General features: G+C 39.8%; 2 protein-coding genes, 1 long non-coding RNA gene and 1 pseudogene across 7 annotated transcripts; all 4 read left to right on the top strand.

Annotated features, from left to right (window-relative positions):
• Positions 1 to 22,777: 22,777 nt before the first annotated feature.
• Positions 22,778 to 136,413, top strand: CUL3 (cullin 3). 4 transcript variants are annotated; one of them, XM_002812922.5, is made up of 16 exons: positions 22,778 to 23,294; positions 51,347 to 51,544; positions 73,653 to 73,766; positions 94,389 to 94,549; positions 95,513 to 95,627; positions 97,588 to 97,816; positions 102,186 to 102,331; positions 103,051 to 103,227; positions 105,337 to 105,507; positions 106,090 to 106,197; positions 108,661 to 108,785; positions 111,300 to 111,396; positions 113,184 to 113,318; positions 127,077 to 127,263; positions 130,818 to 130,963; positions 134,786 to 136,413. In XM_002812922.5, exons 1-16 carry the CDS (start codon positions 23,229 to 23,231, stop codon positions 134,915 to 134,917), a joined length of 2,307 nt encoding a protein of 768 aa, XP_002812968.1. In that variant the 5' UTR covers positions 22,778 to 23,228; the 3' UTR covers positions 134,918 to 136,413. The 4 variants fall into 4 exon arrangements, with proteins under 4 accessions (XP_002812968.1, XP_002812971.2, XP_063569139.1 ...); XM_063713069.1 differs by lacking the exon at positions 22,778 to 23,294 and adding an exon at positions 38,308 to 38,574; XM_054549906.2 differs by lacking the exon at positions 22,778 to 23,294 and adding an exon at positions 52,768 to 52,893 and having other exon boundaries at positions 51,413 to 51,544.
• LOC103890041 (ankyrin repeat domain-containing protein 49-like) lies at positions 108,957 to 110,796 on the top strand (annotated as a pseudogene).
• Positions 136,414 to 166,445: 30,032 nt separating the features above from the next.
• LOC129058145 (uncharacterized) lies at positions 166,446 to 204,687 on the top strand. Its single transcript, XR_008523036.1, has 3 exons — positions 166,446 to 166,727; positions 167,856 to 168,001; positions 204,608 to 204,687. It is a non-coding gene; the product is annotated as an uncharacterized LOC129058145 (long non-coding RNA).
• A 2,579-nt stretch (positions 204,688 to 207,266) lies between these two features.
• On the top strand, positions 207,267 to 231,747 carry FAM124B (family with sequence similarity 124 member B). Of its 2 annotated transcripts, none has more exons than XM_024243207.2 (2): positions 207,267 to 208,657; positions 229,464 to 231,747. In XM_024243207.2, exons 1-2 carry the CDS (start codon positions 207,926 to 207,928, stop codon positions 230,097 to 230,099), a joined length of 1,368 nt encoding a protein of 455 aa, XP_024098975.2. In that variant the 5' UTR covers positions 207,267 to 207,925; the 3' UTR covers positions 230,100 to 231,747. The 2 variants fall into 2 exon arrangements, with proteins under 2 accessions (XP_024098975.2, XP_054405029.1); XM_054549054.1 differs by lacking the exon at positions 229,464 to 231,747 and adding an exon at positions 209,190 to 209,856.
• The last annotated feature ends 18,339 nt before the right edge of the window (positions 231,748 to 250,086 follow it).

Here is a 250,086-nt window from a genome sequence, read left to right as displayed (position 1 = left end):
GTAACTAATCTTTCTTTCTGGGGCTTGTACCAGTGCCCAGAAATAGTCGGCATCACTGACAAGCTTCAAATTTCCAACAGTGTACCTTGAACTCAATGCCTATTCATATAACAACAGATTTCACCCATAAGACCAGGCACACCATATGCATCAATTATATGAAGCTATAAAGTTAATAAATGGGTGACATACCCCCAAATAGAACTTTCTTATAGGTCTGGAACTTTTAAATTTAGTTCCTGAGGGTCTTTTGGGCTGATCTCAATAAATGGATGACCTTCCATAAATCAGCTGATGAAGAGCAAAGAGATATAATTTAATCAATTATTATTGAATTGTTTTATAACCACATCATTTTCTGTAGTTTAAGAAATGTATCCAAGTGGCCCCTGTTAGAACATATATATGTGACCTGGAGATATTATTAGATTACCAGATGCTTTTATATCTTCAGCAAGTATTTTTGTGCCAGACATTATCCTAAATCCATTCTCATCATTAACAATTTATCAGAAATAGATTTTTTTGGATATTATCTTTCCCGAGGAAAAAAATGGGGCCCATAAAAAATGGACTAAAGAGCAGTAACTTTTGTTGAAAGATAGGATTTGGTTCACTTTAGAATATGTCCATGAAAAATGAGCTTTAGTGGGATGTGGCAGAGGAATCCAAATAGCTCGGATGTGGACTAGGACCCTGGGCATTTGGGAGGGAAGGGAGGTAGGAGATAATGCAGAAAGAGGAGGCAGTGGTGCCCACCAAAACATTTTTTGCCTACTTTGTCATTCTGATGGAACTTGAGCTTTGACAATGATTCTCTTCTTTGCTGCTCCATTTCACAGCTCTGCTTTGGGGATATGGTCTTCAAAGTCGGTAGGAGTCTTCTAAGTTCCTGAGGGTCTTTTGGGCTGGTCTCAATAAATGGATGACCTTCCATAAATGAGCTGATGAAGAGCAAAGAGATATAATTCAATCAATTATTATTGGATTATTTTATAACCACATATATGCACTAAAAGACTATTTAAAACATTTGAAAACATTAAAACACTTCTTAACATCCATAAATCTGTAGTACAATTTGAACTTATTTTTAAAACTTGGGTTTAGCATTTAGCTGAATTTCACTAATTTCTCCTCCCTGATAGCCTGAATATTCTGTTTAAGATAACAACATTTGGTTCATATTATCTCTAGCAATATATATTTCTTTCATATATATTAATATATTTTATTAAGCCAGTATTGAGCAGGAAGGAAAATGGCTAGGAAAATTCAAGAAATAAAAATAGCATCACAGTGTATATGGATTAAATTTATAGGAAACTATTATACCTTTTACTCAGAAAAAATTTTTAGGTCAATAAGACATCAAAAGTTTTTTAAAAGTTGACTAATGGATTAAAAGAAAGCTTATAGGTTTTTACAGCTCTTTGTGGTTCATAATAAAAATTAAACACCATTTAATAGAGTTCAAATTTAAGATGTTTAAGGTGGAAAAAAGACAGTAACTTTTTTTTAGAAAAAAAGCATTTTACTAAAATTTTCATTGCAAAAAATTATGACTAATGCAGAAAATTAATTAATGCAGAAAATTATGACTAATTTTATTTTGGCCTAAACACTGATAAAATATTTATAGAAAAATCATAATTTTCTTAGCTTTTAAAATATTCACATATATATTGTGTTAAGATATCCTTAGACAAAAAAATAATACCTATATGAGCAACTGCAAAAATGAAAGAAGGGTTTGGGGAAATTTCTTTAGCCAATTTCCTTAATATAAGGACTTGGATAATATGTAAAAGTGACTGGGATCTTTAAATAAGAGGTCAAGAGTTAAGACAGGGTAAGCTGGCCAGGCGCGGTGGCTCACGCCTGTAATCCCAGCACTTTGGGAGGCCGAGGCGGGTAGATCACAAGGTCAGGAGATCGAGACCATCCTGGCTAAGACGGTGAAACCCCGTCTCTACTAAAAATACAAAAAATTAGCTGGTCATGGTGGCACACGCCTGTAATCCCAGCTACTTGGGAGGCTGAGGAAGGAGAATCCCTTGAATCTGGGAGGTGGAAGTTGCAAGTGAGCAGAGATCGAGCCACTGCACTCCAGCCTGGGCGACAGAGCAAGACTCCATCTCAAAAAAAGAAAGAAAAGACAGAGTAAGCCAAGAGGACTGTTGGCTTACTAAAACAAAAGGGAGAATAAAAAGGAATGTTACTAAGGTAGGAAACAGGCAAATCTATAGACCTCTGAGGAGTTGGTTTCCATAAATATGGGCCTTTTTCCCAGTAAACTGTCATTTCCTATATGCGCTGTTTAGCTTAATAGTAGAATTTTACTGTAATCGAAAGTTAAGTAGGCTTACTAAAATTCTTGAGTGTTTTGTTTTGGCGAATTTCATAGTTACTATGATGCCAATTCGCAGGAGTCTGACATAAATGATACATAATGCTAGAAAATTGAGTTTAAAATACACTTCTATTTTATATTCTCATTCCCATAATAAAGGAACAGAAAATTGAGTCTAATGCTGCTGTGATACTGACACTTCAAAAAAGATTTAATTAGTTTCTCTGACAAAGCAGTAAATCTTTAAATTAAAGAGTTCAGGAGTGCTGAGCCCCATAAATTCTCTAAGGAAATTTAAATAGGAATAAGTTTTAAACACATCCTTCTGGTGCCTCCCATGAGGCAGCCAGTGTTGCCCCTTGACAAATGTCAAACATAAATATATCTCGAATTTAGAAGACTCAATCACAGGCATGTAGTATTAATAAAATAAAATTTCATGATGTTAAGGAAATAAAAGTCAATCTCCAAAATGCTGGAGAATGAGACAGGAAAAATGTCAATAAATACAAAAGATCACGTTCTTCTATGACAATAAACAACATTTGATAAGTGCTTATGAAATAGTATGGCTTATTTTAAGTGTTTTACATGGACTGAATTTTTAATCTTTTCATCAACCCTATGTGGTTGATGCTATTATTCCCATGGTACAGATGAGGAAACGGGGGCATAAACAGATTGAGTAACTTCATAAGACTATAACAAAAGCTGTGGCTGTGCCAACTACATTCCCTTGGGCCTTATTAATGTAATGCACACCCAAATCTCACATCTACCTGCCAGGGCCTGTGGCAGTCTATTTTGTATTGTGCAAGGCAGACCAAAAAATCCAGAACTAGAATCAGTACCTACCCTCTTCCAGGATCCCTCAACCAAGGACTCATGTGATTTAGTGTATAATATCCTGCTTCCTCACCCCTCAAGCAGGAAAATCGGAGGCACATATTCTGTATTGGCTACCAAGAGTTCCCAAATAAGATTAAATTCTAGCAGTCATAACTCACTTGAAAATTCATCATTTATTGTCTGCCTTCCCTCTCCTTTCCGACTTCCTCCGTTCCTATCAGTGATTCCTAAGATCACCTTCCAGATAAACTAAGTTTCACTCATATCCGTGTCTCAGGGTCTGTTTCTGGGAACCCAAACTAAAAGGGACCACTATTCAGGATTAGAACCCAAAGAGCCTGGCTGCAGAATCTCTAAGATTAATCATTACAATATACCGCCCACTCTCAAAAAGTTGACACATATTTTGTAAAAATTGTCTCAAGTCATGATAGAAGGAAAAATCATTCCCCATTTTACATGCCAACTTCCTGTCAAGAATTGTGAAGGGCCTGAGATTTTATTTTTTGCCAGCTAACAAGTTAGCCTGCCACAGAGTATGAGAAAGATTGTTAGAAGACACGAGACTCCTGGGGCAGACACAAGAGGCTTTATTACTCATAGCAAGAGAAGTAGACAGAGTATTGAGAGGTGACAACGTGCTGGCAGTCCTCACAGCCCTCACTCACTCTCGGCGCCTCCTCTGCCTGGGCTCCCACTTTGGCGGCACTTGAGGAGCCCTTCAGCCCACCGCTGCACCCTGGGAGCCCCTTTCTGGGCTGGCCAAGGCCGAAGCCAGCTCCCTCAACTTGCAGGGAGGTGTGGAGAGAGACGCGCGAGCGGGAACTGGGGCTGCGCGCCGCGCTTGCGGGCCAGCTGGAGTTCCGGGTGGGTGTGGGCTTGGCGGGCCCTGCACTCGGAGCAGCCGGCCGGCCCTGCCGGCCCCAGGCAGTGAGGGGCTTAGCACCCGGGCCAGCGGTTGCGGAGGGTGTACTGGGTCCCCCAGCAGTGCCAGCCCACCGGCGCTGCGCTCGATTTCTCGCCGGCCTTACCTGCCTTCCCGCGCGGCGGCGCTCGGGTCCTGCAGCCCGCCATGCCTGAGCCTCCCACCCACTCCGTGGGCTCCTGTGTGGCCTGAGCCTCGTCGACGAGCGTCACCCCCTGCTCCACGGCGCCCAGTCCATGGACCACCCACGGGCTGAGGAGTGAGGGCACACAGCGAGGGACTGGCAGGCAGCTCCATCTGCAGCCCTGGTGCGGGATCCACTGGGTGAAGCCAGCTGGGCTCCTGAGTCTGGTGGGGACGTGGAGAACCTTTATGTCTAGCTCAGGGATTTTAAATACACCAATCAGCACCCTGTATCTAGCTCAGGGTTTGTGAATGCACCAATGGACACTGTATCTAGCTACTCTGGTGGGGCCTTGGAGAACCTTTATGTCTAGCTCAGGGATTGTAAATACACCAATCGGCACTCTGTATCTAGCTCAAGGTTTGTAAACACACCAATCAGCACCCTGTGTCTAGCTCAGGGTTTGTGAATGTACCAATGGACACTCTGTATCTAGTTACTCTGGTGGGGCCTTGGAGAACCTTTGTGTGGACACTCTGTATCTAGCTAATATGGTGGGAACCCCTGGAGAACCTTTGTGTCTAGCTCAGGGATTGTAAATGCACCAATCAGCACCCTGTCAAAACAGACCACTCGGCTCTACCAATCAGCAGGATGTGGGTGGGGCCAGATAAGAGAATAAAAGCAGGCTGCCCAAGCTGGCAGTGGCAACCCGCTGGGGTCCCCTTCCATACTGTGGAAGCTTTGTTCTTTCGCCCTTTGCAATAAATTTTGCTACTGCTCACGCTTTGGGTCCACACTGCTTTTATGAGCTGTAACACTCACCGCGAAGGTCTGCAGCTTCACTCCTGAAGCCAGGGAGACCATGAGCCCACCAGGAGGAAGGAACAACTCCAGACACGCCACCTTAATAGCTATAATACTCACCGCGAAGGTCTGCAGCTTTACTCCTGAGCCAGCGAGACCACGAACCCACCAGAAGGAAGAAACAACGAACACATCTGAACATCAAAAGGAACAAACTCTGGGCACGCCACCTTTAGGAACTGTAACACTCACTGCGAGGGTCCGTGGCTTCATTCTTGAAGTCAGTGAGATCAAGAACCCACCAATTCCGGACACAGTATCAGCCTTTTCACCAGTACCCCAAGGCCCAATTCCCACAGGGCAACAAGGACAAGCCCAGATAGATTGCTACACATAGAATTGATTGTGTTATAGTAGAGAAACCCTAAAGTTAGGGAACCCTAATCTTTTATACTGAATAGTAAGCATGCCTGCTGTTTGCTCCACAAAGAGACATTATCTCTGTCTTTCAAGGCTGTTCTATAAAAATCCTTGAAAAAATAGTCTGTAATAAAGGAAATCAGTGCCTCACTTGCAAGATGTGCAGATATGCAAGAGATCAATGGAAAATTGTCTTCCAGGACTTCCATATTCTGAAATCAAGAAAGATGTTTATAGTTTCATCATACACTAAAAACATATAATTATGCCTGATAGAAAATGGCAAAAACAAAGGGTAAATTTTTTAAAATGTTGATCACATTGTTCTTTTCTGTCTTTGCTCTTTTGTTTTCAAAGCATAAATACATTTTGATTTGATACCCATAATAATCCTGTCAGGTTAGTATTTTATAGCTGATGGAAAACTGACTCAGAAGATAAGGTGGTTTCACTGACACTCATGTAGTGAGTGATGGGGCTGAAACTTAAACCCGAGACTTCTAACTCCAAAGCTGCCAAACACTTGACTAATTGCACTAGAATCAATGGACAATTGCCTAGAACTTAAAACCTAAGATGAGATTGAGTGGCTCTCTTCGTTTCTTCAATGCTGCCACACATCCGCATCAGGATTTCAAAAATAATACTGAAGACAAATCGGGGGAAAAAGGGATAGATTGTAAGTGGAGGAAAGGACATAAATGTCTTTTTTATTTTTTAATGTTCAACTCTCCTTTCCTCTGTTCATGTTTTTTTAAGGTGGTTTGCACCATGGAAATCAGAAAAAAAAAAAAAAAAAAGCCCAGAAAAGCTATGGGTTTAGAATTGAGCTGGCAACAATTTCCAGAATTATCAGAATTACAGCATTTTCACCCAAATGGCTGCAATATATATGTATTAAATATTTCAGAATTTCATGCCTTTTTCCCATCGGGGAAATCTGCACAATTTGAGTTCATTCAAAAGCTCAAGCTAAATGTTACACTTTTGGACATACTGTTTGTAGCATTAGGGTGCCCCTGTTTACGACATATATGATGCCTGAAAAAAAAAGTATATAGATCAAATTCTACTATATCGTATTAGAATTAAAGTGCATTATGGAAATTTGTTACTTAAAGGAATCCTATAGTGAATTCATCTTGTAAAAAACAGCTGTACTTAGTGTGACACACGGTGACTAGTGGGAAAGCCTTGATCAGAGTCGAAACTCTGGGATTCTAGTGCTGCTGAACATTTGTGTCATTTGTAACAGGAGGTGGGGACATTGAATTAGATAATCTCTAAAGGTTTCCAGTTCAGTTTTCCCTTTCCTGGAGTGCAGTGGCTAATAACATTGGCTGTAGACCCAGACAGATACAGTTTCTGTATCTGCTGCTTACTGGATGTGTACTCTCTAAATGTTATATAACCTTCTTAAGCTTGTTTCGTAACTTGTAAAATAAGGATAATTCCCCATACTTCAAAAGACATTTGTATTAAATTAGAAAACATTTATTTATTTATTTTTATTTATTTATATTTTTGAGATGGAGTCTCACTCTGTTGCCCAGGCTGGAGTGCAGTGGCGTGATCTCGGCTCACTGTAACCTCCGCCTTCTGGGTTCATGCCATTCTCCTGCCTCAGCCTCCCGAGTAGCTGGGACTACAGGTGCCCGCCACCACACCCGGATAATTTTTTTTATTTTTAGTAGAGATGAGGTTTCACCGTGTTAGCCAGGATGGTCTCCATCTCCTGACCTAGTGATCCGCCCGCCTTGGCCTCCTAAAGTGCTGGGATTACAGGCATGAGCTATCGCGCCCGGCCTAAATTAGGTAACATTTATTAAGCGCTTTGTGCAGTTCTTGGCACTTACCGGGCACTTGATAAATTGCAACCAAAGTCATTATTAATTCTGTGTTTTCATAGTCAACTTCACTTAATGTGAGATTTTCTATGATACAAGCATTTTCTGGACTCTTTTAAATAATGTCTGACTACAAGTAATTTAATCCATGTATTCATGTTTTTCTCAACATTTTATTGAAAATTTCCAAACATATTGTAAGATTGAAAGAACTGTGCAGTGGTATTATCACCTATTTTTCTACCCATCCCTATATCCATCCAAAATCCTTATTATTTTGATGCACTTCAAATCAAGTTGAAAACATCAGTATACATCATTCCCAAACATGTCAGCCTGCATATTGTTAAACAGAGTTTAGAATAAAGAGTTGTTTGTGGTTCTTTTTCTTCCTTTTGAGCTAAAATTTCACATATAATAAAAGTATGTATTTATTTTTATATTTTAAGGTGATTCAGATATTCAGAATTGAATCACCAATTATATTTGCTGTAACACAATGCATCAGAATGGCTTTAAAATCTGGTGTTAAAGGACAAACCTCATCTTACAGGCCAGCTGAAACACACCAAGTTTCTCTTTAGTTGGTTGATCTATTTGGGTGCATGCAACTTGACGCACAGTATACCCATATCCAAAAACCAATAAACTGCAATAAAAGAAGTTGTACTGTGGTTACTTAAAAAAAAATTCTCTTAACCATAGCTGGGACATTTAGATAAATATAAATTTTCTGGTGAACTGAGAAAATTTTTTCGCTTCAAAACTTGTTGAAACTTTAGCTCCTTTCTCTAACATAGAGAGAACACTTAGCAAAACGAAATCTTTTCTCGAAGATGGTGGTCATGAATAAAGATCATAGTAACAGACAGAAATAGAGAAGTTGCAGATGGCATGGAAATTGACTGACTCTGTGGGACCCCATACCCACTGCAAACCAAGCACGAGTGTGTTTGTTTTATTGGCTACTTTATTTGTTGGTTTGGTTTTGCATATTGTGTTGTTTTGGTTTTATGTGTTTATTTTGATGGCATTTATTTCACCAGAGCAGAGACAACAAAGCCTGATTCTTAGGTCCTGGTTACTTAAGGTTTTTCTATATACTGTACAAAATTCACTCTGAGCACACTGGGAACTTTTTCAAAGCCAAGGGGGCAATTCAGCAGGGCAGTCAGGAACATGGGTCAGGAACGCAGCCACACACACTTCCCCCAGGAGTTCTGCCACCTGCTAGCTTTATGACCTCAGGCAAACCTCTTCACCTTGCTAAGGTATGAGTTTTTTGGGGTTTTTTTTTTTTTTTTGAGACGGAGTCTCGCTCTGTTGCCAGGCTGGAGTACAGTGGCCTGATCTCGGCTCACTGCAACCTCTGCCTCCCAGGTTCAACTGATTCTCCTGCCTCAGCCTCCCGAGTAGCTGGGATTACAGGCACGTCCCACCACACCCAGCTTAGTTTTGTATTTTTAGTAGAGATGGGGTTTCACCATGTTGGCTAGGATGGTCTCCATCTCTTGACCTCGTGATCCACCCACCTTGGCCTCCCAAAGTGCTGGGATTGCAGGCATGAGCCACCGTGCCCGGCCGGTATGAGTATTATTACATTTTCAGTCTATTACTGAAAACTGCAACATGGTAGCTTATCAAGGTCTTAAGCATAGATTCGCCATTTTTAAGTCATGCAGCAACATCCGCTTAATAATGCCTCCTAAGTGCAGAACACTAAGGATGATAACAAAAAAAATTTATTTTAAATTTCCAACTTTTAGGAGCTTCATCCCATTATCTTGCATAATTGGAATAAAGTGTTTGAAATAGACTATTCAACAGAAAGATGACATAGTTGTGAAACATCTGACTCTAGAATTGGACAAAACTGAAATTAGACAAAAGGGTTTGAATTCCTCTCTCGTGACTTACTTATGTGGCGACCTTGAGCAAGTGACTTAACCTGTCTCTGATATGACAAGTTACTTAATCTCTTGAAGATATGACTTTCTTACCTGTAAAATGAGGAAAACAACAAAACACAAGCAGATATTTACTAAGTGCTTATTATTTGCAAGGTGCTGAGTGAAGCACACTCAACATTCCCTAGCTCATTTAATTCTCACGACCATCTCTCTCGTGAGGTAGGTACTGTTACTATCCCCTCCTTTATGTTTTTAAAAAGGAGCACCCAAGGGCATTTGGCTAGTTAGTACAGAGTCCAGCGTTGACCCCAGTGCTCTTTGTCATACTACTATTATAATAATAGTCACACAGGACTGTGTGAGCATGAAACAAGCAATGCAGTCATGACACAGGCACACAGATGGTGTTTTATCAGTGGTATCCCTCCGTTCCGTTGCGAAAGTATGCCCCTGTGAAAATGCCAGAAATTGTACCTTAGATATTTCCTTACTTTAGGAAGTTAGGCCAGGTACGGTTGCTCATGCCTGTAATCCCAGCACTTTGGGAGGCCAAGGCAGGCAGATCACTTGAGGTCAGGAGTTCAAGACCAGCCTGGCCAACATGGTGAAACCCCATCTCTACTAAAAATACAAAAATTAGCTGGGTGTGGTGGTGCATACCTGTGATCCCAGCTACTCGGGAGGCCGAGGCAGGAGAATGGGTTCAACGTGGGAGGCAGAGATTGCAGTGAGCTGAGATTGTACCACTGCACTCCATCCTGGGCAACACAGCGAGACTCCATCTCAAGAAAAAAAAAAAAAGAAAGAAAAAGGCCGGGCGTGGTGGTTCATGCCTGTAATCCCAGCACTTTGGGAGGCCTAGGCAGGCAGATCATGAGGTCAGGAGATCGAGGCCATCTTGGCTAACACAGTGAAACCCTGTCTCTACTAAAAACACAAAAAATTAGCCAGGTGTGGTGGCACGCACCTGTAGTCCCAGCTACTTGGGAGGCTGAGGCAGGAGAATCACTTGAACCCGGGAGGCAGAGGTTGCAGTGATCCGAGAATGCGCCACTGCACTCCAGCCTGGGTGACAGAGCACAATTCCGTCTCAAAAAAAAAAAAAAAAAAGGAGGTTAGTAAATGTTCCCCCCAAAAGAAGCAATAAATAAATTATGAATAGATCTGATGTAAAATACTAACTTCTATTCCCAAAGGGAAGTTTCCTTGTTATGCCAGCTGTTCACATCTTAGGGAGACACATGCACTTTTGCTACCAAATAGTAAAGACAGGGTCAAGCACTTGAGGGGTTCCACAATGACTGATAAAACATTTTTGCATTAGTCAAGTATAAACATTTCTGCACTGAACATCCCAATACCAAATTCTCACGTACCCCCTCACTCTTCTTAGGAGGGTCCAAAATGAACCCAAGATCATACTTTATTCTTTGGCAATGTCTTGATTAATTTGTAATGTAAGGTGCCAGTTTCTTACCAACAAGCAGGAAATGAAGAACCGAATCCCAGCGTCCTTCTCAGGAGCCAGATTACAAGAAGAGGAGCTCCCAGAGGGCCACACGGTTCCCTCTCCTGAGATTCTTATATTTATGGTTTCTTCCCCATATATTCGCTCAAGTAGGACACATACTCTTTGTCACATTATTTTCTCATGTGTTTTATGTAGATGTGTCTGTCTTACTAGAAATTTTGGCAAAATGATAAAGTGGTTTCTTTTTCTTTTCTTGAGATAGGGTCTCACTCTATCGTCCAGGCTGATGTGCAGTGGTGCTATCATAGCTCACTGCAACCTCGACCTCCTGGGCTCAGGTGATCCTCCCACCCCAGCTTCCTGAGTAGCTGGGACTATAAGCACATGCCACCACATTTGGCTAACTTGAAAAAAAATTTTTTTTGTAGGCTGGGTGCAGTGGCTTACACCTGTAATCCAAGCACTTTGGGTGGCCGAGGCCGGAGGATCACCCGAGGTCAGGAGTTCGAGACCAGCCTGGCCAACATGGTGAAACCCCGTCTCTACTAAAAATACCCTGACTCTACTTGGGAGGCTGAGGTGAGAGAATGGCTTGAATCTGGGAGGTGGAGGTTGTAGTGAGCCAAGATGGCAGCACTGCACTACAGCCTGGGCAACAGAGCGAGACTCCATCTAAAAAAAAAAAATAACAATTTTTTTTTTTGGGTAGAGATGAGGCTTCACCATTTAGCCCAGGCTGGTCCCATAGTTATCTGTTGAGTCTACCTGAGCATGAAGCTAATTTGGTTTCTGTGATTTTGTGCATTTGGTTTGCTTTATTTTTGGAGGAGAGAGTTTTGGAGGGTAAAGGGCCTCTTCCTCCCCAAGTTGCACTGTGTGGGCAACCACCTTGTTCTCATTTGCCTGTGGCTAGTTTATAGATCACATAAAAGCAGGTAACAGTGAATAAGTCTTCTCCAAGAGCTTCTGAAGAGCAGCCCAGAACCCCTGACAGGAGAGTGCAGGCATCTGTGAAAATGTGCACGCCCATGGTAACTTTTGCAACAAGCCTCACCTTTCCGTAGGGCCCTGCCTGTGATGTACTTTTCTTTGCTCTCATCATCTGAGAACTGTTGTGGATGAGAACTATTCTTCAGTGCAGTTTGAGGCCTCAGATCATGCACCTTCATTAGCCATACACTATTATACACACACACACACACACACACACACACACTTCCTCGACATTTCCCTTCATACTCATTAATCTCCATGTAAATCTCTTCAGAAAGAGATAAACAAACAGGCTCTGTACTAATAAGTGGTAGTGGTTGACTCCCAAGATCTATTCCACCTCTACGACTAGTATTAACTATGCCCATCCCCCTTGGCACTGAATGGATTAAAACAGGAGTGTAACCTAGTCTTGGCTAATGAGCCACGAGAGAGAGTCTCCTACCTCTGGGAACAGTTTCCTACCTCATAGTACAGACCCATAAGAAGGAGACAGTCTCTCTTCTTCCTCTGGTCTGGACTTTGTTGTATCTGTGATACCTATAATGACTGTAGCCACCTTGCCACCAGTCAAGTAGGAGGCCAGGGCCAAGAAAACTGTCACAACGTTGGGCTGGAGCCCTGCGATGTAGCAGGCCTGGAATCCATCCTGCCTCTGGACTTCGTGCTATATGACATAATATATTTGATTACGCCAATTGGAGTTAGGTTTTCTGTTACTTGCAGTGGAAAGCAATTTAGCTGATTCAGATGCTGTCTGTTTTGTTGCTATAACAAAATACCTGAGAGTGGGCAATTTATAAAGAAACAAGTTTTGTTTAGCTCACAGTTCTGCAGGGTGGAAAGTACAAGTAGCATGGTGCTAGCATCTGCTTGGCCATGAGCTAGGTCAAAACATGATGAGGGTCAAAGGGGAAGTGAACATGTGTGCAAAGAGATCAAAGAGGAGGACGAACCTCACTTTATAACAACCTCCTTTCAGAGGAATTTTTTTTTTTTTTTTGAGACAGCGTCTCACTCTGTCACCCAAGCTGGAGTGCAGTGGCACAATCACGGCTCACTGCAGCCTTGACTTCTCAGACTCAGGTGATTCTCCCACCTCAGACTCTCAAGTAGCTGAGACTACAAGCACATGTCACCATACCCAGGTAATTGTGTGTGTGTGTGTGTGTGTGTGTGTGTGTGTGTGTGTGTGTGTGTGTGTGTGTGTGTGTGTGTGTGTGTGTATTTTTAGCAATGGCGGGTATTTGCCATCTTGCCCAGGCTGGTCTCAAACTCCTGAGCTCAAGAGATCCTCCTGCCTTGGTCTCCCAAATTGCTGGGATTACAGGCATGAACCACCGCACTTAGCCAGGGGAATCTATTCCTGGAGCAGTCCAGTCTTGTGAGAGTGAGATCTCACTACAGCAAGAATGGCACCAAGTCATTCATGGGGATCCGCCCTCATGATTCCTACGAGGCCCCACCTCCAACACTGCCACATTAGGGATCAAATTTCAACATGAGTTTTGATGGAAACGAAAAAACCATATCCAAACCATAGCAGATGCACTATAATTTTCATGGGCAAACTTAATTGTTGGCAGTCATCTAATGTCATATATTCCTCCAATTACTCATCCACTCTACTGCTTTGAGTAAATAATTATAATTACTAATATTCTGTGGGTTCAAAGGTATTAGTTGTTGATATGGAGGAGAGTCTGCTGACTTGTTTTAAAAAGCAATATTTCATGCCTGTAATCCCAGCACTTTGGGAGGTCGAGGCGGGCGGATCACCTGAGGTCGGGAGTTCGAGACTAGCCTGGTGAAACCTTGTCTCTACTAAAAATTCAAAAATTAGCCAGGCACGGTGGCGGGCACCTGTAATCCCAGCTTACTTGGGAGGTTGAGGCAGGAGAATCACTTGAACCACAGACGCAGAGGTTGCAGTGAGTCGAGATCACGCCACTGCACTCCAGCCTGGGCAATAGAGTGAGACTGTCTCAAAAAATAAAGAATAAATAAAAAATAAAAAGCAATATTGCTTGTATTCAACTAATTTGTAATCCTTCCCTATCCCGCCTACAGTCACTCATTAGCATGTAGCACTGGTTAGTGTAACATTGGAAGTAGCCATGAAAATGCATCAAAAACCAATGATGAATGAGTTGATCAAACTACAGCCACAGGGACCATTCCAATTACCTCTAGAAGCCTAGACATAATTATGGGAAGAACTGCCTTCTTATCAATAGACATAAAAAGTACTTCAGTCTGTAATCCTAGCACTTTGGGAGGCCTAGGTGGGAGGGTAGTTTGAGCCTAGGAGTTCGAGACCAGCCTGGGCAACAAGCAAGACCTCATTTATACAAAAAAGAAAAAAAGCCAGGCGTGGTGGCACGTACCTGTGGTTCCAGCTACTCTGGAGGCTGAGGTGGAAGGATTGCTTGAGCCCAGGAGTTCAAGGCTGCAGTGAGCTGTGATTGCACCACTGCATCCAGCCTGGGAGACACAGTGAGACTTCATTTCAAATTAAAAAAAAGGACTTCGGAAAATATAGTATCATAGTTTTGATCAAATTATTAAGGCTTATTTAATTTGCCATGTAGTTATGACTAACATGAGACCCTTAACTTTTCTGTTTTTGTAATGAGTGAGGTAAGGTCCAGCATTGTTGCCCTCTTGGACATGATAAACCTGTCATCTCAGTGGGGAAAGGAATGCAGGCGAACAAATGATGATGAATTGGACCACATGTATGTAGTTAACAAATTCAAAGTTTATGATGTTTACGTTTTAGAAAGGACATAGTATAAGAAAGCTCATGAGAAGTGACAGTATACATTACTTTGTGCGTTTATTTTTAGCCCATTGTTACATCTTAAAGTCATTATAATAGATTTAAAGTTTTCATCCTAGATGTGTAGTGAACCAAATCTTAATCTTAATACTGAGAGGGTGTCAATAATTTAAAGCCTGTTGAAGATTTTGAACTAGCTTAAAATTCAAAGCTGAGTTCCCATCGCTGTTTCTTCTTTTCCATTGTTTCTGGGAACCTTGCTGCTCTTGACTATCTCTGGAAGGACAGATAACCTGGGAACTTCCTTCATAGATAAGAGACAGCTAGTGGAAAGGTCTAGTGAAACGAACATTGCAGGGAAGATGAATGCTGATTGGAAAGTGACATGCTTGAGATACGATGAAAGTATAGGTACAAGATATAAATGAAAGAGAGGTCACTGTGTAAGAAATAATGGAAGTGGGCATCAGGGAAGAGACAGAGACACAGGATGTGGTAGTAGTTGCATAAATGCAGAAACCAGGCCAGGCACAGTGGCTGACGCCTATTATCTTAGCACTTTGGGAGGCCAAGCAGGCGGGTATATTGCCTGACCTCAGGAGTTTGAGACCAACCTAGGCAACATGGCAAAACCCCCTCTTTGGCCGGGGGCGGTGGCTCACGCCTGTAATCCCAGCACTTTGGGAGGCCAAGGCGGGCGGATCACGAGGTCAGGAGATCTAGACCATCCTGGCTAACACGGTGAAACCCCGTCTCTACTAAAAATACAAAAAATTAGCTGGGCGTGGTGGTGGGTGCCTGTAGTCCAAGCTACTTGGGAGGCCGAGGCAGGAGAATGGTGTGAACGTGGGAGGTGGAGCTTGCAGTGAGCTGAGATCACGCCACTGCACTCCAGCCTGGGCGACAGAGCGAGACTCCATCTCAAAAACAAACAAACGAACAAAAAACAAACAAAAAAACCATCTTTATTAAAAATACGAAAAATTTGCTGTGCGTGGTGGCCCGCACCTGTAATCCCAACTATTCAGGAGACTGAGGCATGAGAATTGCTTGGATCCAGAAGGTGGAGGTTAGAGTGAGCTGAGATCGCACCGCTGCACTCCAGCCTGGGAGACAGAGCAAGACTGTGTCCAAAAAAAAAAAAAAAAAAAAAAGGCAGAAACTAGTAAACACACTTGTGTCATTTACCAAACCTAGACTGGAAAAACAAAGATGAGATTAGAAATTAATCATAAAAGAACTTCTAATATTGAGTTCAAAGTATGTGTGGGGTGTTGTGCTAAATACTTTAGCTACATTATTTCATTTAATTCTCTAACTAGTCTTATGAGGTTGGTACTATTATTAGCCTAATTTTACTAATGAGAATAATTGGGGTTCACTTAATACACTGCAGAATGTGGATTAGAACCCAGATAGTCTGACTCCAGAACCGGCACTTTTAACTATGATGCTCTATTGTTTTACACTTTAATATCTGAGTTAACATGGCAATGCACAGAGCCACTGCTAATCTACATGGTGGCTTTGTGCAAATCAGAAAAAAACAAAAGGCCCTGCCCACCTCCAGAACAAATGCAGCTCCACAGCTCCAAAGCTTAGAGTGGAGGTGGCATCTCTGACCAAGCAAACAGGTGCTCCGTCCTCCAGGTGATAATGGCCCTTGCAGGGTACAGGCCTTGGATACTAGTCTCCACTTGCCTCCTCAGCTAGACACCTCCCTACAGTGCACAGACTCTATAACTCTATGAGGGGCTTTACCATAATTTATATTAATATATGTTTTTTACTGTTACTACTCTAAGGGCTTGTTTACAAGCTCTCTACACGAACATCCCTTGTTAGCCTCTCCAGATCTAATGTCCACCTTTCTCCACCCTGGACAGTTGTACCCTTGTGACTTTTATGGACTCCATCAATGGCTCCCATCAATAGCTCCCTTGAGCTCTGGCTTCCAGTTAGGTTCATACAATGGGAGGCACCAGTCAGAAATCCCATGGAAGGAGGAAAGTGAGGTGGGTATTTTGTCTGTTGGCAGCCTTCTCACTGTGCCAGAAAGCATCAGTAGCTTTGGTTCCCCCCCCAATGCCTCAGTTTGTCAGGCAGCTCTCTCCCACAGTAACAGCAAAAATCTCTGGTGGCCACTTCTTCCCTTTTGTCCTTCAAGCCTGGAAGCAGTGCAAGGCCCCCTGCTGTTGCTAGTCCTAAGCTGCTTCATCACCCCTTGATCACCCTCTATCTCTACCCATACTCTGTGAAAGTCCTGTAGTAAAACTCTTCTTAGTTTCCCTGTTGGAGTGAGCCATCTGTTTCCTGCCAGGACGCTGAGTGACACATGGGGGAAACAAACTTTGACTATTTTAAGCAAAAATGGAATCTGGGGAAGGCATGTTTGGAGTCACAGAAAACTAGGGGAGGTAGGAGGACCAGGGTTGGACAACAAGCAGGAACCAGAGGACAGCTGGGAAGTCGAGGAGCAGGAACTACAACTAAAGTCATTCTGCGGGAAGAGCCCAGGCCACCCACTGCCACTGCTTGAGTGCCCACCAACCATCCTGTGTCCTCCAGTCACCTACTCAACAGTCAGAGCTTCTAGGAGAGGGTCTGATTGCCTGTGTCTCCCACTCAAGAGTTAGAGCTTCTAGGAGAGGGTCTGATTGCCTGTGTCTCCCTATACCTCTACTCCCAGGCTGAACTGGGCAGAGGACAGGGAAGATCAGACCCCTCCGACTACCATGGTAGGAAGTGGAAGCCACTATCCACCAAGACCACACCCAGTGGGTGATTCTGTTAAAAAACAAGAGACCAGGGTACTAATAGGAAATACCTCCTCCCCTCCCCAAGAAAGGACAAACATCACTATACTAATTAACAGAAGAATATGAAACTGCCTTTACAACAAACATCTAAAATAGTTTTTTTCCTCAAAAAAAAACCCCAAAGGTTCATGTAGAGATAGCCACTTCTCAATGAGGATTTCAGTAACAGAGAAGTTCCATACCATTTTTAACCAATTTCTCATAAATGAAAATTCTTTAAAAGGTTCTTAACTAGGTTTGATGTAAAGTTGCTGGTTTTATCCTGACAAGGTGTCCACTTGTCACACTATTTCAGAATTGCCCATTAAAGGGTTTTTTTTTTTTTTGCCCAATATCCAGCCATGCAAAAAGTAGAGGACTCAGAGACCAATAACTTAAAAATCAACTTACTCTAGGAATTCATGTTGTCAATTTCAGGCTAGAAGTAGGCCCCAACGATTTGTTTTTTTGTTTTTTTTTTTGTTTTTTTTTTGAGACGGAGTTTTGCTCTTGGCGTCCAGGCTGGAGTGCAGTGGCACGATCTTGGCTCACTGCAACCTCCGCCTCTCGAGTTTCAAGTAATTCTCCTGCCTCAGCCTCCAGAGTAGCTGGGATTACAGGTGCCTGTCACCACACCTGGCTAATTTTTTTTGTATTTTTAGTAGAGACAGGGTTTCACCACATTGGCCAGGCTGGTCTTGAACTCCTGACCTCAGGTGATCCTCCCACCTTGGCCTCCCAAAGTGCTGGGTCTACAGGCATGAGCTACCACGCCTGGCCTGGCCCCAAGAATTTTTACATCTTTTAGTCTCTTAAAGGTTCTTTTCTTTACGAGGGCTCCTTCTCAGATTCTGATTTCTACCAGTTCTAGATATAAGAGTTAAGAATATAGTTTTATTACGAACTGAAGACAAAGAGCTTATTAAAGAAGTTTAAAGATAATGCCATTGCCGGGCACGGTGACTCACATCTGTAATCCCAGCATTTTGGGAGGCCGAGGTGGGCGGATCACGAGGTCAGGAGTTCGAGACCAGCCTGGCCAGCATGGTGAAACCCCATATCTACTAAAAAATACAAAAAAGGAGCCAGACATGGTGGTGGGTGCCTGTAATCCCAGCTACTCGGGAGGCTGAGGCAGGAGAATTGCTTGAACCCAGCAGGCAGAGGTTGCAGTGAGCTGAGGTCCTGCCACTGCACTCCAGCCTGGGCAAAAGAGTGAGACTCCGTTTCAAAAAACAAAAAAAAGATAATGCCATTTTATTACATTTGTCCACTGTAGTATTTATAATTCATACAATTACTAAACCTAACATAAAATTTAGACCATTATTTTTATAGCTCTTTTGGCACAATGCTTTATCTCAACTCCAAAATTAACTTACTTCACAAAGACAGAGCTGATGAGTTACAAACTTCAACATATACTTTACTTGTCATGAATGAAAGCAATACATACTCATAACTGTCCCCTAGAGGTTTCCTGATACATTTACTGTTACGATGGTATTAATAAGAAGAAATTCTTTTTCTTTGAAATAAGATTACATAGAAGCCATGCCTATATTTTTAAATTGAGAATCTATATTATGTTAAATTGGGTTAGTTGGTTGTATAGATATTTTTATTTACAAACTGTTAATTTATTGGGTACATGTGGAATAAACAGACTGTCCAAGCCAACCAGAATATTTCCAGAGCTGCCAGGGAGATGATTTTCTTTTGTATGACCATATGATGAAATACTGAGATGGATTTTTATGATATAATCAGACATTTAACATTTTTTAGTTTAAGATGTAACTTGTCTCCTATGCTTATGTGTCTCATATGCTTCTTGTCTCAATGATATAAGAAAAATTTTAAGGACACAGTAGAAAAGTTGCATGGAGAAGGCCTACAGTTTTCACATATTTAAGCATCTGTGGTTATGTTCTCAATGGGGTATTTGCCGACAATATGTCATCTTATAATGCACATATACATGCTACTACCCTAAATATATACAACTCCACATCTAATAGCCTATAATACTTATTAGTTGCCTGGTAGAGACAAGAGAGTAGAAGATCTAGCTCTTCCATTCCAAGAGCTGATAATATCTATACATCTTTGCCTTCCAACTTAAAAACATTTTCTCTCTCTTAACATAGTCTTGGTCTACTCAAAACCATTGAACAGGACTTTCAAATTGAAATTGTAGGCTTTGAGCTGTTTTAACAACCAATATCTGTACAATAAAATCAGCAGATCTGAAACACTGATTAAAGTGACTTGGCATCCCAAGTACCTAGAAACTGATGGTCAAGAAGAGGCTATTACTTCCTTTTACCAGCTCCTCACACCTTATATTGCTCTTTCACAGATTGGGATGCAGAAAAGGGGCTGGCCCACCCAACTGCCTGATCTCTCTGAATGCACGTGCTCCATATGCATAAATGGAAAGAATAAATGGAAATGAGGCCACTGTTTTCCTGTGTCAGGACACTGTCAGCATGAGTAGGAATACCAATCGCCAGGCATGCAAGATCTAGTGAGTTCCTATTCCAGTGCTGCTTTCTCTGCTAGATCAGGTGGCAGTTTGCAGAAAAGCAACATCCTGAACATTTATTTGCTATTTGCAAGTCAGGGAATATGACTGGGCACAGAAAAATAGTCTACTGCTGCTTCGGAAAGTATTTCATAGACATTCTGAGGATGTTGCTTCCACAGGAAGGAAAATATCTGATTTCTGGACTGAAGTATATACAAAGTTGGGGCCAAATCCAATATGGGTCTGTGGTTTACAAACTGTGAGATGTGAAAAAGGATGTGATGGCAGGTCCCATCTGTCTCATTCACCCTAGTTCCTGACATACAGTAGCCATTCAATAATAATTATTGAATAAATGAATAACTGAACAAATAAATGAGCAGACTTCTTAATGACAAAATCATTTTGAAGCATTTTTCTGATCCTTGGTGGTTAAAAGCTTAAGGTAAGACACAGTTCACAGTGATTCTTTTAGATGCAGCTAAATTTTGGTTAAGCAACACCAATATATGGAAATCTGGGTTCACAAAACAAATACATTAGAGTTACTATACTTACTATATGCTTTATAATTAAGTAGAAACATACCTTAATGTAGTGGGTTTCTAAATGCTGGCCCATGATGTCTCCTTAGGTTCACAGTGAAATAAGAAAAATTAGTGTGACGTATTGTTCATTACGACGCTGCTCAATTCAAGGAACTGTCCTTTATTCAAAAATGGATCTTCCCTCATTTCTGAGGTTAAAATACTTTTTAATAAATTATGGGAATAATCTATGCTAGTTGTTCCTTTTTAATACCCTTGCCAATATAAAGTTGCCAAACCTATATTGACTCCCTAGCTTATCAGAAAATATTTTATTAGTCTGAGAGATCCGAATGTCGGGGACTGGCTTAGTTTCAAAATATGACTCATTTTATAAAAGCATACAAGTGTTTTTTGTTGTTGTTGTTTAGAAACCTACCTATTGAATAAAGGAAGTAGTATAACCTTGGCTTTAATGCCCATGTTAATAACAGCCAACAGGTGGTAAGTTGCTGCTCCATGCCCAGCTCTCAGGGCTCTTTAAAACTATTCATCTATTTAAATTTCACAGTAGCCCAAGGAGGAAGTATTGTTATTGTCTCCGTTTTACAGATGAGGAATTCTGGGGATTGTCAACTCCATGCCCCAAAAGACGCAAAACACAGCTAGTAAAGTGGCAGTATTGAGATTCAAACAATGGCTCCAAGAACATATATTCTTTTAAAAAAATTTTTTTTTATTTCTTTTTTTGGTTCCTCAGAGATCCCTATTCTGAACATATATTCTTACATTACAAAGAAACTGGGCCATATGAGAGTACAACCAAGAGAAAAACATTGTTTGTTATTATATTATAATGTTATGGAAATGGTGGTTCAATTAGCATAGAGATTATAAACTCCTATTCAAGGCTGACATCTTATATTGAAGTCAGAGCCTCTCCCAATCTTTGTTTATCAGTTCTTGATAACCTATTTTTAGCTTCAGTATTTACAGATATTGCCTTAAGCAACATTCTTGTTTCTTAAACTCCTGTTTAATTAGCCAATACCAAAAAACTCCCACAAAAAAAAAAAAACAAGAAAATATGGTATTTGCAATGGGGCGTTTTAAGCAAGAAGGGGCTTTAAGCACAACAATCATAAGCTTAGTCATCAGGATTAAGTTAATTTAGGGCAAATTCAACCTTACAGTCAACAGATAAGTGTATTTCACTTTATATTAAGTTTGCTATTTAAAAGTATTAAAATTCTAGCTTCTAAATGTAGATATCCATCCCCCAAACAGATGCTTCTTTAAAATAGGAAGAACACAAACTTTAATAGGAACTCATGTATTTCCTTGCAAAGTCAGAAACCCAAACATAACAGCAATTGGGCAAGTAGGTAAATGAGGAAGTACAATTCATAATAAATGGACAGCAAAACCGATGAGTCAAATTAGACATTTTGACTACAAAGCGACCAAACGCCTCTCCCCCAAAACCAAAAGCCAAAACCTTTTCAAATATACAGCAACTGAATCAGACGGTAATTTTGGCTTTAAAAATCTACAATACTCTTGGTAATGGCAGAAATGATTTATCTGGTAGGTTAAAGATAGGTTTCTATCATTCCACTTAACATTATTTACCAAATGCTGCATTTCATTAATGGAGCTGTCAGTTTATTCTGATGGTAATGAAAACCAGGTTTTAACATGAATAAGCCCTGGGTCCACCAGAAAAACATCAGTGAATCAAGAGGTCCCGAAGCTTATGCAGTTTAAGGAAACTTTGTAGATTAAATTTCCACCTTCCAGTCCTGAGAGCTGTGGTGTGCACACTCAGTCCGAATACCTTGGTGAGCATACAGGACACTAATTTCCGACACCGCAGGTAACTCCTGCACAAACTCTTCAAGTTGCTGGCTTCTACTCAAGTACCCATCCCTAGTCCACGTGCCCTAGAAAAACACAGGAACCAGTTTGGGACGTAGTTATACATCTAGCACACCACGCTCCTCCTCAAGACTATATCCTCCTGCTGTCCCAGCCCAGCGGGGCCCAGCCCACTACAATCCCGCTCCCGCTCTCCGAACTTCCCACTCCCACTGCCCCCCCATGTGACCAGGACCTTCCCAACCGCCGCTCCGAGCTCCACCAATCAGCAACCACCTCCACCCAGAACCCGGGACCTGGCGCTCCTGTTTCAAAAAGGCAGCTTAATCCTCCCGCCCTCAGCCACGCCCCCTTTCCGCTTCCCCGCCCCGCCGGCCCCTCCCACTTCCTTCAATTCCCTGTTCCCCTCCTCCCCTCCGGTGGCGCCCTCCCTCTCCCGGGCTTCGCCCCGCCCACCAGAGGGCAGCGCGCTCGCCCTCTTCTCGCGAGATCTGAGCGGCCGCCGGGCTCCCCCCCACGCCGCGGCCGCCGGGCTCCCCCCTCCCGTCCTCCCACCTCCCTCCCCCGGCATCTCTCACTCTCCGGCTCTCCTCCCTCCCTCCTCCCCCCTCCACCCTCTGGGCCGGATCTCGTCTCGCTCAGGCGGAGGAGGAGAAGGAGGAGGAGGAGGACGACGTTCGGCCTGCGCAGTGAGATGTTTGTCCGTCGCCGCCGCCGCCGCCATCGCGGAGGAGCGCGATAAAGGGAGCCGAGCCGGGCGTGAGGGGGACCTCGCGGAGCCGCCGCGCCAGCGCAGCCCCCCAGCCGCGTCGGAGTAGCCGGAGCCCGAGCCGCCGCCGCCGCCGCCCCCGCCGCCGTCGCGGCTGCCCAGGGGCCGGCCAGCTCCCCAGCTCTGCCCGGGAGCCGCGCCGCCGCCGCCCCCAGCGTCGCCCCTAGCCTGCCTGCCCGCCTTAAATGTGACACCGGCGTCGCGGAGCGCGACCTGAAGCCGCCGCCGGGGAGGGGACGAGCACCATGTCGAATCTGAGCAAAGGCACGGGCAGCCGGAAGGACACCAAGATGCGGATCCGGGCCTTTCCGGTGAGTCTCTCCTCGGCGTCCGGGACCCCGGGGCTGGGGGCCGGGCCGAGAGCCGCGCGCGAGGCCCGGGCTGAAGTCCCCCAACAGGCCGCAGGCCCGGCCTCCCCTCCCCCACGCCCGCCGGCCGCGGGGCGCGAGCCTTCCCGGCAACCGGGCGGCGCGGGGCACCGGCGCGGCCGCCCTCCCGGGCCGTTCCCCGCGCCGGGAGCCCGGGCCTGGCGCCGCGCCCCTGTCCGGGAGCTGCTCCTAAAGCCGCTCCGCGGGCGTCGGCTGCGGCCGGGGCCCCTCGGCCGCCCCACGCCTCCCCACGTTGCCGGGGTTGTAGGCCCAGTCTCCGGCGCTGCTAGCAGCCGCGGAGTCCTCCCTGTGTGGGGCGTGTGTGGAACTTTTCACGTGGGGTTTCGTTACACTTTGAAAAATTACCCAGCGTAGCTTTTAGGGTGATGAAGGGGCTGCCCTCTCTCTCTCTCTGCCCCCCTCCCCAGGAAGGGCTATGCCATCAACCTGCCCCCGACGCAGTGACAGTGGTTCCACGGAATGCTCCGTGGTCATAAACTAGTAACATTGGGTGTATTCATAGCGTCTTTCATCCTACAAGCTTCCTAAGCACTTTACAAACTCTTGTGCAGGATTGCCTCGCCACTCGGAGGAAGGCCGGGGGGGGGGAGCAACAGAGAGCAAACCGGACAATTGGTTCTCCATTTCTCAGCCTTGGGAGCCCAAAGAATGAGTGTAGTCGCCTTGAGGAGTTGCTTTCTTTCATCGCTTTCAGTGACAGCAAACGTGTTCTGCTCAGAAACTTTTTCTTTTTTGGCATTACGTTGAGTCGTACCCTTGCGATGTTTAGTATATAGGATATAACTTTGGGTGTCAAATCTGGTTCAGCTACCCCATGGCAAGCAATTAAAATGTACTGTTAACGAACTGCACTTACTTGCCTATGTCGCTACAATAAAAGGCATACGTCAAGACAGACAAACTAGCAATCGGACAGAAGATTTTAAAAAGCAAAAGTAAAGAAAGATCTTGGTCTTCCCTTCTTAGATTCATGGATACTTCATATCATGTGCCGGCGAAAGAGGGGGATTTGTTGTCACTTTTTAAAGCATGCTTTTCCTGAGGTGCAGTTGCAGTGAGGAAAGACTTATCTTGATATGATTGCCCCAGTTGAGTCAAGTAATTTAGTGTCAGAGAACATGAGGACCTCTCTGAATTCCTAAAATTTAAAAGGATACCCCTCATGCAGAATTCTGAAATTGTAAGAACATAAATACTAAAGTCAGTGTGCGGAAACCTCTGCTTTGTGTAAATAGGTACGATGTATTTAGGAGAATTAAGTGTTTTGATAATAATTAAAGATTTTTTGAATGTTTCAAACTTTTTTCTAAGTAAACGTGAGAAATGTTGACAAGCGAGTACTAACGAAGCTTACTAGTATGTTTTCCCTTATAATTGGGCAAAGAGCTGGGTTATGCATTTGTGAGTAATATTAATTTTCCTACTAAATTCTGACCACTTTAGAGTTTAGAATTACTTAGAATTTTATAAAGTTAATAGTTTTATACAACAGATTTTCTTTTTTCTGAGACAGAGTTTCGCTCCTGTTGCCCAGGCTGGAGTGCAATGGCGTGATCTCAGCTCACCGCAACCTCGGCCTCCTGGGTTAAAAGCCTCCTCAGTAGCTGGGATTACAGGCATGCGCCACCACACCCGGCTAATTTCGTATTTTTACTAGAGACGAGGTTTCTCCATGTTGGTCAGGCTGGTCTCGAACTCCCGACCTCAGGTGATCCACCCACTTCGGCCTCCCAAAGTGCTGGGATTACAGGAGTGAGCCACCGCGCCGGGCCTATATATACAACAGGTTTTCTAGCAGTGTGTGCAGCCTTACACTACTCAATTCTTGAAGTCTCACGTTCTAAATAAGATTTTTTGCTAAAATGTGGAGTAACTCAAATTTGACATCAACTCACTCAAGTTAATGGCCTTCTGATTGACCAGTTGTACGTTCACGTATTTGTAATCAAACTCTTTGACCTCTTCAGGTTTCCCTGCTCTTACCTGTTTTGCCATCATTTAATTTGTTCAACAAATACTGAATATTACGTGCCAGGCGCTGTTCTGGGGGTCTGTCAGTATAGCTAGAAAGACCAAGATCCCTGCCTTTTGGAGCTAATATTGTTGGGGAGAAGAGGTGGGAGAGAATTTCGTTATTCCTTTAGCTGACCAGTATAATAACGTTGTGTGATACGTTACCACATAGTACTGGAACTGAATTTTTTTTTTTTAGCTTCGTTATGATTATGAGCTAATTTGGACCCATTCTGTCTATAACTTTTGCAGGTTTTTCTGAAAACCTTACATGAAGTAAGTGACTAGTTTTGATATTCAGTAGTTAATAGCTGCTGATTTCGAAAAGAAGAATTTTTCATTACTGTTTAATAAGTATTAATAACATTCCTAAGTGATTCCCATTGGAAAGAACTATTACAGTTTATGGCCCTTTGTTACAGATAGATGTATATCTCAGTGTTAGGGTATTTCATAGATTTATCTTACTAACCGTGTGCTTATAGACCTTCAAAATTCCTGTCTTCCAGATTGGCAGTCTTGTACATAACTACAGACTGCGTGAGTTGCTAGTCAAAAGTAGTTAATGCATAGTGTTCCGTAAAGAAAAAATATGGCCGGGCGCAGTGGCTCACGCCTGTGATCCCAGCACTTTGGGAGGCCGAGGCAGGTGGATCACCTGAGGTCAGGAGCTTGAGACCAGCCTGGCCAACATGGTGAAATCCCATTTCTACTTAAAATACAAAAAATTAGCGGGGCGTGGTGGCGGATGCCTGTAATCCCAGCTACTTGGGAAGCTGAGGCTGGAAAATCACTTGAACCTGTAAGGCCGAGGTTGCAGTGAGCTGAGATTGCGCCATTGCACTCCAGTCTGGGCAACAAAAGCGAAACTTTCTCAAAAAAAAAAAAATTGTTTATGGTTATACATATGTACATCCTTAATTGTTTATGGTTCCACATATGTACATATTTAAAAATTATTGTATTTTACATCTGTTGTTTGGATATATACTTACTGTAATTTAAGGGAAACTATAGTTTCACCAAAAGTGTCAAACACTCGGCCGGGGCAAGGTGGTTCACACCTTCACACCTGCAATCCTAGCACTTCGGGAGAGGCAAGGCAGGCGGATCACTTGAGGTCCTGAGGTTAAGAGTTGGAGACCAGCCTGGCCAACATGCAAACCCCTGTCTCTACTAAAAATACAAAAATTTGCCAGGTGTGGTGATACACGCCTATAATTCCAGCTACTCGGGAGGCTAAGGCATGAGAATCACTTGAACCTGGGAGGCAGAGGTTGCAGTGAGCCGAGATTGTGCCACTGCACTCCAGCCTGGGCAACAGAGTGAGACTCTGTCTCAAAAAGAAAAAAAAAAGAAAAGAAAAATTATATATGTTTAAGATGGACAACATGTTTTGATATATGTATACATTCTGACATGATTACTACCATCAAGCTAACACATAATCACCTCATCTTTTTTTTTTTCTGAGATGGAAACTCGCTCTGTCGCCCAGGCTGAAGTGCAGTGGCACGATTTCAGCTCACTGCAACCTCCGCCTCCTGGGTTCGAGGCGGATTCTTCTGCCTCAGCCTCCCGAGTAGCTGGGATTACAGGCGTGTGCCACCATGCCTGGCTAGTTTTTGTATTTTTAGTAGAGATGGGGTTTCGCCATGTTGGTCAGGCTGGTCTTGAACTCCTGACGTCGTGATCCGCCCGCCTTGGCCTCTCAAAGTGCTGGGATTACAGGTGTGAGCCGCCGCGCCTGGCCAATAGTTCTGTTTTTTATGTCTGTGTGATGAGAACAATTAAGATCTACTGCCTTAGCAAATGTAAAATATGTAATATAGTATTATTAACTGTTCTTAACCGTGCAGCACATTTGATCTCCACAATTTATTCATCTTAAAACTTGTATCCTTTGACCAAAATCCAGCCCCCCATTTCTTTCATTCCCCAGCCTAGGCCGCAGAGCAAGACTGTCTTAAAAAAAAAAAAAAAAAGTCTCAAGCACTCATCTCAGATTGTTTTACAAAATTAACTTGTAAAAAAGTATAGAATTGTGTTTTGAGATTGTTTTGTTTTCATTGCAAAATAGAGTGGTAATTGAACTTACCAGATATTTTATAGATACTACTCCAGATAAATTCCCATCAGTAATATCAGATTCTTTTCAGTGTTTTGAGTGCATTTTTTTTTCTTTTTTGAGACAGAGTGTTGCTCTGTGGCCCAGGCTAGAGTGCAGTGGCACGATCTTGGCTCACTGCAGCCTCCACCTCCTGGGTTCAACCGATTCTTGTGTCTCAGTCTCTCGAGTAGCTGGGACTACAGGTTTGCGCCACCACGTCTGGCTAATTTTTGTATTTTAAGTAGTGATGGGATTTCGCCATGTTGGCCAGGCTGGTCTTGAACTCCTGATCTCAGGTGATCAGCCCACCTCTGTTTCGCAAAGTGCTGGGATTACAGGTGTGAGCCACTGCATTTCAGCCTTAGTGCGTATTTTAAGTATACCTTCATCATTGTCTGTAGAAGTTATAATACACAACAGTTTAATGCACAATTTGCATTTTTAAATAGGCCTTTTCATAGAAATTCTTTTTAAGATGGAAGACAATAAGGACGTTTCTGTATTTGTAAGCTGTTGACAAAGGAAAAGTTTATTCCAGTTTATAAGCTTTCCTGCCTTGCACAAAATGTATCATTTTACATCTTTTTGATAATGTTTAAATTTTAATTTGTATGCAAAGGAACAAGGACCATGAAACTTTTTAAAGAAAGCAGGCAGTAATTGTGAAACTCCTGGAAATAATGTGGGTCTGGATCAAGTAATTCTGCCCTAGGGAGTCTCTTCCTTACTCCTGGGCTTTGTTCCACTATGTAGGATTAGTTGCTTTCAGGTAAACCTTTTATTATCTTTATCTTTGAAAAATCATTTCTTACCATTTTTACTGTCTGGGGTTTTGCCCACATGGGTTTGACGAGCTTGATTAGAATTGGAGGGGATATGTTTGAATGAAAATGCTGTCCTCTCCTGTATCAAATGGTAATGAAGCCTTTCTTGGCCTAGCCTTCAGAGTTTGGGAAACCTGTTATGAAGGTGACTGTCTCCAGAATGTAATCAGGCTCTTAAGATCTCTACCTTGGGGTCCTGGAAGTAGCTTCAGTTAGTTTATAAAAGCTTGCTAACTCATCATGAGAAAGAGTGTTATGATAAAATGCCCACTCCCTAATACTAGAGGAACTCCACCTGTGTAGCATGGACAGCAACTGTTTGGAAGTGATTGTTAGCTGGAACATACAGGGCGACTCACATTAGTGAAAGTTTTATGTTCGTTTGTGATATACTTAAGAACAGGAAGAGTCTAAGGACAGATGGGTACAGTTAATCGTTTTTTTTTTTTTTTCTTTTCTTCGAGCTACAGAAATGTTTGCCAGATTTGAGGGAACAGCTTTCATCTTCACAGTAGGTTTCTCTTTCTTAGGGAAGGTAGTTGTTGGCATAGTACTACCTGGACTGGTACATAGAGGAAAGCTGGATGGTAGTCTTGCAGATCACACTGAGCAGAGAATTAATTATAAATTTGCTTTTCATTTTTTATGTTATGAAACAAGGTGAAACAGATTCACTAAAGTGTTACTTACACTTAACTAATACTGTTTATAGTTTTGGGACAGCCAGTATTGTCATAGCTGTTAGTACTACTCTGACTTCAGAAGTTAGAAAAATAAAAGCATACAGTTGTTATTAACAAAGTATTTATTTTGCCTTGTCTTTCTAGATAGCAATTCAGAGGAACCTGGAAAATTATATTTCATATTACTATTTAAGTAATATGAACTATAATGTAAAAATTTGGCTTTTTAAGTAATACATAAATCACAAACTTGATTCAGACAAATTAGAGAATGCTTCATTTGTTTGTACATCATTCATTAAGTGAAGTTAAGGGATGAAAGCATTTGTCTAGTTCAGGAAGATTATATGATTAAGGCTAGAAAAAGTGGTATGCCTTTTCTTTATATTATACATTGGGAGACTTTAGAGGTAATTTTTTGTTATTTTCATTCCAGAGTACATGGATGGTCTTTAGTAGTCTTGTTAGGTTTATATAAAAGTTACTAGACAATTTGTGGTTTTAAATAATGCAACTTTTTTTTAAAAGTAGTTCTTGTTAGCCCATTGTAAGGTCAACAGAATGTAAAGGTATTACTAGTAAGAACAAATCACTGAGTTAACACATGAATTACAATTAGTAGTCTATCAATGTCTTGTGAAAACTATTCAACCATAGTCTGTTAAAGCAATGAATTTATTTTAGTAACTTTTCTAATTATAACAATGATGTATATTCCTGGTAGAAAAATTGGTAATTATCTAAATGTATAAGTAGGGAAATAAAAAAACACCTGTAATCCTACCACTTGGAAACAAACAACATTAACATTTTCATGTGTTTTTGGAATTTTAATTTCATACCGTTGGCTGAACAGACAGTAAAATTAAGGTAAGATAATCATTGTATATGCTGCTGTTAAAAAATTTCTTACTGTAATTTTTGAAAACATAGTTTTTAATGACTATCATACTTCAGTTTGCTTAACCATTTCCCTGTTGCCAAATATTTTCGTTGATTCCAGGGAGTCCATATTTTTTCTGTTAAAAAAGATTGCAACTGTGACTAGACACATAAATATTTGAGCCCATCTATGATTATGGAATTATTGGGCTGCACATAACTGAAATATATTACCTAATTGACCTCCATAAAGGTAATAATAATAGCTAACACTTTCTAAATGCTTATCATGTACTCTGCATATCTAAACTTACTCATTTGAGCAAACTATAGAATACTACTATTATCTGTTCTACAAATGAGGCTTTGAGAGGCTAAATAATTTGCTTAAGGTATTCTTCCAAGTGGCAGAACTAGGATTCACACCCAAGCAATCTGGCTCTAAAGTGAGCACTCTTAAGAATTAATTGTATTTCTCAAGATTGTATCCGTTTAACGTCTGTGTAGCAGTATCTTACCCAGCATAATGTATGTTTAATTTTATAGGTGAAAAAATAGTACTTTAATGCTTTAATTGGCATTTCTTTGACTACTTAGGAGAATAAAACTATGAATAGTCTGTAGAGAATTTTCATTATTTTTGCACTGGAGTATTCAACATATGAACATAGGGATGTGACTAAAAAGTAAAGAGACTGAAAGCATGGTAGTTAAGAGTGCGAGCTTGAATACCAGCTCTACGTCTTTCTAGCTGCATCACCTTTTTTTTTTTTTTTTTTTTTTTTGAGACAGAGTCTCGTTCTGTCACCCAGGCTGGAGTGCAGTGGCGTGATCTCAGCAAGCTCCACCTCCCGGATTCATGCCATTCTCCTGCCTCAGCCTCTCTAGTAGCTGGGACTACAGGTGCCTGCCACCACACCCGGCTAATTTTTTTGCATTTTTAGTAGAGACGGGGTTTCATTGTGTTAGCTGGGATGATCTCGATCTCCTGACCTCGTGATCCATCTGCCTCATCCTCCTACAGTGCTGGGATTACAGGCATGAGCCACCGCGCCCGGCCTCTAGCTGCATAACCTTTAACAAGTTACTTAACTTCTTGTAGCTTCAGTTTTCCCCTGTGTAAAATGAGACTGCTAATGAGACCCACCTTACAGGTTTGTTGTGTGATAAGTAAAATAAAGCTTTAAAATAGAACTTAGCACATAGTTAACTATTGTTATACCAATATTTAGCCATGATTAGGCCAATATTAAAATTGGATGTTGTTTTTGCAAGCAGTTACATTGAATGCCATACACTTATTTTAGCGATCCTGTCATTTTATTGTACAACTTCTAGAACTTAAGTTTTGAAAAGCCTGCAGAGCCAGTTTGTGAATCGTGCTAAGAAAGCATTCTCAAAGGATATGGGTTTAGTACCAATGGGCTACTTAAAGAATCCTGTTGGCTCTTGAGGGGTGGCTTCAGAAACAGAAGTTCCTATATGATTCACATGTAATCCTTGGAGTAAGTGTGTCACCTCTTGTAACTTTATTGAAGGAGTAAATATTCATTTGGTTTGCATGTTCTATAATATGTACGTTAAATGTGCATCTAAAAACACATCTAGTTTTTCTTTTTTCCTTCCTTTCCTCCCTTTCTCCTCCTTTTCTTTCACTCCTCCCCTCCCCTTTTTTTTCACTCCTGAACTAGGTTGTGGTCCCTGTCCAAAGCTTATGCCAGACACCCTTTTGAACCACGCAGCATTTAGCATAGTGTGAGTGGTTAGTGAATGATTGATTAAATGAGAAACTAGTCCTCTAAGCCAAACCATAGTAATTGATAAATTCAGTAAGTCAGCGCAAATGATGCTCTGAAATGTTTGAAGTTTTTGTAACTCTAAGTGAAGTCTTAAGATATAGTAGAGGGTCGTTAAAGATCATGTGGCACTTCTGTATGTAGCAGGGTAGTCAGCCTAGTCTCCTGGAAAAATGAGTTGAAATTGTCAGTGACCCTGAATTGGGAGTCAGAAGACTTAGTCTGCGGTCCAGTCTTTCTGTTTACTAGCTGTGCTCTACATTTCACTTCCTCCACCATGACTGCTCTTCGCATCTCATCCCTTCCTGTCACACTGTTAAATTGTACACTCTGGTCCCCTGTTTCTCAGGCTTATCTTTTTGAATTGAGGTTTCTATTTTTCTTATAGTCCTTGAATTATTGGGCCCAGATGTGGTTTATTGCCACGTCCATCATCATCTTTTTTGGCTTGAGAATTACTCTCCTGCTGTCTCCCTATGACCATCTGACTTCCTGAACTCATGCTCCCTCAGTCATTGAAGAGTTTAATACCTTCCTCACAGATACTATGTTAATACATTCCTCACAGATATTACGTCTAGCCTCTATCTTAATTTTGTTCATTGCATGTGGAGGTCATTCATTTATTCAATTTAAAATACATTTATTGTGTGTTGCTGCTATGGGTCAGGTCCTGGATCTACCGTGGCGATCAGACAGGCTTGTATTGCAGGGATCTTCATGCTTAGAGCTTGTCATCCTACTAGTGAAAAAATCTTCAAACTTCCATATTGCATTCTATCCTAGCTCTTCTGTTTGTTAGATGTAGGACTTTGAGCAAATCACTTAGTGTCTTGTCTGTTCCCTCTTTTGCAAAAAGGAAAAAATGATGATACCTATCTCATAAAATTGTTTTCAAGATGGAGTTAATACATATAAAGCTCCTTAGAATAGTCCTTGGCACATAATAAGCATTATACATAAATGCAAGCTATTATTATTTAATTATTCTATCTTGTTGCTTGGTTCCTTCTCATGTTAATGTGCCCTTTGATCTCAGGAAGACCCGTTTATTCTCCCAAGCCATGGTGCTCTCACTTCCACCTATGTTACCAGTTGCCCCTTTCTTACTGCCTCCCCAGAACAAGGCCAGAAATAGCAGCAGAAAGCATCTTGGATCGTTCTACCTATTTGCCCCCACTGAACATATTTTCTAGCTACTCCTGGAGAAAATTGCAAGACAGTGGTCTCTAATTTAGCTGGACTCTCAGTGCCTCTGAGCAGTTTCTTTTGTGTCCCTGGTCAGCTTCCTCTCCCCTTTATTGCCTGAGCTATTCCAAACTTTAATCATTGTCCTTAAGCTATCTATTGAGAATTCTCTTATTGCTCTTACTTCAAGAAACCTAACTACTACATCACTGTGAAAAGGAATGTAATTAGGTGAAAGTTCAAAGTTCATTCAGCATTCTTCCCTTTCAATTATGTTATTTAATCTGCATCTTTATTCATTCTCGACTCCTTCCCTCTGGTCTCAGAGAAGGAAGATGTCTTTTTCCTGTCTTCTGCATTATAGTAACTACCTCCTTTCACAGCCAAGATTCTTGAGAGAGGAGTCTCTATTTCCTTTTTTAGAGCATAATTTTCTTGAGGAGGCCTCAGTCTTTTTTATGACTTTGATCAGTACAGCAGTATGCACCCAGCATGTAGTACACAATGTTGAATAAAGGAACTAACAGACTCTTTAAGTTTGTTTCCTCCTCTTTAAGATGATAACTACAGCAGTCTTTCACAAATTGTGAGGATTAAATGAAATCATATCAGAAAATGCTTTCTAATAGTGGTATCACTAAGACATTTAGAAGAATTTCTCAATCAGAAAATCAAAATTTTCAACTATAATTCTGTTTCATGTAGGGCAGTTATTTTCAAACGTTTACAGGGAGCCTGGAGGGTGTCTAGGACCCAGGAGGCCTAGGAAGTGTTAAGTACAAATCTTCGAAATCTCCCTCTGTGGTCCTTGAGAGCAGCTCCTGTGTTACCATTTGTATATGGGGTTCTGTAAAAGATTTCATTTTAAGAAATTCTGTTAACCATTGCTTTAAAATCACTAGTAATAATTATTAATGAATCTTTTTTAAAGGTGTGGAGAATACTACTTGCTCAACTTGGTAACGGTTAATAGGAAATTGAGAACTGATCCTGTAGTTGCCTTAACTCCTAATCCAAATCTGTTGCTACTAGACAGCATTCTTTTTTTTTTAATTCAGTTTTAAAGTTGAAAATGTAACTAAGCAAAACTTCCTAATTTGACCTCCATTTAGTACTTGTAATCATTGAGAAAGGAATGGACCCCAATTTACTCTTTAAATGAGAAATGTTACTGCTGAGCAGATGAATAAAACGACTTCAAAGGGGAATTTTTACCTACTTTAAGAAAATACAAGATTCCTTAGAGATACTTTTTTATAAAAGCAAGCCATCATTGCTAAGAGGAATTCCTTGACATATGTGTTTGTAAGTCATTCTTACCTAAAACAGCTCTTAACTGAGCAACACTAAGCCTCTTCTGTTTGCCCTGTCCTCTCCAAAGTAATGGTGAAAAATTACTTTTTCTTTTTCATCTCCAATTCCTTTCCATTTCCACTAGAGGTTGCCTTATAAGATTAGTAGCAACTTTTTGAATGTCTGACTTGTGGTAGGCTGTTTTAGATACTTTGAACTAATTATCTGAAATCCTCAAAACAATTTTAAGTATAATGTGGTTACTCCTGTTTTAAATCTATTTGGGTCTCAGAGAGGACTAGTAAAATATTTGTGATATTACATATACACCTAGAGAAGGGCAGAGTTGGGATTCAGATTCCAGGTATGTCTGACTGAAAAGTTCATGTTTTCATTATACAGAAAATTAATTCTAAGGTTACCTTTTAAATTATTAGCCAGGGGCAGATCCGGGGACACTGAAGCTTATACAATGCACTACTCTCTTTACAAAAAGAATCTACCTTCAGGTTCCAGGCGTTGGAAGAAGCCTTCGTTAAGCTTCCTTCGTAAGCTTAAGTTTTACTGTTTAAGTAAATGGACCATTTATAAAAGTTATGAAAAACTTGGGAAATGTGTATTGTTCGTAACATTTGAATATATAACTTGTTTAAGGGGACCTTAGTGTGTATTGACTTGAATAAAGCAGTCAAAAGCATAACCTGTAAGAAAAGCTTATTATTACTAGTTGACCTATTTATGAGTTAACACTTTGCTACTTTAAATTGTAAGGCTGACGACACACATTAAAAAAATTTGATTAATAGAAATTTAAGTATATACTTAGCAAAAAGTGATTCCTTGAAGTTAATATGTTTAAAATACTTTGATTTTTAATTTTTTGTCTTTAAGAATATACTAAAGTGATAGATTAAACAGTAAAATGTATTAGAAATACAAAGATTAAATTCTCTAGTAATAATTTACTACTTCTGGTGTATGCAAATGAGACATGAAAGAAATATGCTTTTTTGATGAATGCTATCACTAGCCAAATAATAATTTGTGTGCTCTTATTTGTGTGCTCTTATTTGTGTTAGTATTTTAATTTTTGAGCACTAAAAGTGACTCTTGAAATCTTTTTGTGGTGCTATAACACCTGCAGACTGAGTAATTTATAAAGAACAGAAATGCGTTTTCTCACACTTGTGGGGAGGCTGGGAAGTTCAAGATCAAGGTGCTGCAGGTTCTGCTGTCTGGAGAGGGCTGCTGTCTGCTTCCAACACAATGTCTTGATGCATTGTCCTCTCAAAATCCTTTGGTGGGGACGAATCCTGTATCTGCACATGGCTGAGACAGAAGTGCAAAAAAATAAACTCTCTGTCAGCCTATTTTATAAGGTTACCTAATCCCATTCACAAGGGTTCTACCCTTATGAGTTAATCACTTCCTGAAGACCCCACATTTTTTTTTTTTTTCACTCTCACCCAGGCTGGATTGCAGTGGCTTGATCTTGGCTAACTGTAGCCACGCCCTCCAGGGCTTAATGGATTCTTTCACTGCAGCCTCCTGGGTAGCTGGGACGACAGATGCAGGTCAACAGCAATTTTTTTTTTTTTTTTTTTTTTGGTAGAGACAGGGTTTCACTGTGTTGCCCAGGCTGGTCTCGAACTACTGAGCTCAAATGATCCACGCACTTTGGCTTTCAAAAGTACTGGGATTACAGGCGTGAGCTACTGCACCTGGATTGCCGTACCTTTTAATACTTTTAAATTGTTGATTAAATTTCAACATGAATTTTGGAGGAGACACAGGCATTCAAACCGTAGCAGAGACTTTTGAGAGAGTCTGTTCTTTCTCAACAGATGAGGAAACAGAGGTCTAGAGAAAGTGGTTTACTGAGGGATACACTCCTGACTTGAATTTATGGAAGGACCATGACCAGAACCTTGATTTCTGGTTAAAAGCTCTTTTCTCTTTAGCAGACTGAAACAAACATGTAGCCATAGTAACTCAATGTTAACACTGGCCTATTTAATTATAAAATGATTTCTCGGTATTGAGCACTCTGATGATTTGAGTTGACATGGTACCCTGGAAAGACACTCAGCTTAGGACACTTGGACTCCTTCATTGCTCTGTGTGATCTTGGATAAGCTTCCTTAGCCTTAGTTTCTTCTTTGTGAAATGAAGAGGTTTTAACTTGGGATTACCTTAGGCTTATTCTAGCTCCAAAAATTTCAGTAAAAGACAATTGTGTTTATACATAAATCTAGGCACCGACTACTAGTGTCTTTTCCTGTGGCCTTTGTCTGAAATATTTTGTGTGATGTTGCAAAAATTACTTACTTTTTTAGTCTTAGATTTTTCTTTATGAATGGTATGGTTCAGTGATGATGGTTAAGTTCTAATGTGAAGCAGTGGGAAAGTTAGCTGTGTTCTTGTGTACATTTTTTTGGTGAGTTGACAGTTGTAGGAAAGTTTTAAACAGACTTATAGCAGATTTTTGTAACAATTTTGTGTCATAGACCATTTGCTGTCATATCTTACTTGATTATAGTTAGAATCATTCAAAGACAGAGCAAACTGGCAGTTCGGTATTTTGTATTTTTTTTCCTTTCCGTTTGGGTTATGTGTAATTGATTTAGGTACAATCAATTTGTCATTGTCTTACAGTTTATAGAGTTTTTATACATTATCATAGATGAATGTGTAAAAAGTAATTTTATATACATGTGACCCATGTATGTATAAATAGTAGTGTTAAATTGTATAAATAGTAGTGTTTTGGATTTCATAGTATATTGGGAAATACAACAAATTTTATTTTAAAGTGTTGATTTTAGATATAATCACTAATTTTCTTAATACAGAGCGTCTGTAGGTACGATGTTTGAATTCTAGTTATTATGACTACTGTGTTTTTTGGATAAAATGTGTTTAAGGGATTCCTGTAACATCTCTTTTTTTATGGGTGGAAATAGCACCAATAGTAGGACAGTGACAAGCTTTTTACCTCAGTGAGAATACTTACATTATTGTATCTTATTTGTTGTGGTCATTACCACATTTTGAAATGTTATACATACCTTTTTTTCCATATATGCGAAAGTCATTCACAGAGATATAGTTGAAAGAGTTGTTAGTACTTTTAGCTCAATTGCTCTGTGACTTAAATGGACTTAAATAGGCTAATCTGGAAGCTTGACCTTGTGTCTTTGAAAAAATTGTTTCACATTTCCCAAATTCTCAAATTGAGTTTTGGATAGCCTGCTCATATTGAGGACTGAAATGCAAATCATAGTTGAACCTTCTATTGATGATTTAACTTTCTCATTATGAATGTTACTGTTCTGTAATTTAATGATATTAGAGCCCAGTTGAATGTCTATCGGGTTGTGATTTCATGGAATTGTCCCATGCTGCTGTGCTTTTCTAATTGATAATCTTTTTTTTTCTTTTTCCTTGACATCAGCTCTTTTTTTGGCAGCACTCCCCCACTCCCATCTGTTCTCCACTGTAACCAGAGAAACCAGTTAACCAAACATCAGTAGTTTTTACATTCAGTTTTAAGTCACTAATCAAGGCTACATGTCTCTTCTGCATAGGCAAGGAAGAAACAAACATATTTATTGAGCAAGTGCTGTGTGCCAGATGCTTTCACAGACTTTCTTAATTACCCCACAGTCCACCGTCTCACATTTCTTTGGCCACAAGCAAATGAGGAAAGTGAGCTTTGAAAGGTTAATTTGTTCAAAGTCTGTTTGAATGTGTCCCACTGGGCTGTTTTTCTCAAAGCTTGGATCTTTGGCTATATTTTTGATGGTTGACGTTGATTAAGGAATAATTGATGGATAAATGGTATTATTGCAGATGTCTTAAGTAATTGTATACTGGTTGGTCATCAAATAAGACTCCTTATCATTAACTGCAAATGGACTGTATTCAGATCATTTTTTTTTAATATTATCTATACATTGTGCCACGCATTGTAAGGGGTACAATAACATAAAGAATCTACTCTGAGGTGCTTATCTACTCTGAGGTGCTTATAGTTTGGGAGGGAGCTTCCTTATGTAATTAATAGCTTAGTTGTATCAGATTTAAAAAATACTGCCATTCCTCAGATACTTGTACCAGAGCTTTTTTTTTTTTTTTTTTTTTTTTGAGGCTGGAGCTTGAAATTAAGATCAAGTATTTTCCCTTGTTTATTTTTTTCTAGCTGTGTCATTCTGAATTGCCTGGAATTTCAAATTCTCACCCTTTCCCCCACCCACCCTGTTCTAAATTTTTTCTTGTAGAAAATTATTCACAGAGGACTAAAGACTTCTTGTCCTTTGTATGTAGTAGATGTTAAGAATTCACTTCTTTTCATTTAGTTTTAATTTGTCTCACGATGTAGTTCTCTCAGTAATCACAGAACCTTCAAGATGTGTAAGTATATAATAGACTGACATCCTTTCAAATTCAGGCATTTTGAAGGTTATATTTTTTATATCATCTGAAGTAATGTAAATGAAAAGATTTTGCTTTAAAGAAAACAAAGACCATTATAGATTTATTTTTGTTATTGATACTTTTCTGATGAGAAAATTGTAATCCTGGATTGGAGGGAGGTAAGGAGGCAAAGATCACTTTTAAAAATTAAATTCTTGACTTGGTTTTTAAAAGTCTTACTAAACTATAAACATTTAAGAATCCTTAATTATATCTTTCCTTTAAAAAAGCTTTTGTTTCTTTTTCTGCTGAATGAATTTACTTTGCTTGCTGATCATTTTGTAACTTGGCCTTCTTGGGGAAGGGTCCTGTATACATCTGATAATTAGATAGCAAATATTACATGTTTGTGTATATAGATGATAGATGTGTGTGCAGTGTATTTTATTGTTTTGCTGACGCATTGGTTGCTAGATCCGTTAGTGTATTTGCAGTTATTGCAACTTAATCAGTTTATCAATGGGGTTAAAGCCCTGCTCAAATAATTTAGAATGTTACTTTAGAAGAATGTTACTACTCTTTTAAAAAATATATTAATACATAAAGTTAGAGCCTTTAAATTTTATTGCTCCTGGAATGAAGTATAGCCTAAAGTTTTTATTGTTAACATATTGATGAGGTGAGAGTTGAACATTTAGTCATTTAAAAAATTTTTCAGTAGCAGTTAATGTTGCTTCTGTGTCAGGGATGGGCAAGTGGAAAGATTAAAGCTCATTAGTAACATCATTATTTTGCTAAGGCTGTTGACGTGCATTTGATGCCAAGACCCCATCATGTGTATGTATTAATCTGCACTTGAAGCCCATTTCATTTGATATGTAGTTTTTGGACTTGTTTGATTTAGGGAAAGATTGTAGCTTATTGATCCGCTTCTGAAGGGCCTATTTGGTCTACCGTTTTTTTCCCAGTTAATATTTATTAGTAAAATTAATGATTAAGCAGCCTTCTGAGTGAGGCCTGTAGTTAGGTGAATGGGAAAAATCTGAAAATATTGCTTGATGTAAAGTTTAAAAGTGTGTTACTTGTACACTACTTCTGTTAGAAAAAGATTTGATTATTTAAAAATTAGATTAATTGCTGAGGGTAAACACATTCAACGGTTTTCCTGTATCATTGTGCCTTATAGGTAAAAAGTTTGTGTTGTCAAAATTACATTGGTATAACATGGATAAAGTAGTATTCATTCAACAGACATTTGTTTACAACCTTCTATGTGGCATTGAAGAAAAATGCATAATCTCTTAAGAAGCCCATAGTCTAGTGGAAGAAGGTGCATGAACAGATAATTAAGCTACATGGGAGTACAGTGATGGTTACAAACTGTCACTAGTAGTTATAGACTATCACCACATTCCCATATAAATGAAAATACACTACAGTTTATTTAGTGTATAGTTAAGTAAATATAGTTTACACTATAAAATATCATGGAAGAACTGAGAAGGAGTTGTTAACTTTGCTTGAGGAGTTCATTGAAGGATTCTTAGAGGTTATGACACCTGAGCTGTGTTCAGAAGATATGTGTAAAGAATCAGATAAAGAAAAGGCAAAGCAAAGGAAGACCAAAAGCAGGGGGAAAAAAAGACATGGGAACTGAAATAAGTGGGGAGGGGCTGTGACAGTGATGAAAATAGAGTGAGAAACAGCAAGTTGTATATTAAGAATTCCCATTGGTTTAATGTTGTTAGGAAATACATGTCAGACAGGTGTGGAGAAGTGAGCATAAACTGGGTCTATGCCTACTATGCTACCATAGAAGGGTTTTGAACAGGGTCATGGTGTACCTATGTTTATTTTGATTGTGATTTTGAGGGAGGTAGATTCCATGAGGTTGGAGTTCATAGTGTTTGGAAGGCTCTTGCAGTGAACTAGGTGAAAGGATTTTTTTGTTTTTTTTTTTTTTTTGAGACGAAGTCTCACTCTGTTGCCCAGGCTGGAGTGCAGTGGTGCAATCTTTGCTCACTGCAAACTCCACCTCCCTGGTTCACACCATTGTCCTGCCTCAGCCTCCTGAGTAGCTGGGACTACAGGTGCCCGCCACCACGCCCGGCTAATTTCTTTTGTATTTTTTAGTAGAGACGGGATTTCACCGTGTTTGCCAGGATGTTCTTGATCTCCTGACCTTATGATCCACCCGCCTCAGCCTCCCAAAGTGCTGGGATTACAGGCGTGAGCCACTGCGCCCGGCCTAGGTGAAAGTTTTAAGACAGTAGTAAAGTTGACCCTTGAACAACATGGGTTTGAACTTCATGGATCCACTTATTGCATGGGTTTTTTTCCAATAAATATATTGGAACACTTCATGGAGATTTGAAAATACTCACAAGATGAACTGTGTAGCCTAAATAACAACAAAAAAATAATGTTATGAATGCATACAATATATGTAGATGCTAGTCTGTGTGTCATTTACTACCATAAAATATACACAAATCTATTATAAAAAGCTAAAATTTATTAAAACTTAGGCACGCACTTACAGATTGTACATGGTGCCATTTGCAGTCAAGAGAAATGTAAACAAGTGTAAAGATGCAGTATTAAACTGTAACTGCATAAAATTAACTGTAGTACATATTGTATTGCTGTAATACATTTTATAGCCACCTCTTGCTATTATCAGGGTGAGCTCAGATGTTGCAAGTATGCACTTAATATGCTTTGTGGCTAGGTGCAGTGGCTCACACCTGAAATTGGAGCACTTAGGGAGGCTGAGGTGGAAGGATTGCTTGAGCCTAGGAGTTGGGGTTTTGTTTTTTTTTTTGAGATGGAGTCTCACTCTGTTGCCCAGGCTGGAGTGCAGTGGCGCGATCTCGGCTCACTGCAACCTCCGCCTCCTGGGTTCACGCCATTCTCCTGCCTCAGCCTCCCGAGTAGCTGGGACTACAGGCGCCCACCACCACACCCGGCTAATTTTTTTGTATTTTTAGCAGAGACGGGGTTTCACCGTGTTAGCCAGGATGGTCTCGATCTCCTGACTTGGTGATCCGCCCACCTTGTCCTCCCAAAGTGCTGGGATTACAGGCGTGAGCCACCATGCCCAGCCCAAGCCTAGGAGTTTTAACACCACCCTGGGCAACAAAGCAAGACTCCCATCTCTGCAAAAAAAAATTAAAAATGTTAGCCACGCATGGTGGCACACACCGGTAGTCCCAGCTGCTCAGGAGGCTGAGGCGAAAGGATCCCTTGAACCTGGGAGTTTGAGGCGGCAGTGAGCTATGATTGCACCACTGCACTCCAGCCTTGGTGATAGAAGAAGACCTTGTCTAAAACAAAAACGAAAACAAACAGAAAAATACCTTATGACTAATCATCTTCGTGTGAGCAGTTTCTCTCTGTAGTGTAGTAAAAAGTTTTCTTTTGTGGTTTTCACATATTTTTCATTATGTTTAGTGGAATACTGTAAACCTGGAATAACACGATGGAACCCATTCGACGTGCCCCCAGTGAACCTGGAAGTGCTCCCCAAAAGCAGAGAAAAGTCATGACGTTACAAGAAATTGTTGAATTGCTTGATGTGTACTAGATTAAGTTCTGTAGCTGTGGTTACCTGCCATTTCAAGGTAAATGAAGCCAGGACCATTGTTAAAAGGAAGTTTGTGAAGCCGTCGCTACACCTGTGCCAGCTGGTGCAAAAACCCTGTGCTTTTTGCAAAATACTTTTTTATTTCATATTGAATATGCAGCTTGTCTGTGGGTGCAGGATTGCTGTAAGAAAAGTATACCTACTGATTCTAATATGATCAGAAAAGCATATGATAAGAAAAGCAAAGTCATTATATGACAAAGTCAAAGGAAGGTGAAGGATCTAAAGCTGGAGAATATAATGCCAGCAAAGGATGGTTTGATAATTTTAGAAAGAAGTTTGGCTTAAAAAATGTAAGGTAATAGGAGAAGCAGCTTCTGACATTGAAGAGGCAGCAGACAAGTTCCCAGACACCATCAAGAAAATCATTGAAGACAAAGGTTGTGTGCCTAAACAGGTTTTTGATGTAGACAAAAGTGCCCTATTCTGGAAAAAAGTGCCACAAAGGACATTGACTAGTAAGGGAGAGAAGCACATACTAGGGTGTACAAGGCAGGAAGGGGGATAAGCTAACTCTGCTGTTTTGTGCAAGTGCAGTCAGGTTTTTGATTAGGGCTGACTTTATCTATAAATCTACTAACCCCTGAGCCTTGAAGAGAAAAGATAAACACTAGCTGCCAGTCTTTTGGTTGTACAAAAAGGCCTGGCCTGGACAGTGAGAACTCTTTTTCTGGATTGGTTCCATCAGTGCTTTGTCCCTGATGTCAGGAAGTACCTTGTCAGTAAGGGGACTGCCTTTTAAGTATTTTTTCTACTGGACAATGCACCTAGCCACCCAGAATCTCATGAGTTCTTCAACACTGAAGGTGTTGAAGTGGTATCCTTGACCTTAAATAAAGTGTTTTTAATTCAGCCTGTAGATGGGGAAGGTGGGGGGTTAATAAGGACCTTTAAGGCGCATTAAATGCAGTAGTAGTAATCTATGGAAAAGATTGTCATTGCTATGGAAGAGAACCTCAATAGAGGGAACATGATGAAAGTCTGGAAGGGTTACACCATTGAAGATGCCATCATTGTTAAAAAGCCATGAAAGCCATCTAGCCCGAAATGATACATTCTTGCTGTAGAAAACTGTCCAGATGTTGTACATGACTTCCCAAGATTTACAGCAGAGCCAGTCAGAATCATGAAAGAGTGTGGTAAAGTGGGAAGCAAAGGGTTTCAGGATACAGATCTTGAAGAAATTCAAGAGCTAATGGACATCACACCGGAAGAATCAACAGAAGATGACTTGATGGAGATGAGCGCTTCTGAACCAGTGACAGATGATGAGGAAGATGTAGAAGAAGCAGTGTCAAAAACCAAATTGACATTAGAGAATCTGGCAGGAGGTTTCTGATACTCAAGAATGCTTTGACTTTTATGACATGGACCGTTCTGTGATGTGGGCACTGAAACTTAAAACAAACAGTGGCAAAAGGTTTGGGACCAGATAGAAACATTTTTAGAGGAATGAAAAAGCAGAAAAGTCAGGCAGATTACAGTGTGTTTTTGTAAAGTTACAGAGTATGGCTGCCTCTCCTGCCTCCCCTTCTACCTCTCCCTCCTCCATCTCTTGTGCCTGTGCCACCCCTAAGACACCAACTACTTCTCTTCCTCCTACACCTCAGCCTACTGAATGTGAAGACCAGAAGGATGGGGACCTTTATGACAATCCACTTCCACTTATTGAATACCAAATACTTTTTCTTACAATGTTCTTAATATTTTTTCTCTTTATTCTAAGAATACAGTGTGTAATACATGCAACATAGCAAACAGGTGTTAATAGACTGTTGATGTTATTGGTAAAGCTTTGGGTCGACAGTAAGCTATTAGTAGTTGGAGGACTTAAAAGTTATACACAGTATTTTTACTGCACAGGAGGTCAGTTTTTTCTAACCGCCACATGGTTCAGTGGTCAGCTGTATTTGGGATGAAAAAATGGGAACATATTTGAGAAATACCTTGGGCTTAATGTCAGTAGTACTTGATGATTGGATAAGAAGGAGATGAGAGATAAGAAAAAATATAAGGCTTATGCTTCTAGCTTGTATAATTAGGTAGTTTGTATTGCCACAACTGAATTAGAGATTACAGGAAGAAGGTTTGGGCAGGTTTGGATGGTGAGTTATCAGGGATTTTTGACACGATGAGTTTGATCTGTGTCTGGAGCATTTGATTGGAGATGTGTAGCAGGTGGTTGAAACAAGAGTTTTAGACTTTGGGGGGAAGATCTGGGCAGGCAGTATAGATTTGGGAGCCACTAATATAAATGCCAGTACAGAAGTCCCCACCCCATCCACAGGGAATCTGTTTATTCCAAGACCCCCAGTGGATACCTGAAACCATATAGCCCTGAGCCCTATATGTACTGTTTTTTCCTATGACGTTTAATTTACAATTTAGAAACAATAAGAGATTAGCAACAACAATAATAAAGTGGAACAATTATAACTATATTGTAATAAAAAAATGAATGTGGTCTCTCAAAATATCTTGTACTGTACTTAACCCTTGTGATGGTATGAGATGATACACTGCCTATGTGATGAGATGAAGTAAGGTGAATGATTGTGGCCATACTTCTGTAGTTTTGAGTTACGACAGCAAAACTAGTGCAGATTCTTTTTCCTTCTCCACAGTTTCGTGGATAGAAGAAGATGTGTTCTTTTTTTTTTCTGAGACAGAGTCTTGCTCTGTTGCCCAGGCTGGAGTACAGTGCCACAATGTCAGCTCAGTGCAACCTCCACCTCCTGGGTTCAAGTGATTCTTGTGCCCTAGCCTCCCAAGTAGCTGGGATTACAGGTGTGTGCCACTGCACTCATCTAATTGTATTTTTAGTAGAGATGGAGTTTCATCATGTTGGCCAGGCTGGTCTTGCACTTGTGGCCTCAAGTGAACTGTCCACCTGGGCCTCCCAAAGTGCTGGGATTACAGGCGTGAGCCACCACCCTGGCCAGAAGATTTGTTCTTAACATAGATCTTAGCAGTCTCAGCATACCTTTTTTTTTTCCTTATTAAGTAGAGAACTTTTACCTTTTCACTTAAAGGAAGCACTTTATTGCTTCTCTTTGGCATTTCTGAATTGTCAGTATCACTACTCTTGTGGTTTGGGGACAGTATTAAGTAAGATAAACATTGCCTGGACATAAGCATTGTGATTTTGATCTGATAAACCAGATGGCTGTTAAGTTACCAAGTTTTTAACGGGTGTGGCGTGTGTAACATAGTGTGGAAATGCTGGACAAAGATGTAATTCAGGATTCACATCCTGAGTGGGATGGCATGAGATTTCATCATACTACATAAAATGGCATGCAATTTAAAATTTATGAATTGATATTTCTGGAATTTTTCATTTAATATTTTCAGGCAGTGGTTGGTTGCTAGTAACTTAAACCAAGGAAGGTGAAACTGTAGATAGGAGGACTGTTGTAGTTTATCTTCTTTAAGATATGGACAAACTTGGGAAATCTGATAGAAATTAGGGACCTACCCTCCAGAAAAGAAGTGCACACACAGTATACTTGGAAAGTTCTGTTTATTGTTTTAGGAACCTCTGGAATCCCTCTTAAGTTTTAGAACCCTACATGTACGGATAATAGATGTAACCATGACAACGAATGAAAATGCATAGGGACCCAGTAGAGAGTGACAAGAGCCAAGGACAGAGTTCTCAGGATGAAAATGATTTAAATGGCTCTGGAAAAGTAGTATACAAGAGATGCAGGGGAATAATGTTTTCTAAAAGAAAGCTACGTTATACTGAAGTGCGTTTATCATAGTGTTACTCTTAAGGTGCCTTTGTTTTAGCTCATATCTGTATATTTGCTAAGCTTGAAAAAGCTGTATTTCTTTCTGACATTTATTTGATGACTGTTGATGAGAGTTCAAGAGATTCTATCATTGGGCACTTTCCTTAGTTGATGTATGAGGGATTATACTGTGCTCTGGGCTACGTTAAATCTACTGACATTCTCATTTAATCTTCATGACAGCCCTTTGAGATAGATACTGTTAATGAACCCAGGACTTAATTTTCTCAAGGTCACATGGCTTGTGAGTAACAAAGCTGTGGCACAAACCTAAGCCTGTCTGACAGCAAAACCTATGTTCTCTACCAATATACTAACTGTGTTTACCAAGATAATCTGTGACTGTGACGTTACTTTACCATATTAGCACAATGGAATGTGACATTAGTCCACTGATTTGGACTAGGTTTTGGGATATATAAGTTCTAATCCCAGCTGTATGATTTTGGGTAAGTCATTTAATCTCTCTGGGTCTATTTTCATTGTCGTCTTTTTTTTTTTTTTTTTTTTTTTTTTGAGACAAAGTCTTGCTCTGTTGCCTAGGCTGGAGTGGGCTGGCGCAATCTCGGCTTACTTCAGCCTCTACCTCCCAGGTTCAAGCGATTTTCCTGCCTTAGCTTCCCCTGTAGCTGGGATTACAGGCATGCACCACCACATCTGGCTATTTTTTGTATTTTTAGTAGGGATGGGGTTTCACCATGTTGGCTAGGCTCGTCTCGAACTCCCAACCTCAAGTGATCTGTCCACCTTGGCCTCCCAAAGTGGTGGGATTACAGGCGGGAGCCACTGTGCCTGGCTCTTCTTCTCATTTGTTAGAAAAATTTTTAACCTTAGCTATCACCAGAAGGAACTTTTTTCCTGCAGCCCCATCTCTTATCTATCAATAAGGCATGAATTTAAAAAGAAAAAAAAAAAACACTACATACAACCTTGTGTAATAAAACAGCTCTTGATGTATATATGTGAAAATGGTTATGTTATAATAATGTGAGAGTACTTTTACAATGTTTGAAGCCTCTTGGTTTTATAGTTTTAAAATTCTTAAGCTTCTAGTAGAAAAATTTTGTAATTTACTCTGGATAGAGACATTTTAATACTTTTTCTGGCTTTCAGGGGATCTTAGGTTATAGAGCCTGAAAAGATCATTTGATGTTTTGCTCAGCTATTGGCAGTATAGGTATCTTTGAGGCTTATAGTTGACATTAACTTTGCTCTTTTTTGAAATTGTTCTGAGTATTTTACTTTATCTATTTGTTACTCAATGTCAAGAGATAGTGTCTTAGTTTGCTTTATTAGAACCTCAGCATATGCAATCAACAAACTAAAACCACACTGCACATACACAGCTATGGTATTTGAGGCCATCATTATTACATGGCCTTGAATCTTCTGTTTGTGAAAAGTTAGCCGCATCAGTACATTTTATATGGATGACATCCTGTCTATCAGGATATCTGATTAAAAAGAGGTAGCAGTATAGGTGTGGGGTAAATTCTTTTACAGTCATTTGTTAAAAGTCTCTGACAGACTTAGGTCTTGCATAGGATTTCGGTAAAAGAAAAGAAATTGTTCTGTTAAAGTTCCTTCTTAAGCTCTCCAGAAAAGATTAGAATAACAAGACTCAGTTTGAGTCATTTGCTTAAGGATCCTCTTGATTGAGAGTTGAGCTGGTATTTTACTGCCAGGGTGACTAAAATAACTATTTTGCCTACTCCTTCCTCTTTTCACATTCATACACATCAGACATGACTTGGAGAGGATTCCACTAACTCAGTACTTTATATCCAGTTCAGATCAGAAGTATGTGTGAAGCTGATCAATGTTGCTTAGGTTGTAAATGCAGAACTTGGAGATTTTATGTGGCATTTACTGGCATTTACAAAGGGGTCATTAATCATATATTAGCAGAAAATCGGTCACCAAAATATGAATCCTTGTTATGTGCCATATCCTGTTTTAGAGGCTGAGGAATCTGGCAGTGAAAAAAAGATCCCTGCCTTCATGAAGCTGACATTTGGTTGTAGAGAGGGAGACCAGGAAAATAATGAAGAATGTGGGTTGGAGTTGGGGATCAGTAGTGAGGTGAGGCTGTTACTGTAAATAAGGTGGGCATTTAAAACTTCACTGTAAGATGACAGTTGAGTAGAGGTTTGAGCCATGCAGGAAACTGAGGGAAGAACATTTCAGACAGAAAGAATAGCAAATAGAAAGACACTGAAATCAGCTTGTTTGATATATACCAGGGAGTGCATGGAGCAGAGTGAACAAAAGGAAAAAAAATGGATGAAGTTGAGAGACTATCGGATGGAATGAAGCTTATAGAACATTGTAAAGACTTTGACTTCAACTCCAGGGGAAATGAGAAATCATTTGAGGGTTGTGAGCAAATGAGTGACATGATTTAATTTATGCTTTTACATGGTCACCCTGGTTGCCTGATGATAGCAGGCCAAGAGTGGAGATGGAGACCAGTTGGAGGTGGTGGTGGTTTGACCAGGATGGTAGCAGTGAAAGTGGTGAGAAAGAGTTGAATTCTGGGGATACATTTTGAAGTTAGAGACAACAGCATTTTCTGTTGGAGTAGTAGTGGGGTCAGAGAGTAGTTAATTATGATCACAAGCTTTTTGGCCAGAGCAGCTGGAAGGATGGAGTAGACATTTGTTTAGTTGGAAAAGACTTCAGGGGAAACCAACTGAGGGAAAAGATGAGGAGTTCTGTTTCAGGCTTGGTAAGTTTGAGATGCCTACTACGCATTCAAGTGGAAACATTGAGTAGGTAGCTGGATATATGACTCTGGCATGTACAGAGGGGGCCAAACAGAGAATGTATCAATTTTAAGATTGATTTAAAACCATGAGAATAGATGACATCAACTCCATCTAGAAACTGAGTGTGGCTAAAAAAAAAAAAAAAAACTGAGTGTGGCTAGATAAGAAATCGAGAACTTGAGCTTTAGGATTGGAGGTTTAGGTGATAATTAAGAGCCAGTAAAACAGATGAATAGGAGACAGAAGTAGAAGAAAAACAAGAGATTGTAGTGCTTGAAAGTTAAGTGAGGAATTTGTTTCTTTTTTTTTTTCCTTCTTCTTTTTTGAGACAGGGTCTTGCTCTGTCATCCAGGCTGGTGTGTAGTGGCGCAGTCTCTACTCACTGCAGCCTCGACCTCCCGGGCTCAAGCGATCCTCCCGCCTCAGCCCCACTAAGGAGCTGGGACTACAGGTGCACGCCACCATGCCCTACTAATTTTTGTATTTTTAGTAGAGACGGGTTTTTGCCATATTGCCCAACCTGGTCTTCAACCCCTGGACTCAAGTGATCCTCCCGCTTTGACTTCCCAAAGTGCTGGGATTACGGGTGTGAGGCACCATGCCTTGCCAAATTTGTTTCAAGGAGTAGGAGTGATCAGCTCTTTCAAATGCTGCTGGATAGGTAGGTAAGAGGAGAACTGAGACTTTGCCCATTAGATTTTGGCAATATAGAAGTCATTGGTGGCTTTCTGAAGAGTAGTTTCAGTGAAATGGTAAAGATGAAAGCCCTATTGGAGTAGATTCAAGATATAATGCAAAGATGGAACTTGGAGACAGTGTATGTACAATCTCCCCTTCTTGCCTGTGATTTTGTCATAAATGGAAAGAGAGATTAGATGGTGCTGAAGGAATATATGGGTTTGTGAGGATTTTGTTTTTGACCTAGGAAACTGACAATTTTCTTTTTTTCTTTTTTCTTTTTTCTTTTCTTTTTTTTTGAGACACGATCTTGCACTGTCACCTAGGCTGGAGTGCAGTGTTGTGATCTTGGATCCCTGCAAACTCTGCCTCCAGGCTCAAGTGATTCTCCTCCCTCAGCCTCCCGGGTAGCTGGGACTATAGGCATGCGCCACCATGCTCAGCTAGTTCTTAAAAAATTTTTTTGTAGAGACAGGGTCTCTCACTATATTGCCCAGGCTGGTCTCAAACTCCTAAGCTCTAGTGATCCTTCTGCCTCAGTCTCCCAAAATGCTAGGATTACAGGCATGAGCCAGTCCGTGTGGTGAAACTGACAGTTTTCAGTATGAATGGAAATTATCTACCAGAGGAAAAATTTTGATGATGCTTAGATGAGTGATTACTAAGGGGAGGACTTTTATTTTTGAGACAGAGTCTTGCTCTGTCGCCCAGGCTGGAGTGTAGTGGCGCGATCTTGGCTCACTGCAAGCTCCGCCTCCCGGGCTCACGCCATTCTCTCGCCTCAGCCTCCTGAGTAGCTGGGACTACAGGCGCCCACCACCACGCCCGGCTAATTTTTTTATTGTATATTTAGTAGAGACAGGGTTTCACCGTATTAGCCAGAATGGTCTCAATCTCCTTACCTCATGATCCGCCCGCCTCGGCCTCCCAAAGTGCTGCGATTCCAGGCGTGAGCCACTGCGCCCAGCCAAGGGAGGCCTTTTCAATAGGTGGTTTGGCATAGAACTAGAGATTTACTTGTCAAATTTCATTCTGTATAATACTACCTTGGGTTCTTGTTAAAATGTCGATTCTGTTTCTGTAGGTCTGGAGTAGGGCCCGAAATTCTGCACTTCTAACAAGTTCCTAGGTGTTGCTTATGTGTCTGGTCCTTATGCTATACTTCGAGTACAATAACTTGGCACTTTGAGCACAAGAACCTAGCAGGTTTTATTGGCATAAAATCAGGTTGGTTGGTGTGTGAATATGATGGGAATTTGTATAGTGTCTCATCGGGTTGTTTTTATTTTCTCAGTGGAATAGGAAGCAGTCATAATCATAGAGTGAGGATGGAGGAGGTGGTATAAAATCATCTAGAAGAGTAGAGTGAGTAGACTGACTAGTGGAATTGTGGGGTTGCATGAAGGCTGCACTTAACGTTAGTGGTTATGAATTTAAACTCAGATGGACCAAAAATATGGGCATATGTTATTCTTCATTTTCTTTCAGCTATACGGATATATGTCAGGAGTATGTGGGCTGTTGGGATTTAACTTGGCAAGTATTTTGGTGGGAGAGAGATAAGGGGTAAGTGACTTACGGGTATATAAATCATTATGATTTTATTTAAAATGAAGAGTTCTGCTCCAGGTAAGATTGGAGGGAGGTCTTAAAAGATTAGAAATTTTACTTCTAACAGATCTAGAACCTATTTTTAAATGTATCCCTTTTTTTTCCCCTGTTAAAATAGGTTGTTAATGTTCTTATGTGTCATAGATTTATAATCATATCTATATAATACAATATTTACTATATATGGACAAATGTAGAAAGACTTTCAACCATTGGTTTTGTTTTTTTTTTTTTTTTTTTTTGTCTCTTCTCTCTCTTGGATATTACAGATGACCATGGATGAAAAATATGTAAACAGCATTTGGGACCTTCTGAAAAATGCAATTCAAGAAATCCAGCGTAAGAATAACAGTGGTCTTAGTTTTGAGGAGCTCTATAGAAATGCATATACAATGGTTTTGCATAAACATGGAGAAAAGCTCTACACTGGACTAAGAGAAGTTGTTACCGAACATCTCATAAATAAGGTATCAAACTTTAAAGGACTGTTGCTAATACTATATTGAATGTAGAAAATCCTTTATACCATATTGCACTTTGACCAGAAGTGTTCCTTTAAAGGTGCCAGAAGCCTATAGAAATTACTAATTCGTGACTGTTATAAGCACTCATGAAAAATTTATAATCAGCTAAATCAAAAATTTGATATTTGAGAGATGAAGTTTGTGAGCTATAATAAATGCTTTCTATAAATCATAATGAAGCAAACTCAGTAATTCACAAATGCTTATTAATATGTTAATTACAAGGAATTTTTTCCTTAAAATGATTTAATCAGCCCATTTTTTACTTTCTCATTTTTCTGTATATTTGAAAACGATATAACTACGTTGTTTAAAACATTTCTAAGACGGATCACTAACTAAAATTGACTTTATTTTAACTGAGTTCTGTGGTACATTTGAATTTTTTTAAAGATTATTGTTGGGCTGTTCACATTATTAAAAATGGTTCTCTGATTTCAGAAAGATGTATTTTTTTAGAACAAATGTTTTTATAGAGTGAACTCTTCCAATGCATGTAAAATGTAATTTCATTTAGAAAATAACTTTTATTACAATGCCTTGCTTTAAGATTGTCAAATAAAATGTGAAATACCACACAGACTGATAAAAACTTCTCATACTTTATGTGGTATTGGGGTATTTATTTTTTAAGTTTTATTTTGAAAAAAAGTTTCATGAATAGCACGATGTGAACTCCTGTGTACCCTTCACCTAGATTCACCAGTTGTTTACATTTTGCTACTTTTTTTGCCAGTTTTTCTATTGATATGTGTTATGATTACTGTTACCAGTATTATTATTGCTGAACTATTAGAGAGTAAGTTTTAGATTTCATCTACCCTAAAAGACTTTGCAACATTTCTTTTAAGAATAAAGAAATCTTACTTAACCAAACAATAATGATCAAAATCAGGCAGTTTAACAATATAATACTGTTGCCTAATACATTCCTTATTCAGATTTCACCAATTGTCCTGTTTAGTGGTGATTTCCTTTATAGCAATTTGTTTTCTGATCCAGGATCCAGTCCAGGATCTCATGTTCAATTCCTCAGCCTTTCTTTGTCTTTCAGCACATTGACATATTTGAAGAGTATAGGTCAGTTGTTTTGTAGATTATCCCTCAGTTTTTGGTGTGTCTGATTGTTTCCTCATGACTAGTTTCAGGTTATGCATTTTTGGCAGGAATAATACATAAGTGATGTTGTGTCCTCAGTGCATCACATCAGGAGGCACTTGATGTCAGTTTATCCCATTATTGGTGATGTTAACTTTGATCATTGGTGTCCGCCAGATTTCTCCACTGTGAAGGTACCTTTTTTCCCTTTGTAATTCATAAGTAATCTGTTCAGATATATTTTGATACTGTATGAATATCCTGTTCCCTAGAAACTTTCATGTGATGGTTTTAGCATCCATTGATGATTCTTGCATGAATCATTATTACTATGGTGGTTCCAAAACAGTAATTTTCTATTTCTGCTCTTTCTTCTGTAATTTCTTTCTCTTAAAGGGAATTACATGAGCGAGGCAGTTAGTATCTTATGAAGCAAGGTGATTGTGTTTTTCACACAATCAGCAGTTTTTTATTAAGTGCCTATTATGTACAGCTTTCAGTGATAATATAGTGGATCCAAAGAGATAAGATACTATCCTTTCCTGGGGTTTTTATTGTGATGTGAGAGATGGATGATACACACATTTAGATAACCGTGTGAGGCATTATATAATTAAGTGGCAAGTGAGTTGCATAGGCAATAAATTGCTTAAGAATTCAAACGAAGGAGAGGTTGCCTTGGGCTGTAAGATTTTATGGGAAAGAATGAAATTGAGTTGAGTCTTGAAAAATATATGGGATATATATGAACAGTGTGGTGGAAGGCATTCCATGATGGCAGATGTTGTGAACTTATATAGAGATGAACTGGTTGGTTAAACTTAGGTGGTAAGTAGAGTTTGACTGAGGCATATAATAATTACAGGGATTAGTGGATTGTAGTGTTACAAAGATGGTTTGGGAACAGATTGTAGAAAAATTTGAGTGTCAGGCTAAGTAATTTGGACTAAACTGTAGACAGTTATTGGAGGTTTTTAAGTGGGTGATAATGTGACAGAATATTTGAAGATGTGATTTTAAGTGGGTGATTATGTGGCAGCATATTATGAGGATGCTATAAATGTAAAATTGAGAGGAGGTTTATAAAATCAGGAGAAGACCTGGAAAGATCTGGGTACAGTGATAGGCTAGAAATGAATGGATGATGTCAGAAATTCTAAACTAAGTCTAGACAAAGCTTGCTTACTGGGAGAATTATAGTGCCACCAATAGCAAATACTGTGAAGTAATAGCGGGAAACTGATTTGAAATGGGTAGAGAATATGATAAGTTTTGTTGAGATTATATTGAAAATGTTTATACTTGGAAGATACCTTAGAAATCATTTTGCATGTGAGGAAAATTGAGTGTGAGATCATGGTACGATGCCCAGGTAGAGATATCATATGTTTGGAGACACATAGATTTAGAGCTTGGGCAGGAACTCAAAATTAGATGTGGAGATTTGGCATTTGGTAACATATACTGAGGAACAAGTATTGGAGTTCAGAAAACGAAGAGCCCAGAGCCAAGGGATGAATCTTAGGAGCAAACTATAGTAAGTAGGTGTGGGAAATGGAAAAGACCAATTTAAGAAATTTGTCATCAAAAGAAGGACAAGTGGAAGAGTTTTGTTTAAAGCTGCTGAAGGAGAGAAGATTGTAACAGCTGAGTTATTGGATATAGAGAATACGGGATTAAGAACAATGGAAAAGAAGTAAACTTAGAAGAGGAGCATGTTCTCGTTCGCCAGAGGTTCTATAGGGAATGATAATTAACACAATTAACTTTTATTTAGCATTTACTGTGTGCTAGGCCCAGTTCTAGTGCTTTTACATGTTTTAACTTAGCTAACAGTCACAGCCCAATGTTGCAGATACTACTATTATGTCTGTTTTACAAATGAAGAAACCAAGGCACAGATAATTGGTCATTTGTCCAGATCCATATAGCTGTTAAGTGGCCTAGCCGGAACTGAATTCAGGCAATGTGGCTTTAGTTTGAGTCCTTGAATTCTCTGTAGATCTGCTCCTAAGGTGGAATGATCAAGTTGGAGTATGCTGAAATTCGGTGTAAGGGGCTTCAAGTTAATTGACTTACTGTCTGTAAAGCTCTAGTCCTTTAAATTCTAAGAATCCTTTAAATTTACTTAATAATGGAGTTGGAAATAATATCCCTGAGATTCTTTATTTCTAAAATTATTATGAATCTAATAAACCATCCATCTTCTGAAAATGAGACGAAGAGACTTGGAGTAGCCTTTGTAAGGGATATATATACTAAGGAATTGGCAAGTGCAGAAGAAGATAGCTTAATAGGAGTTGGCCTGAATGTGTGCTATGTCAGTTTTTTTAAACCTTGGGCACAGATGCAGAAAAAAACATCAGTAGTTGTGTGTTAGGGTTGAGAAGTGGCTCGTCCAAAAAGTGAGGAGAAGAGAGAAGGCCAGAGTGTGAGATCAGTGTTTCGGTGACCAAGTTTTGGGCTCCAGTATGGTCAATTGGATGTTGAAGATACGGTCCAGTAGATATTGAAGTTATGTGAGCAGTCACTCCACGAGAACTCTGAGTTTTGGTATATTATAAGTTGCTTAAAGTGGTCCCATATTTAAGGTTAACTGTTGTCTTCCTCATCTTAAGCTACTGTAACAAACCCCATAAACCAGGTGGCTTAAACAAATATTTCCCACCATTCTGGCAAGTGAGAAGTCCAAGATCAAGGTGCTTGCAGGTTCATTTTTCTGGTGAAAGTCCCCTTCCTGGTCTATAGACAACCACCTCCTTGCTGTGTCTTCACAGGGCAGGGAGGGAGAGAGGTCATATCTCTCATGTATCTTATAATGGTACCATCCGGTTAATGAGGGTACCATTCTCAAGATTTAATTGCCTCCCAAAGGCCCCACCTCTAAATACTATCACATTTGGGATTAGGGTTTCATAATAATTCATATTAATGAATTTGGAGAACACAAACATTCAGTCCATAGCAATTATCATTTCAGAATATAGGCAGTTTTTATAATATATTCCCCGAAACATGCATTGAAGTTGATTGTACTAAATAAATTTTAAAATATACAGTATATGCTAAATTCTTAAATTTACTTTTCTTATACATAGTCATTAATGATCATTGCCAGCATCTGAAAATGTTCTTTTATTTATTCTTTTCTTTCACACTCATTTGACCAGTTAGTTTTTGACTAGGAAATGTACCAATTTCAGCATGTCTGTTCATTGATTATTTAAAGTGAATTAGGTTTTGAAGCCTCTGCTAGTTTCTGTGCTTTTGTTTTCATGTTTACTCCTATTTTATGAAACAATTTTAATAATCATATAAACACAGTACTACTGTATTGAAGGGGACATTATCGAAAGAGAACTATTAACTGATAGGTAGGACCATCTGACATGTTTGTTTCCTAAGGTAGGACCATCTGACATGTTTGTTTCCTAAGGTAGTAAGTCTCAGTTTGTTCTACTAAATGAGACTTAGAGATGTTACTGATACAATGTGCAAAAGCATAGTTTGCATGAAAATTAGTACTGCCTATCTCTGCATTGCATCTTTTGACTAGAAGGTGAGATATTCTTTCAGGGTTCTGTGGTATCAGAATACCTATCTTTAATCTCACAGAATATACCTTTTTTTGTTGTTCTGAAAGCATTACTGTTTGGTCTGCTCATCAGTTTTTAATTCACAGTGCTTTTGGCAGTTAGCTGAACTGCCTGACACACCATATATTTATTTATTTTAAAGCAAAGTGCTTTTAGTGCTGTGGTATACATAGCCAAGACCCATCTTTTCACATTGAAGAATTCCAAGGAAATATAATTTTTACATGGACTGAGGGCTGGTTTGTTATATAGTTTGTTGGTACTTTGATTTCAAGGTGAGGATAGTGAACAAAGTCAAACATTTTAGTAAAGTAGCGCAACACAGACTACCAGACAGCAGATGATGGGAGGCTTCGGAGAGGACATTTCTTTGGGATGATAGTAGCTGATTGTTGGCTTTCAAAATAAGTTCAAAAAATTGAAGCAGGCATAGAAAATATAAGTACTGTTTCTCTAATAAAAGCACTTCTGGTAGTATATTATTTTTCTTGTCTCTGGAAGAATGTTTCCTTTGAGGAAACTGACACCCATAGGAATTTAGTTCATTTCTCAAGACCACAAGGCAAAATTTAGGGTGTAATGTGGCCTTTGTACCTCACCATAAGAAAAATCTTGATTTAGAAAATGAAAACATTTCAACTTACACAGGAATTTGTTTTTTAACTTTTTTTCTAAATAAAGTAAAAAAGCATAGTAATGGAGGAAAAAAGTTCTGCTTTTCAGATTGAAAGACGTTTAGAATATGTATCATTTTGTCGAAGTGTCAAAGGTATCCTGTAAGACTTTTCCCATCACAGAATTCAGCATTCAAAACCGTTTGCCAGGCTCTGTGCTAGATGTAAGGAATATGTTGGTAAATAGAACACATCTGATTCCTGCACCTATGAAACAGATAGTAAACAGGTAAACAAGTATTTAGTTATAAAATATAATCAAGAAAACAGGATACAGTGATAGAGGAAAAAATGATAAAGACAACCACATAGGTCAAGAAAGGGCTGTTTGAGGAAGTGATAGTATTTCAACTGGAATTAGAAGAATGAGCGCTCACAAGAAAAGTGGGTTGAAGAGTATTCTAGGCAAAGTGAATGGCTGTACAATATTTTTTTCTGTGAAGGACCAGATAGTCAGTATTTTTGTTTTTCTGAGCCATACATTCTCAGGCACACCTCCTCAGAGTCTGTTTTTGGAGCACAAAAGCAGCAACAGACCAAATGTAAATGAATGAACATGGCAGTATTCCAATAAAACTTTAAAAAGGCAGCAGGCTGAGTGCAGTGGCTCACGCCTGTAATCCTAGCACTTTGGGAGGCTGAGGTGGGAGGAACACCTGAGGCCAGCAGTTTTGAGGCCAGCCTGAGCAACATAGTGAGACCTTGTCTCTACAAAAAAAAAATTGACCAGGCGCAGTGGCTCACGCCTGTAATCCCAGCACTTTGGGAGGCCAAGGTGGGCGGATCACGAGGTCAGGAGATCGAGACCATCCTGGCTAACACGGTGAAACCGCATGTCTCCTAAAAATACAAAAAATTAGCCGGACGTGGTGGCAGGCACCTGTAGTCCCAGCTACTCAGGAGGCTGAGGCAGGAGAATGGTGTGAACCCAGGAGGCAGAGCTTGCAGTGAGCCGTGATCGCGCCACTGCACTCCAGCCTGGGCGACAGAGCGAGACTCTGTCTCAAAAAAAAAAAAAAATTGCCGGGTTTGATGGCACACACCTGTAGTCACAGTCGCTCAGGAGGCTGAGGCCCAGGAGTTTGAGGCTGCAGTGAGCTGTTATTGAACTACTGCACTGCAGCCTGGGCAACAGAGCGATTAAAAAAAAAAAAAAAAAAAGCTGGAGACTATTCTTTGCCACTTCCTAAAGACATTGAATAAAATCCCATCATATGTAGGGAGCTAAGAGTTGGTAATGGAGAGGAATGGGACAAGGTGGGGTTGCAGAGAGAAGCAGAAGCCAGATCATGCCAGACCTTGAAGCCATGGCAGAAGGCTTTGTAATTAATTATATGTACATTAGGAAGCCATTTAAGGATTTTAAGCAAGATAAATAAGTTAAAGAGCATAAGAGTTGAAATAAGGGGACCAGGAAGAAGTAATCCAGAAATTCAGGTGAATAACAGTGATGATTTACATTAGTGTAGTGACAGTTATGATTGAGAAAAGTTTTAAAATATAAGATACATTTTGGATGTAGAAAGACTGTTACCTGCTGGCAGATTGATTGTAGGGAATAAGAAACAGGGACAAATCTAAGATGAGTTTTAGGTTTTTGGTTCTTGGCTAACTGGCTAGGTGATTTAATTTTCTGATACAGATTTGGGGCAGACAAAGGAGCTCCATTTTGAACAGGTTAGTTTTAAGATACCTGTAAAATTTGATATGCAAATCAAATTATCTGAGAAGTTTGAACTGGAAATGTGTATGTGGGAATTGTGAACATATAGATGGTACAGGTTGAACATCCCTAATCCAAAAATTCAGAATGTTCTAAAATCCACAACTTTTTGAGCACCAACATGATGCCACAGTGGAAAATTCCACAGCTTATCTCATGTGACGGAGTCACAGTCAAAGCACAGCCAAAACTTTATTTCACAGACAAAATTACTAAAATATAACATTACCCTCAGGCTATGTGTATAAGGTGTATATGAAACAAATAAATTTCATGTTTACACTTGGATTCCATCCCCAAGATCTCTCATTATGTATATGCAAATACTCAAATCTGAAAATTGAAACACTTCGGGTCCCCATGCATTTAGGGTGAGGAGTACCCAACCTGTATTTAAAGCCCTGGAAGTAAATGAAGTCACAGAGACAAGAGAAAAGAGGGCCCAGGATTGCACCCTGAGGAATTTAAACACTTAGTGTTCAGATACATTGAGCATTGCAGTGTAGACTGAAAAGTTGCCAGAGTTAGTGGTACTTAAGACTTAGCTCTAATCTTATGTTATAAGATAATATTTGACAGGTATTTAGCAGTTACAGTTTTTCACAGCCATTTTGCGTGTGTGTGTGCGCGCGCGCATGTGCATATATGTGTATATGTAAGTCAGATACTAAAGCACGGTTTTAAATTTAGAAATAGTAATCATTAGTTTTGCTACTTGTGGACATGTTAAGGGTGGAGCCATCTTCTTTCATTCTCCTTTCATAAGGTTCCTATTTGGGATTCAAACTTGACAGTCTTTAAGCTTGTTGTAGAGTAACGAAGGACTTGCCTTTTCTTCTTCTAACTCCTGTTGAGCACTTTAATAGTAAGAAATAACCTAGATGCAGCTGCAGTGGGAAAAGTAATAGGTAGAAAATAGAACTGAGCATTGGGAGTTAATTCTCTCACTAATAATCTTGAACAAATTACTAAACCTTTCTGGAATTTAAAGTATTAATCTATAAAATGAGTTTGGAGTTGGTTGTTTTAGCCCAAGGAACTTTAAAAATTATGATTATGTGTCTTGATAAGTTTAGGTTATTAAGACTTAGGAAGATAATAGTCTCTAAGACTGTTTATTCCTGTGCCATGTGTTTGGAATAAAAATGTTTCAATTTTTTTTTTTTTTTTATTTATTTTCTGAGACTAGGTCTTGCTGTCGCTTGCAGTGGCGCCATCTTGGCTCACTGCAATCTCCACCTTGTAGTTTCAAGCAAATCTCGTGCCTCAGCCTTCCGAGTAGCTGGGATTACAGGCGTGTGCCACCATGCTTGGCCAATTTTTGTGTTTTTAGTAAATATGGTGTTTTGCCATGTTGTCCATGCTGGTTTTGAACTCCCAGCATCAATGATCCACTCGCCTTGGCCTCCCAAAGTGTTGGGATTACAGGCGTGAGCCGCAGCGTCCAGCTTTTTTGTTGTTGTTGTTTGGAGACCAGGCCTTACTGTGTTGCCCAGGCTGGAGTACGTTGGCACAATCTCGGTTCACTGCATTCTCCACCTCCCAGGCTGTGGTGATTCTCTCACTTCAGCCTCCTACATAGCTGGACTACCAGCACGTGCCACCATGCCCGGCTAAATTTTTGTGTGTTTTTTTGTAGAAACAAGGTTTCCACCATGTTGCGCAGGCTGGTCTTGAACTCCGGGACTCAGGTGAACCATCTGCCTCCCAAAGTGCTGGGACTACAGGCGTGAGCCATTGTGCCTGGCCTCAATTTTTAATTTTCTTGAAGTCAGGGGAGAAACTTTAGTTTTAATATGGGAAGAGCTTTATTATCTCAATTTTGTAATGCTTAGCAGTTTTCTTAGATTTACCTTATGCTTAATTTCTTCATCTTTAATATTCCATAGTAATAATCAAATAACATGGTGACCTCATAAATGAACCTATAAAAATTATTGAACTTTGAAAGTTGGTTTCTTAGAAAAATAGCTGAACCAAGAAAAGTTAACATTTAAAATTAACTTAACTTTTTAGTTATTATTGGAAAGAACGTTTATTCTAGTGGTTTTCAAAGTTTTTCTATCTGTATGTCCTATTCTTCAAATAATATCTTACTTCGATTGAATAGGAGGAAGCCAGAATAAGAGGAGCTTCATCCTGCGCGCCTTTCCTTTATTCAGAAAACCGCCTGTTGAGCAAGGCACTGGTGTGAGCATTTGTACTATATCAAGGAAAGATTCCTGCCCTTGTGGAAGTTATGTTTTAGACTTACATGCTTGGATCTACGCTTTGTAGTCTTAATCTGTTCTAAGCACTTTTGTTTTACCGGTAGGGAAATCGCAGCCTTGAAGGGGACATAGTTTCAAGTTTCAAGTGACTTTCTTTTTTGAATTTCTTTGTAAACTGCAGTGTCTTTTTGTAGAACAAATAATTCCTCACCATTTATCTTTTGTACCTAGGGTCTTATTTGCTGAAAATGCTGTCTCTGTGTAAACTACTTTTTCAATATATTTTTCTCCCTATTTCTAGATGGGGAAGAAGAACCAGTTTTAAATTTTATATTTGTTTGTATGTAAGTTAAGATATTTATGTGGACATGAAGTTGGTAACTTTAAGGTAAACTGTGGACTCTTCTTTATGTCAATTACTTAAACAGACTTCCTTTTATAATAAAGCTTTTGGAGTGCTTTTCCCTTTCTAGGCAAATATTAATTTAATGGAAAACATTAAAATTAATGTTTTTAATGGCATTTATATACAATATATAATGACTACAGTGAGTTAAGGATATTGATAGAAACACTTGGGAATAAGATTTTCCTTAGCAAATTCAGATTCATTTCAGAGGCCCACAGAGATTGAGTTTCTCCTATGTTTCAGCCACCCAAAAATAAATAAGACATGATTCTTGCCAGCAAGAATCCCATAATGTTAGTGAGGTAATCAGATTTGAGGGGGAATTATTTTGCCTGAGGAATTCACGGCAAGGTAGAAAGAGGAGGTAATTTTCGATTATACTTAAAGCATTTCTCAAGATTCATCATGTGAGCAAAGCCAAAATATTGTCCCGGTAGATAACAAGGAGAGAAAGTTGAATGAGAAAAATGGCAGGTAGGTATGAGCGTAGTGAGATAGATCAGTGTAGATGGAAGGTGAACATGTTGTTGTTCATAAGGATGAACGAAAGCATTTTCGAATGTTTTTGTAGGAAATGAGGATAGTAAAGTGGGTTGGGCTAGATTTTGAAAACCATTGTAGGGGATATGAGTGTTATTCTGTTAGTGGTGGGAGCCATTGCTTTTTAATCCTTAGAAAGGCTGACTGCAGTGGAGAAGATGTAGTCAGGCATTTAGGATGAGTGCCATTTTCAGTGCCTTGTTGCTGCTTGCTCATCTTTAGTTTTCATGCTATCTTGTCTTGATGTTTAACTTAAAAGTTGTTGGAAGGTACTCAACCCATTATGCTTTTTGGGATGGTGGTGACAGGAGTGAGAAGAGACTGTGAGCTAGGTGTGAAAACTGCTAATGGGTATGATATGGGGATAGTGACCTAAATAAAAATAGCATAATCCCAAAAGAGACAGAGACTTGTTGGGGATAGCGTGTGGAAAAGGGATTATTAGAGAGTCAGGAAAACGGCAACCGTGGGATATGAAGACATTGGAAATTGAATGGTTTCTACATTGAAAGGGATGGAAGAGAAATGATGTTGGGGGAGAGGAGGCTTAAAAGTGTTGTTTTAACAAGTTTGCCATGTTAAGTATCTGCTATTCTGCTTAAGTTGTTAAGTAGACTGTACTTTCAGGGCAAGTACCCCACCGTCCTATTTCTGTTGTATTTTTGAGTGATATTCTTCTATTACTAAGTGAATAAATGAATTAGGACCTGTTCATTTATCTTTGTGTCTCCTGCTCTTTGCATGTGGTCGGCACTCAGTTGTCTGTTGAAATGAATCTTTGAGAATACTACCAGCAGTCAAAATGGAAACCACCTTGGTTCATAGCCACAAATAGCTGAGATCCATTTTTTTTTCTCTGTGTGGGGTAATACCTCTCCCTACTCAAGTTAATTACTAAATCTAACAACGATTTAAAAACACAGGTGATTATCTGGCTATATGCCTCTGTTTTTTTGAGATTGAAGTCTGTCAGTTGGCTTAGAACCAGATCATGTAATCTTGAGAAACCGTGGTTGCTTTTTCATCGTACTCAAGAGAACAAAAATACTAGTAGCTATGTTGTCAGGCTTTGTGTATGTTTTCCTGATTAATTCTGTCAGTGTGCCTGTTACTAAGTTTAACCATGATACTAATGCTATAATAATAGCTTTTAATGTATATCTTAACCATTGGGAATAGGATACTTTACAAACGATAAGTCATAGTGGTGTTTTTCTGTGGTGTACTGTCATTTTTCTTTCTGCATTCCTTTCCAACCAGTAAGTAAAAAGCTATCATTTTTCATAGTAGTATTTTGTACTGATTGAGAAATCCTGATTTTTCTAAGTCATACTATTTTAAGACCAGTTTAAAAGCATATTTGAACTAAGAATGCCTTTTTTAAAAATGTCAAATTTTATGTGATTTTTAAAATAGTATTTGCTTCAACATGTAGCAAATTATCTTTATGTATGAAATTGTGAAAGTGTATTGTCCTAACACCTGTTCTGTGTTCCTTCTTTGAACTTTGTAACTTTTCTGTAGTGCTATTTATTGTATTCTACTTTGTATTGAGGTCATTTGAATGCTAATATTAGGCTCCCCCTTCTCCCCTCTCCCTCAGAGATTATAAAGTGGCTGAAAGTGTGTTGTATCCCCCATAGTGCCTAGCACCCTGCTTTGCCTGCTGGAAGCAAACATGAATACATGAATTGTCAGTCTGGGGAAATACTTTGTATACTTTTGAATGAGTGGTTGATATCTGATAATAGGACCTGATTTCTTTAAGAGCTTCATTTTGGATGCTTAAAGCAAAGAGTAAGAATGGGGAATATTTCCACTGAGAATGAATTGGATTTTGAAATTGAGAGTAGTGTGCTTCTTGTGAAATGCTGTTAAGTTACATTACTATGTATGTTAGAAAATTACTTAATGAAGAATCTTCTGGCAGCAATGGAGAAAATTTTTTCCCTACAGTGGTTATCTTACTGTTTTTTTAAGGATACTGGTATAATTTTTCTGATCACTATTGCCATCTTAATTATTAAAATTAATTAAAAATGAGAATAACACAGTCTACTGTATGAAAAGGATAGTGAATTTTATATTATTCAGGAATCTCATCATTAGTTAATTCTTGGGAAGTGTAAAATATCTACAAAACTTAAAATTAATTATCTTGGCCTTAGTAGAAGCTTGTTTGAGATACAGAAATCTTAAGATTGCTGTATGTATTATAACAGCAACATCTGTTAACCAAATTTATATTAATTGTACAAATAATTGGAGTTTGACTGCATTAAGAATTCCTGAAAGTACGAGGTAAGAGTTCCTTCCAGTCATTCAGAAATTTCTATCCTTTAGAGGAAAGGAAAGCAAGTGTCCTTATTCCTGACCTGCCCCTATTTATTGTATATGACTTCTGTAAAAATAGCAGAACATTGCAGTGTTTCTTTTTAACCTTTTAGATCAGGAATCCTGAGGCTGAGGGAAAGAGCCATGAAGCTTTTTTCCTGAACAGTTGTGTCAGCTGTCCTCTATACCTTATGGCTTGACTCCCATTGGGATTCACTTTATCTAGTAAGCCAGTTTTATTGATAGGTTTGTGTCATATCACTGTGGTATGATAAGGTGGAAAAATTTTGAAATCTTCAAGAGTTATTTAATGGCATTCCTTGGAAGAATAAAATTCATGTAACTGGCAAAGTTTATAAAGTGACAAACCCCTAGACCACATGTGATTAATGCAGGACTGAAAAAAGTATGTTTTAAGTAGAAATTTAAGTGCTATTTTTATTTTTATTTTTTAACTTTTTTGTATGTATAAGAATGTTTTTGTAACATTACTTATAATGGTAAAAAACTAAAAGCAACTTACCCGTCGTTAATAAAGTGATTGAAGAAATGATGGCATTAAGTGCTATTTTTGTAGGTCATAGTAAATGTTGCATGCTTTTGTATTATGCTGCGTTTAACAGATGAAACAGGCAACATGTTTTGGAATTTAGAGCCAGAAAGATAGCAGGCATCCAGTGGCTGTCAGTTATTTTAAAATAGAAGCCCCAATTTAAAAAATCATACAAAACTATTATAAATCGTATTTAATCAGGGGAAATGAAGTCTTTTCTGCAGTGGTGCTAAGTAAGGCATTTCAGTGGAACATGATGTCATTAATCTAATCAACCATAGTCACATCACAGGTAAAGAGGTGCTACAGACTAGATAGGTTAGGTGACTTGGTCAGAGTCCTTAGTTGGTGACTTCCCTGGGCAGTTGTCTGCAAAGAGGTTGAGTATCCCTAATCCAAAAATCCAAAATCTGAAAATTTTTTTTTTTTTTTTTTTTTGAGATGGGAGGGGTCTCACTCTGTCACCCTAGCTGGAGTGTAGCGGCATGATCTCAGCTCACTGCAGCTTCCACCTCCTGGGCTTAAGTGATCCTCCCACCTCAGCCTCCTGAGTAGCTGAGACTACAGGCACGCACCACCACGCCCAGCTATTTGTTTATATTTTTGGTGGAGACGAGGTTTTGCCATGTTGTCCAGGCTGGTCTTGAATTCCTGAGCTCAAGCCATTGTGCCCACGTCAACCTCCCAGAGTACTGGGATTATAGGCATTGAGCTGCCACAGCTGGCCAAAATCCGAAACTTTTTGAGTGCTGAGATGATGCTTTAAGGAAATGCTCATTGGAGCATCTCAGATTTTGGATTTTCGGATTAAGGATGCTTACCTGGTAAGTATTATATTCCAAAATCTGAAAAAACCGAAAATCTGAAAAAATAAAAAATCTGAAACACGAGTGGCCTGCAAGCATTTTGGATAAGTGATACTCAACCTTAGCTGATTTTGATTATCTTAGCTTCTGGGTGAATGTTAAAATACTATAGATTTATAGAATGACATACCTTTGAGTTATTGTACCTCTGTGATACTTTTTAATGTCCTGGTATAATTAGGATGTGCTCCATGTTATTGTGTCTCATTTTATGTTTTTAATACATGATTAGTATTTTTTTGATGAACAGGAATGCCAAGTACAAATTTCTGTACTTTGGGGATTTGTCTATATTTGGACCTAATGTTGTCCTGAATTTGGAGACTTGTTTACCAAGGAAGTCCTCAATTTTCAGTATTCCATATCATCATTGATTATGTGACTCTGTTTTAGTTTCAGTGAACTTCAGAATTAAAGTTTTTAATTTGTTTTAGCTGATGATTTCTTTGTTTTACCTAGACATTTAATTAGGATTGGCTGGCTGGGATTTTGCCCCAGGCATTGAAATTTAGAGTGTGAAAAAATTTTAATTAATGATTAAAAACAATTATGTGTGTTGTGGCGTATGGGAGAACTGTGCACATTATGTCCTTCAGCTCTCCAGCTAGCCCAAGAGCTGCTGGCCCAGTATCAGCTTCCTTGTCAATCCATGGAGATACTTGGGAATGAAAACTCAAGGGCACAGTTTGGGAGCCTGTAGCTCCTGGTCATGCTAATGCCTGCTGTTCTCTCCTGTCATCCTCCTTTCCAACTCCTTTTGTTTCTCTTTACCAGTAATTTGACTGACTTGAGGATGTGTATATTGCAGCTTGGACATTAATTTATCATTAAGCAGGTTTTATTATACAGTTGAAAAATAGGCCAGACACGGTGACTCATGCATATAATTCCAACACTTTGGGAGGCCAACGTGGAAGGATCACTTTGAGGCCAGGACTTCGAGACCAGCTTGGGCAAAACAGTAAGACCCCTTATCTGCGCGCGCGCGCGCGCGCGCGCGCGCACACACACACACACACACACACACACACACACACACACACACTAAGACCCCTTATCTGCGCGCACACACACACACACACACACACACACACACACACACACACACACACTAAGACCCCTTATCTACACACACACACACACACACACACACACACACACACACACACACACACACACACACACACACACACACACACACACACACACACGCCAGAAGTGCTGGAGAGTGCTGCTGAAGTCCTAGCTACTTGGGAGGCTCAGGTGGGAGCATCACTTGTGCCCAGGAGCTTGAGGCTGCAGTGAGCTATAATTGTGTCACTGTACTCCAGCCTGGGTGAAAGAGTGACACCCTGTTTCTTAAAAAAAGAAAAAGGTTTCCTTTTGGCAGTAATTCCACTTTAATCTTTGCTAAGGATTTAATTTTTAAAAATGCAAGAAAAGCTATATCCACAGAAACAAAGAATAGTGGTCAAGTTTGAATTGTTGCAGAGTGGTTCATAAGGTTGATATACTCAAATTGTTTAACAATTCTTTCATTGTTTGGAATTTAAATTGCTTTGATGAATAAAGCTTGTGGCATCATAGCTTATGTTTATGATAAAATAATAAGGAAACAGGGCCCAATTTTCAAATAATAATTACATCAAATTTTTTAAAATTAGTGTATAATAAAATTGGCCTTTATTTTCATATATCTCTGTGAATTTCAGCACACATAGAGATTCATGTAACCACTGTCACACTTGATATAGAACAGTTGCTTGACCCCAGTAAACTCCCTCTGTTATCCCTTTATAGTTCTCTTAACCCCTAGTTCCTGACAACCACTGATCTGCTATCTTAACACTATAGTTTTGGATTTTTTTTTTCAAGAATGCCATATAATTGGAATTATAGTTTGTAATCTTTTGAGTCTGGTTTCTTTCATTCAGCATAATTATTTTGAGATTGATCCAAACTATTCTATCAATAATTTGTTCCCTTTTATGGCTGATACTCTGTTGTATGAATGTACCACAGTTTGCTTATTCATTTACCTATATACTTGTTGAAAGACATTTTGTGGTTGTGAGTAGAGCTGCTGTGAACATTTGTGTGTGATTTTTGTGTGAATGTAAGTTTTCATTTCTCTAGTAAATACATAGAAGTAGGGTTGCTGGGTCATGTGATGTTATTTAACTTCCTAAGAACTGCCAAACTGTTTTCTGGTAAGGCTGTACCATTTTGTTTATGGTAGTTCTAGTTGTTGCAAATCTTTGTCAGCAGTCGATACTGTCAGCATCTTTTGTTTTAGCCACTCTGATGGGTGTGTAGGGGTTTCTCATGGTTTTAATTAGCTTTTTCCTAATGACTTAGGTTGTTGAACATCTATTCATGTACAAAATTGCCATCTGTATATCCTCTTTGGTGAAGGGTCTGTTCAAGTCTTTTGCCCATTTTTAAATTATTTGCTGTCATTGCTAAGTTCTAAGAGTTTTTTTTTTTTAATATGTTCTGAATACAGTCATTTGGTTTTTCTCCTATTCTGTAGCTTCTCTGTGTTACTGTCTCAGTGGTGTCTACAGACAAAAGTTTTTAATTTCAGTAAAGTGCAGTTTAGCATTTTTTCTTTTATAAATTATGCTTTTGGTATCATTTGCTTAAAATTATGACATTTTCTTCTTACATTTTATTGTAATATAACCTTTTTCTTTGGATTACTATGGTGCATTGGAAATGATATGATACAGCTACGTATTTTTCTCCTAAACCAAAGGTTAATATTAAATGTTAATCAGTGGCATTAAAAAAGCAGGACTCTTCTCACTCATAAGTGGGAGTTCAACATTGAGAACACGTGGACACAGAAGAGAACAACACACGCCAGGGCCTGTTGGAGGATGGGAGGTGAGGGGAGGGAACTTAGAGGATGAGTCAATAGATGCAGCAAACCACCATGGCACACATATACCTATGTAACAAACCTGCACGTTCTGCACATGGATCCTGTGTGTTTTTTTTGTTTGTTTTTTAGAAGAAAAAAGCAGGACTCAGAATTGCATAAATATTATTATTACAACAATGTAAAAACATATTCGTGTTGAAGAAGTTCTGCAAAGGGAAGAGACAGAAGTGGCTAGTGTGGGAGCCAGTGGTTTCCTAGTCCTGGATGTTATTATATCAGAATCACCTGGGTAGATACTTTAAAATTAGGGTTGTCTTTTGATCTTGGGTGGCCCCAAAATATTTCTTCTTCTTTCTTCTTTCTTCTTTCTCCTTCCTCTTCCTTCTTCCCTCCCTCCCTTTTTTTTAAAAAATATAAAGTTTGGTTTTTAGAGCCGTTTTCAGATTAACACCAAAATTCAGTGGAGAGGCTGGACACAGTGTAATCGCAGCACCTTGGGAGGCCGAGGCGGGTGGATCACTTGAGGTCAGGAGTTCAGGACCAGCCTGGCTAACAAGGTGAAACTGTTGTCTCTACTAAAAATACAAAAATTAGCCAGGTGTGGTGGCGCACACCTGTAATCCCATCTACTTGTGAGGCTGAGCCAGGATAATGGCTTGAACCTGAGAGACAGAGGTTGCAGTGAGCCAAGATTGCGCCACTGGACCCCAGCCTGGGCAACAGAGCGAGACTCCATCTTAAAAAAAAAAAAAAAGGGTGGAGGATGGAAGGGTACTAAGATTTCCCATATACACCCCTGCCCCAACATATGCACAGCCTCTCCCTGCTGTGCACATCCCACACCAGAGTGGTACATTTATTACAATTGATGAACCTACATTGACACATCACTCCAAGTCCATAGTTTACATGAGGGCTCACTTTGGAATGAACTCAGTCTATGGTTTTGGACATATATTGACTAGTATAGTATTGTACAGAATAGTTTCACTGCCCTATGAATCCTGTGCTCTGCCTACTTACATACCTATTTTTTTGTGTGCTCTCTTTAGTTTTGCCTTTTCCAGAATGTCATATAGTTGGATCATACAGTATACACACTTTTCAGATTAGCTTCTTTCACTTTGTAATATGCATTTAAGTTACCTCTATATCTCTTCATGGCTTAATAGCTCATTTCTTTTTAGTGCTGAGTAATATTCCATTTTCTAAATATAGTACAATTTATTAATCCACTCATCTGCAGAAGAACGTCTTGGTTTCTTCCAAGTTTTGGCAATTATGAATGAAGTTGCTTTAAACACTTGTGTGTGGGTTTTTGTGTGGACATAAGTTTTCAGCTCATTTAAGAAAAAACTCAGGGGTGTGATTGCCAGATTATATGGTACGAGTATGTCTAGTTTTGTTAGAAACTGCCAAACTGCCTTCCAAAGTGACTACCATGTTGCATTCCCACTGGCAGTGCGTGAGATACTCTTTTGCTCTACGTCCTTGCTAGCATTTGGTATTGTCAATGTTTTGGCCATTCTCAAAGGTATGTAATGGTGTCAGATCGGTGTTTTAATTTGCAATGTCCTAATGACCTATGATCTCCTCAGATGCTTACTTGCTATCTGTATATCTTCTTTGGTTAGGTGTCTGCTAAGATCTTTTGCCTTTTTAAAAATTGAGTTACTTTCTAAGGTTTTTAAAGAATTATTTATATATTTTGGATAATAGTTCTTTATTAGCTTTGTCTTTTGCAAATACTTTCTCCCAATCTGTGGCTTGTTTTCTCATTCTCTTCACTGAAGTCTTATTTATTTTTTAGAGATAGGATCTTGCTGTGTTGCCCAGGCTTGCCTCAAACTCCTGGGATCAAACGATCCTACCCCCTCAGCGTTGTGAGTAGCTGAGACCACGGACACGCTACTGCATCGTATTTAAAATCTGTTTGTGAAAGCTCTTCGGGTGACTAATTCTCTGCCTGATTTGTGATCCACTGTTTTGAGCTTTCTCTTTCTTCCTTTGCAAAGCTAATGCCAGGCACAGCCATCAGTTCTCCATTACTTCCATTTCATCTTTTTTGTCACAGCTGGTCCCATCCTGCTCTCAATTTCTCTGGTGTTGCTACTTGTTCTTCCATGTCTCTCCCTTCAAATTCCAACTCTTTATCTGTGTAATTTTAGTATAGGTTTTCTTTAATTATCTGTTCATACTTAATCCGTAGGCCGTTTTGGTTCTGGTACTACCTGTACAGCAGGGTTCCCTCCCATTTGCCTTGCTGGTGCAGAAAGTAGGTGATTGTGTTAGGCCATGAGATTAACAATGTTATCCCTCCCTCCATATTTCCCATGCTTGCTTTCTTTTTCAATTTTTTTGTAAGATGTTAATAATTTGTAAAATAAAAATCCCTTTTCACTTAATGTGTAGTTTATGTGCCAACTTAACCATCTTTTTAAAAGCCTGTTTTAATCTTCATAATCTTCATCTCATTCCTACCATTTTATTGTGTATGTTTGAATAAATAATCTGTTCACTTTCAACTAATTTTCTACAGAAATGTTAGAGGAAAAATTTTTTGTTCATAGAGTCATCTGAATAAGAAGACATTGCAGCAGTTTATCTAAGGCATTCATTTTACTTCTTTCAGTCATGAGTTTGTGTGTGTGTGTATGCATAATTGAAAAATAAACATAAAATTAGCTCTTAATTGTAGCTATTTTCTGCTAGTAAAATTCACTGTTATTGGTCAGGATAATTTTTTGAGGTATGATGCAAATAAGGCAATTATGACACATTGTACTAGTAGATCACATTTTAATTTTCTGAAAGGCAGGTATAAATATGAATGACAAATATGTAAATACTTGATATATTTTATTATAAAGTGTACAAATCAGTGATTTTAAAGAACATGCCTTATTTTATAACATTAACTTTTTATTTAATTGGTCAGTTTTTCATTCATTCAACAAATATGCAGGCACATTCATGTGTTCCAAATTCAGTGTGATTTTAATGTAGTTAACATTTAACTTAATTTTATAATATAGCGGTATGTAGAAGTTCATATAAGTCCTTAAGAAATTAATGGGCTTGATATTCTGATGTTTGAAATACGTATTTTTTTTGTATGTAGTATAGATTGCTCTTACATTGTCATGATTTTAATTTAATTGCTACTCTTCAGTAAAGGAATATGAAGCTTGGTGTAAAATTTTGAAAATAAACACGTTTTCAACTTGCTGGGTTTTTGTGGGGGAGGTTTGTATCTGACAACTGCTAGATTTAATGAGTTGAAACAAATGATACATTATTCATTTTGTATAAGTATTTCTATTAACTAACTTGATATAGTTAACATTTTTGGAGGAATTTCTGGATGATGTAACTCGAAGTCATGGAGCTTAGTCTTGTGAACAAAAGATTAAATATATGATAAAATTCTAAATTATGTGGTATAGGCCTAGTGATTTTTATACTGTACATTTAGTAGACTAGATATATTGTCTCATCATTAAATCTAATAACCTCGTTTTCCCCAATATGTAGGAAAAGATTCTGTTTTCCTAGTTTGAATTTATTCTTCCACAGTGTATTGTGTGTATTTTCTTTGGCACTTTTGGCCACTTGTTCATATTAGATCTGATACAGAATGGCATTTTATTTATGTGTATTTATAATTGTTTTAGAGGTGTCTATATATATCAACATACATTAAATAGTTGATGTTTCTCAGAAAGCACCATGACTTCAGCTTTTTCCCAATCTGAAAAAGTGTAACCACTATTAGAAATTCTCTATGGTAAAGGATATTTGGAGATAAAAGTTTTGTTTAGTGTAGAGTTATTGAGAGTTTAGCTGGATTATGGAAGGTTGGTTGGATTTGAATAACTGTAGAAGTTGGCAGTATAGCCCCAAAGCGTTACAGGAACTTAGAGACAAACACACGACGACTTCGTGATAAAACAAGAACCAGAGTCTAGATTCTGTTTCTGAGTGAAATGGTCTTTCTATTGGGCAGATAGCATAGCAGGAAGGAGTAATGGTCAATAACATTTTATCAGAGAGGATGGTACTAAGCTTGTGGACTGTGGAAAGAAATTTTTGAAGTCTTGAATAGTCTTTTATTAGGGTTGGATTGGAAAGACATTTCAGGCTCAAGGGAACTTTATGTGCAAAAGCAGATAATCCTGAAAGTGCTTATGTTGGAGGTGAATCATGGCATTGGAGGGCAGGGATATGAAATAAATGGTATTATATATACCAAGCACTATTCTAGGTGTGGGATATACACATGGAAAAGACAGAAATCCTGCCACCATGGAGACATTTACATTTTAGTGGAAGAAACAATAAACAAACTGTAATATAGTAGGTAACGATGAATGCTATGACGAAAAACAAATTGTATGGTGAAGAAGTAGAGCTAGGCGTTCTTTGAAATAATTGGTTGGGAAAGACCTCTCCAGAGATGAAATTTGAGCGAAATAAAGTGAGTGGGATGAGCCATGTGAATTGAAGCAGAAGGAATGGCAGAGCACAGTTGCTGTATTTAGTAAAGAGGCCATTGTAGCTGAAGTGTACTGAGTAGTTTATTATAGAGTGTTTATGGAGTACTAAGCACTGTTTTAAGTGTATTACTAGCGTTAATTCAATTCTTAAAACAATCCTACGAGAAGAATGCTATTTCACATATAAGGAAACTGAGGCACAGAGGTTAAATATTTATCCCAGGTCACCCAGTTTGTTAGGGAGCTGGGATTGGAGCCCAGGTAATTGACTCCAAAATCAGTATTCTCAACCATTATTCAAAGTTGGGGAAGGGAAGGTGTAGTAGGAAATTCAGTAGTAGCATGAAGCCAGTCTTACAGGCCCTTGTAACTTACTATAAGAATATAGGATTTTACTCTTGACAATGATGTCAAGTCATTGGAAGGTTGGGAAATACCTAGGAAGTTGATTTATGTTCTGGAGATCAGAAGAGAAGTCTGTACTATACATATACATTTGATACTCATCTGTGTATAGGTTGTAACTTAAAATATTTCTACTAGCCTATAACATTTCTTTGATTTAAAGATTCCACTTCATTATTTTATTAAACAGATATGTGCATGCCTGTATATATGAGTGTGTGGATGTGTGTGTGCAAACTAATGAACTCTTCTGTTACTAGGTGCGAGAAGATGTACTAAATTCATTGAATAACAACTTTCTTCAAACGCTAAATCAAGCTTGGAATGATCATCAAACAGCTATGGTGATGATTAGAGACATACTAATGTACATGGTAAGTAGAGCTTTTTAAATGTTTTCTTCCTTTAAGCAGTTAAGCATTTGAAGGCTGGGCACGGTGGCTCACGCCTGTAATCCCAGCACTTTGGGAGGCCAAGGTGGGCATATCATTTAAGGTCAGGAGATTGAGACCAGCCTGGCCAGCATGGCAAAACCCTGTCTCTACTAAAAATACAAAATTAGGTGCGGTGGTGGGCACCTGTAATCCCAGCTACTTGGGAGGCTGAGGCAGGAGAATCGCTTGAACTGGGGGGGTGAGCCGAGATCGTGTCACTGTACTCTTACTTGGGCAACAGAGTGAAACTCCGTCTCAAAAAGAAATTAAACATTTCAAAACAATGACTTTCTGTCTAACTTAGTTATAGTACGTCTCAGTGTGGAAGGTGGTTTTTGTTTTTTAAATGAACAGTGCTTTCTGTGTAAGGGCCAACCGAAGCCTATGTGAATAAAAATCTTTTTATTGATTTATTGATTTATTGATTTTGAGGTGGAGTCTCGCTCTGTTGCCCAGGCTGGAGTGCAGTGGCACGATCTCGGCTCACTGCAAGCTCCGCCTTCCAGGTTCACGCCATTCTCCTGCCTCAGCCTCCGATGAGCTGGGGCTACAGGCGCCTGTCACCACGCCCGGCTATTTTTATTTTTATTTTTATTTTTTTTTGTATTTTTAGTAGAGACGGGGTTTCACCGTGTTAGCCAGGATGGTCTCGATCTCCTGACCTCGTGATCTGCCCGCCTCGGCCTCCCAAAGTGCTGGGATTACAGGTGTGAGCCACTGTGCCTGGCCATGAATAAAAATCTTAATTGTTCACATACTTAGTGAATGCTTAGAATGAGAAACTGAAAGGGAATGATTTAATTTTTTTCTTAGTATTTAGCACTTGTCCTTTAAAATGGAAAATATGGAAAAAACTGTATTGACATCTCCTTAAGAGTTGTTAAATGACAATGAGAAACAAAAGCTGAATATTCTCTTACAAGTTTTTAAATCCCAAATTCTTACATCTTCAGTGAGAGAGGATGTCGTATTAATACAAGTATTTTTTCTGATAATCATACACTCATAGCTGCCGTCTGTTTTTCTTAATAGTATATTATTGCAGTGCAATATTGCAGCTAGTCTTGTTTAAGAATATCAGCTTCTTCACATGTATATTCCATTTTTCACCGGCTATTGCTGTATTTTGTTTTTATCAGTCAAGAAAAAAATCCTGTTCAGCAAGATCATTTGGAAAACACTGACTTTGATCTCAGCTGTTTAATAACTTTCAGAGAGATTAAATTCTCAGTTCAAAAAAATTTGGTGCTATAGAATGACGCTAGATTCATTAAGTTTAATTATTGTATCACTCCAAAATTAATAAGTTAATGACTTGTTTTACTTCAGTGTTTATGTGTGTGTATTGGATATAATTATTTTTTCCCAAGGTTTTACCTTTTTATATTTTTATTTCTAGTTTTTTTAGTTTTAATGTAGTGATGAGAGCTTTTCCTAGTTTCTTTTACTTGGTAGAATAAAGCAATGTTTGGAAAGAATTTCCAATGAGAACAAACAGCCGTAAAGTTTTTTGTTCTGCTCTGTGAATTCAGTCAGGCCTGTTACCCCTGGTTTTGTAAGGGCTTAGTGGCAAGGGGGTCAGGGAGAGGCCACTTCACTTTTAAGGGATTTGATAAAAGGTATAACAAATTATTTAGCTTTTCTGAGCATCATTTTTCTCATCCGGTTATAAATTAACCTTGTGTTATCATTTTGAAGTTAAATGAGATGGTATGTGACAACGTATATCATAATATCTGGCATATAAATTTGAAATAAGTTAGCTTGTTGTTTTCGAAGTTGTAGGTATGGTGAGTCTTTAAATTGCATCCTAACTATCTAACAATAAGATAGAAAACCACTTGTAATCTTACGGTTTATTCTTTTGACAAAAGAAGAATTTTAAAATTTTATACACATGCATACTCTGATGTTATTTTTAAAGTGTGTTTTGTTTCAGTCCTCTTCCTCCCTTTTTTTCCTTCTTTTTTTTTTTTTTTGGCAACGAAATCTCAAACCTTGAATTCTGACTCTACACATGGTCAAGAAGTTAATTAGTTCACCCCTCAGGTTCCTCATCTATAAAATGAAAATAATATTAGGTAGAGTAGTCATGAGGCTTAAGTGGAACAATTCATTAAACCACTTATAGGGCTCGGCCCATAGTAACATGCTCATTAGAGATTAACTGGTATTATTTCTTGTCCCTTCATCTTTTCATCAAACCCATTCGGTAGTACCACAGTGCTGCATGAACTGAAAATTCATACAGGGTAGATTGATGCCACTGTTTCACTGTTTGTCGCATCACAGACCTGTGGTCAACCCTTCACACTGCCCAGCAGTTTCACTCTTTTTCTTTAGTCAGCTTGCTCCAGCAGTTATTTCTCTTCAGACCTCCATCTCTCCCTTGGGTTTCCTCCCTTGTAGTAAATGATCTTGCCTTCTGTTTCACAGAGAAAAGAGAAAGCATCAGGTAGGAACTATGCTCATTTTTTGCCACTAAATCTAGAACTTTACTTGTATTTTCTCCCCTTTTATGTTTTTCTTTTTCCCTCCTCTTTTAGTGGAGGGTGGTATCCTCTTCTGTCAGAGGCCATGTCTCAACCTGTGCTGTGGGTCAATCCCTTTCTACCTTGTCATGAATCTTAAGTATTTTAGGGTTCTGCCTTTCATATTGGATCTTACTCAACCAGCATTAAACATGTTCAAGCCACTCACTCAATCCTCAAAATACAATTCTATTAAATTCTCTGGTGAACCCCTGCGCTGTCTCCCAGGATCTGTCGTGTGTCATTCATAGCTAAATGTGTTGTAAGAAATGTTGACATTTGCCATCTTCCTTTTCTCATCTTTCATACACTTTGAATACATTACAGTTAAGCTTCTACCTCAACTATTATGTTAAGTTTTGCCCTTACTAGTATCACCATGGTATCTTTTCATCTCAGAATACAGAGACTGCTAATCCCCATTTTCCTTGTTTGTTTTTTTTTTTAAGCAGCATTTGCCGCAGTTGGTCATTCCTTCGTTCTTCTAACATGTTTCCTTGATTTCTGTAACAAAGAACTCTCTTTGTATGCCTCCTGCCTACCTTCTTACTGTTTCTTAGCCTCTCCTCCTCCTTCAATGACTACTAACTGCCCCCACCATCCCCCCTTAAATAGAGGCATTCCTGGGGTTTAGTCCTAGTTGTTCTTCTCATGGTGCACTCTCTTCACCTTATGTAGCTTCATGTGCCTCTGTGCAGATGATTCCCAAATTATGTCTCTAGCTTCATTTCCTGAGATTCAGACTCATATATTCGTTTGTCTAGTTAATGGAGCCTTCAATTCTCTGAAGTACTTCAAACTTGGCATGTCCAAATGAGCTCATAATCACTACCATTCAGTTGATAATCACTATCATACTGAAACCTGAGAATTATTCTTATAAGTTCTTTCTCCTTACATCATCTGTTGCTAGACTCTCCAGTTTTCTCTTTATTGTCTATTACTCAACATCAAACCACCTTCATTTCTCTCTTGAAATATTCAGTGTTGCTAGTCTTACAGTGTTCACTGGGCTCTTCTCTGTTTTCCATATTGCTCCCAGGATTACTATTTTAAAGCCAAATCTGATCATGTTTCTGCCCTGTTGAAATCCTTCTCTCTCATCTTGGAATTCTTTTACATATCTTCTGTCTGGAAATGTTTGTAGAATTTTTTTTTTCCTTAATGTCGCTTGCTCTACTTATTCTTTATGTCTTATCTTATATTTCTGGTAAGCTTTCCCTGACCCACGTACTCCCCACTGGCTGCAGTTGCTCTCATTGTACCTAGTACTATTCCTTTGCAACATTTATCACAGTCATTAACCAACTGTTCAGTGTGTAGTTTGCCCACTGGACTGTATGAGGATGGAAACAGTGTTTGTGTCACTATTATGTCTTTAATACCTACCACAGCTCCTTGTACAAACTAGGCACTTACATATATCTTTAATGAGTTGGTACAGAGTTATATAGTATGTTTTTTTTTTTTTAATAAACTACACTTTTTAAAAATGCTTATTAAAAATATGCTATTTTAGGCCAGGCACAGTGGCTCACACCTGTAATTCCAGTACTTGGGGAGGCCTAGATGGGTGGATTACTTGAGGCCAGGAGTTTGAGACCAGCCTGGCCAATGTGGTTAAACCCCATCTCTACTAAAAACACAAAAAATTTGCTAGGTGTGGTGGTGCATGCCTATGATCCCAGCTACTCGGGGGCTGAGGAAGGAGAATTGCTTGAACTTGGGAGGCAGAGGTTGCAGGAAGCCAAGATCATGCCACTGCACTCTAGCCTGGGTGACAGAGTAAGATTCTTATCTCAAAAAAAAAAAAAAAAAAAAAAAAAGGCTATTTTAGGTTCAAAAAGAAAGTGTTGATACCTTCATGTTCTACAAGATAAATTTTTTAAATTTTCATATCCTTCATTTACTTCTATTGCCTTTTTATGTGTAGTGTTCTAGGCTTAATTAAAATGTGCTTAAAAGTACATTTTTATGGCTTTTTTTTGTTTTTTGTTTTGTTTTGTTTTTTGAGACAGGTCTTGCTCTGTCGCCCAGGCTGGAGTCCAGTGGTGCTGTCTCGGCTCACTGCAGCCTCCGCCTCCTGGGTTGAAGCGATCCTCCTGCCTCAGCCTCCTGAGTAGTTGGGACTACAGGTGCGTGCCACCACACCTGGCTAATTTTTGTATTTTTGGTAGAGATGGGGTTTCGCCATGTTGGCCAGGCTGGTCTCGAACTCCTGGGCTCAAGTGATCCACCTGCCTCAGCCTCCCAAAGTGTTGGGATTACAGGCATGAGCCACTGTGCCCAACCGAAAGTGCATTTTAAAATTAAGGTAAAATTTAATATACGTTGAAATGAACTAAAGTGTACAAAATGATTTTTGACAAACATATGCACCTCTCTAACTGATACCTCATTGAAGATAAAAATATGCTTTTAATTTTTCAAAAATCAAAAAAGTTTTTCTCTGTGGACATCTCCACTTTTTTTTTTGTAAGACTTTTACCCTTAACCTAGACTCTTAGGTTATATTACCAACTATGCAGGTTTCTTGTGGTTACTGGCTCTAACTATTGGGATTTTAGATCTTAGGCCCAGAGCAGGAAGAGAAAAGAAACTTCACTGTCTGCCCACGTACTACCTACTCAGCTAGCTGACTTTTTTTGTTTTGTTTTGTTTTGTTTTTTTTGAGACAGAGTCTCACTCTGTCGCCCAGGCTGGAGTGCAGTGGCGCGATCTTGGCTCACTGCAAGCTCCGCCTCCCAGGTTCACGCCATTCTCCTGCGTCAGCCTCCTGAGTAGCTGGGACTACAGGCGCCTGCCACGACGCCTGGCTAATTTTTTTTGTATTTTTACTGGAGACAGGGTTTCACTGTGTTAGCCATCATGGTCTCGATCTCCTGACCTCGTGATCTGCCCGCCTTGGCCTCCCAAAGTGCTAGAATTACAGGCGTGAGCCACCAGCCCGGCCTAGCTGACTTACTCTTAACAAGGAGGTGTCTGTGTCTAAAATGTTATGCATGATACTATGGGACACACTCCCTCATGAAAATGTAAATAAAGTCGCAGGTTACATGGAGGTAACCATTGTTCAAAATTTGTCCCACATAACTTTGTTGTTTGGCAGGTTCGGTGTTGCAAAAAGTCAACTCTGCATGTCTCTTGATGGAACATGTGGCCTCTAGTTTCTGCCACTCCACCCCTTCCTAATGCTTGAGACTTGCATTACCTGTTTGGCTCCTGAAAGCATTAAGAGTTTGTAATCCCCGCTTTACTTACGTATGTTAATTTGATTATTCTTTTTTTTTCTTTTTGAGAGGGAGTCTCGGAGTGCAGTGGCACGATCTCAGCTCACTGCAAGCTCCGCCTCCCAGGTTCATGCCATTCTCCTGCCTCAGCCTCCCAAGTAGCTGGGACTACAGGCTCCCGTCACCACACCCAGCTAATTTTTTTTTTTTTTTTTTTTGTATTTTTAGTAGAGACGGGGTTTCACCGTGTTAGCCAGGATGGTCTCAATCTCCTGACCTCGTGATCTGCCCACCTCGGCCTCCCAAAGTACTGGGATTACAGGCGTGAGCCACCACACCCAGCCGATTCATTTTATTAAAGAAATAACTCCATGTTTAGCTTATAAGATAGTTTGGGACTGGTTAATATGTTTCACTTAGAGTTTTAATTATTCAAATAATTAATGATTGGGAAAAGATTTGATGTTACAGAAAGTTTGTTATATACATTATATTACAGCCTGAATTATTGATACAATCTATAAGTATTTATTAATATTTGATTCATTTTTCTCTTTCAAGCTATGAAAATGAATATAATGTTAAGGGAAAATTATAGATAGTATTCCATAGGCTATTGAAGCAATTACAGTTAATGTCAAAGGGAACAAAATGATTTTCTATCTTGATCTTCTGTTAAGAAGGCTAATAGAAGAATTGCTGTGCAAAACTTTATGGAGAATTTCAAAGGTATTTTTGTGTTTCTCCTTGAATTTGTATTTCCAGTCATTTTCACAAACAGCAAAGGTAGAGTAGTATTGCAGATTATTCTGAAAGGAGATTAGAGGGAATAAATTCAAAGGAATGGGAAGAGAGCAACCCAAGAAAGGAGGGTCACTGCTTCTTTGAGCTATTAGGAAAGTCAACAAGGATGGGTAAAGAGATGAAGTGGAGTGTAAAAATAACTTTATGAAGAGGAGAGAAGCTGAGAAACTCTCTTTTGGTATTCTAGTCTCCTTAGTAAGGTAGAAGGTAGGACCATCAGTTTAGGGTGACAGAAGCATGTGAGTTGTTGAGCCCTTAAGGAGTGTGGTAGGCTACTCCCCAGCCCCCCAATCCCAAAATATGTCCATGACTAATCATTGAAACCTGGGAATATTACCTTTATATGGCAAAAGGGACTTTGCAGATGTGATTATGTTACGGATTTTTAGATGAGATTATCCCACGCTGTTCCCCTGGACCTGATGTAATCATACTGGTTCTTACAAGAGAGATGAGTCAGTCAGAGAAAAAAGGTGATATGATTGTAGAAACAGACTGGAGTGATGGACTTTGAAAATGGAGGAGGAGGCACTAGTCGAAGAAGACAGATGGCCCCTAGAAAAGCAAGGAAATGGGTGCTCCCTGAGAGCCTCCAGAAGGAGCCAGCCCTGCCAACGTCTTTGCTTTAGCCCGCTGAAACTGATTTCAGTTTTCTGAATTCTAGAATATAAGAGAATAGATAAACCACAAATTTGTGGTAGTTTTTACAGCAGCAATAAGAAACTAATACAAGGAAAAAATGGAATGCTCACTGTGCTGTGATCAACTAGGTGTAAATAAATGGATTATCTATAGTTGTGAGGGGATAATTTAGGTGAGTTGGCACAAATTTTGTATAGTGGAGCCAGTTAGAGTTTGACCTTTTTCCAGGGTACTTAGCCTCAGAGAAGAGTGTTCAAAATAAGGAAAACCCACTGATAGAATTCTCCCTCTTGGGTGTGGGGGAGAATTCTAAGATAGTAGCATCTTTGAAATGGTTGCTGTGGGTCTGTGCTGTTAAAGGAAGCAAGTGAATCTCATATGGTGTATGAAATAGAAGTATTACGTACTTGGGATCAGTAGACCTGGAGATCTAGTGAGAATGAGAAATGGGATCGTTCAAGTGTAACAAAGTAGGAGAGGTGGGAAGAAAAAGATGATCTTCAATGCCAGAGTTATTTGATGTCTTCTAATGATGAGGTTCAAGGTTTGCTTATATCAATGTGTGGCTGGAGGGAATCTTGATAAAATGAAAGATTAAAATTTAGGCATCTTTAAGGAGTGTGTCAGATTGCTCATTAGCGTGAATGTTGTAGTGCGAATGTTGCTCATAGTGCGAACCAAAGGTAATAGGTGGCAAGGAGCAGAGTTTAGATGAATACTATACGCTATTTGCTAAAGCTACCGTGGAGAATTTGTGTGCCTTTTTGGAGGCCAGAAGATAGGATAAGAACATAGAGATGATGGAGTCTGTGGGTCTGTGTTTTCTCATGTAGATTTTGATGATTTTAGCTCTTTAAAAAGTTTGTTCACAATATTCTAGGTTGCACATTTAGAGAATTTTGAAAATAACTATATTCTGGAAAAGCACAGATAGATTAAGAATTTTCCTGGCACTTTCTCTGCTTTCAGAATGATGTACTAGAAGAAACAGGATGCAGTGACTTTTGGGCTATACCTCTTCAACATTTTGACTGACTTTGCTTTTGTAAGAAAGGTCTTTTTAAGACAGACTTTCCCCATTTGTGCTGTAATTTTTATAGCTATGACTGCCAGTATCCACTACCCCGGCATCTTTTTATAGTTAGAAGCCACGTACTAGGCCTTATGTCAAGGAAACCAGGGCATCATGAAATACCGTAAAGGTTAAGAATGTGCCGATAATAAGGGTTTCTTCCTTCCTTAAATTCCTGCTTCTTTTTTATTTTATTTTTCTTACTACTTAAGAATGTTATTTAATATTTTTCAGCCCCTATCTGAAACGGATTAATAGAACAGTAAACTTTTTTTTTTGAGACTTAGTCTTGCTCTGTTGCCCAGGTTGGAGAATGATAAACTTGATCGCTGTGCCTTGTGAACTGTTTTCTGGGTATATGCAGTGATGATTTTAGCAGTCCATGACATTAAGTTTAGGAAGGCAAGTATTCATTGTTTACACTGCCTAACATGAAGTGGACCCTGTAGTCAGAAATAGAGCACATTATTTCTTTTTCTTTTCTTTTTTTTTTTTTTTTTTTTGAGACGGAGTCTCCCTCTGTCGCCCAGGCTGGAGTGCAGTGGTGCAATCTCAGCTCACTGCAGCATTCGCCTCCTGGGTTAAGCGATTCTCCTGCCTCAGCCTCCTGAGTAGCTGGGATTACAGGCGCCCCCCACCACGTCCAGCTAATTTTTTGTATTTTTCTTAAAGATGAGGTTCACCATGTTAGCCAGACTGGTCTCGAACTTTCGACCTCAGGTGATCCACCTGCCTCGGCCTTCCAAAGTGCTGGAATTACAGGCATGAGCCACAGTGCCCCGCCCAGAAATACATCACATCTTGATAGGGTAAAGGGAATGAACTTGTGTACATAAAGTGGACTCTGACAATGTATATAGGAAGTTTGGAGTAGTGAGAAAAATGTTTAATGTGAGTTAAGAAACTAGTTCCTGCTTTGTCACTAACTTGCTTAAGTTATTTACCCTCTCAAGACTCTTGTTTCCTTATCTGTAAAATTATTGGACAAGAGATCTGATTCTTATCTTTTGGGAGTCATAGATCCTTTGGAAAATGGTGATATTTCATGAACTCTCCTGGAAGAGGCAGGCATGTGTGCATGCACATGCCATAGAACACATACTTTGTGCAGTTTCAAGGGGTTTATGGGTGCCTGAAACCTATCTATGGAATCTGTAAGAATATGTTGATTAGATTATTTTAAATGTTAGAGCCCTTTTAGCTCTTAAGTTTTATACCATCTTAAAACTGAAAGTGAACAGCTAGATGTAGTGTCTGAGGAATTACGATAATGAAGGAAGAAAACAGGGTGGATTAAGTTGATCACAGTTTCTTTAGGAACTCTTCAAGTAGGTTAATATAAACCTTCCTTGGCTGAGTCTCCCCAACACTGCTACTCAAAAGAGCAAATAATACTTTCACCCTTGGTGTGTGCCAGGCACTGTTTAAGCACTTTATGTATGTTAATTTATTTAATCCTAACAATATTATTATCTTATCATTATTTTTGTTATTTTTAAGCAATACTTTAGGAGATCAATAAAACAAAAAAAAATTGTGTTTGTTTGAAGGTAAATGTTTTTCCGAATGCATAACAACAGATACCATTTATTACATACCTGTATCACTGTGCCACATGTTTTAAATACTTGACCTTAAAGTTGAATGTTATCTCCATTTTTGTGGATGAAAAACTGAAGTTAGAAAGATTAAGAATGAGGTTAGAGAGATTAACCTGCCAAAATCATACATTTACTGAATAACTGGAGTAGAACATTGGGTTTAAGCCTTTGAATTTGCAGTGTTTGATTTTTGATTCAAATTTGAATTTAGAATTTGATTCTAAAGCTCATGGTCTTCACCACTGTGCTCTATCATTCACCTCAGTGCAAAAGAATTACATTAATTGACTGTTTAATAGAGTTTATGATAAACCCAGAGTTTTAAGGTGTATCACTTGTTCCATATATTGAAGTATTTAGTTTGTTTACATTTAAAATAATTACTGATACATTTGGGTTTAAATTTACTGTGCTGTTTTTTTTCTGTCTCATCTGTTTTTTATTACTTTCCTCAGCTTTTTTTTTTTTTTGCTTTCTTTAGATTAATAAGTGTATTTTATTACCCCCACCCCCCTTAGCTTATTATTTACATGTTATTATTATTTTAGTAGTTATCTTAGATATTATATTCATTAGATTAGTTTTTTGTTTTGTTTCTCACCACTTTCTGAGTAGGGCAAAGGTCTTAGAACATTTTGACTTCTTGGGGTTTTTCCCCTTTGGTTTTTATGCTTTTGATCCTGGGTTGTTTTTGTTTTGTTTTGTTGGGGAAAGGGGCAAGCATTGGTGTTTTAAAATTTGAATTCCAGTATTGTGTGTGAAAAATTGTGGAGTCCCTGCATGATACCTTCCTCCAAAGTAAATTTAATTTTGTTCCGGCAGGCAGGTAAAGTACAGTCAGATCACCATGACCTAGTTGAGGCTAGCTTTTAGTTAGTGTTGGTCTGTTAACAGTTTGCCTTTATTTCCAGGACATACCTATTCACAGAGCATAGTTCCTCTGGGGTCTGAACTGAAAGAAAGCCTGAGGTGTTTGCCAGGTTGCCTTCTGAATTAATGTTCCTAGAATTCTAACAGTTGTCTCTTCAGCACAGATCTTCAGCCTCCCTTTGATACTTTCTGTTTGGATTCTTGGTGTCATCACCCCTTGCTTAGGGTGCTGTATCAGTAAACATCTCAGTGAAAAATTTCTTGCAGAATTTGCGGCTCTTTGTATTTATCTCCTCTTCAGAACCTTGACCTCTTAAGTCCTAGCTGCTTGGTAACCAACTCCACTTTTGTCTTTCTGGTTGAGCTCTTATTTCCAGTCCTCCAAATACTGCAAGTGACTGAAGGGAACCAGTGAAGGCTGGTATGGGGCTCCTCTCAGTATGTTTGCCTTTTCTCTGGCCCCACAAGTCTGGGTTGCTTTTGTTACTCTTGGTGCTTTTAAACACTGGGGGTTTTCGGTTTTTTTTTTTTATTGTGGTCAAATACATATAAAATTTACCATCTTACCCTTAAGTGTGCAGTTCAGAGCTATTAAGTGTACGTTCACATTGTTGTACAGAGCTGTCACCACCATCCTCTCCAGAATTCATCTTGCAAAACTGAAATTCTGTACCCACTAAACAGTAACTTTCCATTTTCCTCTCCACAAAGCCTCTGCCAGCTACCATTCTACCTTCTCTGTTTATGATTTGATCACTCATTACCTCATGTAAGTGGAATCATAAGGTGTTTGTCCCTTTGGGACTGGCATATTTCACTTAGCATGGCCTTAAGGTTCATCGTATTACAGCATATGTGAAAGTTTACTTCCTTTCTAAGGCTGCGTAATACTGCATTGTATGTGTAGACCACATTTTGTTTATCTGTTCATCTGTTGATGGACACTTGAGTTGTTTTCACCTTTTGGCTACTGTGAATAGTGTTGCTATGAACACGAATGTATAAATACCTCTTCAAGATGTGCTTTCATTTCTTTTGGGTGTATACCCAGAAGTGGAATTAGTGGATCCTATGTTAATTGTTTTTGTAATTTTTGAGGAACTGCTATATTGCTTTCCACAGCAGCTGTACCATCTTAGGTTCCCACCAACAGTGCACGAGAGCTCTAATTTCTCCACATTCTTGTCAAAACTCGTGTTTTGTGGTTTTTTTTGATAGTAACTCTTCTAATGGGTATGAGGTGGTAGTTTTTTATTTTCATCCAGCTTTTATAGTTGTTCTTCCAGGGGAGTTGGTCTTACAAAAGCTCTTCTTTCAGTACTAAAGGTGGAATAACATTTTGAGGTAGATGTTATTTTACAGATGAGGCAACTGAGACAGATACTAAGGTCACACTTAGTAACTGGCAGAGACAAGACTGAAACAGAGGCTATTTGGTTCTTGAATCAGTGCTCTTAACCACTGAATTGTATTGCTTCTCTAATACAGGTCTTCTTTCCTGAAAGATACAGTCTTATAAATTAATTGCTCTAAGACCTCAAAGTGTGATTAACTGGTTTTTTTTCCTCTGACCTCTAGATTATTAAATTTGAAGTAGAGAACAGTGTTTTTATTTTATGATTTATTGCAGTTTACACAACTTTAGAGAAACATGGGTTTGATTTGTCCAGTATCTTGGTAGAGAATTCTTAAATGGAAATTATTTTTAAATAAAATTTTTTCACAACTGTGTTTTTCTTGTTAAAATTTTTCAGACCCCTGAGAAGGATTTTTTTTTTCTTTTTTCTTTTTTTTTTTTTTTGAGACGGTGTCTCACCCTGTCACCCAGGCTGGAGTGAAGTGGCAGGATCTTGACTCACTGCAAGCTCCGCCTCCCGGGTTCATACCATTCTCCTGCCTCAGCCTCCCAAGTAGCTGGGCTACAGGCTCCCGCCACCATGCCTGGCTAATTTTTTTGTATTTTTTAGTAGAGATGGGGTTTCACTGTGTTAGCCAGGATGGTCTCGATCTCCTGACCTCGTGATCCGCCTGCCTCGGCCTCCCAAGAAAGATTTTAAGAAAATTTTTACTGTGGTGGAAACTCGGAGCTTTTCAGTACTGGCTAAGTCTACACCAGGTTTTTTGACACCATATCATATGCTGCTCTACCAGATTTATCAGTAATATTTTTATATCTAGAAATATTTATCTGTACACTTAACTAATTCATATGTTACTGGTGCTGTTTTTGAAGTGTAGTCAGTTACTGGTATCACAGAAAGTATTGAGACAGTTCTTTAAACTTCGATCTAATTATCATTAGACTTCTTTTCCCCCACTATGATTCTGCAGTAGAAACTTTTTGCTACTTTTCTGCTCATTTAAAATTTTTCTATTTCTGTCTTCATTGTGTTAAACCTTTTTAAATCTGTATTTATTTCATGATTTGAAAGTGAACTCTGTTTGAAAATATTTTATTACTTGTTAATGGAGGATTACCTTAGTGATTAAATTTGGTAAGGCAGGTTCTAGCATGTTTTGACAGACTTGCCATAGAGTTATTTGCCTCTTTTTTTTTTTTTATGTGAGTTTAACTTTTCAGGGTTTATCTCTAGCTTACTAGCAGAATAAGTATTTAATATTTATAAAGATTTTTTAACCCTGTTTACATTTGTCTTTTCGTGTTGTCTTTTACAGTAGTAGACAAAAACAGTTACAGATGTTCTTAGTATGAGGATAAGAAACTGAAAGAAGAACTATTTAAGAGTTTGATTAACCAGCTTGACAGTTAGCTTAAAAAACCAACTTTCACAGCAATTCACACATTGTTTAACTTTTTTTTTTTTCCTAAATAAATAGCTACTGCTGGCCATATGTGGGACCCAGGTAGAGGATAGATGAATAAATACTAATAAATAACCATCCTTGGTCTATTAGTAGTAGTATTAAAAGTACTGAACTACTTTGAGAGGCCGAGGCGGGTCAGGAGTTCGAGACCAGCCTGGCCTAACATGGTGAAACCCCAACTCTACTGAAAATACAAAAATTAGCCGGGCATGGTGGCACATGCCTGTAATCCCAGCTACTAGCGGGGCTGAGGCAGGAGGATCACTTGAACCTGGGAGGCGGAGGTTGCAGTGAGCCAAGATCGTGCCACTGCACTCCAGCCTGGGCAACAGAGCGAGACTGTCTTAAAAAAAAAAAAAAAGTACGAAACTACTGGACTTTAAAGCAAACATATTATTAAAAGCTCCCTTAAACTTTGTGATAGAACCAGAGGACTCTCGTATTTATATTTATACTAAGCTTTCAGAGTTGAATGTGACCCAAAGGTTAGTTTTAGAATTTGTTCTCAAACACCTGTTTACTCAGAGTTACAAATGAAACATTAGATAGGAATGATAAAATAACAATTTTTAAGTTGTTTCTTTCGTTGGGTGCACCATTGATTTTGCCCAGAACCCATTTATCCTAGCTTGCTTTTCTGTAACATAATGACTATTAAAAATATTTACTAAACTTTTTCTTGCAGGTAAATTAAGTAGTAAGAGTTAAGTTGTTTTTTGGACTTCATTGTCACATTTGTTTTTATTTTAACTTTTTATTTGATTTGTTTGTAATGCCACTCCCTGAGTAATGAAACTATTTAGCGCACTTTAAGAGACACCCCTTGACTTTGCATAGGTTTAGCTTCCATAGGAACTGTATTTTTGCATCGTGTATCTTGACACCTTTGAGCATACTTTTATGTGCTGAATTTGATTTCTTATACATCATTTAACTATTTAGATATGTTGGTAGGGTGAAGAGGAAAAGACACATCTTTGCCAAAATGGTGGAAGTAGTAATACCTGTTGTCTTGTAGGGCCAAGCATTTTGTTTGTTGGTGTCCTCGTGTCTTCTGGGCATGCAAAGAGCCCTAGGTCTTGAGTAAGCATTTGCAGGAGTTTTCCATGGAGGTCACCTGGTTGAGCTTTCCTTTTCTTGTGGCTTAGAAAGACTCCATCTGTCTCCACTCCAACTCCTGGAGACCTGCCTGTCCTAGTTGATGTTTTAAAACAGGTGGTGCTTTTGTATTTTTTTATCCAGCCTTTATAGTTCTTGGCAGGGAAGTTGGTCTTAAAAGCTATTTATTTTCAGGACTAGAAGTGGAAATGAGTGGAATAGCATTGTGAGATAGATGTTATGTTACAAATGAAGTGCTTATGTTGCAAATGAAGTTGGTTTATCAAGCTTACTGTATGGATGAAGTCAGATGCAGAACCAGCTGTGAAAAGCGGGGCATGAGATGGTTCCCCACCATTGGCTCCTGTCTCTCACCACAGGTCCACCTAGCTTGTGAAAGTTTTTGCTCATTGCAGGCCTGCTTGGCCAAGGAATAGCAACCCTTGAGAGAGAACTGTAAATAGAGATTTAAAATGTGATTTATCTCTGTGGTGATGAAACTCACATCCCTTTATGTAAATATAATGCTTGACTCACATTAGGCTTTCGAACATGTTTTTCAGAACATTTTATATTTAAAATGCCTGTTTTGGGCTTTAAAAAGGCAAGTAGAAAAAGCCACCAACTTTCTATCTCTGCTAAGCTCTCTTTAGTAGATAAGTGACTAATGTCAAACTCATACTACATTTTGGTCAAAGCCTGGGATTAAGACATTTTAAAATCAGTCTTTAATTTTTTTTTTTCTGTTTTGGAATGATTTTTTAAATCTTGTTCATACTTTGAGTTTGCTAGTTAGAGGTTAACCGGAGCCGGGACTTTTAAAAAAAATCTTAAAAAATAGACACATAAAAATTAAAACCTCACAAGAATTTAAATATTAGAATCATATCATGTGCATATCACAAGTTTACTGTGAATATATGTATACATTCCCGTTTAACATATGCACACAAATACTCAAGGGTTACGCATCTGTACCCTTAATTGTACTTGATGGTAATTAATCATACATGTCAGACATTTAATATAAATGATTATTTAGTATTACTATTAATAGTTTTATAGAGGCACACGTAAGTTTCTGTGTTTCTTCTCCATTTATTAGCTCTTTTTTATCTATAATGAAATTTTAGGGTTATCAAGTTTTTCTTAATATTATATGTCATTTAATTATAATCACACACATCTTGACAGTCTCAAGTTGAAAGACAAAGGCTTAGCTCTTATACCACAGTAACCCATGGCTTTAAACATTCTATGTTCTGCCTACACCTTCCAGCTTCAGGTTGATTTTATCTCTTATCCGAAATGCTTGTGACCATAAGTGTTTCCAGATTTCGCATTTTGGGGGGATTTTGGACTATTTGCATATACATAATGAGAGATTGTGGGGATGGAACCCATGTGCTAAACATAAAATTCATTTATGTTTTATATACACCTTATATACGTAGCCCAAAGGTAATTTTGTACAATATTTTAAGTAATTTGTACATGAAATAAAGTTTTGACTGCAACCCGATGCATGAGGTCAGTTGTGGAATTTACTTGTGGCATCATGTTGATGCTCAGAGTTTCAGAGTTTGGAGAATTTTAGATTTCAGATTTTTGGATTGGGGTGCTCAAAACTGTATGTGTTCTCATCACATGCCTTGGCTTCCTTTACTGAAGCATCATTTTCGTCTATACACAGCATTCCTGAAGAATTCATCAGTTCTGACTGATGTCTTTCTGCCTTTTTGCCAGAGGGCTTAAGATAGCAGACATTGTAGGCCATAAGGTAAAAGATTTACCTCCTTTAGTAGCGATACCATCACTGTGCTTAAAGTTGGGACAGGGGAAATCCAAGCCATGGGAGACCGATAACAAATAGAAAGGGAAGAAGTAGTGAAGTGTACATGTATTTGATCCTGTATGTGTATTATTTTTTGGTGAGAGGATTAAGTTTCATAGGAAATGATATTAATGTTTTAGAGATTATCTTTACCAGCCGTTTGTTTTACTGAGGGACACAATGAATAAGTGACTTACTTAAGGTCACGTAGCCAGTTAACAGTAGAGCCAGGATCATATAAAGAATTTCTAACTTCACATGAAATATTATTGTTACTATTAGAGGTTTTGTATTAAAAAATTTACCATAAGTGATAGATCCCCCTTAGAAAAGTTTGATAATTTCCATATAGCCCAGTAATTCCTTTCTTAGAATCTACCCAAGAAAAATGAAAGCATATGTCCACAAAAATATTGTACCCAAATGTTTATAGCCACATTATTCATAATAGACAAAAAATGGAAACAACCCAAAGTATCCATCAGCTTATAGATAAGCAAAATGTGGTGTATCCATGCAATGGAGTGCTGTTTAGCCCTAAACAGAAGGAAATACTGTTGTATGTTACAACATTAATAAACCTTACAAACTTTATGCTTAATGAAGGAAATCAGACACAAAAGATTACATATTACAGGATAATTATATGAAATGACCAGAAAAGGAAATTTATAGAGACTGAAAGCAGGAGTGAACAAAGGACTTGTCAGAATTGCCACTACTTCTATTCTAGCTGCAAATCCCGATAAAAGATTCTCTCACTACTGTTAGGCTACTTTTCCAATATAATCTTCCATATTCTTCACTTACCAGTTGAACTTTGTGCTTATTGAAGTTCTGTTGTATTTTTCAATCCTGTGTATTCGAATTGTACTTATTAATATATAATTTAATATTGTGTAAATTGATAATATCTTGTGGAAAAAAAATTTTATTTGGCAAGCTAGATTGGATGCTTTGGAAAGACTTCATAAAAGCAAATGGCTACATACTGGTTTGAATTAAGTGTAGGTAATTTAAGACATTGGAGTGAAAATAGTAAAAAAATCTAGAAGGATTTTACATTCAGATTACTTCACAGATGCCTCTAGTTCATGCTTCACCTCAATGAAACTGAGCTAGGAATGCTAGACAGTTTATTATGTATGAGTGTTTATAAGTACACTATTTGTTTTCTTTTTGAAATGGGGTCTTGCTGTGTCATCCAGGCTGGAGTACAGTGGCACTGTCTCGGCTCACTGCAGCCTCTGTCTACTGGGTTGAACTGATTGTCCTGCCTCAGCCTCCCGAGTAGCTGGGACTACAGGTGCGCAACCACACGCCCGGCTAATTTTTGTATTTTTAGTAGAGACAGGGTTTCACCTTATTGGCCAGGCTGGTCTCAAACTCCTGACCTCAAGTGATCTGACTGCTTCGGCCTCCCAAAGTGCTGGGATTACAGGCGTGAGCCACCGCACCTGGCCTGTATGTATACAATCTTGAGCTCCAGTCACAGGACTCATTTTCAAAGAGAGTCCTGATGTCTGAATGAACGTTTATATTTTTAAATTAAAATGTTTAGGATGCAAGTGTGTGTATATGTTTAATAGTTTCCCTGTTTACTACCTGTCTTTAGCCATTCAGATAGTGGTTTTGATCACGTTGGTTAAAAGGTATTCTCCTGTCTCTGGTGCTTTTCTGTACAATATATACTTATATGTAGAACTTAGAAAAATCAAATTTATAAAATAGTTTAAGCAATAATAGTGATTATTTTTATAATAGAAGGGATTCTTGTTGGTTTTTGAATTATTAAATTTATGCTAGTTTTTATTATGTACATATTGTTCTGTGCTGAGAAGTAAAACACAATTAGTTACGACAGTAGGAAAAGGTTGGGCCTAGAGGTCATGTGAGATGAAAGAGGAGGTTTACAGGCAGTGGCTCACACCTGTAATCCCAGCACTTTGGGAGTCCGAGGCGGGTGGATCACGAGGTCAGGAGATCGAGACCATCCTGGCCCACATGGTGAAGCCCCGTTTCTACTAAAAATACAAAAATTAGCTAGGCGTGGTGGCAGGTGCCTGTAATCCCAGCTACTTGGGAGGCTGAGGCAGGAGAATCACTTGAACCTGGGAGGTAGAGATTGCAGTGAGCCGAGATCGCACCACTGCACTCCAGCCTGGTGATAGAGCGAGACTTCCTCTCAAAAAAAAAAACAGTGTCAGCTATCAAAAGAAAGGAGGGAGGCTGGGCTCAGAGGCTCATGCCTGTAATCCCAGCATTTTGGGAGGCCAAGGAGGGCAGATCACAAGGTCAAGAGATTGAGACCATCCTGGCCAACATGGTGAAACTCTGTCTCTACTAAACATACAAAAATTAGCTGGGAGTGGTGGCAGGCGCCTGTAGTCCCAGGTACTCAGGAGGCTGAGGCAAGACAATCGCTTAAACCCGGGAGGCAGAGTTCACAGTGAGCCAAGGTCACGCCACTGTACTCCAGCCTGGTGACAGAGCAACACCCTGTATCAAAAAAAAAAAAAAAAAAGGGAGGGATGTGGTCAGAGGGAAACTTGGAATTTAAGATCTTGAGGATGGAAGTGCGAAGTCCAAGAAGTTCAAAGTCATCAATAAGCATTTTGAACTCATCAAAATTGATGTTAAGATTTCAAAAATGTGAGCTTGTGCTGAGATTATATAGAATGTAGAAATGTGAGCACTGAAGAAGACAATATAAAAAATAGCTTTCCTTGTTATTAGGTGTTATACCATCTTACAAGATGAATGAAAGGAGAAGGTTGGAGGAATGATGTCATATGAAGCAAGGACTGCACGTAGAGAATTTAATTAAGATTGTTTGGGGCCGGGCATGGTGGCTCACGCCTGTAATCCCAGCACTTTGGGAGGCCAAGGTGGGCAGATCACTTGAGGTCAGGACTTTCGAGACCAGGCCAACTGATGAAACCCCGTCTCCACAAAAAAATTAAAAGATTAGCCAGGCATGATGGTATATGCCTGTAATGTCAACTACTCAGAAGACTGAGGCAGGAGAATTGCTGGAACCCAGGAGGAAGAGGTTGCAGTGAGCCGAGATGGCACCACTGTACTCCAGCCCAGACAACAGAGTGAATGAGACTCCATCTCAAAAAAAAAAAAAGTTTGGAAAGTTGATTAATATTATTCTGGTTACATTGTTAATATGGTAGAGATCTGTTCATGTTCACCTTATCGTTAGCTATAACCTGTAGATTCATGTTCAAGAATCTGGTGAAAGATATGGGCTTTCTTTCCAAAGTACTTAAGCGTGAACATATAATAACTTAATAATTTTAGAAGGCTCACAGACCCACCAAAGCCCAGAGAGATGCTTGTTGAGACGAGAAAGGAATTATATTACTAATCCTTCTGTGCATTACAAAAAACAGTAGTTTTATTTCAGCGTATTTTGCTATCAATATGGATTTTCAGGGAATGCACAGCACTTCTGGATTATCTGTGCGCTATAAACTGAGATATCTATAATCATGTTGGTAAGAACGTGAAAGTAATAATCTGTTTGAAGTGACAGTAAGTAGAGGTGTTTTAATTATGTAATACTTAATGCTGCTCTATTTTATGCATTAAAGCCTTTTAAATATTTATCAGTAACAATCAATCTAAGTTGTATAAATCCGTACTTTATTCAACTCTCAATTTTACTTCAAAGAATATGATCTTCAAGTACAGTATTTAAGAACGAACCATGTTTGAGTATGCTGTAGCTTTGGGGAGAAAGTGTGCTACCTTACTATTTACCTTTTTTACTCTGTTTTTTTATTCCTGGCTATGATGCTTACTTTTTACTCTTTTTCTTTAGGTAAATGGGCCACCATTTATAGCCATTGTCAATTGTAAAAACTTAACTTTATGTAACTTGAGAGGTGCTAGAAAGTTGCACATTGCTTAAGATCGTTTGAAGTGTTTCTTACCTGAAAAATGATTGCTTTTGGAATTTTATTTCCTTTATTTGTTATTGTAGCACACAATAATTATTATGTTCACAAGAACTGTACTCATATTTATATGACTTTAACTGTAGGACCGTGTGTATGTACAACAAAATAATGTGGAGAATGTCTACAATTTGGGATTAATTATTTTTCGAGATCAAGTTGTACGTTATGGGTGTATTAGGGATCATCTACGGCAAACTCTATTGGATATGATTGCAAGAGAGCGGAAAGGAGAAGTTGTAGACAGGTAAAATTTCTCTCTTTACTCTTGTGGTTTTGGTTTTAGTGATTATATCTTGAGAACGATTCACTGTCTTAGTTTTATTAAAATAAATAAAAGTTTGAATGTTCAGCACATTGGGAAAATCCTCAGAAACTTAGTATCAGAGTTAACAGTTACCCAGAATTTAATTTGAAAGCACACATCTTTTATATTTTTAGAAGAGACTATCCTAAGCTTTTATTTAATATGCTTTTCAGCTAGCCGTCACTTTTGGCTTTTCATTTATTTTTCATGCCAGCATTTTTTTTCTTTTTTTCTGTGTAATAACATTCGTATTTTTTTTTCTTTAAGGGCTTTTGTCTGTCCTTCATTCCTGACATTTTTGAAGAAAACTATTGAACATAGTCTAAAATGACTAAGAACTGCTGTGCCCCTTTTAAGTCAGATTTCATCCCCCTTCATAACAATGATTGCAGTGTCATTTTGGTGATGCTGCAGCTAAAGTGGCTTGAAATGCAAGATTTTTTTCTCTCCTTATCTGTTTTCAGAACAGCTGTTGGTTGAAAACGTGTAAAGTTCTTTTTATGGTGCTTGATCAGGATTGTCCAAAATCCATGTAGTGCAAAAAGTTATATTGCCCAGGAGTAGCTGTATATTGGACCCATGTCTGGTAGTACAGCTTAATTTGCCTATCTCCCTCTCTCCCTTCTTCCAGACAAACATCCTCTCTGTGTTTTCAAATACATAGAAATATTTAGACATTTTAGAGTAAGAACACCTTGAGAGAAATAGCTGTGCAGTCAAGATATGCTTTCCAACTTAAAATTAGGCTAAATCCTTTTGTTTTACATGATTGGCCTATTGGAGATTGGTCACTTCAGTAAGAGTTGAATGTCCTGAAGATATTTTTACCTACTTCTTTTGTAATTTTTATGTGAATTTTTTAATGTAATTTAATTATCAAGTGATAATAACTTTTTTCGACAGAGGCGCAATAAGAAATGCTTGCCAGATGTTAATGATTTTAGGTCTCGAAGGAAGATCAGTCTATGAAGAAGATTTTGAGGCTCCTTTTTTGGAAATGTCTGCAGAATTTTTTCAGGTAATCCATGAAAATTTAAATAAATAATCTTTTAAGATATTCTTAATGTTATTTTAATATAGTTACTAATTTAACTATTTTGACCTTTTTTAACTGAGACCCATTAAGGGAGGGGAGTATGCAAAAAATGCCCATCAGCACACCTACCTCACATTCTGACCATTCCAGTTAAGCAACTCATCAATAATAAATTGAAGAGCTTGAACTTACACACATGGTTTTTAAAAAAACAGAGATGACGCTTGAACAGTGTGGGGCATAGGGATGCTGACACCCCTGTGTAGTCGAAAGTCCACATAAAACTTTTGACTCCCCAAAAACTTAACTAATAGTGTGCTGTTGACTGAAAACCTTACAGATAACATAAACAGTTGATTAGCATATATTTCACATATGTATTGCATATTGTACTCTTACAATAAAGTAAGCTAGAGAAAAGAAAGTGTTATTAAGACCATTACGCGGGAGATAAACTATAATTTGCTATTCACTAAGTGGAAGTGGATCATCAAGGTCTTCATCCTCGTCTTCACATTGAGTAGGCTGAGGAGGAGTAAGAAGAAGGAGGGCTTGGTCTTGCTGTCTAAGGGGTGGTAGGGGAGGAAGAAAATCCACTTCAGGGACCTGTGCACTTCAAACTTGCGTTGTTCAAGGGTCAACTGTATGTTAAAAAACTGTAAACTTAGAAATATCCTTAACGTTTTACTATATCTAATATTATAAATTATTTAAGTACTATAAATTCACAGCAGTACATCACCAACGAAGTCTCATCTGCAGGCTTTTAGTCATTTAAATTACTAGTAAAACACACATAAGGATATGGATGATACTGTAGTGCATATTTGCCTTAAAGGTTGTTGTTTAAAATATTACAGGCCATTGGTACTATTGATAGAAATTTGCAGCAGTGGTCCAAACCAACTAAATTGCTAAAAGTAAAGCTAAACTGGTACTAATCTGTAATGAAATGATGATAATAACAATAATTGAGTACTAGTAAACATTAGATAGTATTTATAAGGTAACTGTAACAAGGCATTTTTCCTGAAAACCGTAACTACCTGAGCAGTTAACAGTAGGAATTTTGTAGTGTTGCCAAAACAGATGTATTAGTAGGAAGCTAAAGTGTTGTCCGGGCGTAGTGGCTCTCGCCTGTGATCCCAGCACTTTGGGAGGCTGAGACGAGTGGATCACGATATCAGGAGATTGAGACCATCCTGGCTAACAGGGAAAAACCCTATTTCTACTAAAAATACAAAAAAATTAGCCGGGCATGGTGGCGGGCGCCTGTAGTCCCAGCTACTCGGGAGGCTGAGGCAGGAGAATGGCGTGGACCCGGGAAGTGGAGCTTGCAGTGAGCCGAGATCGCGCCACTGCACTCTGGCCTGGGTGACAGAGCAAGACTCTGTCTCAAAAAAAAAAAAAAAAAGATTAATAGTTATTTAAAAGCTCTTATTCTCAAACTTTAGTGTATATGTTTACTCTTTTGAGACTGGGAGTGGGATGGCATTGGAAGACTTAATTAACCAGCAGTATGCCAGCAAAGCATACAGAATGATGAATCTTTCTGGTTATAATGATGAATCTTTCTGGTTATAATTTGACATTAAAACAAATCAAAAAAGAACGTCCCACTGTATCTTGGAGTCAGATGCTTCTAAACTTTTGACCCTCACTGGCGTGTATTTACTTTTTCTGCTATTTTTTGGAGTACATTGGCACAGTTTGAAAAACACTGCTTACAGATAATGTTTTAATTTAGTATTATGTAAATACCAAAGGCTTTAAAGGATATAATTCAGACTATATCAATCTTTTATGTAATGAGAAATTACACAAAATGCTAATAGTACTTATTTTATTTAGGCTGATTTATTATAAACACTGTAGAAACCCAGCTAAAAGCAAAAACACACTTTTCTTCTATGTTTTAAAAAAATACATTTTTAAATTGCAGATGGAAAGCCAGAAATTTTTAGCAGAAAATAGTGCTTCAGTATATATAAAGAAAGTAGAAGCTAGAATTAATGAAGAAATAGAACGAGTGATGCACTGCCTTGACAAATCAACGGAAGAACCAATTGTAAAGGTGGTTGAAAGGGAACTCATTTCCAAGCACATGAAGACTATAGTAGAAATGGAGAATTCTGGGCTAGTACATATGTTGAAAAATGGAAAGACAGAAGGTAAGTGTTACTGATTGAAAAATAATTAAATCCTTATTCTGTCTTATCAGTATTTTTTAAATTTTCCTACAATTAAAGCAGATAATATCAGCTTTCAAGAAGTTTTGGTGTGTATTGTTAATTTGTCTCTATTGTTAACTTTAATGGGATTTCCAAGCTTGATTCTGTCTTACTACGAAGATTTTAGATATTTCTAATGAATTGAGCATTTCCTGTCTTTAAGTCTCATTTTACATTTCTCTTAATCCAGAAGATAAAAGGTGTAATAGTATTGGTGAGCCCAATGAGCTCCTCATTCATTCCTGTACTTGCTGTATACCAAAGGTTGTGGGCTCTCTTTAGTCCTACATACTCTCTTGGGGTTTTGTGATTCTCTTAAAACCTTAAGTTTCCACCTTAAGATTTTTGTAGATTTTCCTTTGGGATTTAGTTGTGACAGGGTGCTGAAAATGCAAAAATATTTGTGTCTTCCATATTGACATACTTAGATAAATTAGATTGGTTTGGGGAACACCAAGTTACAGAATGGAAAAGGAGGCAGGAGGAGTGCATAAAAGTAAAGAACATTTTTGAGATAACTAACATTTGTGTTTTATAGCTATTTATTTTCCTGGGGTAAAAAAAAATTGTGACAAGTATCCTAGAAGAAATTACAAGTTAAAAGAACAATAAAACCATGTCCTCTATTCTTAGTTTCTGATGCTTTGTTTTAAAACTTTGCCTTTACCACTGATATAGTATTAGGAAATAAAAAAACATAGTACTTTGTTCTCCTGCTTCCTAGATGAAATCTAAGCAATATTTTATCCACTTCTTTTTAGTAAAAGAAATACGTATTGCCTGTTGGGGTCATGAGTTATGTAGGGAATGAAAAAAGTTTTTTAAAGGAGAATTATAAAGAGAAGGAGGATACAAGAGAAAGGAAAACAAAAGCTGGTGGGAAGTTGAGCCATGTTTATCTCTAGTGGAATCCTTACTTTGTGTTTTAAAATTGTTAAATGTTTGTATATATGAGAAATCCGTGAAAAATTATATGTAATTTAAAAAAAAAAAAAAAAAACTAGAGAGACTTCCTTTTTAAAAGACTCTTCAGTTAAACCTTTTTTGTAAAAGCCAAAAAAAAAAAACAAAAAACAAAGCAGAAGTCATCTATTATGTTTGCTGTGTTTTCTAAAATGGAGGTCCAAGTCGGGTTGGCAAACTTTTTTGTTGTTGAATAAAATGGCTTGTGAGCCATGCAGTCGTAGTGAGAAAATAGTCCTAGACAATAACAAATGAATAATCCTAACTGTGTCTCTATAAGACTTTATTTATGGGCCCTGAAACTTGAATTTCATATAATTTTTATCTGTCACTAAATAGTATTCTTTACAGTTTTTCCTCAGCCATTAAAAACGTGAAAACCATCCTTAGTTCATGAGCTGTACGTAAATAGATGGCAGGCTGTATTTGCCCCACTGGTTCGAATTCGATGACCCTTCTCTGAATAGTCTCTGGTAGACTAGGACTTTATGCAAAGCATTTGCCCTGCTTAAACGAAATGAGTATTGATAAATTATGTAATGTACTGTTTAGGTATTGAATGAATGCTTTCTTACCTACCTTAGGGGACAGGAAATGTTTGATGGAGAGGTTGTTGGGCATACCTGAATTACAGCATCTCTGTAACCTGTGTGGAGATGTATGTAAAAGGTGTCAGGTATGCCTATCATGGCAAGCACTTACGTGAATGAAGGAATACCATAATAGTACTAACCAGAGTTGTCCTCTATTTAGTACCTTGGGTTTCCAACAACACAGTAGCTATCTGTGATTCTAAATTAAATTTTAAAATCCTGTTTTTGTCCGGGAAGGGTGGCAAATGCCTGTAATCTCAGTACTTTTGGGAGGCTGAAGCAGGTGGATCGCTTGAGCTCAGGAGTTCAAGACCAACCTGGGCAAACTGGTGAAACCCTGTCTGTATGAAAAATACAAAAATTAGCTGGGCATGATGGCACATGGCTAGTCCCAGCCACTTGGGAGGTTGAGGTGAGAGGATCATTTGAATCTGGCCGGGGAGGTCAAGGCTGCAGTGAGCCAAGATTATGCCACTGCACTCCAGCCTGGGCTACAGAGGGGGATCCTGTCTTAAGAACAAAAAGGTGGGGGGGTTAATTTTTCTGAGCTTCCACTAGAAACCTAGTGGCAAAATGTCTTAATTGTGGTAGGCCCTGCTCTTGGAAAAAATGTTGCTCTTGTTGAGAATATAGCAGAGGCAGCTTTACCATTATGAAGCCAAATTCTCATAAATCAGAAAATGAAAAGCAGTTTTCTCACTGTGAGTGGAGGATAAATTGGATTGGTTATTAGATGCAGATAGCACTATGAAATGAAGTTCAAAGGGTATCTTTTTTTTTTCTTTTTTTTTTGAGATGAAGTCTCGCTCTGTCGCCCAGGCTGGAGTGCAGTGGCGGGATCTCGGCTCACTGCAAGCTCTGCCTCCCAGGTTCATGCCATTCTCCTGCCTCAGCTTCATGAGTAGCTGGGACTACAGGCGCCCGCCACCACGCCCGACTAATTTTTTGTATTTTTAGTAGAGATGGGGTTTCACCGTGTTAGCCAGGATGATCTCGATCTCCTGACCTTGTGATCCGCCCGTCTCAGCCTCCCAAAGTGTTGGGATTACAGGCATGAGCCACCGTGTCCCGCCAGTATCTTATTATTTTATTAAGTGTATACAGAAATAATGATATTTAATTTTTGAATGCCAAATTATTTTCATTTACTTTTACATTCCCTTTACCCCAACATTTAAATACAGTGAAATTGTAGTAATTTATGTACAACTAAATATACAACATGTAATATCTAAGCAAAACTTACAACAACATAGGATTGAAATAGACAAGTTGTGAACCATTTTGTTAGAAGTATTTGATGTACCACATTTACTGTAGTATGTGTCCATAAATTGTTGTTGCATTTGTAATACCTGTTCTAAATATGGGAAACTTGGTTGTAATTTATGCTGAGTATGTGAGAAGCTATAAAATTGCCATGTGTAGGTTACTATGGGCATATATTATTAATGGAAACTAACTAAAATTTGCTGCTGTAAGTCACTGAAATAAAGTTTAGTAAAACTTTGTAAATCTTGCTTCGAAATATTTTTAAAATATATACAACTTTAGTTTAAGCCCTAAACTACTCTTAGAACTGTAGACCAAGGTAGGCAAATTAGGGCCTGTCTGGTGCACTACCAGTTTGGTTAAAAAAAAAAAAAAATCAAGAGTATTTACACATGAAAATTTATATAAATTTTCGGTGTCCATGAAGTTTTATTTGAAACATAGTCACACTGATTAATTTATGTATTATCTGTGGCTACTTTCTTGCTACAGTGTCAGAGTAGTTGAGTCAGAGCTCTATGGCTCACATTTTAAAATATTTATTATCTGATACTTTACAGAAAAAACATCGGTCAGCCTCTGATCTGGAAACTCTTAACGCCATTTTAAAAAATTATTGATTGTAAAACTTCTAAAATTATCATTGTAAAGTTCTGACACTTTGTTCTCCCAGTAAGTTGTTATTGCAAAGAAACACTAGACATATGGGAAAACTGTATTTTAAAATCTGTATTTTAGTCTTGTGAAAAATGATATTAAAAAATGGATAGGATCCAGAGTTTTCATTCTAAATTTAAAAAGTATAGTGAGATAGACCAAATTTTGAAGGACAGATGTTGGCTTAGGATGCCACCTGGGAAACATTAGGGATTGCTCTCAGGAAAATATTTAAGAAGTGGTGTTTATATTATACATTTCATAAAAACTTTACCTGAGGTGTAATGAAGTAAATCCTAGTATAGTTCATTTGATTTGTTTTCATGATTATCAATTAAACCTTTGGAAATACCCATAAGACTTAAATTGGCTTTAAAATTTCTTCGTCATTACAGGGACTACCAATTACCTCTTAATTAGTGACCCTTTTTGTAGACGTTTTGTAGTGTCATTAGGTCTGCATTAGAGTTATGTAGGATAAAGTATGAACTCAAAACTGCAGTTGCCATGTTTTTGTGACATTACTTGTTTATTATGGTTTTTGGCATCTCTTCTTCCATGTAAATTTAAATTTGCTAGGACATTTAATTGATGGTTTCAAAGCATCTCATCTAAAAGTTGTGTTTTATAAATTACAATAATAACCATTAACTAGCCTACTTTTTCATGTTTTCATATCAATATGTGTATATTTTTAATAGTCATGTGGTCAGCAAATGGGGGTAATGTAGAAATAAGCTTCTCTAAGTATTATAGCATGAACAGAGATTCGTGTTTTTTTCTTTAATCTTTAATGTAGCCAATTTGTGTTTTCTGATTTGTAGACCTTGGTTGCATGTACAAGTTATTTAGTCGTGTGCCAAATGGTTTGAAAACAATGTGTGAGTGTATGAGTTCCTATTTGAGGGAGCAAGGTAAAGCTCTTGTTTCTGAAGAAGGAGAAGGAAAGAATCCTGTTGACTATATCCAGGTAAGTAAACCCAGAAGATTCTCTGCGTTTATGATAAAGGCATTTTGACAAGTGATTAAAAGGCCATTTTTACCATGCTGTATATTGTGTACTTTCAACTTAATTGTCCCAGTAGTAAATTAATATTTGTAATTATTCTACATATTTTAGGATTTTGCAAGGTGTGCGTATTTATATCAGGGAGCCAAAATTCAACTGCTACTTTTCATTTAACTTCTTTGATGAAGACCTTGTTTAAATAGCCTCAGTAGTGAATGTGAGGTTCTTTGGTATGCCTTAGTGTTTGTATACTGTAGTATATTGGAAAAAACAACTGGTTTATTTTTTGTTTGAAAATGTTTTGTTTTCAAGGTGTACTATGAATAAATTATGTGCCATGTTTTGTGTTTTAATATAGTCAGCTTTTTTTGGTACATTTTTTAAGCTAATTTTTTTCCCTGGCTAACCCATTCCATCAAGACAGGAGAATGAGAAACAGCGAGGAGGTTCTTTGGTTCGTTTGCATTGTATTAATACATATATGGACGTAATAATACTTCTCTCATTGACATTTTTAATAGAGGGTTAGATATAGGCTTGAAAATAATATCAAAACTAAGTTTAAAAATGAATATACATGTTTATTACCAGCAAAGTTAAGATAAACATACATAGTCATAAGTGTATTATTTATGGAAAAATTATTATAATGTGTCCAAAATTTTGTTTTTATTTCTAAGGGCTTATTGGATCTGAAGAGCAGGTTCGATCGCTTCCTCCTGGAATCATTCAACAATGACCGTCTCTTTAAACAAACTATTGCGGGTGACTTTGAGTATTTTCTCAACCTCAACTCCAGGTCTCCTGAATACCTCTCATTATTTATTGACGATAAGCTGAAAAAGGGAGTCAAAGGGGTAAGTAGTAATGCATTTGAAAATAACATTTAATTTTATTTAAAGATGTAAAATTATATGTAAAATTAGGACATTTCACAGATAAAAATTAAGCATGACCCATTGTTGTGCTTAAATGTGTGCTGTGGTCTATTAAAAAATATTGTTTGAAATACTTGACATGCTCAAAAGTAGTTAGACATTTCACTTAATGTGTAATTGGCTTCAAAAACAAGCAGCTGGATGGGCTTGGTGGCTCGTGCCTATAATCCCAGCATTTGGGGAGGCCAAGACAGGAGGATCTCTTGAGGCCAGGAGTTTGAAATTAGCCTTGTTAACATAGTGAGACTCCATCTCTACAAAAAAAAAAAAGAAAAAAGTTAGTGGCACACTGTGGTATACACCTGTTGTCCCAGAAGCTGAGGCAGAGGATCACTTGAGCTCAGGAGTTCAAGGCTGCAGTGAGCTATGATGGCATGACTGCACTCTATGCTGGGCGACAGAGCAAGACCTTGTCTCAAAAAAACTGAACAACTGTCCAGGTGTGGTGGCTCATGCCTGTAATCTCAGCACTTTGGGAGGCTGAGGTGGGCAGGTCACCTGAGGTTGGGAGTTTGAGACCAGCCTGACCAACTTGGTGAAACCCCATCTCTACTAAAAATACAAAATTAGCTGGGTGTGGTGGTGGATGCCTGTAATCCCAGCTACTCAGGAGGCTGAGGCAGGAGAATCACTTGAACCCAGGAGGCGGAGGTTGCAGTGAGCCGAGATGGCGCCACTGCACTCCAGCTGGGGCAACAATAGCGAAACTCCATCTCAAAAAAAAAAAAAAATGAACAACTACACAGCTGTAGTTGGTAAACAGTCATTTTTATGACTGAGAGGCATGCTGAAGATAAAGAACTAAAAAACTTTCTAGTACAGAGTGTTGTTTGCTCTCATCTGGTTCTGAAGGTTATATGTCAAACAATAATTGGATGCCAAGAATATTAAGGCATAGAGTAGATGTCAGAAAATAGTTGGTGTAGCTCAATTTCAAGCCTTTGTGATATATGATATCTCTGGAACCTGAGGAGCTCACGACAGCATAGAAAATCAACTGAAGCATAAAACATGCTCACATCTGAATTGGTCTCTTTTGACTTCATTTTGGAATTTGTGACACCAAAGGGAAAAGCAACATGTTGTCACAGGTTTTACAGGCAGTAGCTGCAATAAGGAAACAAAATCACTAAGGATGCACAGAATAGAGAAGTCTACTAATTTATGCATTTATTTGGTCTTCCGTTTTTCAAATATATTATTACAACCTGCCACAGAATCCTTTTGCCCTTATTTAAAAGTAAGGGTGGCCGGGCACGGTGGCTCACACTTGTAATCCCAGCACTTTGGGAGGCCAAGGCAGCGGATCACTTGAGGTCAGGAGTTCAAGACCAGCCTGACCAATATGGAGAAACCCATCTCTACTAAAAATACAAAATTAGCTGGGTGTGGTGGTGCATGTCTGTAATCCCAGCTACTCGGGAGGCTGAGGCGGGAGAATTGCTTGAACCCGGGAAGCAGAGGTTGCAGTGAGCCGAGATGGCGCCATTGCGCTCCAGCCTGGGCAACGAGTGAAACTCCGTCTCAAAAGAAAAAAAAGTAGAAATAAAAAAATAAGGGCAATGGCCTTTTTACTGTTTGGATTATAACAAATTATTGCCTTTTGTTTGCACAGTTCAGGCTTTCAGTGAGCTTAAATGAAAAATTCCGTCTTTTGGCTGTGTAAGTTTTTGCCTGCATATGCAAAGGCTTCATAAAATAATCTCTGTGACTAAAATTTCATTTCATCTGTTCTCAGTCATCCCTTAACCCTGCGCTGTATTACCTTATGCCTCCAATTCAGTGGTAGCCCTCTACAGAATAGAATTCCACTCCAACCCCTCATTCATGATGCACTAAATGAGAATGTAAGAATGATGCTACTGTGTGAAGTAGGAGACACTTTCTCAGACTGTATCCCTTTTTTTGATGTATGTCAACCGGATATCAATGTTTTCAAACAATAGTGTTTTTAAGCTGTAAATGAACTGTAGTACTGCTTTTGTAGAACTAAAATTGTATAATTGTTACATCATCTTAATTTTGCAGCTAACAGAACAAGAAGTAGAAACAATATTGGATAAAGCAATGGTCCTTTTTAGGTTTATGCAAGAAAAAGATGTATTTGAACGTTATTATAAACAACACTTGGCAAGGAGACTTCTCACAAATAAAAGTGTTTCTGATGACTCTGAAAAAAACATGATATCTAAGTTAAAGGTAAGGTGTGTTTTAGATGGAATAGAGTGCGCCTAACTAAGGTTTATCATGATTGTGTACTGACAACATGCGATTGGAAATTAATTTGGTTGATTATTAAGTGTTTATTTCTAGAAATAAAGGTAGATTGTTTTGGAGAAGAACACAGACTACACTAACATTTGTTCAAGTTCAGGGACATTTAGAGTTTGCTGGAATTTCTGTTGGTGTGTCAGGATACATTCATGGAGGCCTGGAAGGGAGGATTAGTAAAAGGGAAACAATAAAGAGGCTATGCCGTATAGTTCTTTTTCACAATGTGTGGTCCACAGAATACTTGCACCTGAATCACCTGAGATGCTAGTTAAGAACAGAGTTCTGGGCCCTGCCTTTTATGGGGGTATATTGGAATCTCTGAAAGAATCTAGGAATTTGCATTTTAAAATCCTAAAGTTTGATAACCACAGGCACAGAGCAACTATTGGAAAAATTTACAGGAAGATTATCAGGGATAGCAATAACATGAAATAATTTATTTCTTTCTGTACTTTCTCATAGAACATCTACCATTTATTTGTGTATATTTGTGTTTTTCCTCCATAGACTGAATGTGGATGTCAGTTCACGTCAAAACTGGAAGGAATGTTTAGGGATATGAGCATCTCAAACACAACGATGGATGAATTCAGGCAACATCTACAGGCAACTGGTGTAAGATCTGCATTAATTTCTACTTAGATATTCATGTAAAGTCTTTTGTAATGGGTATTTTCATCCACTTAGCAGATGACAGTTGTTTCTTTAAATGTCATTAGTGACAACATGTGTTTTATCTGTGAGTACTTAAATTATTTTCCTTCACATTGCCTTTTTCTGTTTATGTTAAAACTTTTTATTATTTTAAAATTTAGTTGTTTCTTCCCACTTGAAGGAATACACTGACAATTTAATAAAGAGAATTATTCTGTTGTTAATAAAGATAATACAAATCTATTATAAATTGTGGAAAGAGTACTGGGCTTAACACAAGTTTACTGAGTTTCAGTACTCTTCTTTTCACTTTACCCCAAGATTGTGTCATCTTGGAGTAGTCACCTGACCTTCCTATACCTCACTACCATCATTCTCCTCTGTAAGTTCAGCTTAAATGGGACTTACATCCTAAGGGTGCATAGCAGATGAAGTGAGACTATAAAAACACAGAAATTAATGTATTATAAATGTGTTTGGTATAATTCCCCAAAGGTGGTGAGCTGGAACTTCTTTGGCTTTGGAGTCTGATGGGGGTTTTGTCAGCATTTAATGAAATTCAGAATTTAGTTTCATTTTTTACTCTGATTTTCAACTTAACCTTAAGTTTAGAGAATTATACAGTTTTTAAATTTTTAAAATCACCGTCTACCACTCTGTGGTTAAAATGTGTCACAACCATTTAACAGATTTGTGAGTCTTTTCCTTTGATATCTAAATAGGAGATCATCACTTCTACTGGTCTCATAGTCTCGCAAACCAGATATGTGAAAATACCTAATTCTGTAGAATAACCATTCATTTCTATGAAAACATTCTGACTCTAATATAAATAGTTGTATGATTTGCTTTATAAATATCAGTGTTTACAGTGGAGAAGAGCTGAGAGGAGGAAAGATGCAAGTCCATGACAGAAATTTCGGGTGGACAGGAAATAGTAGTGTAATTATCCTGGATTTTTATTTTTAGATTGTTTAGGAATTTGTAGTTAAATCTAATATATTGATATATTTTCTTGTATTTTTTGTTTGCTCTAGTAAGTTTTTTAACTTTTTTCTTCCACTCATCTTACACATTGAAAGCTATAGGGAAGATTGGGGTAGATCCCATGCATATTGATATGGGATGGATGGACTGAGCACTTTGTGACCCTCCTTTCCCCTAACCAGCTTGCGAATGTATAAACAGTTCTCCACCTCCCCCAGTACACCATCTAAGAGTCTCCTCTATGATCCTGTCTTCTGTGCATCATCTAAGTTTATTTTCAATTTCCTTAAAGTTAAGTAATCATTTAGTGGATATTTGTGAAGAAATCTGAGTGTAGAATGCTTCTTGATATTCATAAACTGATTCCTCCCCTTAAAAATTTATATTACTAAATCATTGAGGTAAGATAAAAATGGAATGATGGTTTATAACACATCCTGAATATCAATAATAGAAATAATATTTAATCTTTAAGAGTTTTTGTTGTGCCTTATTGTTGTTTACTTAAAAATTTAATTTGTTTAGAGGAAGAAAATAATTGTGACAGTTGATACTAGCATAGAAGTAGTTATTCATTGTACAGATATTTATAGAGCACCTGCTCTGAAGCACTGGATCTATAGTGTTATAGCACTGGATCTATATGCAGAGGTTGTTAGAATGTGAGCTACATGTTAAAACGTAAAAGTTTTAATTAACTGTAGTTGAAATAGGTGCTGGAATATTAGAAATACGTGTTAAGATAGTAAAAATATTTTAAAACTGAGATGAAGGATGTTATGCTGGAATTTTCTCTAAAATGATATAATTGACCCCCTTGACCTTTTATTTAAAAAGGCCCAAACTTTTCAGTTCTCAGTGATAACAGTAAGACTTGATTTATGTGCCAAAAACTATTCTTTGGTCAATGTTTTAAAATTAACATCATAAGCAATAATTAAGTTATTTGCCACGTAGTTAAAATTTGGGAAACACTGGGTGGGTCTAACCTTTAAGAAAATCTGTTTTTTTGCCGGCTGCGATGGCTCACACCTATAATCCCAGCACTTTGGGAGGCTGAGACGGGCAGATCATCTGAGGTCAGGAGTTCGAGACCAGCCTGACCAACATGGAGAAACCCTGTCTCTACTAAAAATACAAAATCAGCCGGGCATGGTGGACATGCCTGTAATCCCAGCTACTTGGGAAGCTGAGGCAGGGGAATCGTTTGAACCTGGGAGGCGGAGGTTGCAGTGAGCCGAGATGGTGCCATTGCACTCCAGCCTGGGCAACGAGCGAAACTCTGTCTCAAAAAAAAAAAGAAAATCTGTTTTTTTTTTTTAATTAGATATTAGACATGGAGCTAACTGCTTTGGTAAATCTAACACAATGTCTAAACAGAACAGAAAGCAAATCCTAGTTAATTTTGAGGGGAATATCTCTTTCTGTTTTACATAGGTATCTTTAGGTGGTGTTGATCTTACAGTCCGGGTGCTCACGACAGGATATTGGCCCACTCAGTCAGCCACACCAAAGTGCAACATCCCACCAGCACCAAGACATGCTTTTGAGATATTCAGAAGGTAAATCAAAATCAGACTTTGTATCACTGTGTACAAATAAGTGTTCAAAATTAAAAATGAATTTGAACATTAGTATCCGTAATTGAGGATGAATGTATTCCATTTATTACCTCGTGTTCAAAAGGAGCATTTATCCTGGCATGCAGCAGTTTCCCCCTCTATAGGATCTTGATGAGAAAAGTAAAGCAGGCATAATTTATCTGTAGAAAGATTGTTTATATGCTGGCATTTGAAATGCCTTTTATTTAGAGCAGTAGTAAAAATGGAAAAAGAAAGTAAATGATGATGGAAAACTAGACCCAGAGAATTCCTTGGACTTTTCTGAACACTTCAGCTAACTCGAATTGTTGGAAATACATGGATACCTTATTCCCACTAGTACTCAGAGTCTCTGAGATGGCAGTTTTGATGAGGAAGAGGAGCAAGATGAAAAAAAACAAGAGTGATAGCAAGAAAAAAACAGAGAAAGATCCAAGCAAATATCTTTTTTGGGCTGCTGAAAATAATTGGCTCATCCAGTGTGGAGACTGCTTTGTGAGAAGACCACTCGTGTGAACACTAGGGATGAAGATCAGTGTATCATCCCCTGCATCGAGCAGCCTAAGGTGGACACTTAGATATTGTCTGTGAGCTGATTGCACAAGGGGCAGATGTTTTTGCAGTGACTGAGGATAGCTAGACACCCCTGCAGAGTGCTTATAAGTGGAATAATACCAGAGTGGCTTCTTTATTTCTTCAGCATGGTGTAGATTAGTTATCAGTGACCAAACAAAAGGCCTCTTGACCCACTTGCATCTTGCTGCTGGGATCAGAGACAGCAGAGTTACTCTAGAACATCTACTGGTGAACTGTTAACCTCAAACCAGATCTGAAAAAACAACTCTGGGAAGAAACTGCATTTGATATTGCCAGGAGGACAAGCGTCTGTCACGACCTCTTTGAAATTGTGGAAGGCACTGTACCAATTCTTCACCTTAGTCTTAATGATTCTAGTAATTGTCTTAAGTGTCCAAGTACCAATGCCTCCTTTGTGTGAGATGTAAAATATTCCCATAATAAAAGGTTGACATTAAACATCTTACTACAAAAAATTCATTGGTACTTATTAAGATGTTCTTCCAGGTGAATTGCCTGACCTTGATGTCAAAATGTATTTGAAAGTTGTTTGAATATATCTTGAATGATTTCTGTGGAGTTTGTGATTTTTATCAGAAATAATTTCAACTTGCCTATACTTAAAAACTTGACGTGGGTTGTACAGAAACTAAAGATATTTTTGGTGCTGATCCAGGAGATATGTATTTTTAAATAGCCCGTATCCTGGATCTTTGTTGAGTATTCAGCATATTGACATGTATCTTTGTAAGGCGAAGTAACTAAAAATTTAACTTAAAAAGCCTCAAACATTCTGGTGCTATTCCAGCTGTCTTCTCTACATTACCATAGCCAGTTGCTTTCATTTTGAACCAGAAGCACTAGCATATTATTGACTTGTAGCTTCATAAATTAAAAAAATAAAAACTAGATTTGTCTTTTAGAACATAGGCCATTTTCCAGGAAAGCAGCTAGGTGTTTAATCCATTAATCTTGTCTCCACCACCACAATTCACATAATCCTGTGGACAGTACTGCTTCACCCTGGTCAACTGCATGATCCTTATTGTAATAGTGAATCAGTATAACACTAGACATGCACACGGATAACACCCTGTTGCAAGAGTTCATGATATGTCTGCTGTCCAACTAGTTTTACTTGCCTAATCCTACTGGTTTAGGCACCGCTTATAGTCTCTTGAGTTCACAGAAATGTTGGGTTTTTTCCCTCCTCAAAGTCCTCATTTTTTATAAACTGTAGAAAGGCAAAACGACAAGGGAAAAGGAATTCTAAGAGTGAAGGGATGATTGTTATATTGGGGCAAGAACCACAGAGTGGCTCAGGCTTTGGAAAAAAATATGGTGTGGATAGTGACAAAAAAAAAATAAAAATTCAAGAAAAAGTACCAGTTTTGAACAACAAAAACAAAGGGAGAGTTTATCCTTTATAATTTTAATATGTAAGAAAAAGTTACATAAACTTTCCCAGAGGAATATTTTATAAATGTGCATTGAGTATTTTTTGTACTGTGATATAGGAGTATATTTTGTACTGTTGATGTCTGCTACTGGCTTAGAACAAATTGATTATTGGGTTACTATGGAGAAAGGTGGTCTTAAGAACAGCAAGGGCTGAGCAGCAGTAGGTTGGGGCAGAGTGTACAGTAGAAATTATTTAGTGTGCTGCCTTTGTCATTTAATATCTAGCTGAGTTACTATCTAGCTGAGTTACTATTTAATATCTCGCCTATAGAAAGTTGAAACTGAACTTGATTCCTAAAGTTTCCTTTAAGTTTTAAAGTCTGTACACACACACACACACACACACACACACGTGTTTAAGGGATGTTATCCTGTAGTTTGTAATTTCAAATGTGTAAGTTTGTTTGATTTTCTAAAACCTGGTTTGATTTACTGAAGGTTCTACTTAGCCAAACACAGTGGTCGACAGCTCACACTCCAGCATCATATGGGTTCTGCAGATCTCAATGCCACATTTTATGGACCAGTTAAAAAGGTAAATATTGATAGTTTGAACGTATTAAGTAACTTAGTCTATTAGAGCTGATGTGTGATTTATGTTGACCTGGGTAAATTACTTACTTCTCCTGTTTCTCTGTCTGTCTCACATGTTAGAAAGGTGAAAAATCCTAGCTTTGATTTATTACTTCTGTTGTCTCAGTTGCTAACTGCAACTTTGAAAATATGAAGACTATACCAGTATAGTCTTCCCTAAGGACTAAACATTAGGATAATTACATATTTTATTCATAAAATTAGGTTTGAGAAAATATTGCATAAAATAGTAAAATGTGAGTTGATTTCAGTGCATACAAAGCCGTGAGCCCCTTTTCAAAATTCTGTCACCTACAATCTTTATTTCTAATAAATCAAGATTGGGAAAATTAACATTTGAGATTTGTTAGATATATAAATGTTATTAAAGTAATTTAAAAAATTAGTATTAGACCAGTGATCTGCCTTCATTTTTAAAAAGCAATTGCATTTTTGTATCTAGATTGTGAGGTTTAGAGTAATAATTTATTTTCATTATTTGATATGAATCAGGATTTTTTGCCTTCAAAAAATATTGAGTCTTCTAGAAAAACTGTAGAAATATACCTAAATTGTTATCTAGGCGGCAAATAAGCTTTAGATTTTAGTGAGAATTTCACTAGTTTGATATGATGAATCACTGTTAACATCAGATTAAGTATTGCTGAAAATGCCCATAAAAATATTCTAATTTTGATATTTAATTGAAATGGGAAATAGTGCTTTATAATTTCGTTAAATAATATTCGACACATATTTAAGCGTAAGTGGGAAGGACAAGGAAACTAAAGAACTCAGCTTTTAATTACTGCCTGCTTTTGTTTTAAAAGAGAGGGTTTTTTCCCCTAAATAATCATTGTTCTTTTAAAGTTTATTAAGCAGATCAGTAGATTTTTAAAACATATGCATATGTTAATTATTGAAGAATTAGAAAGTTCCACTTTGTATCTCTTAAATCGTAAAGCAGAAATAGGCTTTGAGAATGGCAGTTCCCTCCCTCCTCCCCCAGCCCCCATGCTATGCTATGCTATTTTTTGATCTCTTACTGTGATCAGGTCACACAGAAAGAAACCTAATCCTGTTACTTTTGGTGGTAGTATAACAGTAGTGGTGTTTTGTAAGTCTATTATTATTATCATCCCATAGTGTACTGTTAAAATAATTTTAGCATTAAATACAGGGAATTGATTAGTTACTTGCTCAGATAACATTAAAATGTTCACAATGGGGGGACAAGGGACAGTCCTAAATACTGTTTGTGTGTGTGTGTGCACATTTTAAAAAATAGATTTCCTTTATATAAATAAGTTATGTAGTTTTGTTGGGGGAGGATGGAGATTATGGGACCTATTTCTGAAACATACCGTTAAAGTTACCAGAAAATTGGTCAGGCATGGTGGCTCACGCCCATAATCTCAGCACTTTGTGAGCCCGATGCGGGCAAATCACTGGAGCCCATTAGTTTGAGACCAGCATGGGCAACATGGCAAAACCCCGTTTCTACAAAAAATACAAAAGTAAGCTGGGCATAATGGTGCACACACATGGTCCTAGTTACTTGGGAGGCTAAGGCAGGAGGATTGCTTGAGCCCAGGAGGTTGAGGCTGCAGTGAGCTGTGTTTGCGCCACTGCACTGTAGCCTGGAAGACAAAGTGAGACCCTGTAACATACATATGTACGTACGTACATACATAAATGTTACCAGGAAATGATTGTATCTTTGTTTATATTTTTTAAAAAATGAAACAGGAAGATGGATCTGAAGTTGGTGTTGGAGGTGCACAAGTAACTGGCTCTAATACACGGAAGCACATATTGCAAGTTTCCACTTTCCAGATGACCATATTAATGCTCTTTAATAATAGAGAAAAATACACGTTTGAGGTATGGATTGTGGTTATATACATTTTAACTGTGTTGTTTCTAACTCTCACTTGTTATTTGAGTCTTCCTTATTTGAGTAACCTTTAAAGAGTCTCTTTGGGTACTTTTAGAGAAAACTGTATAAAATGGATCATGGAACTGTATGAACGTCATACATTTATTGAGTTATGTCTTATTATTTTAAAATTAACTTTATAGAAGTACTTTTATATAAAACATACCTTATATAAGTAGACAATTTGATGAGTTTTAAATGAGTGCACCTTTGTAACTACCATCACAAGAATATTGCCGAAAAATACAGAGCATTACCTCCAAAATTGATTTGTACCCCTTCCAGTCCATTCCCTCCTACCACCTCCAGCTCCGGGCAGCCAGTGACCTGCTTTATATCACTATAAATTAGTTTTGTTTTTTTTAGACTTTCATGTAAATGGAATCATACATGTTGTCTGTATGCTTTAATCCTTTGTCAGTTCACCTGTTGATGGGCATTTGGGCTGATACTGGATTTAGGCTAAGTAGAGCTATATGTTTAACATTTTAAGAAACTGCTGAACTGTATCCCAAAGCAACTATACCATTTTCCATATTTGCCAGCAGTGCAAGACGGTCCAGTCGCTCCACATCATCTGCAGTCTTTAGATTTTGAGCCGCTTTAGTTGGTGTGTAATAGTGTCTCATTTTGGATTTAATTTCTTTTTTTTTGATGATGATGTTGAGCATCTTTTATGTGTTAATATGCCACTGATATATCTTGTTTGGTGAAGTGTTTGTGTCTTTTTTGAGTTGTTTTCTTACTACATTGTAAAAGTTCTTTATAAATTCTGGATACAAGTCCTTTGTCAGATATATGTGCTCTGAGTATTTTTTTCAGTCTGTTGCTTGCCTTTTCATTTTCTTAATGGTGTCTTTTGAAGAGCAGAGTTTTAAAATACTGAAAAAGTCCAGTTAATCACTTTGCTTTTTGTAGTTTGTGCTTTAAGTCCTAAGAAATTATTGCCTACCCTGAAATTGTAATGATTTACTTTTATTTTTTCAGTAGTTCGTAATTTTAGCTTTTACATGTATGTCTACGATGAATTTTAGGTTAATTTTTTAATATAGTATAAGTTAAGGATTAAGATATATTTCCCCTCACGCTGTCAGTTGTTTGTTCCAGCATCATTTGTTGAAGGCACTATTTTTTTCCCACTGAATTACGTTGTCGTCATTATTTAAAAATCAATTGATCATATATGGGTGGGTCTATTTTTATGCTGTCTGATCTGTTTCATTGATTTCTATGTCTGTCTTTATGCCAATTTTATGCTGTTTTGATAGTGCAGTCATTTTTCTCTTTGCATCCATCTTTTTTCGTTAGAGTAACTAATTTTATAATATGCTTTTTTTCCTTTTCCTTTTCTCCCAAATTAAAATATGATTTGATTACATTAAATCCAATTAGTCTTTTCCTGTACATTTAAAGGGTGTTTTGGGGTTAAAATGAAGGTCATGTGATTCATATTAAGTTTAAATTTAAGGTAATGAGTGAATATTTTGAAGGACTCTTAAAATTAATTCCATATTTGTACTTAATTGAAAACCAATTTTCATATACAGGTGAGCACAAGAAAAAACATAGTGTGTTTGAAATTAAGAGCAAGTTCTAGGCCTATTTAGTATTCATGTCCATACTCCCATTTATGTATCCCATTTATATGGGGGTATGGAAATTAGTATAATTAAGAGAACATCATTTTTATGTGATATATTTAAAGGGAATGCTTGAAATCCAGGTATTTTAGTAGCTCAGTGGCTAAACTGAGAGGTTTTTCTTATGGATTTCCATGTGGGTCTTACCTAGGGAGTAACCTTGAATTTTTTTTACTTTTATTTTTATTTTATTATAACCTTGATTTTCAAGCATGAGTTATATTTGATTGAGTCCCAAGAATATTGATTAAGCAAGCGTTGAGTACTTTACTCAAACCTAGACTTTTCAAACAGAGGTGGAATTAAATTATCTCTAACAGCTGTTTTTGTGTAGTCGTTTTTTAATCTGTGGCTCTTAATGGATAAAATATTTTAAAAACAAAATTAGCTACTTGGTAAATGCTAGAGTTGGTTTTCAGAGTCCTGGCTTATAAAGACCTGGTAAAAAATAATGGGATAATAAAAAATACAAATTCATTTTTTAAAGCTGTTATTGGAATTGCTGGAAAATTTAGTGGTTCAAGCTTTTCCCTTTCCCATCTGACTTGGGATCATTGATGCTAATAAGCAGTTATTAGATGGAAGCTTAAAATTAAGTAGAGAATATCTGTAAGTTTTGCAACTTTAGCTAAGTCACAAAGCAGAAACTGATTGTAGTGTATATAGAATGCCATGCCTATGGCTCCAAAGCCTTCTGGCTGCTGACACCTCAAATCTGGGGCATTGTGAGAAGGCACAAGAAATGTATCTTTACTCACACCACGTGTTTCTCTACAGTCTGTTGCTAATGTTTTATTAGCCAGCCTTTTTAAAGAAATCACCTCCACAAATTAGTGGAGATAGTTAAAAGTATTTAATTATAATAATTTAAAGGAAGGTGAACTTTTGTTTTTGAATATTCTGTATGAGTTCAGTAAGATGGTGTGTTGTTTAATGCCACATGACAAATTTCAAAAGTTAGTGATTTAAAACAACCACTAACAATTTATTATCTCTCATGGTTTCTGTGGGTTAGGGATTGAGAAGATACTCAGTTGGGTAGTTCTGGCTTGGGGTTCATGAGGTTGCATTTAGATGTTGTCTGGGGTTTTGGTCATCTGACGGTTTGACTGGAGCTGGAGAATACACTTCCAAGGTGGTTCACATGGCTGGCAAATTTGTTCTGGATGTTGTTAAGCGGCCTTAGTTTCTCTCCACATGGGCCTTTTCATGTGGCTCTTTGTCCTCAAATCTTGGTGGCTGGTTTTCCCAAAAGCGAGCAATCCAGAAGACCCAGGCAGAACCTGCAGTGCCTTTTTGATCTTTGCCTGGAAGACACATAGTGTCACTTCTCATTTTCTTGGTTGCCCAAGTCAGCCCTGATAGTGAGAGGACCACACAAGATTAACATATACCAGGGTTATTACGTGCTGTCATGGAAGCTGGCAACAACAGGTGGCATTAATTTGTAGTGTCATATTTGATCTGTAGTAGTCAGGCTGCTGCTGAGGTTTTTTCTTTTCATGTTTTTTGAATGAATAAAGGTAAGTTTATTGTGATTTAGAACAGCTAAAAATAGGAAATATATACAGTGGTAGTCTGTACCTTGGACTTTAGTAATTAGCAGTGGGCTTTTGAAAGAGGTATGGATAAGAACTGTTAATACATATTTTTGTTAATGTTCTTTATTTTTTATAATTTTATGAGAATGAGTCTGAAATTTAAAGACTATAGACAATAGCACTATTAATGTCAGAATTTAAATAGAAAACTTAACAGTAATATTTGATATTCATCAATAATTTATAGCAATCATTAGTGACATAACTTCACAATATAGAAAGGAAAATGAAAGTACAAGGGAAAGTAGACAACTCGAGAATCATGGAAATCCCTTACAAATTTATTGACTAACCAGAGTTGAAAAAGGGATATACGAAATTTGAATAACACAATTAGCAAGTTAAAATTGAAGGCTGTTTAGCGAACTTTGAACTCAGAAAGCAAAATAGACATACTGCTCTCAGGAAATATCTGAGGCTAGCATAATTTTTTTGCTAAAACTGAGCAAGGAAAATACAAAAGAGAAAGAAAGCTGAAGGTTATTCATCATTCTGCCTTGCTCCTTAGATTCTAATACACTGAAAGCATAAATCTCAATATTAGCAAGTCTTATTCAGTAGTGTATTGAAAGAATAATGCACTGTGTTCAAAAAGGATTTATCCCTAGAATACAAAGAAAGGTCAGCATAGGAAAACTTTTTGAAAAGATCGTTATTAAGATATTGTAATAATTGTAAAAATAAGCAGTTGCCTAATTGCCAGCCACTATTTTAAGGAGAAAACCATTTGATCTCTATAGATGAACAAAAAGTATTTGATAAAGGTCAGTCCTCATTCCTTATAAAAGTGGGGACTCATCGCCACCTTAGAATGGATTGCCCTTAATGCCGTAAGGTTGTATCTGATGACAAACTAAACCATTATAGTAGTTAGTAGGAAAATACTAGATACCTTTCTATTAGACTTAGGAACAAGATGTAGATGCCTATCTTTACTACTACTATTATGCCTTGCTCTGCAGGTCCTAATATACTAAGAAAAAGAAAGGAATGAAATTCGTAAGTATCAGGAAGAAATTGAAAAAACTGTCAAAATCTGTAGATAATATGATTGTAAATTTGGCAATGCATGATAATCAGTGAGAAAACATTTCTTTAGAAGAGTTTTGTTGGACAAAAAATACCTTTTCTGTAAACCAGCATTAATCAGTAAATGACATGAAGAAAAGGATGTTTTATTAAGAATCATAGCCTTCCCAGGAATCATTTTAACAAGAAATGTGTGGACAGGCCACTTATACCAAGAAGACAGTAAAAGCTAAAGAATATAAAGGGGTAAATGTACCCAAATGGGAGAATTGCATGTTATAAGTGTGCTGTTTTTAAAAGTCACCTATAAATTCAAGGAAATCTGAAATGAAATTTCCAAAATATATATATTTTTAAATAAAACTCGACAAGCTGATTCCATAATTCATCTGGACAAGAAAATGCACAAGATTAGGCAAAACTACTTTTGAAAAGGTATGGGTCTTGGGTAGGAAAGCTCAGTGAAAGGGGAAGGAATTTGTCCTAATAACAAAACATACCATATCACGTTTTTTTAATTTATAATTTTTATGGGTACATAGTATATGTATATATTTATGGGATACGTGAGATATTTTGATACAAGCATATAGTGTGTAATAATCACATCAGGGTAAGTGGGGTATCCATCTTAGCATTATTTGTGTTATGAAAATTCCAGTTGTATTCTGTGTTATTAAAAAGTGTACAAGTTAACATTGTTTAAAATGTATAGACAGACAGCTCATTTGAACAAAAGGGAGTCCAGAAGCAAACTAATATATTTGTAGGTGTCTGGGATGTGATAAATGTCTTTTTTTTTTTTTTTTTAAGTTTTGGGATGTATGTGCAGAACATGTAGGTTTGTTACATAGGTATACATGTGCCATGGTGGTCTGCTGCACCCGTCACCCTGTAGGGTCCAGCCCCACAGGGTCGGTGGTTTTTCTCCCCTTGTGCGGAGATGAGAGATTGTAGAAATAAAGACACAAGACAAAGAGATAAAAGACAGCTGGGCCCGGGGGACCACTACCACCAAGACGTGGAAACCGGTAGGGCCCCGAATGCCTGGCTGCGCTGTTGCTTATTGGATACAAGGCAAAAGGGGCAAGGTAAGGAGTGTGAGTCATCTCCAATGATTGATAAGGTCATGTGAGTCAACCTGTCCACCGGCCAGGGGGCCCTTCCCTGTTTGGCAGCTGAGGCAGAGAGAGAGGACAGCTTATGCCGTTATTTCTGCATATCAGAGACTTTTAGTACTTTCACTAATTTTGCTACTGCTATCTAAAAGGCAGAGCCAGGTGTACAGGATGGAACATGAAAGCGGACTAGGAGCGTGACCACTGAAGCACAGCATCACATGGCATGAGATGGTATCTCATTGTGGTTTTGATTTGCATTTCTGTAATGACCAGGGATGATGAGCTTTTGTTCATGTTTGTTAGCCACACAAATGTCTTCTTTTGAGAAGTGTCTGTTCATATCCTTTGTCCACTTTTTGATGGGGTTCTTTTTTTCTTGTAAATTTGTGTAAGTTCCTTGTAGATTCTGGATATTAGACCTTTGTCAGATGGACAGATTGCAAAAATTTTTTCCCGTTCTGTAGGTTGCCTGTTCAGTCTGATGATAGTTTCCTTGCTGTGCAGAAGCTCTTTAGTTTAATTAGATCCCATTTGTCAATTCTGGCTTTTGTTGCAGTTGCTTTTGGTGTTTTAGTCATGAAGTCTTTGTCCATGCCTATGTCCTGAATGGTATTGCCTACGTTTTCTTCTAGGGTTTTTATGGTTTTAGGTCTTATGAGTAGTTTTTTCTCTTCCTGTGAAGAAAGTCAATGGTAGCTTGATGGGAATAGCATTGGATCTGTAAATTACTTTGGGCAGTATGGCCATTTTCACAGTATTGATTCTTCCTATCCATGAGCATAGAATATTTTTCCATTTGTGTCCTCTCTTGTTTCCTTGAGCAGTGGTTTGTAGTTCTCCTTGAAGAGATCCTTCACGTCTTTTGTAAGTTGTATTCCTAGGTATTTTATTCTCTTTGTAGTAATTGTGAATGGGAGTTCACTCATGATTTGGCTGTTTGTCTATTATTGGTGTATAGGAATGTTTGTGATTTCTGCACATTGATTTTGTATCCTGAGACTTTGCCGAAGTTGCTTATCAGCTTAAAGAGTTTTTGGGCTGAGACGATGGGGTTTTCCAAATACACAATTATGTCATCCGTAAACAGAGACAATTTGACTTCCTCTCTTCCTATTTGAATAGTTTATTTCTTTCTGTTGCCTGATTGCCCTGGCCAGAACTTGGAATCCTATGTTGAATAGCAGTGGTGAGAGAGGGCATCCTTGTCTTGTGCCAGTTTTCAAAGGAAATGCTTCCAGCTTTTGTTCATTCAGTATGATATTGACTATGGGTTTGTCATAGATAGCTCTTATTATTTTGAGATATGTTCATCAATACCTAGTTTATTCAGTGTTCTTAGAAGCAAGGGGTGTTGAATTTTATCAAAGGTCTTTTCTGCATCTATTGAGATAATCATGTGGTTTTTCTCATTGGTTTTGTTTATGTGGTGGATTACGTTTATTGATTTGCGTATGTTGAACCAGCCTTGCATCTCAGGGATGAAGCCAACTTGATTATGGTGGATACGCTTTTTGATCTGCTGCTGGATTCAGTTTGCCAGTATTTTATTGAGGATTTTCACATCGATGTTCCTCAGGGATATTGGCCTGAAATTTTCTTTTTTTGTTGTGTCTCTGCCAGGTTTTGGTATCAGGATGATGCTGGCCTCATAAAATGAGTTAAGGTGAAGTCCCTCTTTTTATATTGTTTGGAATAGTTTCAGAAGGAATGGTACTAGCTCCTCTTTGTACCTCTGGTAGAATTCGACTGTGAATCCTTCTGATCCTGGCTTTTTTGGGTTGGTAGACTATTACTGCCTCAGTTTCAGAGCTTCTTATTGGTCCATTCAGGGATTCGACTTCTTCCTGGCTTAGTCTTGGGAGGGTGTATGTGTCCAGGAATTTATGCATTTCTTCCAGATTTTCTGGTTTATTTGCATAAAAGTGTTTTTAGTATTCTCTGATGGTGGTTTGTATTTCTGGGGGATCGGTGGTGATACCCACTTTATCGTTTTTTATTGTGTCTATTTGATTCTTGTCTCTTCTTTATTAGTCTGGTTAGCAGTCTTATCTATTTTTTAATCTTTTCAAAAAACCAGCTCCTGGATTCATTTTTTTGTTTGTTTTTTTGTTTTTTTGCTTTGTTTTTTTTGTTTTTTTAAGAGTTTTCTGTGTCTTTTATCTCCTTCAGTTCTGTTCTGATGTTAGTTGTCTTCTGCAGCTTTTGAGTTTGTTTGCTCTTGCTTGTCTAGTTCTTTTAATTGTGATGTTTGGGTGTCAATTCTAGATCTTTCCTGCTTTCTCCTGTGGGCAATTAGTGCTGTAAATGTCCCTCTACACACTGCTTTAGCCATGTCCCAGAGATTCTGGTACATTGTGTCTTAGTTCTCATTGGTTTCAAATAACGTATTTATTTCTGCCTTCATTGTGTTATTTACCCACTAGTCATTCAGGAACAGGTTGTTCAGTTTCCATGTAGTTGTACAGTTTTGAGTGAGTTTCTTAATCCTGAGTTCTAATTTGATTCCACTGTGGTCTGAGAGACTGTTTGTTATGATTTCCATTCTTTTGCATTTGCTGAGGAGTGTTTTACTTCCCATTATGTGGTCAATATTAGAATAAGTGTGATACGGTGCTGAGAAGAATATATATTCTGTCGATTTGGGGTGGAGAGTTCTATAGATGTCTATTGGTCCAGAGCTGAGTTCAGGTCCCTGAATATCTTTGTTAATTTTCTGTCTCATTGATCTGTCTAATATTGACAGTGGGGTATTAAAGTCTCCCCCTATTATTGTGTGCGAGTCTGAGTCTCTTTGTAGAGACTTTATGAATTTGCTTTATGAATCTGGGTGCTCCTGTATTGGGTGCATATATATTTAGGATAGTTAGCTCTTGTTGCATTGATCCCTTTACCATTACGTAATGCCCTTCTTTGTCTTTTTTTATCTTTTTTTTTTATCAGAGACTAGGATTGCAACCCCTGCTTTTTTTTTTTTTTTTTTTTTTTTTGCTTGGTAAATATTCCTCCATCCCTTTATTTTGAGCCTATGTGTGCTTTTGCATGTGAGATAGGTCTCCTGAATACAGCACACTGATAGGCCTTGACTCTTTATCCAGTTTGCCAGTCTGTGTCTTTTAATTGGGGCATTTAGCCCCTTTACATTTAAGGTAATATTGTTATGTGTGAATTTGATCCTGTCATTATGATGCTAGGTTATTTTGCCCATTAGTTGTTGCAGTTTCTTCATAGTCGATAGTCTTTACATTTTGATTTGTTTTTGCAGTGGCTGGTACCGATTTTTCTTTTCCATATTTAGTGCTTCCTTCAGAAGCCCTTGTGAGGCAGACCTGGTGGTGACAGAATCCCTCAGCATTTGCTTGTCTGTAAAGGATTTTATTTCTCCTTCGCTTATGAAGCTTAGTTTGGCTGGATATGATATTCTGGGTTGAACATTCTTCTCTTTAAGATTGTTGAATATTGGCCCCCCACTCTCGTCTGGCTTGTAGGGTTTCTGCAGAGAGATCTGCTGTTAGTCTGATGGGCTTCCCTTTTTGGGTAACCTGACCTTTCTGGCTGCCCTTAACATTTTTTCTTTCATTTCAACCTTGGTGAATCTGATGATTACGTGTCTTGGGGTTGCTTTTCTGGAGGAATATCTTTGTGGTGTTCTCTGTATTTCCTGAATTTGAATGTTGGCCTGTCTTGCTAGGTTGGGGAAGTTCTCCTGGTTGATATCCTGAAATGTGTTTTTCAAGTTGGTTCCATTCTCCCCGTCACTTTCAGGTACAGCAGTCAAACGTAGGTTTGGTCTTTTCACATAGTCCCATATTTCTTAGAGGCTTTGTTTGTTCCTTTTCATTCTTTTTTCCCTAATCTTGTCTTCACGCTTTATTTCATTAAGTTGATCTTCTGTCTTTGATATCCTTTCTTCTGCTTGATCGATTCGGCTGTTGATACTTGTTTATGTTTCACGAAGTTCTTGTGCTGTGTTTTTCAGCTCCATCAGGTCATTTATGGTCTTCTCTAAACTGGTTATTCTAGTTAGCAGTTCCTGTAACCTTTTATCCAGGTTCTTAGCTTCTTTGCATTGGGTTAGAACATGCTCCTTTAGCTCAGAGGAGTTTGTCGTTACCCACCTTCTGAAGCCTACTTCTGTCAGTTTGTCAAACTCATTCTCCATCCAGTTTTGTGCGCTTGCTGGCGAGGAGTTCTGATCCTTTGGAGGAGAAGAGGCATTCTGGGTTTTGGAATTTTCATCTTTTTTGCACTGGGTTTTACTCATCTTCATGGATTTATCTACCTTTGATCTTTGATGCTGATGACCTCTGGATGGGGTTTTTGCATGGGCATTCTTTTTGCTGATGTTGAATGTTATTGCTTTCTGTTTGTTACTTTTCCTTCTAACAATCAGGCCCCTCTTCTGCAGGTCTGCTGCAGTTTGCTGGAGGTCCACTCCAGGCCCTGTTTGCCTAGGTATCACCAGTGGAGGCTGCAGAGCAGCGAAGATTGCTGCCTGCTCCTTCCTCTGGAAGCTTTGTCCCAGAGGGGCACCTACCAGATGCCAGCCGGAGCTCTCCTGTATGAGGTGTCTGTTGACCCCTGCTGGGAGGTGTTTCCTATCAGGAGGCATAGGGGTCACGGACCCACTTGAGGAGGCAGTCTGTCCCTTCGCAGAGCTGGAGTGCTGTGCTGTGAGATCCACTGCTCTCTTCAGAGCCGGCAGCAGGAACGTTTAATTCTGCTGAAGCTGGGCCCATAGCTGCCCCTTTTCCCAGGTGCTCTGTCCCAGGGAGATGGGAGTTTTATTTACAAGCCTGTGACTCAGGCTGCTGCCTTTCTTTCCGAGATGCCCTGCCCCGTGAAGAGGAATCTACAGAGGCAGTTTGACCACAGCAGTTTTGCCACCTGCCCAGTTTGAACTTCCTGGAGGCTTTGTTTACACTGTGAGGGGAAAACCGCCTACTCAAGCCTCAGTAATGGTGGACGCCCCTCCCCCCACCAAGCTGGAGTGTCCCAGGTTGACTTAGACTGCTGTGCTGGCAACGAGAATTTCAACCCAGTAGATCTTAGCTTGCTTGCCGGGCTCTGTCGGGGTGGGACCCGCTAAGTAAGACCACTTGGCACCCTGGCTTCAGCCCCCTTTTCAGGGGAGTGGACGGTTCTCTCTCACTAGGGTTCCGGCTGCCACTGGGATATGAAAAAAAACTCCTACAGCTAAGTTGGTATCTGCCCAAACAGCCGACCAGTTTTGTGCTAGAAACCCAGGGTCCTGGGTGTAGGCACACAAGGGAATCTCCTGGTCTGCGGGTTGCAAAAACTGTGGGCAAAGCGTAGTATTTGGGCCTATTAGCACAGTCCCTCAGGGCTTCCCTTGGCTAGGGGAGGGAGTTCCCTGGCCTTTTGTGCTTCCCAGGTGAGGTGATGCCCTGCCCTGCTTCTGCTCACCCTCTGTGGGCTGCACCCACTGTCTAACCAGTCCCATTGAGATGAACCAGGTACCTCAGTTGGAAATGCAGAAGTCACCCACCTTCTGTGTTAGTCTCACTGGGAGCTGCAGATCGGGGCTGTTCCTATTCGGCCATCTTGCCAGATCTCAAATTTGTCATTTCTAAAAACTGAATTTAATTGTTTTTTTATTTGTGGGAGTGAGAAGAGGGTAGTATTAAATCCTCAATTCCATGGATCACATCAAATATAAAATTCCAGATAAATGTGAAAATCCAAATATAAGTGCAAGTCTATATAAATAATAGAAGAAAATTTTGAATATTTTGGTAACCTTAATGTGAGAAATGTCTTTTTAAAAATTTATTACAAAAATAACAAAGGAAAAGATTAACAGATTTAACCACATAAGTGATAACACATCTATATGATGAGATATATTAAGTTAAAAATAGACTAGGAGAAATTATTTATAACATATAAAAATTGAAAACCATAATCTATAAAGAGCATCAGTAAATCAGTACGAAGACAAACAATTGAGTATAAAAACATGAAGGAATATAGATAGAGAAAGCATAGAAGATTACAGATATCCTGTAAATATAAAAATATTTTGTCCCGTAGTGGTCATGAGAAGTACAAATTAAAATAATGAGATTTCATTTTTAGCCAAACATGAGCAAAAGAAAATCTGGTGTTGAAGAGGGTGTGAGGGAGTGGATATTCATATACTGTTTTTGTGGGGGTTTAAATTGTTAAGCAACTTGAAAGCAGTTCATTAGTATTTATCAAATACTAAAAAAAAAAAATTTTGAGACAGGGTCTCATTCTTGCCCAGACTGGAGTGCAGTGGTATTATCATGTCTTACGGTAACCTCGACCTCCCAGGTTCAAGCCATCCTCCCACCTTAGCCTCGTGAGTAGCTGGGACTACAGGCTATTTTTTAAATGTTTGGTAGAGAGCAGATCTTGCTGTGTTGACCAGGCTGATTTTGAATTCTTGGGCTCAAGTGATTTTCCTACCTTGGCCTCCCAAAGTGCTGGGATTACAGGCATGAGCAACCGTGCTTGGCACAAATATAAAATATTTATAACTTTGAGGAAGCAAGTGCATTTCTAGAAATTTGCTTCTGAAAAACAGGCTTTTGTGCTCAAAGTCAGAAATGCATGTACCAACAGAACATTGGATCCAGTCTAAATCTCCACTTGTGTCATGATAGAACAGTACTATGGAATTCGTTGTAGCTTTAATCTCTTTTTGCTAGCTGAAAAATCTGAAGAAATTAATAGAAAAATTCATGTTATGATCTCATTTAACACTAATACTGGTGTATAGGTGGATGTGTTCATGTACATTCATGTATATGCATATACTTGTATTCATGTGTATATATAGAAGAATAGGAAAACATTACTTTTAAAAAGTAATGTTAAATATACAATTGATTACCAAAGTACACGTAAAATAGTAATAGTAAAGATAGGCATCGTTATCTTGTTCCTAACTCTAATAGAAAGATGTGTAGTATACTAACTACTGTTATGTTTAACTCTCTCATTATATATACAACCTTATGACTTTAGGGGCATTTCATTCTGTTCTTAGGCAGCTAAGAATTCCCCACTATAAGGTTTTAGGACTGACTTTTATAAAATACTTTTGGTAATAGTTACCTCTGGGGATGATCTGTAATCTTAAAATACCACCTAAGGTATTTCTGGTTCATTGAATATGATTAAGCAATAACTAAAGTATGTAAATAAATCACTTTTAGCATGTATGTAATAATAAACCTCTGCATTCCAATAATAGCACCTATTTTCTGGGATTAGCATTTATACTATTTGAAATGTCTAAAGTAGGTAGATATAACCAGAGATTATTTGAAGAAAATGAATATGCATAATCACTGAAAATCACATTTCTCTGAATCCTTGCCTACCTGACAGTTTTTTAGGAGAACAGAACTGTTGCTCAAAGACTTATCTAGAGAGAATGACTGACTCTCCAGATCAGTTACTCGTATAATCTGAATATCACCATCTTCATGCCCACTCTTCATAAGCTGCTTTTGAGAAAGAGACAGCTGTATACAGTGCATCAAAGCAATAAATCCTAGTGTCAAGACTTTTACTCAATCACATATCACTATAGACATGTAGAGACTAAATCATATAACTGTACAGTTTCCTTGCTGTCCCACTGACAGAATAGTGAATTTAAAATTACACAGCATTCTTTCCCGAGCTGCTTTTTCTCCCCTAGTATTACACTTTATTCATACCATTCACATCATTATTCATAATACGCAGAAAAGATTATTACCTGAACTTCAAAACAGATTGCTTGTTGATTTTTATGTTTAATGTAATTTCCAGGTTTTTTTTTTCTTTTTTTCTTCATTTGGTCATAGAAGCATACATATGGTCAGTTTGGATGGTAAATTTTGATTGTATAGTAGAAGGCCTGAGCTCAGGCTTACCTTCCTTTTTTCTATGAAAGAAATTACTAAGCAAAAGAGGATGGAAGATTGTAAAATACTTATAAAATTAGCAATTATATGTTGGTTAACACTTTATTTTTACCTAAATGTTAAAGCACGTTCCTGATAATCTCTGCTGGATAACATTTTTAGATTAGCCATTGTATCTCCTGAAACAAAAAAGTACATGTCTTTTTAATATTTTATAACTTGAATCACCCTTTCCTCTCGTTTGTTCAAATAATGAGATTTTAATGATGTGTCATAATACTCGAGAATTCTTTTTTGTGCATTATTTATTTAATGGAATTACCTCTTTTTAACTACTGCTTGGTCAGTTTACTTGCTAATTAACTATAATCTTTCAAAAAGTCTAATTATGTTAATCTGATGAAATTTCAGGAAATTCAGCAAGAGACAGATATCCCTGAAAGAGAGCTTGTTAGAGCCCTACAGTCCCTCGCCTGTGGTAAACCAACACAGCGGGTTCTTACAAAAGAACCCAAATCAAAGGAAATAGAAAATGGTCATATATTTACAGTTAATGATCAATTCACATCCAAACTACACAGAGTCAAGATTCAAACAGGTATCTGGAATTATATTTTTCCTCTCAAAAAATTATATATTTTTCTCTCTAGAAAAAAAATCTCATCTGTTGGATTTCTTTTAAAAATACTCCTTTTCTGGTGCCGCATGATACTTAGGCTTAAGAAAGAAAGCAGCTTTTATTGATAAGTATTTGTATCAAAATGCATTTGAATCCAAGTACAGTAAGCATTTTAAAAAGTAATTTATAGTGTGAACAAAGTATTTCTTTCCATGTTTTTCAATAAATAGAATACAGTTTATGAACATATTAGTACTTAAAATTGTTTTTAAGTTGTTAACTAATAGTCAGTGGAAGTCTAATTTTAAAGCTGATTGAGAGGTTTTTCAGAATTGGGAGACCTATATAAAAGTTTGATGTTTGGACGTTGCTATTTATATTTTGATAAGTATTTTTTTTTTCAAAATCTTAAAACCCATATCATCTTTAATTTAAAAACATAGAAATGATACTGATGTGAATGATTTTTAATAGAGCCATATAAGTCAATAATGAAAATTCCATTCATTAAACATTTAACATAATGTAAGATGCTTGTTTTCTGTGTATTTAAAGGGGAAAAAAGGCACTCCACCCTTGCTGATTGATGTTTAAAACTAATTGTTTGCTACTTGGCTTAAAAACTAGTATTAGATAGGCTTCCTAGTACTAATATATTCATTACAGCCAAATATGTGTGCAATAAAACAGTGTCCTAAGAGAAATAAGATGATCTTTTAAATGACTGTGATTTGTTGATTTTAAAAAAATGTTATTTATATTGTATATTATGATAGTCTTTTTAAAAGTAATGTTAAATATACAGTTGATTACCAGAGTACATGGATTCTAGAGCTTTATATGCACACTTAAATTTTTGTTTTTCATTTTGATCTTTTTGTTTTGTATGTATACTTTGTAGAGCAGAGTAGTGTCTCTGGCAAGGCTTTGCCCCCTTTGTCTTGTAGTTGTAAACGATATCATAGTAATCTGCATTAGCCAAGATTGGCCCATGTCTTGACATAAATATAAAAATAAAACAAAACTCTGCTAGCCTGTGTCATGGAATAAAATTTATTTTTCTTCCAGTGCAAGACATAACACTTTATACATTTGGGCAGATGCAGGTTTTGGATTTTAGGGCTCATTTGTATCTTAGAATTAGAGGAAAATATGTGGGAATATTTATCTGGATTACCTTACCCTCACCCTACTGTACCCTAAATAAGTAACAGTCTTTGTTATCCCAGATTCTATCATGTCCAGCAATAATAATATCAGATATTAGTATTATGTTTTAAAAAAAAAGTCTTCATAGATTTTTAGATTTTCGTGTTAAGTGTGCACACTTAACGTGTGTATCTGGAGTACATGTATGTAGTGTTTTAGGTATGTTGAAAACAAATATATATATGATGAAGAATTTCACTAGAGGAACTTAAAAGTAATTTTCAGCAATAAAATTTTACAAAGCAATGTTTTTTTCTTGGGAATGGTTTTTAAATGATCTTGGCTCTTACTCATAGTTCAAGTCAAAATTTTCTCTTTGGTGGTAAATATTGTGACCACATTGGTTTTATTATCAAAGGCTCAGTAACATAATCAAATATTCAAAGACTCAGACCCTACCTATTTATGCTGCTTTTACTGTAGCCAGTAGTAAAAGTTCATGCAAAGAAGTTAAAGGAATTACTAAAATAACACAGCCTTTGAAAAGAATTAGATTAATTGTAATCTAGGGGGGTGGTTTCCAGAGTTGACAGTCTTCACCACCACCACCACCACCACCTGCCTTTCTCAAATTCCATCCCCCAGCGTGCATATAGGTCATATGTAGGCACTTGCACAACAACCCCTTCTGCTGCACTCAAGTGAGGAGTATTGTGTTAGGCTCCAGAGTGAGCCCCTCCCCTCACATTTAAAAAGAATACTCATTTTGAATCATCAGCACAATCTGCACATCTATATTTTTCTGCAGGTATTTAAGAAGACACTTATTTAGGTGACCACATCCAGATGAGCCAAAGGGATTGTTTAAACAATTACTTTTTTCCCTGCAACTTTGTATTTTTTGTTTTCAAATCCACAAAGAAAGTGAAAAGCACTATAATGAATATCAATATGGCTGTGACCTACGTTTACCAGTCATTAGAATTTTGTCTTCCTCCCTGCCTTCCTCTGTGTTTATGTGTGTGTGTTTGCTACAGCATTTGAAGTTAATTTACAAATATCTCAGCAGTTTCCCCCTAAAAAACTTCAGCACACGTCTCCTATATCATATCCAAGAAAATTAATTTCATGTCATCTATTTACCACCTATATTGCCTCAGTTGTCCCAAAAATTTCTTTTATATCTCACTTTTTGGATCCATGATTCCATCAAGATTTCCACATTACATTTAATTTTTATGTCTTTTTAGTTTCGTTTAAACCAGTACCTCTATCTTTTTTTTTTTTTTATGACATCAACTTCTGAGGAAAAGCATCATAAGCATCATTCTTAGTAGATTATTTTCATCGAGTTTTTTTTTTTTTTTTTTACTAAGATATTGATTATCTTACACTTGGGAAGTGACACCGAAAGCAGTATTTTTATCCAAAGGATTCTAATTAGAAACAGCTGAATGGATACTCACACCAGAATGATCTTCTAAATTGTACAATCTGCTGTCTCGTGGCTATCTATGCCCATGCCTCAGTCAGCAATGCCCCATGTGCTGCTTTGCAATTTTACAGTTTCTACCTCCAGTAACTTGACATCTATCTCCTTTTGATGAACGAATAAAACACCAGTTTTCTTTTTCTGCTGTTTCATTCAGAGCAGAGTTGCAGGAGAAGAAGACTTCTGTATTTCCCTTAACAGTTGGTTTGAAGACTATAGGGAAGAATAGAGTAAGACTCCTAAAGATTGGAATCTGGTATGAATTTGTGATGAGGTTGTGACATAAAAAGCCTAATAAAATATATGACAAGAAATGGTTAGATAACAGAACTCTAGGGAGATTTTTGGCAAGGAGATTTTAGGAACTGACATCCTAGTGGTACTTTTAAATTATTTATTTCACTGACTGAATCTTGGCAGTAGATACTCTTGTCTCCTCATAAAGCCTTAGAGATTACAGCTACATTTTGAGTTAGTAAGACAACAGATACCTATCTGAGATACTTTTGGTGAGTTTTAACTTGGAGCCATGGTAATAAAATAATCAATTGACCTCTGACAGTCATAAGCAATGAAAATTATTTACTGGTAATTTTGCTACTGAATATTTTCAGCTACTGTTTTTCTTCCAGGTAAGAAATTATATTCTGCATAAAAACAAAATCGACTTTATTATCTCAAAGTTAAATTCCTCATTTTTGAAAAGGATAATTTAGTATTCAAGTAAACATTAAATGAGACAGTTTTTGAATGCGTATTTGAATTAATAAGTGTGTATATTCAGAGGCTGAAATTGGTTTTTATCTGTGGATTACATTGAATTAGAATAGGCTTGCTTATAAACCAAATTTTAAAATTAGATTTATGATAAATGCCTTTATTTCTATTTTAGTTGCTGCCAAACAAGGTGAATCCGACCCAGAGAGGAAAGAAACAAGGCAGAAAGTAGACGACGACAGAAAACATGAGATAGAAGCTGCTATAGTGCGGATAATGAAATCTAGAAAGAAGATGCAGCACAATGTTCTAGTAGCGGAGGTGAGGACTCTTCACTACTGGGCTAATATAGAAAAACCAGTAACATTATTAACAAAATTATTGTATTCAACTAATTTTAAAAACAATTTTACAATTAAGAAATCCTAGTAATGTAACACTTATGAAATGTATGGCACTCACTTGGTAACTAAACATAGTGATACATCCAAATATGTGCATACGTTCGGAACCAATGTGTTTATAACAAAAATGATAGTAGAATATTGTCACATGAATTATTAAGAAAAGATTTTCACTGCTATTAATACCTTTGTGTAAACAAACTCCCTTTACTTCTAAAAATTAATAATGGTTACCATTCATTAAATGCTTTCATTTTACAAATTGGGAAACTAAGGAGGGGAAGACCACTTAGGGGAGGCCATTAAGATAGGTGGGAGAGGATTAGGACCTGGGTAAAGTATTGGTAGAGGATAGAAAGCTGAATCAAGATAATTGGGAAGTAGAATTGACAGGCTTTACTGACTGATAATGGGAAGTGAGAGGGAGAAGTTGAAGACACCGTTTAGGTTTCTGGCTTGAATGGGTAGATAAGAGATTTGTTTCTTTAACCAAAAAGAGAAGGGTAATGTAATGTGCCGCTTTGGTCCAGATGTCACCTAATATTGTTTTGTACAAGTTGACTTTATTGTGTAGTGGCACATCCAGGGGCAGGTGGAAGACAATAGACATGAGAGCTAGAAGTTGCATTGGGAATTAGCTATATGAGAATGCAGTTAAAACTACAGGTGTGGATTAAATTGCTCAGTGTTAGCATGGAGAGCAAGAAAGAACTATGGGATAGACCCCTCCCTTATCATTTTAGGAACGGTGAGTGTAACAACAGAAACTCTTTAGAGCACTGGTTTTCACAGTGTGGTTCTTGGAGCAGCTACCTCAGCATCACCTGGGAACTCATGAGAAACACAGATTCTTAGGTTCCACCAGAGCCTGAGAATTGAATCAGAAACTCTGAGGATAGGGCCCAAGAGTCTGGTTTTTTAACACGAGCTGTAGGTGATTCTGATGTTTTTTCAAATTTGAGAACACTGCTTTAGAAGGAAAACAAAACAAAATGACAGTGTCCTATGACAAGGGAAGAGAATTACAAGGAGTGAATGGTCAGTAATATCAAAAATCATGGAAAAACCAAGTTGAATAAACACTTACTTTGGCAATTACGTGACAGGTTAACTTTCTCAGACATTTTCATTGGACTCGTGAAAGTGGATATCCGATGGTAGTGCCCTGAGAAGGAAATGGAGGTGGAAACCACCAAGAGTGGCTTATTCTTTGAGGTATTGGCTCAAGGGAAAGGGCAGAGAGAGCAGTATTAGAGGATTCAGTGTAGAGTTGAAGGGTTTGGGCTTTTTTCCCCCCAGAATGAGAGGATACTGAGCATGTTTATATCCTACAAATAAAGAACGGATCCTTAAAAACAAATAGAAAAAAATGAGATGAAGGGATAAATACCACATTCTAGAAAAGGAAAGGTGAGGATTGTATAGAGAGTATGATGATGGTAATGTATTGACACAGATGTTACTGAACGTGCCTCTTCCTGAGAACCTAGGGCAGGGTGCAGGGGTAACATACCCCTAAGCAAGATTTGGTGTAAGTATGGATAAATGTACATGTGTAGGGTGGGAATTTAAAGAACTTCAAATTGAAATGACTTCTTTTCTCTGTGTGAAACCCGATATGAGCTTGGTGCAGGACTGGGTTGAGGAGTTTAAGGGGATTGTCAGAAATTTGAAATAATACTTGTCAAAGAATGGTGCTCAGGAACTTGCTGAACTTTTGAATACTATAAATTTGTGTTACTCTACACCAGAGATTGACAGATGTTTTTGTAAATGGCCAATTGTAGCATGAAAGCAGCTATAGATAATACATAAATGCATGCGACTCGTGGTGGCTCACGCCTGTAATCCCAGCACTTTGGGAGGCCAAGGTGGGCGGATCACCTGCAGTCAGGAGTTCAAGACCAGCCTGACAAACATGGCGAAACCCTGTCCTACTGAAAATACAAAAATTAGCTGGTGGTGGGTGCCTGTAATCCCAGCTACTCGGGAGACTGAGGCAGGAGAATTGCTTGGACCCGGGAGGCGAAGGTTGCAGTGAGCTGAGATCATGCCATTGACTCCATCTCAAAAAAAAAAACTATTAAAAAATAAATACATGTGACTGTGTTTCAGTAAAATTTTACAGAAACAGGTAGTGGGGTGTATTTGGCCTATGACTGCAGTTTGCTGACTCCTGGTGTACACAAATGGTGTTAACAACTACGTCTTTACTCAGCAGAGAGCTCTGTGGTAGGTTGATAATGATGTAGTACATATAGAATATAGGTTTAATCAAATAGTGTTTATGGGATAGGACCAAAAGAATCAGGAGTAGAAGATCCTGTTGAGAGTGCAGCTTTCAAGAGAAGTGATCTTGAATGCAGTTTAGGCTCTGTTACAGGGGAGAGAGCAAGTCAATAGGAGCTGTTAATAGACTGGGAGAAAAGAAGGGCAAAGGGTGGGAGATCTCAGGTGATGGGTTGAGAGCAAGTTTGTCGATACAGGAGTGGTAATCCTGGAAGGGTGATAAATTGTAGTTGCAGAATGAAGTGCTGAATTTTCAGATTCCAAAGAATTATCAATCCATTGTGGCTTTGGGAAATGAACTGATCAACAAGAGTAAAAGCAAAGCTGGCTCATGGATGCATTAGAGCAAAGAACATGGACTTTGAGATCAGAAAGGTTTAGATTCATCTCTGCTGGCTCTGTTATTTACTACTTGTTGATGTCAGTTTTCTTTTCCGGCTTTATTTTCCTCATTTGTAAAATGAGACAACTTATTTTGCAGGGTTAAGAACATTAAATAGGCCGGGCACGGTGGCTCACGCCTGTAATCCCAGCACTTTGGGAGGCCGAGGCAGGTGGATCACAAGGTCAGGAGATCGAGACCATCCTGGCTAACATGGTGAAACCCCGTCTCTACTAAAAGTACAAAAAATTAGCCGGGCGTGGTGGTGGGCGCCTGTAGTCCCAGCTACTCAGGAGGCTGAGGCAGGAGAATGGTGGGAACCCGGGAGGCGGAGCTTGCAGTGAGCAGAGATTGTGCCACTGCACTCCAGCCTGGGCGACAGAGCAAGACTCCATCTCAAAAAAAAAAAAAAAAAAAAAAAAAAATCAAATAAACTCATACATGCAAAATGACTGATGAATAGTGCATAGACAGACTATGACTGCTGCTTTAGTTACTATTTTATTATTATATATAGCACAGTACTTAGAATCCTGATAGTACTTGGAAAAAAACAACAGAAGCACTTACTATGATTGGGCAGCATTATTCTTTATTCTAAGGCATTACGTCTGTTAACACATTTAGTGTACACACCAGTGGGCCAAGGTCCCAGAGCTAGTAGTGGTAGAGCTGAGTTTATCCAGGTACTCTGAGTCCAGAGTTTGTGTTCTTTAATTACATAGGCTACCCAAGTTCTGTGAGTTTTGAGTATAACCCAGAAGTCAGTAGATAACGGCATCAAAACGGTTAAACTATAGGTGGCATATACTCACACTACCATAATTCCAACTAATTCAACTATTCAACTGCTCTCCACTTTAGCATTCACATTCTGATTTGAGGAAGTGTGTTGTAACCATAGTATTACATTTTCAAACAGAACCTTTTTAAAGTTTCTGTGCTTTTAGCTTTGGTAATCCAGTTAGTAAAGTTCAATCTCTGAGTGTTAAAATGACATATCAGTTCTGTTCAAAGATAGGAATTTTTATGTGTTTATGTAAAAATACTATCTACTTTCTTTTTTAGGTAACTCAGCAGTTGAAGGCGCGATTCTTACCAAGTCCAGTTGTTATTAAGAAACGTATTGAAGGACTTATTGAGAGAGAATATTTGGCACGAACACCTGAGGATCGCAAAGTATACACATATGTAGCATAAAATGCGTTCAGAAATTTGATTTATTCTTGGACTGTACTCTTCGCATGGACTGGGAAGTTCTTTTAAATCATTAAATATTAAGACGACCATCTCTTCTATTAAATTACAGTACATGTTCTAGACCATTGAGATCAAGCCTTTACTCCCTTTGAGAGTTTTCAACATCAGTTGATTGAGCTTCAGGCTTTACAACGTTTATCCCTGTAGAGATCATCTTTACAGTTCCTCGGGAAAATGTGAATGTGCTGCGTTTTGTTTTCTTTACTGTATGAAAACAGGAAAATAAAAGAGAAATTTAGAAAATACAGCTCATTACAATAAAATTGTTGGATTTCATTTCCCCAGGTCTTCAGTGTTGATGTAAATGTGTTTTGTAGTGTTGCTTAGCACTTTGCGCATTGTGTAAGTTGGGTAACAAAAATGGCAAAAGAAATGCAGAATTCCCAGTTATCTTGCTCTGAAGACATTTCTTTAGCTAGTCTTATTTAATTTAAAGGTTTGATAAATATACAAAGACCCAAGCATACAATTTGAGCATGCTGTATTCTACCACTTGCACTTACTAATCTTCTAGCCTTATGACCAGGAACCTTTGTTTTGGGCTCAAGTACACATCCTGATTTGATTTCTCCCTGTTGTAATTTGAGATTTCCCAAATTAAGTCTTATAATGATTAGGTTTTGTTCTGAGTTATTTCTAGAAAAAGAAAATATTTTAGTATGTATAAATTGTACAATAATTTTTTTGCTGTTGTACTCACTGCTAATAGTGGATTGTATAGGGTGGTGTTTTTCATTTATTGTAGACAAAAATAATGAATTTAGTATACACATACCCACTAATTCAAGTATGTCAGAGCACAAAGTTGGCAGCTGGTTATATTTAATTCAGCCCCTCTGAAAAGCACATACAGTCTATACTTTGTTTATAAATATCGTAGGTCCTCCCTGCCCCTAAATATATATTTTGGTGAAGCTGTGGTGCACTATTAATTTTCTGTTTCAAAATGCAATCTAAAGATGCAATAAATATGATGACCTTGATAGTTTTAATGAAATCTTCAATTCTTGCAGCTAACTGTGTTTTGGAAAGTGATTAAGCAATATTTCTCAAACCTGATGATTCTTGGATATTTAGCTATTGTCCTCCAAAGAGTCATCGTTTCACGTTTTCAAAGATGTGTTTTGTGCTGAAGATTCTTGTCAGATATCCTGTGCTTCCAGAGTATTTTTATCTTCAATTTTATTTAATTTTGTTTCATTTTGTTTTCATAAGACAATGTTTCAGATATGTAATGGGGCAAACCACTATAGATTTCTGTTGGATAGAAAAATGAAATGTTACTAATAAGTTTAAATTGACCCTTCGTTGACTATCAGTACTGTTGATACATTTATTAGAATGTATGTCTCAGAAGATGGTTTCTGTTTAAATTTATGGTCAAATTACAACAACTGAATTCTAATATGGATTAAAAACTCCACATAAATATTTTTCCCCATGCGTCTTGGGTTATAATTTTCCTTTTAGACTTGCAAATATGCTTTTATTGCAATTTTGTCTCCATCTGTACTGTAGAATTACAAGCCTTGTGCTCTTTATCTCCACATTTTCCACTTCTACATGATGCAATTAAGATGCCAATGAAAAGTATTGTGAACATTATTCTCAGGACACTTTTACCGTACTTGAGCAGTACTCAGTCAGGTATAACATGGAAAGCTAAGGGTTTCACCTTCTGATTTTGACATAATTGGAAATTTTCTATAATGGTAAGATGTTTATAGGAAAGTAATGGTAGTTCCTGTTTGAGAATTTTTTTATAGCTTTCATTTCCCAGTTAAATGATATTTAACACCTGGGAAAACAGGACAGCTCAGATTGTCGAGTTAGTAAACATGAACGATGTAAAAACTTTATTTGAAATCTCCTAAGTGAGACATTAAACATTTTAGTGCTAGTTTAAGCCATTAAAAATTAAGTTTACGTCATTGTCTCAAGTGTGGCTGTAAAAATCAGATCTAGAGTTTAGAGACATAGTTGTTAATTTTGGAGCACAGGTTTGATATTTATGCTTCTAAATACATTAAAGCATTTCTGAATTGCAGTTCAGTTGATTGGTTGGAGATTGCTGGCGATGTGATGCTGCACTGAAAAAATTGGTCACACAAAATGTTTATATGTTTGACCGCATAACTATTATTTTAGGTCATAAAGGTTATAACAAAATACATTTGACATTGCTTTCTTTTTAGCAAGAGGTCACAGATGCTATTTTTCCCAGTTTTTAATGCTTTAATTTGAAAGAAAAATGCATCCTAACCATTCCATCCTGTTGGTACAGAGAAATTTTGGTAATTTATTAGAAGAGTTTTAAGGAGGGTGGATACATAGTTTTTCAACTGCAAAAATGATGTCATCTCTTCAGTAACTGTTAAAGTGTAATTCTGTGCCTTCATTATCAAGTCCAGGACAGTTTATTTTGTATCGTTAACATTATTTAAAGACTGAAAATTCATTGCAATTAGGGAACGCACAGCCTCACAAAAAGTGGTTGTGATTGCAAGGATTCTTTATGTCAGTGAACTTAAAAAGGGAATGGGGGAAGAGATGCATGCCTTTCTAAAGGTATGCTAGAGTCACCTGTGTAGCATTGTAATTATGTACTATCAAACCCCCAAGATGCTGATGATAGGCCTTCTCGGTAAGAATCCTTCTCATAGTGAAGCACTGTTGATGTTTTGTTCACCGGATATGTTGGGTAGCAGAAAAGGCCTAGAACCGATTTTAAGATTATGCCTACATCTCTAGAAGACTAGTACACTGGCATCATCTTAGGTTTCTAAATATTATTTAATTCCTCAATTTGGAAAACAGTTTTAATGTTTAGTTAAAGATACTCATTTTCAGTAACTAGTGTTAAAGATTTTTATCTTTGCCTGTCTACTGTAACTTAAGACTTCTATAGAATAATTTTTTATAGAGTATGTGGTATATTGTGTCAATCTTGGAAGGAAAGCTGTTGCATATCAATTGTAGGTCATGTATTTTACTATATGTTGCATAGTATTTTGCATTCTATAAATACGAATGTTAAAACATTTCAGGTCAGCAAAATTAAAAGTCATTTCTAGTCCTCAAAGCAGAAATAATTAGAAATGTTAACATTTAAGTGCTTATCATATGCCAGATACTATTCTGAATATTTTATGTATATTCATTTAGTTGTCATATTGGCTTTATGTGAGATAACTGTCATTATACCAGTGTTGTCCAAGGTTGCCAGTAGGAAATGGCAGAGCCAGGAGTTGGACCTAGGTTTAATCCTATCCATATTCCATGTTACAAATTGACACGATTTTCCATATTAAAAATTTTTCATTTATTTTGTACCTCATTCACATGAATAGTAATGTGACAAACTAAAGTTAATACATGAAGCATTGCAATATGGAATTTTGCACGTTTTTGTTAGCTTTACATTATTTGCTGATACCAACTTTTGGTAGGAAGGAAAACAGGGAAGGTGATTGCTGCTATTCTGGAATGTGTCCATTGAAAAAATAGGCGCTTTGTCTCCTACAATCTTAGAGAAAGTTTTACGTACTTAAGTGAGTACCACAGATAGGTATGTACCTTAAATTCAAATCTACAATTTTACAAAATGTTTTTCTTTGTGTGCCTTTCCTATGTCAAATTAGCCAGAAAGAAGAAGAGACGTAAGAATGGCAGATAAATTTAACAGGTAATGATACAGAGATTGGCCATTACGCTAGCTCTCAGGAGAAAAACAACTAGAATGTCTTGAAACCCATGCATTTAATTTTAGAAATGGCAAATTGGTAAGCGTGTCATTTAAGTAATTTGATGCTCAGTTTTAGGGTGTAAGTTGACCTCGAGTGAGCCATGCAAAAATAGCTTTAAAATCATACATGAGCAGCTCAAAGTAAACGTGTGTATTTTTTAGTAACAATGAAATTGTCAAATTTCAAGATTTTAATAACAGGATAGTTCAACTAATAAACTTTATTGCATACAAGATTTATTGCAATGTGGGAAAATTAAAATTCTCAGTCTCAGAATTCTTTCTGCAGTTGTGATTCTTGAATAAATGCCTCAGCACGATGTCTGGTATGTAGTGGGTATAGGCACTCAGTAAATCTCAGATGAATGTGCTAAACGATCACTAAGTGTCTTGAAAGAAAATCTTTAAAAGAATTGAACTTCACAAATTAAAATTTGTACTGCACTATTGGGGCTATGACATAGTATGAGGATATTTTTATAAGTAGAAGTTATTTGATACTTGACTTTAGGTAAAAAGTGAAAAATACAGACCAGCCCTTACGTGGTTGCAGATGGGTGTGTGTGTGTATGGGTGTGTGTGTGTGTGTGCGCGTGTACAGCATCTTGCTCTGTCATCCAGGCTGGAGTACACTGGCATGACTGTGGCTCACTACACCCTCAACCTCAATCTCCTGGCCTCAAGCGATCCTCCCACCTCAGCCTCTCAAGTAGCTGGGAGCACAAGTGCACGCCACCATGCAAGCTTTTTTTTTTTTTCTTTGCTTTAAGTAGAGACAGGGTCTTGGTGTGTTGCCTAGGCTGTCGTCAAACCGCTAGGCTCAAGCAATCCTCCTGCCTCGGCCTGCCAAAGCACTAGGATAACAGGCATGAGCTGCTGTTCCCAGCCGGCATATTGTGTTAAATGCTGACTTCTAAGCCCTCTTGCATAGCATCTCTGTGATAAGAACTTGACCAGTATTAGATCATTTGGTCCTATGGAGATCCTATGAAAAAACTCAGGCTTAGTGACATAAAAATGTTTACGAAATCCCACTAATAGTTAATGGGGTGCAGGAATTTGGACCCAAGTCTCTTAATTCCAAAACCTGTGCCTTTAAAAGCGTGTGTCCCCAATTACTGGCTGTTTTGGCAGACTGCACAGAACCTTGAAAATTGAATTTGAATCTGAAGGTAGATTTTCTTGGCACATATTTTGGTGGAAGTTTGCATTGTTTTATTAGAAAATGTTTTTGGAGAACTTGATCTTGTAAAACTTTATAGATCCTTCACAAAAAATTGGCAATATCAGCTATGCATATTGGTATATGGTAAAGTTATACAACTGATGTCAGATATTAACACCTACAGAATGAACCTTTTTATTTTCTATATAATACGATCTTTTGTATTAAAAAAAAAAAGATTTTTCTAATGGAATGGAATTGTAGACTGAAAGAGACTGAGGAAACTTACCTGAAGAGTGAAATCAAGTGAGGAAAAGGACAAAATTTGCATTTGTTCCAGTGCAACTCTAGCAATAGGCAACCAGTGTATGTGTGTGACTATAAAATAGACGGTCACAAACCTATTGCAACATCTACATCTGATGGGGGAGAGGGTGCTGAGGAGGGTACCCCTCAGGGCAAGAAAGTCTGTATGCATACTGTGTTGATCGCATTTTAAAGATTCTCCTCTTAAGCTTGCCTACAGACTCTTATGCAATACTCCTAAGAGTCCTTTTTTTTTTTTTTTTTTTTTACCAAAATTAGTATTATCCAAGTTTGTAATAAGGCACCCATATTCTCCAGACTTCCCTTGAGCTAATTAAAAATTAATGCAAGCCACCGGGCGCAGTGGCTCACACCTGTAATCCCAGCACTTTGGGAGGCCGAAGTGGGCGGATCACCTGAGGTCGGGAGTTTGAGACCAGCCTGACCAACATGGAGAAACTCCATCTGTACTAAAAATACAAAATTAGTCGGGCATAGTGGCACATGCCTGTAATCTCAGCTACTCAGGAGGCTGAGGCAGGAGAATCACTTGAACCCGGGAGGCGGGGGTTGTGGTGTGCCGAGATCGCACCATTGCACTCCAGCCTGGGCAACAAGAGTGAAACTCTTAAAAAAAAAAAAAAAAAAACACACACAACGTAAGCCATTTTCAAAGAAATGAAAGTTTGTAATCATTAAGGCTATACAAGAGTGCTGTAGATTTTTAAAAGCAATTCCAAAAGAAGCATGGCAAGTACTTTGGTGTTTTTCAATCTAGCTTCACACCAGATTTTCCTAGAAAAGCTTTACAAAGAAACAAAAAAGTAATGTCCCTTGTGGAGATTATTATTTAATAAGCCTGAGGTGATTCTTGTGGGCAACTAAGTTTGAGAACCATTGCTTTTGATTGTACATGGTACAATAAAACATAAACTTCCAATTTCACTGATTAGATGAGAATGTTGATGTGATTTGCAAGTTGTGGGGTTTTCTTTAACATAATTTATCTGCAGTTACAATGCCTCATCTGGTTAAGACAACATGTTGATCAAATGAGGTTTGATTACAAAGTGGACCAGTTAATTTCAAGCTACTCATGGTCACAGATCACAGTATTAATCACAGCTAACCAACTCTCAGTGGATCCTAATGGGTAGGGGGAGGAAGAGGGAGAATTGGTAATAGTGTCTTCCTAGGCAAAGGGCAACCTGTGATCTTACAATTTTAATTAGGTATTCCCACTGGGAGAAGTTGAATTTAGAAACCAAGTGTTCAAAGCTCAGTGACCTCTATCCCATTTCTAAGAGTTTAGATAGCAACATTAAAAGAGTGATTCTAAGTCTAAGAAAAAAGCGAGTGCCTACTGAACAGATTTGGATTTTTTTTTCCCCATAGCAACCATTGGTTGTGAAGCAATTTAGTGAGATCTGGGTGGCAAAAATTGAGATGTTTGTACCACCAACTTTATCAGATCATAAACATAAGTGTAAACCATAATCTTGGCTATTTTTATTGCAACCTAGATGGTGCAGTGTTTCTACTGAGATTTAGTCTTTGATGATTGTCAATTTAATCTGACAGGAGGTGACTCCCTTAAGAACCATGGTACTCCCAACTCCCTAATACTCAAATGTAACTTCTGGGTTTTTTTTTTTTTTTTTTTTTTTTTTTTTTTTTTTTTTTGAGACAAAGTCTTGCTCTGTTGCTCAGGCTGGAGTGCAGTGGAATGATCTTGTCTCACTGTAACCTCTGCCTCCCAGGTTCAAGCGATTCTCCTGCCTCAGACTCCCAAGCAGCTATGATTACAGGCGTGCAGCCACCACACCCAGCCAATTTTTGTATTTTTAGTAGAGACAGGGTTTCACCGTGTTGGCCAGGCTGGTCTGGAACTCCTGACATCAGGTGATCCACCTGCCTCAACTTCCCAGAGTGCTGGGATTACAGGTGTGAGCCACCACGCTCGGCCCCAAACATAACTTTTGGATTATTTCTCACTAATGAGCTTTCATAGAATGATCCATATTCTCTTGAGCCACAAATTAAGAAAAATACATGTTTGTAAAACTTTTATGTCTTGTAAACAAAATGAGACTCAAAACTAATTTCATCAAATTGGTACACAGATTAAAGTCTTAAATATGTAAGAAAACTTATGAACTCTCTGGCAAAATCAAACTCCAATTCTCGAGATTGGTTAAGCAGGAAGGGCCCCCCTCCAACCTGTACTTTGGCCCCTAAAGATGCACCTTCCCTTTGGAGACTCACTAATTATTGCTGTTCTCATGACTCTGGCCACAGTAATTGCTCCTTCGGCCTGCATGTGGATACACAGCCTATTAATGTTTACTTCTCCATATAAATTTCCTTTTCCATAGGGCTTAACAATACATCCAGTGGCAGTACTGAGTGATGCATGGCTTTGTCACTACTGTGGGAGACTTTCCCTTCTACAACCTCTCTTAGAAGATTGAAGCTTAAATTCCCAAAGGAGCAGCTGGTGGCATGCTGTCACTGTAACAGCTCTTAGCAGGGTATCTGTCACTTAGTGAGTTCTCAATAAATGCTAACTTAATTCTGACCCATTAATGACAACAGCATTCATTTATGAGACAATGGGGAGGGTACCCCTACTTTTGTAGAGTTAATGGTCTTGCATATGAACCCGAGCTGTCTCATTAGCTTGATTACATCATGCTGTAATCAACTGAGCTTATTGTGTAGAAACCGATTTATAAACGAAGCCAGATCATAGTATTCTCCCCTCTCTTTTGCTAATGTAACTTCCTGAAATATATAAATTATCTACTAAGAACTTCCTGTAGTCCTTAAAAATTCCATTTTCCTCACTTTTTGCAATCAATATGACCCAAAAAGAACTAAAACAGCTGTGAAAAGTCACACTACTGAAATCTATTTTTGTGTAAATGTTTTTTGCACTTGTATGCATGTATGCATATGTGTGCACATTAGTATATGCATGATGAATGACATCAAATCTTTAGACAGCTGAAGGGCAGATTGGTAATTTTTTCTTTTTTTTATATTGATAATATCTGTTATAAAGGACTAGATACACAGTTCACCAAATGGCAAACCACATAGTAATAAAATGAGTCTAAACCCTGATTTTATTTCACTACCTTTTACCTTTGTTAAGAAACAGCATATTATTAAATAAAATTCTATATTAGACAAGAAAAGTATATACATGAACAAGGCCATATAGATGGAACTTTTTAGGAAATGTGTTTACTAAGAAATAAAATGTTTTTAAGTTAATTTCCCATTGCTAAGTGCAGCATTATCAGGTGACATGCTGTGAATACCTCCCTTCCTTGGTAAAAATACTAGAAATATATAAAATATATAAAGAAGTCTACATATATACAAAAATGTTGTTTATCTAGCACAGCCAAAGATTTATATGATTTATGCAATGGCTGTGAGTTGCCCCCCTTTTCACTGTGCTAGACTCTCAAAGCCTCCTTGCTTCTCTCGTGCTAGAGACTGGGAAGCAAAATCACTAACATGGCAAAATGGCTACGCAGGAGTCAATGAGGATGAAACAGAAGGAAGGGAGCAAGGAAGGGCTTGGTGTTGTGAGAGTTTGTTTAGATGTGGCAAGACAATTTGGATTTAGATTCTGAAGTGCAGAGAAAATCTAACCTCCAGATTAATGATGTGTAACTGTATAATTTAAAATTGCTGGCCGGGCAAGGTGGCTCATGCCTGTAATCCCAGCACTTTGGGAGGCCGAGGTGGGCAGATCACTTGAGGTCAGGAATTTGAGACCAGCCTGGCCAACATGGTAAAACCCCGTCTCTACTAAAAATTCAAAAAGTAGCTGGGTGTGGTGGTGCGCACCTGTAATCTCAGCTACTTGGGAGGCTGAGGCAGAAGAATCACTTGAATCTGGGAGGTGGAGGTTGTAGTGAGCCAAGATTATGCCACTGCACTCCAGCCTGGGTGACCAAGTGAGACTCCAAGTTTGTGGTATTTGTGTTAGAGCAGCCTGAACAGACTAAGACACATTCTCACCATAGAGAAAAGAGCTTGGGACTTGACCACAGTCTAAATGGTACAACTGCCAGATGTAGTCTTCTGGTTGCCAGTCGAGGACACTTGACTCCTTAATTGCATTGAATTTATCCACTATGTAGCATTTTCTTTTGAAAATTCTGATCTACAAATAGTGACGAACATTTGTATTTTTCTTGAATTTAATGGAAGTCCAACCATGGTAAGTCAACTTCCTGTGGTTAGGTATGAGTTGTTTCCTGATGTAGAACCCAAATGATATAGTTTGGATTTGTGTCCCCACCCAAATCTACTGGCAAATTGTGACTGGATCATGAGGCTGGATTCCCCTCTTGCTGTTCTCATGGTAGTGAGTTCTCATGAGATTTAGTTGTTTAAAAGCGTGTAGCAAGTCCCCCTTCTCTCTCTTTCTCCTGATCCTGCCATGTAAGATGTGCCTGCTTCCCCTTCACCTTCTGCCATGATTGTAAGTTTCCTGAGGCCTCCCCAGCTGTGCTTCCTATACAGGCTGTGGAACTGTGAACCAATTAAATAGTTTTTCTTTATATATTTCCCAGTTTCAGGTAGTTCTTTATAGCAATGCAAGAATGGACTAATACACCAAGACATGTATACATCTACTAATCCTTCCCAAGCAGGCTTTCAATTTCCTGGAGTCCCTGGAGAGATTGGACGTATTTTCATACACCCCCATGCCCCAAAATTTTTTTTGTTATTGTTTATTATTTCCTTAATTTTGAATCCTTGTTGGAATGAAAGCTACTATGAAATGGGTTGTTTTTGCCTGAGTATATAAATTTCCTGTTGTTGCTATAACAAATTATCACAGACATAGTGGGTTAAATTTATTCTTTTACAATTTGGAAAGTTAGATGTTCAAGATAAGTCTCACTAATCTAAAGTCAAGGTGTCATTTGGGTTGGTGCCTCTTGGAGGCACAAGGGGAGAATCCATTTCTTTGCCTCCAACTGCTTCCAGGGCCTGCTTGCATTCCTTGCTTATGGGCTCTTCCTCCATCTTCTAAGCTAGCAGTGTAGCATCTTTAAATCTGCCTCCTCTTGCACTTTTTTTTTTTTGGGGGGGGGGGGTTGGAGTCTCGCTCTGTTGCCCAGGCTGGAGTGCAGTGGTGCGATCTTGGCTGACCTCAACCTCCGCCTCCTGGGTTCAAGCGGTTCTCCTGCCTCAACCTCCCAAGTAGCTGGGACTACAGGTGCCACCACACCCAGCTAATTTTTGTATTTTTAGTACAGACGGGGTTTCACTATATTGGCCAGGCTGGTCTCAAATTCCTGACCTCGTGATATGCCTGCCTTGGCCTCCCAAAGTGCTGGGATTACAGGTGTGAGCCACTGAGCCTCGCCTCCTCTTATACTTTTTTCTGCTGTCACGTCACTTTCTCTTTGACTCTCCTCCTAAGAACCCTGTGATTACATTAGGCCTATGGCTAACCCAGGGTAACCATGCCTCTTGAGATTTTTAACGTCATCACATCTGCTAAGTCCCATTTGTCATATAAAATAACATACAGGTTCTGGGGATTAAGATATAGACATCCTGGGGGGCCATTAAATAGCCTACCACACCAAGTAAACAAATTATTTTATCTTTTTCTGCAATGTCAGATTTATAATTAGTTTAATGAACCATATGTCAAGGTTTATTTTCTTTATAGATAGAAGCCTGAAAAGTTTAATAACTTCCACACAGTAATGTGATCAGAGTTTATTAAAGTGAGATCAGGACATATCAATGTGAGATCAGCATGTAAATTCTATTTTGTTTTTCTTATGTTGACATTTCTTTTCTTCTGTTACTCTACAACATGAAATATTATTTATGAATTTTTTAAAGGCCACCCTTTTACATGATTGTACAATTCATTTGAAGAAGGCCATGTAAAGGTGTTTTTGCCAGTAAAAACTCATGTAAAATTAAGTCCAACAGTATAATTTTATATCTTAATTCTTTTCATGCTGATGGCAATATATTTGATAATTTATCATCCTTGGGTTTGGAATATTAAAAGTAACTTGAAGAATTGATGTAGAATTGGCTGGTTGATTTAGCTGGTAGCTATCAATAATCCACAACATGCAAAGCACCCAACCGTCATAATCTGTTATGTGTTACTATAAAAGAATACCCGACACTCGGTAATTTATAAAGAAAATAGGTTTATTTAGCTCATGGTTCTGCAGGCTGGGAAGTTCAAGATTGGGCAGCTGCCTCTCGTGACTTCTGGTGAGGGCCTCATGCTGTGTAAAAACATGGCAGAGAAATGGAAGGGGAACCAGGCAAGTGCAAAAGGGGAAAAATATGAGGAGCAACCTTGCTTTATAACAAGACTTTCTCAGGAACTAATCTATTCCCACAAGAATTAATCTATGCCATGAGAATTAACTCGGTCTCAAGAGAAAGACATTAATTCATCTTGATGACCCAATGACTACTTACAGGCACCACTTCCCAACACTGCCACATTAGGGATGAAGCCTCAATATGAGTTTCGGTGGGGACAAACCATATTCAAACCATAGCATTAACCAACCACTTTAGAGAATGTACCATTGAATGGGAGAAGCGAGACAAATAACATGAATTTATAGCAATATGGGAAGTTCAAGCACTACTTAGGAAAGAGGCAATACATCCAGAAAGACTTTGTATTGTTCCTTGCTCCTTCAATATTTCATTTTCACATACCTACAATTGGGAAAAATTAAAAAATAAAGAGTGGATAAGAAGATACAGTTTTTTTTAAAAAATTAATAGACTTTGTTTCTTAAGAGCAATTTTAGATTTACAGGAAATTTAGCAGAAAGTACAGAGTTCCCAAGTTCCCATATACCCCTTCTCTCTCCTGCTATGGGTTTTGACAAGTGCATAATGTTATGTATCCACCATTACAGTATCATACAGAGTAGTTTTGCTGCACTAAAAATGCCCCATGCTCATCTTTTCATTCCTTTTCTCCTCCTCTCAAACATCTACTAATTTTTTTTAGTCTCTATAGTTTTGCCTTTTTCAAGACATCATAGAGTTGGAATCATACAGCATGTAGCCTTTCAGACTGGCTTTGTTCACTTAGCAATACACATTTAAAGTTCCTCCATGTCTTTTTATGGCTTGATAGCACATTTCTTTTTTATCATGGAATAGTGTTCCATTGTATGGATGTACCATAGTTTCTTTACCCATTCACTTATTAAAAGACATCTTGGTTGCTTCCAGATTTTTTTGTAATTATGGATAAATCTGCTATAAATGTCAGTGTGCAGGTTTTTTGTGGGTGTAAGTTTTCAACTCACTTGGGTAAATACCAAGGAGCAGGATTCCTGGATGATAGCTTTATAAGCTATCTTTAGCTTTATAAGGAACTGCCAAACTGTCTTCCAAACTGGCTGTACAATTTTGCATTCCCCATCAGCAATGAATGAGAGTTCTTGTTGCTTCGTATACTTACTGGCATTTGTTATCATCAGTTTGGGGATTTTATTCATTATAATAGACATGTCATGATATCTCATTGTTATTTTTAATTTTCAGTTCCCTAATGACATATGATGTTGAGCATCTTTTCATATTTTTTTTGCCATCAGTAGATCTTCTTGATGAGTTATCTGTTCAGATATTTTGCCCACTTTAAAATTGGGTTGTTTTCTTACTGTAGACTTTTAAGAGTTCTTTGTACATTTTGTATGTAAGTCCTCTATAAGATACATGTTTTGCAAGTATTTCCTCCCAATCTGTGGCTTGTCTTTCATTCTTTTAACAGTGTGTTTTACAGGGAAGTCTGACATTTTAGTAAAGTCCAGGTTTCTTTTGTTTCTCTTATAGATCATGCTTTTGATGTTGAATCTAAAAACTCATTGTCAAACCCCAGGTCACATAAATTTTCTTCCAAGTAATTTTCTGAAAGTTTTAGAGTTTTGCATTTCATATTAAATATACTGTTGACCCTTGAACAATATGGGTTTGAATTTTGAGGCTCCACTTACATGTAGATTTTTTTTCAACCAAGTGTGGATGGAAAATCTAAAATGCAGTATTTGTGAGATGTGAAGCCCATGTGTATGGAGTGGTGACTTTTTGTATACACAGGTTCCACAGGGCCAAAGGCAGATGAGCATGCATGGATTTGGGTATACATGGGGTGGGGGTGGGGAGATCCTGGACCCAATCTCCAGTGTTTACTGAGGGACAATTGTATAATTCATTTGAGTTAATTTTTGTGAAATGCGCAAGGTCTGTGTCTAGGTTCTTTTTTTTTTTTTTTGCATGTGGATGTCCAGTACCATTTATTGCAGGAATTCTCTTTTTCCACTGAATTACTCTTGTTCCTTTGTCAGAAATCAGTTGAGTATGTATTTCTGTGTTCTCTATTTTGTTCCATTGATCTATTGATCTATTTATTGGCCCATACCATGCTGTCTTAATTATTATAGCTCTATAATAATTCTTGAAGTCAGGTAGTGTCAGGCCTCTAACTAGAATGTTTAGTTTTTGATATGGCTCTTACATGTTTCCATGAAATGACTGTTTAGAAGTTCTTTCTTGAAAATTTTATTTTTTTTCTATATAGTGAACACCATCATGTTACATTTTATTACACCTCCAAATTCTAAAAAATTTTCTTTCTAACCTCATTTACCTGCAGAACAATTTGACTGGTATCAATCCTTTCTGAATGGGAAAGGACTATTACCTAGTAAGGGAAAAAAGGTAGTCCTCTTTCTAAACTCTGATTGTTTGCATAAAATGGATTGTTACATTGAATGTAGTATGCCTAAGCCGCTCTCATTCCACAGTTCTTATTATCAGGGAAATGTGAGCATAGTGCAGACTAAGAACATGCCATCTTGATCTCTAACCTTCTCCAAGTTCTTCACCCATGTGTCTCACTGATGTGGAAAGAAAATGCTCTCTCGCCACTGAAAACTAGAGATGGGTACCATCTTCAACCCTGGTGCCACAGATGTCAACTGAGATGATACAAATGAGACTGACATATTTGCCATCAGTTATCTTGCAGGGGAAAGCTCACTTACCAAATAGTTTCCTCAGGCCAATGTAAGAAAATAATAACTCCCATGAGCTTCCAAAGCTCAGGGCAGATCACCTCTAAATTACAGGAGATAAAATTGCCCCAACATACTCACTGGCCTAAGGTAAAACTGAAGCTGGGGCCTCCTGCAGTCAGACCACCATGGAGACTGACAGCCCATGTCCCCAACAATAAGATACAATTAGGCTCTATGATCGCAGGTGAGGATGGGGCCAGCAGCAACCATGCACGGGTCCTGAATAGCGTCAGCCACTGCAAGACAGGATCCAAACTGAAGAGTTGATAAATGGCCCCAGTAAGACAGAATTAATGCAGAAAGCAAAAGATAATTTAACAATATTTAAATGCATGTCTTCAAGGATATTGCAACAATAAATCTTTATAGTCAGGAAAAAGCACCAACCAAAAAATAAAAATAAAAAATAAGAAAGACTTCTTAGAAATTAAAAAAAACATAATTGTCAAAAAATTCCTTAACACATTAGAAGCACTGAATGGGATGAACATTCCCAACAATGAAAACATTTTGAAGGGTAAAGAACTCTTCCAGAGTGCAGAGCTAAACAATCAAGAAAGAGAATTTAGAAAAGAAAAGGTGAGACATAAAGAATAGACCAAAGAGGCCCCATATTCCTGAAATAGAAGTGTCAGGAAATAAGCAAATAGATGATAAGCTATAAATAAACACAAAGACCAGCCTAAGCAACAGAGGGAGACCCTGTCTCTTTAAAAAATTTTAAAATTAGCTGGGCACAGTGGCACGCATCTGTGGTCCCAGCTACTAGGGAGGCTGAGATGGGAGGATTGCTTGAGGCCAGGAATTTGAGGCTGCAATGAGCCATGATCGCACCACTGCACTCCAGCCTGGGTGACCAAGTGAGACTCTGTCTCAAATAAACCAAACAATAAAAGCAACAACAAGAAACCCTCCAAAACAAACAGAAAGAAAATTTCCTGGCTGGGCACAGTGGCTCATGTCTATAATCCCAGTGCTTTGGGAGGACAAGGAAGGAGGATGGCTTGAGCCCAGGAGTTTAAGACCAGCCTGGGCAAAACAGCCAGAACCCATCTCTAAAACAGTGAAATAAAAACATTAACCAGGCATGGTGGTGTGCACCTGTAGGGCTATGTACCAGGAGTCTGAGGTGGCAAGATCATTTGAGCCCAGGAGTTAAAGGCTGCAGTGATCTAAGATCAATGTCACTGCACTCCAATGTGGATGACAGAGCATTACCCTGTCTCAAAAAAAAAAAAACAAAAACAAAATCAAAAACAAAAACAAAAAACTCCCCAAGTTTAAGAATGGCATGAACTCTAACTCAAAATGCCTCACAAATGTTCAGCACGAATATTTAAAAAGTTGAAACAAATTGAAAAATATACATTTGATTTCTCAGGATAAAATGTGTTTTCCAAACTGACAAACACAATAAACCGTTTGCCTACAAGGGAAAAAGAAGCTGACTGACATCGGAATTCTTGTCTCCAATACCAAATTCCAAATGCAGTGTGGAGCAAAGTTGGCAATTTCTGAGGAAAACACATTTGCTGAGAGTTCTATACCAGACAAACAATGGGGCATCTCTGAGGGCAAAAGAAAGCTGCTTATGAACCAGCCACAAAACTTTCTAAACAGAGTTATTTTGGAATTCTCCAGCCAAAAGTAAATTTGTATCCAAATTCAAATTTGCAAAACTGTGAGCCAGTGAACATGTAACAAACAATGATGAGCAAAAAAACTCACTCTCCGACCTAGACCTACTGTATCAGAAACTTCCATTTAATCAGATTCCCAGGAGAGAAGCTCTGCTTAAAGCAATTCTGAATTCCCTTCCAACTGCCATCTGCTGAATGGTAGGACAAATTTTAAATTTTAGTCCAATTTAGTTTTATGCCAATTTGGCTTAAAACAACAATTGACGTACTCTCTAAGCTTAACTTGGTTTACGGGGGCATGACTGTGCAGATTTTGGTTTCATTGCACCTTCCCTCATCTTTTCTAGCTTGATATCTGGAACATGGAGTGGAGCTGAGAGTCTTGTGTTGTTTTTGGGTGAAAAATCCTTCTGATCTTGAGTTGGTCCTTGGGTGTTGATATGGTTTGGCTGTGTCCCCACCCATATGGGGACCCAGTGGGAGATAATTGAATTAGGGGGGCGGTTTCCCCCATACTCCTCTAATAGTAGTGAATAAGTCTCACAAGATCTGATGGTTTTATCAGGGGTTTTGGCTTTTGCTTCTTCTTTTCTCTCTTTGCCTGCTGCCATTCATGTAAGACATGACTTGCTCCTCCTTGCCTTCTGCCATGATTGTGAGGCCCCTCCCCGGCCACGTGGAACTGTGAGTCCATTAAACCTCTTCCTTTTGTAAATTGCCCAGTCTCGGGTATGTCTTTAACAGCAGCATGAAAACGGACTAATACAGGTCTGCACTGGCTGGAATCTGCCAAGAGGTGGATGGTCCCATCCAACTCCCAGTATCCCCTACCTGCATCTGGCTTCTGGAAGGGGTGAACTCATGGTTTATTCATTCTAGGCTCCAGAAGGTTCACTCGCCCCTCCCTACTGCCTCATAGGCCTCCTCTCAATTTTCAGTGAAGTTGCAGCCCCTCACCCACATCCTCCATCCCCACTTTAGCTCATGCGCCCCCACCACAGACTTTGCCCTACCTGCTGCTTGTTAATTCAGTGTCCCCATCTCTGAAGATGTGAACAAGGTTGGGGGCCTCACACTTAGGTCCCCACTTCTGGCTGCATAACTACACCGCCTATCTTCTTATGTTTCCTGGGGCTTCCCTTGTTTGAACTGGGCCGTCCTGGCCTTCAGGCTCCTTCCACGTCCCAGCTGGGAATAGAGGCCTCATAGTCATTTTAACACGGGTTTTCCTCACCAAGCCAAGGCTCCAAGAAGAGGGCTTTGGGACACACGTGTGACTTCCTCCCCCTGTGCCTCAGTCTCCTTTTGCCTCTTTGTCTTGCCCTTCCAACTACCTTCTCAGCACCAGAAGGGACAAACCCCCCATTTATTTCCTCTGTTAGTTATCCTCCACCTGTCTGATTGTAGCCTCCTGGTTAAACCCCCATGGCAGACAAGATGATTTTCTATGAACGCTGGGAAAAATTCCACATCTTTCTGATCTATGCCTAGCATTTGATATATTAAGTGGTAGCAAAGGAGTTTAGGCATTTCTTTGTTTTCTACTGACTTTCAAGTTTATTCGCCTATTGTCTTACTGCAAAATGCCATTTAAATGTCAGAAACTGAACACTCTTTGTTCATCATTACATTTCTTCTCTATGGGAGAATCTTAATAATTCTCATTTTAAAACATCTCTTGATGGTGAATGAACACCTTAGATTCAAATATGTGACAAATAGAAGAGAAAAGCATATAAATGTTTTAAAAAGCATTGCCTACACTATGCTACTTAAACTATGATTAAGTCTAAATTATTTTCATAGGGGAATTATGAAGTTTTACAGGTTGTAAAAAGGAATTTTAAAAATAAGAGTGGCATAATATAAAAAAGTAAAAAAGAATTTAGTAAAATTCTTACAGACCTACTTTCTCTCGATGGGCAGTAAAGGAAGGTTAGACATTAATACATAAAAAGATGACAAAATTATCCCATTTGGAAACTTAAGCCTATTCTTCTAAAACACTCCTAACAGGCTGAGTGTGGCAGCTCATGTCTGTAATCCCAGCACGCTGGGAGGCCAAAGTGGGAGGGTCACTTTAGCCCAGGAACTTGAGGCTGCAGTGAGCTATAATCGCACTACTGCACTCCAGCCTAGGTGACAGAGTAAGACCCTATCTCTAAAAAATAAAAATAAAAATAAAAATAAAATAAAATAATAATAATAAAATTAAATTAAAATTAAAACACTCCTGTCAGAAAGGAAATAAAAATTGAAATTATGATCTCTTTACAACTGAATGACAATGAGAATATTAGATGTCAGTAACTACAGAATTTGGCCATAACCATACACTGAAGAAAATTCAGGGTAAAATGCTTTTATTATTTTATTATTATTATTATTTTTGAAATGGAGTCTCACTCTGTCACCCAGGCTGGAGTGCAATGGTGAGGTCTCAGGTCACTGCCATCTCCGCCTCCTGGGTTCAAGCGATTCTCCTGCCTCAGCCTCCCAGGTAGCTGGGACTACAGGCGTGTGCCACCATGCCTGGCTAATTTTTGCATTTTTTATAGAGACAGGGATTCACTATGTTGGCCAGGTTGGTCTCAAACTCCTGAACTCAGATGACCTGCCCGCCTCAGCCTCCCAAAGTGCTGGGATTGCAGGCATGAGCCACAGTGCCCGGCCAATGCTTTTGTTATTAAATAAGAAAGAGACTAAGCATTCAATTCAAACATGTAATGAAACAACCACAAAACAAGTCAGAAGAAAAGAAAATGATATAATAAAATTAAAACTAGAAACAAATGGGTAAGCAAACAAAAATAGAAGTGATGGAAAAAACCAAGAGTTTTGCCTTAGGTGGGAGTGAGTAGGTCAGTGACAGAAACAAATTGGTTCTCAAGTTCATCTGAAAGTAAATGGAGACTGTTGGTTAAAGAGGGTCAGACTGGACACATGCATTTAATCTCCACTCCCTATTGACATTCTACAAAAATGAGGGTAAAGGAGGCTTTAGTTGTTTATTTGTTTGCTTTTTGCATAATCCTCAAGGACAAAGAGGGCAAGAGAAAGCAGTAAGGAAAGTTAGGATCTGCAGAGAAGTTCCTAGAAAGCTGACTCATCAATGGGCAGTGGAGAAAATAAAGCAGCAATTGATTGACTCTACAGAGCCTTCCAAACTCTCAGGATTGGACCTATCAGGAAGCCATGAAAGTGGATGAAAACACCAGAGAGGATTATTTGCTAGTCTGTTTAAGAAGTTAGACCTTCAGTATCTTTTCTAGCTCTCCACAGAGCCTTTAACTGTCTCTCTTCCACTTTCAAATTTGGACTGAAGTTGTTGGTTTTCCTGGAGAGAATAAAACAGAGGGCACCAGAACAAGTTGAGGGTGAAGATATCTTTCTGAAAATGGACAGGTAAATGAAAGTTGACGTATTAAACCTGAGACTTGAAGCCTACTTCCCCAGCAGAGCTCTCAGAATGCTGGCAGCCAGGCAGATGAATCCTCTAGGCAGATGGACTGGGTTTCCCCCAAGACAAGAGACACAGAGATGTTTACATCAGGGGTGCCCTAAAGAAATGGCCCAGCCAGAGCTTTGCAAAGTGAAGACGCTGGTCGACAAACCTCACACTCAGAGCTTCCAATCTGCGTTTGGGTGCCTATTCTAACAGCTAATGACAAAAGCATAAAATATGAGAGACCAAGACAAACAGAGAAACTTACTTAGAAGCACAGAGAGACTCTTCAGGGAGAAGGAAAATGTGCAAGAACTATCTTCAGAGGGCTAATAGAAGATATGGTATCAATGAAGCAAGAACAGGATGCTCTAAAAATAAAAGATGTTTAGAGAGTTAAGAGCTCTTAAAAATTAAAAATATCATCATAGAAATGAAAGACTCAATAGAAGAATTGGGAAATCAAGTTGAGGAAATTTACTGGAAAGCAGGGAGGAAATGCGAGAAAAAAGATTGAGAACTGGCTCAGGATGTTAGATATCTAAATGGAATTCCAGAAAGAGAGAATAGAAAAAAAAAAAAAAAGAAGAAAGGCAAAGAAACAGTTTTGTCCTAGGGCTAAATGAGTTTTTCCCATGGAATGGGCCTATCAAGTGCTTAAAGTAGACACAATCCAAAGTCTATCATTATGATACAAAATTTCATAACACTAGGAACAGAGAAAAGAGCTTACAAATTTTCTGACAGACAGCGAAAAGCTTTATGCAAATATCAAGATTCAGAATGAATGATATTCTTGACAGTAACATTGGAAGGTAGAACACAATAAGGAAGTGCATTCCAAATTCATAGGAGAATGACAGTTTCCCAACAAACATGAAAAAAGCTGCTGGATATCAGTAATAAAAGACGACAATTGGCCGGGCACGGTGGCTCAAGCCTGTAATCCCAGCACTTTGGGAGGCTGAGGCGGGTGGATTACTTGAGGTCAGGAGCTCAAGATCAGCCTGGCCAACATGGTGAAACCCCATCTCTACTAAAAATACAAAAAAAATTAGCCGGGCATGGTGGCACACCCCTGTAATCCCAGCTACTCGGGAGGCTGAGGCAGGAGAATTGCTTGAGCCCAGGAGGCAGAGGTTGCAGTGAGCCAAGATCGTGCCACTGCACTCCAGCCTGGCCGACAGAGTGAGACTCTGTCTCAAAAAATAAATAAATAAATAAATAAATAAATAAATAAATAAATAAAAAAAATATTAATACTGCTCAGTGTTGGCAAAGATACAGGAAAAGAGACACAGCGTTCAGTTGTTTGAAACAACTAAAATATACCAGGGTCCACATTACCTACAGGAGGTACCAAAGGTCATTCTGATGTCAAATTGTTTTGTTCTGGGTTTGACATTGGACTTGAGAGTTAGAAAATCCAGGAGCTATTTCAATTCATTCACGATTAATCCAAGAAAACTGATTTATTAATTTTATGCTTATTATGTTCTAGAAGTTATGCATAGGCTTACTCTCAGTGAGATCTTGGGATTCCTGCAAGTTTGGGCTTCACTTATGCAATCTGTAAAATGAAGGCATTGGGCTTAGGTGACTTAGATGGTTTCTCCAGTGTCTTACAGGTTTACATGTTATATTTTTGAAATGCTATAAAGCATGTTTTGCAAACTCTGACACCAAACAATATTTTGCACTCCTATAGTGTAGATAAACCATGTTTATAGTAGCCTTACTCATTCTCCATTGGGCGTTAGGTGGTACAGTGATGTCCAAGTGACTCGTGACCTCTCACTTCTTCCACTTTTCCAGGTAGAAGATCAGCCTTGCTCAGCCTCCTGGATTAGGAGATGTTTTAAGAAAAGGAGAATTTGCATCAAAGTTCTGACATTAATTGTTTGAGGAAAAGAGGTAATTTTCCTAAAAATTCCCCTAAAGCCCATAGGATATGTTCTCTTCAAAATAATGAGTGGGCCGGGTGCAGTGGCTCACACCTGTTATCCCAGCATTTTGGAAGGCCAAGGTGGGCAGATCACTTGAGGTCAGGAGTTTGAGACCAGCCTGGCCAGCATGGTGAAACCCTGTCTCTACTAAAAATACAAAAATTAGCTGGATGTGGTGGTGCACGCCTGAGGATGCAGACAGCCGAGATGGTGCCACTGCACTCCAGCCTGGGCAACAGAGCGAGACCCTGTCTCAGAAAAAAAAAAACAAAAACAAAAGTTATATTCAGTCAAAATCCTAGAATCAGGTCAATGACTGTTTTTGATTACCTGTTCTAACTCTAATGGAGATATGCCAAGGAAAGTGAATAATGTAGTAAACTTTAAAAAGTAAGTTCAGACATGTTCCTTATTGGCATATTTTAAAAAGGGATTGTAACATGCAGCCTCAAATATTTCTGAGAATTAAGTAAACATGTTAAATGAAGGAAAAAATCTCTTAGATATTCTCCTAAATGACCAAACTGTACCATAAATGGAAATCAATTTAAAAGAATTAAAACTGACTTTTAAAATAAACTAAAACTTCAAACATTATGCTAAAAAAATTTAAAAAGGGTGAGACTGAAGATTTTGAAATTAACATGTTCTATTTCACAATTTTACTTATAGAATAATCTCATCATTCATAAATATAGAAACAGGAAAGGGGCTACTTTATTTGGGGAAAAATATATTTCTGATGGTAGTGTTTCTCAAAGTGTCATTCATGAGCTAGCTACTTTTCTCAAAATTATCTGTGATGCTTGCTAAAAACACCCTGATGTCTGGACTTCTTCCCACACCACTGAATCAGAATCTCTGAATGGTGGGCCTGGGAATATTTAAATTTAATGATATTCACAAAGTATTCTATTGCACACTAAAATTTGAAAACACTGCCTTAGACAGCTATTAAAATTTGTACGTAAATGTCATGGATGGGCAGCATCATTTGTACATGTTAGAGTTTGTATGTATATGTGATTTTTTTAAATGGTGGTATTTCTGAGTTATTGTCCTATATAATTATTTAGTTAGTTAGTTAGTTAGTTATGTTTTTTGAGATGGAGTCTCTCTCTGTTGCCCAGGCTGGAGTGCAGTGGCGCAATCTTGGCTCACTGCAACCTCTGCCTTCCGGGTTCAAGTGATTTTTCTGCCTCAGCCTCCCAAGTAGCTGGGACTACAGGCACATGCCACCACCCCTGCCTAATTTTTGTGTTTTTAGTAGAGAGGAGGTTTCACCATGTTGGCCAGGCTCGTCTCCAACTCCTGACCTCAAGTGATCTGCCCACCTCAGCCTCCTAAAGTTTTGGGATTACAGGCGTGACCCACTGCGCCCAGCCAATAATTTATGTATTAATATTTTACTTTAAATTTTATAATTGCTTTTAGACAATTATTTCAAGTCATTAAACATATATGCAAATATGTATATATATGTATTTGTGTGTATATGTATGTGTGTATATATGTACACACACACACACACACACACACATTCCTCGTTTCTTATGCTACCATAAAGTTTTGTCAGAAGCTTGAGTGGCTGTGAGAGGAACCAGATAAGAGAGAACAATAGTGTATTAAGGGAAGAGAGTGTGAAGGAGAGATGAGAACCAAGAAATCCATCTATGATGACTTTGAAAATGGAATTGGAGATCTGCCTAGGGATGCCACACTCCACTTCTTCACATTCATGTGAGACATGGGGAAGGCCAAGGGTTGAGAACAGGACACCCTTCCCATGAGAAGAGCCGTCTGATTTTCTTGAGTGGCACAGCTAAGACCCCAAAATACAGTGGTTAAGAGAAATGGGCCGGGCGTGGTGGCTCACACCTGTAATCCCAGCACTTTGGGAGGCCGAGGCAGGCGGATCATGAGGTCAAGAGATCGAGGCAATCCTGGTCAACATGGTGAAACCCCGTCTCTACTAAAAATACAAAAATTAGCTGGATGTGGTGGTGCGCACGTGTAGTCCCAGCTACTCATGAGGCTGAGCCAGGAGAATCGCTTGAACCCAGGAGGCAGAGGTTGCAGTGAGCTGAGATCCTGCCACTGCACCCCAGCCTGGCGACAGAGTGAGACTCCATCTCAAAAAAAAAAGAAAGAAAGAAAGAAAGAAATGGAATGTTGGAGGGGACTGGCAGGTGGAAAATTTCAGACTTAACATGATAAGTAATAGGAAGCCACTGCAGCTTCCAAGTGAGGTATCTATCAGACAGGTCCTGGAAAACAACTAGATAAGTAAGTTTAAATCAACCAGGGGGAAAAAAGATTAAATGCCTTTTAACAATCACAATTAAAATTAATTAAAATACCCAAAGTAGAAATATAATTTGGATTTTTCCCAACCTCGACAAAATAAAATATTTGATTCTGGATAACCACTGGTACTTGCTACTTTCAGATAATTCATTCTTATTCTAATCATGCTCCCCAGTTAAAAATATAGCATATCAGGATTTGAATCTGATTTTAAGTTCTTAAACTTTAAGTTGACTGTATAAAAGCTAGAGAAAAAATATTAATTAGTATAACATTTAATGTTTTATAGGAGAAAATTTTGCTCTACAAGTTCCCAAATAATATGTACCACCAAAATTTTTATTCAAAACACAGACAATAATACATGAATTCGCTTGAAGAATAATATTCTGTCCCATTGGGTCTTGTCAGCAAATGTCTAATAGTAGTTTATAAAAAGAGCCCACTGTAGCATTGATTAGTTTTTACCACTTTTTTGGAAATTAAGAGTGGATCGTGGAAAGAACATTAGTTATTAATTTACAAACTGAGCTTGGGGTGAGACCTCAGGGCAGGGGCACAACCTTTCTGTGTGTAACTTAAACAGGGTAGTTTGGGCCAAACTGATTGGTCCAATCAAGCTCTCCAATCAAATGTTCATATGTGTGTGTGTTTTGCCAACATTTTTTTTACCATTGGTTTTATGTGACTTGGCACATAAAACACATGGCGCCATGTGTATGGTCATATACAGGGTATATTTGTCGCTACACTGGCACCATGATCTATGGTCATATGGGGTCACCTGACACATTTATATAAGCTGCCTAGCCTCTTCCGGCATTTGAATCAGGCTACTGGAATAAGACCTACTTCACCTTAAAAAATTGTCATAAACTGGCACTCACTGAATCCACCAGGGGTCAGCACACCAAGCATTATCACCCCAATATTGATAGGAATTGAACAAAGAACAAAAATTTAGAAAGCTTAGAAAAGCCAAATATCCTTTGAAATGTGCATTTGTCCATACTTTTTTTTTTCGATTCAGGTCAGGCAAGTTGCCATATTTATGTTTGTTTTCAGCTGCTTCTGTCCTTCCCTCTGAGGACCAGGAACTCAGCAGTCATTAACCCTGATTTCAACTGAAGATGACTCCACAGGTTAACCTTTCAACTCATTTCCCTTGCACAAAACCCGTGGCAAATATAGATATCCTATAAAAAGGGAAAACTGCTATGAGAGAGTCTGGATGAAGAACAAAATAAATTTTTTCATGGACCAGAAATTGATCAGAAATGCAATGCTGCACAACAGCCAAAGCCACATGAAAACCCTCACTAAAATAATTATTGCAGAATATACTTCAGTAGGAAGAAAAAAAAGACCTAGAGGAAAGATATGGAACGCAAAATAAGGAGGGGAATCACAGAAATTGATACAGTATAAATGAATGTTTATAAACCATTGACTATAAAAATATTCTCAATTTATATTTGTTGTGCTCTAAGAAGTGCACAACACTCTAGATAATAATAAATTGAAGAGGAAATGTGAATGGGAGGTTAATATGTGCTAAGGACTTCTTGCTGTTGTTCAGGACAAAAAAGTAAAATTACTAAGCATTTTGCATTATTTAGAAAAATATATGATGAATATGTATGTTGAATAACTAAAGGTAAATAGTCAAAAAATGAAAACACTATAAATAACTTCCAAAACAAAAGGGGGTAATATAGCAAGCTTCACTAATTCAATAAACTATTAAAAAAAGGGAAGAAAAGAAAGACAAATGAAGGTGAACAGAAAATCAACACTAGGAGGGTAGAAATCATTTTAAATCAATTAATAATGCAAAATTAGAAAATGGAGGAAGCTTGCTATAAAAAAGTAAGAGACTGTATGATTAAGCTTTTAAAAACTCTAGGCATAGTGTCTTGGTCTGTTCCAGCTGCTGTAACAAGGTACCATCAACTCGGTATAAACAACAGAAATTTATTTCTCATAGTCCTGGAAGCTGGGAAGTCAAACATCAAGGCAACAGCAGACAGGTTTTCTAGTGACGGCTCACTTTGTGGTTCATAGACGGAGCCTTCTAGACATGTTCTCACATGATAGGGCAAGGCAGATCCCTGGAGCCTCTTTAATAAAGATACTGATTTCACTCTCATGACCTAATCACTGCTGAAAGGGCCTACCTCCTAATAACATCACACTGGTAATTAAATTTCGATACATAAATTTTGGGGGTATAACATTCAGACTATAGCATATAGTATTCTTTTTTTTTTCTTTTTTTGAGACACAGTCTTGCTCTGTCGCTCAGGCTGGAGTGCAGTGGGAAGATCTCAGCTCACTGCAACCTCTGCCTCCCGAGTTCAAGCAGTTCTCCTGCCTCAGCCTCCCGAGTAGCTGGGATTACAGGCATGCATCACCACCGGCTAATTTTTGAATTTTTAGTAGAGACCGGGTTTTGCCATGTTGACCAGGCTGGTCTCGAACTCCTGACCTCAGGTGATCCGCTCACCTCGGCCTCCCAAAGTGCTGGGATTACAGGCTTGAGCCACCGCGCCTGGCCAGCATATAGCATTCTTATAGAAAATACACACAAAATGAAATCAACGAGATAAATTGAAACTAAAGGGATGGAGAAACTTGTCTCATGCAAATAGTAATCAAATAATAAACCTAAAAAGCTGGAATAGCAATATCGATTTTAGACAAAATATAATTTATATTATACCATATATAAATACATTAATTTTTACATAAAATATTATATAAATAAAAAAGGAAAGAACTTAAAAGTAAGAGAAACATATAGTACTCATGAACTTATAGGCACCTGAAAGATGGACCATACTCATTCTCTGGTCACACTGAAACTAAATAATAAAAAAAGAAGGCCAAGCGCGGTGGCTTACACCTATAATCCCAGTACTTTGGGAGGCTGAGGTGGGCGGATCACCTGAGGTCAGGAGTTCGAGACCAGCCTGCCCAACATGGCGAAACCCCGTCTCTACTAAAAATACACACACAAAAAATTAGCCAGGCGTGGTGGTGGGTGCCTGTAATCCCAGCTGCTTGGGAGGCTGAGGCGGGAGAATCGCTTGAACGTGGGATGTGGATGTTGCAGTGAGCCGAGATTGAGCCACTGCACTCCAGCCTGGGCGACAAGAGCGAAACTCCTCCTCAAAAAAAAAAAAAAGAAAAAGAAAAAAAGAAACTAAATAAGAATTCCACAATAAAAAATAACAAAATGAGTAAATAAAAGTACTAATAAAATAAGTAATATATACACACATTTGGAAACTCTAAAATGTAATCCTGAATAATTTGTGGATTAATTTTAAAAAGATAGCACCATGGAAATGACAGCATATGTAAGACAACAATACTAATAAATGTGTTACATACCAACATTTGTGGAATTCAGCAAAAAGTTATTAGAATTTCATTTTGTGGGAATAAATCCCAGTACTTTGGGAGGCCGAGGCAGGAGGATCACTTGAGGTCAAGAGTTTGAAACCAGCATGGCCAACATGGTGAAACCCTGTCTCTACTAAAAATACAAAAATTAGCCTGGTGTGGTGGTGCGTGCCTATAGTCCCAGTTATTAGGGAGTCTGAGGTAGGAGAATTGCTTGAACCCGGGATGCAGAGGTTGGAGTGAACTGAGGTGATTTCACTGCACTCTAGTCTGGGCGACAGAGAGAGATTACATCTCAAAAAAAAAAAAAAAAAAAAAAAGGAACAGGAGCAGAAAGTAACAAAGTATTTAAAAAAAGGAATGAGAATCAACAAAATCAAAAGCCAGTTTTTTGTCTATAATAAGAAATAAGAAGAGGCTATATCTATTGATTTAGTAAGCATTTTTTAAACTACACATGAACATTTAAAACTTTGATAAAATATTTACTTTTCTTAAAAAATATATGAACTGCAGAAACTAATCCAAAACGACAAAGAAATTCTGAATAAACCCATAGCCATGACAAAAATTAAAGTAGCTCTCAAAATGTTCTCCTAGCATTCTCTCTACCCCTTGAAAAAAGATTGTGTCTTCTAGACATGTCTAGAAACCAGGCCAGATGATTTTAACAGGGAAGGTCTTACCAAACTTTCAAAGATCATTTGTCCTATCGTTTTTGTCTTTTACTTTTTTTTTAACATTTTTTTTTTTTTTTTTTTTTTTTTTTGAGATGGAGCCTTGCTCTGTCACCCAGGCTGAAATGCAGAGGCGTGATCTCAGCTCACTGCAACCTCGCCCTCCCGGGTTCAAGAGATTCTCCTGCCTCAGCCTCCTAAGTAGATGGGACTACAGGGGCGTACCACCACACCCGGCTAATGTTTTGTATTCTTAATAGAGACGGAGTTTCACTATGTTAGCCAGGATGGTCTCGATCTCTTGACCTCGTGATCCGCCCGCCTCGGCCTCCCAAAGTGCTGGGATTACAGACGTGAGCCACCGCGCCCAGTCCATTTGTCTTATCTTAAACAATTTCAGAGAAAACAAGAAAGGGGAAGTTATCCAGCTAATTTTATGAAATTTATATAACCTTGATACCCAGACAAGACAAGGACAGCAGAAGAAGAGAAAGTCACAGGCAAATGCAAATAGAATTCAGCTTTATATATATCTAAGAGGCCAAAGTGGAGCTTTTAAGGGATATTTTGACCTGGCCTCAGAACACCCCAATGTCTTCTCTTGGTCATGCACACCAGCTCTGACTCCGTACAGCAGTTGCCCACACCAGCATAACTGGGGGGCACATAGAGACTGGTACCCTTTTAAAAATTAAAAATCCGGCTGGGCGCGGTGGTTCATGCCTGTAATCCTAGCACTTGGGGAGGCCGAGGTGGTGGATCACTTGAGCTCAGGAATTCGAGACCAGCCTGGCTAACATGGTGAAACCCCATCTCGACTAAAAATACAAAAATTAGCTGGGCATGGTGGTATGCACCTGTAATCCCAGCTTCTTGGGAGGCTGAGGCACAAGAGCTGCTTGCAGCAGGGAGGTGGAGGCTGCAGTGAGTCAAGATTGTGCCGCTGCACTCCAGCCTGGGTGACAGAGCAAGATTCCGTCTCAAAAAAAAAAAAATTAAAAATCTACATAGGTTATTAACTTCTCTAAGAAGTGCTACTGTAAACTGTTTGATTTTTTAAGTTAAACTTTTTATTTTGTGATAATTATAGATTCATATAAAAAACATAGTATGTATATAAACGTATAGGTATAATAAGGTAAACAATATAAGATATAATCATGGGCTGGGTGCCATGGCTTAGGCCTGTAAACCCATCGCTTTGAGAGTCTGAGGCAGGAGGATCCCTAAGAACAAGAGTTCAAGAGCAGCCTGGGCAACATAGCCAGATCCCCATCTCTACAAAGTAAAGATAAAAAGTTAGCCAGGCACAGTGGCACACACCTGCAGTTCTAGCTACTCAAAAGGCTGAGATGGGAGGATTGCTTGAGCCCAGGAGTTTTAGGCTTCATTGAGATGTGATCGTGCCTCATGCACTCCAGCCTAGGCAACAGAGTGAGATCCTATCTCAAAAATAAATAAATAAATAAATAAATAAAAGAGAGATCCTGTTTACCCTTCATCCAGTTCCTCCAATGGTAACATCATGCAAGACTACAGTGGATTATCACAACCAGATATTAACCTTGATACAGCCAAGATACACAACCTCTTTAACACTGCAAGCAACCCTCGTGTTACCCTGTTTAATTTTTTTTAAGTCCCATATTTGTTTAATCCGCATGTGTTTGACCGTGGAATCCTTTTATTCACCCAAAACCTACTGAATCCTACAGAGCGCACTTGGGAAAATGCTGTTTTCAGTCTTTAGTTGATGGGACTATTAAGCCACCCAGTGTTCGTGGCACGTTAGGATCAGGCAACCCTTTGTAAAAACATCTTTTGAACTTTTTGAGTGTTCCATCTGTAAGGGAACATCTGATTTGTTTTTTGAGTGCAACAGAGGAAGTCTGATCACAACTGGTCTGGCTTCCCTCTCTTCAGGTGTGGGTGGCTCATCTCTTTTGCAGGCAAGGTTGGACAGTACTCTCCAGCCCCCAGGTCTAGGCACAGGTCTTAAGGGAGTGCTGGGGGAAGCCTTACTAGGGGCTTCTGGAACTGGGTGGGAGGGAATCAGAAATTCTTAGTCCCTTTCGACTCCTAAGATTCCATGATTCTGGCTTGGGTTCATGCCTTTGGGTTCTCATTTCCCACATCTTGCATCTTTCAACATATCACAGCACTTTGAAAGCCAGGCTGGGTGGTCCTGTCTTTACCACATGATGTCACCCTAAGAAAATTAGTAACCCCCACTGAGCATGACTTTTATATGCTGAAGATGTCTGAGACTTGGCCTATAAAATAAGCAACTTACCAAGTTAACTGTCTTGAATTCGGTGCACATTTAACTTAAGACCATCTCATAGGCATGACAGCTACCAGGCTCTGGCTGAGATCCCACCCCTCCTGGGGAAAGACTTTTGGGAGGCGGAGGAGAACAACCCAAGGATTAGAGGGCATCTCTGGATCAAACCTTCAGGAGAGCAAAGGAAGGAACGAAGGGCTAAAAACTGGAACTTCCAAGACTGACTTTTTAAAGCAAGTTTTATTACTTTTTCTTAAATACTTTTCAGGAGTAATGTTCCTTTTGGAAAACCCTGGCTGGCCTCAACTGCTAAGGGAAAACTGACATCTGTTCTCCCATCTCCCGGGTGGGTGGGAAAAGTGGCAGGAGTCTGGCATGGTAGTATCTGCTGAACAGATCCCAGAGGGAGGAGGATGGGGGTAGGAAACAGAAGAGACCGGCCTGTCAGGAACACGTGATAGCTCGTGGAGTGCAGAGCTGTGGCCGAGAGGCGAATCTCTCACTTGGGGCTGGAGTGTGAGCTGTGTGCATTTATGTGAGCATGCAAGCATTAAAACCCTTGCAACTTCCTGATGCTCAGGGAGGAAGGGAATAATGAAAAAATTAAAAAATGAAGCCTGGAGGGGCCGGGCGCGGTGGCTCACGCCTGTAATCTCAGCACTTTGGGAGGCCGAGGCGGGTAGATCACAAGGTCAGAAGATCGAGACCATCCTGGCTAACACGGTGAAACCCCGTCTCTACTAAAAATACAAAAAATTAGCCGAGCGTGGTGGCGGGCGCCTGTAGTCCCAGCTACTCGGGAGGCTGAGGCAGGAGAATGGCGTGAACCCGGGAGGCGGAGCTTGCAGTGAGCTGAGATCGCGCCACTGCACTCCAGCCTGGGCGACAGAGCGAGACTCCGTCTCGGAAAAAAAAAAAAAAAAAAAAAAAAATGAAGCCTGGAGCTCTTCAGTGTTCATTTGTTTTTAGTTTTTAGAGGGGAGGAGAGGTGCTGTGAACTGCAAAACAGTTCAGAGGAGTGGGTTTGCGGCGTAGGGGGTAATGGGCGCCAGGTACGCTGGCCGCTTCTCTGAGGGTCTCTTCATGGCACTTGCTAATTGCTGAACCCACCTGGGCGCAGTTCTCCTAGCAGGTGGAAGGAGTGCGAAAGACAAGCCTCAAAGGCAGGAACCCGTGCGGGAGCCGACAGCTTTGCACGTCATTGTGCAGGCTATGAGGAGCCACAGTTGTTAGAGGAGGAGAGTCAGCCACAGCCGGGTCGCTCAATGAGATGGTGGAGGGCGTGCTTCCTGAGCTTAGGGAGAGAGTAATCACTATGAAAAGGAGAAAGGCCGGCCAACTTTAAACACTAAGCTCCGCCTAGAGGGAGGCCCAATTTCGTCCTTCGCGTTCCCCTCCTCCAGGAAGCTTTCCGGGGTAGTGCCTTTTCCCTGCGGACCCCATCAGAACCGGATGGACCAGGTCCCCAGGCAGCCTCGGCTGGACGCGTCCTCGGTCTTGGCCCTCGGAGCCACTGCGAAGGCCCGGGGAACGTGGTGCCCGCAGCCGGGCGGAGATCCTGGCAGTGTCAGGGGGTGACCCCGGCGGGGCGCGGGGTTGGGGCGCGGCAGAGGTGTCGCGGGTTCGAGTCCTGCGGGGACCGGGAAGAAGCAGCTCGTGGAGCACAGACTGTGGCCGAGAGGCGAATCCAGCCAGCCTTGTGTCCCCGGTGATTCCCCCGCGGCGTTACACGTGGCACCGGCCGGCGGGGAGGTGGAGGGGCGCGGCAGGGCCGGGGACTGGGGCCCGGGGCCAGTGGGGAAGCAGCGGGACTCGGCCGCACCGCCGGCCCGGGGTCCCGGCGATGGGACAGGCGGGTCCCCTCCTGCAGGCGCCCGGAGAGGTGGGGCTGGACACCGGCTCTGGCGGGGGGGAGGGGGGCCTGCGACGTCCCAGGTTGGCGGGGGCGGCGCGGGGCTCTAGGCTTCGGCGTCCTTCCTCTCCCTCGCTGGCTCTGGGCCTGAGTCCTGTGGTTTTGTTTCATTGCCCGGTGTTAGTCTGGTTCCTGAATCCTGTGTTAGGCTTCACATTTTGAATTCCCCCCAAATCCATGTCCCCTGAGCTCAAAGCCCCTTATCCCATCTTTCATAGCACACAGCAGTCACTTTGCACCCTACACAAACAAAAAGACGTGGAAACTATATTTTTTCTTTTTCTTTTCTCCTTCCTTCCTTCCTCTCTCTCTCTCTCTCTCTCTCTCTCTCTCTCTCTCTCTCTCTCTCTCTCTTTCTCTCTTTGTTTTTGACGAGTATCGCTCTGTTGCCCAGGCTGGGGTGCAGTGGTGCGATCTCAGCTCACTGCAACCTCCGCCTTCTGGGCTTAAGCGATTCTCCTGCCTCAGCCTCCCGGGTATCTGGGATTACAGGCGGGCACCACTAGGCCTGGCTAATTTTTTTACTTTTTTTTAGTAGAGATGGGGGTTTCACCATTTTGGTCAGGCTGGTCTTGAACTCCTGACCTCAGTTGATCCACCCACCCAAGCCTCCCAAAGTGCTGGGATTATAGGCATGAGCCACCTCGCCTGGCTGAAACTGTCTTCTTTTACTCCCAGTCCTTACCCCTCCCTCATGTCCATCATGAAAAGATCCAGTGATGGGTCAGAGGGCAGGTTCTCTAAGTCGGTTCTCAAACTGGAACAGTTGGTCCCACAGTCTCCTGAGGCCCCCCGACCCATCTCCTTTGGACGGGGTTTGTGGAAATCCACTCTTCTTCATTCCTATTTTTCCCCTTGTGGTTATGACTGTGTGCTGTCCTGGATACTGAAAACCTTGTTCCTTCTTTCCTCTTTGCATTAAAGGGTGCCAGCACTATTGTTAGAGGAAGAGTCAAAGAGGTGAGGGTGTGTAGCTGGGATGAAGCCACGGATATCTGAACGACAAGCCTCAAGCCCACAGAGGCAGGGAGCACCGACTACCTGAGCCAGAATAGAACCTGGAAGTTCTGGTAATCTGCGTTATCAAGGATGAAGCTTCCCTCTTCCCCTTTCTCACTTGGGTGAATCAGGTTTTGCTTCATAAAGGCCACATTGTGGCAGGTTGCTTATGTAATGCTCACCCAATGAAAAGAAACATTCAAAGGGTGACTTTGCCATTTGCTTGCCAAATTAACGCCTTAGAGAAAAATGGGTAGAGTTAGAAGGGACCTACCCCCAATAACTCAATAACTGGGGAGTAGAAAGTAAACTGTAGGAATGAGAAATAGCTTGCCCCTTTGAATCTTCACACTGATCAACAGGGATTCCAGTTCAAGTGAGTGGGTTAAGTAGCTAGAAAACAAATAGAGCGGGTCCCCAACAATGCAGAATAGTCATTACTTCACAGCTTTAAGCTGGAGAGTGTTGGGTGAAAAAAAAAAAAAAAAAAGAAAGAAAAGAAAAGAAAGAAGAAAGAGAAAGAGAAAGAAAAATAGGGAGAAATACTTTAAAGCATCACATTGAGCTAAGAGGTGAAGGAAGGCAATCAGGAGTAAACTCAATTCAAGAAATGTAATTTTAATGGATTAGATGGTTGCTTGCAAGCTGAAGATGGGAAATGTGGCTTTAATGATGAACCATACAAAGTATTTTGTAGACTGAGGATATTTCATTCCATTACTCTCTTCTTTGGATTATGACTTTGTAGGAGAATATGGAAGTTGTGATCAAAAGAAATCAATTCAAATCTGAATTTGGGCCTTTCTAAGATGCATGATCCAGGGGGGTATAGGGGTGCAGGATAGGACGTAGGGAGGGAAAGTTACTGACTTCTCAGACACTCTGCTCCTTCATCTGCTAAATAGGATTTTTGTGAGAATTAAATTATATTAAGTACCTATGTACTCCTGGTAGCTGCTATTAACAAATATAATTGTCATTACTAAAATTGGTATTCATAATACTAAACTATTTTTGTAGAAGTCATGCCACAGCTTTAATAGGCACTCAATAGATATTTTTAAAAAATAAACAAATGACCCCAATTCATTAATAATACTATGTCTTACACATAGTCACATACTTCCTGTTTTATCTGAAAAGCAGTGCTGTTGTCCCTGAGTATCCATGGGAGATTGGTTCCAGGATATAAAAACCCAAGGATACTCAAGTCCCTTATATAAAATGGTGTAGTATTTACATATACCCTATGCACATCCTCTTTAAATTATCTCTCTAGATTACTTATAATACCTAATACAATGTAATGCTGTGTAAATAGTTATTTTGTTTAAGGGATAATAAAGAAAAAAGTCTGTACATGTTTAGTACAGATGCAAGCATTCATTCTTTTTTTCAGAATATTTTTGATCCAAAGTTTGTCGAATCTATGGATGCAGAACCCACGGATAAGGAGGGCTGACTATATTACACAAACTAATCTAAATGTTGGCATTTTCTTAGTTATAATTGGTTCTATTTAAGAATAATAGAAAAGTTTACATACTGTGGCACAAAGGAGCTGGTAACAGCTCTGTGATCAAAGTTATGATCAATTAAAAGAATGAGAAAGGAGACCATAGTCAGGACTACATAGAGGGACAATTTGTCTTTCAAAATCCATTTTGACTTCAGGAAATTCCCAGTTTTTCTTGTCATTCCCAAGGCTAGCCTTCCCAGGGTGCAAAGGAGCTTTGGATGTCAGAAAAAGTGGAAGCTATTCTTCCTGTCTCTGGAATTTTTACATTTCCAGGGGTGATAGAGAAAAGGGAGAATAATTAAATAGTAAGTAAATTAATAATGCTCTCATTCTGCTTTCAGGGCCATACTATGCCATTTACGTGGCAAAGGTTGAGTTTATATTATAAAGAAATCCTTTAGGCATTTTATAACTAAACCTCTTAAGCAAAGGCCTGCAAAGACTTGCCTTGCCTCACTGAATGTTATTTATAAAGTATCCTAATTGTATGTGATGAATTATGTTTGGAGTAAATAAAGGATTTGGTAGGTGGGAGGGTGTGGTGGTGGTGGGGAGAAGGCACAGCTGGATGGGATGTATGAACAAAAGCTTGACATGGGGCTGTGAAAGTGGAGAGAAGAGTTCTGTGGTCAAGAGTAGAGTGACTTCTATATTGACATGACCATCCCCATGATGGTGTAAGGTTGGGAGGTGGAAGAACTTGCACTGGGAATAGGAATTAGCTCACAAATCCAGAGGCCAGAGCATTTAGCTATGCTGGACAGGGCAGGAGGGAAAAGGAATGGTGGCTATGAATAAGCTTAAAGCCCTGGACAGGAATTTTTGTGTGATGCCAGGGGCAAATGTGAAAAAAATAACAAGGTTCAAAAGAAAGGCAGCATGTCTTCTGTGGCCATGCTACAATTTCCAGTGTAGCAGGTAATTTGGGGCAGCCACCTCCTTAGGAATTCCTAAGATTATTTCTCTAGAACTCATCTGCAAGGCAAACATACTGATTTTACGTAGATTGCATATTTATTTGGAGTGGGTGGCTGTAGATTAAAGAGATAGCAGTGGCTAAAACACTCCTTTCCCCAACTGCCTCTTGTGTTATTTAGATCTTTTAAATTGTAAGAAGAAGAGGGAGGAGGAACAGGAGGAAGGGGAAAAGGAGGAGGAGGAGAAGAAAAGGTAACTGTATTAGTCAGGATTCTCCAGAAAATCAGAACCAACAGTATAAATAATAAATAGAATGATATTTATTATAAGGAAATGGCTCATGTGATTATGGAGACTGTGAAGTCCCATGACCTTCCATCTGTGAGCTGGAAACCCAAGAAAGCTAATTGTATAAATTCCAGTCCAAGTGTGAAGTCCTGAGGTCCAGGAGCACCAATGGTATAAGTCTCAATTCAAGGGCAGGACCAATGTCTCAGTTCAAGCAGTCAGGCAGAGAGAGAGAGAGAGAGGTCAACATTTGTCTACCTTTTTGTTGTATTCAGGTTAGGTGATATTGACTCACATTGAGGAGGGCCATCTGCTTTATTAAGTCCATAGATTCAAATGCTAATCTCTTCTGGAAACATCCTCACAGACACCCCCAGAAATAATGTTTCACCAGATATCTGGGCATCCCATGGCCCAGTCAAGCTGACAGATAAATTAACCGTACAGTAACTGCAAAAAGTAGAGTTTTATTATAAAGATATTAGGGCAATTATGGCCTTAGTTACTTCCCATAGAGACCCAGCAGCCCTCACACACACTGTAAAAGAATCATGGTTGGTGGTGCAGAATGCAGGAACCAGGAACCAGGTTACTACAGGCATCCTTAATTATCCTCTGTTTTCGTGATTTACAGTGTTTGTCGCCATTGTTGCTGCTCCCCAAGGCACCAAGTCCTCTGCCATTCATCTTCCTTCTGGGATCTCTTTGATATCAACTGCCTGTCTCTATGTTGCCCATTAACATCGCTCTATAAAGAATACCCAACTGGTTCAATTTGGTCACCATGACGCCAGGATAGGTGCCCTACCCTTCATAGGTAGCAGGAGAGGGAGGTCACTCCAGAAGTCTGTGATTTCAGAACTGTCTTGCCTCAGCAGGAGCTTGTAGGAGAGACCTCCATAGAAGGGGCTGAGGCTTCCCCAGGAAATGTACTGTTTTCTACTCTGAAAGTGAGCTCAGATCAGGAGCATAAAGGACTGGGAAACATGCTCAAGTTCCCCTGCCTCAGCACCTAGTGAATATGTGGAGAGGAAGAGGGACTTCAGTGGGTATGAGAAACACTCTCTGTCTGAAACAACAACCCCCTGTCTTAGTCTGTTTTCTGTTGCTTATAACAGAATCCCTGAAACTGGGTAGTTTATAAAGGGAAGGGATTTATTTCTTGCAGTTATGGAGTCTGGGAAATCCAAGGTTGAAGAGTTGCATCTGGTGAGAGCCTTCTTGCTGGTGGGGATTCTCTGCAGAGTCCAGAGTTGGCACAGGGCATCGCATGGCAATGGGGCTGAGTTTGCTATCATGCTAGCTCTGGTCTCTCTTCCTCTTCTTATAAAGCTACCAGTACCACTCCCACGATAACCCGTTAATCCATTCACCCATGAATGGATCAATCCATTTGAGGGCAGAGCCTTCATGATACAGTCACTGCTTTTTAAAGCCCCACTTCTCAATAACTGCCACATTGAGGATTAAGTTTCAATGTGAGTTTTGGAGAAGACATTTAAACCATAGCACTCCCTTTACAACATTACCAGCAGGTCACTCAGGTTCTCTTTGAAAATGACAATAGTAAATAATAACTCACTTTTATGGAGTGTTCATTGCCTGGCAGGTATAGGCACAGTGCTAAGCCTATACCTGCCTATGTGATTCTCTGCTCACAGAATCACACATATTCACTGCTTCTTATCAATGTGATGAAGTAAGCACTCTTAATATAACTGGCCACATTTTGGATGAATCATCTATTCCTGTGTAACAAACCATCCCACAACTTAGTGGATTTCAAAGAACTACTCCTTTATTTGTTCAGATCCCGTGGGTCAGGGCGTCAGGTAGGGCTCAGCAGGTCATTAATGGTGGTAGGTCCTCAACTGAGCTGGCTGGGATGGCTGGGTTGTTCTGCCGTGATATTGGCTGGAGTGGGGCTGGAGGATGCAAGATGGCCCCACTCACACGTCTGGGGCTTGGTGCTGGCTGTGGGCCGAGGGGCTTGGGTTCTCCTGAGTGGCCTCTCTTTCTGTCCCTGGTCTCTCATCCTTCAGTAGTTTAACTTAATCTTGACATGGTGGCTGTCTTCTAAGAGAGCAGATGTGGAAGTTGCAGGGTCTCTTAAGAAGGAGCCCTGCAAGTCACATGTTGCTACTCTGAAGCATCCTATTGGGTCAAGCAAGTCATGGGGACAGCCCAGATCCAAGGGGGAGTGGAGACAGATGCCCCCTCTGGATGGGAGGAACAGTTGGTGGCCATCTCTGCAGACCACCTACCCCAAGGATGCATGCTCACTGAAGATGGCAGGTCTACCTCTTTTCTCGAGTCTGACCCTCAAGTCCTTGCTTGAAATTGCCCCAAATTTCCAGTAACAGCCAAGTCAAAATTGGACATTTGTATTTGTTAGAATTTTTTTCTGTTTAGTTGAAATCTAATTCCCGTTCAAGGGTGCTCATATGAATTTAGGCAGGCTCTTTAAACCTTCTTGTAGTTATGAAATGAACTATTTTCCTTGTCAAGGATTAGGTCATGATGGCTGTGGCAGAAGCCCCCAGTGTTAAAGGAGATATAAATATACACACACCCTTTTCTGCTGTAAAGTGGTTCCTCCGTGGGGGTGGGTGGGGGGGGTCACAGAACAAGAAAATGTCTCAAAGAAAGCCCTTAGAATACTTTGTCTTTATAGCCTTATCTCAGATAAAATGGTGATGCTCATAGCTCCGAAGGATTATTTTCCTCTTATCTCCTACCCTTTTGAATATGCCTTTTTTCAACTATTTTCTTTTTTCTTTTTGGCCTGGATTCAGCTGAAGAACTATCAGAGAAAGAAATTGGATAGCATTCCACGTTTCTCATTTTTGCAGAGCATAGTACACTGAGAAACACTCTAGCAAAGCCGGAGCCATCAGAATGCTCAGCAGTGGCCTCCCAGAGCTTAGATTTTTATGGTAAACTGAATATTTAGCTCTTAGCATTTCAGCTTCTGTTGGAAAAATTGTAGAACATGTACTTATTTAATTTCTTGCCTTTGTAACCATAGTATATGAACATATTTGAATTTTGGTTTGCAAGCAAATGTCTCTCAGTAAGCGTGGTGGCTTACGTCTATAATCCCAGCACTTTAGGAGGCCAAGGCGGGCGGATCACTTGAGGTCAGGAGTTTGAGACCAGCCTGGCCAACATGGTGAAACCCTGTCTCTACTAAAAATAGAAAAATTAGCTGAGCATGGTGGCACATCCCTGTAGTCCCAGCTACTTGGGAGGCTAAGGCAGGACAATCGCTTGAACCTGGGAAGCAGAGATTGCAGTGAGCAGAGATCATGCCACTGTACTCCAGCCTGGGCAACAGAGTGAGACTCCATCTAACAAACAAAACAAAACAAAAAACCACATCATTTTCTGAGGGAGCTGTAGTGGGACTGTTACCAGTGGAGGGTGTCCAGGACAAAATGAACAAACAAAACAAGGAAAGAATGAAGCAACAAAAGCAGAGATTTATTGAAAATGAAAGTGCATTTCACAGGGTGGGAGCGGCCTGAGCATAGGGGCTCAAGAGCCTAGTTACAGAATTTTCTGGGGTTTAAATACTCTCTAGAGGTTTCCATTGGTTACTTGGTGTACACCCTATATAAATGAAGAGGATGAAGTAAAGTTACAAAGTCATTGACTCGGTGTACGCTCTACGTAAATAGAGAGGATATTTCCTGTCATAGCTGGAGTGTTTCCATTTGATTTAGTTCTAGGAAATCAGCAGAATTGGCCTTATGTTCCCTGCCTCCAGACCCTATTCTCCTGCCTCAGGACCCAGTGCCTGGCCTGAAGATGAAGCTCTCAGGAAGTGGCTTCGTTGACAAAGCTGAATAGTTTAGTATAACTTTCCTTGTTCTGATAAAAATTAAAGGCAGACACTCTTTTCTGAAAATGCTATCTACTTGGAGATTTTACTGTAAACTTAAATTCTTTCTACCAAATGAAGGGAAACAATTTTATCTTTATCATCTTGGAGAATTTTACTCTTGTTGTATCTGACTTTTAAAGAGGAAAGAAGTGATTAATATGGGATTGGTCTATATCAACACGGAATCCCAGTTCTCCCTAAAAGGAAGGCTCTGAGCAATAGGGGATGTGAAGTTTTATTGGGCTATTATAGTAAATCGGCATGTCTGTCTAAACACATTCTTTTATAACTTCCATTTCAGTTGAAACTTTTATCTCTCACATGTTTGCCCACTAGATGTTTGATACCCTCTGAAAGATAAGATTTGTATACATAACTGTGCTTTAGGGCTGGGCGCTGTTTGTATTTGACTGGATAAAGTTAACTTTGAACAAGAGTTATTTGGTGATTTTTATTTCAAAAAGGAAACCCTCCCAATATAGTTACATTATTTGTCTAATCAAGTATGGTTTACGGAATAAAAATTTTACATGCATGTTCCCACCTACATGTATAATCAGGAAATGTGATAACTAAAGAGGTTCTGGAGTTACAAAAGTTAGAATCATTTCTGTAGTTAATAAAACCCAATTAATATGGGTATTATACATCAAATCAGTCTCCACAGCTGTCCCCTTGTGTTTGCCCTTCATGAGTTCCTTTATTTGTTTCTTCATTTATTTATTCACCAAGCTTTGAAAAACCTAGTATGTGTCAGGCACTGGGAATCTAAAGATAAATAGAACTGTAGCCCTTCCCCTTTGTAGAAAGATATTCAAGGGTAGTTGTTGCAGTGTGCTAAGTTCTGTAACATGGATATGAATGTGGTGAGGCCTACAGGCGTCAGAGAAGGCTTTTGGAGGGAGCAATGCTTAGGCCGAATTTCTAAGAAGGAGCAGGAATTCACCAGGTGCCAAGTGGGGATGAGGTTTAGGCACAGACATTTAAGAGGCAATTTACATGTGAAAAGGCAGAAGAATGCAGCTTGTTGGGGAAGCTGCAAGCAATTGGATGCAGCTGGAGATCTGTTCTCTTTGGGAGGTATGCCAGCCAGCCATGGAAGGCCTGTCGGGCGTGGGGCTCTCGAACCCCTTGGTGTCAGGCCCAGGAGCCGGGCTTTATTCTGCAGGGCAGACAGTGGGCATCCTGAAGGGTTTTAAGGCTCTGTGAGTAAAAGTGGTGGTGGTTGTGATAGGTGGAGAAGAGGAGGATCAAAGTGGGAGAGGGGTGAAGAAGAAACACAGAGGTAAATAACGCTATGGGCGGGGGCTATCCATTGGCTCACCTTAACAAATAGGGATGATAGGCCGGGCGGAGTGGCTCACGGCTGTAATCCCAGGGCTTTGGGAGGCCAAGGCGGGCGGATCACGAGGTCGGGAAATCGAGACCATCCTGGCTAACACGGTGAAACCCCGTCTCTACTAAAAATTAGCCGGGTGTGGTGGCAGGCACCCGTAGTCCCACCTACTTGGGAGGCTGAGGTAGGAGAATGATGTGAACCCGGGAGGGGGAGCTTGCGGTGAGCCGAGATCGCGCCACTGCATTCCAGCCTGGGCCGACAGAGCAAGACTCCATCTCAAAAAAAAAAAAAAAAAAAAAAAAAGTAGAGATGATAGGTCGGGCGGAGTGGTTCACAGCTGTAATTCCAGGGCTTTGGGAGGCTGAGGCGGGCAGATCATTTGAGGTCAGGAATTTGAGACCAGCCTGGCCGACGTGGTAAAACCCGTCTCTACTAAAAATACAAAAAAATTAGCTGGGCGTGGTGGTGCATGCTTGTAATCTAAGCTACTCGGGAGGCTGAGGCAGGAGCATTGGTTGAATCTGGGAGGCAGGGGTTGCAGTGAGCCAAGATTTTGCCACTGCATTCCAGCTTGGACAACAGAAGGAGATTCCATCTCAAAAAAAAAAAAAAAAAAAAAAAAAAAGGATGATAAGAATGTGGCCTGTCTTGTAAAGTTGCTGAGATGTTTCAATGATTTAATACATGCAAGGCATGATAAAACAGCATCTAGCCCATCACTGTAAACAGTAGCTGTTGTTAATAGAAGCCTGCAATGCGATAGAATATGAACTCAGAAAGCTTGCTCTGGTGGCCCAGCAGAGAAAGGTTTAGGGGAAAAGGGCCAAGGAGAAGGTGTTTGAAGTTCACCAGATGAGAAACCATTGAATCAGAAAATTGATTCAAAAGATATTTAAAAGATAAATTCTTCAGGATTTGGCAGCTGACAGGATGTGAAGAGTGAGAGTGATGAATCATGGGTGACACCCCAAGTTGCTGGCTTGGCAGTCTGGGGGAGTGAGGTGTTAATAACAAGGAAAGGAAAAGAGGAGGAAGGGAGCGTTTGGAGCAGGCTGGGGAGGAATGAGCTCAGTTTTTGACAAGTTGTATTCGAGGTGCCTGTGGGACATCAAAGTGGAGATGCTGGCCTGGATCTATGGATCAGGTGTAGGAATTTGGATTTGAGACTCATCACGACATGGGTGGTGGGGAAAGCCATGGGTGTGGTTGAGCTGATACAATACAGATGGGGCACAAAGCGTGAGCAGCATCTCCATGGAGGTCTGGATCAGGAGAACACTGGATCCTTTCCTTCTGGGGTGATGATGGTGTTAGAATGAGTCCAAAGTTGTTCTACTTGTGTGGGAATGATCCATCAGGAAGCCAGCCCATCCACGGGGAAATGGCTGCTGGAGACAAGAGAGGAAGAAAGAAAGAATCTCCAAGTGACTGGAAATGGTGACTGGGGATTATAAGGGAGGAAAATATCTTTTCATCCTAATTTCATGGCCTAAGGCTCCTAAAACAAATGACTGATTAACAAGAGAAAAGCATACAAATTTATTTAATATAAGTTTTACATAAGGAAGTGAAGACCTGAAGAAACAGTTAAGCCAGTGTTTGTTTAAGACAGGGTCTCACTGTGTTGCTCAGGTTGGAGTACAGTTGCACAGTCATGACACAATCATGGCTCTCTGCAGCCTCCATCTCCCCTGGCTCAGGGCTCAGGTGATCCACCTCAGCCTCCCAAGTAGCTGGGACTACAAGCATGCATCACCATACCCGGCTAATTTTTCTATTTTTTTGTGGAGATGGGGATTTGCCATGTTGCTCAGGCTGGTCTCAAAATCTTGGGATCAAGCGATCTTGACCTTGACCTCAAGTTATCTGCCTTGACCTCCCAAAGTGCCAGAGTGTTTTCTCTAGTAGGTTTGATAAGGAGTGGATAGTCATGGAGAAATAAGAGAAAGCAAAGAGTGTGATCTAATGGTAATTAACTGGGTGAAACTAAGTAAGGCCCGCCTGTCCAGATGCTTCTCTGTGCCCCTTCATCTTCAGAGATGAGGACGTTCCTTTCCTCTGGTATAGGAAAGGCACCCCTCACATGAGGGTTGTATGACTTGCTTCAGGGGAGAAGGGCAGGGGAAGATCAGAAGACCTTCCTTCTTCTGCATTTTCTCGTATTCCTTCACTTAAAATATTCTGGAGTAGTGTTTCCTGAACCTCATCATTTGAGGAGCTAGCAGAGTCCCTGTAGAAATGTTCCCAGGCAGGAGAGGACAATGGCGCAGTGTGAACTAACTGCTTGTTAGTGTTGGGCAGATGGTGATGAAGATCAGTGGGTGATGGGGAAGGTGGGAACTAGATGCTGGCTGGAGGGCAGCTGCTCCCCCAAGTAACTGCTGTTTATTGAGCATTACTGTGTGCCCCTCATGGTGTTGGGCATCTCAGATGAATGTGTTAGTCCTCATAGCAACCTTGTACTATTAGCGTCTGTGTTGTACCAATTAAAAAACAGTCTGGCTGGGCATGCAGGCCTAGTTGGGAAGATCGCTTGAGGCCAGGAGACCAAGACCAGCCTGGGCAATGTACTGAGACCTCACCTCTACTAAAAATAAAAATAGCCGGTGTAGTGATACATTCCTGCAGTCCCAGGTACTCCAGAGGCTGAGGCAGGAGGATCCTAGGAGGTCAACGCAGCAGTGAGCTATTGATGCAGGATTTTCTCAGCCCTTTTGCTGGACTCACAGCAGGGGCACCCTGTCTACCCCGCCTGCCACGCTCAGCCCCTTGCAGGAAGGAGCACAAGAGCAAGTGAGTGTAGGACCCTGCTGACCGATCTGCTGAAACAGGAGCAAGTTCCATGCAGGGCCCAAGGCCAGACCAGGTGTGTCTTCTCAAGCAGAATGCAGGCAAGGGTGCTCAAGCCCCAGAGTGGGTGTTAGTGTGCTAATTAGTTATTTTAGTTCTGCCGTCCATAGCTCAGTGGATGGCAGTGTGTTAGCAGCTCAGTTGGCCCCTGCCCCGTTGCATGGAGTGGCTGCCCTCTGCCGGTGAGGGCAAAGGACCAGTGTAACAGCCTTTCTGGGTACCTGTACTCAGTGGGTCCCGAGCTCTTGTCCAGTGTCCAAGAAGAATGAGGTCACGCTTGACAATTGAAGAATGGTGAGGGCAGAGAATTTTATTGAGGGATGAAAACAGCTCTCAGCAGAGAGGGGAGCTGGACAGGGGACGAGAAGGGCAGGTCATCTTCTCCCGAAGTCAGGAGGTCTCCTCCCCAAAGTTAGGCCATCTCCCCTCTACCAACTGAGTATGGGGTCTTTATAGGCACAGGATGGGGGTGGGGCAGGCCATAGGTAGTACTGGAAAAGGCAACATTTAATTCGCTAAAAGACATTATTCAGAAATAATCAATTGGGAGAGAGCAGGTAAACAGGAATAGAAGTTCTCACTCTGATCCATGGGTTTCAGGCTGTTTTTGGCTTGAAGGTGGGGTTTCACCAGGGAACTGCTCCTATAAGTCTAGGATTTCTCTGCCTCCTACCTCTATCACTATGACTGTGCCACTGGATTCCAGCCTGGGCAACAAAGTGAGACTATTGAGAGCAAGAGAGAGAGAGAGAAAGTCTTAAAAGGATGACTTGCCCAAGGTCCCATGTTAGTGAATGGCAGTTTCAGGCTGTGAAGAATCCACGTGTGTCCACCTCCTGAGGCGGTGTGTGATCTCTTGTGGGCCAAGGTTTCATCAGGAAACAGATGGCACTTTCAAATTGGGTGGTTTGAGGTGAGTTAAGTGACAAGTTTTAATGGTGTGAGCAGGGTGTAGGGAAACCACAAGGAATAATGCAAGACATCAGGGCGGGGAACCAGGAGGTGCTATGGCAGCACTTAGTTCTGGAGGGGGGAGGAGAGAGGCAGCCATGGAATCCTGGAAGGGGGACAAAAGGAGCTGGGACCTGCGGAGTTGGTCAGCCTGAGATGACCCTGCAGGGAGGGAGGGAGCCTGAGAAATAGTTTCCTGCCCTTGTAGTCCTGCAGTGTCCAGAGCTCCTCACTGGCCAAACTCAAGCAGAAGCCAAAGGGCAAGAGGCCAGTCTCAGGGCACAGACCAGGGAGGAGAAGGGTGCAGAGTGATCGGGAAGAACAGGTGGAAGCCTCCAGCACAGTCAGGGCAAGGGAGTGGGGCTGAGGGAAGTGGGGCAACAAGCCCATGCTGGGGCCAGGGTCAGGCAAACTTAGCTGCACCTCTGGCTGTGAACTGGAATGAGACACTAGGAGCCCCCCAGGAGATCCAGCCCAGGGCATCACCATGGCACTACAGAGCCCCTCAGGCGTCTTTGCCCAGTTCCAGGGCCCAGAGGACTGACAGTGACTCATGCCACACTTGGCATATCAAGAGCTTCCTCTCCCAGAACCTCAACCTGCTCTACACGGTATTTCCTGACACTTGTTAAGGAAATTCTGTCACATTTTTCCAGGGCATTCCCAGCAGTCAAGTACATGTCAACAATGTGAAACTGGGCTTTGACCTGGAGACCACTTAGAAGGGCTCTGTCTGCTTTCTCCAGGGTAAAAGGGAAGTGTGTATGTGCCTGTGTGTGTTGTGTGTGTGTGTGTGTGTGAGTGTGTGTGGGTACGTGTATGTGCCTGTTTGTGCTGTGCGTATGTGTGTGAGAGTGTGTGTGAGGGTGTGACTATGTATAGGCATCGTGTATAAAGAGAGAGAATGAGGCTGGGTGCGGTGGCTGTAATCCCAGCACTTTGGGAGGAGATCATGAGGTCAGGAGATCAAGACCATCCTGGTTATCACGGTGAAACCCCGTCTCTACTAAAAAAAATACAAAATTTAGCCAGGCTCAGTGGCGGGTGCCTGTAGTCCCAGCTACTCGGGAGGCTGAGGCAGGAGCATAGCGTGAACCCGGGAGGCGGAGCTTGCAGTGAGCCGAGATCGCGCCACTGCACTCCAGCCTGGGCGACAGAGCGAGACTCCCTCTCAAAAAAAAAAAAAAAAAAAGAGAGAGACAGAGAATGAATGAATGAATACATGAATGAATGTGCTGGAAGTGAGATAGGATAAAACAGCCATCAGATCCGGACTGTACTCCTAAGCAAAGTGCCCACACAGCACGCTTCTTATCAGTACCTTATTCCTCCCCAGATCCTTACATTATGACTTGGTCCTAGATAGCTGGCTGAGAGCAGGACAGTTTGATCAACTTGCTACAGAATTAGAGCAAAATTAGAGTGTGGAGATAGGTGGCTAGGTTCCCAAATTCACCATAGATCCTGAAGATAGTGACCAGTGGTGATCTTTGTGTAACCTTTTATATGGTGCCTTCGGGCGGTTTTAGTATGCTTCCTGCCTCCTAAGAACACACAAAAGAGTATTGTTTTCAAATTCTGATTTGGGTAGCTCTGAAATCCCATTCATTCATTTGTAAAAATTAATATGAGGAAAAAGCATTTATTCAGGTCTTACAATGAACAGGAAGCTAAGTTAGATGAAGTGGAAAATTATCATGCAGACATTCTCTGGGGGAATGGGATCTTTGGGGAATAGTTTTCATTTGCTGACCACCAGCTGTGGCTTTGCTGGCCCCGCACAGATCACACATGACACATGGCACCTAAGTCCCCAGATTGGTTCTAGGATGGTCAATCTTGTTCTCACTTCCCTAAGTTTTGCTTGGCCATCAAGAGGCTCAACACAAATGACTGTGTTAGTTCTTCCACCTTGAACATGTTTCCACATTTTCCTGCTTTTGGTTTCTCCTTTTATTCCATGTCATCATTATTTCAATTTATAGCTTTTATAGTAAGGATGTTGCAAACCTGTTTGGAAGGAGGTAGAGGATAAATTATTATAAAAGAAGAGAATGGAGAATGTAAGATGTAAATAACACATCGGGTTTTTTTCCTCCCCAAATCAGACTTAGTTGCTCTGATATTACCTGTCAAATAGCCATAAAACTAAAACACTAGAAAGTGGTTATTAAAGACCATTGCAGTAAGTGATCGTCCAGGCTTTATCTGTCTTACTAATTGTATTAGTCTCTCCAGGCTGCCATAACAAATTACGACAGAGTGGGTGGCTTAAACAACAGAAATGTGTTTTCTCACACACAGTTCTGAAGGCTGGCAGTCCAAGGTCAGGCCAGCATGGTGGGACTCAGGTGAGGCTCTCTTGGCTTGCAGAGGGCTGCCTTCTTGCTGTATCCTCGTATGATAACATATGATAAACAGAGTGACAGAGAGCTCTCTGTTGTTTCTTTTTATAAGGACATGAATCCTACTAGATCAGGGGCTCAACCTTATGACCTTTATATTGATCTGTTCTCACACTGCTATAAAGAACTACCTGAGACTGGATAAATTATGAAGAAAAGAGGTTTAGTTGACTCACAGTTCTGCAGGCTGTACAGGAGGCATGGCTGGGAGGCCTCAGGAAACTTACAGTCATGGCGTAAGGCAAAGGGGAAGCAAGCATGTGTTACCATGGCAGAGCAGGAAAGAGAGAAAGAGAAGGGGGAAGTACCACACACTTTTAAACCATGAGATCATGTGAGAACTCACTATCACGAGAACAGCAAGGGGGAGACCCACCCCTGTGATCCAGTTGCCTCCCACCAGACCCTTCCTCCAACACACAGGGATTACAATTTGAGGTGAGATTTGGGTGGGGACACAAAACCAAACCATATCAACCTCATTTAACAATAATTACTTCCTTAGAGGCCCTATCTCCAAATACAACCACATTGAGGATCAGGGCTTCAACATATGAATTTTGATGGGGAGGGGAGACGTGGTCAGTCCACAGGACTAACCAAAATGATTTGAATGCTAGATCCCATAAAGCATGGGTTATGCTTTGGCTGTGGTCTTTAGCACCATCACAACTGTATGTCTCTTCTGCATTCAGATTTTATTCCTGAATTCCTTCATGAGATGCATTTTGTTTATTTTCTGAGTACCCCACTTGAATGGGGAGAAAACAAGGATTTTTGTTTTTATGTCTCTAGAACCATGGCTAGCACATAATGGGACCCAATAACTAGTCACTGAATGAATACATAAAATTATGGTATTGATTTGTAAGTTAGAAAAAAGAATTAAATACAATTACAGATATATTGAAAAGGGTCAAAAATTCTGAATTCTCTGAAGAGTGAGAAGTTTCTCTAGGCCATCCATCCAACAAAAGGTTTTTCAGATTCATAGCAAGGAGCCACTCACACCACCCTCATGCCTTCTCACTTTGTATTCAGTTTCAAGCTAAAGCACCCATCACAAAGCCCATGCTATCAGACAGAAGAGTCAAAGGACACTCTATGAAATAGAAAATGTATTTTTCTTGTTTTTGATATATTAGATAATTTCTCACAATGGTGATATTTGAAACCAATGTATTAGTCTGTTTTCATGCTGCTGATAAAGACACACCCAAGACTGGGCAATTTACAAAAGAGGTTTAATGGACTTACAGTTCCATGTGGCTGGGGAGGCCTCACAATCACGGTTGAAGACAAGGAGGAGCAAGTCATATTGTACATGGATGGGAGCAGGCAAAGAGAAAGAGAGAGAGCTTGTGCAGGGAAACTCCTGTTTTTAAAACCATCAGTTCTCGTGAGACTTATTCACTGTCACAAGAACAGCATGGGAAAGACCTGCCCCCCACGCCAATTCAGTTACCTCCCACGGGGTCTCTCCCACAACATGTGGGAATTCAAGATGAGATTAGGGTGGGGACAAAGCCAAACCATATCACCCAACATACTAGCAATTGTTTCCATAGCAACTGAAATATTTGATTAATCAATAAGCTGTTTTGCCATTATCATTTAGGAATTATGGTATACCCACCACAGCCTGCATTTAATGGTTTCCAAAAACTCTCAAAAGTATTTAATAAACAACTGTTATTTTGGCATATGATAATTCTAGGAAATTTGTACTTTCTTCTCCCAAACATCAAAATTTCCATTTGTTCAGCAATGTCGTTAAATATGATAAAATAAAAAGAGGAATATCACTCTTAAAATTATGAATTCTTTTTCATAAAAATACATATTTTTATGAAGAAAATGTGATTTAATTAAATTAATTTATTTATTTTTGAGATGGAGTCTCACTCTGTCACCCAGGCTGGAGTGCAGTGGTGCAGTCTTGGCTCACTGCAACCTCTGCCTCCTGGGTTCAAGTGATTCTCCTGCCTCAGCCTCCTGAGTAGCTGGAACTACAGGTGTGTGCCACCATGCCCGGGTAATTTTTTTTGTGTTTTTAGTAAAGACGGGGTTTTGCCATGCTGCCCAGGCTGGTCTCGAACTCCTGATCTCAGGTGATCCACCTGCCTTGGCCTCCCACAGTGCTGGGATTTCAGACATGAGCCACCATACCCGGCCAAAAATGTGATTTTAATAATTGTGTTCTTTTTTCCTTTTATTTTTAGTTGGCACATAATAATTGTACATATTTATGTGATAGAGTGATATTTCAGTACATATATACAATGTGTAATGATCAAATAAAGATAATTAGCATATGCATCACCTCTAACATTTATCATTTGTATTGTGGGCATTCAAATTCTTGTCTTTCAGCTTTTTGAAAATATATAGTAAATTATTGTTAATCATATTCATCCTACAGTGCTACAGAACACTAGAACATATTTTTCCCATCAGGCTGTAACTTTGCATCCATTAACCAACCTCTTTCTATCCTCCCCTTCCTCCATCCTTCTCAGTCTCAAATAACCACACTTCTACTCTTTACTTCTATGAGTTCAATTTTTTTCAGCTCCCACAGGAGTGAGAACACGTGGTATTTATCTTTCTGTGCCTGACTTATTTCACTTAACATAATAATATCCTCCAGGTTTATTGATATTGCTGAAGATGACGGGATTTTATTCTTTTTTATCGCTGATTAGTATTCTGTTGTGTATATATACCACATTCTCTTTACCCATTCATCTGTTGATGGACATTTAGGTTGATTCCATCTCTTGACAATTGTGAATAGAGCTGCAATAAACATGGGAGTGTGGATTTATCTTTTATATACTGATTTCCTTTCCTTTGGATAAATACCCAGTAGTGGGATTGCTGGATAGTACGGTAGTTCTATTTTTAGTTTTTTTTTTTTGAGAAATCTCCATACTGTTTTCCACAGTGGCTATACTAATTTACATTCCCACCAACAGTGTATAAGAGTTCTCTTTTCTCCATATCCTTGCCAGGATTTGTTATTTTTTGTCTTTTTCATGATAGCCAGCCTAACTGGGGTAAGATGATATCTCAGTGTGGTTTTGATTTGCATTTCCCTGATGATTAGTGATATTGAGCATTGTTTTATATACCTGTTGGCCATTGGTCTTCCTTCTTTTGAGAAACATCTGTTCAGATCCTTTGCCCATTTAAAAATAGGATCATTTGTGTTTTTTGCTATTGAGTTGAGTTCCTTGTATATTCTGAATGTTGGTTCCTTGTTGGATAAATAGTTTGCACAACTTTTCTCCCATCCAGCAGGTTGTCTCTTTACTCTGTTGATTCTCATCTTCGTTGTGCAGAATATTTTTAGTTTGATATAGTCCTTTTTGTTTATTTTCGTTTTTGTTGCCTGTGCTTTTGAAGTCTGACCCATAAAATCTTTGCCTAAGCCAATGTCCTAAAGTGTTTTCTTCTAGTAGTTTTACAGTTTTGGGTTTTACACTTAAGTCTTTAATCCATGTTGAGTCCATTTTTAAATATGGTGGGAGATAGGGATCTAATTTCATTCTTCTGCCTGTGAATATCCAGTTTCCTAGCACATTTTATTGAAGAGACTGCCCTTTCCCCAGTGTTTGTTCTTGGCGCTTTTGTTGAAAATCATTTGGCTGTAAATATGTGGACTTATTCTTGAGTTCTGTATTCTGTTCCATTGGTCTCTGTATCTGTTTTTATACCAATACCATGCTGCATTGCTTACTATAGCTTTGTATTATGAATATATTTTGAAGTCAGATAGTGTGATGTCTTCAGCTTTGTTTTTTTGCTCAGTGTTGTTTTGACTCTTCATGGTCTTTTCTAGTTTCATAGAAATTTTAGGGTTATTTTTTCTATTTCTGTGAAGAATGTCATTGGAATTTTGATAGGAATTGTATTGAATGTTTAGATTGCTTTAGTTATTATGGTCATTTAATAGTATTAATTCTTCTGATTTATGGATCAGAAGAATTAATGCCAGAATTAATGCATGGAATGTATCTCCATTTTTTGTGTGTCCTCTTCAATAAGATATTAACACTTTAGAAAACATTGTTAGAGGTGGCTGGTGTCAGTATTGAGAAGAAAATATGAAACATTTTAAATTAACATCTTTTGTTTTGTTTTGAGATAGAGACTTGCTCTGTCACTCAGCTGGAGTGTAGTGGCATGATCATGGCTCACTGCAGCCTCGACCTCCTGGGCTCAAGTGATCCTTTCACCACAGCCTCCCAAGTAACTGGGACCACATATGTGTGGCACCATGCCCAGCTAATTTTTTTGGGGTTGTGGGGGATGGAGTCTTGCTCTGTCACCCAGGCTGGAGTACAGTGGCATGATCTTGGCTCACTGCAACCTCTGTCTCCCAGGTTCAAGCAATTCTCACGCCTCAGCCTCTTGAGTAGCTGGGATTATAGGCATGCACCACCATGCCCAATTAATTTTTGTATTTTTAGTAGAGATGGGTTTTGACCATGTTGGCAAGGCTGGTCTCAAACTCCTGGCCTCAAGTGATCCATCCACTTCGGCCTCCTGAAGTGCTGGGATTATAGGTGTGAGCCACTGTGCCCAGCCCCAGCTAATTTTAAAAAATATTTTTTGTAGCGATGGAGTCTCATTGTACTGCCCAGGCTGGTCTCAAACTCCTAGGCTCAAGGAATCCTCCCACTTCGGCCTCCCGAATGCCTCCACAGGCATTAGCTACTGTGCCTGGCCTGATATCTTTTTTGTACAGTCAAATCAATATCAGAAGAGAGGAAAATGTCCAATCTGACTCCATTCACTTCATTATTTTAATACAGGTGGAAGTTGGGAGTAACTGTTGAACCAATTAACCAGGGGTCTTCTTTGTCTCCCTAGTGCAATTGGTCATGATTAGCAAATATTTACTGAATGGAAGTGAATTCATTGAGCATTCCTCATGTGCACAGAACCATGCCAGGCATTGTCAAGAATAGAGCAGGATTATAAGGCAGGATCTCTGCAGCTTGAGGTTTGTAGTCTCTCTAAAGAGATTATTGATGCAATGACCTGCAAATGATAGGCCAGAAGAGCATGTGCTATTTACAGTATTGAGTTGCTCAGCACTCTGCTCTGGCTCGCCTCCTCTCTTTATACTTACCCCATTGGTGACCTCGCACAAAGCCTTTTATTGGCTTTGAATACTGTCTTTATGCTGTTGACTCTCAAATGTGTGTCTTCCACCCAATGTTCTTTCATCTGCATATCAAATTTATACATTCAAGACACCCTCCACCAAACCTTCTCCTTGACCAAGTAGCATCCTCCCAGTAAACATCACCACCCACCTGGCTGTTTAAGCTGTGCAAGCCAGAAACCTGTGAGTATTTTCATTTCTTCCCTTCTCTCATCTTTCACATCAAGTTTACCCCAAGCCTTATGGACCCCACCTCTTCTACCTCCCAAATAATTCCATTTATTTTCACCATCTATGCTGCCTCAACGCTAGCTTGAACAACTATTGGCCCTCGCTGCATTAAAGTAGCAGCCTCTTAACTGGTCTTCTGACACAACCCATTCTCCTCTTAGCAGTTGATGTCAAAAACATAAATCGGATTATATCACTCATTTAGATCCTTTGCTAGAATCCATACAAAATTGCATAAACCTATATACATGTATACAAATGAATGAATGCATGTAAATGTTGGTAAAAGCTGAATAAGACCTGTATCTAGTTAATAGTATTGCACCAATGCCAATCTCCTGATTTTGATATTGTATTATATATATATATACACATATATGTATATATGTGTATATATATACACACATATATAGTATTTTATATATATAGTATTATATATATAGTGTATATGTAGTATTATATATACACACATATATATGTATACACATACATATATGTATACACATACATATATGTATACACACATGCATACATGCATACACGTATACACACATGCATACATGCATACAGGTATACACATGCATACATGCATACAGGTATACACACATGCATACATGTATGTATACACATATATAGTATATATATTATATATACACAGTATATATAGTATTTTATATATATAAAAATATATATATTTATATATATTTATATTATATATAATATATAGTATTTATATTATATATAATATATATAATATATAGTATTTATATTATATATAATATATATAATATATAGTATTTATATTATATATAATATATATTATATATAGTATTTATATTATATATAATATATATTATATATAGTATTTATATTATATATAATATATATTATATATACTATATATAATATATATTATATATACTATTCATATTGTATATATATAATACTATATATATGTGTGTGTATATATATATAAATATATGTAAGATGACACCACTGGGGGAAGCTGGATGAAGGGTACACAGAAATCTGTGTACTAACTTGGCAACTTCCTGTGAATCCATATTTAGTTAAAAACAAAGTGTTTTTTAAACACTTGCAATCATCCATTGGCTTCTGCTGCAGCAAATCCAACCCTTTACCACAGTCTGCAGAAGCCATTGCCTGCTGTGACTCCTGCCAACCTCCTTTGTAACTCCACCCACCCCATATCATTCTCCTACCAGTTACCCTGCCTCAGCTACACTGTATTCTTAGCAGTAAAACACAGCAAATGCCTTTCTGTCCCAGGACATTTGTATATGCTGCCCCAGCTGCCTAGAATGCTATTCCTATGGCTGGTTCTTCCTCATCTTTCAGAGAAGTCTTTACTGATGTCTCATGTATACCAGAGCCCCACTAGGTTCTTTTCCTAAACAGAGCTGTTGTGAGTTGTAATGAGTACTAGCTTAGTATTCGTTGATACTTATATTCTAGTGAGAGCAAGAGAAAATGCAGAGATCATATCTGCTTTATTTGTTAATGTATCCCTGTTCACTAGTATAGTGCTTGGCCTATAATCAGTGTTCAATACATAATTACTGATAAAAAGAAAGAAAGAAAAATAAATATGCTTTAGGGTCCTAGCAAATGGGGATATCAGTTTTGAAGGGAGCTTTCAAAAAGTTGCATGCAAGAGCTTGCTAAAATCCAAATGAACACATGGTGTTGTGTTTGGTAAAATGTTGCTGGGGTGTGTGTGTGTGTGTGTGTGTATACACATGTACAGTTAAGATTCCACCTTTGAAATGTAAATGTATATCATGGATATGTACAGTTCTATTTTATGTTTTATTTGCTTTGAAATTTTGCAATCTATTATAAAATGAATGCACTAACTACTGCAAAATCTAAACATTTTTTTTTCACCAATGAACTTTGAATTCATTTGGACTCATTTTACCTGACATTTTTATGCAGGATAAAGGAGGGAGGTACTGCACTTAGGCTACTTTATATTTTATTTTTAAATTTTTTATAGAGATGCAGTCTCACTTCTTGCCCAGGCTGGATTCGAACTCCTAGGCTCAAGCGATCCTCCTGCCTCAGCTGCCTGAGTAGCTGGGACTACAGGTACACACTACCATGGCCAGCATAGACAACTTTATTTTAAATAAATATTTATTGTTTTATTTTTACAAAAGTTCTAAATGTACATTTCAGATAATTTGGAAAATATAAAAAGATAAAAATGAAAAAATCATAGTTATTCCATTATTCAGAGATTCACATCGCTTTCTAACTGTTCTTCCTATAAAGATTTCTTTACCAAAATTAGAAATATACTATGTACGAAATATTGTATCTTTACTTTTGTTTTTTTTTTTTTGGGACAGAGTCTCGCTCTGTCACCCAAGCTGGAGTGCAGTGGTGTGATCTCGGCTCATTGCGAGCTCCGCCTCCCGGGTTCGTGCCATTCTCCTTCCTCAGCCTCCCGTAGCTGGGATTACAAGCGCCCACCACCATGCCCAACTAATTTTTTGTACTTTTAGTAGAGACGGGTTTCACCATGTTAGGCAGGATGGTCTCTATCTCCTGACCTTGTGATCCACCCACCTTGGCCTCCCAAAGTGCTGGGATTATAGGTGTGAGCCACCACGCCCGGCCTATATCCTTACTTTTAAAATTTAACATTAACGTAAGCAGTTTTACATCAATGGGTAGTATTAGAAAGCAGCTTCTAAAATTATAATGTTGGCCGAGAGAGGTGGCTCACATCTGTAATCCCAGCACTTTGGAAAGCTAAGGCAGGCAGATCACTTGAGGTCAGGAGTTCGGGACCAGCCTGGCCAACATGGCAAAATCTTGTCTCTACTAAAAATAAAAAATTCGCTGGGTGTGGTGGCGCATGCCTGTAATCCCAGCTACTTGGGAGGCTGAGGCAGGAGAATCCTTTGAACCCAGGAAGGGGAGGTTACAGTGAGCAGAGATTGCACCACTGCACTCCAACCTGGGCGACAGAGTGAGAATCTCGTTCCTGCACCCTCCCTACACACAAAAAAGATAATGCCATAATTTATTTCACTATTCTTCTAGTGTACGGCTACATTCTAACTTATTATTATCCTATTTGAAATTTAGGCTTTTTTTTTCTGCTTTTACAGATTCGCAATGTGACAATATTATCCTAAGCTTCCTGCACATGTATTTCCTTATTTTTTTCTGGAGAGAAATGTTAGTATTTGGTTCTGGTTTCCTGAGCTTTAAGTTGGAGAGAAAAGTGGAGGCAGTGGGTTAACTTAAATTTCCAGAGCATTCCTTTGCCTCAGTGCAAAGTTAAAATTTTTGAATAGATACCTGTATTTTGGCTGGTCCCATGGTGCTGGAGGAATTCAAGGCATGATTAAAAGAGATGAAAGGAAACAGTGTCAAGACCTAGAAAATCTAGTGTGTTGAGCCTGAAAACAGGATTTCAAGCTTAGTGAATTCCACATTAATGGCTGCACATCCTGTCAGATTTAGGCCACTGGGTAAGCATCTATGGAAGATATCATTGACATTTAAGAGAGAGATATATATATATATATATTTTTTTTTTAGATGGAATTTTGCTCTTGTTGCCCAGGCTGGAGTGCAATGGCACGATCTTGGCTCATTGCGACCTCCGCCTCCTGGATTCAAGTGATTCTCCTGCCTCAGCCTCCCGAGTAGCTGGGATTACAGGCATGCACCACCACACACGGCTAATTTTGTATTTTTAGTAGAGACAGGGTTTCTCCATGTTGGCCAGGCTGGTCTCAAACTCCCGACCTCGGGTGATCCGCCTGCCTCGGCCTCCCAAAGTGCTGGGATTATAGGGATGAGCCACCTTGCTCAGCTTAAGATATATATTTTTCAACCTGAAAGCAAATGAACAATTAAAATTACAATAGGCTGATAGGTTTTCCGGAAAAGTAGTGATTTTTATTTTTAATGGGGTAGATGACAACTACTATGAGTCAAATAAGTATTTTTGGCTCTTTCATCTGTGTCTTAAAGTATTTAATTTCAAAATTATGTTGACGAACACAGGAAGGAATTTTTCACAGGTTTGATTGTGGTGAAATACAGTGCACTAATAACAAGGTAAACAATGTCAGAACCAAGCATGGTGGCTCATGCCTGTAATCCTTGCACTTTGGGAAGCCGAGGTGGGAAGAGCACTTGAGCCCAGGAGTTCCAGACCAGCCTGGGTAACACAGTGGGACCCCGTCTCTACAAAAGATTTTTTTAAAAAATTAGCCTGGTGTGGTGGTGGACTTGAGGTCCCAGTTCTCGGGAGGCTGAGATGGGAGGATCACTTGAGCCTGAGAGGTCAAGGCTGCAGTAAGCCATGATTGCGCCGCTGTACTCCAGCCTGGGTGACAGAGTGAGACCCTATCTCAAAAAAAACAAGCAAGCAAGCAAACAAACAGACAAACACCAATGTCATGTGTGTGTTTGTGTGTGTGTGTGTGTGTGTGTTTATAGACAGAAAGCTTTAGTGTAGAATTATATATTCTGCAGATCATGGAATCCAATATATCCCTGTAGGTTGGAAGTTTCTTCTTAGACCTCTTAAGAGCCTATGTGGTAACTGGGGACAAATCAGTAACTTCAGAACAACAAAGCCTGGCATAAATATTCCTGTCTTCAAAGCTGCAGTTCCAGTAGAGTTAAATTCCTTTAACACTGTATTTCCTGTTGTTCAGGAGCCTGCACTGATCGCAGAGATAGGAATCTCACAGTGCTTGTGTCATGCTTTCCTTTGAAGGCAGGCTTGGGTGTTAACTAATTACTAGGCAAATGGACTATTGTTTCTAAGATTTTTTTTTTAAAAGCATGTTTGTTGATACTATGATTAGGCTATTTATAGAAATATTTTAAAGACGTTTTCTGAGTATGTCTCTGTAAAATCAGAGATAAAATTAATATAGATGGTAGAGTGGAGAGCAGTGGCATTAGCTCTTTTGACGAGAATGTGGTGCTAATGAGGGCACCGTTCCCTGAAGCCCAGAAAAACAATTCTATCCATGCCAAGTGGATAATTCTCCCAACCTTCACCAGCTTTCTCAAAACTTGAGGCTGTTTGTCATGAGAGGAGCAGGGTCAAGAGAGAAAATGGTGCAGTCCAAACTTACCTTTCCCGCGGCTCTCCTCCTGGCGATGAGTTGTCATCATGACCGTTTTTGAATATGATGACTTTCTTTTTAGTAAACAGAGAGTTGAAAATATGCCTCATAAATTAACCCTGGCTTTACCTTGCAAATGCCAGGTATCAGCTGTCAAAGCTAATACTTCAGGTTAACACAAAGAGGACGTAGTCTGTGCTCACAGAGGGAGGACGTGCAAGGTGTTGAGTGCCTGCAGGAAGCCCTGGGGGTGGCAGTTGCAAAGCCCCCTCTTGTCCAATAGTCAGTGGCTTGCTTTGGCCATGGCTCTCACTGCATCACTGCAAGCAGTCAGAAAGCGTTCATTGATGAGAGCAGGAACAATGATGCCTGCCCTTTCAAAACCACATCTGACTGTCTCTCCACCTTCCAGCCTACCTAGAGGAGAATCCATAGCTGGCGTAACCCATGAGTGGAGAAAAGGAAGCTAAGAAAGGATTTGCCGATCATGTCTTTAACGCTTTGAAAAGTATATTGTCTAATTTATTGGGAGAACCTAACTGTGGCTTTTTTTCCTCCATGCTTTCTCCCATCATGTTTGCTATTACTGCTTTATTGCTTGAAACCATCACACAGCCAAAACCCAGTGTCTCTGGAGACATTTTTTTCGTTTTCATTTTCTTTTTCTTTTTCTTTCTTTCTTTTTTTTTTTTTTGAGATGGAGTCATGCTCTGTCACCCGGGATGGAGCGCAGTGGTGCAATCTTGTCTCACTGCAACCTTCACCTCCCAGGTTCAAGTGATTCTCCTGCCTCAGCCTCCCAAGTAGCTGGGACTACAGGTGCGCACCACCACACATGGCTAATTTTTGTATTTTTAGTGGAGATGGACTTTCACCATATTGGCCAGGCTGGTCTTGGACTCCTGACCTTGTGATCCATCCGCCTCGGCCTCCCAAAGTGCTGGGATTACAGGCGTGAGCCACCGTGCCCATCTGGAGACATTTTAAAAATTGAAAACAATGCTATAAAAATATACATTTATGAAATTAGTAATCTCTACTTTCAAATGATCCTAATACCCAAATGTAAAGTGTTTCATTTCTTTTAAGAAATATAGCTTCCATGGTACTGGAGAGTTTTACCATTTACTGTAAGAGTAAATGGACATGGTAAACCAATTCAAGGGATGTCAAATAATGTCTGCTCCTTTCCTTAATGAAATCTCAAGGTCTGTTTGCTTTGGATGGCCAATGAGCATGGTAGACTCTAATTAGCTAATTTATTTAATCTACTATCTTTCTTAAAGTTATCATAGATATCATGGTATTTCTCCCATAAGTACTAACTATGCATCACTGAAAAGTAAGAACATTTTCCTACCCACCTTCAATACCATTATCACATCTAACAAAATTAGTAGTAATTCCTCAGTAGCATTTAATACTCATTTTTTTTTCAAGTTTCTCCAATTGTCCCTAAATGTCATTTACAGTTGGCTTATTTGAACAAGATCCAGTCAAGGTCCACATATCGTGTTTGGTTATTATAGCTCTTAAGTCTCTTTTAACCTAGAGTAGGCCCTTCCCTCTCTCTTCACATTGTTGACTTAAGGAAATCTGGCTAGCTATTCTGTAACACTTAGCCTTACTTTATTAATTGTTAAGCATGAAGGCAACAATGGGCACACTAGTCTTGCCATCTCAATAAAAGTTGGTATCTTTATTACATAATTGATCACTTAAACCTAGGGTTTATTGAAACCCAAACTCAAGAGCAGAGAAAACGTAAAACAAAATAAAAACCTTGGCCGGGCGCGGTGGTTCATGCCTGTAATCCCAGCAGTTTGGGAGGCCGAGGCAGGCGGATCACCTGAGGTCAGGAGTTCGAGACCAGCCTGGCTAACATGGCGAAAACCCATTTCTACTAAAAATACAAAAATTAGCCAGGTGTGGTGGTGCCTGCCTGTAGTGTTGGCTACTTGGGAGGCTGAGGTAGGAGAATTGCTTGAACCTGGGAGGCGGAGGTTGCAGTGAGCCGAGATCATACCACTGCACTCCAGCCTGGGTGACAGAGGGAAACTCTGTCTCAAAATAAAATAAATAAATAAAGCCCTGACCTTGACTTGAGTACAGTTCTACATGTAGTTGTTCTATAGCAAACTCCCTTTGATTATTCCATGAATCTGAGTCAGTGGGCACTTTTCACTGATTCGGTGCCCAGTTCCTTTGAATGCCCACCGTGATTTCCTTCTACCTGTTCTTCATTCTCACTTCACTTTTCAGACAGCCAGCAATCTTTACACCCTGGTTGCTTTTAGGTATGCAATTTCCTCCCAGCTCTATAAGTTATCTCCCTGGTAAGAAGAGTGTATTAAGTGGGAAGATGTTTCCTGAATTTACCTTTCAGTGGGTTATATCTGGTCTGCTTCTCTACCCTATTCTCATATGGAAAAGAAAGCCCCCATGACAGAATGGCAAATTAGTACTAGTATTCTCTCCAATAACTTTAAATTTTCCAGGGGGCATGCACTGGGGATGTGGGGCAAGGGTTCTTCATTCATAATGAAAGAAAATTGCTGTTTAAAAAATGTGGCCAGGTGTGGTGGCTCATGACTGTAATCCCAGCAATTTGGGAGGCTGAGGTGGGAGGATAGCCAGAGTTCAGGAGTTTGAGACCAGTCTGGGCAAAAAGGCAAGACCCTATTTCTACAAAAAATAAAAATAAAAAAAAATTAGCTGAGCATGGTAGCACCTGCCTGTAGTCCTTGCTACTTGGGAGGCAGAGGCGGAAGGATCGCTTGAGTCCAAGAAATCAAAGCTGCAGTGAGTTATGATTGCGCCAATGCACTCAGCCTGGGCAACAGAGCGGGATCCTGTCTTTCTCACTGTGTATATGACTCCTACATGAAATATTTAGAAAATGATACCCACTGGTTAACTAGTATGGGTTAAGTATTATTATTATATTTTTACATCTGTAGACTAAAGTGCTTCCATTAGACTGCTTTCTGGTTGCAGTTAAAACCGTATTAAACTTGGGTGAGCTGAAGCAATCTATTTTCTTTAGTCTTGTTCTCTCAGTCTAAAAGGTCAGGAATTTGGACTAGACTTGCTTTTTTGTTTGTTTGTTTGTTGTGTTATTTTTGCGGGGGGTGGGAGGTTTTTTTTTTTTTTTTTTGAGAGAGGGTCTTACTCTCTTGCCCAGGCTGGAGTGCAGTGGCACCATCTCAGCTCACTGCAACCTTCGCCTCCTGGGTTCAAGCGATCCCCCCACCTCAGCCTCCTGAGTAGCTGGGATTACAGTTGCATGCCACCATGCCTGGCTAATTTTTGTAATTTTTAGAGACAGGGTTTCACCATGTTGCCCAGGATGGTCTCCAACTCCTGAGCTTAAGTGATCCACCTACCTTGGCCTCCCAAAGTGCTAGGATTACAGGTATGTGCCACTGCGCCTGGCCCTGGACTAGACTTCTAAGGTCCCATATAGCTGTTGAGCTTGATGACTTGAGACATTAATAGCAACTACAGTTTTTTCATTTTGTCTCTTCCCTCCTCCCATCAGTAGCCTCTTCTGACAGGTTCTTCTTGCCTTTCCGTGTGTAGGGAGCCTCTGCAATGGTTAAGGAGCTATGAGTCAAGAAGTCCCTGCCTGTTCTTGGCCAGGTGCAGTGGGTCACACCTGTATTCCCAGCACTTTGGGAGGCTGAGGTGGGTGAATCACCTGAGGTCAGGAGTTTGAGACCAGCCTAGCCAACACAGTGAAACCCCATCTCTACTAAAAATACAAACATTAGCCGGGCATGGTGGTGTACACCAGTAATCCCAGCTGCTGGGGAGGCTGAGGCAGGAGAATCACTTGAACCCAGGAGGCAGAGGTTGTAGTAAGCTGAGATCACGCCACTGAACTCCAGCCTGGGTGACAGAGGAAGACTCTATCCCTCCCACCCCCACCAAAAAAGTCCCTGTTCTTAATCTTCAAGTAGGACTTTGCTGAACAGATAATTTCTATCCTATAGTCTTTAGAGTTCCCTTTTATAGAAACTACTCAGCTTTCTACTTAAGAACAGTAAATCCAAATGCATTTATGTTAAAATGTGTGTTCTCATAAAGTCGCTTAGAACTGGTTGGATTAAAAATATGGAGCAAGCACATACGGTAGTACCGAATGAAATCACTAAAATTCAGTACACACATTGCCTGTGCTAAAGAAAGGAAAGCATTATCAGGCACAGATCCTGTGCCAGGGACATGCAAGCTCATTGTCTCACTAATCGCCACGAGCTGGCTGGCCTGTTTTGGGAATGAGCAAAGCCACTTGGCCTTGTGCATAGCACAGCGAGGATTCCAGCTCGGGTCCTCTTCCCATCCAGACCAGTTCTCTTCCCACTGTTCAAACTCAGCTTTTAAAGTTGTGTATTTGAGCAATATTATTGTTTATATTTAGACTGTGTGTAATTCAAGAGCTGCCCCCATTTTTCTCATGTATCATCCCACAAAATAGATACCACAGATAACTTTAGAAAGCTTTTCAAAATGATTCATATTTGGAGGAAAACTCAGCCACAAGATATTTGTACCAGCAGCCATAGAAACCACAGTCTCAGTTTGTGTCTTATAAAAATTCTGTAATGAAGCTGAATAGACCAAAATTCTTGTTTCAGGCTTTAAAAATGGATTGGTTATTACTGTGAATGGTTATTTCCTCCTCTTCTATTTTTGCTGTCTGGTCGGCACAGCCGTGGCCTTTTCAAGCAGCTGGGATATAAATATAAAGTGGGAATGGAGGCCCATTAGGAGTAGAAGAAGAACAGCTGACGGAGCACAGCAAAGCCCCGGGCTCTGCAGGGCCAGCCGACCCGTCCAGGCACGCTAGTTTCAGTTGGATTGACTAGTCAGCTTTACGTGGAACAGGCTTTAATGATTTACAGGTTGGCATAAGAAGCCTTGTTTCTTGCCATGAGACTGTCCATCTCTATTTGTAATCTACATGGTAATTAAAGCCAGACTTTTTGACGGAGCATCATATTTGGCAAATAGTGAGGTGTGGTATTAGCCCCTTTCTAGCTTATTTTTAAAAGTGCACCTTAAGTGTTTAAAAATTGTTTATGGTTTGAAGTCAGTTGGCGTCATCCTTACCAATTTATAGATGTGTCACTTCATAAATGCAAGTCCTTAATTTGGAAAGGCACTTGTCTAAAAGCAAAGTGAACATTTATAACAACATTTGTAATTTCTCTTGCAAACCCTTGGAAGGATTTTTGTTTTTGTTATTTTGTTTTGTTTGTTTCAGGAGGGATCATTTCTTAAACTTCTCATGAGGGAGGATTGCTATTGCTGATTAATGATGGTTGACTTACAACTCAAATTGTGGACAAACAGCTAATATTTTTCTATCAGGGGACTAGAGGTCACATAATACATCAAGTAGAAAATTCATCATATATATTCAGCTCCCACCTTACGGTTGCACGCATTTGTGAAGTGCCCACTAGGTGCCAGGCATTGTGCCAATGGTTGGTTGTATAGATGTGATCTTAGCCCTCCAGGAGCACACAGCTATTTTTCCCAGTTCAGTGAATCCCATTTTTTTGGTAAAATTTTTAAAAAGGATATATTTTTTAATATATATTCATTCTTTTTTCTACTACAATAACTAGAGTTTCTTTTGGCATTACATAGCTAGATGTCATATGATGAAAACTTCTATTCTCGCGTTTTCCACTTGTTTCTCAGTTTTCTCATTGAAAAATGGGCATAATGATAGTACTTACCTCATAAGATTGTGGTAAGGATTAAATTAGTTAGTATGTATCAGTGTTTAAAACAATACCTGGTACAAAGTTCAGTGTTCAATAAGTACTAGCAACTAGTCTTATTGTCTGTCCAGTAATTATCTGGATTTGCTGCTTCTCTGGGTTACTGGGAGCATTCTGAATCACATGGCATTTTTCCAGAGGCTCCTCCAACAAAAGCCTTCTTGCCAACAGCCTAGCCAAACTTATTCTTGAAGAAATTCCTATCTTAGCACATGGTACCATCAGTTACATAAACCAGCCCTTCATTCCACCAGGCTCCCACCTGCCACGGGGCCTTTGCATAGGCCGATTTTGGCCCACTTCTCCCAGTTAACTCCTGCTCCTCTTCAAAGATCACAGCTCAAGCTTCTTCTGCTAAGATGGTCTCTGACCTCCATGAATAGGTCAAATCCTGTGTAACTTGTCTAGCATTTAGTATAGGTGCCATGTTACTTTAAGGATTGTTGAAGTATTTGATTCATATCTGACTTTCCCACCAGAATATAAGTACCATGAGAACCAGGGCTGTATCGATTTTTGTTAATCATGATATCTGCTGCATCTAGCCCAGTTCCTGAACTACATAGCAGTTGTTAAGAAACATTAGGACTGAGATTCGAAGGCTATAGTTCATGTGTTATTCAAATTGGTTCATGCATTATTTATTATTTAATTACACATCTAATACATGGTGTTTATTAGATGTGTAATTTATCTGTGATAATAATGCAGAAATATAGGAAGTAAGAAATGAAACCGCTCTTGGACCCTGTGATTTTATCTCCCAGAGGTATTCACTATTGATATACTATGAATACAGGTTTGGCTGATACTCTTCCAGATTTTTTTTCTATGTTTACCAATCATACACACATATACATATGCACATATATAGTTCTTACAGGAAAAAGAATCATATCCTATATGTGCTTTTGTTTCATTTAACACTGTGATGAAGCCATCTTTTGAGGTGTGTGCATAACAAAGAGGTCTAAAAGATCACACAATGAGTACTTCTGTACTTACTACCCAGCTTAATAAAGAAGTATTATCAATGCACTTATCTTATTCCCCTACACACACCTGAGGCAACCCTCAACTTGAATTTGGTGTTTCTTATCCCCAGGATTTTCTCTATTCTTTGATTACTGGGGTTTATATCTATAATCATTGGAGAGTTTTTTCGTATTTCCAAATTTTATATCAATGGTATAATTCTGTATGCACTTTCTGCAGCTTGCTTATTTCACTCAACATTATGTTTGCAAGTTTCATTCAAACTAAAATGGGGAACATTTATTTTCCTAACATAAATACGTTACTGTAAGAATATAATATAATTGATGATCTATTCTTCTACTGGTGTACATTAATTTTTTAATTTTTTAATTTAATTTTTTTTTGAGACAGAATCTCGCTCTGTGGCCCAGGCTTGAGTGCAGTGGCATGGTCATAACTCAATGCAGCCTTGACCTCCTGGGCCTGGGCTCAGGTGATTCTCCCACCTCAGTCTCCCTGCTAGCTGGGACTATAGGCACGCACCACCATGCCTGGCTAATTTTTTGTGTTTTTTTTGGTAGAGGCAGGGTTTTGCCATGTTGTCCAGGCTGGTCTCAAACTCCTGGGCTCAAGTGAGCCACTTGCCCTGACCTCCCCAAAGTGCTGGGATTACAGATGTGAGCCACTGTGCCTTGTCTAGTATGCCTTTAGAGAATCCTCTCTCCTCACCCCTGCCCCCTTGGTTTTTATTTTTTTGGTATTTCAATCAATGCAGCTACAAACAGTCGTGAATTTGTCTTCCTTTGTGCATTTTCAGATAATTTCTTCAGAGATTATACCTGGGAGGGCAAGCGCTGAGGTACAGTTTATATAAATCTTCAACATTATTAGCTGTTGCCAGATCTAGTTCTGTTGAGGCTGAGAACACATCACTCCAAAATATGACTTAGGAGACCAGAATATGCCACCCCAAAATATACTTCTTTGGCATATTTTGAGCTGGTTATTCTGAGAAACTGCAGACACAGGAGTAGCTCTGAAAAGCTGTCCTATAGAAGAAATTTACATCTATTAAGGAAGTCTCTCTAGGTAAAAGTATCTGTATCAGGAAGAAGGCTGCTCAGAGACAGCTTTTATCACCTGGGAGACTTTTAATTAATTAATTTATTTGAAAAATGGATACATAATAATTGTATGTATTTATGGGGTACACATGATATTTTGATAAATGCATAAAATGTGTAATGATCAAATCAGGGTAATTGGGATAGCCATCACCTCAAACATTTATCATTTCTTTGTATTGAGAACGTTCCAAATATTCTCTTCTAGCTATTTTGAAATATACAATAAAGTTATTGTTAACCGTAGGGCATAGCAAGACAACCTTTATTCACCAGACATTTCCTCCTCTCACCCTCCCATAACTTGTGTCTTCACCACTACCCAGATGCACCAAGCTTCTGTTCCTTTCTGTAGCTCACAATGCTATAGAAGCTTTAATTATCTGAAAGTCTCAAACTCTTCTTTGAGCCTCATATTTTGCGGGACTTCCATGTACACATACATAATTAAATATGGTTTTTCTTATGTTAATCTGTCTCATGTCAATTTAACTTATAGCCTAGCCAAAGAACCTAAAGGGTAGAGGGAAGTCATTTTTCATTTCCCTACATCTCCAAAGTTTGTTCTTTCTTTTGTTTTGTTTTGTTTTTTTTTTTTTAGAGATAGTGTGTAATTCTGTTGCCCAGATTGAAGTGCAGTGGTGCAATCATGGCTCCCTGCAGCGTCAACCTCCTGGGCTCAAGTGATCCTCACACCTCAGTCTCCCAAGTGGCTAGGACCACAGGTGTCTTCCACCATATCTGGCTAATTTAAAATTTAAAAAAATTTTTTTCGAAGAGACAGGGGTCTCATCATGTTGCCCAGGCTGATCTCGAGTTCTTGGGCTCAAGCAATCCTCCTGCTTTGGCCTCTCAACTTGCTGGGATCATAGGCAGGAGCCACCGTGCCCAGCCTCTTTCAGAGGTTTTGTTGTTGTTTTTTTGAGATGGAGTCTTGCTCTGTCGCCCAGGCTGGAGTGCAGTGGTGTGATCTCGGCTCACTGCAACCTCTGCCTTCTGGGTTCAAGCAATTCTCCTTTCTCAGCCTCCTGAGTAGCTGGGATTACAGGCGCCCACCACCTTGCCCAGCTAATTTTTGCATTTTTAGTAGAGATGGGGTTTCACCATGTTGGCCAGGCTGGTCTCGAACTCCTGACCTCAGGTGATCCACCCGCCTTGGCCTCTCAAAGTGCTGGGATTACAGGCGTGAGCCACTGCACCTTGCCGCTTTTGTTGTTGTTGTTTTTACAGCTGCATAGTATTTCATCAAAATAATATACACTACTTTATTCCCTATGGCACTTACTGGATTTTATTTGAGGAGTTAAAACAATGTGAAATGTAAAATCTTTCATGTTGGGATGTCTACAGTAGTAGAGCACTTGGGAGCTTGGGGTATTTAGCTCCTTTGGTCCTCTCTGTTGAGAAAGTCAGGTTACTTATCACCATTGCTACTTGTTATCTTCAACAAATGATGAAACCAAACCTGAGAATTTAGGAATCTCAGGTCTTTGCTGGGTGAGCAGCAGAACCAGGTGGAACGGCCAGCCCTCTGACTCACGGCGTGTTCCATGTGACTTCTCTGCCTTAGCTGAGAACTATAACTGACCAGAGCACGGGAAACAAAGTCACAGCAGAAGACCACAACAAAGAGTGAGGAGGAAACATGCCTTCTTTGTGTGCACCTGTGAAAACACAGGGTATCAGCTCACAGGCTGAGACTGGGCTGCATTGTCCTGGAAAAGGGGGAAACAGATGGCAATTTAAGAGGAACCTGATAGCATTGTTTGGGGCTGGGCAGCAGGCGTCCTCTGGGAAACTAGGAGAGAAGCTTTCAGCTAAGAGCCACAGCAGCATGAAAAAGGCGCTTACTATGGCCACTTCCTCTTTCCCCACCTCTGCCCTAGAAGGAGCCCTTGGGAGTGCACAGCCCTCCATTATTTGTCTGGTGCTGTTTCTGCCAAAACTCCCAGGGGAAGCCCGGTGCCCTGACCCAAGGGCCTTTGGGATTTGTGTGTGTATGTGTGTGTGTGTGTGTGTGGTGGGGGAAGGGTTGAGCACAAGGATGGCACTGGCTTAGGAGTGTCAATAGGGAAGCACACATTAACCAGAAGTGATATGATTTAGCCATGTCCCCACCCAAATCTCATCTTGAATTGTAACTCCCGTAGTCCCCACGTGTCGTCGGGGGAGAGACCCAGTGGGAGGTAATTGAATCATGGGGGTGGGTTTTTCCCATGCTGTTCTCTTGATAGTGAATAAGTCTCACGAGATCTATGGTTTCATAAAGGGCAGTTCCCCTGCACATGCTATATTGCTTGCCACCATGTAGGACATGCCTTTGCTCCTCCTTCGCCTTCCGCCGTGATTGTGAGGCCTCCCCAGCCATGTGGAACTGGGAGTCAATTAAACCTCTTTGTCTTTATAAATTACCTGTCTTAGGTATGTCTTCATAGCAGTACAAAAATGTACTAATACAAGAGGCATCTAGAGCATAGGACAGGAATAATGTTAGGGCTCTGAGAATAATCCCTGCTCCTTGGATCTTGGTTTTCCTTTTTATGTGTCCTGAGCCTAAATGGCTCTTACCTGAATAGCTACATGGTATTGTTCCCTTAGGAGTGGTGAGTGAGCATGGTTTAAAACCCAGAAATCCAGGCTCTGCCAATAACCAGTTGTGTGGTGTTGGGAAAGTCCCTCAGCCTCCCTGGGATTCTGATCCCTTAAGAGATGCCAAGATTCCTTCATTCATGACAGATCCATTTAGTCCTGTGCTGTAGGTTCAGGGTTAGAGGCTTCAGTCAGGAGTTAAAGAAATAAGCACCATGTGGTCCCTTCTCCACCCCTTTTCTCCAAGTAGTGCCCCAGGTTCTAGAATGCCTTGCCCCTGGTTAGCAAGTATCACACAAAGAACCAGAGTTAAGGTTGTTTGGGAACGAGGAAAACAGAGGCTTGAATGGCTCTGAGGTTCGCTTGGTGACAGCTGCTTCTTTGAGTTTGCCTAATTGAGAAGGGGGAATGAGCCACAAATGTTAGCCTGAAACACTAAATGATGCTGTCTGCCCAGCCAAAGCCATGTTCTGAAGTCCTCATAACACACTCCACTCTCCATTTTGCCCTGGGTGCCACTTAAACATTGCTTGTCTCTTAAACTGGGTACTCCTGGAATCCTATCCTCTTCCTTCTTCTGTCCTTGTTGTGTCTTCTCTTTCTGGATAGTCACATCCTTTCCCATGGCTGCCTGAAGACCAGCGGTTCCCCAATTCCTATTCTCTGGTTTACTGCTCCCTTCAAAGCTGTAGTGAAAAGGCCACTGGACATCTCAACTCTGGCCATCCCACGGGCATCTATGCACAACACAACCACCCTGCCCTCCTCATCCTCACTCCTAACTGCCCTCCTTTCCAGTATTCCTTATTTGGTGACTGACAGCCTCACCCAAACATCTGCAAGTACCACCCTGGAATGCCTCCTGGACTAGCCACCGCAGTTTTCTGCCTGCATCCAACCAGCCAACAAACCTGTCCTTTGACTGCATATCTTGCTGGGTCCGTGGCTTCCTCAAAACATCACTTCCCTTTTCATGCTGACTTTTAGGTGGTTCTGTTCAGATTCAAATAAAGTGGCCTGCGAGGCCCTTGCTGATCAGGCCCCTGGCTTCCTTCCACCCTCCTCTTCATTGAACCTCCACTCCAGCCACCTTGAACTGCTTGCAGTCGCACCAGTGGGTGACAGTCCTGGCCCCCTCGTCTAACTCAGTGTCTCCCCATGGGGTCTCCATACATCCTGCAGCACCCTTTTTCATGGCACTGACTGCATCATTTAGGGTGCCCCTCCAAAGTGGGGGTGGTGATGATTCTATCTTCTGCTCCTGGTGCAACGCCTGGCTCTCAACATGAGAGATAAACATATTTTATAAATTAAAGATGGAAAGAAACTCTCAAAGTTTTCCTGGGTTGGGGGTGGGTGGGAATCTCGAGGTTATGATGCATCCTGTTGTATTTTGTAGAAAGGACAAATCCCCGAGGATTTTCATGGGTTGCAACAGAGCCTCAGATTTTCTAGGTTTGCTTGCGCGACTCATCACCAACCTTTCCATTTGTTGTAAGGAGTGGACCAACCATCTGCCATCCAGGAGCTGATGAATGCAGAAACCTGGGCATCATTGCCAAGTTTAAGAAAAATAAGGTAAAGAATTGGAGTGACAGCTGTCTGGGTGCTGAGAGTCAAAGCTGATGATTTCCCTTAGTATTTTCGTCTGTGCCTTCAACAGAAGCACCATGCTAAAACACTGTTGTGGTGCACAGCTGAGAATCTGGCATTTGTTGTGGGTGGAAGGCGGTGGCCAAAGGTGGAGGCGGTTTGGGGAAGGACAGTATTTCACGTTGTTCCTGGGGAAATAATCACAGAGACAGCCAGTCAGAAATAAGGCTGGTCCCCCTCTTCCCTGGTCTCCTGCCCCTGGATTTGTTGGCACTTCGGCTACCAAGAGATTAATGAAATCTTTTCAATCCTGAAAGAAATGAAAACCTCATGAGGAAAAAAGTGTGTTTTCAGCATTAGATGGAAGATAATATCAAGAAACAAAATCTTTTCCTATGTAAGAGCTTTAACACTTGTACAAAACGTTGTGAGTTAATATATGGTTTCAGGGGAACAATTTTTCTCCTCAAATCTTTAGAGTTATTTCCAGAATTTCAAAGCCTATTTCAAAAACTATAGTTTTGTCTAAAGTACAATCAGCTCTGTGAATGGAAGGGTTGCAGAAGGGAGAGTGTTCACACTGAGAGATGAGAAAGTTATCTGCTTCCAATGCCAATGCATAACATGAATGCTGTTGAGTTTTCTTTAAAAAGCTTGAGATTTGTAATGCCAAAAAAAAAAAACCTCTAATGATTTTTTGAAAAGTTGAAACAAGATGAATTTAATTACTGAGCTGCTCACAATAACTAGGAAACAATTCCTCTGTTATAAATTGTATTTATGAATTTTTCCCATGCAAACAGTATAGGAATTATGAAACACAAATGATTAGAATTGTAGGTTACATTTACATAGTGAATCTGAATAGAAATAACTCCTTTTCTTGGATAATAATATTTTACTTTAAATTAGGTTATTATACTATTAAAGGAATCCAGATATATAAAGTAAAAGTTGTTATATTTTTCATCACAAAAGTATTTTTTAATGTAAAAAATTGTCACACTGTGTTTCATTATAAGGATTCGTAAATTGCCTCTTTTATTTTAATTTTTTACAGCCCTTTTTAAAGTATATTTTTTTTCTTTGAGACAGGGTCTTGCTTTGTTGTCCAGGCTGGAGTGCAGTGGCATGAACTTAGGTCAGCACAGCCTGGAACTCCTGGGCTCAAGCGATCATCCTGCTTTGGCCTCCCAAAGTGTTGAAATTACAGTTGTGAGCTACTTCGCCTGGTCCAATTGCCTCTTTTAAGAAGAATTATGATTAGAAAAAAATGCGTGTTCATACCTGTTGAGGAGCACAGCTATCAGGAGAGCAAATGATTTTTTAAAAATATTTTTATTATTTATTTATTTATTTTTATTATTTTTTATTTTCTGAGACGGAGTCTCGCTCTGTCACCCAGGCTGGAGTGCAGTAGTGTGATCTGCAACCTCCACTTCCTGGATTCAAGTGATTCTTGTGCCTCAGCCTCCTGAGTAGCTGGGACTACAGGCATGCTCCACTTTGCCTGGCTAATTTTTGTATTTTTAGTACAGACGGGGTTTTGCCATGTTGCCTAGGCTGGTCTCGAACTCCTGACCTCAGGTGATCCGCCCGCCTCGGCCTCCCAAAATGCGAGGATTATAGGCGTGAGCCACTATGCGTGGCCACAAATAATTTTTAAATCAATATTTAGAACACATTTAGGGTGAGTGTTGTTTAGAGCTTGACAACATTCTCATTGAAGATTATTCCGTTTAAGATTCAACAACTCAAGAGTCTGCAAATCTAGATCTTTAACCAGAACTTGCTTTTCTATCTTTTCCTTACAAGAAGAAGAATACCCAGGCTGGGACTTCAAGGCCCCAGAGAGGCAGTGCAGCAAGTTCCTGGGTTCAAATCATCCCTCAGCTACTTCTTAGCTGTGAGACCTTGGGCAAGTTACCTAGCCTTTCTATGCCCCAGTTTCTTCATCAGTAATTTGGGGCTAGTAATCTCTTCTTCGTAGGTTTGTTGCAAGATTAAATTAATTTACATTAAGGGCCAGGTGTGGTGACTCATGCCTGTAATCTCAGCACTTTGGGAGGCCAATGCGGGCAGATCACCTGAGGTCAGGAGTTCGAGACCAGTCTGGCCAACATGGCAAAACCCAGTCTCTACTAAAAATACAAAAAAATTAGCCGGGCTTGATGGCGCACCTGTAGTCCCAGGTACTGGGGAAGCTGAGGCAGGGGAATCTCTTGAACCTGGGAGGCGCAGGTTGCAGTGAGCCAAGATCATGCCACTGCACTCCAGCCTGGGCAACAGAGCAAGACTCCATCTCCAAAAAACAAAAAAAAATTACTTTAAGAATTAGAACAGTTTATGACTGGTACACAGTAGATCCTCAATAGACACTAAAAATTATAATTACAATTGTTAATTGTAATTATTTATTATTATAATTATATGAACAATTACTGGAAAGCTCTCACTCTTTCTAAAGAATTTGCATGAATAAAGGAAGACTAATTTTCTCAGTGTCTTTTTAGTACACTCAGAATTTTCAGTACAGCAAATAATTTTCAGTGAAGTCAAAATTATTTAGATAAAGTCTTCTCTTCATGCCCTAGCAGAAAATGTTCAGAAACAAAATGAAATAAAGAGACAAAGGAAAAAAAAAAAAATACTGGCAAAGGGTCAAGTTTTGAGAATTGTTTTCAAGAGGTCATTGTATTCAGATTGGTGGAGCAGGCTACTATAAACCATAAGTAGGAAATGAGAACCCGCTGTAGGTTGATAAAATGGATGTCTTTTCAACTAAACAGATCGCTATCAGCCTAACAGAGCCAACTCCTGTTCCTTTTTGCCCAGTCATTTCCTTACTAAGTGTCTGTAAGAGCCGCCCATTTGGGTGTTTCTCAGGATTATAGGTTTTTAGGTCATTCAGAAACCCTGCGGAACGCCTGAAAAGGCTAAACACAAGCAGTTACATTACGCACAAGCTGGATGACGTGACCCCACTGCTGCTGTGTGGAGAGCGGAGGCTGCTGAACCCGAGCTGGTGTGAGCTTCTCTTGGGGCAAGTCCACGGGTGGCCAGGAGCACGTGTTAGTCTGGTTAAGAGCTCTGCTCAGAAGTAGCCGCTGCAGCTGAAGGTTTTCGGGCCGGCTGAAGGCTGGGCCGCTTCTTCATTCATTTCAGAAACTTGAACAGTGGGCCTTCTACACACGCTGTCTTTGTCATCCTCAGGCAGTTCCTCCATGGATGAGACACAGGGGCCTCTGGCCATGACTGTCCATCTTCTTGCCAACTCTGGGCACGGCTCGGTTCTGCAGAGGACTCTGGACCAGCTCTTGGATTGCGTTTGCCCAGAGGTCCGGCTCTTTCAGGTGTCTGAAGGGGCCAGTCCTGTGAAATACTGTGAAAAGTCCCATTCCAAGCGGTCCCGGTTTCCAGGGATGTCTGTGTTGCTCTTCCTGCACGAAAGCCCGGGAGAGGATCGGCTATTTCGCGTCCTGGATTCTCTCCAGCATTCGCCATGGCAGTGCTACCCCACCCAGGACACTCGGGGAAGGCTGTGTCCCTACCTTTCTGCCAATCAGGAGTTCTACAGCCTGGACAGCCAGATGCCCATCTGGGGGGTGAGGCAGGTGCACTGTGGCTCCGAGATCCTGAGGGTGACGCTGTACTGCAGTTTTGATAACTATGAAGACGCCATCAGACTCTACGAGATGATCCTGCAGAGAGAAGCAACCTTGCAAAAGAGCAATTTTTGTTTCTTCGTGCTCTATGCCTCCAAGAGCTTTGCTCTGCAACTCTCCCTGAAGCAGCTGCCCCCGGGAATGTCCGTGGACCCCAAAGAGTCTTCGGTGCTGCAGTTTAAGGTCCAAGAGATCGGCCAGTTAGTGCCGCTGCTACCCAATCCATGCATTCCTATCAGCAGCACGAGGTGGCAGACTCAGGACTACGATGGCAACAAGATTCTGCTTCAGGTATTTCTGTTTTGTCTCAGATCTTGTAGAGGCTCATGGAGCTGTGTAATTTTACATCGGAATGGGCCTAAGCTAGTGGTTCTCAGACTTGGTCGCACATTAGCGTCCCTTAGGGTCTTTCATAAATTCCCACCCCAGGCCAGTTTGATCCGAATCTCTGGGAGCATCCAGGCCTAGGTAACTTTTTTTACAGCTTCTTGGATGACTCTAATCTGTAACAGGGTTGAGAATCACTGATCTCATAAAATCTCATCTGACAGATAAGAAAGTTCAGATTCCATGAATTTGCAGCTGACACAAGTACTTTATAGTAGAATCAGACAGGATTCTACTTATAAAGATCAGAATCTTTATAAAGAATCAGCCGCCTTTCTCAGGCTTGCCGTTTAAATGCCCATCAACTATACTCCATCCTTTGTTTACTCTTTGGGCTCAGGAATGTCACAAGCTCTTCTAATCTGACTTAAGGAAGTTGAAGTCATACTTATGTTTAGAGATGGTTTTTTTAATTTTTAATTTTTTTATTTTTTAGAGATGGGAGTCTTCCTCTGTTGCCCAGACTGGAGTGCGGTGGTGCCATCGTAGCTCCCTGAGGTCTTCACCTTCTGGGTTCAAGTGATCTCCTGCCTTAGCCTCCTGATTAGCTGGGACTACAGGCACGTGCCGCCATGTCTGGCTATTTTATTTTATTTCTAGAGACGGGGTCTCACTATGTTGGCCGAACTTGTTTAGGGATGTTAAGTTTGCAGTACTATTGACTTAATTTTTATTTTTTATTATTATACTTTAAGTTCTGGGGTACATGTGCACAAAGTGCAGGTTTGTTACATAGGTATACATGTGCCGTGTTGGTTTGCTGCACCCATCAACTCATATTGACTTAATTTTTAAGCATCTTGCATCACTGTCAAATTTTACCACATACCAAGTTAGATAGAATGCTTTCTTAAAAAAACTTGAAATTAAAGCCTTCCTTTGTAACCATCCTCAAAAACCTAACATAGCATGAGTGTATTTAGTCATGATAGCTGCCATGCATTGCCTTTCCATGGTATGTGAGCCCGGGCACTTAGTAGCTGTATGACTGTGGGCCTCAGTTTCTTCATTAGCACAATAAAGGCACCCGAGAATTAGCATCTTCCTCGCTCATACTTATTTACAGGAAATGACCTGACACTTATAAAGTACATAATTAAGATAGTGCCAAGAACTCAATTTTAGCTATTATTGTTCATATGATGCCCTATACTAAGGATTCTTTTAAATTGATAATTTTATTTAATACTTATAACAACCTATGAAGTTACTATTTTTCCCATTTTGGAGATAAGAAAACTGAGATTTCCAGGGGGTCAGTTATTTGCCCAAGATAGGAAGTATCTATCTACCCTCAAAGTTCATGTGGTCAGCCGCTGCGGTCCAGTGTATGTGTGTAAATGTGCAAGCAGGGGGATGAATGTCATGTTCACAGCAAAATATCCTGTGGTTTCTGTACTTAAGAAATGGTCAGAAGCTCCTTAAGGCCTATTGGATAAAGTAATAAAAGGCTACAAGATGAGATGTCTTTCTATTTGGTTAATTTTGTTGTCATCGCTTTGACTTGTTAATAAAACATGAATCATATTGATTCTATATTAAATGATTTCTAAATTATTCACCTTCTTGTTCACATAAGGTAGAGAGGCACTGTTTCTGTTAGTTGCCTATTATAAAACCCCATAATTTCCAAGGCATCTAAAATTTCTCTCAGTTTTAGTGACTCTCTAGTACTTAAAATCAACCTCATGGTCAAACAAAAATGTGATGTGTGTGTGCAGCAAGGGACATGATTTTAATCATTTCTGTCTTTAAGCTGACTGACATTTTTGCTTTGGAACCAGTTTAAACAACTTAGTTACTTTGGGAAGTTGAGTCACATTTGGGGAGTGTAGAAGAGTTTCTTGGATAAAGAGAAACCCATGAGTTGTATGAAGAGACCTCTCTTCCTCTCTGGATTGTCCAAGGAGCCTGGCCACTTCTCAGGTGTGAATGGGGCATCAGCCCCTCACTCTTGTTTTTGAGACAGTCTCACTCTGTTGCTCAGGCTGGAGTGCAATGGTGTGATCTCAGTTCACTGCAACCTCTGCCTCCCGGGTTCAAGCAATTCTTGTGCCTCAGCTTTCCCAAGTGGCTGAGACTACAGGTGCCTGCCAACATGCCCAGCTAATTTTTGTATTTTTAGTAGAGATAGGGTTTCACTATGTTGCCCAGGCTGGTCTCAAACATCTGGCCTCAAGTGACCACCTGCCTCAGCCTCCCAAAGTGCTGGGATTATAGGCATGAGCTACCATGCCCAGCTGCCTCTCACTCTTGATAGCCCCCTTGGACATCACTTTTGTCCTGACCTCCAAACCTCAGGGACTTCTGCTTCCTCACTCCAAAACAGGATTTGATCTCCTCTTGTTAAGTCAATGAGTCTAAGCTTTTGCAAACAGAGTGAGAGATCGCCTTCTGGAAAATTCTGCTTCTGGTGTCATATCATAAAAGTGCCTGAGGAAAGTGTGTAAAGGCTCAGCCATAATCCAAAGACAACACATTGTAGCTCCCAGATAGCTTTTCATTCTTCGAATGGAGTGAATTTTTCAGGATAGAAAATTCTTGGGCGTGGTGGCTCGGGCCTGTAATCCCAGCACTTTGGGAGGCGGAGGCGGGTGTATCACTTGAGGCCAGGAGCTTGAGACCAGCTTGGCCAACATGGCAAATCCCTCTGTCTACTGAAAATACAAAAACTAGCTAGGCATGATGGTGCACACCTGTAGTCCCAGCTACTCGGGAGGCTGAAGCAGGAGAATCGCTTGAACCAGGGAGGCAGAGGTTGCAGTGAGTTGAGATTGTGCCAGTAAACTCCAGCCTAGATGACAGAGCAAGACTCTGTGTATTAGTTTGTTTCACGCTGCTGATAAAGACATGCCGGAGACTGGGAAATTTACAAAAGAAAGAGGTTTAATTGGACTTACAGTTCCACGTGGCTTGGGAGGCCTCACAATCATGCAGAAGGCAAGGAGGAGTAGTTGCATCTTACACGGATGGTGGCAGACAAAGAGAGAGCTTGTGCAGAAAACTCTTGTTTTTAAAACCATCAGATATTGGGAGACTCATTTACTATGAGTGAATTCATTCACTATTCACTCATGCCTTAAATAGCACCCAAGTCACCTCTTGAATGCTTTGCTGCTTAGAAATTTCTTCTGCCAGATACCCTAAATCATCTCCCTCAAGTTCAAAGTTCCACAAATCTCTAGGGCAGGGGCAAAATGCTGCCAGTCTCTTTGCTAAAACATAACAAGAGTCCCCTTTGTTCCAGTTGCCAATAAGCTCCTCATCTCCATCTAAGACCACCTCAGCCTAGACCTTATTGTTCATATCACTATCAGCATTTTTGTCAAAGTCATTCAACAAATCTCTAGGAAGTTCCAAACTTTCCCACATCTTCCTATCTTCTGAGCCCTCCAAACTGTTTCAACCTCTGCCTGTTACCCAGTTCCAAAGTTGCTTCCACATTTTCAGGTATCTGTTCAGCAATGCCCCACTCTATTGATACCAATTTACTGTATTATTTGTTTTCACACTGCTGATAAAGACATACCTGAGACTGGGCAATTTACAAAAGAAAGAGGTTTAATGAACTCATAGTTCCATGTGGCTGGGGAGGCCTCAAAATCGTGGCAGAAGGCAAGGAGGAGCAAGTCACATCTTACATGGATAGCGGTAGGCGGCAAAGAGAGGGCTTGTGCAGAGAACTCTCATCTTTAAAACCATCAGATCTCATGAGACTCATTCACTATCACGAGAACAGCACAGGAAAGACCCGCTCCCATAATTCAATCACCTCCCACTGGGTTCCTCCCACGACACATGGGAATTGTGGCAGTTATAATTCAAGATGAAATTTGGGTGAGGACACAGCCAAACCATATCACTCTGTTTTGAAAAGAAGAAAAGAGGAGAGAAGAGAAGAGAAGAAAAGAAAATCCAGCCTAAACTTCCTTGTGTCCTGGGGAGAGGGGCTGGGTAGCGAGTCTGGTTTCTGTAACTGAGTAGTCCAGGCCTTACACTGTGTGCTCAGGATCCAGATCCCGGCTCTGTTACCGCTGTCTTGACCCTATCCTCAGCCAGGCATCTGCCAGGGTCGCCAGCTGGCTGCCAGCAGCTCTGAGGGCTACATCCTTCATGTGGATTCCAAGTACCTTGCCCCACCATGGCCCAACAAAATGTCTGGACTTCAGTTAGACCAACTGGGATCAGATTCTCTTCTCTAAATCAATGATTACATGCAGGAAAGTGAGATTATATGGATTAGTTTAGCCCTGAGGCAAAGGCTCTGCCTTCTACCCCTAGATGCTGTGTGGTGTTCTGTGGGACTCTTAGGGAAGGTTGTGGGTCTCCAGAGAAGATCAGGGTGGAGGAGACAAATATAGAGTGGCCCCAAATGGCTGATGTTCAGCAAAAGTAAGAAAATGATACCTATTAAAGGAAGAACCATAACCACAAAGTAACCTCTCTGCAGACCATCCCTCCACATGGCCAGGATGGAGGCGTGTGTGCAGAAGACCTGAGTGTGAGGGGAGCTAGGCTGAAGGGGGGGTGGTGAGAAAGCTTTCCTGAGGAGCAATGCCCAGATCTGCCTGAGCTGGATGGCCCAGGAGGAATTAGCCAGTTGGAGAAGGGAGCAAGGGTGTCTCAAACAGGTGACCGTGGGTGATGATGTTGGTGTGGTGCTGCTTAGCAGGCCATGCTCAGCAAACTTCCTGAGGTTTCATGTGGCTGGAGTGAAGGGAAGGGGAGTCAGGGGAAGAGGATGGGCAGGTGGCCTGAGGCTGGATCAGTGGGAACATGGTCAGCCACTGGTATGTAAGTGCTGAGAGCAGGGCGACCTCTTAGGCTCACTCCTGTGAACCTAGAACCTAAGGTCAGTGTTTGGCACATGGTAGGCAAAAACATCCTTCTACGAATGAACCCTGGCTAAGTAGCTTCTATTCTATCCTTGGTGTAATGAGCAGTCACTGAGTCCCATGAATGGAACTGACATGGATTATTTGTGTTATGAGGGTCAAATGAGAGAATGTACATGGTGGTGCTTGGTAAAGTAGAAGCTCCTGGAGACCATGTAACTGTGGTGCAATTGTGATCTGTGCATGTAAGAGGCTGTCAGCTGTCTCTGCCAGCGCACCCAGTGAGCAATGCGTTTCCCACATGACCTCTTGCCATTACAGACTGTCTGATTCCTCTGAGTCTAGAATGGATGGTTTTGATGACAGTGATTTGAGCATATCGAATAGATGCTCAGTAAATGAATGTATGAGTACATGAGAAGGCAAGTCCATATGTATTCATTCCTCAGAACTTTGCTGAGTTCTTGCTCTGGGCCAGACATTGTTTTTCCTTTGGCAGTTTTAATTTTGCTGTTTCAATTCTTAGTGAGTGCAAGATGATAGTGGGTTCAACCTTCCCTTTATTCATTCAAACAGTCCTCTGCTTTTCTCCCTGTGCTTTTGCCTCTGGTGGTAGTGACAGTGTCAGTGTGTTCTGGGGGAAGGTAGCATGGGTGATGATGTCCGCCTCTTTTTTTTAAACCTCCTGCAACTTAAACTGTGCCCTCAGTCAAATAAGCTATTTTGTCGAATCAACCACATGCAGTATCTCTAGTCAACTACTGTTGGCTTTCAGCTTTCCACAGCTGAGACCCGTGTCCAAAGTTATATTTTTTGTACTTCTTATAGATTTTTTTTCAATTTTTTGCATTATGGCTCTTCTCTACTGAGTTACCTGCTGATGCATTCATCTCCTGCCCCCCGCCCCCGGCATGGGCAATCCAAGGGTAGAGGCCATGACTTTGGTGTCGGGCTCTGGCAGACTCTGAATTCTAGGTCGCTGAGTTAGCATTGGTGATCTTCTCATTCTGTTTGATGTACAGTAGGCAAACTTTATAAATTAAATGATAAACCTCCTTCAAAGCCACTTGAAACACTCGGCAAGGTCTATATTTCATGGCCCCGTGGGAGATGTGACAGCTATGACCTTGTTAGCCTTTGGGTGGGTGCTCTGTGCAGGATCACACTGCCCTGGTGGTCTAATGAGGAGCTGGACCCTCCTGCAAGTGCCTGCAGTACCAGGCAGCCTGCAGGAAATGCACTGTAGAGCTGCAGCCACCCACCTTGTGTGTAGGGAAGGAGAAGGTGAAATTGACCGAGGATGTCAAGTAACATGGAGGAAGTGTGACTTGGGGGATTGACTGAATGGACTGTAGTGAAGTGTAGGGCTGAAGAGTTCAAAGGAGTTTAGAGAATTTTTGGTCCACTGAAAATGGGTGCAGGAGGACACAAAATGGGATTTGAAGAAATCCATTTATTATGGTGTTTAGAGAAGGGGCAGACATGCTCATACCTATAATATATAATTTAGGACCATAATCCTGTTAGCATCAAATAGGACAGGTTGGAAGGGGGCTTGACTGACCACTTCAGAGGGGACTTCAGTTTTCCAGTCAAAGCCAGTGCGGTTTTGAAATAGGGAACTCATAATGGAAATAGGAGGTTAAATTGCATCGGTAGACTTGACTGAATTTGGCAGTAATTGGACATGGAGTGTGAAGAAGAGGAAGGTGATGATGAGTCTGGACACATTGGGCTTGAAGTGCTTGCAGGTCTTTCAGATGAAGAGATTCCATGGTCAGGTGGTCTCTGAGGGCTGGAACTCAGGAGGGGGCATGGGCTAGGGGCATAGGTGGGGTTGGTGGCTGAAGCCCTGGGAAGGATCGACATTACCAAGGAAGAGAGTGTAGAGAGAGAAGAGGTAAAGACAGTGCCTGGAAAATGTGTGCACTTCTGGAGGAGAGGGAAGAAGAACCCGTGAGAGACGCTGAGAAGAAGCAACCACAAAGCCAGGAGGATGAGGAGATCGTGGTGTCATGGAAGTCAATGTCGCTTGGTGGCTTGCAGTCCCTAAGATGTGGCTTCTCAGGTGTGCTAGAGCAGGTCCTTCAGGTTCTGTCCTGGTCTCCTCACTGGGCCCCCAGTTGCTTGTGTGTTGCCATTGCCCTTGGAGAGATCAACACCTGCTACAGGCCCTGTGTCCTCCAATAACTGCTGCTGCCACCACTCTGGGCTTATGGAACCGTCCCCAAACACTGCTGAGACCAAGCTGTAATTTCAACAAGATCTTTCTGAAGAGTTGAGGATAAAGAGGTGGGGAAAACCCCCCCAGAGAATTCTAGGCCAGAAGAGTAACTTACAAGCACCTCTAGATGTTGCTATTCTCGGAGCTCCCAGGCAAGCTATGGCCTTGAGGTCCCTCCCAGGTCTCCTCCAAGTCTTCTCTACCCCCTTCTTCTGGAGGTGCTCCAGGCCAAACTCACACAGTGAAGGAGGATGGTTTTCTCCCTTCCTCTCTGAGGTACACCTTCCAGGTCTTCTTTCCTTGATAAGGGTGACTGCTTCCCAAGTTGACTAAATGGGAAAGGTCACACACATCTCGCCTCCCACCCCCATTGTTTGATGTTCAGTAGGAAAACTTTATAAATTACAAGATAAAATCTCCCTGGAAGCTAGGGAGGTTTTAGAATAGGGTGGTGTCCTATTCTTGTGACCTGGGCAGGACAGATCAGTAACAGAACAAGACTATAACATCAGTACAATCTGGGGTGTGCCGTCTCGACAACACATGTTGGTTGCCAGCCATCCATTCTGGAGGCTTTTCCCGACTTAATCATATGGATGAGCTGAAACTCATGCCTGTGTAGCCTTCTTGCAGTCCTGGGGCCTCACCTCTGGATCCCCTGCAATCAGCACCTGAGCTAGAATCCACATAACTCTCCAAGACAGCCATGTGGGAGAAAGTCACGTGATTTTGAAAGATTCGGTTTCACACATATGCTCTCAATGGAGACCCATTTCTCAACTGAGACTCATTTCTCTAGACGAATGCAGTGTCCTCTAGGACTTTCTGTGATGATGAAAATATTCTATATCTGTGCTATTCAATATGGTGGCCATTCGCCACATGTGGCTGCTGAGCGTTAGAAATATGGCTGGTGAGACTGATGAACAGAATTATTAATTTTATTATATTTTAACAATTTTAATGGCCTTATGTGGTTGGTGACTACTGTACTGGACTGCCCTGGCCTAGGTCATTTCTAAGGTCTCCTGCATCTTGAAGCTTCTGTAACTATACTGTGTATAGCCTCATTGGTGACAAAACTTTATCTCTTAACTCATCTGTTTTTTTTTTTGAGACAGAGTCTTGGTCTGTTGCCCAGACTGAAGTGCAGTAGTGCGATCTTGGCTCATTGCAACCTCCCTGTCCTGGGCTCAAGCTATCCTCCTGCCTCAGTCTCTGGAGTAGCTGGGACTACAGATGTGCACCATCATGCCCGGCTAATTTTTGTATTTTTTGTAGAGACCAGGTTTTGCCACGTTGCCCAGGCTGGTCTCAAACTCCTGAGCTTAAATGATCCGCCAGCCTCAGCATCCTAAAGTGCTGGGATTACAGGCATGAGCCACCATGCCTGGCCTATCTCATCTTTTTTCTTTGCTCTTTTAGAGAGAGGATCTGATCCTGTCACCCAGGTTGGAGCATTAGTGGCATGATCATAGCTCACTGCAGCTTTAAACTCTTGGGTTCTAGTGATCTTCTCATTTCAGCCTCCTGAGTAGCTGAAACTCTAGGCATGCATTACCATGCCCGGATAATTTTTTAATGTTTTATAGAGATGGGAGTCTTGCTATGTTGCCCAGGCTGAACTTGAACTCCTGGTCTCAAGCAGTCTTCCTGCCTTGGCCTCAAAGTACTGTGATAACAGGCATGTGAGCCACTGTGCCAGGCCCAAATCCTCATGTCTTAAGGGTAGAATTCAGTTCAATTTTTAGAAACAATCAAAAGATATTTAGCATTAATTGTATTGAGTATGGTACATAGTTGAAGAGATTTTAATATTATATTTTAAGATTACAACATATGTTACCTCCCTATACTGAGACTATACTGACTCTGAAAGTCAGATTGCTAAAAAAAATTCCAAAAATATTTGACACAATTATCAATCTTTTAAGTGCCTGTGTATAGCTTTTCATAATCTACCTAAGGACAACACATAATCTAATAATATGATATTATATATAACATTTAATGAACATTTATATGCCAGCCACTGTGTTGTGTTGTTTCATTATAAATATCTCCACTTTAAAGATAGGAAATCGAGGTTTAGAAAGTTTAAACAACTTGCCTATAGTCACCCAGGAAGCAAGGATAAAGTCAGGTTTCAAACTCAGGTCTCTCTGTCTCCAAAGTTCAAGCTTTTAACACTTACACAATTTTTGTTTTCTTTTAAAAAGTATATTTGTTAATATATAGTGTTTTGATTTCCATTACAGTTTTAAAGAATATAGCACATAGAATTGATCGTTTAAAACAAGATAATTCAGCCCGTTTTAGATAATCTACTTCTTTTATTTCTAACACTGTAGCGAAACTTGATACTTTTTCCTCTTACCAAGTTTAATGACAGATAGTTTCTCTGACGGCACTTTCCGTTTCATATCTTAGCAAGATTTTAATAAGAGTAACCTACAGGATAAGGTTGCAAACAGAGTTTTTTAAAATTGCAAGATTACCAACGAACTTTTCTTTCTTTTTTTTTTTTGAGACAAGAGTCTTGCTTTGTCACCTGGACTGGAGTGCAGTGCTGTGATCCTCCGCCTCCCGAGTTCAAGCTATTCTCCTGCCCCAGCCTCCCCAGTAGCTGGGACTACAGGTGTGCAGCACCATGCCCAGCTAATTTTTGTATTTTTAGTAGAGACGGAGTTTCACCATCTTGGCCAGGCTGGTCTCAAACTCCTGACCTCGTGATCCACCCACTTTGGCCTCCCAAAGTGCTAGGATTACAGGCATGAGCCACCGCACCCTGCCAAGTGTTTCTTTTTCATTAGAGGCTCTTTTCCAGCTTATATTTAAAAACAAGTTTGTTGGCCAGGCGCGGTGGCTCACGCCTGTAATCCCAGCACTTTGGGAGGCTGAGGTGGGTGGATCATGAGGTCAGGAGATCGCGACCATCCTGGCTAACATGATGAAACCCCGCCTCTACTAAAAAAATACAAAAAAATTAGCTGGGCGTGGTGGCGGGCGCCTGTAGTGCCAGCTACTCGAGAGGCTGAAGCAGGAGAATGGAGGAGGCGGAGCTTGCAGTGAGCTGAGGTGAACCCAGGAGACTGAGCTTGCAGTGAGCTGAGATTGAGCCGCTGCACTCCAGCCTGGGCGACTGAGCGAGACTCTGTCTTAAAAAAAAAAAAAAAAAAAAAATAGAATAAGTTTGTTGACAAGTATTGGGGGAATCTTTCCTCCACCTGATTTAACTGGTAAACGTCTGAGTGGTGTATGTTCACGCCCGCTGGTGGAATTCCTTCCTGTGAGGTTTCTCCTCTCTGTGGGCCTTGCTCTCCCATTTGTTTGCTCACTCGATGAGCTCACAGCATTTTCAGTCTCTCTTCTCTGTTACCAGTGGCCCTCGTCATCTCCTTCAAACTCAAACAAGCAGATTTTCCTTGGCTCAATAACTCTGGTATCTTGCCTTCTTTCTATGCCTGGCTTCTCAGTTGAGCTGTCTGTTTTTGCCGCCTTTAGCCACAAACTGATGGTGCTTCTTCCCATGCCATTCTGCACCCTGAGTCTTCCTCTAGCAGTTGATGAATCCGCTCTCTGGAGGGCCAGCAGTGCTTGAGGACAAGATATCAGCAGCATTCGTACATGTGGGCCACTCCTGCCTTCTTGAAATCCTCTCCTCTGTGGGCTGCCATAACCCAGTTCTTTTAATTAAGCGGTTCATTCTTTCTGACTCTTCCTTTTCTCTCTCTCTCTGTGTGTGTGTGTGTGTGTGTGTTTTCAAAGACTCAACTGTTTTTTCCTCTCTCTAAATCATGTTTTCTCAACCTTGGCACTGCTGACATATTTTGGATGAGATAATTCTTTGTTGTGGGGGGTTGTCCTGTGCATTGCAGAATGTTTAGTGGCAGCCCTGATCTCTATCAGTTGGATGTCAGTAGCACTGGCCCACTCACCCCCGAGTTGTGACAACCAAAAATATTTCTAGACTTTGCCAAATGCCCCTTGGGAGACAAAAATCACCCCAAATGAGGACCATTGCCCTGCACCAAAGATTTCCCCACTGAGGTTACGAAATAAAAATCACCTTGTGGGGTTGGTTATCACTTTTGTTCAACTTAATCCTGTACTTGAATTTCCTCTATCTCTTGAGGTTTTAGCCTCTTTCCTACTCCCTATAAGACCATTTAAACATAATGTCTCATCCCCATCCCAGACTCAATCCAGGCAAAACCAAGTCATCATCTGCAGCCCTCCTCTCCCCACCCCCGACTTCTCCAGCTCCGTTCGTTCTTCTCCCAGTTGCCCAGGTTTTGAAACACCAGTTGTTTTTAAAGCCTCCTTTTTTCCCAGAACCCCCACATCCAATCAGTCCCCAGCTGTTCTAATTTTCCTTGGGAGTCATTTCTGCTTCCTGCCTTCCTGCTTTAAGCCCACATTGCTTCAAACGCACATTATTATTACAGCATTATAATGCCCTCGCCCTGGCTCCAGGCATTCTGTTTCATCCTGCACAGCGCTATCAAAATACATTTTTAAATGACTGCCAAATTTATGTTCCTTCTCAGTTCAATAACAAAAGGTGAGAAAATCAAATTAAAATGCCCCTGCCTGGCTTTAGAGACCTTCACATCAGACCCCTACTAGAATCTCCCTTTGCAGGCCAGTTGTAGTGGCTCATGCCTGTAATCCCAGCACTTTGGGAGGCCGAGGCAGGCGGATCACTTGAGGCCAGCAGTTCGAGACCAGCCTGGCCAACATGGTGAAACCCCATCTCTACTAAAAATATAAACATTAGCTGGGTGTGGTGGCGCCTGCCTGTAATCCCAGCTACACGGGAGGCTGAGGCAGAGAATTGGTTGAGCCTGGGAGGTGGAGGCTGCAGTAAGCTGAGATCGTGCCACGGCACTCCAGCCTGGGCAACAGAGCGAGACTCCATCTCAAAAAATAATAAAAAAAGAATCTCCCTTTGCCGCCTTGCTTCTTCACCATCCCAGCCTTCTTACCCTCCTCTTCCCCCCAGAGCTCTGGGCTTACTCCCACACCTTTGCTTTCTATATTTTATGTATTGTGGTAAAATATGTGAGACAGAAACTTACCATTTTCACCTTTTAAAAAAAATTTAGGAAGCCTTCTTTCTTTTAAAAAAATTGTGGTAAAATACACATAACAATACATTTACCATCTTAACTATTTTTCGAGGGTACGATTCAGTGGCATTAAGCACATTCACAGTGTTGTGCGACCATCACCACTATCCATTTCCAGAACTTTCTCGTCATCCCAAACAGAAACTCTGTACCCGTTAAATCAAACTCACCGTTCTCCCCCGCCCTTGGTAACCTCGATTCTACTTTCTGTCTCTATGAGTTTGCCTATTCTTGGTACCTCATATAAATGAAATCATACAATATTTGTCTCTTTGTGTTTGACTTCGCTTACCATGATGTTTTCAAGGTTAATCAGTGCTGTAGCATTTATTACAATTTCATTTACTTTTATGGCTGATTATTATTCCACGGTATGTTTATCTGTATCCATGCATTGCCTGAGCTACTCCTTCTCCAAGGATGCCTTTCATTTAATCTTCAATTATCCAATTTTAAGGCTTTGATCAAATTCCACTTCCTCTTTGAAACCTCCCATGAAGCTCAAGGGCACATTAATTCCCATTCCTAACTAGAACATTTCATACCTAAATCTTTGTAACACGTAACTGATTATATATTTTCCCATTCTTGTATTTTATTATGTGGGACTTTATGACTCTCCTTCTCTTTTCAGTATTTTATTACACATGTTTATTTCCAGTCGAGTATTTGGCAGATAGCTGCTTCTGAAATACTTGTTGATTGACTGACTACTTGTTTTCAGGAAATAAGTTTATCTCTTTAAAGAAGGTATATACAGAAACTGGTTTGGCATAAGCAAGCGTGTGTTTCATTTTGTTTTATCAACAGATATTTAGCTATGTTCATTTCTTTTTTTTATTAGCCATTTAAAATAAAAGGACATAGTGGCTCTGCAAGTAAGTAATTTATTTTCTTCTTCTCTAGCATTTCTTGAGGGCTCTATGTTCTCATTTCTGAGTCTCTCAGCTGTACACTCTCAGGATCTATTAACCCCCTCTTAGTTTCTCTCATTCCCCTCCCATTCTCCAGCTCCACCCCCAACATACCCCACCCCCAACACACACACACTCCCTCTTCTACACCCTCGCTCAATACTTTATGTTGCTGTGAAAGAGGCATTGCTCAGGAGGGTCCCGCTATTATAGGACAGCATGTTGCCATTGGTGGTTTTGGCCAATTGATGAAAATAAGTACCTTTCAAAGGATCAGTTAATCGCAAAAGTCTGGTTTCAACCTTAAGTGAGCCTGGCACTGTTTAGAGGTTTCTTATTATCTACCTAAATTGTTTCCATGCAGTCATTTTTTTCCCCCAGTGTTGAAGAAATCCTCTCTTGCTATCTTCTTGGAATCACTTACAGAGAGAAACATTATTTTCCCTTCATGATACGAGTCTGCCCCTTAACAGCTTAATCATTTTTCAATGATGTATTTTCACTTGACTTTCAAGAGTTTAGAGTTATAAATGGTGACCATCTTCCTGTTAATCACATAATGCTGATGTTCCTTGAACTTGAAGAACCTAGCTCTCAATCTGTAACATTTTACAAATATTTCTTAGAAAGATGATCTCTAAATGATCACAATTCCTACAAATGCATTTCAATTTGTTTTTTGGCAAGAGCTTAATTCTCCCTGAAGGGATTCATCTCAATCACTCAGCATTATGTTTCTCCTGGAAATTCTTCATTCCAATGCTAAACATCTGCATTTCTATGTTAATAACCTTACACTCACTTTTGCCCTATGCTTTAAGGATCTTAGACTTCTCTTTTAAAAAAGTGGACATTCCCCTCTCTTAAGAAGACTGCACAAATGTCTAGCCATAGTAATAAAAATCATTATGAATTTTCTTAAGACTTTATGTCCACTTAATGTAAAATAATTTGGGGCCTAGTTTATAGATGCTACATTCTCATTCATTTCTATGTGCAAAAATTCATATTTTGTTAAGTATTAAGCTTTATTTGTTTATATAGCAGATATTTAGTGATTACTTATTGAATGTTAGGCACTGTGGTAGGCACTGGACATACGATAACAAAGAAGGTGTATATAACCCTGCTATTCCAGATTGCAAACTCTATGGGAAGATACAGAGGAGTAAATAGCCAAGTACAAAATAGTGTGGTGAGTACTCAGATACGGCAAGTTCAGACTGCGCTGTGAGAGCTACTAATAATACTAATGACGATGATAATAACAGATGCATGCAGGGCATGACTATCATTTAATCTTCACAGCAACTCTATGATGTTAGCACTTATTTATCTTCTTCTCCATATAAGGAAACTGAGGGACAGAAATATTAAGTAAGTGGTCTAAAATCCTACTGCTAATAAGTGGCAGAGTTGATATTTAGTGACACCTAAATCAGATTAGTGACATTGAGAAGGCTTCCTTCTCAATGCTGTGTAAGCTTGGAGCTAACAATGAGAGGAAGTTTCAGGAAAAAGGGCTAGAGGATGCACATCCCACATAGAAGAAATAATATATATTAATATGTATGAACCCTGGCATAGGAAAGGGCAAATCATGTTCAATTTCAGCATGTGGAGGCTGAAAGGGAGAAAGTGGTGAATTACCAGCGTGGTGTAACAAGAGGCAAACAGTAAAGGGTGAGGCAGGCCACATCCAAAGGCTTAGATTTTATTTTAAGAAGAGTAGGGCGTCATTGAAGCAGTATGATGGTGTGGTGTGATCCAATCCTCTGGTAGGGGAGTGGAGAATGGATTTGTGGGAGGTGACAGCATCTGTGGGGACCTCCATTGGATGGCTATTGCTGTAATTCAGACAAGAGGTGATGATGGCCTGCTCCAGGGTGAATGACAGTGGGAGCAGAGAGAGTGGAATGTCAGCGATCTATAAGAGGAAGTGTCCATGGGGACGGGTGGATGGTTGTACCAGGGGTATGGAGAAGGGTGACTGATGCTCTTCCTGGGGTCATGTGGGAGCTAATGGTGCCATCTTCTAAGATAGGGAAAAGAGAAAGCAGAACAGACTTGGTGTGAGGAGGGAGATGAGTTCATGGTGCAGATGATTTGGGGCATGTTGTGTTTGAGGGATTGGTGGCTAGAAGGCAGTTGGATAGGTAGATGTGAAGCTTAAGAGACAGATGAAGCTTAAGGGACAGATCTGAGGTGTAGTTACACTTTTGGGAGCCTTCATCATTTAGACGATAACTGAAGGCCTAGATGCCCATGAGATTGCCCTGGGGCAAGTAGAGTGAGAAGAAAAGAGGAACCAGGCTAGCTCTGAAGAACGACAACATTAAATAAACCAACAAGGGGAGAGGCTCCCTCGGTGGAAATGGAGAAGGGGTGGAGGGAAAGGTAGGAGAAAATCCAGTGGAATTTATTGGCCAGGAAGCTGAAGAAAAAGACTTCAGGATAAAGAGTACAGACTTCAAGGTCAAATTCTACCAAGAGCTCAAGAAATAATGAATGACAGGAGGGCTGATTGTAGATGACCTTAGCAAGAGCAATTTCACTGGAGTCGTAGGAGGGAATTACCAGCATGGTGTAAGAACAGGCAGACAGTAAAGGGTGAGGCAGGCCACATCCAAGGACTTAGATTTTATCTTGTCAATGGCATGGGTAGAGAAAATAAGGGAAGGTTTGTAGAGAAAATAAGGGGAGGTTTGTAGAAAAACGTGACTGTGCACAAATGTTATATAGAGGTTTGACAGTGAAGGGGAGGAGAGAGAAACCTGGAGGGAAAGAGAGGGTGGAAAGAATGTGTTTTTCAAAACATGAGACTTGAACAAATTTAATTGCTGTTGGAAAGGAATAGGCAGAGAGAGAGAAAGTGAAGGAGAGGGAGAGAGATTAAACATCCAAGATAAGAAAATGGGGAAAATGAATAATTGATAGGTCGGGGTCACCACGAAGGTGGGAGGTGATGGGAATCTTGGCCCGGGGACCGGTCACTTTCACCTAGAGAGAATGGTGAAGCTGCAGGTAAGTTTCGCGGTAGCAGTGAGAGTGTTGCTAACTGGTGACAGCGTCTGCTTCCTTGATAATCTAAAATGGTGAGACCACCTGATGAGAGAGAGCAGGGGCGATGGTGCTGCTGAAGGTTTCAGGACAGTTTTGAAGGTTTGAACAGCTGCTGGGTGAATGGAGAGAGGTGACTAAGGAAGCAGGCGGACTGGCAGGTAGCCTGGGAGAGGCTGGAAACCACGCCATCATGGGGCACCCATTTCACAGACCGATGCGTTTCTGTGGCATCCTGAACACATGTTCAGAAAATGTGGGCAGGTAAATGGGTGAAAGGTGGGGAGATTTTGTGGGAGTCTGTGACAGAATGGGAATAGCGAGGGGAGTTGGAGGTATTGGTGAAGAAATGGTTGAAGTGATAGTCTTTGGACTCAAATTGGCTCTGAAAGGCAGTGTGGATGGGAGGGGCTGACAGGGAGAAGCTGGGGATTGGGAGCATTGATATTGAAGAGCAGATGTGATGGGGAATTGAGTGCTGGAGCCTGTGGCCTCAGAATGCCTGGCTTAAATAGAATCTTTCAAAGATGGGACATTTGCAGGTAGAGAAGGCCCAGTGGAGGGGCTGTGGGACTGGGTGACAGAGGGGAGTGGAGGGGTGAGCTAGGCTGGCCCAGGAGGGCACTTCCTGGCTGCCCTGAGATGTCTCAGCACTGGTTGGGGCTTCAGGACCAATTTCACTATGATCTGACATTGATTTAGGTGGCAAGGGGAGATTACTCAGGCTTCTCTCTCTGTTCACAGTTGCTAGAGAATGAAATACAAGCCCCAGAGTCAAAGTTATTGATTTCTTTCTCCAGATTGGATAATCTAATATCAACCCTGAACCATTTCTGAGTATGGAAATATCCATGCCAGTTTCCATTTCTAGAAGAAAAGATGTCATTGGGTCAAATAAAAAGGTACATTATGATACAAGGGTACAGTGTCAAATGATTCTCCAAGAAGCAATGATGGCAGTTGGCCCTTAGAAGGACTAAGGGAGTTTGTTCTCCAGGGGAAGGGAAACCCCAGCTAACATTTCGGAGATAGTATTTTTTCTTCCTGATTTTGAAAGGATAAGCAAATAGTCTTCATTGGAAAGTGAGAATTTGAGGGTGACTTGTGGTTGGGATGGGGAGAAGGCTTTACTTTTTATTTTACACATTTGTACAATGAAATTATTTTTATGGTGATAAATTACTACTTTTATAATAAGACTTTTTTAAAAAAACAAACAGATGAAAAGGAAAGAAAGGAAAGGAAGTGCAGGAGGAAGGAAGGAGAGAAGGAAGAAAGGAGGGGAGGGAGGGCAGGGCTGTGGAATTGGAGCAAAGGGAAATGTAGAGAGAGATAGCAAAATGAAATTAGACAGAGAATTTTTCAGAAATGTGGAGGAGGAGGTCGGCTGTATGTGATAAGAAGCAGACTCACAGCGACCACAAGTTAACTGACTACTCGAAGCCTAGCTTTTCTGGGTCCATGGCAGTAGTTCCAAAACTTTGCTGCACATTAGACTTACCTGGGGAGATTTATCAACTCTGATAACCAGGTGCACTCTGACCTGGTGAAATCAGGAGGTCGTGGGCTGGGAGCAGGCATCATTGTTTTTAATGATCCCAGGACGTTCCCTTGTGCAGCAAAGTTTGGGAACAGAAATTTCTCCTATGGGTTTGCATAAGGACAGGTCCTGCGGTGCAGTGGGCATCCCTTCAACAGTGTCGCCCCTAGAGAGAGTATCCGATGCTGGCGGAAGCTCTCTTCAACACACTCTGGGGCACTGCACTGAGCTGTGGTTCAGTGCAAGCACATCTGGGATGGAGGTTTCAGGTGTGTGTGTGGCTCTCTAGTGAACTGGCTTGGCCCAGGGGTAGAATTTAGATATTCTAGAATAGTGGTTTTCAAGCTGGTTCTGTGAAGCCCTGGGGAACTAGAGAGGGGGTCCAGTAGGCAGAGGCTACCCTCTGTACGTCAACCAGGGCTGCTCTAATTAGATTGCTTCATATTTGGGCTTCCAGGTAAGAAATTGTTTGGAAAAAAACTTCTTAAGATAGAGAGATGGCTCACTCCTGTAATCCCAGCATTTTGGGAGGCCAAGGCGGGTGGATCACCTGAGGTTGGGAGTTTGAGATCAGACTGACCAATATGGAGAAACCTCGTCTCTACTAAAAATACAAAATTAGCTGGGCGTGGTGGTGCATGCCTGTAATCCTAGCTACTAGGGAGGCTGAGGCAGGAGAATCACTTGAACGTGGCAGGCGGAGGTTGCAGTGAGCTGAGATTGCGCCATTGCACTCCAGATTGGGCAACAAGAGCAAAACTCCGTCTTAAAAAGAAAAAAAAAAAAAAAAAAAAAGAGAGAGAATCATTGATCTAGAATAGGGCTTGGTCAACTGTGGCCCAAGAACTAAAAATAGTTTTCTATTTTTATGTGGTTGGAAAAAAATTCATGACACATAAAAAATATGAGATTCAAATTTCAGTGTTCATACATAGAGTTTTACTGAACACAGCCATTCATTTATATATTGTCTATGGCTGTGCTGCGGCAGAGTTGGGTAGTTGGGGTAAAGACCACGTGGCCGGCAAACCCTGAGATATTTACTGTCTGGCTCCTCGCCGAAAATATTTGCCAACTTCTATTCTAAAAGAATCAATGGAAGTCCTTGTTTTTTTGTGTGTTTGTTTTTGCAGCTTGGTAATAGGCATCTCACCATTTCTATCAGAAAATTGAGATGTACTGTGTGTCATCTATACAAACAAATATGCTCTGTGTGTGTGTGTGTGTGTGTGTGTGTGTGTGTGTGAGAGTGAGAGAGAATTTACTCATTTCTAGACCTGTTTTCTCACTGCCCTCATTTCTGCCTTCTTGACTTGTGAGATAAATATGTATCATTATTTTTTCTCCCTTGAAATAGACTTTATTTTTTACAGCAGTGGTAGGTTCACAGCAGAATTAAGCAGAAAGAACAGAGTTCCCATATATCCCCTTCCCCCCGAAAAAAGCCTCCTTTCCTGTCAACATCCGTTATCAGAGTGGTACACGTGTTACAACTGATGAACCTACAATGATACATCACCATCACCCAAAGCCCATAGGGTACGTTAGGGTTCATTCTTGGTGTCGTACATTCTGTGGGTTTGGACAAATGTATAAAGATGTGCATCCACCATTACAGTATCATGCAGAGTAGTTTCACTGCCCTAAAGTCCTCTGTGCTCCACTTATTCATCCCTCCCTCCCCCCAACCCCTGTCAACCACTGATTTTGTTACTGTCTTCATAGTTTTGCCTTTTCCAAAGTGTCATATAGTTGGCATCATATAGTCTCTCTCTGTCACCCAGACTGGAGTGCAGTGGTGCAGTCATAACTCAATTTAACCTTGAACTCCTGGGCTCGAGGGATCCTCCCTCTTCTGCCTTCTGAATAGCTGGGACTATAAGTATGCACCACACGTCTGGCTAATGTTTTTATTTTTTTGTAAAGATGGGGTCTTGCTAGTTGCCCGAGCTGGTCTGGAATTCCTGGCCTCAAGTAATCCTCCCAGCTCAGCTTCCCAAAGGGCTTGGATTACAGGCATGAGCCCAGATAGACTTCTTTCAGTTAGTAGTATTTATTGCAGGTTCTTCTGTATCATTCTTTTTGATATTTGGTTAAGGGCTGGGCCAGGTAGGGATGGATCCTGGATACCAATTCCCAAGGGCTGTTATCAAAATGGAAAAAATTGCCTTTTTCCAGAAATCTTCTTGGGAAGAGTGTTGTGCATGGAACAGGATGCAAGGCTCCCAAGGGTCGAAATCTCAAAGGGGGGTCAGTGAACTCCATTCCGTGGAGGGAGGGTGCAGTCAACAGCAGGGTGAGGGTTTTGCTGAGTGGGGTCTGTAAGTTTGTAACCAGAGTGGAATTGCTAAGGATTAAAACACCTAAACTTCCATATAAGCCATGCCCCTTTTTTGTTTTCTCACATGGTACCAGGCCTCTAATCTAAATAAATGGTGCCCCAAGAATTTGAAGAATATTGCTGCCAAATTATTAGCTGCCTGGACTGGTCACATGTCTTAGAATGTCCCAAGATACGTATTTTTATTAGCATGATCTAAAAGAAGGATCACCAGCTTTGGAAGACTGAATTCTTACTTCAATCCTTATCTTAACTTTAACCACATGGTTTGGTGGCTTTTTAAATTTCTTTTTTTGCATGGTTGCTAATGAATACATCATTTACATCATCCAGTGAGGTCACTGAATGACATCTGTGAATGTCTGCATTGTTTGAACAACTTGCTCTACCAGAAGCGTGGTGTTGTTAATTGGCCATTTGATTCCCAAAGTCTTACCCTTGTCAAAAACTTAATTTAGGGAGTCCCAAAGAGAGGTATTTGGAGCTGGGTCTGATTAGATATCTCATGATTATATTGTACTTATCACTTCTATTCAATTCAACCGAATTTACTGAAAGTCTGCTATGGGCATGGCATGGCGGAGGGTGAATAAGGCATAGTCAGCTCTTGGCACTTAGTTAATGGAAATTATGTTTCATATGTTCCTCCTTTCCTTTCCTGTAGGTCCAGCTGAATCCAGAACTTGGTATAAAGAATGGCACCTTGGGAGCTGGTATGCTTCCCCTGGGCTCCAGGCTGACTTCTGTCTCTGCAAAGAGGACCTTAGAACCCAGGAGCCAGAGGAACCAGGGCAAGAGGTCCCAGGGGCATTCTCTGGAGCTTCCTGAGCCCAGTGGGAGCCCCACATCAGACAGGTGTGCTGGCACTTCATGGAAAAGCCCTGGCCGGTCATTCCAGGTCAGCAGCCCAGCTATGGGTGCCCACCTGCACCTGTCTTCTCATCACCTTGAATCTGGGGCCAGAATGAAGGTCCTCAACCAGGAAAACAGATTTCAGAAGCTTGAGGCTGAGACGAATGTTGACACTGGCTTGACCATCATAAATCCTGAACCCAGGCAGACTTACTTTGGCGGATTTCCAAGGGATTTGCAGGCCAGCCAGCCACCATTCTGCTTGCCAGCCTCTTCCTTGGGGGTGGCTACCTCCACAAATAACAGTGTCTTTAAGGAAAGAGTCTCTCCTTTGCCACTTGCTGGCCAAAGGGACCTTGGTACCAGGAAGACAATTTCAAAATGTCTCCTTCATCTGCAAGTTCAGGGTGAAGAAAAAGAAGAAGATGAAGAAGAATTCTTTATCTAGCATAAAATAAACGTGGTTTTCTAAAACACAAGATCAGATAAAATGTTCTAGAAATGGAGTACTGACCCAGAATCAGCCTATTAGTTGTTCATCTGAGAGGGGCTGAATGCTCCCCATGCACAATCTGTATTGATTTTATTTCAAATGTTCAAAATCTAAAGGTGCTGGGAATGATTGTTTATTTGCCATCACAGTCATAAGAGAACACAGCCAACACACAGGGAAAAAACCGAATGCTTTTGTTCTCTAGAGATGCGCTAACCCAGCTGGATGTGTTGAATCCAGCACCTATCAGGATAATTGCATTGTATGCAAATGAATCGGTATGTTATACAACACTAATTAGTGTCTGTAATTTGGTTTTAATTTTTACTTAGGTTGCATATCTCATCCCCCGGGACAATATGGATTGCTATTTATTCTTCAATGCTTTTTAATTTTCATGTGACCTCTTATGGTAACTAGGCCTTGTTCACATACTCTCCTTGTGATTTTGCCTTTAAAGTTGTTTGCATCTGGAATGAGTGAAAATGCAAAGTGTTTTGAAAATTATAAACAGTTAATTTTGTTTTCCTGTTTAATGAGCCAAAATACTGGAAGCCAGAAAATCAGGTTAAACATGAATGCTAGGCTCTAGGGCTTTCCTGCTCGTCTGTTTCTCATTTGTTTCTGCACTATGTCAAAAGAAGACAGTGGTTCTTGTACAAACCAGAGGAACATTGAGCACAGTGGGAAAATTGGACTGGTTGATCTGGTCACTGGAGCAGGACTTGGGTTCTTCTGGCCACATTTTGACTCCCAGATTCCTTTACAAAACGCACTCATTCATTCATTTATATGTGTTCATTCAATAAACATTTTTTGAATACCTATATTTGAATAAGACATTGTGTATATGGTACATATACATTCTGGGGCCATGAAACCCAAAAAGTGTTTATGATTTCACCGCTCTGATAAATTCATTCTACCAACTTTTAAAAAGATACCGAATTCCAAATATATTCCTCCAAAAACTTTCTCCACAGTTGAGGCCCACACTGGCCACATAATGGTGTAATAAGCATTTGCAACCTGCAGATGGAGACTGGGCATATTATGAATTGCAATTATAATTGCAATGGACAAATTCTCATTGCCCATATGCTGAATTTTTTGGTTATGTCTGTACACACATTTTTAAAAAACCCGAGGCCTGTGTTTCAGTTCATTTATAAGGTTATTCAATTCCACGAACTTCACTCTCAGAACAGATGTTACATAAGAGTGTAAATGTTGATTTAGCTGGATCTTTTGGAGACTTGGAGACTTACTACACCTAACTGGAGACAGAGATGAGTTCAGTCCTAAAGTCAAATCTTGGAAAAGTGAGTCTAGGCTGATTTTGGTTGCTCTTCTCAGCAAAAGGGATAGAAACAGAGGAGAGTTGTAAATGGACAAAGACAAGACTCCTCAATTGATATTTTTTGTCCTTAAAACATCAACATATTCTCATTCCCATTTTGTCTCTCTCTCCCCTAGACTACAATTTGATTTTAGAAAATGGGATGAAGAGCTTAACTTTGGTATAGCTTTCTATAATAACAGTTAAAACAAAAAAGGAAATTGAACTACTGAACTTTGAATAAGCACAGCAGGAAGAAGTTTTGAAATTTCCTTCCCACTTTTTCTTTTGATGTTATCTAAATTTTCTCAATATAATACATGGGTAAGAATTTAAGTACCTGAAAATTATAAAGAATATTGAATCAGGCACCTTACAAAATTGACTTGTAAAATAATACACCCTTAAAATGTCATCTATTGTATCCTGCTTGTATTATTCAGGGTTCCCTAGAGGAACAGAACTAATAGGATAGATAGATGTATATATGAAAGGGAGTTTATTAAGGAGAATTGACTCACACAATCACAAGGTGAAGTCCCACAATAGGCTGTCTGCAAGCTGAGGAGCAAGGACAGTCCCAAAACCTCAAAAGTAAGGAAGCCGACAGAGCAGCCTTCAGTCTATGGCCGAAGGCCCTAGAACCCCTGGAGAATCACTGGTGTAAATCCAAGAGTCCGAAGCTGAAGAACTTGGAGTCTGATGTTCAAAGGCAGGAAGCATCCAGCACAGGAGAATGATGAAGACCAGAAGACTCAGCCAGTCTAGTCCTTCCACGTTCTTCTGCCTGCCCTATTTTAGCCACGCTGGCAGCTGATTAGATGGTGCCCACCCAGATTGGGGGTGGGTCAGCCTCTCCCAGTCCACTGACTCAAATGTTAATTTCCTTTGGCAACAGCTTCACAGACACACCCAGGAACGATACTTTGCATCCTTCAATCCAATCAAGTTGACCCTCAATATTAACCATCACACTACTCAACATAGGAATTCAATTTACAACATGATGGGATGGAAATACTAGTGGACTGGGTGGGGGAGGCCCAGATTTTGGTTTCACTTTTTAAATTTACTATTGATGTGACCTTGAGCATGTCAGGCTCCTTTGTCCTCTGTTGCTTCCTCAACTGTAACAAAAGATTGTTAGAGGAATCAAGATGATGTATATGAAAGCATCTGGATTTCATGAAGCATTATAAATGTGTGAGTTTTTTATGATTATAGTATTATATTGTATCATATAATATAGTGTATTATTAATACCATTGGTCCTTCGGACCCACAGTTTAAAAATGTCATGAGAACAAAGGACTTCTTTTGAAACAAGTTTTAGTGAAATCAATGAGGCAATAAAAAATAAATCCACCTTTCTAAGATTTGTACTACATGTGCCATTTACTTTATGTTTCTATAGCTAAGAGGAAAATTATTTATAACAAATAATCAAATGCATCCCAAAGTTCAATAGAGATTATATACAACAGGGATAAACTATGAACTAGCTCAATCCAATTTATCAAATTAATTAGACTTAATTAAATTACATGCTATTCCCTAAAATGTGTAATGTATCACTTTTTAAATCTGAAAGTCTTCTGATGATCAGAATACTTTATTTTTCTATAAATAAAATCCACATCTATTGTGGGTTCAGTCCTAGATTGCTGCAATAAAGCAGATATTGCAATAAAGCAAGTCCCATGAATTTTTTGGTTTCCTAGTGCATATAAAAGTTATGTTTACAATATACCATAGCCTATTAAGTGTGCAATAGCATTATGTCTGAAAAAAACCAATGTACATACTTTAATTAAAAAATATTTTATTGCTAAATGTTAATGATCATCTGAGCCTTCAACGAGTCATAATCTTTTTGCTGGTGGAGAGTCTTGCCTTATGTTGATGGCTTCTGACTGATCAGGGTGGTGGTTGCTGAAGACTGGGGTGGCTGTGGCAATTTCTTAAAATAAAACAACAGTGAAGTTTGCTAAATCAATCAGGACTCTTCCTTTCTTGAAAGATTTCTCTGCAGCATGTGATGCTGTTTGGTAGCCTCTTGCCCACAGTAGAACTTCTCTCAAAATTGAAGTCAATCCTCTTAAACCCTGCTGTTGCTTCATCAGCTAAGTTTATGGAATATTCTAAGTCCTTTGTTGTCATTTCAACAATGTTCACAGCATCTTCATCAAGAGTAATTTCCATCTAAAGAAACCACTTTCTTTGCTCATCCACAAAAAGCAACTCCTTATCTGTTCAAGTCTTATTATGACACTGAAGCAATTCAGTCACATCTTCAGGCTCCACTTCTAATTCTAGTTCTGTTGCTATTCTTCTGCTAATTGACAATGCTCTTGGTCACCCAAGAGCTCTGATGGAGATGTACAGGAGATGACTGTTGTTTTCATGCTGCTAACATAACATCCATTCTAGCCCATGGTTCAAAGAGTCAGTTCTACTTTCAAGTCTGCAGTTACTTCCTTCACTGAAGTCTTGAACCCCTCAAAGTCAATCATGAGGGCTGGAATCAGTTTCAAGTTGCTATTTTGACTTCCTCTCATGAATCACAAATGTTCTTAATGGCATCTGGCATAGTGAATCCCTTCCAGAAGGTTTTCAATTTACTTTGCTCAAATCTATCAGAGAAATCACTATCTATGGCAGCTACAGCCTTACAAATTAGATTTTTAAAATCCTAAGACTTGAAAGTAGAAATGACTCCTTGATCCATGGGCTAGAATGGATGTTGTGTTAACAAGCATGAAAACAACATTTATCTGTTTGTACATCTCCATTAGAGCTCTTGAGTGACCAAGTGCATTGTCAATTAACAGTAATATTTTGAAAGGAGCATTTTTTTTTTTCTGAGCAATAGGTCTCAACAGTGGGCTTAAAATATTCAGTAAACAGTAAATATTGCAGTAAAACTGCAAACAGATGTGCTGTCATCCAGGCTTTCTTGTTCCAATTATAGAGGACAGACTGTGTAGATTTAGCATACTTCTTCAGGATCCTAGGATTTTCAGAATGGTATATGGGCATTGGTTTCAACTTTAAGTCACCAGCTGTATTGGCTCCTAACAAGACAGTCAACCTGTCCTTTGAAGATTTGAAGCCAAGCATCGACTTTTCCTCTGTGTAAGTCCTAGATGGCATCTTCTTCCAGTGAAAGGCTGTTTCATGTACATTGAAAATATTTTGTTTAGTGTGGCCCCTTTATTAATGATCTTAGCTGGATCTCACAGACAACTTGCTGCAGATTGTACATCAGCTCTTGCTGCTTCACCTTGTACTTTTATGTTATGGAGATGGTTTCCTTCTTTCAAACTCACAAGCCAACCACTGTTAGCTTCAAACTTTCCTTCTGCAGCTTCCTCACCTCTCTCAGCCTCCACAGAATTGAAGAGAGTTAGGGCCTTGTTCTGGATTAGGCTTTGTCTTAAGGCGATGTTGTGGCTGGTTTGATCTTTTACTCAGACCATTGAAACTTTCTCCATATAGCAATATGGTTGTCTTGCTTTCTTATTCATGTGTTCACAGGAGTCAGACTTTTTATTTTCTTTAAGATTTTTTTATTTTGCATTCACAACTTGGCTGTGTGGTGCAAGAAACCTCGCTTATTTCAGCTTTTGACATGCTATTTTCACTAAGCTGCACCATTTCTAGCTTTTGATTTATTTATTTATTTACTTGTTTGTTTTTGAGACAGAGTCTCTCGCTCTGTCACCCAGGCTGGAGTGCTCACTGTAGCCTCCGCCTCCTGGGTTCAAGCGATTCTCTTGCCTCAGCCTTCTGAGTAGCTGGGGTTACAGGTGCTTACCACCATGCCTGGCTAATTTTTGTATTTTTATTTTTTAGTAGAAACAGGGTTTTGCCATGTTGGCTAGGCTGGTCTCAAACTGCTGACCTTAGGTGATCCGCCCACCTCAGCCTCCCAAAGTGCTGGGATTACAGGCATGAGCCACCGCGCCCAGCCTCTAGCTTTTAATTTAAGCGAGAGAGGTGCAAAACTTTCTTTCACTTGAACACTTAGGAGCCACTGTAGGGTTATTAATTGGCCTAATTTCAACAATGTTGTGTCTCAAGGAGTAGGAAGGGCTGAGGAGAGGGAGAGAGATGGGAATGGCTGTTCAGTGGAGCAGCTACAACACATATGACATTGATGGATATGTGCGCTATTTGTGGTGCTCCCAAATAACTACAATAGTAACATCAAAGATCACGGATCACAGATCACCATAACAGATATAATACTAATGAAAATTTTGAACTATTGTGATGATTACTGAAACGTGACCCAGAGACATGAAGTGAGCCCCTGCTGTTGGAAAAATGGTGCCGATAGACTCACTCAGCACAGGGTTGCCACAAACCTTCAATTTGTAAAATAAAAAAAACCCCAAAATCTGCAAAAAAACAATGAAGCAAACACAATAAAACAAGGTATGTCTGTATAGGCATATTAAAAATCAGTTGCATTGCAGTTATTTGGCTATTTTTAACCTTATTAATAATATTTCACACTTTTTGCAGGTATTATTTGTTCATTTCTAAACATTAACAGAGATGGTAACATTTGGAAGCTTGCAAACATATTAGTCTGTTAGTGGAAGTAGAGCAAGGCATGTGAGATTTGAGGGTGGAACAGGAGACGATAGGAAGAGATGGACACAACTTGGTTTACAAAGGCAGGTGAAACTGGAGACTCAGCAGCAGCTGCCATGTGCCTTCTGCTTAATGGGAACTTCGTAAGGCAGCCTTAGTCTTTCCATTGCCCTTCAACAACCTGCTCGGTCACTCCAGTTATGCATGGAAGGGGTGCTGGTGGAAAGGCTCCTTCCTTCCCTCCCAGAGAAAGGTGGAGAAAGGGGAAGGGAAACATAAAACAGAAGAATGGAGCCACAAGCACACACTGCATTTTCTGTTGATTAAAAGCTCCTCAATTACATTTCCATGTTACAAAATGTATTCAGAAGTTCCTGAACAACTCACTACCGTGTGACTTCCTAGAATCTTCTCTAAGCCATGATGGATTGGTCTTTCCCTTTTGCTCTGTTCCTTTCTCTTCCTTTCCTTCCCTTTTTATTTCTTTTCCCTCCCCTCCCTCTGTTTCTCCCCTCTTTTTGTGCTTCAATTTGATCCTGTCTTTATTCTTTGCTCTGTTTTAAAATACTCTTTCTTTGCTGCATCTCCCAGGATTCCCTCAAGGGGCTGAGACGCAGCTGCAACTTCTAAATGGGCCTCCTCGGCTAAGCTCAGAGAATGAGAAAGAAGAGATCTCTGGGGAAATTCTCCCAAGTTTCCAGTTCATTTCAGGATTCTGCTCTGGGTCAATGAAACCCACGTCACTTATAAACAAACTGATCTCTGCATCCACAGCTCCCTCGTTTTGCGCCTACTAAATCCTTAACCGAGGTTTGAGATGTTTCTTAAACATTTCTCACAATTCGCAATGTTTAAAATTTGCTGTAGCAAGTAAGAGGAAAAGGTGCTTATGGCCCCCAGGCCACATAATTAGGATGTATGTTATTAAAAACATGGTTTCATCAAAATTTATTTTCTAATATAATTATTTAAAAAGTCTTGGTAGTCCAGAGAACCTAGCTGGGTTATTGGAGACACAAGGTCTCTCTTATTGGAAGAAGAAATGTATTATTTTCACAAATCCCAGTTCTGCCACAGATGTTTCTGAGGTGAGTCTTTTGAGAAAAATAATTCTTTTTTTCTTTTGTACTTTATTACTTTTTACCTTTAATTGGTATGATTCCATATTCAAAATTTAATAAAAGAAATATTCATTGTCTATTTCTTTTTTGGACACTATTATTTTTTATTTGTTTTTAGACATTCACTTCTGAATATTATCATAATTAGTTTCATTGATTATAGCTCAAAATAATTTTGTCATATATAAAATTTCTTCCATGTGTCAAAAATGCAACTTAGGCCTTTCTTACGTAAACATCTATATTGTCAAGCAAAAAGCTGCTCTTAACTGAGTTTATTTCTTTTTTTTAACTTTTAAGTTCGGGGTACATGTGCATGTTTGTTTATAGGTAAACTTGTGTTATGGGGGTTGGTTGTATGATTATTTCATCACAGCAGATATTAAGCCTGATATCCATTAGTTATTTTTCCTGATCCTCTCCCTCCTCCCACACTTCACCCTCTGCTATGCCTCAGTGTCTGCTGTTTCCCTCTACGTGTCCACGTGTTCTCATCACTTAGCTCTCACTTATGAGTGAGAACGTGCAGTATTTGGTTTTCTCTTCCTGCATTAGTTTGCTGAGGATAATGACCTTCAGCTCCATGCATGTCACTACAAAGGAAAAGATCTCATTCTTTTATATGGCTGCATAGTATTCCATAGTGTATATGTATCACATTTTCTTTATTCAGTCTATCATTGATGGGTGTTTAGGTTGAGTCCATGTCTTTGCTATTGAGAACAGTGCTGCAATGAACCTATGGGTGTGTGTGTCTTTGTAATAGAGCGATTTATATTATTTTGAGTATATACCCGGTAATGGGATTGCTAAGTCAAATGGTATTTCTTTCTTTAGGTGTTTGAGGACTTTCCACACCATCTTCCACAGTGGTTGAAGTAATTTACACTCCCATTAATGGTGTATAAACGTTCTTTTTTCTCCACAACCTCGCCAGCATCCGTTGTTTTTTAACTTTTTAATGATAGCCATTCTGACTTGTGTGAGATGGTATCTCGTCGCAGTTTTGATTTGCATTTCTCTAATGATCAGTGATGTTGAGGTTTTTTTCATATGATTGTCGGCCGCATGTATGTTTTCTTTTGAAAAGTGTCTGTTTATGTTGAGGACAACAATTCTAAGGAGAGACAATAATACTGAATTAGAGTTGATACTGATGACAGAGCTGTCTGGCACTTCCCACATGTGAGGCATTCTCTTGAACATTTTGGTCTTCACAAAAGTCCTGTGGGATAGGTGCTGTGATGATCCGAACTTTACAGTTGAGAAAATTGAGGCACAGAGAGGTCTAGAGCCTAATCCTGGACTGCACAATGAGTCATGGGCACAATTAGGATTGGAAGCCAGGCTGTCAGGCTAGAGTCTGTGTCTCTGACCACTAGCCTAACAGCCTGGCTTCAATCTATTAGGAAGAGGGGTGCAAGAAGAGTGACCTGAGCTTCACACAGTCCACGCTGCCTCCACACCATGCACACACACAACTGATGCCACCCTGGTTTCCTTTCTGCTCCTCAAGCATGCCCCACTTGTTCCATCTGCCTGGAGCTTTCTGCCCAGATCTGCCCGGTGGACTCCTTGTTGTCATGGAGTTTCAGGTTAAAATCCCTGCTGCAGGGGCTTGACCAGCTGACACCTTATTAAAGCAACCCTGGCACCCAAGCCCTAGCGCAATGTCAGGACCAGAGTAGCTGCTTTTACAAATAGTTTGTTCAACAAATGCACAGCAAGGAATAGGAATGTGGAAGAGGCTTCCATTCTCTGGTAGCCATAAAGTAAGAGATAGTCTTAGTGAGTTTGGGCTGTGTATTAGTCTGTTTTCATGCTGCTAGTAAAGGCATACCTGAGACTGGGTAATTTACAGAGAAAAGAAGTTTAATGGACTTACAGTTCCACATAGCTGGGAAGGTCTCATAATCATAATGGAAGGTGAAAGAGGAGCAAAATCACGTCTTACACGGTGGCAGGCAAGAGAGCTTGTGTAAGGGAACTCCCGTTTATAAAATCATCAGATCTCGCGACACTTATTCAATATTGCCTGAACAGCAGGGGAAAGACCCACCCCCATGATTCAATCACCTCCCACCAGGACCCTCCCACATGGGAATTATAGGAGCCACAGTTCAAGGTGAGATTTGCATAGGGACACAGCCAAACCATATCAGACTGCTATCACGGAAAACCATAGACTGGGCAGCAATTTATTTCTTGTGGTTCTGGAGGCTGGACATCTGCATTTAGGCTGCCAGTATGGTCCAGTTCTGGTGGGGACTTTCTTCTTGGCCTGCAAATAGACACAGTCTCACTGTGTCTTCATGTGGTGGAGGGAGACAGAGAGAGCCAGTTCCCTGGTGCCTCTTCTATTAAAGGCACTATTTCCATTATGAGGACTCCACACTCATGACACAATCACCTCCCAAAGGTCCCACCTCAAAATATCATCGTATTGGGGGTTAGGCTTCAACATACGAATTCTGGGGGTGGGGGGGGGCACAAAAACATTCAGACCATAGCAGACATGAACGCTATCATTCATGTTTGTATCCCAAGTTCTGGGCCTACTCCAGAGAGCCCTCTCTGCTTTTCTCTAGTATGTACTTTTCCTAGTTTGCCTGTTGGCTGCAGAGCTATTACAGCAGCAGTGGCTTCTTCCTCATCTCATCCTTATTAGTGTACAAGCATCACTGCACGTGTCTTTCATGGTTTGTGCTGTTGTGCTCTATCTGAAGCTCACCCCCAAGGTTTGGGCCTCCTCTATTGGTCCCACAGGCATGTCCTGTGAGCCAGATCCCAGAGCTCGTTCAGGCTTCACGGGGCTCCACCAGCCAGAATCACTGCAGGACCCCTGGGTGCAGCTCAAATGAGGGGATCTGGGGATGTGGGGGCTTCTAAGGAGCAGGTTTTCTCTTCGGTCAAGCGGTGCTCAAGGGTCACAGCAGAAATGATGCTGTCACTCTCATTATATAAGGCTGTTTGAGTTCCTGTGGGCACTGACGGTGGTTGATTCAAGCTGACACCCATTAAAAGTCATGGTTCCTTTATATCCTCTCACGGGATTCCAATTGCATTTGGGAATCTTCTCTTGCTTTGTGCAATGATCTAATTCACAGAATTAAGCAGGATTGAATTTCAGCAGGATTTTTTATGGGATGTGTCTATTTACCTTCATGTCACCCTATCAAAAGTCTGTCACTAGAGGGCACTGTTGTAACACTATGTAAATTACTGTGGCCGAATCGCCAAACCCTCTTTTCCCCCTCCGCTTCACCCCAAGAGAAGACATGGTAGATATTTAAAAGTTAATTAATGCTTAGAAAGTTCCCCCATAGGAGTCTTGGTGGGAGGCGGAGCTCACCTGAAAGATGTCCCATCCCCATCTTCCCTGATTTGGGCTCACGACTTACACTTGGACAGTTAGCTAGACTCACCTGGAGTTTTGATGCTCACACTCAAGAATGCGGCAGATTTCTTTTGGGTGGGAAGAGGACATGGTCAGCATTGCTCTGGTCAAAGGAAGAAGCGATGTCTAGTCTTTGACCGTGGGGGCGGCGGAGCCTTTGGACCCACCTGGTTCTGTGGCCTGATTTTGGTTGTGATTCTGCCACAGTTCTCGTGTGTTTTCTGAGCCCAGTTCTCTAGCCTTCTGATAAATTCATTGTCAGCCTGAATCAGCCAGAATCAGTTCTGCTCTTACAGCAAATAACGGAGGCTGATACAGGTGCAACACTGATTGGGTTAAGGCCAGGTACAAAATTGGGGCACGATGTTAAGAAATTGATGCTCTGGATATTCTGTTGGCTTTGATTCTTTTACTCTTTTCCTTTTGGTTTGCTCCTTTTTCCTCTCCCATCACTTTGACAGTAAGGGGCCCGGCTCCTACTCCTTTAGCAGGCTAAGAAGGAAGCAGGAGGGGACACAAAGATGGAGGCAGGGTCCCTTTGGAGAAGTAGGTCCTCCTGTTAACTATTGTCCAGGCTACACAAAACAAATCCTGCAGGCCACATGTGGTCTGGCCTAGGATACCAGGACAGAGCCTCAAATTAGTGTAGGGCCCTTTCATTTATAAGCAAGAGTGACTGAGAATGGATTACTTAAACAAAAAGGGAGAGAAGGAAAGTTATTGGTCATGTAGCTAAAAAGACTGTCATCAGGGGATCACAGCCCCAGAGCCACATCCCACCAGCTTGGCCCTGGAGTGGGAAGACTTTGTCTTTTCAGAGAGCTCCAGGAGAAAATCCCCAGGGAGAACTCTGATTGGCCTGGCCCGAGTCACACACCCATTCCTGGGCCAATCGGGTGGTCTGTGTGGCAGGGCTCTCTGATTGGTGGGGCTGTGGCTCTGGGTCCATTTGTTGAAATGAAGGATGGAGGGACTGGAGGGAGGGAGGGAGCCAGCCCCACAGAGCGACAGGGAAGGACCCTGCGCAGGAAAGGGACAGAAGTGAGAGGAGACAGCAAAAGCAGGCATCCATTTCTGGCCAAAACTGTACCTGGCAATAAGACAGGAAGGCCCTTTGCATGTCCCCTGTGACGGCGTCTCTATTAGTCCATTTTCACACTACAATAAAGAAATACTTGAGACTGGGTAATTTATAAACAAAGGAAGTTTAATTGACTCACAGTTCCACATGGCTGGGGAGGCCTCAGGAAACTTACAATCATGGCGGAAGGTGAAGGGGAAGCAAGGACCTTCTTTACATGGTGGCAGGAGAGAGAAGTGCAAACAGGGGAAATGCTAGACCCTTATGAAACCATCAGCTCTTGTGAGAACTCACTCACTATCAGGAGAACAGCCTGGGGGAACCCACCGCCATGATCCAATCACCTCCCACTGGGTCCCTCCTTCCACACATGGGGATTATAGGGATTACAATTTGAGATGAGATTTGGGTGGGGACAGAGCCAAGCCATATCAGGGTCCTTGGATGTGGGTTTTGCTTATCTTTCAATGCCTTTTGACCTTGTGAGATCCCCCAGCATACAGTGACCCTCAGTCTGTTTTGTTTCCTTTAGAACCTGTATTAGTTTTCTAGGGCTGTTGTAACAAATGACCATGAACTTCATGGCTTAAAACAGCAGAAAGTTATTCTGTCATAGTTTTGGAGGCCAGAAGTCCAAAATTAAGGTGCTGTCAGGCCCACTTGCCTTCATGGAACCCAAAGAGAGACTTCCCTGTCTCTTCCAACTTCTGGAGGCTTCAGGCCTTTCCTAGCTTCAATCTCTGCTCCTGTCTTCACATCGCCTCCTCTTCTTTGTGTCTTCTCTGTGTCTCTTATAAGGACACTTGTCATTTGGTTTAGGGCTCATTCAGAGATAATCCAGGATGAACTCATCTCAAGATCCTTAATTTAACAACATCTGCAAAAACTCTTTTTCCAAATAAGATCACATTCACAGGTTCTGGGGGTTAGGGTGTGGACATAACCTTTTGGGGGGCTACCATCAACTTACAACAGAGCACTTATATAATCTTTTCTGGTTCAGTCATTTATTTGTATTACGTGTCACCCTCTCTTTGCTCACTCCACTGCTTGCTCTCTTTCTCCCTCCACCCAACTCTCCTCTCTCTTTCACTCCACCAGAGCTAGGATCTGTCTGTTATCTCCATAACTGTATCCATAGGACATAAAACAGTGCCTGAACCAGGGAAAGAAAGAATGAAAGATTGGATTTCCTTGGACTGGGGCCCCTTAGCACTTTATCCATAAATTTGGTGCTGCTCTTAACCTATTGTGTCAGTGTTGGGTATGTATGTACATATATATAGATCCCTGGTTTTAATATGCACTCCCTGAGGCCTGTTTTTCATAATTCTAGGCAATCATTTCTGCCCCATAATTCAGAGCAATAAAATTATGTGCCAAGTATTATGCTATATGCTGACTTGGTTATTAATAATAGATAAAGACAAGTATAAATACAGCCCACACATTGCATAGGTTTGATTTTATTTGGATTCCAGCTGTAAATCATTTTGGCTTTCTCCCATTCCTCCCAATATTTTTCTCATATCAAATTACAGGGTAAGCTACCAAGGCTTGAACCACGTGTGGCCACAGCCTTTAAGTATGTTTTTACTCTAACTCTTCTTTTTCAAGTCAATCCCTTTGCCAAATTTTTAATTTTCTTAAATTGGCCCAGAACAATTGAGGCATGAAAAGAAGCCTTTATGTGGACAGTAAAGTGGTTCTAACAGATTGAAAAGTAAGAGACTAAAACTTGTTTTTGACTGCCTTCCATCTAGTCGTCTAAAAAATAATTACCATGTTCTACCACCTGAGCCGCTGCCTCATCAGTCTGAAACACCTACTGGGAAGAAGTATTAATGGAATAATGTTTAGTGAGACACTTCACAACCACAAAGATAATTAAACGACAGCACCGATGCCCCACCGCTTTGAGGGTTTGTGTGTGTCCACCCTGTGTACATGGAGGGTTTCCAGCCCGCCTCCCATGAAGTCTGTCTTGATTGCCTGCTACCAAGCAGCCACACAGTGCTGGGCACTGAGGAAATATTGGCCTGGTTTGCAACCACAGGGATTTAAATGGATTCTTGGAGCTTTCTGCAAAAGAACAGTTCTCCCATGTTTGAAGAAAGTAGTAGGTGTACTCCAGAGAAACAGGTTTCAATTACATCGCACATTGCTACACTAAGTGAGCAAGCTTTAAAAGGGCCCTGCAGATGCCACAAAAATGTTTCCCAAGTGCAAAAGTGTAGAAACATAAGCATCTTTTTGTAAATGTTGCCCTAAAAAAGCCTGCCATAGGAATGAAAACCTAAGGAACGAAAGCCAGATTGGGATCAGATCCACGAGATACATAATTAGTGAGCATATCACCTCCTTCGATGGTTACTCATCTGTTTTGACCACACCAATGTGGGCCAGAGTTTGCTTTCAGTCACACCCATGGAAGTCTGGGCGAGTCTGAATTTAATGCCTAATTTGACTTTGTGAATATTTGCAGCTTGCATATAAAGAAAAGATAGTCCAGGGAGGCAGCTGAAGTGAGTGTCACAAGGAAAATTTTTCCCTTTTGCTGTGAGCATCATTTAAGAAAAAGGCAAACGTATATCAGTGTCCTGGGCAGTCTTGATTAAGTCTAAAAAGTGCACGCTTTATCAGCACTTGAATTTCATATGGTAGGGCACCATTCAGTTACGCTACAGACCAGCACGTCTCTATATCGTGGTAACATTAAGATTCTAAGTTCCTGTGCCTGTGTTAGGTTTTGCTGGGTTACTTCTGCAGAAAGCCTACAGAAGTGGATGAAAATAGAAAGGTACGTGATGAAATAAACTTATATTCTCTATCCTTTCAGCTGTCATATGAGGCTGTGAACAGTTTTCTTGCCTCAAGTGGCCTGAAAAAGGAGGGTATCCAGGAAGAGGAGATGAAGGCCATGTTTTAAATGTATTAAGAAAGAAGTGCTAGAGCTTCAGTTTTCACACAAAGGCAAAGGCTTTCCTTTTTCCATTGATAGCTCTGTAGTTTCTTTTTCTTTTTCTTGAGATGGAGTCGCTTTCTGTCGCCCAGGCTGGATGCAGTGGCGCCATCTCGGCTCACTGCAAGCTCCGCCTCCCAGGTTCCCGCCATTCTCCTGCCTCAGCCTCCGGAGTAGCTGGGACTACAGGCGCCCGCCACCACGCCCGGCTAATTTTTTGTATTTTTAGTAGAGACGGGGTTTCACCATGTTAGCCAGGATGATCTCGATCTCCTGACCTCGTGATCCACCTGCCTCGGCCTCTCAAAGTGCAGGTGTGAGCCACCGCGCCCGGCCGATAGCTCTGTAGTTTCTGTTGAGTTACCCCTGAGTCAGAGTTGCACAAAGACCCAGTGAGGTCACCTGCTGTCGGATGGATGACTTGGGAGCTAGGAGTGACTGCATGGTACAAGTCTGTTCCATGAGAAACACTGAAGGAAAAAAGGAGTATGTGTCTCTGGATGGTGATTTTGTGATGCAGAGGAGGGGAGAAGGAAGGCTTGAGCCTGATGGGAGAGAAATCACATCACAGGAGCAAGATGGGGAAAAAGGAATTGGTCCAAGATCTCACTCTCGGCTGCCAAATGGCCATGGCAACAGAACCTTTTGCTTAGTATGACAGGAGCTGAACCAAGGTCCCTGGCACTCAGTGAGGGGTTGCCAAAGGAAGAATTGGAGGGTTCTGGGCATCTTAAGCACCAGGCTTGGAAAACACAGAGGAGAGCCAGCACCCATTGGCTGTGGGCCTGGAACCAAGGTAAGAAAAATAAAAAGACAAAATGAGCCTGGGTTGTGTGTGTCTGTGTCTGTCTTTGGGATGTGCAATTCTTTGGTAGAATAATAATGATCATCATGGGCACTCAGTATGTCTGAGGAAACAAGATGTTTTAAAGTGTACAATTCAGAGTCTAAGATTTTTACATTTATTAACTCATTTAATTCTTACAACCCTATAAGGGAGGTACTATTATAATATTCCTCATTGGTTAAATGGGGAAACTGAAGCAAAAAGAGTATAAATCACGCACAACTAGTAAGTGGAGCCCAGGCTGTCTGACTTACTGATTCCTGCCTCTTTATGATGTTGCCACATGTGGCCAGCTGAGCACCGGCACCAAAGAATACCTAGTTCCTAATCCCCAGATCTGTGAATGTTACTTTACATGGCAGAAGGGATTTTGCAGATGTGATCAAGTTAAAAGTATTGAGATGGGGAGATTATTCTGGATTATCCTGTAGTGTAAATGAATTTGTAGAGGGAGGCAGAGGGAGATTTGACTACAGAAGAGGAAGAGGGTGGTGGGATGTGAGGATGGAATCATGAACCAAGGAACGCAGGTGGCTTCTAGAAGGCAGAAAAGCCAAGGAGACGCATTCTTCCTTAGAGCCTCTAGGAGGAGCTAGGCTGGCCAACATCCTGATTTTTGCCTTGTCAGAGCCATATTGGACTCTGGCCTCTACAACTGTAAGATAATAAATTGATGTTGTTTTAAGTCACTCAATTTGTAGTAATTTTTTATAGCAGCCGTGGGAAACTCATACACTGTAATTCTCAAATCTTTTCACAGAAACACATGGAGACGATGTTCCCAGGGTGAACTTATGTTCATGGGCATACTCACATGTTGACACCCTTGACTTCCACCCAATTAAATAGTGTGTAGTGTTTGTGGATGAGCATGTGTGTGTGTGTATTTGATGAGGGCGAGGCATGATAAACACATGTTGTAAGTATGTGATTTAGTAGTATAAAAGATCTGAAAATTCATTTTTTAAGAGAATGTGAATATTAATCTAATACATCATTTTAAACCTTATTATTTTGACTCCACAAAAAATATTAACAAATATATCTATTTGTACCTACCATACCTGATGCCATGGTTTGAATATGGTTTATTCCCAACCAAACTCATGTTAAGGCCTGGTCTCAATGTGGCAGTGTTGGTAGGTGGTGTCTTTAAGTGGGAGTTGGGTCATTAAGATGGATTAATGTCTTTCTCATGAGACTGGGTTAGTTCTCAAGGGAATACATTAGTTTCTTCAAGAGTGAGTTGTCATAAAATGAGTTTGCTTCTTGTGTTTTTCCCTATTTTCACATACCCAGTTCCCCTTTCATTTCTCTGCCATCTTTTGATACAGCATGAGGCCCTCACCAGAAGCCATCAGATGCTGTCTCCCATTATTGAACTTCTCAGGCTGCAGAAATAAACCTCTTTTCTTTATAAATGACCTAGTCTCAGGTATTTTGTTATAGCAACACAAAACGGACTAAGACAAGGTAGCATTGAAGAATAAACCCATGTAAACCTTACTTGATTTTTTGGAGTAATATACATTATTATTTACTTTATTAGTTTGATTTGGTGATAATTAACTTCCACTGACACCCACAGAAATGTTCTCAGCATTATTTTTCACTCCAAAAAATGTAAAAATGTAAATGTAGATGGTCTACTCTACTTTATCTTTCCACGTCTTTCTTTCTTCTTTCTTTCTTTCTCTTTCTTTCTTTCTCTCTCTCTTTCTTCCCTCCCTCCCTTCCTTCCCGCCTTTCCTCTTTTCCTCTTTTCCTCCTTTCCTCCTCCTCCTCCTCCTTCTTCTTCTTCTTCCTCTTCTTCTTCTCCTCCTCCTTTCTTTCTTTCTTTTTCTTTCTCTCTCTCTCTCTCTTTCTTTCTTCTTTCTTTCTCTCCTTCCTTCCTTCCTACCTTCCTTCCTTCCTTCCTTTCTTTCATTTTTGAGGCAGGGTCTCACTTTATGAGCAAGGATGGAGTGCAGTGGTGCAACCTCTGAGCTCAATTGATCCTCCTGCCTCAGTCCCCTGAGTAGCTGGGACTATAGGTGTGGACCACCATGCCTGGCTAATTTTTGTATTGGTAGAGATGTGGTTTTGCCATGTTGGCCAGGCTGGTCTCAAACTCCTGGACTCAAGCAATCTACCCACCTTGGCCACCCAAAGTGCTAGGATTATAGGTGTGAGCTACTGCACCTGTCCTCTTGTCCTTTTCTTAATAAAGATGTATCCACAGTTAGAAGGATGAGGAAAAGGGACATAAAACCAAAATTCACAATTCCGTACATCAATCCCAGGTCACCATTAGAGATTGGGGTCCAGGGATGTTTTCATTTCGCCAGCATAAACTGTATCCTTTAGCTCTAATTCAGAGCTAAGATAATCAGAATGCAAGTGATGGGAAGTGGGGTTATGATTGGAATAACCTGGAATATTAATTGATAAAAACTGTAAATTTTGGTTCTATATTATTAATTGTAAAACACTAGCATTTTGTCAAACAGCCATGGACACAGACATCCAGTGTTCACTGGGATAGACAGGAAGGTACATTTCTCTTTTGCACATGCAACCAGGGTCCTATCATATTGTACAGGTTGGGTGTGCACACTTAAGGAACTACCTTCATTGTTTTTGCATTTTGGGATTCATGTTAGTTAAGATAATTTTTCAGAGGGGGCAGTTGAGAGTTGCAAAAAAAGTTTTCCTTTTTCCAATTTACACAAGGATGCCATATAGGCTAACAAGAGGCCATGAGGGCGTTTGCACAGACATGGTGGGAAAGGGCCAGTGGCAGAAAGCAATGGCCTTATCAAGGGATTTTTACCCAGAAGAGGTGAAGACAGCAACTGAAAAAAGGCAAGAAAGACACCTGTCATTGCGTATGAGCCTCATAAGTCCCAGTCTTAGTAGGACTACCTAGAATTCCTTTGTTAAAAATCACTGCAGTCATTTTTATGTAAGATGACTCATGTACATCACAGGGACGTGCTGATGCCTAATTGATATTAGTGTTAAGTGGATTCTTGTTTGTGTAATACTTTATTGATCATAAAAATTATCTTTAAGTGGAAAAACAATAATCCACAGAAGCAGTCAAACTATATAATAGAAGGATAAAAAATTTCTAAATACTTTTGCTAATTTTCCTTCCTAGTTAAACTTTATGCCAAGCAAACTTTCAACCTACTAGATTGTCACGGGGCCAAGTTAGTTGGCAACAAAATGTAAGTTGCCCACGTATATAATTGAGCTCTCCAACTATAACAAGTTCTCGTGTTTCATTTCACTCTTAGAAGGAATTGTGTGCAGTAAAGACTCATAATTTGTTCTATTGGAGGCTAAAAAGCTTGTCAGGTGGCAGTGATTTACTTGAATTAATCAAGAATGTACTAGTTTAAAAAAGTGATTTTTAAGTCTTTATAAATCTCCAAATTAACACTGAATAAAGAAATGTAGAACATATAAAAGGAAATAAAAATGTTGGATTCTTTTCTTTTTCTTCCTTTTTTTTTTGAGACAGAGTTTTGCTCTTGTTGCCCGGGCTGGAGTGCAGTGGCACCATCTCGGCTCACTGCATCCCCTGCCTCCCAGGTTCAAGGGATTCTCTTGCCTTAGCCTCCCAAAGTAGCTGGGATTACAGGCATGCACCACCAGGCCTGGCTAATTTTTGTATTTTTAGTAGAGACAGTGTTTCACCATGTTGGCTAGGCTGGTCTCGAACTCCTGACCTCAAGTGATCTGCCCTCCTTGGCCTCCCAAACTGCTGGGATTACAGGTGTGAGCTACTGCACCCAGCCTAAAAATGTTGGATTCTATCCACAATGGAAATCTCTTCCCAGAATTAATCTCTCCTTTTCCTACCCTCCCATATTTCCTTGTATCTCTGTAATGGCAATGATCACAGTTTGTCTTATAATCCATGCTATGTTGCACATGTGCCTGATTCCTCTAAGGAGTAATGAGGAGTGATGAAGACTAAAGATTATTTTAAAAATTCTAATATTCTCTAAATTACACAGTAGAATGTTTAGTTCATAATAGATGTTAAATAATAATTCTATGCATTATAGTTGGCAATCATGTCTATGGGTATAAATTTATTCTAATCATGTTGAAAATATCAATATTTCAAAGCTGTCTTGAACCTTATTAAAATGATGTTTTAAAATGTAGATTTTATTATTCAATTATGAATATTATTCATACTTATATTATGATTCAATTATATATAATTTAATTATGGTGAGGCCAACAGATCAGGAGACAACTGCCAGACTGCCATTGTAAAGATAGTTATTGCTCACAGCTCCTGGTGGAGGGGGCATGCCACACCATTCAGGGCCACATGGGGGAGCACCAGGGCAAGTCAGGAGGCAGAAGGGGTGAGGGGAATAGTGGGTGAGAACGTTTTTCCTGGTTTCCCTGCCTGGGTGGGCTAAGCAGGCTTAGGATTGGCTAGTTTGAATAATTCCAGTGAGCTCTGGGGTGGAGGGACTGTGTCTGGTTGTCTGGTATTTGGCCCTGGGGTGATTAGGGCAGGGGAGCAGTGGCCTGAATCTGAGGGCCCTATGACAGATGCTAAAGGAGGTGGCTGGGTGTGGGCTC

The sequence above is a fragment of the Pongo abelii genome, chromosome 11 (assembly GCF_028885655.2).
Source record: "Pongo abelii isolate AG06213 chromosome 11, NHGRI_mPonAbe1-v2.0_pri, whole genome shotgun sequence".
Classification (NCBI taxonomy): Eukaryota; Metazoa; Chordata; class Mammalia; order Primates; family Hominidae; genus Pongo; species Pongo abelii.
Note: the sequence above shows the minus strand (reverse complement) of the source record. Positions and strands in the feature narration are given on the sequence as shown.

Bases quoted from the DNA above. Each gene is read 5' to 3' on its own strand.
- CUL3 (XM_063713069.1), top strand. From the start codon at position 38,491: ATGTTAAGAATTCACTTCTTTTCATTTAGTTTTAATTTGTCTCACGAT. The intron at 51,545-73,652 runs GTATCAAACTTT...TTCTGTTACTAG, and splicing joins CCGAACATCTCATAAATAAG to GTGCGAGAAGATGTACTAAA. The intron at 113,319-127,076 runs GTATGGATTGTG...ATGAAATTTCAG, and splicing joins GAGAAAAATACACGTTTGAG to GAAATTCAGCAAGAGACAGA.
- FAM124B (XM_024243207.2), top strand. From the start codon at position 207,926: ATGGATGAGACACAGGGGCCTCTGGCCATGACTGTCCATCTTCTTGCC. The intron at 208,658-229,463 runs GTATTTCTGTTT...CCTTTCCTGTAG, and splicing joins GCAACAAGATTCTGCTTCAG to GTCCAGCTGAATCCAGAACT.